The sequence below is a fragment of the Corvus hawaiiensis genome, chromosome 24 (genome assembly GCF_020740725.1).
Source record: "Corvus hawaiiensis isolate bCorHaw1 chromosome 24, bCorHaw1.pri.cur, whole genome shotgun sequence".
In the NCBI taxonomy this organism is placed as follows: domain Eukaryota; kingdom Metazoa; phylum Chordata; class Aves; order Passeriformes; family Corvidae; genus Corvus; species Corvus hawaiiensis.
Genome location: NC_063236.1, coordinates 7598859 through 7842440, shown reverse-complemented (window position 1 = coordinate 7842440; position 243582 = coordinate 7598859). Strand labels below are relative to the sequence as shown.

At 54.8% G+C, this 243582-nt stretch overlaps 16 protein-coding genes and 3 long non-coding RNA genes across 52 annotated transcripts; 10 read left to right on the top strand and 9 right to left on the bottom strand.

Moving 5' to 3' along the window:
• Positions 1–3534: 3534 nt before the first annotated feature.
• Positions 3535–12499, top strand: LOC125338080. The gene is made up of 3 exons (XR_007208172.1): positions 3535–4458; positions 4569–4652; positions 5666–12499. It is a non-coding gene; the product is annotated as an uncharacterized LOC125338080 (long non-coding RNA).
• Positions 12500–14305: 1806 nt separating this feature from the next.
• SCUBE3 (signal peptide, CUB domain and EGF like domain containing 3) lies at positions 14306–44883 on the top strand. 2 transcript variants are annotated; one of them, XM_048328380.1, is made up of 23 exons: positions 14306–14821; positions 23198–23320; positions 24267–24392; positions 27212–27346; positions 28298–28423; positions 29388–29504; positions 32618–32665; positions 35558–35674; positions 37196–37318; positions 38486–38602; positions 39680–39802; positions 39995–40129; positions 40406–40498; positions 40583–40699; positions 40778–40939; positions 41183–41386; positions 41467–41628; positions 41907–42074; positions 42163–42324; positions 42623–42820; positions 43257–43409; positions 43594–43673; positions 43819–44883. In XM_048328380.1, the coding sequence occupies exons 1-23, from the start codon at positions 14737–14739 to the stop codon at positions 43966–43968; spliced, it is 3024 nt and encodes a 1007-aa protein (XP_048184337.1). In that variant the 5' UTR covers positions 14306–14736; the 3' UTR covers positions 43969–44883. The 2 variants fall into 2 exon arrangements, with proteins under 2 accessions (XP_048184337.1, XP_048184338.1); XM_048328381.1 differs by lacking the exon at positions 32618–32665.
• Positions 44884–47816: 2933 nt separating this feature from the next.
• On the bottom strand, positions 47817–51003 carry RPL10A (ribosomal protein L10a). Of its 2 annotated transcripts, XM_048328418.1 has the most exons (6): positions 50966–51003; positions 50698–50772; positions 50522–50602; positions 50059–50207; positions 49036–49208; positions 47817–48017 (listed from the first exon to the last, which is right to left on the bottom strand). In XM_048328418.1, exons 1-6 carry the CDS (start codon positions 50968–50970, stop codon positions 47847–47849), a joined length of 654 nt encoding a protein of 217 aa, XP_048184375.1. In that variant the 5' UTR covers positions 50971–51003; the 3' UTR covers positions 47817–47846. The 2 variants fall into 2 exon arrangements, with proteins under 2 accessions (XP_048184375.1, XP_048184376.1); XM_048328419.1 differs by lacking the exons at positions 50522–50602; positions 50698–50772; positions 50966–51003 and adding an exon at positions 50289–50490.
• Positions 51004–51517: 514 nt separating this feature from the next.
• ZNF76 (zinc finger protein 76) lies at positions 51518–61186 on the top strand. 6 transcript variants are annotated; one of them, XM_048328392.1, is made up of 15 exons: positions 51518–51572; positions 52513–52681; positions 53908–53988; positions 55458–55535; positions 55698–55900; positions 56476–56553; positions 56909–57025; positions 57266–57341; positions 57674–57799; positions 57914–58093; positions 58338–58571; positions 58918–59051; positions 59776–59928; positions 60018–60131; positions 60458–61186. In XM_048328392.1, exons 2-15 carry the CDS (start codon positions 52609–52611, stop codon positions 60560–60562), a joined length of 1752 nt encoding a protein of 583 aa, XP_048184349.1. In that variant the 5' UTR covers positions 51518–51572; positions 52513–52608; the 3' UTR covers positions 60563–61186. The 6 variants fall into 6 exon arrangements, with proteins under 6 accessions (XP_048184349.1, XP_048184352.1, XP_048184350.1 ...); XM_048328395.1 differs by lacking the exon at positions 51518–51572 and adding an exon at positions 51618–51635; XM_048328393.1 differs by lacking the exon at positions 51518–51572 and adding an exon at positions 51672–51811.
• Positions 61187–61971: 785 nt separating this feature from the next.
• DEF6 (DEF6 guanine nucleotide exchange factor) lies at positions 61972–72762 on the top strand. Its single transcript, XM_048328389.1, has 11 exons — positions 61972–62158; positions 65973–66113; positions 67565–67750; positions 69174–69401; positions 69482–69628; positions 69805–69913; positions 69994–70292; positions 70717–70883; positions 71087–71285; positions 71671–71761; positions 72000–72762. The coding sequence occupies exons 1-11, from the start codon at positions 62063–62065 to the stop codon at positions 72209–72211; spliced, it is 1875 nt and encodes a 624-aa protein (XP_048184346.1). The 5' UTR covers positions 61972–62062; the 3' UTR covers positions 72212–72762.
• A 1133-nt stretch (positions 72763–73895) lies between these two features.
• Positions 73896–92502, top strand: PPARD (peroxisome proliferator activated receptor delta). Of its 5 annotated transcripts, XM_048328501.1 has the most exons (9): positions 74242–74460; positions 76597–76685; positions 80508–82545; positions 86474–86702; positions 87387–87538; positions 88237–88375; positions 88959–89161; positions 89489–89942; positions 90343–92502. In XM_048328501.1, exons 4-9 carry the CDS (start codon positions 86573–86575, stop codon positions 90588–90590), a joined length of 1326 nt encoding a protein of 441 aa, XP_048184458.1. In that variant the 5' UTR covers positions 74242–74460; positions 76597–76685; positions 80508–82545; positions 86474–86572; the 3' UTR covers positions 90591–92502. The 5 variants fall into 5 exon arrangements, with proteins under 5 accessions (XP_048184457.1, XP_048184460.1, XP_048184458.1 ...); XM_048328500.1 differs by lacking the exons at positions 74242–74460; positions 80508–82545 and adding an exon at positions 73896–73943; XM_048328503.1 differs by lacking the exon at positions 80508–82545 and having other exon boundaries at positions 74241–74460; positions 86588–86702.
• Positions 92503–93261: 759 nt separating this feature from the next.
• On the top strand, positions 93262–96087 carry LOC125338132 (putative E3 ubiquitin-protein ligase makorin-4). Of its 2 annotated transcripts, XM_048328505.1 has the most exons (8): positions 93263–93517; positions 94026–94145; positions 94257–94552; positions 94786–94877; positions 94965–95173; positions 95414–95524; positions 95615–95738; positions 95814–96087. In XM_048328505.1, the coding sequence occupies exons 1-8, from the start codon at positions 93447–93449 to the stop codon at positions 95967–95969; spliced, it is 1179 nt and encodes a 392-aa protein (XP_048184462.1). In that variant the 5' UTR covers positions 93263–93446; the 3' UTR covers positions 95970–96087. The 2 variants fall into 2 exon arrangements, with proteins under 2 accessions (XP_048184463.1, XP_048184462.1); XM_048328506.1 differs by lacking the exon at positions 94026–94145 and having other exon boundaries at positions 93262–93517.
• Positions 96088–96497: 410 nt separating this feature from the next.
• Positions 96498–101071, top strand: FANCE (FA complementation group E). Of its 4 annotated transcripts, none has more exons than XM_048328490.1 (12): positions 96498–96549; positions 97065–97314; positions 97604–98225; positions 98308–98352; positions 98647–98706; positions 98788–98931; positions 99012–99135; positions 99710–99785; positions 99916–99982; positions 100078–100203; positions 100344–100438; positions 100625–101071. In XM_048328490.1, the coding sequence occupies exons 2-12, from the start codon at positions 97091–97093 to the stop codon at positions 100626–100628; spliced, it is 1587 nt and encodes a 528-aa protein (XP_048184447.1). In that variant the 5' UTR covers positions 96498–96549; positions 97065–97090; the 3' UTR covers positions 100629–101071. The 4 variants fall into 4 exon arrangements, with proteins under 4 accessions (XP_048184447.1, XP_048184450.1, XP_048184449.1 ...); XM_048328491.1 differs by lacking the exon at positions 96498–96549 and adding an exon at positions 96650–96996; XM_048328493.1 differs by lacking the exon at positions 96498–96549 and having other exon boundaries at positions 96649–97314; positions 98815–98931.
• Positions 101072–102018: 947 nt separating this feature from the next.
• On the top strand, positions 102019–111994 carry LOC125338129 (inositol 1,4,5-triphosphate receptor associated 1-like). 5 transcript variants are annotated; one of them, XM_048328496.1, is made up of 16 exons: positions 103556–103613; positions 106020–106060; positions 106139–106293; positions 107099–107145; positions 107533–107609; positions 107762–107825; positions 108118–108193; positions 108433–108460; positions 109075–109215; positions 109327–109458; positions 109744–109891; positions 110387–110439; positions 111009–111059; positions 111160–111242; positions 111330–111443; positions 111741–111994. In XM_048328496.1, the coding sequence occupies exons 3-16, from the start codon at positions 106172–106174 to the stop codon at positions 111898–111900; spliced, it is 1296 nt and encodes a 431-aa protein (XP_048184453.1). In that variant the 5' UTR covers positions 103556–103613; positions 106020–106060; positions 106139–106171; the 3' UTR covers positions 111901–111994. The 5 variants fall into 5 exon arrangements, 4 of the variants coding, with proteins under 4 accessions (XP_048184451.1, XP_048184453.1, XP_048184452.1 ...); XM_048328495.1 differs by lacking the exon at positions 103556–103613 and adding an exon at positions 104337–104942; XR_007208200.1 differs by lacking the exon at positions 106020–106060 and having other exon boundaries at positions 102019–103613; positions 111164–111242; positions 111741–111854.
• Positions 111995–112686: 692 nt separating this feature from the next.
• MICAL1 (microtubule associated monooxygenase, calponin and LIM domain containing 1) lies at positions 112687–125984 on the top strand. Of its 6 annotated transcripts, none has more exons than XM_048328484.1 (27): positions 112687–112898; positions 116081–116160; positions 116811–117021; positions 117099–117377; positions 118079–118286; positions 118380–118487; positions 118668–118766; positions 118844–118999; positions 119198–119298; positions 119568–119825; positions 120226–120341; positions 120424–120550; positions 120825–120897; positions 121310–121460; positions 121535–121722; positions 121827–121933; positions 122017–122067; positions 122165–122242; positions 122577–122751; positions 122841–122923; positions 123032–123485; positions 123602–123711; positions 123863–123961; positions 124085–124178; positions 124256–124355; positions 124453–124526; positions 124631–125984. In XM_048328484.1, the coding sequence occupies exons 4-27, from the start codon at positions 117117–117119 to the stop codon at positions 124759–124761; spliced, it is 3402 nt and encodes a 1133-aa protein (XP_048184441.1). In that variant the 5' UTR covers positions 112687–112898; positions 116081–116160; positions 116811–117021; positions 117099–117116; the 3' UTR covers positions 124762–125984. The 6 variants fall into 6 exon arrangements, with proteins under 6 accessions (XP_048184441.1, XP_048184443.1, XP_048184444.1 ...); XM_048328487.1 differs by lacking the exon at positions 112687–112898 and adding an exon at positions 113377–113514 and having other exon boundaries at positions 121313–121460; XM_048328483.1 differs by lacking the exon at positions 112687–112898 and adding an exon at positions 113377–113514.
• On the bottom strand, positions 121132–124738 carry LOC125338133. Its single transcript, XR_007208201.1, has 2 exons — positions 124646–124738; positions 121132–124302 (listed from the first exon to the last, which is right to left on the bottom strand). It is a non-coding gene; the product is annotated as an uncharacterized LOC125338133 (long non-coding RNA).
• On the bottom strand, positions 125796–130328 carry SMPD2 (sphingomyelin phosphodiesterase 2). Its single transcript, XM_048328504.1, has 11 exons — positions 130269–130328; positions 129164–129267; positions 128606–128702; positions 128443–128519; positions 128083–128176; positions 127905–127994; positions 127471–127553; positions 127145–127277; positions 126969–127073; positions 126736–126892; positions 125796–126526 (listed from the first exon to the last, which is right to left on the bottom strand). The coding sequence occupies exons 2-11, from the start codon at positions 129211–129213 to the stop codon at positions 126183–126185; spliced, it is 1230 nt and encodes a 409-aa protein (XP_048184461.1). The 5' UTR covers positions 129214–129267; positions 130269–130328; the 3' UTR covers positions 125796–126182.
• Positions 130329–130877: 549 nt separating this feature from the next.
• Positions 130878–155716, bottom strand: TEAD3 (TEA domain transcription factor 3). 6 transcript variants are annotated; one of them, XM_048328204.1, is made up of 14 exons: positions 155663–155716; positions 144034–144287; positions 141133–141197; positions 139261–139323; positions 139067–139129; positions 136519–136530; positions 136042–136179; positions 135783–135826; positions 135617–135678; positions 135151–135284; positions 134856–135029; positions 134538–134678; positions 134175–134327; positions 130878–133589 (listed from the first exon to the last, which is right to left on the bottom strand). In XM_048328204.1, the coding sequence occupies exons 2-14, from the start codon at positions 144167–144169 to the stop codon at positions 133476–133478; spliced, it is 1299 nt and encodes a 432-aa protein (XP_048184161.1). In that variant the 5' UTR covers positions 144170–144287; positions 155663–155716; the 3' UTR covers positions 130878–133475. The 6 variants fall into 6 exon arrangements, with proteins under 6 accessions (XP_048184161.1, XP_048184158.1, XP_048184163.1 ...); XM_048328201.1 differs by having other exon boundaries at positions 144034–144290; positions 155663–155713; XM_048328206.1 differs by lacking the exon at positions 139067–139129.
• A 5100-nt stretch (positions 155717–160816) lies between these two features.
• On the bottom strand, positions 160817–168528 carry TULP1 (TUB like protein 1). Of its 3 annotated transcripts, none has more exons than XM_048328256.1 (14): positions 168249–168528; positions 167758–167803; positions 166201–166318; positions 165936–166085; positions 165249–165380; positions 164879–164983; positions 164636–164770; positions 164368–164459; positions 163967–164143; positions 163473–163585; positions 162876–162984; positions 162583–162681; positions 162129–162300; positions 160817–161319 (listed from the first exon to the last, which is right to left on the bottom strand). In XM_048328256.1, exons 1-14 carry the CDS (start codon positions 168293–168295, stop codon positions 161186–161188), a joined length of 1629 nt encoding a protein of 542 aa, XP_048184213.1. In that variant the 5' UTR covers positions 168296–168528; the 3' UTR covers positions 160817–161185. The 3 variants fall into 3 exon arrangements, with proteins under 3 accessions (XP_048184213.1, XP_048184214.1, XP_048184215.1); XM_048328257.1 differs by having other exon boundaries at positions 163967–164140; positions 168249–168527; XM_048328258.1 differs by lacking the exons at positions 167758–167803; positions 168249–168528 and adding an exon at positions 166762–167743.
• Positions 168529–170951: 2423 nt separating this feature from the next.
• FKBP5 (FKBP prolyl isomerase 5) lies at positions 170952–190950 on the bottom strand. 2 transcript variants are annotated; one of them, XM_048328130.1, is made up of 13 exons: positions 190875–190950; positions 184376–184452; positions 182087–182623; positions 181789–181906; positions 180770–180914; positions 180398–180540; positions 179404–179518; positions 176096–176252; positions 175544–175634; positions 174701–174784; positions 174071–174256; positions 172953–173192; positions 170952–171813 (listed from the first exon to the last, which is right to left on the bottom strand). In XM_048328130.1, exons 4-13 carry the CDS (start codon positions 181891–181893, stop codon positions 171706–171708), a joined length of 1374 nt encoding a protein of 457 aa, XP_048184087.1. In that variant the 5' UTR covers positions 181894–181906; positions 182087–182623; positions 184376–184452; positions 190875–190950; the 3' UTR covers positions 170952–171705. The 2 variants fall into 2 exon arrangements, with proteins under 2 accessions (XP_048184087.1, XP_048184085.1); XM_048328128.1 differs by lacking the exon at positions 182087–182623 and having other exon boundaries at positions 190875–190944.
• Positions 190951–199890: 8940 nt separating this feature from the next.
• CLPS (colipase) lies at positions 199891–202573 on the bottom strand. Its single transcript, XM_048328507.1, is given in 4 exon segments — positions 199891–200146; positions 200227–200295; positions 200297–200350; positions 200844–202573. Coding segments are annotated over 4 exon segments (357 nt in total). The 5' UTR covers positions 200940–202573; the 3' UTR covers positions 199891–200008.
• A 186-nt stretch (positions 202574–202759) lies between these two features.
• LHFPL5 (LHFPL tetraspan subfamily member 5) lies at positions 202760–211350 on the top strand. Of its 2 annotated transcripts, XM_048327621.1 has the most exons (5): positions 202760–203053; positions 203135–203242; positions 206471–206707; positions 207015–207047; positions 207300–211350. In XM_048327621.1, the coding sequence occupies exons 1-4, from the start codon at positions 202831–202833 to the stop codon at positions 207029–207031; spliced, it is 585 nt and encodes a 194-aa protein (XP_048183578.1). In that variant the 5' UTR covers positions 202760–202830; the 3' UTR covers positions 207032–207047; positions 207300–211350. The 2 variants fall into 2 exon arrangements, with proteins under 2 accessions (XP_048183578.1, XP_048183577.1); XM_048327620.1 differs by having other exon boundaries at positions 202761–203242.
• On the bottom strand, positions 202913–206422 carry LOC125337677. Its single transcript, XR_007208113.1, has 2 exons — positions 203457–206422; positions 202913–203322 (listed from the first exon to the last, which is right to left on the bottom strand). It is a non-coding gene; the product is annotated as an uncharacterized LOC125337677 (long non-coding RNA).
• SRPK1 (SRSF protein kinase 1) lies at positions 208477–226974 on the bottom strand. The gene is made up of 15 exons (XM_048327618.1): positions 226243–226974; positions 222797–222915; positions 221804–221912; positions 221308–221395; positions 221076–221163; positions 219569–219675; positions 218742–218907; positions 217708–217733; positions 217003–217216; positions 216312–216737; positions 214746–214846; positions 213725–213832; positions 212378–212447; positions 211826–211918; positions 208477–210931 (listed from the first exon to the last, which is right to left on the bottom strand). The coding sequence occupies exons 1-15, from the start codon at positions 226311–226313 to the stop codon at positions 210747–210749; spliced, it is 1971 nt and encodes a 656-aa protein (XP_048183575.1). The 5' UTR covers positions 226314–226974; the 3' UTR covers positions 208477–210746.
• Between the last annotated feature and the right edge of the window lie 16608 nt (positions 226975–243582).

Here is a 243582-nt window from a genome sequence, read left to right as displayed (position 1 = left end):
ATTTTTACCCCCCCTGCTGTACATCTGCAAGGGTTGTGTCCCTGGGGGCTGTCTTGTACTGGGGATAACCACTGAAATCCCTTTTTGCAGCACGGCAGTGAGTGGTTCTTGTGACACCAGTACCCATTTGGGCAGCCACTGCTTAGAACATTTACCCAGCAAAGACCCGGGGCTTGCCAGGAACTAGGACATTTCAGTATGTAAAATTAGAGCAAGAAATCCAGACATTTAAATAACAGGTTAAAGTTCAGATTTTCGTGTCAAGTAAAATCTGACTGATGTGAAATGCTAAATACACCACGGATTGCTAAATTTATACCGTATGTTCCATTTCTAATAACAAGGCAAGTCGGGTTTTCGGGCTGACATGAAATACACTGAGCTGGTTTCATGGTTTGAAACACCATGAGGTTTTATCCCTCACAGCCACAGCCCTGGCTGGGACTGACACCTCAGCAGAGGTTACAGGCCCCGGGTAGAATGAACACCTTGAGTTAAAAAGGCCTGATCTGCTCTGCAGTTCAATGAGCTCCACAGCCCCTTGCCTTCCCCACCGAACAGTGACAGCTTTTTGAGGAAAAAAGGCTGCTGCTTTTTCTAGTTGAGAGGTTTATTCAGATCCTGTTGTGCCAAGGGTCACCTTCTGCTGGCCTCGGTGGAGTTGTCAGATGGATTTTTACAAGCTGAGGCAGGATCTGAGAAACGGGAGGAGAATGAATTCCACCCCTGCCTGGTTACATGGAGAATGTGATCAGAAATAATCCAACTTGCATCTGGGAGAGGTACCTTCCTGAGAATTCCCAAATTCTTGCCCGTTGTAAATCGTGCTTCCAAACCCGCACCCAACTTCCAGCAGCTCTTCCTGAATGCAACCAAGGCCCTTTGGGAAATCTTTTTGAGCATGTTGTCCATCGAGAAAAATTAAAAGGCTGAGGAGGGAATGAATCCACTGCCCTGTAGGGATGAAAAGTATGAAAACAAAAAATAATTGGTCAATCAACAGAAATCTTCTGTGAGATTCCTCAGGCAGCCAGGAGCAGACTGGGGACAGCCCTGTTACAGGAGGATGCTGTAGGAACCAGGAACGCTCTGGATGGATGCAGATAAACCAGCATCCAGCACAGGAACCCAGGTGACACTGTGTGGCACCTGAGAGCACTCCAGTATCAGGTGTAGTCACCTTGCTTTCCCTTTGTCAAACATCCAATTTCTTTCACGTAGGAGAAAGCCACATCAGTGACCTGTGGTGTGGACGGGACAGAGTCAGGCCAGATCCTTCTACAGAAGGTGCAGAGCCAGCTGTTTGTTTGGGTGTCTTTATGAAAAAGCTGTGAAGGTATTCGAGCCCTTCTCACACCTCAGGGAATTCCCTTTGCCCAGGCTCCCAGCAAAGCAGATCCGTGGGTCCTTGGTTAACAGGAGGTGAGTCCTGGCTCTGCTGTGCTGCTCTGACTGCAGGGTGGGGGCTGCTGCCAAGGGGCTGCTGCTGCTCCTGCTCAGCCTCTCTGGGCTGATCCAAGCTCCCTGCAGTGGGGTCACACACAAGATGTTTGCAGGACCAGCCTGGTCATGCTCAGCCTGCAAGAAGCAGGTTTGGGGCACTGCAGCCTGAGGGGATGTGTGTGGGAGGAACAGCATGGTGCTGTTGCCTGGGACAGCAGGGAACGGCGGAGAACTGCTTACACTGACACAGCCCTCGTGTCCCAGCACAGGGTTAGACTCCAGGGACTGGTATCCACAGAATGTTATACTGGATAGAGGATTTCAGCCTCCAAGAAGTACCTTTAATGGAGTCTGAGGAAGGAGACAGGCAGCTGTAGAGAAATCTCTACAGGCTAGGAAAAAAGATGTCTACATCAAATGCAGCTTTTCCTTTTTAAATAGGCCTCCTAACTGCATTCCCTCATTCCTCGCAGGATCTCAGAATTCTTCTAACTTGTGAGAACTCCCAGTTCCTCCTGGGAAGGCTCTCAGCTCTGTTTTCTGCATCCAGGAGCTCAGGCTCACTGTGTGAGGAGTGCCAGTGACAGGCCTTGAGGGAGGGATCCATGAGGCCTCTGGCTCTTAGAGGCATTTCTCTCATCTGTTACTGAACAGGTGATGAAAGCATCAGTTTTGGAATACCCAGGGTGCATTTAGTGCTTCAGTAGCTCCTGTAGAAGTAGCAGTTCTCTCCCTTTCTCCCTGATTTTGCTAGGCAGCTTATCCAAGAGCTCCTGGAATTTCTTCCATTTGTACTGGACCCTCAGATCTTGAAGTGAGTGCAGAGGCTCTGGATGGTGACATTCAGCAAGTCCAAAATCCCGAAAATCTCCTTGGGATGAGACAGTGAATTGAAAGTTCTACACAGCAATAAATGCTGTAAAGTGGGGCCATTTTGGAACGCTGAGAAAGTTCATCAAATACAGAACTTACCCTGTCAGGTGAGGGGTAAAAAGAGCACAGCACTTTTCAGAGAAATCCTCCACACCCTCATGAAGAGCAACAGAATGTTTTTCTAGCTAGTGCTTGTTTCTGCAGTGAGTGTCAGTCACTTAAACAGCTCTTCAGCTGAGATGCCAACACCTCAGAGGAGAGCTCCTCTGCAGTCTGCTTTGTTCGTGTCACAATCACAGCTTACACAGCTGGAGCCTCTAAATCTTTCCATATTAGTGACTCATACCTGACACTCATCAGATTTAAGAACATCTTAATAAATCATGGAGCAATGAATAAATAAAACTCCAACTTTTTTTTGCTTATTCCAGGAGCTATCTTATTTTCTTGTTACTTCTACAGTCAGACCCAAGCCACCTCCACCCCCATTCTCACACATTTTTTGCTACAGGACAGAGAAAAGCCAAGCCTGAATAAATAAATTATACTTATATTTATATGCACGCAGACCTGTTGGGAGAAGCCGACCCCTGGCAGTCCGAAGTCGCTCTGAGGACAATTTCATGCACAATGGCCAGTGTGGTAATGTCACCAGTGGCCACCCATAGCTGGTTCCAGGAGAGAACTGGTGCAGAAAAGCAGGATAAAAGTAAAGGAAGGAACACGAACCACAGCCTCGAGAGAAAAACGGGGTTAAAAAAGCATGTACTGAGCAGCTTTTGAGTGAAAACGCCAGGTTTGTGTACAGACAAATCACCTCGCCGGCCGCGGGTGTGAGGGGACCCGCCTCCCTCTCGTCCCCGCGATCCCCGGCGCGGGGCTGACCCCTAGTGCCGGCCGGGAGGGGCGGCCCCGCCGCCTCATTGAATTAGCACCGGGCCCGGAGCGAATTAACAGCGGACACTGCCCCCGGACACTGCCCTCGGACACTGCCCCCGGACGCTGCCCCCGCCCCGGGGGTCCCGCGCCCACCCCCAAAGCCGCCTTCGGGCCCGGCGGGCCGGGACTCCCTGAAACCGCGGGGCCCCCCTGCCCCGCGAATGGGCCGCGCCAGGCGCCGTGCCGAGGCGGCGCGGCGGGGCGCTCCCATTACAGGCGGAGGGGGAGAGGGAGGGGGGAGACGGCCCCGGTATGAGGCGGGTCCCGGGGCCGCGCTGAGGGACGGGGCGGCCGCGGCGCCGAGACCCGGGGGCAGTCCGGGGGCAGTCCGGGGGCAGTCCGGGGGCAGTCCGGGGGCAGTGCGGGGGCAGTGCGGGGTCTGCCACCGCATGCTGGCCCTGCCATCGCATCCCGACCATCCCGGCCCTGCCATCGCATCCCGGCCCTGCCATCCCGGAAAGCTGCCGTGGGGCCCGGCTGCGGGGAGCGGCGTCCCGGAGCTGTCGGGGAGCTGCAGGGAGCGCTGCTGGCCGTGCAGCCGCCGCAGCATCCTTCCTTCTCCCTCATTCCTCTGGGTTTGTCCATTTTCCTTTCCGGCGGGCCCAGAAGGAAGGGCCTGACTCCGGTCACCTGCTGGAACCTCCCCTGCGCTTCACTGGGATTGAGGTTAAACCTTCCGAGGGGCAAACCCACGAAATCCGGGATGAGGCTCCTTGTGTGCCAATAAACAATTTGCCTTTTTTCTCCCTCCCAGCATTTTTTCCCCTTCTTACTTTATTTCCTCAGCATCCATGACAACTGCCGGCCGGCACGGCGGCACTGAGGGATTATGGAGCCCCCAGGGCCACAGGGCAGGGGCAGGGGATGGGGCGGCTGCTCAGAGCCACGGGAACGGTTTGTGAGTGGGAAAGCAACCGGTCATGAGAAGCAAAACCAGTCAAGCTCATCATGAGACCCATCTGGCCCAAATCCTGCCCGGGAATTTCCCTCAGTGCTCCTTGCGCAGCTTTGTGCAGTGCCAGACCCAGCTCCTGCCCTTTTCTGATCCTTAGCTTCGTGTGAGGAAGATGAAGATGGGGAAATAGCGTTTATAGAGAATAGAACAGCACAGCTCCTGAGGGGACTGCAGTTTGCTCTTGTCTCTGTTTCAGAGCAGGGCCCATCGCTTCCAGCCTATAAATCCTGATCCCAGAGGAGGCAATTGTAAGTATTTAAATATATATGCATTTGCCCTGCATTAATTTCCTTTCCCTAGTGACTGGTGACATGAAGAATTGTAATAGCAGAATGTATTTTTAATGCATTTCCTGCAGATTTCTGCAAGGCAATCTAATTCCTGAGTGGGTTTAACTTGCCACAAAGGCAGAAGACCTCAGGAGCACTGGTAATAGGGCAGAGTGGGTTCTTTTAATCTACTGTTTTAATGACCTCCATCCATCTCTCTGATTAGATTAATCTCATTTATTTTAGCCAAGCCATCTAGCTGAAATCCCAACAGAGGAAATTGGGATTTTGAGTCTTTCGGGGTGAGCGCTTGGAGTGTCAGGCAGCAAACTCCATAGGGAGATTTCCAGTTTGCCCTTTTATCACCTCAGAAATTTGTAACCCTGGTGATCACATTGGAAAAGGACCATTTGGGCTGCAAATCTGCCTCATCGATGAGGGGCTGTGGAGAGCCCATGCAGGTCTCCTCTGCCCTGCTTAAAGCAAGTTCCCTAAGAAATTAAACCCAGCCTGGTGTGGAGGGCTCAGCTTTCCAAGAAGGCTCCCATTTTCCTGGCAGGGGCAGAGAGAGCTCCATAGCTGGACCTTCCTCACCTGCAGAATGGCCACGCTTTTGCAGCCCCACTGTCATGACCGTGCTGGGCACAGCGAGGGGGAGAGCCTGCCAGTGCAAACAAAAATACCTTCCCCATGGAAGGGGAAATGGATTTTTTGTTTAAAAGTTGGCAATGTTTTTCCAAGCCTGATGAATATGAAAGTCCCCATTTAAAAGAGTCGAACCAGCAGAGAAACTGGTCACTGTTTGCACACCCACGCGCCGACAGAGGAGGCGAAAGCAAACTTCCTGGTGTATCCCGATCCAACTCACCTGGGAGTGAGGCACAGTGCCCCGAGCTGGGAGCTGCCATGCTGAACAGCCGCAGAAAGCTCTCTGTGAAAAAGCAAACCCCGTCCCAACAGGAGAAGCAGAACCGTGGTGGTGCCACAGCCCTCACTTCCAAAACAGGAGGGAATTTGGAGCGTAGCAGCTACATCTGTGGCTGTTGGAAGTTGGCCTTAGAGGAGGAAGGCAATGGGGGTGGAGGGCAGAAAGTGTTAGCAGGTGTTTTGGGAGGGTGTGGAGGGGAGAGCAGGGGAAGACTGGAGTTTTCCTCTGCCCAATCCGCCAGGAAAGCTATTTTTGCAGGAGCTCCTGGGCGCTAGACAAGCTTTGGATTGTTCCTGTGCTGGATGCTGGTGCAAATACGTGGGCAGAGACAGCTGGATCCTGAGGAGCTCCCAGCGTCCCAGCAGGCATGTGAATGGGTGTTTTCCACCTTGTCCAGGTGAGAGGATGTCTTGGCATCGGGTTTGCCGTAGCCCCTGATTTTGGCTGGGAGTCCTCTGGAGAAGCGAGTGCCTGCTGCAGTGCTAGCTCTGGCATGGGCATGCAAGGTGTGTATGTACCCATAACACAGCACATGCTTCACCAGCAACTATGGCATCTGTCAATCCCCTCCTCCTCAGGTGGTACATGACCTTTCCCGTGAGACATCCCCTGTGCATGAGCTGGCTGTTGCCACCTTAGTCACAGTGGACGTGTCCGAGCTGCAGGGAGCAGCCACTTGGAGCAAACCACCCCCTGTCCTGTCCAGCCTCCTGTGGGCAGCACCTGGTCTCAGGATGTTCCAGACCAATCCGTCATCTGTGTGTTTAGGGGATGGGTTGGTGCTGGGTAAACTGAGGTTTGGAGGGGTTTGGTTCATGGTCACATGGGCAGCCTGGCCACAGCCCAGGCATTGTGACTGGGAGTTGTGCATGGAGCTGGGGAGATGCTTCTTGTGCCATCTCACCCCACTGGACTCCTCCACACCCAAAATTGGTTTTGGGGTCCCTGTGCAAAGCACTGGGTTGCTGCTGGTGCCGCTGGCTCTGGGTAATCTTTGTATTTGCTGACTTGACTTAATTGTGGCTTGGTGGAGAGCTCGGCTCTGGGGAAGCTGAAGGTACAGGGAGGCCCAAACCACACACAGCGCTCGGGGAGGGATTGTGATCCAAAAAAAAAAAGAAAGTTCAAAGGTGTTTTTGGCTTAATGCGGTTTATCTAGATTGCTTTATGTTCGTTAATCTGGATTAACACAAATTCTCTTGGAATGGCTGGCTGGAGAAGGGTTTGCTCAGCTATTCTGACAAGGACAGGCTTTTCCAAAAGTGAAAAGTCTGAGTTGGGAAAAAAAAAAGCACCAGGTCCTGTCTGGCATGAGTACATGGAAGCCCTGTGAGCAGAACAAAGCTGTTTCATCCCTGCTGCCCACATCCAAGGGTCCCTGGCACCCGCAGACACTAATGACTGATCAACTTCCCCCACTACCATAGAGGATTAATCCCCCCTGTACTTCCTGGGGCGATGTGAACCCCTTTTCCAGCTGGCATGCCAGAATGGATGGCACAATTAGTGAACTGCAAGGTAAATTGGAGGTCAAGCCCAGATTTGAAGGTGGTGGTGAGTGTGAGCATGACCCAGGGAGCCATGTGATGTGGGCGACATCCTGGAGAGGCAGGTGATCTCCCTGTCCTCTCCTTTCCCCAGGGCTGGGATTAAGAGAGATTTTACAGCTGAGTGACCAGCCTCATGGTGAGGTTTGGTTCACAATGGCTCAGCCCCCAGCCCCTTATCAAGGAAACTTCTGGGTCTTTTATGGCTAAGCTGTGCATCAGCAGGACAGTTTGTGCCTCCAGGGGACCTGTCCCTGGGAGGCACCACCCCTTTGCATCCATAGGGACTTCCCACATTGAGAACAGGCAGAGAAGCACGCAGTGTGAAACGTGGGACTCGTGGAGATGGATGGCAAAGCCCAGTGCTTTGGAGAAGGTTATCTTGTGCTTGAACATTCACCTGCAGTCTGGGTGCACTTTCTTGCTCTTCAGAAGTCTTCTCTTGCAGCATTGGGCAGGTCTTTGCATGACATGCCATCCCTTTCTACCAGCTGCCCGTGATCAGGATTGCTTGGGTGTTACAGGGCTGGAGACCTCTCAGGGACCAATGGATCAGCTCCGTGAAGGGCCCAGCTCCAGCTCTCAGCAGCCAGGAGCAGCAGCAGGCAAGCAAAGCATTCCTGCAGAGCTGGGATGGGAGCTGTAAGCAGGACCTGGGCCCTGCCCCAAACCCAGGGGACTCCCTCCTCCCCCTGCCCGTGCAAACACCAGATTAACAATTTATTTGACGTGTTGCGGCTGGTTAGTTCTTCGCCCGCTGCCCTGATCAGAGGGAATAAGTGTTGCAGTGTGCAATAATGTTCATTTCAGGTGAGGGTAAATATAGAAAGGAAAACCTGCTGAGAGCAAGCCATTTATTCCTGCGTTTGGAAGCCTCTGCTCATAAACAGTCAGTCATGCCCATTTGGAAAATCCCAGTGTGGTTTTCTTGGCCATCCTAGAAGAACATTTACTTTCCTGTAGGTTAAGAAGTCCGTTTTAAATAAAAAAAATAATGTCATCTCACTTCCAGCTGCCCTCGGGCGTTTAGGGCTTGTTGACACACTAAGGCTGCTCTGTTCTCATGCAAAAGTGGTCTGATGCTGGATTAGGAAGGAGATCCTGCAGGGCTTCCCCAGCTGGTTGGGCTGTCAGACCCTTGTTCTTTGGGTTCTCCTTGTTCTCCTTGGGATTTTATCAGATGTTTTAGCTACATGTAGTGTTAAAAGCCCCCAGCTTCTAGGGGTGTGGGTGGGGTGTGGATTCAGGAAAGTGCTGGGGGTGCCCTGAGAGCCCCATGGCTCAAGAGCCGTGTGCGGGGAGGCTGGGGCAGAGGGATGAGCTCATGCTGGACCAGAAAACCTCTGAGGGTTTTTGGGAGAGCATGCCAAAGGCAACAAGACATGTGGGCTGAGGAGCATCCCTCAAACAAGCCAGCAGCCGTGGTCAGCCCATGGTGACCTGCTGCAGCACAGGAAAGACACCCCAAAGCAGTGTTGTAGCAGGAGGCTGAGGAGGGTGGGGAGCCCCTGGCACAGCCAAGCTCTGCCTCTCTCCTCTATCCCAAAAGTGGCACCGAGGAGCCGTGTGGGAGAGCAAAGCGGCCGGTTTGAGTTGGATGGCTGCCCCTGTCGGCTCCGTGGCTGGCACCAGCCAGCTCCCTCCTCTGGAGCGTTCTGCAGTCAATGAGGGTCTCTCCGTGTTTTCTGACAGGCTTTGGATTTGGCTCAGGTTTTGCCTTGGTTTCTGAAGGCAAGAGGCAGTTAAGTCTTAAGAAGAATGAATTAATTAGCAAATGCCTTTGGTCAGGTCAGTGCCCTGAGCACTGTGCCCATACCTCTGTGCCAGGTACACGCTCGGAGAGGCTTCTTTTACCCTCCCATATTTCCAGAGCTGTACATGCATCATCCAAGAAAAAAGAAAGGGGAAAAAGCCTCCCTCGGAACACAGTATTGACTCTAATGATGGCATTTGTGTAAGCAACAAAATATTGACGCAGTTGGCTGGGGTCTGGCCGGGGCTTCTGGAAATAAACTGCTGCCTTGTTAAACTGTAGATGGAAATGCAAGTGGGAAAATGACTGACATCTTACACTAGGCGGGCAAATAAAACCGCTGCTTTACTACAGCGTGAAAAAACTCAGGAATTAATAGGTCTCCTTCTGCTCCAGGGTGTTGGATTTATCCCCGAGTAAGATCCATAAACTATTTTAAGGAGAGAAGTGCTACTTTTAAACATGTGTGTCTGGGTCCTGGAGTTCCTGTGGTGTCACAGTTAACCCCTGCCTTGTCGCGGCTGTGGGCAGCAGAGCAGCCCCTCACAGCCCCCCACAGCCCCGTTCCTGGTAGGCGCCATTCTTGCCAACACACAAACACATCAACACCTGATAAATGATGAGGTTACTTTCAAAGGGTGTTTTCCTATGATGTGTTCCCACAGCTTTTGTCAGAAATGTGTTTCAGGCCTCGACCTGGACTCAGAGCTTGATTTTACCAGTGTGGGACATAAAATGTATTTTAAAAAACCCACCTGCTCCAAAGCTGTGTCTGACTCAAAGCAGATGCACAGTGTTGCTGAGTCCATCTGGAGTGTGACCCAGCACACCCCAAAAGACTCCTTTTTACTTCAGCAGCTGAAGACCTTTTACCATCTTCTATGGGAAATGTGATTAACAGAGCTGTAGAGAGTGATACATCACTTTCCTTTCTACCCAAAGCCCCTTCCTTCTCCACCCACATCCTGACGATCTCCCAGCTGACGTACATGTGCTCGTGGAAAAGTAGGATGAGATAAAAGCTGTCTCCCAGTGGCACAGGGTCCGACTCACCAGCAGCAGCGACACCAGTGTAATTATACACGCTCCAGTCCGATCTCCCAGTAATTATTCTGGAATAAAAGCCTGCCTATTTCTGTAAGACCTTATGTCACTTGGAAAGCTGTTATAAATTCAGCTGGAAAAAGGGACCCTTATTCTGGGATAAGTGTGGTTAGTGGTTAACTGGGAATGGGGCTATTCCTGGCGTTGCCATCGACCTTCCTGGTGACGCTGGGGTAAGTCACTACACCTCAGCGTGTGTCACCTTCTCCTGCTGCAAACTGGGAATTACAAACAAGGGCTTTCGCAGGCAGCATTTTGGGAAGCTCCATGACACTGGAAAAAAGGTGTCACAGGGTGCCAGGCAGTCATTTAGTGGGACCTGGTGCTTTTTTACCCACCTTGGAGGCATCTGGATCAAACTGTAGGCTGGGGAAATGAGGGACGAGTGCTGGGGACCGGCTGAGCTGCGTGAGCCTGGACTGTTGGCGTGTTACTGGGAATACTGTGTTTTCCTCTCGGTTTTTAAAAATAGTCTATTCTGTTCCAAGTTGTAGACCACAGCCCTCGCTGGGGCATTGAAATGTCTGGGCTGCTGTTTTCTTGAGCCAGCACCTTCCAGTGTTCAGGGTCTGGATGCAGCACCAGCATCCATCCCCCAGCTGCTGGGTCCAGCAAAGATGGGGGGTCCTGCTCTGGACTGGCAGCATTTACCCTCTTGTTCTCGTGGACTGGAGGGAAAGGGAAATCTCCTGGTTCACTCTTCTGCCTGCAGTATCCCCGCCTGATTCAATAACTGCTTCTGCAAGCCCTAAGGGCCTCGGGGACTTCTGCTTCTCGGCAGCTTCTTGTGCAGCCTCAGAAACAGCTTTTGGCTCAGCATCATGCAAGCACACACAGCCGAAGCAGCTCCTTCCTAGCACATGGCATTAAATCCCTGCTAGAGATGGGGAGAATCATCTCGGAGGGTTTTATCGTTTGCACAGACAGTGCAGCCTGGCTCACGGCCAGAATCCATCTGTTTGCCAAAGCGGGTGCTGCCCACGGAGCAGCAGGACCAAGGTGCTGATGCCAAGAGGTGAAGGCAGAGCCTGCCCTGGCGCGTTCCCACGGCCTCCGTCCCTGCGCAAGCACCGGAGTGGGGCTCACTGCCGCTCGGAATTGGGCTGGAGCCAAGGAGGCAGAGGGGAAAAAGCCTTTTACAGCCCATTAGTGCTCCCCAGAGCCGTTCAGCCCCTCTCGTCGTAAAAGTGGTGGAAGCCACAGAAACATTACGGCTGGTCTGCTGAAGATGCTGGTCTGCAGAAGATGCCAGCCCACCTCCCGGCTCCATGTCCCTTCCCAGGGGCTTTGCCAAAGCCGCTGGCCCTCACGGCAGCTCCGGCTGCTGGAATTCCCTCTGGGAACAAGCTGGCAAGGGTTGGTTCCCAGTCCATCGAGAGCACCCCCCAGGCAAAATGTACATGGGAGGGTTCCAAGTGCAAATGTGTGTGTGCTAATGGGAACTGAATTGCCTCTTGCCCCGAAGCCTTGCAGCTTGAGGAAAACAAGGCAGGGGCTAGGAATGACCTCATATCGCCTCCCAGGGAATGTTTTGCCAGATGAAGGGGGGAGAGGCAGCATCAAGACAGCACAATGTATGTATCTCTCTCCCTGTGTAAACATCTCTGTAGCTGCAGAAACCTCTTAAAACCCCGAATGAGAGGAGAACAGCTGCTTTGATCTGTGGATGTGGTTGTTGTTTTCTGAGTGCGGATCCGTTCTTTTTTTAATTTTGCTTCAAATTAAAAAAATGCCTGTTGTGATCTTTTGCTTTTATTTCTTGGCGAGGGACCGGAGCATGGTGCAGTAAATTTTCATGACTCCCCATGTAACCGTTTCAGCATGGCTGACAATTCCTCGCCGGCTCTTCAGCGCCACAGCACAATGGGCCGAATCTTCTGGCCCTACATGAAGCCAAAGCAAATGGATTTTGCCCAGAAGTGCACAACGGGGAGTGGAGGCGGCAGGGAGGAGAATCCTGCCACCTCCTTCCCTGCCACACACACACACACACACAAGGCTCGGGCTGGCAGGGTTGTCCCAATGCCTGTGAAGAGTTTTGGAGACAGCTCCCGGGTGCGGATCCATGCCAGCCCTACGCGGCAGCAACAGGAGCTGGTGAGGAACCACTGGGCCAAAGCTCGGGCTGCCCTGCAGGTGATTTCAGTGTGACTCATGGCACTCCCTCCAGACTCCCTGTGTGATGTTGGGAATCCCCATCTGCCCGACTTTCCCCTTGGGAGACAGCCCTGTGCTTGGAGGGGCACCATGGCATGCACAGCCCTGGCACCTCCACTGCCCCTTCGACCGCCCGACCAGGCAGCACCCTTTGGGAAGAAAACAAGATTATATCGCTTTTTTGGGAATTCCTGGACATCAGCAGTTCACTGCAACCCCACTGCTTTGCTGTGGTACTTTGCAACCCCGTTGGAGGGCTGAGACATGGGGGTCAGCCCCTTGGCTCCTGCGGTGTGAGCGGTGCCTTCAAAGGCAAGACCCAGCCCCAGCGGTGCAAGGCGCTGGTTTAACTGGGAGCACTTGGCCAGAGACCTGTCCCTGCTGAGGCGGTCTGGGCACGAGTGAGGAGTTTGTTCATTCCCCCGTGCTGTCACGTGGCTGCTCGGTGTTTTGGCGTTTTAATTACACACGGTCCTGTGTATTTAAGGCTGGTTTATGGGTGTTTATACTAATGCGTAAACCTGCAATTTAGAAGCTCAGTTATAAATCAACATTGCTGAAGGTCTTGTCCCTCGTGCCGTGAGATCGGTCTCCAGATTTAGAAGATAGGTTAGAGGGAGGAAAAAAGGAGGATTGTTTAGTTTTCCTCTGGTTATGATGATAAAGGATCACAGGATGGGGTGCGAGGTGCAGCAGCTGGGCACAGAGATCCGCCAACGTCATCCAGAGCAGAGTTTCCATTTTGACTCTGCTCTTATGCGTCTCTGCCATAAGTGACTTGTGTTTCTGCAGCAAATCCCAGCCCAGGAAGAAAAGCAGTGCCACAGCTGCTGATCTGATACTCACAGGAGGGTGGTGGCACCCCACTGGTGATGTCTTCAGATCAGGATGTGGGCTGCAATGACCAGAGCCCCGTCCTGCTTGACACCTCAGGAAAGGAGCTTTTGTACCCAGGAGCTGCTGGCACAGACTGGAGCCGGCTTCTTCCAGCGGCAGTGAGCAGTGGGATAGCACATTCCCACTGGTGGGTCCTCTCCCAGCACATCCTAAGGACAGCACCTCCACATTCCTATTTTTATGTACAACATTTTTTTACAGCTTTAAGAATCATCTCGCACCTTTGCCCCTTACCAGCTGCCGTGGAGCCTGGCTGTGCCAGGGATGGGTTTGAGTTACTGGTGTGCTCCTGCAAACCCCCTCCCAAAGGGAAGGTCCCTGTCCCATGAGGGCAGCCCAGGGAGGGGGTGTTTTTGTAGGGAAAGACCCAGGGACTCCTCAGCGTCCTCCTGTCCAGCTGTGGTCCCTCCTCTCCACCGTGGGTGCCTTGGCTTAGCTGGACATTTCCCACTGCCTCCAGCCCCCTTTGTCGTATCTTTAGGGGTTATTAGGACTAAAGGGGGTTTGGGAGGGTGTAGGGGCAGCACAGTGGCCTGGGAGGGAGCCCATGGGCAGGATGACCCTGTGGGCAGGATGACCACTGGGGCTGTCGGACCCCGTGTCCCTGGACAGGTGAATCACTGCACACCTTCTTCCCGATCCCGCTCCTGGATCCCAGCCTTACCTCCTGCTGCAGTTTCCTGGCTGGTGATGCCTCTCCTGGCTCAGGGAGCGGGAACACCCCGGAAGAGAGATGGTGCCAGCAGCTCCCAGCACAAGGACAGTCACGGGGTAGGGCAGGGGTCCCCCTGCCTCCCTGGGGTGCCCCCAGCTGCAGGGGGCTGGGCTGTGAGAAGGTCCTGCAAGCAAACAAAAAACCCCAGTATATTTCAGAAAGGGCTTTTTCTTTCCCCCCCACCCTTATTTCCAGTCCTCCCACCTCTCAGAGCAGCCAGCAGAGCTGCTCTCTGGCCCTGTTTCCCCCTGCCCAGCACCCCGAGATGCTCCTACAGCCACCAAGCCCAGCCAGGTCGTGCCATCTGCAAACTCTCGGGTTTTTTAATGATATATATATATTTTTTCCTTCTCCTTTTCTTTCCCACCCCTTGCCTTTTCCCATGCCATACGCCTCCCCCTGGCCCCCCTCCCCTTGCCACCACCCCAAGCCCTCAGCTGGCCGAGGGGCTGCGAGGTGCGGGGTGGGTCTGGGGGTTGCGGGGGGCTTTGCATTGATGCATTGATCGCCCATGGTCTCCGCCTGACCTCCCTGCTCCCAGGGAAGCAGTCTCCATGGCTACTGGCCCTTCTCCTTCAGCGCAGACTGTAAATTCCTGCAGGCAAAGCCCAGCCTTGGGGGTGCGAGGGGGGGAGCCGTGAAGGAGTAACCAAAGCCAAATAGAAAGAAAGAAAGAAAGGCTGGGAGAGAGAAAAAGGGCGTTGCTTGGATGGGGCTCTCCTTTCCACTCCCCTTTCCCAGGTCCCCAGCACCAGGGCAAGGCGCCTGCTTCCCCCCTCCAGCACTGCTGCTCCTGCTCCTGCTGCTGCTGCTCTTGCAAAACTGGAATTGGCTGGGATTATTTAAGGGAAAAAAAAAGGAGGAGAAGGGATCAGAGCAGCCGCCAGAGAGAGGGCGATAGAGTCCACTTTCCTCCAACTGCCCTGGGTCTCCCTCCCTCGCTCTCTCCTCTTCAGCAGCACCAAGAGCCCCAAACTGAACCCAGAGCAGCTTTTTCCATCAGTTCAGTTCCCTTCCCTCCCTCTGTCTCACACACGGCAAGGAGAGAGCCCCTTCCTCCCCTTGATTTTCCTTCGCATGCTCAGCCCCTTGTTTCCTTTAAAGCACTAGAAATCCCCCTTCTTGCCCCCGCTCCTCCCTGCAGACTGGGATTGCAATGGGAGCTTTGCAGATTGCTGGATTTTCCACCCTTTTCTTTCTCCTCCACTCTGGAAACACGCTGGCAAATAAAGCCAGTCAAGGTAAGAGAAAATCTTCCCTGCTCGAAGGTTTGCTGTTTGATGTGTGGATTGGGCAGCCGGATCTCCTCGTTAGAGCTGGGGTTTAAGTGCAGGCTGGAGAAGGCAGCAGCAGTAACAACAAACAGTGGAGGGGATTTTAAATGTCGCTTGCAGATATTCTCGCCTACTGCCTTGGACTGGGGTTGGGTTTGTAAACTCTTTAATGAGTTGCGTTTCTTAGACTTCAGTTTTTTTGGTTTTGAATCTTTATCTCAAGGCAGGGGGTTCAGGGGCAGAAAATTAGGGTGGGCAAACAAGTCTGCATCCATCACAGGCAAAATGTGGCTGTTTGGAGGGGCTTGGAGGGCTCTGCTGGTTTTGTGTCTGTGAGATGGGGCTACCACGGCAGCAGTGTGGGCGAGGAGGCTGCTCCGGGCTGGGTTGGAGGGCAGGGATGGCGGAGCGGGCGTTGATAACGCCGGGAGGCTGCATCTGTGCTCGGGGACTTCACATCGGCACGGGGGAATCTCAGATGTTGGCTGCAGGGGTGTGGGCAGCAGAAAACTTCGGGTAGCTGAGCACAGCTAAGCCTGAAAATTAAGGGAGCCCTTTCCCAATCTCTTGGAAAGAGAGGTATGTCCCATCCTTATCAACTTCGGGCTTTTCTGTTCCATAACTCCCGTGTTGAGCCAGAGCCTCCCCTTCCCAGACGTACACACGGAGCTTTATGTATGGTCTATCTATACCTTCGCTTTTCTATAGCACCTCTATATTTAGCTCAGATTTTTTCTATCCACGCGCGCGGGAGTGCGCGCGCCCACACGAGCACACACAGCCCTATACATGATCCCCTTGGCTGTCTCAAAGGGGGTTTTCTCCTTAATTCACCACTATCTGGACAATCTGTCGGGTTTTCTCTTTTTCTTTCCATAGCATGTAAGGTTTCCCCAGCCCGGCTCTGGCTGGGCTGTTGTGGCAGCTGCGTGTTTGTGCGTACGGTGAGATTAAATAGCGTGTGAATGAAATCTCGGAGCGCAGGATATAATGAAAGATCTCTTGTAGGCGGATTCCAGCCACGCGCATGGTCGCCCGAGCCCTGTCACCGACAAAGTTAGAAGGAATTTCAAGGCTATTGTCTTATCTGGCTCAAAGTGTTTCTAAAACAATAGGCGACTTCTCCGGAGGGCAGCCTGGGCAAGCAGGAGAGATTTTCCAGGGCAAAGGTTTGGTGAGAAGGCGTCCAGCTTCACGTAAAGCTTTATGATTTAGGCACAGAAAGGAATGCTTAGGTTTTTATCCCCCCTCAAATTATCTTGAGTGTATGCATTGCTTTCATTTCTTATCATAATATTTATTTATTAAGGCTTTTTGGTTTCCAGTTCCATTTAAGCCTGAGCCAGAATCGCATTAAAATAGCAAAGTGAAATTCCATCGTGCAGAGACTTGACAGATCCCTTCAGGGAAGAAGAGGGGTGGAGTGGGGGTGGAGAGAGGTGAGCTCAATCCTGCGCCGGGGTTCATAGCCCGCCGTGCGCCTGGGACAGCGCTGGCTCCTTCCGGCTGTCCGGCTGCTCGCCAGCCAGGGGGGCTGCGCTGGAGAATTGATCCCTGAGGCTGCAGTCGAGGGGTTCTGTGGGCTGGGGAGGGGCAAAGGTTGGTGCCTATGGGGCTGCAAGGACTCTGGGCAGGGGTGGGCCCGGTGCTGGTCCTTTTTGGATGAGGCCGAACTCACAGGCATCATTTGGGCATCACTGATGGCAGGTACAACGTGTGCCTTTCCTCAGAACCCGCTGTCTCCTGGTTTTCTGACTGTCACCGAGCTCCTTGAACCTTCTCTGTGTGTCTGGGACGTGTTAGAAGGATATTTCTCGAAAGTATCAGGTGTGTGTGCCGGGTGACACCCCAAGGATGTGGCACACATCAGCCTGAAACCTTTGCCCTTTTGAGGGACAGCCACCCTTGCCAGGTGACTGTCACGGGCTGGGAAAGGCTCCTCTCCCATCGGATGGTCTTGTCTTGCTGGGATAATGTCGTGTTGTGGGTCGGGCTTGCTGGCTCATTTCTTGCACTGAATTACCCCAAAAAGTTTAGTCTGTGGGGAAGGAAGGATTTAGAGAGCCGGCTGCTGGGCCTGGAGGGTGTCTGCCAGTGGACCTGGCTGCCTGTGGAGTCAGCTTAGGGCTAGGCAAGCTTTCAAGAGGAGAACTGACAATATAAATCTAAATAACCATAGGGAGGCTCCTGACACGCATCCACAGCTGGGATGGACTCTCTCCCTGCGGTCCCCAGGCCAAGCTGCCCAAACACTGCTGTGCCCACCACTCCTCTGGGTTTTGGATAGATAATGTCACCCCAGTCCCAGCTTCTTGTCCATCGGTCCATCTCACAGTCTTCCAGGCAGAAGAGTTTGTCCTGAGCTCCTTCTCTCAGTGGAGCAGTGCCCTTACCTGCTGTCTGCCAGCATCAGTCCCTCTCTGTATGTTGGGAGGACAGAGCCCAGGGACTGGCAGCTCTGCACCATCCTCGGGCAGTGCCAGCCCCTCTGGAAGCACCCTCATCACTGGGAACACATCCCAGGATTTGCCACTTTTCCTTGCAACTAATTGCACATCCCCTCAGATGATGCCGTGGAATGGGTCTGGGAGGGAGATGCAGCATCTCCCTGGGAGACCCCAGCACTCCAGTTTGCAGCCCTTGGCATTCCCACAGCCCCCATTCAGGGTCCTGGGTGGGATCAGAGCCCCAGCCCAGCCCACTGGGCACTCGATGGTCATCCATGGTTGGCACCAGCCCTTGTGGCTGGTGCTGTGTGGCTGCCCGGGGCCAGAGCCACTGTCCCACGTGAGGGGCTGGTGCGGTGGGATGCACCTGCAGAGCCTATGCTGCCTGGGATTACTTTTCTGTATTTTTTTAAGGAGTCTAAAATTTTCCAATTGCAGCGTGGAGATGCTGTTTGATTCCCCTCCCATTGCCGCCAAACCTCCTCCCCCTTGGCCTCTGCCTTCCTACCTCTCCGGCATTCACAGTGTGCGACTGTTGTGCCTGTCCCCTCCACCCCGCTGAAATATGAAATGTAAAACTGTAAACATTTCACATACACAGTTCAAAGGAGATCTTTGACTGAGGGCGTCTAACGTGCCTGTACCGAGATTAAAAAAGGGGAGGGGGTGGGTAGGAAGGAGGGAAGAAGAGTTTTTTTGTAACTGCCAACTGGAGTATAAATATTCAGACACCTTGAGTCTTCCAGTGCTGATGTGTTGCTCTCTCCAAACTGCTCAGGAATTGGGGGTTCTTTTCTTTTATTTTTACATAGATTTTTTTCCTTTGCAGACAGCCACACCAGAGCAATCCATTTAGAAAAAAAGTATGCGTGATTGACCTTAACCTTCACTTTCAAAATTCTAAGTCCCCTGAGAGGCTTTAGGAGAAGTCTGGGATGGCAAATTAAGTTTGCTCTGTCTGGCAGCCCTGGAGGATGCCTGGCTGTGTTTTGGAGAGGCTGTGTCCCCGCTGGAGATCTTGAGATTGTTGCTCCCGGAGCAAAAAACAAACAAACACATTTTTTAAGGCAAGGCTGGGTCAGTCCGATAAGCCAAAGGAACAACAACAGCAACGACAATTCCCTGGGGAGATGAACACGCTGCTGGCGTGGAGCATCAAACCCTCTGTGGGGAAGTGGTGATGGAATTGGGTTGAAGTGACCAGGGTTGGCACAAGGAGGTGGGATGGAAGTGGAGGGACCATTTCCTACCCAGGGAATGGTGGTGGAACTGGGATCCATCAGGATGACCTGGACTGCAGAGGATGGACAGCTCAACCTGGCTCTGCCCTCATGGGAGTGGGAAGCATCAGCGAAGGGGATAAAAAAGCCCTTTTCTGGGTCTTTGACAGCTTTGGGGAAGCCAAACCCATGGTGAAGGGTATAAAGCAGGGTCTGGGCACTGGACAGTAGAGTCACCAGGCTGGGAATGGCCCCAGTTCCTCGCTGTGACTTGTGGTTCCTCGTCCTTCCGTGCTCCATCATTCCACAGGGCCAAGCGCTGGGGCTGCATCTCCTGCGTCCCACCTGCTTTTGGGAAAGCTGGGTGGCTGTGTGGGCACTGGGCTGGTTCAGGGGTCTCCATTGCGTGGGGAGATGCAGACATCCCCTCTGAGCCATCCTGAGCACAGGTCCCTGCCCAGGGACCCCTGGCACCCCCATCCTGGCAGCAAGACATCACCCAGCACCTGAGTCGGGATCTCCGAGTTCAGATGACACTTCTTTAGCCAATTTACAGAAGGCTGCCCTGCAGAGCATACTCCTCCCCTCTCCTGGCCCATATCCCCTCCCAGGGGGCTGCCACTGCCTGTGGCCATGCCCTGAGCCCATCCTGCTGTGGCACAGCACGAGTCACCCTTGTGAGCTCCCTGGATGAACAAATGATTAATAAACTGCACCACAGTGTCTGAGGTGGTTATTAATACCCTGGTAAAAGGAGCTACTGAAGTTATAAAGCTTTAATTTGGCATTAAGGCCGAGTGGAAACTCCTCATGTCTGCCAACAGCTACACACACATCCCCATACAGACAGGCTGTTAATATATATGCCTATATAAAAACAAAGAATAAAATTAATTTGTAGAAAAAGCTGAAGCGCTTGCAGGAGAGGGGAAAAAGGATGGTGGGTTTGTTTGTTTAGGGTTTTTTCAGGCCAGTTTTTGCTGCCCTGTCTCACCCCCCTCCTCAGATTTATTGGGACTTTCGGCCTATGGATAAAACCATCTTTTATTATTTTTTTTAAACAAAATAAGGAAGTGAGGAAAGAGCCTCAATCCAGCCTCTAAAAATATACGAGCTGTTGCTTTATCCCCCTACTCGCTGTCGGGTGTGACGCCGCAGGGCACAGAGGTGGGACCCGGGTGTCCGTGGGCTCTGCCACCGCCTCCCCCGCTGGCCCTCGGTCAAAGCCCTTCGGCTCCCGGGGGGTGCGCGCCGGTCCCGGGGAGGTGGCGGTCCCCCCGCTTTTGGCACGCTCGAAATGGCAGTGGCGTTGAAACCGTCTGCCTCCGCTGCCTTTGAAATGGAGAATAAAGCTGCAGCTGGAGCGGAACGGGGCCCAACAGCCAGCGCTGGAAAATCCCACCCACAACGGAGTGAAAAACATGGCCCGAGGCGCGGGGCGAGCGCCGCAACCTCCTGCCCTTCGCCGCAGCCCGCGGCGATGGCCGTGCCAGGGATGCTCCTGCCCTCTGAGGAGCCCTGCTCAGCCCCAGCGCAGTGGGACAGGGGCATGGGGCTGGGCAGGGAGCGGGGCCACCGTGGGCGAAACCTGCGGTCCCCAGCGAGACTCAACATCTTCATCAAAACCAAATTCCCCACTGGGGTGCAGAATTCCCCAGTGCCAGGGATTTGAGGCATGATGTGGCCATCTGTGCTGCCCGGTTTGGGCTCATTTCAGGCAGCTGTGGGTGAAAAACAGCGCTTTTTGGTTATTTGTGGAAGGAAGAGATGGAGGGGCTGTAGGGGTACGGGTCTGCAGGGGGACTGGCAAACCTTCCAGAAAGCCCACCTGGATTTGGGACCTTGTCTGGAGCAGGTCCCCTGGAGCAGGGGGACAAGAAGGGCACACCCCAGTGAGGAACTTCTGAGAGCAAATAGGGACAGGAACCTCAATAACGATTTTTTATTTAAAAAAAATATCTTCACTTGTCTCGAAGATGACCCCTCTCACATGGTGGCAGCAACTCAAAGCACCTGCAGTAAGGCCACAGGCAGCTTTTTGGATGGAGAAAATTCTCCTGCAGGAAAAACCAGCTGCCCTGAGAGAAAACCTTCCCTTTCATGGGAAAATGTTGCTTGCGTTGACAAAAATGCTAAAAATTGAGTTTTTCAGAGGGTTTTACTCTAATTCACTACATCATTTCTGAAGGAGCCAAAATTTCAGCATTCTAAAATTGGGATCTTTGCCAATCCCAGGACAGCTCCTGGGGTGCCAAGGAGGGTATTTACTCATTCTTCCCACAAACACACTTTTTTTTCATTTTCTTTTTATTTTTTTCATAATCCTGTAACCTTTCGGAATGACTCCAGCTTTGGAAAAATTACAGAGTGGAAAACTGATAATGTTTTCTTTTGTACTTTTGCTGCTGTGTAATCTTTCCAAAGTTAGAGAACTTTTGAAGTTACAGAATGGGAAAAAAGAAAAAAGATGGAAAAAAAAGATGCTATACATGTGTGAGTGGGAAGGGGCCAGAGGTGCCTTCAGTGCCTCATGCATGTTGTTCGTGGTCTTGAGTTTGAGAGTGCAGAAGGAAAAAGAAATAGGAAATAAAACTCCCCCAAAAGTGAGATTCCTGGCAAAAGGCTGGGAAAGTTTCAATGATGTGATTGATGCCTGGTGGATGCTTCTTGTTTTGAGTGTTTTTAGGGGAAGGAGATGGGGTTTGATGGATGGTCTGTACAGTTTGGGTGCTGGTTCCCACCTGTGTGCCAGGGTGGGTGCCCAGGGTGCCAGACCTGACAACTGTCACCTTGGCACCATGACTCAAAGCATCACGTGATTTATGACTTTGGGGGAACATCTGAAGGGGGGTTCCCAACCATGCAGGGCCAGGACCAGGATCTGCAGATTCAGTAGATCTTTGGGTCAGCATCAGCTTTGCTGCTGCTGAGTTCCCACGCACATTGTGGCCAGCACGTGGCATCCCCCCACATCTCCCTGCTCCAGTGCCACGACCTCCCACCGCCCCTCTGGGAGCCCAGTGAGGGATGCAGGAGCCTGAGGCGAAGTCACTGGGATGCTGAACAGCCACACTCAGCTCCCCGAAGGGACAAGAGCCCCATGGGACCCCTGGCACAGGCAGGTGATGACGCTGGCTGCTGGGGTGGCCGCAGCACCGTGGCACCGTGACCAGTGCCATGGCTGCTGTAGGTGCCAGCCAGGAGCAGGGCCCTGCTCCCCGTGCAATCCCTCCATCGTCCCCACCGTGGTGGGTCAGCCTCCAGCCGGTGATTAATGGCCCAAGGGAGGCCGTGGTGGCCGCGGGCCATGGCTAATGTCAAATAACAAATATGAATGCGGGCTGTAAATATTTATACAATGCGCAGGCACGTGCCGCCTCCCTGGTGCAGAGACAAAGCTCTCCTCCTCCCGGCCGGGTGACTCACATCTCCCGGCAAAAAGAGCCGCCGGGGTGGCCGGGACAGGGCTCGGGCTGGCGTTCGCGCGGCCGTGGCCCCTGTCCCGCGGAGCTGCAGGGCTGCCTGCCCGCCCACCGCTTGCAGGGATGTTTTGGGTCTCTGGAGACCTCCTGGAGCACTTCTGTTCTTGGGGCTGCTGAAAAGCAGTTTTTTAAAGGCAGCTGAAAGCTTTGAAGCCTCACATGCCTCCTGAGGGGATACAGGAAAGCTGGAGGGACTCTCAGGTCCCCTTTCCCCAGTGACAAGCTTCCTATCCCTGTGAGAGGAGGTGGAAGCAAATCCCTGCAGGAGCAGCGCTGGTGCTCCCCACGTGCCGGTGGAGCTGGAGCCTGGGCTGCTCTGGGAGCCCTGCCCATACCTGAGGGGCTGCGGGTGATGCTTAGCCCCCGACTGATCTCCAGGCACTGGCAGCCAGGGAGGGGATGTGCCCGCTTCAGGGCACCACATCTCCCTGACTGCCAGAGCAGGGAAGGAAGGCAGTGAGAGCCAGCTGAACAGCCTTTTGCTCACAAACCTCCACTCCATGTGCTCGAGGCTTCTCCATTTCCCAAATACCGTTAAAACCTCCACTCCACGACCTCCTGTCACAGCAAGCCCTTGGGCATTGCTGCTTGAGGCCATTGCCAGCACGTGGAGCTCTGGATGTGATATCCTGAGTACCACGGCACTGCATCCCAGAGAAGGGGGTTGAGGGGCAACAGGGGATGGGGATGATGCAAATTTTGTCCATGCCCCCAAGGAAGCCTTGATGTTTTTCCCCTGTTCTCTCTCCTGCTTCTCACTCCTGGCTCCCAGGTTTATTTAGTGTGGTCCCTGCTAAATTGTGCACATTCCTTGGTGCCTAAGAATAGAAAGCGATGATGATTATTTGGGTGCCTGGTTGGCTCAGGAAACAGCTAATTGGAGACAGAGACTTTCACCTCTGCCTGGGCTGGCTCCAGCCTGGACTAGGAGCGCTGGAGCAGCATTTCCTATCATCAGACACATGAAAGGGCCAGGGAGTCTCAGGGTGATGTGTCCAAGAGGGGACACAGGTTGTGCTGTTTGGGAGTGGACCCAGCGATTCACCATGTCCAGAGCCCATCATCCACTGCATCAGGGCTGGTTGAGGAGCTGGAGGCTGCTGGGATCCATCACCTTGGGCGGTGGCTCCCATGGGGACAGGGGGTAGAGGTCCCAGGCTCTCCCCATTGCTCCCCTGACCTGTCCTCTTGCAGATGTTGATGAGTGCGTGGAGGGCACCGACAACTGCCACATCGACGCCATCTGCCAGAACACCCCCAAGTCCTACAAGTGCATCTGCAAGTCCGGCTACACCGGGGATGGGAAGCACTGCAAAGGTAGGGACACGCCGCTGTCAGAGCCGGAGCCTTGCTGGCGAGTGACAGCCTGGCTGGTCAGAGGCCAGCGGTGGCTCATCAGCGTTGGCCCATGCAAAAAGACCACTTGTTTGCCCCAGCCCATTGTAAACCTTTTATTCCCCTTTTCTGCCCCAAACTCCTGGCCTGTTGACAGTGCATGGGGACAGAGAGTCTTGCCGGTGCCATTGTCCTGGCATGGTTGGGGCTGCCCATGAAGGGTCACTTGGGTCTTGTTTTAAACAAAGCTGGGCTTATTTTCCTGCAGGATTTCTGACCCCAAGGCTGCAGAACTGCATTAGCAGCTAAAACATAAGAAACTGAAAAATAAGATATAGAAACAGAGATATAGATGGTGTAGATACCAATATAGATGTAGATATAGGTGTAAATGGAGATATTGACATAGGTATAGGCATATATCTATATATAGATACAACTGAGTGGGGAATGGAAAGAAAATGGGTTCCTTGGGGCAGCAGCAGCAGGAAAGCGGGACTGGGGCAGGGGAAAAATTCCCAGCTCTGCTTGGAGCAGGTTCAGGGTCAGGATGGGCTGAGTACAAACAGCAGAGGGATTAAAGCGCTCCAGGCACTGCCGGGCTTTGCCATGGAGATGGGCTGCTCTGCCAGCACCCCGGCAAATCCCAAGAGGTTCCCAGCACTCTGCACCAAGCTAAGGCTGTAAGACCCTGGGTTGGCTGGGGGTCCAGCATCTAGACTGGGAAGAATGGGGATGTTTTTGTAGGGTCTGGAGGGGTGCTGCAGGTGATAATGGAGCTGAGGACCTGCTGGAATATGCAGAGAGAGCAGAAGACCCCAGGGCACGTTACCAGCTGGGTGGCAAAGATGTTGGATGCAGGGAGCAGCACCCATGGGGGGCAGCAGTGGGGGCAGCCCTGCAGCTCTCCTGCCCTTCTTCTTCCCAGACGTTGACGAGTGCGAGCGGGAAGACAACGCGGGCTGCGTGCACGAGTGCGTGAACATCCCCGGCAACTACCGCTGCACCTGCTACGACGGCTTCCGCCTGGCGCACGATGGCCACAACTGCTTAGGTGAGGGATGTCGGTGCATTGCAGTTCCTCAGTTGCTCCAGCACCTTGGGACCAACCTGCTGGCTTTCTTTGCTGGGCACTTCCCAAGACCTGCTGCAGAGCCACAGAACCGTGGTGGCACTCCCAGGGCATTAAGCTGGCTGCAGGCATGTCCTGTGCTTCAATGGCTCTCCGGGGACAGGATTGCTCCCCATTACACGGGGGTGATGCCAAGGAAGGATGCTCCATGCTGGGAGAAAAACTCGCTCTGTGGGTTTATCCATAGACTGGGAGGGTTGGGGTAAGGCAGAACTGGGAGAGTTGGGTTTGGGCTTGCTGGGGGTGAGGCACAGGCTCCCCCCAGCCGCATCCTGCTGCGACAAGCAGCCGGGCCGGCAGCACTGCGTGGCTGCCCAGGGCAGGACCAGCTCACCCGGGCCCTGCCACTCTCTCCGCTCGTGCCTTAGGTCAGCCCTGCACCTGCCAAAATAGATGAGTTAATAGCAAATATGGTGGGGATGGGAACCAGCGAAGGGACTGGATAAATAATCCCCGGGCCAAGAAAAACCCGGCATCTGCCTACGGAGCGGCCGTGCATCCTCCCTGCCACTTCCCACCGCCCCAAACTCCATCCGGCCGCGGCGGAGCCAAAGCTCCCGTCAGAGCCCCGGGGCCCATCGAGCTGCCCGCGCCCGTCACCCGCTTCCTCCCGCGGCATCTGCGGTGGGAGCTCCGGGGCACGGAGCCGCCCGCCTCCCCTCCGCCTGGAGCTCATGCTATTTTCTAATTAGTGTCTGCAGAGGGGTCATTAATGAGCTCATCACTGGGAGGAGGAGGAGGGGGAAGGGATTATGGACACATACGCTTTGCATTAACCACCATCACCGGGATCTTTGCAGTCTCCTCGGGGAGGGGGGAGATTTACACAGCTGGGAGGAGGTGCGGGCGGGCGGCTCTGCCTTCCTCTCCCGGGGGAGGATGAGCCCGAGGAGAAGAAAGGAAAGCTGGACGTCATGTGTTTACAGAGTTGGGTGGGAGGGGATGGAGATGGCTGGGGAGCAGCCGGGCAAGCAGGGATGTGGGGGGAGCATGCTGGCTCCCACCTTGAGCCCTTCCTTAGCTCATCCCAGCACCTCATCCCTGATCCTGACGCGCTTGGCCCAACCTGCCTGCGTTCCCTTTTAGTCAAAAGAAAGAGAAGTAGAGCAAAGCAGCGTGTTGTGCCCAGGCTCTGCCAGTGCCATGGGCAGGAGCTGTGCTGGAGGGGGATCAGGGTACGTGCCCACCAGAGTCCACAGGCCCCTCCACTGCCCACCCTGGGCGACCTTTTGAACCAGGACAGGAATTCAAGCCCCCGTCCTGACACAGGCTCTGCTGGTTTCTGCCCATCTCTGTTGTGTTTAATAAAACAGGTATTAGAGCGGCGGAGTCTCGTTTCAGCCATCGGGTTTGAATGGCTGCCTCCTCATTTTTGAGCAGAGCTGGAAGGAGAAGTTGCAAGACATTAAGCCCTTGTTCTAAGCGGGAGGATTTGAGGAGAGTTATTGGCATCTGCAGGACATAGCTTGGCTGTGATGAGCATTGGAGGAAGCCATAAGCTTCCCGCCATCACAGAGGACGTCCCTTTGTGCCTGGCTGCAGCCCAGGTATCAGCCCTCACTGCCCTGTGGGTGAGAGGGTGTTTTCAATACCTCCTTTCCAAGATAACAAGTTTGTGGGGTGCTCCTTGGCTCCGATGCCTGGCCATTTCCAGCTGGAGCTGCAGCCCTGCTTTGATATTTCTGAGCGTCCCCTCAGGGCTTGCCAGGGGCTGGAGCACAGTGCAAGGCACCCACACTGCTCGGGCATCCATCTGTCCATCCATTTTGTCCAAAAACAAGGCGTTTTGGTGCGTGTTGCGCTGTTTGGGGAGGGGGCCGGTGCTGGGGGGCCTGGGAGCCCCTGGCGCGTGCCATCGCCGAGCCGCTATTCCGGCGTTTCCGGTGGGCAATGCTGGCGGGGCTCAGTTTTCCCCTCAGCCGCGGCTCTGCAACGCTCGAGTTCACAGGACGTTTTCTTTGGCATGGGGCCTCTCGCTTCCCGGCCCGACACCATCACCCGGCACCACGGGCAGAGGGGGCAAGGGGCGGCCACGGCACAGATTTGTCTCTGCCCAAGCCCGGCGTCCTGGTTGCTCTGGCACCTCAGGGTGCTGGTGAGTTCAGCTCGGACCACTGTCCCCAAAAAGCCTCTAGAGAGAGCAATGGGCAGTTACTCTTCATTAAATGCAGGATTTGCAGGGCTGGAGCAGGAGCAGCCTGGGGCGAGGGCATTGCTGCTGCCACGGGGCCACAGCTCAGCCCCTTCCAGCCTTGGCTTGTTAAACCAAAACAGGTGTGAGGGCAGCCGAGCGGCAGGGCAGGGGATGCGAGTCTCCTTACAAGTAATTATCCCTGCTCTGGGTTAAGGTTTCCCAGCTCCTCCTAATGAAGTGCAGGCATCCCCAGCTGGCAACAAGCTCCGAGGGGCTGGGAGCAGGGGCCGGCTGCAGCCAGCATCCTGGATGAGCATCCTGGGTGCTTTGGGGTTTCTGAGACAAGGAAAGCCCCTTTCTCTGTGGTCTGGTGTTCCCTTCTGTAAAATGAGGCCATGAGTCAGGGAAGCTGTATGATCCCTGCACCCACTCCTGCTGTGCTTTGCCTTCATCCCCTGCACTATCAAGCATTCCCCTTTCCTCCAGCTGCGGGATCACAGATGTAAGGCAGCAGTAGGTTGCTACCCAGCAGATCTGTCCCACCCGGTCCCCATGGCCTTGGTGTGCCAAGCAGCTGTGCTCACCCCCTGCCACCTTCCCTCTGCAGACCTGGACGAGTGCTCGGAGGGCAACGGTGGGTGCCAGCAGACCTGTGTCAACATGATGGGCAGCTACGAGTGCTTCTGCCGGGAGGGCTTCTTCCTCAGTGACAACCAGCACACCTGCATCCAGCGCCCTGAAGGTTAGTGCTCAGCAGTTCCACACCCCGGGGCACCCTTCATCCTTGCATTTATCAGGCAGGTCTGTCCTCTGTCACCTCTGGCCACTCCTGCCCGTGTTTAGGTGCTGCTGCTGGGTTTGTGGTGTGGCAGGTTTGAATCTATGACAAACATGTTGGGAGAGGTGATAATGTCCTGCAGCAAAATCCTTGCAGGTCCCTGCACAGCAATACTGAACAAGGGATATTAATCCTATGCCCAGAGCAACTTATTGATAAATGGAAGGACCTGGAGTTCCTCACACCACCTTAAGAGACACATCTTCCCCTGCCAGGTCTTGCACAGCACCGAGCCCTTCGTCTCCGTATCAGCTCTAAATTGTTGCCGTCTGGAGCAAGCTCTTAGCCAAAATAGGAGGAAATGAGAGATTTTTGCGTCTCTGCTGATTTTTATCTCTGCTGCTTGGCAAAGCCAGCTGAGTGTTTTTGCTTTCCTCCTTCTCCTTCCCAGCTGTGTTGGTCACTCCAGCTCCCCAGGAATCTTGCCCTGCCCAGGATGGCTGAGCAGCTGCAGCGGCATCTCCTGTGTCCCCATCCTTGCATGTCCAAGAGGGATGAGCTGGCTGCTCCTTCCTCCCGGTGCCACAGTGGGCGGTCCCTGCTGGGAACAGGGATGCAGGTGCTGGGTGTTGAGCTCAATGGGGTTTAAAGCCACCTCGAGATATGGGAGCAGGGTCTCACCCAAGATGGGAGGGATCAAAGGCTGAAGGCTCACAGGTGGTTTTGTCCACCTTTCCAAGCATCTCTGTGCCAGGAGCTGGCCAGGGTTATCCTGTCCCCACAAGGTCTTCACTGACAAGGTTTCCCCTCCTTGCCATCATTTCCCCATCTCATCCCACCTCAGACGTCCTTCTGCCACTGCTGACTAGTGCCAGCAGCTTTTGGAGCATTTCTTTGCTTCCTTTTCTCATTTAGAAGGCATGAACTGCATGAACAAGAACCACGGCTGTGCCCACATCTGCCGGGAGACTCCCAAAGGGGGCATCGCCTGCGAGTGCCGTCCCGGCTTCGAGCTCACCAAGAACCAGCGTGACTGCAAACGTAAGGAGCACTCCAGGGCTGGGGATACGGCCCCCCAGGGACCCCCTAACCCTGTCCCCATGGCACAGACACCTCCTGCCCCTGCAGCAAAGCCGTGACCCCGTGATAGCAGTTAGTTCGTTGAGCCTGAAGCTCAGCATGCTCAGCTCTGCCTCTGTTGCCTTTACAGGCAATGCTTCTGGCAGCCCCCTTTGCCATGAGATGTGGTGTCCTTATATGACCAGGCTGAAATGGCAGTTCAAGGGGGTCCCAGAGGCTCAGCATCCCCTGTTCTTGTCCCAGTGTTTCACTTTCCAAAGGGGAGGCGAACAGGGAGAGTGCAATCGGCATGTGAGGAGCGCAGGAATCCTCTCCCTGGGGGTTGTGGTGCTCTCAGCCTGTCTGATCTCCTGCCAGCATCCCACTGGCAGTGCCAGGGTTATTAAATAGATATGTGTGTGTTTATGCAATTATTTTTATTTTGTTTCTCATTTGCTGTGTGCAGCAAACATGTAAAATCGCTGATGAAATGGAGGTTTAATCCTATGAGCCTACTTTCCCTCTAAGCTAAATGAAGAGCACACCTTGCCCCCCGGGGAGGGCTGGCAAGGATTCCCAAAAGCTCCTGTGTCATTCCAGAGCTCAGGAAAGTTTCACCCTTTCCCTATAGCACTGGATTAAGGGTCAGGGTCAACCATCCCCTTTCCTCGGACTCCACTGGTGGCATTTAGCAGACATGCAGAGGGAAGACATGAGAAACCACATGGCAGTTTGCATCTGCCAAGATCCCACAGGGAAAGTGAAGGGCTTTAGGAATTATCTGTGAGGGAAGGAGGGAGGGAGGGAGGAGGAAGGAAGGAAGGGAAGGAGGGAGGGAAGTCTGCAGGTACAGACGAGGTGTTTCCAAGCCAGCTTTATGTACTGCATGTGGATGCCAGGCAGGAGGAGCTGGGGCCATGGTGACACCGGTGCTTTGCTCCCACAGTGACCTGCAACTACGGGAACGGGGGCTGCCAGCACACCTGCGATGACACCGACCAGGGGCCCAAGTGCGGCTGCCACGTCAAATTCCTGCTGCACTCAGACGGGGTGACGTGCATAGGTAGGTCAGGCCATCACCTGCACGTGGGTTGGGGTGTGGGATGGCTCGTCTTCCTCCCTGGGTGATTTGTCCTTGGCCTGTGAAGGGTTTTTCCCAAGCCTTGGGGATGCGGCGATTTCCTTTTGCTGAGAGCGGGAAGCTCAGCGTGTGTGTGAGGGATGCTGCGGTACCTGCAGGGTGCAGGGATGTGTCTCTGCTCAGCCACAGGGAGCAGAAGTGGTCTTGGTGGTGCTTGAGGGGATACCTGGGGACAGGTTGCTGTGCTGGGGTGCAGGCAGGGATCCCTGCCTGCCTCTGTGCTGCTGAAGAGAGAGTGGTGAGGATGTCCCCACCCTAGGAATTGTTACTGTCGCTGTCAGTGGCAGCTTTTGAGGAGGGACATGGAGGGGGCAGGTTTGCCCACAGCAATCTGTTCCGACTTGGTATTGTGGGGCCTTGGCTCAGGAACAATTGTCTTGCAAAAAAAAAGAACAAAACCAAAACCCCAGCAACCTGACAACTCAACCACCCCCAGAATTGTCCTTTTCCTGTGTGTGTTTTCAAATTGTAAAACATCAAGCAGAGATAGAAGTTTTACTGGTTTCATATGCTTGTGCTGTTTAACAGCTGCTTTGATTTAAAAAATGTTATATTTGGGGAGTGATTAAGTCCACAATTGCTTGAGACATTTGAGTTCTTATTGCAAAATGAAAAAGAAAAAGGAACTGAAAGCAAGGGAGGTTTTGGCTCCCCATGTCCCTGCTGTGCCTGAACAGAAAACCCTCCGTGCTTTCCACAGACGGCTCCGTCCTCAGGGCAGAGGATCCCCTCTGAGCCCCTGGCTGCTCCCTGCCAGCTTGAGGGATGTTTCGGGCTGAGCCCCCAGCAAAGCCCTCCTGCCTGTCAGCTCACTGCTGCCTTAATGTCACCACTGTCCCCCAGCCCGCTCCCAGGATGGATCCCAATCCCTCCTGGCTGCTGGCAGGCGCTCACAGCCCCTGGTCCCCGCCGTCCTCGTGTTTGCTCCCACAGCCATTGCGTCATGTCCCACCTCTGAGGACCCTCCCAGGGGGTTGTTGCTGTGCCTGGGTGGGGAGACCTCCTCCAACGGGGACCTCAGGACCCCGGGTGTGTCAGCTGGCAGGTTCCTCCTGGATGAAGGGCCCTGCATGTGGCATCTGACTTGGGCAGCTTTGGGACCAAGGATGCTCCTGATCTGTTGGGTGTTGGGGGTGAGAGCAGCTCTCCAAAGCATCTCATGACTTGGGGGATGCTTCAGAGCATCAGTTTGCTGGGGGTGGGGGTGTCTCTGCACTCAGACCTTGGGTACCACAGGTGTGAGGGTGGGATTTGGGGGTTTCCGAAATCACTCATCCTTTTGTCCTTGGCCAAAGTTTCCCTCTTTGTCTCCAAGCCCTCCATTGTACTGCTGGGAAGGCATCTCCCACCAGAGCCAGCACATCCCTTTGAGCTCTCCCCTTGTCCACCTTTCCAGGGGAAATCAAACACTGCACTAGAGGATTTTAGGAGCAGCACCAGCCCAAAGCCCACCACCACGCCTGTCTCATCCCTTTGGGCTCTGCAATCCCTTCTCACAGGAAGGGGCCTGCCCAGCTCCTGCATTCCCTGGGGGATTCCCGATCCCCAGCCCCACCGTGGGAACACCACGGGATTGTGCTCCAGCCGCTGGGAGCCAGCAGCCGCCCCGCAGGGATGCCCGGCCGGCAGATTTACAGCCGAGGTACCTGCTCGGATATTTATAACCACCCTTTCTTGTTTTATGGCTCGGGCACAGCAAACAGCCCTCCCCCATCCACACTGCCCCCTTCACCGCCCCTTCCCCATTTCCTCCAAAATATTTCATCATTTCAAGGGGAATAAAGTTTCCAGTGAGGGGAAACGCAAAGTCGTTCCCCGGGCCATGGGCTTTGAAATTGTACGCGGTGTGTTTGATGGGCTGCCGGGACAGGCCCCTGGTCCAGGTTCCCTTCAGATCACACCACGCGGCAGGAAGCACGATCAGCCCCTCTGAGTGACAGTTTCATTAGGCCACGGCCGGTGTTTTTCATTTTTCCGCTTTTTATTGCTGCTTTTAAAAATGCAGATAATGAGGAACATGCCTCTGAGCACAGGGGCCATCGCTAATGGCTCCCAACATGTCTGCAGGCGCGAGGGGGAGGGGGAGCCAGGAGGGGAGGCCGATGACCTTATATATTTATATTTATGCTCCAAAAGCAGCCTTTAAAAAAAAAAAAAAAAGAATTAAAAAAAGCACATAAAACAGCCCTCCAGCAGCCAAGGGTGCAGTGCCCGTGGGGAGATGCAAAAACGGCTGTCACAGTTGATGCAGATTTTGGCTTTCCAGGAATATTTACCCTCCAGGGCATCATTGCAGTTCCCTCCCACCTATATTTCGGGTGCAGCAGGGCTGTTGCCGGCCCCCCCACTTGTGGCAAGCACTGGTGGAGTGGGAGGGGGTGGACGGGGAAGAAATATGATTAGATGGAGAAGGAAACTAAACCCAGCTCAAATTTTATGGCTGATTTCCTGACCCACGCCCAGGCGGTTGGCGGCGGCACCACTGATGCTCCCCAGCTTTGTGGAGCTGGCGGTGCTGGGAGCGGTGCCAGGAGCTCTGGACCCACAGCCAGGGTGCACTGACCCACGGGTGAGGCTGAGCAGCCCAAGCACACCCAGGGTTTGGGCTCACTGCTGGCTTGGCTGCTAAATCCGAGGGGTGCAAGTGCCACAGGCGGGATGTGGTTGCCTTCCCAAAGCCCATGGCTGCACAGTGTCCACATGGCTCCGTTCAGCGATCACCCCCTGCTCTGGCACGTGCTGGTTTAGTTCCCAACGAGGGCGAGGACCTGGTTCCCCAGACTAACAGGCTGCACTAACGCTCCTCATAACGCGCTTCTCCCGCTCGCATGGGGCTCCAACCAGCCCAGCACAGCTGGAGGGGGTTTGGAGAGGCTGAGGGACATGGAATGCTTGGGAGGTGGGAGAGAAAAAGCCCAAAGGGACAGTTTCCACCAGGCTGGAAAGGCAGCAGAGTTGAAGCCATTGATGTGTGACACCAACCAAGTTCCCTGCTGGACACTGTTTCTAAATCACTTTTTTATAATGTTAAACAGGGGAGAGACACTTCCAGCAACACGTTATCCTTGAGACGTTTTCTAATGGTAAATATTTTTGTTCTCTCTATCTCTACGAAGGGGTCTAACGTAGATGGTCTCTCCTCTCGAGATCATAACGGGGCTCGGGGGCTGAGCTGCTGCGCTAACCGCATGTCTCACTAACCCTGCCCCGCTGCTGCTTCCAAACCCCACCAGGCCAGCCTGGGGCTGGGCTGGGGGACAGAGCAGGGAACCCTCCCCCCGCTGTGCTTGCATGGGACGGGGCTCTCACGCTGCTTTGGTGGATCCAGCCCGGCGCCGGGGGTGACAATCTGCTTTCCAGTGGCTGTGGCAGTGGTTTCCCCCCACATCCAGGAGGAGCTCACAGTGGGCTGCCAGCGGCTGTGTGGTGGGGAGGGGGATGCTTGTGCCCATCTCTGCGCTGTGCACTCCCATTTACCCCTTCCTAGAGCCCACCCGCTCGAGGATGGTCCCTTCTGGGACCTTCAGGGTGTCCCAGGGTTTGGCCTCGCCATGCACAGTGGCTCTCAGCCCAGAGCTGCAGCAATGGCAGGGCTGCAACAGCCCTTTACAGGGCTGGGAACCTCCCCAGGGATTTCTTTGCATCCCCATGGGGTTTCCAAGCCCTTCACAAAGGTAAGGTGATGCCTCTGCTCTGCAAGGAAATCAAGGCAGAAGGTGCAGCAACTTGTTAGGCGTGGGGAATCTTGTTTCTGGATGTGCTGGGTGCAGGCAAACTCCTGCCACGTCCAGAAGCTCTGGGAGTGCAGCTCACTAGCACAGGGACCGCCGACTGCAGCTTTTGGGGAGCTCTTGCAGAGCCTTGCACACAGGGGTGGGAGAAGGGAGGGACCCCAGATCTGCGCCATCACCACGCACCAGCCAGCCCAGCTGTCATTCCTCCGATTACCGCGGAATTATCCCCTCTGGCTCGTGGGATCACATCCTGCTGAGATTGTCACTTCTGAGAAGGTGGAGGTGAGGCCACAGTGTCTGCAGTGAGGGTGCTGAGTAGGGCGAGGAGTGCCATGGCACAGCAGTCAGGCAGTGAGACCAGAGCTGGGATGGAGGAGGGTGGAAAAGAGTCTGAGAGTGTGTGTGTGTGTGTGTGTGTGTGAAGCTTTGTCCTCTCCCTGCCCGAGCGATGGAGGCCTCACCACAGCCCTGTGTGGCTGGTGAGTCACGCCAGGCTGGGAGCAGCCCTGGGCTGCCAGCTCCGCCGAACAATTGCTGCTCCCCGGGGCCATTCCGGAGCCCGGCCGCACCACCAACATCCACGGCCTCACAGGTACCCCAGCAGCCCTCTCCAAGTTTTCTGCAAGCCCAGGACAGGGTCCCCCCCCCTTCGCAGAGGGGTTTGCAGTGGTGCTCTGGCTGTGCTAGCTGAGCTCATACCCAGTGGCCACCCTGGGCAGCTGCCCTGGGATGGTGGGTGGGACTGGCTTTAATGTCAGCTGAAATTCCCAAAGGTGTAAAGGGGCCAGGAGGGGTACCGCGCTGCTGGAGGAGGCTGTGAGCATGGTGACAATATGCCCAGGGCACCACATTCTCTGGAGAGCCCCGTCCTCCCTGCTGCAGCTGCTTCTCCAGCCTGATCCCGCTGGCAGCACCTGAACCAAGCCAATCGTCTCATCTCAGCGGTGACCCTGTGGTCCCCAGGCTGCTTCTGCATCAGCTGCTGGAACAAAGGCTGGCATTAAACAAATGATTCACTGGGCTTTCAGAAAGTTTCCCTTCCCTTGGGCGCGGTGTCACCCGCCCCGCGCTGCAGGGAGGGGATGGCCCTGGCACGGCTGGGCCGCGTGAAGCACAAGGACCTGGCTGGAGGAATAATATCTGCAGAAATCCTTCCCCTGCCATTAGGTTTTGTAATTGTGCTGGCGATTAATTTCATAAAATGGTCCCTTTTGTTCTCTTATTATGGGACATCATAAAAATAGCAGTGGCAAGACGAGCACAGAGCGATCCCAGCTCCCGAGCCCTGCAGCAAATGGTTGGATGGTTCAGTCATTCCTACCCCATGTGGTGCTTGCAAAGAGCAGGAGAACCTGGGATTTGCTCTTTCCAAGGAATCTCTTCCAGGCATTTTCATCTTGGGTTCCTTGAAGCCCAAATGCCTCATTTATCCGAGCAACCAGCCTTCTGAAAGGAATATTTTATTATCCTTTGTGAACAACTTAATGCACTTCAAACCATTGTTCTGGTGGTTAGGGTTGAAATTGAGGATTGATCTCACAGGGAAGCTGTCAAGCTGAAAATGCTTCATTTAAATTAGTGTCCCTTCTAGTCCTACCAGCAACAGCTGACTTTGATAATACTGAAATAATTAGCTTTTTTTTTTCAATTGGATTTTTTTTTCCACTGATGCTGCTTGCCTCTGAGTGTGTGTTTTAATTACATGATGTGTCTCCCAAATTAGTCTGAGATGCTGGACCAGCCACTGTGCCTGAGCAGTGGGTGACGGTCAGGGACTGACGGCACAGGGTCACCCATGGCTTTGTGGCTTGGGAGCTTGGTGGCAGTGAAGGGGACAGAACCCCCCTGCCACCTCACCGGGGGACTGGAGCTGTGCACCCACACCCCTGGGAGCTGCAGCCTGGGCACTCCTGGTGGGACCTGTCTCTGGCTGCCTTTGCACAAGTGCTACGACTTTGTCCCTGCGAAATTTAATTCCTCCTCTTTGGAGCTGCCAAAGGTGGCCTCCATGAGGCCCTGTTTGTGGGGGACACCAGCCCCCATGTGTTCATTATTTCACGGCTCTGTGGCCTCGTTGCTGTTGTGTGAGAAGCCAAGGGCGGTTTCCATGGGCTCTGCAGGGAGGTTTGTACCCGCTGCCACTCCCAGGCTGTGGCAGGGAGGACGTCTGGGTGGCGCGACTCCCCCAGCCTTTTGAACACCGGTCCCTCACCCCAGCCTTTCTCTCCCCTTCCCATGCAGAGACGTGTGCTGTGAACAACGGGGGCTGTGACAGCAAGTGCCACGATGCAGCCACCGGCGTCCACTGCAGCTGCCCCATGGGCTTCATGCTCCAGCCCGACAGGAAGACGTGCAAAGGTAGGTGGGTGTGAGTGGGGCTGGGGTGCTCACTGCTCGCTCCTGGGTGCCTCAGACCCCCGTTGTGTCCTCAGTGCCTGTAGGAAAGGGTCAGATTTAGCTGAGCTCGCCATTGCCCACAGTGCTCGCTGACTTGGTGTTTGCATCCATGGGGTGGGGACAGGAAGCACGGGGACTGGGATGCCTTGCTGCAGGCACCACGCTTGGCTCCACTCCCCTGGGAAGCCTGTGCGGAGGAGGAAAAGGGGGTCAGATCAATCTGGAGGCAATGGCATGGCCCTTGTGGGGCTAGAGGGTCCTGTCCCATCTCACTGCATCCCACTGCCTCAGCTGGAAGGGCTGGATGTGCAGGGAATCCACACCTGCTCTGGGATTGTGAGATGCACGAGTCCCTTGGGGGACACTGCCCAGCCATGTCCCACATGGGGGAGAACACCCCGAGATGCTGCACATCCCAGCAACGTCCCCAACCACCTGCCCCTGCCAGGCAGGGCAGTCCAGGCTGCTTTCCCTGCACCCCAAACTTGCCCCTCTCAGGGCTGGCCGGTGCCTGCATTGTGTCTTTTGGCAGCTCTCAGAACTTGACCCCAGCCGAGAGGAAAGCCTGTCCCGCTGCTGGCTGCCTGTCTACCTGTTGACTGCTTCCAGAACCCCCTGCCCCTGCTATTTTATCAGAGCATTCACCCCTCTCCAACTCTGCAGTTTCCAGCGACGTGCAATAACCCGGAGCCACGTCCCCGGTGTCTGGGGCTTTATTATGGCTGCAGGCGGGTTTACAGCTCGCTCCCTCGCAGTCATAAAAAGAAAGAAAGCCTCAGCCCCAGCAAGGCACTGGGGGATGGAGGGACAGGGCAGGCCGCTGCCTCCTCCTGGTCTCCTTCCATTTCACAGGTTGTTTTCGAGCAGTAAATTTTGTGATTAGTGGAAAAACAAGAAAGACAACCAAAAACCCCACATCCCAGCCTCTTTCCAGGTTGTTGGGGCTCTTTGCAGTTACTGTGCATCATCCTTTTTAGCTTTGTTAGTGGCAGGAAGGAGATGGCAAGCAGAGAGGCAAGGGCTGAAAAGCAGTTATTTTGTTGAGTGGCTGTTTTTGAAGGAGGGGGTTCTCCCTTCCTGGTTTTCTCTCTCTTCCTGCTACTCCTTGGCCCCCCAAAGCAGTCCCCAGCCCAAACCTGTGGCTCTCCAAACTCTGGTCTGGTGGTCTCACTCAGCTGTGAGGCTTTTTTGGGGCTCCTGGCTCTACTCTGGGGGATGCTGAGACCTGCAGAATTTAATCATTTTGCACCACTTCCAAGGAGACCTGAACCCCAGAGCCCTGGCCTGGCCCAGTGTCACACATTTGCTCCTCAGAAGCACATAGAGAAAAGCAGCAGCCACGTTCCCCTGGTGACCATCAGAGCCCAAAGGGTTTCCTCCATTTGCCAGCTCATGGTGGGGACAGCATCCAGAGGAGAGCACTGGGCTCTCCTGGCCGAGCATCCCAGCCAGAGCGTGACGGGTGTCCCTTGTCCCCACCAGACATTGACGAGTGCCGGCTCAACAACGGTGGCTGTGACCACATCTGCAGGAACACGGTGGGCAGCTTCGAGTGCAGCTGCAAGAAGGGCTACAAGCTGCTCATAAACGAGAGGAACTGCCAAGGTAAGGGGCAGTGAGTGCCCAGGCCCCCTGCCCTGCCTCTCCCTGCGCTCCCGTGTCTCTCACCCTCCTGTGGCTGCTGCTGCTGCAGAAGTGCTGCCCCAGTTGCTCATTCCTCTGGCTTTCCTGTGGACTGCATAAATCCTTCGCGGGATTAGTGTTGGATTTAGGTTCTGGTCTGGGGCTTAGCCTTTCAGTCTCAGAGCTGGGGGCTTGTGGGCTCTTGCAGAGTTAAAGCCAGCAATTAGGCAGATGCCAGGGTTCCCACTTCTTGGAGGGCAGGAGTGGGGAGAAGATGCTTCCTGCTCACTCCAGAGGGAGCTGGCTGCTCCATGCTGCTTCTTCCACCTTCTTGTTCCTGTCCCAACATCCCACATAAACCCAGCAGGTCACTGGGCTGCCCCCGCAGCGCATGGCCAAGGTCAGCACGGCAGGTGTGCATGAGCCTGAGTATTGCCTCCTGAAAACACACGGCCGGGAAAGGAGGGCGCTGGCAGGCTCCGGGGCTGCCACTGCTTTCATCTCCGTCCAGGTTCTGTGCTCTGGGAGTTTGACGTGAGCGCAGCAATTAACTTAATGAAGCCAATGAAATGATGCTCCAGCCCACCATGTTGGGCTCACCTCCCACCCGGGGCCTCCCTGCCCCAGCGAGGTGCCCGCGGGGCCGAGCAGACATTGCTGGCACCGTCCCCGAGGCAGGACCTGCCTGCGCAGCATTCCTGATCCCTCCCTGGCATCCTCCTGATCATGGCATCCTCCGGCTCCCTCCCTGCCCTGGACGGGCAGCAGCCGGGGGCTCTTGCAGCCCTCCCATGCCAGGGACAGGGTGCTGGCCCTGCTTGGTCCATTTGAGGTGCAGAAGGGCTGTAGGAGCTTGTGGGAGGGGGATGCTGGTGCAGTGGGTGAGGAGGAGCTTGGAGGGAGGGAAGGAGGGAAGGGAGCACAGGGTTCTGGAGCATACTGGTGTTGGATCCCCGGAGCATCCTGGTATTGAGTACCCCGAGCAGTCTGGTTCTGGACCCTTGGAGGATACCAGTGCAGGGTCCCACAGCATCCCAGTGTAGCCCTCAGCTCGCTGGAGCAACTGGAGCAGGAAGGGGACAGTCCCCGTGCCCGGGACGGCCCCTCTGCCGTGCCAGCTCTCACCTCCTCCCCTCGCCTTTCCTCCAGACATCGATGAGTGCTCCTTTGACCGGACCTGCGACCACCTCTGCATCAACACCCCCGGCAGCTTCCAGTGCCTCTGCCACAAGGGCTACACGCTCTACGGGCTCACCCACTGCGGAGGTAGGGCCAGCTGGGTGCTGGCAGCCTGTCACCCCGCCGGGGGTCGGGTCCCAAAGAGGGGCAGGGGGTGGGGCAGCAGCGATGCGGGGAGCCCTGGGGACACTGCCCACCCCAAGGGCCCGCGGTGAAGGTCGGTTCCCCGCTTACCCCGGGCTGAGGCCAGGCAGGGAGAGGGCTCACAGCCAGACTCGCTGGTGTCTGCAACTTCAAACGGAGCGACAGGAACAATTTGCGACTTGTCTGCAGCGGGAGAGAGGGAGAAATCCCCGGCGTTTTTGGCAGGGAGCTGTGACGGGGTGGGAAGGGGAACATCAAAAGGGTTTGATTTAAATTTCACAAGGCAGATAGCTCCCAAGGGCGGGGGCGTGCTTCGCCCGGGAAGCGGGCAGGCAGATGAAACATGCTTTGCAGGGGCTGCCGAAGCGTGTCGTGGCAGCGGTGCCGGCGGCCCGGGATGACGAGCCCGGGTGCTCCAGTGCTGCCCGGCTGGCGAGGGTCAGAGACCCTCCTCATATTTCTGAACTACTCAGCGTGAGCCAGCGCAGCCCCCAGGACTCTCTCGGGGTGGCCCTGCAGCAAAGGGGTCGATGGCTCCCACCGATGCCCCCAGTGAGGGGGAGCTGGGCAGGGAGGGCTGTGGCAGGGGCAGCTCCATCCCTGACCTGAAGGGATCATTTCAGGCCGGGGCAGAGGGTCCCTGCTGAGGAGAGGGACCAGGGCTGCTGAGCAGCTGCCTTTTGAGTTCAGTTCCTAAGTGTTTCCATGTCGGCTCCGTCTGCTGCCCCCCCGCAGCCCCCAAGGGGCCGGGGCGGGGCTCAGCCTGGATGGGCTGCACCTATCTCTGCCTAGCCCCTGGGGACACCGGGAGTCGGGGCGTCCCTCATCCCCAGGGAGCTGGCACAGCTGCCGGGAGGCGGCACTGCTGGAAATGCCCTCTGGTGCAGATCCCCTCTCCCGGCTGGGCGTGGATTTATCCGTCCAGAATCCCAGCCCTGAGACAACGCAGTGATTCAGTGTCAGAGCCGGGGAGTCCCGCTGCCCCCCCCCCGCCACGGCCTCTTTCCTTTCCCCCCGCAGACATCGATGAGTGCAGCATCAACCGGGGTGGCTGCAAATTCGGCTGCATCAACACCCCCGGCAGCTACCAGTGTACCTGTCCTGCCGGCTGCAAGCTGCACTGGAACAAGAAGGACTGTGTGGGTACGTCAGGCCAGGAGCCACCACGGCTGCTGGGGAAGCTGGGGAGTTTGGGATGCCAGGCTGGGGTCTCTATGCTACGCTCTGGCACCCTCTCCTCCCCGGTGAATCCCCCCCATGAGCTGCAGGGCGCAGGGATCCCTCATGGGTCTCTGGCCTGTGCCAGTCATGGGCATCCCTGATTGTCATCACCAGCTGGTGCGTGTCCCTTGGAGCTGGTGAAGTGCCTGCCAGGTTCGGTGCCACCACGGGCCACCCTCACCTGCAACAAGATGGGCAAGAAGGACAGCTGTGCCCTTTCCTGCACCTCTAAGGCCCGATTTCTGCCAGGTACTGGTGCCAGTACCACCACCAGCATGGGCAGGGGGGTCCCCATTTCCCTGCATGGCCCAAACTGGGGAGAGAGGAGTGGCTACACAGCCAGAGTGCAGTGGCTGAGCGAGGGAGGGAGGTTGTTGCTCAGGGGGGCTCGCTGCTGGGTGTGGATCCACAGGACAGGTCCCTGCCAGGATCTCTATGGCAGGGTGCTGGGCATCATCCCCCCACGGCACAGCCGTGTCTCCCTGCATCACCCTGGCAGAGCCAACGCCCCTTTCTCCCTCACAGAGTCCGACAGCAGCTACACGGTGAGCTGTGGGACCCCTGTCCTGCGGCAGGGCAGCCAGCAGAGAGCCACCAACAGCAGCCAGCAGTGCCTCGGTAAGGGGGCTCCCGGGGTGCCCATGGCTGCCACCAGCGTGGCTGGGCCGTACCAGGTTGCTGAGCACCTGCTTTTTCTTTCAGAGACTGTGGCTGCACCGGTCAAGCAAAAGGCTTCCTTCAAGATTAAGGATGCCAAGTGCCACCTGCACCCGCGGACCAAGGGCAAGCAGGAGGAGGCCGGGAAGGCCGGGGCGCAAGGTGAGGTGTGACGGTGGTGGGCAGTGGGGGTGTCTGTCCCCAGCAGGGATGGGGTGCTGACCTGTCCCCTGCACGCAGGTGGCTCGGCACCGTGCTCTGACTGCCAGGTCACCTTTGTCAACCTCAAGTGCGACTCGTCCAAGAAGGGGAAGGGGCGCCGGGCTCGCAACTCCCCCAACAAAGAGGTGACGCGCATCACGCTGGAGTTCGAGGCAGAGATCAAGCCGGAGGAGATCACAGGTGGGCACAGCACTGGCCTGGGTGCAGGCACGGGTGGTGGGACCAGGGACATGATGCCATCCCTGTGCAGCAAGGAGAGACAAACCAGACCTCATCTTGCACCGGGTTGGGATGTGCTGGGTGGCACTTGCAACTGAGAGTTTGGGGGATGGCTTTAATCCTTCTGGGCTTCCCTACCCATCCCTCCCTTCTTACCGCATCCCTGTTTCCCCCTGTATCCCCATTCCCCTCTGCATCGCCCAGCCAGCTGCAACCTGCACTGCCTGCGACAGAGAGTGGAGAAAAAGCTGAAGTCAGCCATCAAAGCCCTGAAGAAATCCATCAACCAGGAGCGGTTCCTGCTGCGCTTCGCAGGGATGGAGTACGAGGTGGCCCGGAAGCTGAGCGTGGCCCCGGAGCGGCAGGAGAGCTGCGGGCCGGGCCAGCAGCGCCTGGCCAGCAAGTGTGGTAAGGAGCGTGGTGGGGTGACGAGGGGACCCGGCGGTGACAGCTCCCACAGCATCACCGACGTCCCCCCCGGCTCTCAGTCAGCTGCTCGCAGGGAACCTATTACCACGGGCAGACGGAGCAGTGCGTGCCCTGCCCCCCTGGCACCTACCAGGAGAAAGAGGGGCAGCTCTCCTGTGACCTGTGCCCCCGTGGCGACACCTTCGGACCCGTAGGAGCCACCAACATCACCGGCTGCACAGGTAAGGAGGGCATGGGGTGGGGCTTGAGGCACTCCTGGGGGATGTCCAGGGCTGCAACCTCAACCCTTAGCCAGAAGACAGGAAAGCCTTGAGCATCCCCAGGGCCCACAGAAGTTGCTGGTTTGGGTGTTTATCATTTAGAGGGGACCCCGGGAAGGGCAGCACTTGCTCTGGATATACTGGTGCTGTCAAGGTTGAGGGGGAAGAGGATCTGAGTGTGGGGCAGGAGAGCCCTGGGCGTGTGGGGTGCTAGGATTGAACAATGCCTGTGCCTGCAGGTCAGTGTCCCCCTGGCCAGCACTCTGCTGATGGCTTCAAGCCCTGCCAGCCGTGTCCCCGTGGCTCCTACCAGCCCGAGGTGGGACGGGCGCTCTGCTTCCCCTGTGGCGGGGGGCTGACCACCCGCCACGAGGGAGCCCTCTCCTTCCAGGACTGCGACACCAAAGGTAGGTCAGAGCTGGTCCCCAGGAAGGGGCCACCCAGCAGGGCTGTGCCAGCAGCTGACACAGCCCCCTGTGCTCCCTGACCCCCCAGTGCAGTGCTCCCCTGGGCACTACTACAACACGAGCGTCCATCGCTGCATCCGCTGCGCCGTGGGCACCTACCAGCCCGATTTCCGGCAGAATTACTGCATCTCCTGCCCTGGCAACACCACCACCGACTTCGACGGCTCCACCTCTGTGTCCCAGTGCAAAAGTAGGCGAGCTGGGGGGTGACCGAGGCGGGGACAGGCTTTGGGTGCTTCCTCAAAAGTATTTAAAAATGCTGTAAAGTAGAGTCTGGGTGTCTTGCTGGATCTCAGGGGGATGTGCATGGGCTGAACTGCACACCTGGGCCTCAGCATTATTTTGGGGATAAAAATTTCAGTGCTTTGTGCATGTAGGCAGGCATGGGGGGGGTTGCCTAATGGGACACTGCCCCTCTTGCCCAGTAAACCACCCCCAGTGCCCCCAGGCCGCTGGTTCCCAGTTGAACCGGTCTCCCTGCCTTGCAGACCGGCAGTGTGGAGGGGAGCTGGGTGAGTACACGGGCTACATTGAGTCCCCCAACTACCCGGGGAATTACCCCGCCAACATCGAGTGCACCTGGAACATCAACCCCCCGCCCAAGCGCAAGATCCTCATCGTGGTGCCGGAGATCTTCCTCCCCTCTGAGGACGAGTGCGGCGACGTCTTGGTCATGCGGAAAAACTGTAGGTAACCGAGCGGGCGCGGTGCTCAGGGGAGGAGCTGGGGAGGAAAAGGTTGGGGTTTGGCAGAGCTGCCTGGTGCAAAGGGAGAAAGCCACATCCCTGGGTAGCAGGAGGGGAATTTTGGGAATAGGGGGAGCGGGGAGATGAGCATCACCCTGCCGTCTGGGTGTCTTGCTGGATCTCAGGGGGATGTGCGTGGGCTGAGCTGCACACCTGGGCCTCAGCATTCATTTTGGGGATAAAAAGCCCCATTTGGTGCTTTCCAGAGCAAGGAAGGAACAACAACATCCCTGGTATGTAACATGAGGGTTAGGGGGGGGGCTCAGCCTTGCCCAGCACGGACAATTCCCATCCGTGGTGCCACCCTTAACCCAGGCTGGGGGTAGCTCTGCTGATGAGCAACCAGCATCCTGTGTCCCCTTGCTGTTCTCTGCAGCCTCCCCATCCTCCATCACCACCTACGAGACCTGCCAGACCTATGAGAGGCCCATCGCCTTCACCGCCCGCTCCCGCAAGCTCTGGATCAACTTTAAAACCAGTGAAGCCAACAGCGCCCGGGGCTTCCAGATCCCCTATGTCACCTACGACGGTGAGCACGGTGCACGGGGAGATGCCATCCCAGCATGCTGATCCTTCTCCCCACCACAGTTTGGGACCCAGATCCCCCCCCCCAGTTCCCACCTCCTGTGTGTTTGGGGGGAGTGGACTGAAGGATGGGGACCAGAGGTTTGGGGAAAAGTGGCAGCTCATGCCCTAGCTGTGTTTTCTGGCAGAGGACTATGAGCAGCTGGTGGAGGACATCGTGCGGGATGGAAGGCTCTACGCCTCCGAGAACCACCAGGAGATCCTCAAGGTGAGTGTGTGCCCCCAGGGCTGTGGGAGATGCAGGAGCATCCTTCCCTTTGGGGAATGCCTCCTGCTCTCCTTGCACTTCGGGCTTCAGTTCAGGGGAGCACGGGGGGGATGCTGAACCTCCCTCTGGCTCGGCTTCCCTGCAGGACAAGAAGCTCATCAAAGCTTTCTTCGATGTGCTGGCACACCCCCAGAACTACTTCAAGTACACGGAGAAGCACAAGGAGATGCTGCCCCGCTCCTTCATCAAACTCCTGCGCTCCAAAGTCTCCAGCTTCCTCCGGCCTTACAAATAGCCCCCTGCGCCCCCGCCGCCCCGGGCCCCCCCGCAGCCAAGGAAACCCTCTTCTCCTTTCCTCCTCCTTTCTGATTTTTCCTTCCTCCGCCTGGCTCCGGCAGGATCGCCACTGCCCGCCCCGCAGACGTCCCCTCACGATTTCCCTGCTGCTCCCTGCAGAGCGGTGCTCCCAGCCGGGGGCACGCTCCGGTCTCGTCCAGCGGCGGTGAAGCCGCTCCCCTCTTCCGAAGCAGCTTCTTCGAAGGTTTTAGGAAACTGAAGTACTGGTCCTATCGCTGTCCTGTGTCCTCCCTTTGGTTTCCTTTATGCCAGGTCTGTCCCCGTTCCCTGGTGCCACCAGCAGCCCAGGACAGAGTGGGGGGTCCCTGTCTTTGCAGCCCCCGGGGCTGGCGCCGGCTGCGGCCCCGCGGAGCCCTCGCAGAGGAGAGCAGGAGGTGACGCCGTGTCCACCGCAGCGCCGGGCCCCGGCTACCGGCGCCTCTTTGCAGAGGTCGGGGGCAAGAGAACTGACAAAGCCGACTTGATTAAAAAGGAAATGCAAAGGAGAGATGGCACAGCCCACCAGCGCGGCACCGTGGTGGCTCTGTCCCGCTGGAGAGCCGCGCTGGTGCTGGGAGGGAAGCGCAGCCAAGCCACGTTCCCGGAGAACAATGTCTGGCTGCACGGGAGAAAACAGGGAGCAAAGGAGAAGGACTTTCAGCCGGGTTCGATTTTTTTTTTTTCTTCCCCCCCCCCGCCCACCACCCCAGACACTTGTGCCAAGAAACCAGACTTTGTTACAAGCTCTGCCAAAGAGTAACTCGGAAAAGCAAGCTTTGAGAAGAGCAGGAGTTAATGTTTGTGCACTAGGATATCCTCCTTTCTACCTTCTTCATATGTATTAAGTGCAATCATTTGAGTCTTCCTTATATTATTTAGAGGGAAGTTGTTTTTTTTTCTACTAGAAACGACAATATTTATAACTGCCTGAGAAATGAGAATGTGTGTTTGCAAGAAAACAAAAAAAAAACCACCCACCCAGAGCAAGCCGGGCCCTGGGCTGCGCTGACCAGCGCGATGGCGTCTTCAGGCCTTTTCTGCCACGTTTGTCCCCGATAAAAGCCCCTGTCTGGGGGGAGACGGTGCCTCTCCTGCTCGGCGCAATGGGGTGAGTTTGTGCAGGGAGTTGGAGGCTTCTCAGTCCGTCCAGGGGGGATGGAGTGGGTCCTTTCAGACTGATCTGCCGCAGTTTGGGCGTTGTTCAAGCCCCGTTGCGAGGGGGAGCAAAACTCGGCCCTGTCACCTGCTTGTTGAAAACTGATTTGCTTCCCTGCAGGGGCTCAGGGATGAGCCAACAGCTGCTGAGGCCAGGTCTGGGGGGCACGCTGGGAGGAGAGGGGAGCTAATCCTGCACTCAGCCCCGAAATCTCTCCCCCAGGTACAGCGATCCCCCCGGGCAGAGCCATCCTCACGGACCTGGGGAAGTTTTGTGCTTCTGAGTCCCACCAGGCATTTTTGGCCCTATCCCTCTGCATGTTCTCACGCTGCAGGGATGCTGTGGGAGCCCCTCCCCAGGGGAGCAGATCCTGGGGAAGACCCATCATGCCACCTCCTGTTTCACTGCCGTCTGCCTCCCCCCAGCTTTGCAGACAGGCTTAGCTGGGGACGATGGCCCGGTGGATACCACTGGTGGGTTTGTGCCCCCAGCATCTTCATGTGGACAGACAGGACTCCCAGGGACAGGCAACTGCTGCCACCATCCCTCCTCCCCAAGCCTCCTTACTTTTCCAGCCCTGCCACCAGTTCTCAGCTGTCATCCTCCCCACACCTTCATTCCCATCTTCATCCTCTCAAAGACTTGGACCTGCCAGGACTAAACACGATTGACTTGCCTATAGCTCTGCCACTGGCAGGTCTCTTCTCATCACTGTCCCCACTTGTCCCTCACTGTCCCTTTGCCCACACCTGAGCCCAGCCCTGCTTTTAACAAACCAATTATTTATTACTCTGCATGTCCCACTGGGTCCATCTTTCCTGGGGGAAGCAGCTGCTCGCCCCTGTTTTCCCTCCTCGATCCACACTGCTCCAGCATCCCAAGAGCCTCTCCCAAGCTCTGTGAGGGGCTTCAGGCAGGCTGAGCACTGGCACAGGGGCTGAGGTTTATCCCCAAGAAGCATCAGTTGGAAAAGTCTGTCCTGATTCATCCCAGCTGTGGATTTTCCCCTCCCGCCAACGGCTCCCAGCCTGTTTGGAAGCTCCACAGCTGTGGGCTGAGCTGTTTGTCACTTGGTCGCTGTCTGAAAGCAGCTGCTTTAATGCACAAAAGCTGCTGTAGGGATCTGGAGGGGTTTTGTGGCTCTGGGACAGGGGCGCGGGCCAGTGACCTTTGAAAGGGTCCTTCATATTTAGAAGAAAAAAAAAGCCAACAGCAAAAATAAAATCAGCCCAGGAATGATCAATCCTGCTGTGGTGCCCTGGAGTGCCACAGCTCCTCGTGTCCACCGGAGAGTTCATTAACTTTGATTAACTCTGGCTGATCTCATGTCAGGCCACTGTCCAGCTGCCCTTCTGGGGCATCAGGGCGTGGGGGTGTCCTGGTTGTCATCCTTGCCACCACACCAGCCACCTCTGCTTCCCTAAAGCAGTTGTGGAAGGATGAGGTGGGCAGCACGTCCTCCTGGAGCGGCCAAAGGCACCTGGTAATGGTGCTTCCTCGTTCTGCTTTCACCAAATAGCTCAAAAAAGCCTCAGAAATTCACGGGGCCCCTGGAGACACCCACCCCACAGCGGCCCAACCCCACTCCTCACCCACCCCCACCTCAGAATGGGTTTGAAAGGCTGAAATCCACATCAGCCAGCTCGGGGATCAAGGTTTTGAAGCTGTCAAGAGAAATGAGGGTTGTTGGGGTTTGGGGGTTTTTTTTTCATGTTGGAGTATTTATATCTGCCTTCTGCAGCGGGCCAGGACTTGCCAACTCCAGCAGAAACTATTAAAGTGATGAGCAAGATGTAGTTCATGAAGTTATTTGCACTTGATTAAAAGAAAAAAATTGTTATTTGAACTTTGTAAAAAGAAATGTTTGCATTTTGTATTGTCTTTTTTTAATTATTAAATGGAATTTCTTGGTGTTGTGTTGATCTTTCAAAAATTGGCTCCGATGCTTATTTTAAAGGTTTTTAACAGCAGGATACAGAGTTATTTTCATTGTTTTGTTTCTCTCAGATGCTGACCAGCTTTTCCAGGGCCCAAAGTATTTCCCCCCCACTGCAGAAGCTCAAACCCTGCACTTCCCTAAACTCTCCAGTCCCTGCACAATGTATTTATTTACATACATTAATTAGATGCAACAAATTTCATTTTTAGCCTAGAACATGCAGTTAGAACTGGCTCAGAGGAAAGAGGGGATGGAAAAGACCCTGTACCTTGGCCACAACCCTCTTGCTGGGCTGCAGCTCCATCCTTCAGCACCCCTGGACATATGGACAATGCTCAAGTCCTCAGGAGCTGCACCTGGGGAGATGTGGGCTGGTGAAGGGGGCACTTCATCAACCCTCCCAGAGCAGGGCTGGGCTCTGCAGCAGGACTTGGGCAAGTGCTGCACCAGGTAAGGGCCCTCTCTGTGGGCACAGCCCAACTGCTGAACCTGCACCTGCTGGACACCTCTGCTCTGGGGGAAAAGTGGACTCCTTCCCCCTCCCTCTCTGAGTAGGGGAGCATGAGGCCCCTTCCCTCAAAAGCTCGAGTATTCCACAAGGAATTCAGATCTCTCTTAACACAACATCTGAGGCCTTCCTCACTAGGAGAAGTGAGCAGTTCTCTGGCAAACCCTCCCCAGGGAGCTCTGGAGGAAAAGAAGCACACACAGCTTGGGTGTCTGCAGAGTTTATTGCTGCCCCTTAGTAGAGGCGCTGGGGTTTCCCCATGGTGCTCTTGATGTACAGAGCTCGCACGTTCTGCCAGTTCTTCTTCAGCAGGGACACCAGGAAGTTGATGGCCAGGTGGATGTTGTAGACGAGCTCATCCTCTGTCATCTTCACGTGACCGACAGCCACAGCCAGACAGAGCACCTGGGGACAGACACAGGTACAGCTTCCACAGGCAAAGCAAAAGTGACTCAAGCACCACTCATCAGTGTGGTGGGCTGTGCCATGGTCTGGACACAGCTTCCCCAGCCCACCCACAGGCTTTTCCACCTGCCTGCAGCACCTGGATGCCACCTCTAACACATGCAGAGGTGACTGGGTGAGGTGTGAGATGGGACACCAGGAAGGAGCCGTGGCACACTGCAGAACTGGCACTGGAGCAACCCTTGGGGTTACCCCTGCTCCCACACCCTGCTCTGCCAAGCCCACACCAGCTTCACTTTCTGCCTCTGGCCCCCAGCCCTCTCTCTCTGCACTGTGACAAAGGCCAAGCCTCCTCCTGGCCTGGCCTCCCTGAGCAGCCTGGAAGTCAGCGCTCCCCACAGGCTGGAGGTAGAAGGATTTACACAAGCGAGCCAACAGGCCGAGTGTCAGGACATCATTAGCTCAGCTATTTTAAATGCTCAGGCATTTGCAAACCCTCACATCTGCTGTGTCCTCCCAGCTGTGCCCCCAGGAGTCACACTTGGCCCACTGACACGGGATTAGGATGCCCAAACAGGGTTATTTTGGTTTGAGGGAGTCAGCTTGCTTTAACAGCGAGAGCAGATCCCCACAGAGCTGCTCCCAAGTTCACTGGGACAGAGTCAAGTCCCAGACTCGCCCCCGGCAAAGCCCCACTCATGCTCAGCCCCCCAGGGACATGCTTGGCCACATCCCACCCCACGAGCATCACCCACATGCTGGGAGAAGCATTAATTACACTGGACTGTGCTCAGCACTGAAATATCCAGTCATCTCCTCATCATTTGCTCCAAGATCTGTCAACCACAGTTAAATTATTCCTCCTTTCTGGCTGGCCACTAACATTACATTACCATCTCTCCTTGCCAGAGGAAACAAGCTACAGCTTCGGGAACACTCGAGGGACACCTACAGCCCAACCCAGAGATGGCAGAGACATGGAACAACCCTCAGGTACACAACTAAAGCCGTGCTTTACCTTCTTCATCTGAAACTTGATGGTCGATTTGACCTCATCCACCTTGGCCACCAGGTTCTCGTTGTGGGTGAGCAGAGAAGGGAATTTCCCGGCTTTGTTCAGGCCCGGGCCCAGGATTCGAGGAATTTGTTTGATCAAGGACTCGGAAGCCAGGAAGGCATCATACTTCTTAGCTGCAGGGAGAGCACCAGGGAGGTAAGCAGGGACTCTGCTCCCACACCGAGCTCCCAGCGAAGGACTGGGCTGAGAACACGCGACTCCACTGCCACCCACAGACAATTCCAACATTCCCTGGGTCCCACCTGAACTGGGAACTGGTTTTGCCAACAATCTTTGAGGAATGATTGTCACAGCAGCCAGGCCCCAGCCCCACTCAACACAGTGACTGCAAATGACAGCTTGTTCCCTGAAGGAACTGTCCTTTGCCGAGGTGACACTGAACTCCAAGCTCTGCCGCAACCTGTGCACACCAGGGTGAATGGGATAGAGGGATGGATGATCCACCTAGGAGAGGCTTAGCCAACAATCATGGTCATTTCCTAACTGCATACAGTTCCATAGCTGATTATGGATTGAGGGGCAAGTTCCTGTCTGCCTGAGGAACGTCCCAAAGGGACTCCGGAGTTCTCAGGGAGGGAAGGATTTTCTCTCTGACCCAAGAGAAAATGAACGAATTTCATTTCACTGTGTTCACATATGAATGACAGGGCTGAAGTGCACACTTGCTTCCAGCGTTTCTGGGCTTTTGCTGCCCTCCAGCTCCCTGACCAGGAAATTGAGGCACACAGCAAAGCGTGAAACTGCAGACAGGGACATTTTCCTGTGTCTCTCCCTTCCTTGGACAGCCAGACCCATTCCTGCAGTACTGACCTGTCAGACCTGCACTGGAAACAGCCTGGTGGCTTTTCTGAGTAGTTTCTGGGCAGTTTTTGGTACTGGGGCTGACTCTGCTCAGCTTTCTATCTCTGCAACTAACCACGACACAGAAATCTGAACACTGGGAAAAGCCTTACTAACACTCACCCAGCTTCTTCACCAGCTTCTTGTTTTTGTTGAGTTTCTTCAGAGCTTCTATATCCATGTGAGGGATGTCAACTGCTTTGGCCTCATCGCAGTGCTGCTGGTCCCCCAGCAGACAGACCGAGAATTTGGGCCGTGGCGTCGACTTCAGCCTGGGGAAGGAAGGAAGGTGCGAGTCAGTGACCGGGCAGCACCACCCGCGTGTCCATGGAGCCAGCACGGAGACACCTTACCACAGCACGGGGCATCCTGCACAGCCGCTCACCTGCCGTCCCCAGCAGGCCGGTGGGGACAGCCCAGGGGCTGCCGCACCTCCCCTCATGTTTTAAGACCCAGGGTGAGGGTCCGTCCAGCCGCTCCCACTGGGCCGGGGCGCGCTGGACTCCCCAAGCGGTTCGGCGCCGCGGCGGCCCCGAGCAGGGCCGGGCAGGGCCGAAGGCTGGGTAGGAGCGAGAGGATGGCGAACCTGACGGTACCGGAGAACCGCTTGTCCTTCTGCGGGTCATAGTTCTTGAGGCTGATCTGCAGCTCCACCGTCTCCACGAACCTGCAGGAGGCAGCGAGTGAGGCCCGGCCGGCGCCAAAGGGGCAAAGCCGAGGCCGGGGTGACACGCCCTGTCCCGCCGTGTCTGCGGCTCTTACTTGCGCTTCTTGGCACGGCTGCCATGCAGCACCTCCTTCACCGCCTCGTACAGGGTGTCCCGGGACACTTTGCTGCTGCGGGAGGAAACGGCAGCACGGGCTCAGGGCCGGCCCCGCCCGGGACGCGGCCCCGAGCCCACCGCGGTCCCCGCGCGTTCCCCCGGCGATCGACCCCGCTGGCCGCCCGGAGGGCCCCGCGGTTCCCTCCGGGCGCGGATGGGGGCGGATGGGGGCGGATGGCGCGGAGCGGACGCCGGGCCTGACCCACCTCATGGCTGCGGCTCCCCGGACCGAAAGGGCGGAAATGCCTCCGGCGCTCTATAAATAGGAGCAACATCTCGCGAGACTTGAGCGCGCGGCGCCATATTGGGAGCGGCGGCGAGCGGCACCACGGGGCCGCCATGTTGGGCGCGGCGGGGGCCAGCCCGCCCGCATCTGCTTCTCTGTTAAACAAACAACCGGGATCTCTTTGCCCCCTGTCTCGGACCACCAGGACAGGAGCTCCTGCATTGCTTCACAGCACATCCCAGGAGCCCCGGGCTTGCCTCAGCAGCCGCCGGGAAGGAGAGGGGATGCGTGAGGAGCTGCCGGGAAGGCGGGGCGCGGGCGGCGGCGCTGTCCGTCAGTGGCACCGGGCAGGGCCAGGGGAGCGGTGCCTTGTGGCTTCGGTGTTGGCACTGCGCATGCGCCGCCCGCTGCGCTCCCCGCGCATTGGCCGCCCGGCGGCGCGCGCTCCCGCCCCGGAACCTGTATGGGGGGCCGGGGCGGCTGCGCGCGGGTGGGAGCGCCGCCGCCATGCGGGTTGCGGGGCGGGGCCGGGCCGGGCGCGGTGCACGTCGGGCCGGCGGCGGACCCGGGCCCGGCGGGTAGCTCAGGTCGGTGTGGGGGATGGAGGGCGGCGATGGCGGCCGGGCCCGAGGAGCCGCCTCAGCCTCCGGGTACCGCGCGGGGGGAGCCCCCCGTGTCCCCCGCCACCCCCGGGCCCTGCCCTCCCCTCCCCTCCCCTCCCCGGTGCCCTCGCAACCCGCACTAGGGTTTCCCCGGTCCCTTTGGGGGACAGCGGTGCGAGGGCCGCCGCAGCAGCGCCGGGGGAACGCACAGGAGCCTCAGCCGGGTGCGGGGAGCGCGGGGCGAGGCGGCACCGAGCGGGCACCGAGGCGGGCTGCGCCCCGAGTGGCGGCGGGGACGGACGGGGCGGTTTGCCTCGTTCCTGGAAATCAGACGATAAAATATTTGGCTATCTCAGAGGTCGCTCATGAATAACGCACTGTAGCTCCTTTGAATGGTAACCTATTAGCAGTGAGTCTCTTAGCAAAACGTTCTTGTGGGGGTGTGGAAGCTTTAGCATCATTTGCTTAGAACCTGAAATTCTCTTCCCTGAGAAGGCTGGAAATTAGTCAGGAAAGGGAGGAGAGAAAGAGACTGCTTCCAGGGCTAAAGCTCATCACCCTACCCCTGTCTCCTGCAGCACAGGACGTGCTCAGCCTGTAGGTTCAGGATTTAAAGTACTTGGAAACCCCACAGATCATTTGGAGGATGGGAAGGGCTTGAATGTGACATTTGTACTGTCTTTAAGAAGCATCTGTCAGTTCACTGGCGTGATAAGCTTTATTTCATATCTGGCTGTGGAATAGATTGTTATCCCTTCCTGCTTTTAGTGTGGGAGGGATGCAGCGTTGTCCGTCTTAATCCTTTATAACCTCAAAAGTCGGTTGCGGCCATTCAAGCCTTTCCTAGTGTGCAAAAGTGGAGGAACTAAGGGAGAAGGAGAAGCTAAGGGGAGAAACTTAAATGGAATTGTTCTTTTTACTTAAGGCTCACAGGAAATACGACGACCCCGTGTCCCACGGGCCACTGGCTCTGGGCCCCTGTGCTCCCAGGCAGGATCCATGTGTGAGGAGTCGGGGCAGGATGGAGAGCCTGGGGCTGCCAGCAGTGACCCTTGGGGACGGGACCACAGCCTACCTGCAGCAAGCTGGCAGAGGTAACAGAGCCTCGGGCTGCCAGGGCTGAGAGTCTCTTTCTGGCTCTGAAATGAAAGTCAGACTCGCCAAAAGTGCCCCTCACGGCGTGGGAGCTGCCACACGTGCATGGCCACTTCGCACGGGCAGCTGGCGACTGTTGGATTTGCACTGAAGTCTGATTTAAAATAAAATACAAATCAAACATGTCTCTAGTTTGGAAATGAAGCTGTGGAGATGGGAGAGCTATTGCCATAGAAAAGAAAGGTTCTGTTCAGACCAGAAGAGCCCTGTTCTCTCTAGGGTTGCTGTGGACAGGGAGCCGATGCTGCGGCTTGCAGGGCTCTGTTCCACCAAAACTTCCCCTGGGCTGAGCAGGTGGTTTTGCATCACTGGTGTGCGCAGGGTTTGGTTCACAGCAGTGCTTTTCTCACTCAAAGAGGTGCCAAATTCAACACCTGCCCTGACTCTGGTGTTTGTGAGGTGCCCCTTTCTCTACCACCCCCTGCTCCCAGGAACAGGAGCACGCTGTTTCCCAGCCTGCAGAACAGGATGGAGGAGTTGTGCAGCTCCATGTCCTGGGAGCTGCTCTCCTGCTTTATTTTCTGTGCAAACTCACTACAAGTTTATTACACGTGTAGAGCTGGACTGTCTTGGAACCACCAGGTTGTGTGACCCGCCTCAAACCATATGGTCCAGGTGAAACCAACCTGGATTCTCCATGTTTGGTGGGATGGAGCAATGTCCTCTCTGCATCAAATAATTGGGTAACTCAGTCTTTATTACGGGTTTGTGCAGAGTCAGGCTTTGGAAGAGTTCAGTCTCTACCGCCCAACACTGGCAGCACTTTAGGCCCCTTTAGGTGCTGTAATTGTTTCCTAAGAGTTGATCCTCTGCCAAAGTAGAAGATAAATCTCCAGGCACTTGCTGATGCTACTCAGCACACCCAGTTGATTTTTTCTTCCAACACAAGTCTAATTGCTTTCTCTGTGTGCTCTGCCTTTCTGCTCCTTGGCACGAGGAGCTGTGAGGGACAGCTCCTCAACGTGTGATGCCTGAGGGTCTTTGTCATGTGTCCTGTCTAGAAAAGGGCAATGCCAATATTTTTGGGAAGTGAAGTGCCTCTGGGGGGGAAAGATGATCCATAACAGCCTAGAAGTGACAATTCCTCCCTTTTGTGGGACTGTGGGAAGCACGTGGGACAGAGGGACTTGGCTCAGCAGCTGATGGCGTGTTTTAACTGTTCCAGGTGAAAAGCTGATTGAAGGGCAAGTCATTGAACTTGAAGATGGGACCACAGCTTTTATCCATCAGGTGACAGTTCAGAAAGGTGAGGAACACACATTCCCCTCTTTCTGTTTGGAAGGACGCTGTAGATGTGGCTGCAGCTCTCAGTGCCCCAGCACCTGGGCTCCTCTGCCAGTTCAGCTCTCAAAAGTCCATGTGAGTGTAGGGTTTCTGTTGGGCTTTTCTTTCTTGTGGTTTTGAGGCTGAGTAAACAAGGACATTGCCTGCAAAGTCTTTAGCAATCTGATGAGAAGGTGAATTTGGTGGAGGTGGAGACAAATGTTTAAGTGCCATTTCACCTGTAGGCTCTCCCTGTTGTCATACCACAAGTCCAGTGAGCTGTGTGCTATGTTGGTGCCAAGCCACAAAGCGCACACAGAGTTTGTTTCATGTGGGAGCAGTTGGGCAGGAATTTCCTCTGAGCTGTGAGATAATATATTACTTCTGGAATAGGTGTTGGTGAGGGGGTCATGTGGGGATTGTTGGGAACAATGCCACCTTGGTCATTGACCCATCAGCCAATGTCATCTCTGAAATTAGGTGACATTAGTCTAAGAGGTGTTGGGAATTCAGTTTATGTGGCAGGCACCAGAGTGGCATGGATGAATCATCCTTGGCCATGCTGAGATGCAAAAAGGCAGGTAGAAAGAGCTCTGTTACTTTGGGCAGTCCTTCCTTGATGCTCCCAAGCTCCTTGTATGCCACTTCCCTCTTCTATACTCCAAAGACTGCTTGAAACCAATTTTTTATAGCTTTCCCCTCTTCATCCTCTTCCCTGCATTCACGTGCACAGTGAGAGGGGTTTTCCTTCTCACCCCTGCTTCCCCTGCCATGGGATGTTTGTGTTCTCCTTCACACACCCCTGTGCCAGAGCCATCCTTCTTGTCTAGGATATAATCTGGCATTTGGAAATACCAGAAATACATTTGAATACATTTGGAAATGTATTCACCCTCCTCAGGAAATACGTTTTTATAATTTAATGCAACTTTTGCCCTCTCCATTACACAGTTTAAGTGAAATGGAAAAGAGCAGTGTCATTGGAATGGATGATTGCAGAGGTTCCTCCCTCAACAATTCTGTGATTCTATAAATGTTAAATATTTCACAATTCAGCACTAGTCATGAACAAACAAACAAAACCCCCCACTACTAACACATAGTACAGAGGGAATGGACTTAAATTGCTTTGACATTCTTTGACATAGTGAGAAATATATGAAATATTTCTGCTGAGAATTGATAGGATACAATCTGGCATTTGGAAATTGGTGAGGCACTTCGTTACTCCTTTGAGCAAAGGAGGTGGCAAATCTGTGCATAAAGCCTTGAAAACCTCATCATTCACATCAGAAGGACTCAAATGGTGTCTTAAAACCTACAGCTGTGGTTGCCTTTCAGGGCAAGCAGGCAGCCCTGTGTCCTCTCCTGCCTGGCAGCCTGAACTACCACAGTATTCCCCCCATCCTGAGTCCTCCAGGAAAGTGTGTGGATGTATTTCTTTTCTTTTAGAGTCTGTGGCTTTTGAAGATGGGCAGCCAGTGGTGCTGGAGGATGGCAGCATGGCCTTCATACACAGCACAGCTAAAGGTAAAGCACTCCCTGCTCTTTCCCTGGCAGCTGGAGAGAAGCTGCTGAAGTCTCTCAGATTTCCAAGGCTAGGGAGTTGAAGCACTTTTTTTCTGCCTCACACTGAGCTTTTTTTCAGCTGAATTTTTTTCAGCTCCTTACCTGTGATGTTTCCTCTTGCAGACAGTTACGAGCCCGGCACATTCCAGGCCGTCCAGCTGGAGGATGGCTCCACTGCCTACATCCACCGTCCTGTCATCGTGGCACCTGGCAGCACCATCCTGGAAGTGCAGACAGAAAGTGGGCTCGAGGAGTTGGCTGGGGAGGAGGAGGATGATGGCTTTGATGTGGACACCATTAATGCATTACAGCAGTATGGCAGGAAGGTGAGGGCACAGCATCTCTTGGCCTGAGTTTGTGTCGTACCTTCAGCAGTTCTTGTGTGCTTCTGTCTGTCAGCAGCACCAGCTTTGAGAGAAGCAGCTGAACAGGGCTCCAGTGTGAGTGCCACTGGGTGAGGGGTGCCTGGCAGTTGGGGACCTAGAATGGGGCTGTTTGGTCCCATGGAGTGCTGGGCCTGTCACCCTTAACCTGCTGCAGGCTCAGGTTTGGGAAGGGAGGAGAGCTGCTGTGATACAGCCTTTGGTGTGTCAGCAGTGGCTAAGCCATGGCCACTGTCCCCATGGTGACAAAGGCCTGAAAAACCAAAACAGCTTCAGATCCTGATGTGCTGTCACTGCAGTGTCTCACCTCAATTCCAGGTGCTGCCTTCTCCTCCCATCTCCATAGTGCTGTGGAGAAGGGGCAGCCAGGAGTGTGCTGGCAGTGCTGAGCTGCCAGGCACAGACCTTCCTGCTGTGGCTCTTTGGGGAAGGGTGGGGTGGCACTGTGGCTGTCCCTGCCTTCCTGTTCCACGCTGGACTGGGAGGCACAGATAGTACCCATGCTTTTTCACTCACAGGGGTCTGACGAGGAAGAGGAGGGAGTGACAGACACCTGCCATATGAAGAGTAAGGACTCCAGCAACGTCCCTTCCCAGGTCTGAATTTTTTGGTGACTGGAACTAGGCTGAACTCTTGTTTCCCAGTAATTAAAAAAGCATTGTGGCTTCTCTGCTGAGTTAGCAAATACTAACTGCACGTATTTCAAATGAGCTGAGAAAGGGAGTTTCATGTCTGAGAACCCCCAGGAAGCTGGGAGGTGGGAGGGGGAAATGCAGGTTCCTAGAGTCCTGTCACCTGGGCTTCACCATGCAGGTATGAGCTGGTTTGTAGGAACATGTTTTTGGAGGATAACTGCAGGAGTGCATATGTATGGCGAGGAGGAAAATATTTGTGTGGGCTTGGTGAAGCTGTGGTGGCTTGCTGGATTGATTCCCGTGCTTGTCTCAGCAGGATTTGCAGGAGGAGGAGGTGCAAAACCATCGGAAGGGGCAGCAGGTCGGCAGCAGAGCTTTCCGCTGTGGGTACAAAGGCTGTGGCCGCCTCTACACCACTGCCCACCACCTCAAGGTAAAGCAGGTGACATGGCAGTGTGCAGGCCAGAGCTGTCCCAGGTTACACTGCCAGAGCAGAATGCTCCATTGTGTGCAGCTGAGTTATGTGCTGAGCTCCCCAAGAGGCCCAGATGCGTCAATTGGCCAAGGTGAAATCCAACAGGGAACTTCAAATTCTCTCCACCAGCATTTTTCCACAGTTTTCCTTCTTCCTTGCCTTGGACCTCATTTTAGGGACCTGTTCTTTCTGTTCCAGGTACATGAACGTGCTCACACAGGTGACCGGCCATACACATGTGACTTCCCAAGCTGTGGGAAAGCATTTGCTACAGGTAACAATTTCTCTTTTGAGCAGATTTTGTTTTCTGTCCAACCCAACCCCTGCTGAGCTTCAGTCCTTACTCTGGTGCAGTAGAGCACAACGTCCAGAGCATCTAAAGCAAGGGAATCACAGCACAGGAGCCTGCTGGGACTTCATTGATTGTGGGCAGATAGTGGTGGAAGCAAGGTTGGAAGTGGTGTTTGGGCTCTTTGGTTATTTCTTCCCCTTCAGCTTTGCAGACACAACACAGACACTCAAGTGGACTGAGGGGTGGTACCCAGCTAGATTGTCATGGTGTTTCCTTCTCATTACAAAATTAATTGTGGTCCCTGTCCTGGACAGGGTACGGGCTGAAGAGCCACGTGAGAACACACACAGGTGAGAAACCCTACAAGTGTCCAGAAGACATGTGTAGCAAAGCCTTCAAAACCTCCGGGGACCTGCAGAAACACATCCGCACACACACAGGTGAGCAGCACGGGGGAAGAGCTGCACAGGAGGACAACCCAGTGAAAGCGTCTCCAGGGCACTCCAGGTGGCTGTGTGGTGGCAGGTGTCACCCACATCGCTCTGTCCATGCAGGCGAGCGTCCCTTCAAGTGTCCCTTCGTAGGCTGTGGCCGCTCCTTTACCACGTCCAACATCCGCAAGGTTCACATCCGGACACACACGGGCGAGCGGCCCTACATGTGTCCGGAGCCTGGCTGCGGCAGGGGCTTCACCAGCGCCACCAACTACAAGAACCACATGAGAATCCACACAGGTAGGAGGGGGCCAGCTCCCCCCAGCCAGCAGCAGGGAGATTGGTGGGGCTGGAATGGGCATTTCCAGGCTGCACGTCACAGGGGTGGATCGGGGGGTGGCCGGGGAGTTGGAGGAAATACTGGGAATTGCTTTATTGGATTGATTGTTGTTCCAGCAGTCTGTCTCCAGCTATTTGCTCTGGTGGGGAATCCCTCCCCAGAGCATGAAGAGGGTGAAGCTCAGCTCTGTGGCCTCTGCCCTAGGAGAGAAGCCGTACCTGTGCACCGTGCCAGGCTGTGGGAAACGCTTCACGGAGTACTCCAGCCTATACAAGCACCACGTGGTGCACACACACTGCAAGCCCTACACGTGCAGCAGCTGTGGCAAGACCTACCGCCAGACCTCCACACTGGCAATGCACAAGCGCAGCAGCCACGGCGAGCTGGAGGCCACCGAGGAGAGCGAGCAGGCCCTCTACGAGCAGCAGCAGCTGGAGGGTGAGCAGCCACTCACTCCCCCATCAAGGTGTGCCAAAGGGGAGGGAGGTGACAGCAAGAGCAGCCACACCCCTCTCAGACCCAAGCGTGTGCCGTGGCCTCCTGCCTCCCCATCAAATCCAGATCTATTGGAAGGTCCTTGCTGTAAGTCGCAGGTTGGGAACAGGCTCCTGCCCATTCTGTAGTACAGGGAGAGGTAAAGGCCCTTCCTCCTAGTCCTCACTGGGCTGGTGTCATCATGATCTTGTGCTTTTTTGTGCTGACCCTTGAGGCCACAGGCACATCCAGAGGCAGGGCATGTGCTTTCACACTCTGATAATGCTGCTCTTCCCCTTCTCTGATCCAGCTGCTGCAGCTGCTGACAGAGGCTCTCCACTGGAGAGTCAGCATATTGCTTTCCTGTCAGAGATGGAGGAAGACGAAGAGGAAGATGCTGTGCCTACACAGGTCTCACTTATCTCTCAGGATGGGACAGAGCAGGTATGGACACAGACAGCCTCCAGCATGTCAGGGGCAGCCGTTATTATCTGAAGTGAGATTCTGTCTCTACTCAGCTGTTCTTTGCAGGGCCTTTTTCCAGCATTTTTTCAGACCTTGGGGCTTCCTGGGCTCTTCTGCCCTGAAGGCTCCCTCCTACAGCCTCACCCACTGCTGCAGTGCTGGTTTGGGGGGTCTCTGGTCCCAGCGGCCCCCCTTGCTTATGGGGTCTCAGGGTTTTTGTGTGGTGACTGGCAGCCCTTGGCTCCCTGCAGCTCCCAAGCTCTGCTGACCCAGGCTGGATTTGGAGATGTTTTGTCATCACTTGTATACAACAGTGCTTTTCTTGTACTTCCCTCCACCAGCTGCCCCTGTGCTGACTAGAAAAAACTTCCTTCTGTGGCACGGGGCAAAGGAAACAGCTGCCACAAGTGACCTGTTTCCTCTTAGCCTGAGATGCTCCTGCTGCTGCAATGCACAAGCTGTCCCCATCCAGTCTGGAGACAAGAGGCTGGAAGGGGAAGGGAGATGTGGTAGAAGGGGGAGGGCTGAAGACCCAAAGCTCTGAGTTCTCTATCATCAGTTTTATCCATGGCCCTGGGCAAAGTCCTTGGAGTTCTCTGTGCCTTGAGTCTTGCAGAGACACTGTTTCCTCCTCGCCCAGACCGATGCCTTGCTAAACTCAGGAGTTGCCTAAGACTCCCTGAGCATCTGCTGTCATCCCCAGGTCAGTCTGTCTCAGGAAGAGCTGCAGGCCCTGGGCAGTGCCATCAGCGTGGTGACACAGAGCGGGGCCCTCACCGTGCCCGAGGGAGAGCTGGTGGGTGGTGACACTGAGACCATGACTGTGGCCAACACCGATGGCACTGAGGCGCAGGAGGTACAGACAAAGCTGGGACCGTCCCTTCTTCCTCTGCCAGAAAAGAACTGCATTGTCTTTTAAAACATGATTATCTGAACTTTTCCCAGGTGACCATAGTCTCTTCTGGGGCAGTCGTGTCAGAGGAATCGGACATTGCCCCGCTCTGCCATCAGCAGGTGGCATTGCTGGCCACCTCCCACGGCACCCACATCACTGTGCAGGTACCACATGGATCTTGCCACCATCCCCTTCACTCTCTGGCCACCCGCTGCCTGCAGCACTTGCCCTCTGGCCCTGCTGCATCACTGCTTGCCCAGGGGGCTTGCTCCTTAATTCCCAGATGCTTTGTATGCAGAGGACAGCAGGGACATCCTCCTGGGATTGCAGAATGCTCCTTTATAAACAGCCTTTCTGCATCACGGCTCTGTCTGCCCTTCTGCTTCACACTGCGTCACCCACCCCCTCATCCCTCTGTCCTGCTGGGAGCCACCCTGAGCTGCCTTTTGGGGGTTCAGCACTCATTCTCTCTCTCCCTTCCCTCCTCCAGCTGGAAGAGCAGCAGAGCCTGGAGGAAGCCCTCAGCATGGCCACAGCAGTCATCCAGTACGAGCCAGTGCCACCTGACACAGCCCTGCCTGAGAAGAGGAGCTGAGGCCTGCGGAGCCACCAGGGCAGGGGGAGTGGCAGCCCCAGCCTGCTGTGTACAGGGGTGGTGGGTGCTGCAGGCGGGACACGGGGCAGGGACGGTGTCTGAGTCAGTGCCAGTGCGTGCCCTGCGCCGGCCGGGACACTGACGGGGCAGCGTGGGGCCTGCTGGGGTGACCCTGTCTTGAAGGGCTTTTCCCTCCAGGGAGGGAGGGCAAATACACTGGACTGCTGCCTTCTCCTGGGCTCTGAGCAGCAGCCCTGTTTTCAGAGGGGCACTTCCTGCCCTCTCCCTCTAGGAATGGTGCAACAGCTCCCCTTTCTTGCCCACCCCTCCAGCTCAGGGGCAAGTGGGCAGCACACGCACAGAAGCAATAAAGGCCCATCAGAGCAAGCCCAGGCTGTCCCGAGCTCAGTATGGAGGGTGACCAGTTCCTGCCATTGGAGCCAGCACTGGGATGGCTCCAACAGCAGTTCTCCCATCTCTTTGTCGTGCTCTGTTCTCAAGCAAAGCTTCCGTGGCAGACTCCTTGGCTGTGGAGCAAAGCAGCCAGCACTTGCCAGGAGCCGAGCTAGACCTGGATGTAAATGCTGAGTTGAAATAAAAACATGTAAAATTTTGCTTTTAAAAGGACCCCCCCTTCTTTTTGGGGGAGGCTGGAAGGGGGGGATCGATGTTGGCGTTCAGCAGCTGTAGGAATTAAGGACATTGAGGAGATTGGAATTGATCAAACGTGTCCTGCCAAAGCAGCAACCGTCCCAGAGGAGCGCTGGGAGCAGGGTGAGCTGTACCCTCTGAGGCCTCAGCGTGTGGCTTGGAGAGGCTAAGACATGTCCCTGAAATCTCACATCATGCCTTGGCTCTTCCAAGGACCCCTGCAAGCCTAGATTTAGGGAATTGTGTCTGTGAACACATCCAACATCCTTCCCTGACCTGGGGAGAGAGACCTGGGCTGGTGTCCTGCCCCACAGGTGCCTTCAGCCCTTCCACTGCCCCGAGTGCTGGGTGGACGGAGCTGGAAAAGACCTTCGAGATCCTCGAGTCCGACTGTAAACCTGAGCCTGGTGCAGGCTGCCGGCAGTCACGTGGGTCGTTTTTGGACATCCCAGAGGACGTTTGCAGAAGAAAAGGTTTCGGCGGGCACGGAACGGACACAACCCGAGAGGGTGCCACAGGCTGAGTCTCCGCTCGCCTGGTGCGACCGATCCCTTCCAAAGGCAGCGCTCCTGCTGCGAGGGGAAGCTGCTGCTGCTTGAGCCAGGGCGGGGATTCCTCTCCCCAAAACGCAAATTATGACGGAGCTTTTGATCTCTGCGCCGAGCTCAGCAGAGAGTCGAGGCTAGCCGCGGCCGTGCCGCCCCGGCCGTGCGGGGAGCGGCGATGGGGCCCGGGGGGTTCCCGGGGCGCCCCGAGCAGGCGGCGCTCCCGCCCCGCGTCCCGCCCGCCCGGGCGGCTCCAGGAACCGGATCCGCGGGCTCGGCAGAGCCGCCGCCGCCGCCGCCAGCCATGGACCTGCGAGCGGAGCTGCTCAAGTCCATCTGGTACGCCTTCACCGCCCTGGACGTGGAGAAGAGCGGCAAGGTCTCCAAATCCCAGCTCAAAGTGAGTCCCCGGGGAGCTCGGGCGGCTCCGGAGCACGGACGGAGGGTGGGCAGCGAGGGGCAGAGCAAGTCCGGGGCTGCTTTGCATCCCCTCGGGTTTCCACGGAGAAATTGTTAAATTTTAAGATCAATAAGACCTTGTTGTTGCCTCCACGATAGTTCTGGTGAAGTTCTCAGGCTCTGTGGCATCTCCCTTTAAAAAAAAGACGGGGGCGGAGGGGGGGGGGGAATTAATGCTCAAATGTGTTTTCTAGGTGAAAATGATAAGAAATCTAATTTTTAGTTGTTATCAATTTCTTATGCTTTTTATGGCGAACTAAGAGCCCAAACTGTTTACATTTTCTTGCTTGCCGGAGCACCTGTGTTTCTCCTTCTTGCTCAGCCAGTGGGTTGGGAGGTAGGGGCAGGTTGTTTTTAAACAAAAAGTCCTCAGTGATGTGACCAGAAATAACACAGTATTTTATAAACTCTCAGCTTTCCCCTCTTCCCACTCTTAACAGCTTTCAGAGGGCTCATGCTCTCAGCCCTTCATCAATAGCTTTAAAAGCCTTTTTGTCTGCTCCTAGGCCAGGGTTGCTGGAACCCACCAGGGAGCCCCTTGGCACTGAGAATAATGGATTTTTTAACCTTTGCACACGGTGGGAATCTTTCTTTTTCATCCGTTTTGGTTCTTAGGCTGGCACTGCGGCTGGAAATGTTGGTTGGTACCAGGGTCTGAGATGAGAGAAGAGACCTGAGCAGGAACATGCTGAGCATGGGGAGGTGTTGCGTCAGGACTTGGCAGCTGCTGCCAGTCTGCGAGACCAGTTTTGAGCCATTGCAAAAAGACCCACTTTTCTTCTACTACCTCTGTTTTATAGGGCTTCCCCAGGACAGACTGCAGGGAAGGTGCTGGGCTTTGGGTGGGGGGGGGATGTGTTTTGCCCCAAAGAGAAGAGTTTTGTTTTCAGGGATCTGGAGGAGAAGCAGCAGGGAGGCAGATTCTTCCTGCTCAGCCTTTGCGGCTGAGAGCCTTCGGCTGCCCCCCAGAACGCATGGCATGTGCCCTGTGAGCCACGCTCACCCACTAAAGCTGTAGAAATAGCTGAAGGAATTAAGGAAAATCCTAAAGTAGGCCAGAGATTAATTTGGTTTGCTAATCCCTGAGAGGGGCTGCTGTGCCCCCATCACAGCATCCCCTGCACCCATGCTCAGGATCCAGAGCCTGGCCCAGGCATGTGATGGACCCAAAAGCACCAGCCTGAACACGTGCAGTGCTTGTCTTGAGAGATCTTTGTCACCAGTGACAATGCTGAGGCCACAGAGAATCTGATTTTAATGGCAGTTTCAGGGAGAGTTCATGCAGGGTCTGCAAACCATGGTGTAGGGGCTGTGGTGATGCTGGGGATGGCACCTCCACAGCGGCTTTATCCAGGGGGACATTCCAGAGGGGAAGGGATGTTCTCCCACGCACCTTCAGTGATGGGGTGGGCTGGTGGCAGGTCATTGAACAGCAAAGCTCAGCTCTGGATGACCTTCCACCTACCTCCAGGCCAGGGAGAGCTTGTTTGCCCCAGCCTACACAGGCCAGCCACGGTTCAGTGCGGAAGGAATCCAGGGTCTCGCAGCTCTGAGCAATAAAGTGTTAAAGCGGCCGAACCCACTCCAAACTCCTCCAGGGCTGCTGAGCCCTGAGCCGGGCTGTGCTCTGCTCCCTCACCCGGGCGTGTTGCTACACGAAGGGTCTTGAACAGGGGTGGGAGAGACACCGGGTTTGCACCTACAGGACGGAACCAGCCCCAGAGCTGGGTGGGAGCGTCCTGGCAGAGTGGGAGCTGGGGCTGAGCTCCGGCCGCGCTCCAGGCGGTCGCTGTGAACGTGTCGGGGTTTCCAGCGTGGAGGCCCAGCTGTGGGAAGCCGTTGGGCTCCTTGCAGGGGCACTTGTGCGCAGGCAGGCGCGTGCAGATGCCGCTGTGAGTGTAGGTGTGTGTGTGCACAGGAAGGAAGGACAGTTTGCGGTCGGGTGCTGCGCACCCAGCGATGTTGGGTAGTTTTGTTCCCAGCCAGCCGTGCTCTTGGAGGAGTGTTTGTCCTCTCAGTGCCATTGCATCCCCCTTCCCAGCGGATGGGGGGGATGCAAGGAGGATGCATGGAGGAGCTGTGGATGTGGGATGGGATATGGGGTGTAGTCCTTCAGTGTGGCCGTGCGTGGCTGGGGCAGGAGGCAGGAAATACCGAGCACTGCCCTGGCGCTTTTGGGTGCCTCTTCTCACGGGTGATGGGTGTGACAGCGGTGGGAGAGGGTGGAGAATAGAAACAAGGTTGGTGCTCAGAGGAATCCAGGGCACGAGGAGGAGTCAGGCAGACTCCTGCCCCCCCGGCCATCCCTGGCATGCCACAAGGGAAAGGTTGTACCAGCAAACTGCTTTCGTAGCAGTTTTACTCTTATTCTCCTCCTCCCGTCACTGTTTCAGAGGCTGCAAGGGTTTCCCACCCCTCCTGTCTCCAGTCACCCCACCATCGACCAGGCCAGGGCTTTCCTCCCCATTTGTCAGTGACAGCCCTGTGAGAGGAGGGGCTGCAGGTCACGGGGTGCTGGGATGGATGGAAGGGCTCAGGGTGTCCCTCACAGCTGGGGTCACAAGTGAGACCTCACAGAGCTTTTTAGGGGTGCTCTGGGAGGAGGGGTGAAGAATGGAGATGAGGGCCCATGCTGGAAACACGGAATGGGATACGATTCCCAGACTTTGAATTCATCCTGATGGATTTGTTACCATCCTGGAGGATGTCCATGATGTTCCCAGGCCTTTCCACCCTTGCGTGGACCCTGGGGCTGCACCGAGCCCCAAAAGGCACAGCCAAAGCAACAGTGCTTGGGGCTACAGCCCTGTTGTGTGAGCACAGGGTGGAGTCCTGCTGATCCCATTGGTCCAGAGGGTGGAAAAGAGAAAGAAAATCTGGTCAAGCAAGAACTGTCTCCAGCTGCAGCAGCCATCATGGCCTCCGGCGGCTCCTCTCCGGCTGGGAGGAAATTTCCAGCCCTGCACAGAGGAGCAGGGATGCTGTTCCATCTCCTCCATCCCCTCTCTTGAACCCTTGGCAAGCTGCATTGGCAGATCCTGGTGCAGTGGGGAGGTGTCAGTCTGGGACACTTGTTTAACCATCTCCTGCTTCTGGGATGTAAAGGCAAGGAGAGCACCACCTGCTAGAGATGCTGGTGGTGCTCATGGGCAGCCTTGTTCCAGGCTTTCCAGCACGTGGGAAATCCATGAGCTTCTAAATGTTTTATTTGGGGGGGATTTGAACAAAACAGGCTGTTGGCAAGTCTTGCTGAATATTTCTGGGGATGGTGTGTCTCTACATCTCTATTGTCTGCTTCCATTCCAGACAAAGCCTTTGCTTAGTTTCTCACCAGTCTTTCCTAATTTCATGTTTCCATCTTTCTGTGCCCCAAGCAGACAGTGGCTGCTGCCAGGCTGGGCCATGCTTGTGCCAAATGCACAGCTTGAGGTGGCTTATCAGCTTTTCTAGATCAGAATCCTGTTTGGTCTGAGAGGTTTGAAACAGCCCTTTAAAGAAAGAAGTTCCTCGTGTGCCAAGAAAAGAAACTAATGTGGAAAAATCCTCGAATTTTGCCTGTTTCTAAACGATTCTCTAAGGTTTGCATTTGGAAATTATGCCAAACCCAAACCTTGACTCGATGCTGTGGCTGCCAGGAGGTGATGCCATGCAGGGCACAGTCCCCAGGCGGTTGAGTGAGGGGGTGGCACCTTGGGGATGTGCTGGGGCAGGGCTGGAGGTTGTTCACCTTCTCACCACCCCTTGTGCCTGGCCAGGTGCTGTCTCACAACCTGTACACGGTGCTGTGCATCCCCCACGACCCCGTGGCACTGGAAGAGCATTTCCGTGATGACGATGACGGGCCAGTGTCCAGCCAGGGCTACATGCCCTACCTCAACAAGTACATCCTGGACAAGGTGAGTTCCTTGGTCATCCCCCAGACCTGCTAGTCCTCAAGTGAGGACATTGAGGGGAGCTCCCCTTAGCTCTTGGAGATCACATGCCTTGGTGGGTGGAAAGAGGGTGCACAGAGATGGGGACTGCTCAGGTGAATGACAAAATGGGTGAGAAATGTTTAATACTCAGCATCTCCCTGGCAAGGATGACGTCATCCCTTTACATCACGGCTCTGGATGGAGCAGCATCTCTGCCCACGTTTCCTGAAGGGCTCTGAGAGAAAAATCAGCCTCTTTTTTCCTCTCCAGCCATGATCAGATTTGAGGTGTGACCTCATTTGGCAAACAGGAGAGGGAGGAGGATGAGGTGCCAGGGCAGGAGCAGGAGTTGGGCAGGGGCTTTCTCCCTTTTTTCCACGGTTCAAAGACACCTTTGTCTGGCACAGCCAGAGGTTGCTCTGTGGGTGCTGTTTCCTCCAAGCATGTGAGGAGAGGAAGAATGACTGACATCTTTCTTCCACTGTGTGCTCACAGAGAGGGGCCAGAGCTGGGTGCAGTAACCCTTTGCTCCCCTGGCTCTCCCGGTGTTCTTATCCCTGTGCCAGTCCCCGTGCCAGTCCCCGTGCCAGTCCCTATCCCTGTGCCCATCTTTGCCTTGCCCAGAGCTGGTCAGCAGCTGCCCAGCCTGGTCCAGCAATGCTAATCTTGGCTGCAGAGATCTGGTCTGCAGCAAGCAAGGACAAAGCTTTCCCCAGCTCCCTCGGCTCAGAGCAGGAGCTGCCCAAGGTCAGCCCAGCCCAATCTCCCCATCACAGAGTGGCCAAAATCCTTCCAGTTGCCCACATGGTTCTTTGGGAGGTGATCTTTAAACACACCTCTTCTGGTTTCACTATGGTTAGTAGAATCCCAGAGGCAGCCTGAAAAGGGAGAAGTGGGTTTTCCTAGTAAGAGAAGCTTTTGGATTTTACCATCCAGTTTTAAAACTGCTACAGGCCGCAGTTTGCTCCTGTGCTGGTGGTGCGTGGCTCACACAGCTGGGATGGAGCACTCAGGGACAGCCAGAGCTCTTCTGATCCCCATCACAGGTCACCCTTCTGCAGCAAACTTGCTGCCTGGGGCAGCTCACGGTGCCAGGACATGATCACAGAACCGTGACAGCAGAAGGGACGAGGCTGGTGGAGGCACCATTCCTGCTGGCTGCCCTCGGGCCAGTACTTCCCTTCGCTCCCCAGTTCCTCATTGTGATTGAATGGGATAACAAGAAACCCAAAACCATGGAGGGACTGGGGATGTGGGCTTGGAAAGCTCCACACCGTCCTGCATGTGCTGCACCCCAGGGTTCCTGCTGGTGCTGCCAACCACCCCATGCTTCTCACTGGACAGATTTTAGGAGTGAAGGTTTCTTCTCTACAGCACTTCCTCCCCCAGAACTCTTTTCTGTAGCTCTTCAGCTCCCCACTCACTGCCTGCAGGTGGAGGAAGGTGCTTTTGTCAAAGAAAACTTTGATGAGCTTTGCTGGACCCTGACGGCAAAGAAGAACTACAAACCCGACCGGAATGGGAATAGCGTTGTGTCCCACCAGGACGCTTTCAAGCTTTGGTGTCTCTTCAACTTTCTGTCTGAAGACAAATACCCTCTCGTCATGGTGCCAGATGAGGTAGGACCTGCCTCTCCCCCCATCCCTGTCCTCCCAGGACTCCATGTGCTGGCAGAGCCCCATTTGTGGGTGACATATCCCACTATTGCTTCCTGGCATGTCCCACTGCATCCTGCAAGTTGTGGTGCTCCAGGGGACAAGAGAAGGGAGGCTGGGGGTGGGACAAGGGGGCTCTCTGCCCTGGGCACCCCCGCTGTGCCCACAGCCACCCCCACTGCCCAGGGAGAAGAGGGGGACTTTAGAGGGGAGACCCCTTCAAAATGCTGCAGCCTCTCCTGCCTAGAGGGCAGTGGCAGAGCAGACCTGGCTGTCCGTCTCTGTGGCCACTGCCACCGGGTGCTCAGCCCCTGCCCAGCATGCAGAGTGTTAAGGGTAAGGTGCCAGCCAAAGAAAAGCCTCTGGCAGTAATCGCCAAATCTCCAAATTGCACAGCATTTAGAGGGGAAGGTTCTCCCTTTCTCTGGGGTCAGATTAAACCCCCATGAGAAGGGGGGCAGATCTGGGGAGAGCGCACAAGTGCAGAAGCCAGGAGTGGCCTCAGCAGAAGGAACTTGGCTGGGCAAATGGCTGCTGTTGCCTTCTACCCCTTCAATCTCCTGAGATCAGCAGAAAAGCTAAAATTAAAAAAAAAAAAAGGGGGGGGGAGAGAAAAAAGACAAGAAGCACCGTGCTGCGCAGACGTAGGAGGGTGACCGCACTTCCTGTGCCCTGGGAGAGGTGTTTCCTGTTCCCCAGACCATGAAAAACTGAATCATCCTGAGCAACTGCATTCAATTCTTGCCCTTCTCACAATTAAATGACATAAAAAACCCACCTGGGTGTGGGGACCCTGCTGTGTGTCACCTTCCTGCGTGGCTCCCTGCAGTCACCCACCAGTCTCAGTCCCCAGATCGTGGGCAGAGAGAGCTGGCAGCAAAACTTGAGCTGTAATAAGTCTTCCCCACATCATGTCAACCACCTTGACTCTTTTAAAAGCACTTCATTTGCAGTTTTAAAACGATGCTCGTCTCCATAAGGACCTGTCCCCCTGCTCCTCCCCAGTGATTTTTGGAAAGCAGAGTGGTGCTGAGCTCACCGTGGCTCTGAGACAACAGTCCTGAATGGGGTTTAACAGTGCTGGCCTGTACTCCCTCAGGCTCTTGTCTGCTACAGAGTTTTCTTACTCTGCAGACAAACCAGCCAAAGCATCCCATCCTTGGGGTTAAAAGGAAAAACCTCCCAGTAGTGGTCAAACTCTAACCCAGTTCCAGCTTCCTGAGCCAGCCCACTGCCTGGAATGCCTCAACCATCACAAGGGGTGATCCCTCTGGGATCAGGGTCCTGCATCTCCAAGCTGGAGAGAGATGTGGCCTTGAGCTCTCCAAAATGGGTTGGTGGGGTGGGGACAGCTTCTTCCTGTCACTGAGTGTCCCCATCTCCACAGGTGGAGTACCTGCTGAAGAAGATCTGCACAGCCATGAACGTGGAGCTGAACTCCTGTGAGCTGGATGATTACCTGTCCCAGGAGCCGCAGGGGCAGGGCGGGCTCACAGTCTGGCAGTTCCTGGACATGGTGAACTCGGGGCGGTTCCTGAGAGGCATCGAGCAGGAGGCCATCAGCATGGCCGTGGAGGAGGTGTACCAGGAGGTCATTGAGGATGTGCTCAAACAGGCAAGGAACCCACATATCCCAGTGCACAAGCTCCGTCCTGCCCCCAGCACGGTTTTGATCTCTGTGTCTCTCGGGCACAGGGCTACCTCTGGAAGAGGGGCCAGCTGAGGAGGAACTGGTCGGAGCGGTGGTTCATGCTGAAGCCCAGTGTCCTGTCCTACTACATGAGCGAGGAACGGAAGGAGAAGAAGGGGAGCATCGCATTGGACAAGCACTGCTGCGTGGAGGTACAGCCCGGGCCATGCTCAGCTTGGGGAGAGCAGACCCTTCAGACTCCAGGAAGGGACACCCAAGAACACACAATTTCACATCCATGAGCATGGGACAGCCAGCCCTGTGGCTGAAGATGGGGGGATAAGGTGAGGTACAGGGGGTAATGCTGTGCTGTGTCCTCTCCCTGCAGGTGTTGCCAGACAGGGATGGGAAGAGGTGCATGTTCTGTGTGAAGACTTTGTCCCGCACCTACGAGATGAGCGCCTCTGACACCCGGCAGCGCCAGGAGTGGACGCTTGGTCCGTGCCCACCCCACACCCCTTCCCCAGCTTCCCCATGCCCCCTGCACGTCCCCACTGACCGTGCCCTCCCTCTCCAGCCATCCAGATGGCCATCCGGCTGCAGGCTGAGGGAAAGAAGTCCCTGCACAAGGACCTGAAGCAGAAGCGACGGGAGCAGCGGGAGCAGCGGGAGCAGCGCAAGGCGGCCAAGGAGGAGGAGACACAGCGGCTCAAGCAGCTGCAGGAGGAGAAGGAGAGGAAGCTGCAGGAGCTGGAGCTGCTCAAGGAGGCCCAGAGGCAGGCAGAGATCCTGCTACAGGAGGAGGAGCAGCGGCGGAGGCAGCAGCACGAGGAGATGCAGAGGACCCTGGAGATCCAGCTGCGGGAGGCTGAGCAGGTGGGTGCATCCCATGGTGTGTCTGCCATGGGCTGTGGTGCTCGCGGGGTGGTTGCTTCCTTCTCCTTCCCTTGCCCGGGGCAGCCCAGGGGTTTGGATGTGCAGTGCTGCTGCCACGCATCACCTCTGGGCTCTGTTGTGCCTGAGATCCCTTTGAGCAGGACATGAGGACAATCTGCCTCGAGGGTCTTTAGCTGGGGGTCAGTGAGAGACAACTGCTGGTGCCAGGCTGGACAGAGAGCCCATTTCTGACCTCACAGCCAGCACTGGCTCTGAATGACACAGCCTGGCTCCTGAGCAGGGAAACTGCTTTGGACCTGTCACTATGGGCTGTCCCTGCTCTGGCCCGCTCCGCTCGGTGGGCCTGGGTTCTGGGGACGCTGGTGGTGGCCCGGCCAGCTGATGGCTCCTGTCCCCGCCGCAGGCTCGTGCCTCCATGCAGGCTGAGATGGTCCTGAAGGAGGCAGAGGCAGAGCGGCAGCGCAAGCGCATCCTGGAGCTGGAGGACATGCAGGAGAGGCTCCAGGAGGCCCTGCAGCAGGAAGTGAAAGCGCGGCAGGACGAGGAGGCTGTGAGATATGCACAGGCCAGGTAGGACCAGGGCATCCCTCCCCCTGCTTGAGCAGCCCCGCTCCCAGGGCAGCAGCTGCGCATGGGGATGTGCTCCCCAGGGCAGCTCAGTGCTCCCAGGTACTGGGGTGTGCTGGTGACTTCCCAGTATGCAGGCTGGGACAGAGAGAGCTGGTGGAAGAAGTGGCAGAGGGACATCCTCACCTCTTGCTCTTCATTGTCAGGCTACTGGCTGAGGAAGAGGAGAAACTGAAACAGCTGATGAAGCTGAAGGAGGAGCAAGAAGAATATATCATCAAAACTCAGAGGGAGAAGCAAGTCCTCAAGCAGGAGATGGAGAACAAGAACAAGTGCCTGGAAGAGGCACAGAAGCAGCTGGAAGAAGTGAGAGTGAACAGGCAGCGGGTGGACCAAGATGTCATGGTGAGCATCACGTCAGTGCCACATCTCTTCACACGGCGAACACAGGGGACTTCCCAGCCCTCCCAGGGTCACCTCCATACTGGGGAGGACCAAGCTGGAATTGCCTTGGGGGTTTCTGAGCTGTGCCGTGTGTAGGCAGGGGATGATGCAGTGGCTGAGACAGGACAAGCGTGTCCTGCCCTGGGGACAAAGTGCTGTTGTCCAAAGCGATGTTGACAGTGAGAGCGTGTGAAGGGGGGAGGTTTGGAGAGGGAGCAGAAGGTCTAGAGGAGGGTGAACTGGGTCTCCATCCCAGAGGGAACCTCCAATCCAGGCTTACTCATGGAAGGGAACAGAACAGGGGCAGTGGGGCACCAGCTCACGCCTTTCCTCCGTCCCCTGCCAGGCGGCCCAGCGGAAGCTGCGACAGGCCAGCACCAACGTCAAGCACTGGAACGTCCAGATGAACCGACTGATGCACCCCATCGGGCCAGGAGGTAGGAGACCAGCTGACCCAGCTGACCACCCTTCCCTGGACCTCCTGACCACAGCCATGCTGGGGCAGAGCCCACACCCCCACCCATCTTCCCCTTGGGGGGCATCTGGTGGCTGGAAGGACTCCCAGAGAAGATACCCCAATGCCTCTTGCAAGGAGGGACTCTACAAACCTTTTTCTCATCTGAACAGTCAGTTTGGGCCCCAGGTAAACAACTCTCTTTTTCTGTCCACCCCCAGACAAGCGAACAAACGTGAGTGGAGGAGTCTTTGCTGGCTACCAGCCCCTTCTGTCCCGGAGAGATTCTTCCCTCAAGCTCAAGCAGAGGGTGGAGGATAAAGACAGTGACCCCACGAGAGAAAACAGCAAGGAAAACGTGAGCAACGGTGGGAACAGCAGCGTGCTGCCATCTCCTGATGTGGACACCATGGCCACAGAGCCCACCAATTAGCCCACCAGGATGGCAGAGTCCAGCTGGGAATGGCAGGGCTCAGCTTGTCCCTCTGGGTGGATAGTCAGTGTGGCCACCTCTGGATGGACCAGCACAGAGCCTACAGGGGACTGCATAAGGCAGAGGTGCTCCCATTTCCATCAGTAAAGGAGGCTCAGGCAGCCCAGTGCTGGGGAGGGGGCAGTGGGACCTTCTCTGGACTGCTGGACTCAACTCCTTGCGCTCTGTTTTACACCCTGTATTAAAAAAGAGCTGCTGGTGGGTCGGGACCCTGTGGCCTAGGGCTGCAGTTCCCCCTTGGTTTCTTCAATAACCTTTCTGCATCATCCACTGTGCTCCAAGGTGTGGGGCCTTGCAATCATCCAAGGACGCCTGGACTGACCAAGTGGCGCCTTCTTGTCACCCTCACACCATGCCAGGGTGTCCCTAACTACAGCTACCCCCGGTGGTTGTCAGTACTGGATTCACTTAACAGAAACTAACGAGCAATAAAGCTTTTGGAGCCACTGGCCACAGACCTCCTGCCCCACACACCAGTGGCCCTGCAGGCACCAGCCCTCTTTCCTTGGCAGTGCAGGGTTTGGATTCCCCCTGTGTGAAAGAGCCCTTTGAAAGGAAATCAGCCACAAGCTGTGGGAAGTGGCTCCACCAGCGGATTTTGGGTTGATGTGTGGAGGGCCAAGAGGGACACAGAACTAAACAAAAAAGCCCCAATAGCACACCATCATTTGGGTTAGTTTTTCAAGCACCTCTGTATAAATACAGTCCCAGCCACCTGTTCCTTTGGGGTTTTTATTGTCTGGGACATAGAGCCAGGGTCGCCTCTGGCACAGGCCCCGGGAGCAACCTCTGCATCAACTCCACCTCTGCGCACTCGCTCGGAGATGAGCCGAGTTCCGTTAGGGAGATTATGATCTGTTTCCTCCCGGGCCTCGCACGGCGCTGCCCCCGGTCTCAGAGTGTTTCTCTCCCACAGCTTTTTTCCATCGTGGCCGAAGGCTCCGTGGGCCCCGGGACAAAGCGCTCAGTGTGCCCGGGGTGCGGGGCGGCCCCGGCCCAGGCCCGCGCTGACCCACAGCGGGGGCACGGCCAGGGCAGGAGCTGCAGGTCAAACGCGTCAGCTCTCCCCGCTGGGACGCAGCGGGGCGGCCCTGAGCCCTGGGCCGTCCCCTTGTGGGGATCCCTGCCTGCTGCGCACCATCCTGGCCGCACCACTTGGACACGGGACCCCGCCATTCTGCACGGGCTTTCTGAGCACACTGAGCCCTTCCCAGCTCTGCCCCGAGGCTGGGCTATTGTCTTCTATCGAGGCGCGAGGGGGGCCGCGGTGCGAATTGCTGGGGCCGATGGGTCACCGGCGCTGCTCGGGCTCCTCGGGCGCTGAGCCGCCCGCACGGAACCGCTGCCGCTGCTACCGCCGCCGCCGCCATATTGGGCCGCCCTCAGACCGCTCCGCCCGCCCTGCCCCGCCCCTAGAGCCCACCACGGCCAGCGCCTACACTTCCCATGAGGCCTCTCTCCCGCCGCGGGGTGCAGTGCGGGCGGCTCCCGGCAGGGGGCGATGCGGCGCGCGGGGCGGGGCCGTTGCCGTGGTGACGCGGCCGCGAGGCCCCGGCGGCGGCGGCGATTGGCCGCGCGCGCGCGCGGGGTGCGGTGGCGTCAGGGCGTGCGCGGTGACGCGCGGGGCCGGGGGTGACGGGGGGGCGACGACGCGAGCGGGGCCGCGCGTGAGGTGAGCGGGGCCGGGGGGAGGACGAGGGACGGGGGCTGTGAGGGAGCGGGGTCGTGAGGGGCCGGGGCTGTGAGGGACGGGGGCTGTGAGGGAGCGGGGTCGTGAGGGACGGGGGCTGTGAGGGGCAGGGCGTGTGCGGGACGGAATGTGTGAGGGACGGGGAGTGCGAGGGAGAGGGGCTGTGAGGGGCGGGGGGTGTGAGAGGCTGTGGGTGTGACAGGGTTTGGGGCAGGGGTTGGTGCAGAGGGGATATGGGTGCGAGGAGCTGGGGCGTGAGCGGCATCGGTGGCTTTAGGGTTCAGGCTGTAGTTCTTCTTGGGAAATCAGGGGAGACTGAGGACGGGACATGGCCCGCACGGGAGGAAGCTTAGGGGGACAGTGTGCCTGTCATCTTTGCCAGGGTGGCGTGGTGGAGGGGGAATTCGCCAGGGGATTGAGGGTACCAGGCACTGCAGAGCTCTGGGGCTGGAAGGAGGAGAAGCAGGAGGATCAGGATGGACCTTTAGCAGAGCATCCGGTGAGGGGCTGCTGCAGGAGGAAGGATCTGAGAGTCCTTTCTCATCCCTCATATCTCCACGTTCTTCTCCCTCTTTCCCTGAGATCCCAGATGAAGGAGATGCATGTGGGAAGGAATCGGATGTGCCATAGGGTCCGGACAGTGCCCATCATGGTGATGCAGAGGGGTCTGAGCGGTGGCTGCCCCACAAATCAGAGTCCCAGGGCTGGTTGCAGTGTTGGTCTCTAAACCAGTGACCTGTGGGTTGAGACAGCCCATGTCCTGTTTCTTGTTTCTGCCCCACTCTCCTCTCCTCCTGCCCTGTCCGTGCAAATCCCTTGTTGCCTTCAGCAGAGTATCCTTTTCTGTACAAACCTGCTCCAGGCTGAGGTGGGAGTTTTCCTGATGACTTGCCATGTGTCAGCCAGGGACAGCAGAGGAAGCATCCAGGTGGGATGTGCTGGCAGGTTCCCTCCATGCCCTGCCAAGCTGGTGCAAGTGTTGCCTTGTGTGTGGTGTGATGGGCATGTCCTGGCATTTAGCTGTGAGTGGGACAACGTGAGCCAATCATTTAGTTTTAATTCTCAGATCTCTGGCAGCAGCTGAGCACTCTGGTCTGCAATGGGAGAGAGCTCAGGGTGTGATTTGTGCACTCCCTGCATGTGATTCAGCCCTTGTTGACAGTGTCAAGGCTAATGCTGTGTTACCGAATCAGGATGAGCTTTATTGCTGGTGGACGTGAAGAAAGCCAACTCCTGATGTGCCAGTGGGGTTGGAATGACTTTAGTATTGTTCTTTGTCAGAGAGATTAAAGAGAAACTTTGTCAGGATTGTTTAGAAAAACTGTCTTCCATGTTGGGAGAGAAGGGATGAGGAACCTGCTCTGCTGTGAAAGTGAAGCTCCCGAGGGCGCTTTTGTGGCCCCACTGAGGCAGAGGCTGGTGCTGGATCCACACTTGGCAGAGCTCTAGGCTGTCTTCAGCTCCCACCTCTAAACAAGGGCAATCACTGCCTTCAGGACGATGTGACTTTGACATCACTGACCAGGCGATCCTGATGTGATTGATGCTCCAGTGCGAGGGACTTGGGTCGTATTTTTGGATCTCACACTTGTGCCCTCCTCTGGATGTGCCTTGATCCTGTAGGGAACACCCTCCACACTCAGGCCACTGGGATCCTCAGCTTTTGAGGCAGGGGATTCATGTTCTTTTTTCATCCTCTCCTGGGCAGCTGCAGCTGCCGCTGCCATGTCAGACCTGGAAGGATGTGCAGCACTCGGGGTTCACTCTCAGCGCAGCACTCGCAGGTTGCTGCCGAGCTGCCCGTCCTGCTGGGGGCTGGCGATGCTGGTTTCTTGCTGGTTTCTTGCTGGTTCTCAGCTGCCTCACAAGTTGTCCCATGTCAAGGGCAGCAATACAAGATGGGGCTTTTCCATCGGAGTGGGAGGAGCAGCTAAGCCTGGGTAATGTCAAGGAGGGTATGTGGGTGCAAACAGCATCATGTTCACAACATCTTTGTTTAATGTTTTAGTCCAGTTAGTCTGCATAACTGTCTAAAAATAGAACATGTTTTCTCTAAGTCCTCTAGTTCAAAGCCTCATAAGCCATTTTTTTTCTGGCATTAGTCTCTTCCTTCTCTTTTGAGCCTGAAATTCATACAAGGCAAAGTTCTCAGGAAAACCAAGAAGAGTGAATGAACTCTGTTGAATCCTTAAGTTTCAGCCACCCAAGAGGAAGTTCATTAAAGTTGCAGGAACTTTCTGGCAGCCTCTTGAAGGTGGATTAAGCAAGCTGAGTAAACAAGCAGCCTTGTGGCCACCATAGACCTTTTTCTAGCATCAACTGTGCATTGTCATAAGAGCTCAGGGTCATCAGCCTCTGGCTGCAGGTGACTTAAGGCAAAGGTGACATCCCTGGTGAGGGGATGGGGCTGTCTCTGCTGGACACCCCAGGGTTTGCTCTACCTCCTGGTCCTGGGACAGATGCTGCCTGTGGCAGCGGCCCCCTGGAGTCACCTTGGCCCAGGGCTTCAGCGTACGAAAGAGGGAGTGTGTGTTTAAATTTCAGAGCTGCTGCTGGACCCAGCCCAGTGCTCCCAGCGGCATAAATATCTGGCCTTCAGCACAGCCGTGGAAACTTGCTCTCTGTCCTTCTGCAGATTGCTCCAGGTTTCGGCTGTCCATGCTGACATGGTGACCGAGCGGTGGCTTTCGGTGACGGGCAGACGGGGACAGCTGCTCCGCAGAGGTAACCCTTCCCCTTTGCATGTGGGCCACCAACCAAGGCACTTACCAGTGTTTCTAGAAACTTGGGGTAGGGAAGAGCCTGGGAAGAGCGGTTTGCTTCCAGCAAGTTTCACTTTGTCCATGAGCTTAAACTTTCTTAAATTTCATTTTAAATTTAAACTCTGTACCTTATTTTTGTTCGGTTTCTGAATATGATCTTATGGATTACTTCAGGGATACACTGTGAGGACCATGGTCTAATCCTGTTCTCCTCAGCTGGCTCTTGCTTTAGAAAGCACAGTGACATAACATTTCATTATTTTGCTGGTGTTTATGACTGAAATTGGCTCTCGTAGATGGGGGAGGGCATATGAGATCCAGGGCTGCACGTGGGTAACTGATCACCCAACAGTCCCACACACGACCCAGCAGTGGGGCCGATGCTGTCTGTCGGTGTCAGACAAAGCCGAGCAGATCGTGGCAGAGGCAGGACAGGGGTTTGGAGGAGGTGGTCAGCAGGGACATGGGCGGGCACCGTCCTGCCTGCAGACCCTTGAAGTGATTCCTGGAATCAGCGGTGCTGAGGCTGTCTGCATGTGGCTGTGGGTGTGTGTTTGCCACAACACAGGTCTGAGGCGTTGAGCTGTTGTGGGTTTCTGTGTCACGTTGGTGCAACTGTTACGCTGTCTCTGTTCTGGTATTCAAGACACAGACTTCCAAGGATCTTCACAGCATGTGGAGAGGATTTTATAATGAGCCCCATGAGGCTTTGCTGATCAGAAGAGCATTGTTGTACAGAATTGCTTTCTGGTGTTTATGGGCTCTGTCTTTCTTGCATGATGCCTTTTGACAAATATGTATTTTTGTACAGTACATCTTGTTGCCCTTTGGGGAATATTTCATCTGTGGCTATTGAATTATGGACTGGAAATCTGCAAATGATCTTGGAGACTGAGGGATTGGCACAACAAGAGACTCTTGGGCTCCTCTGAACAACAGAACCTGACATACAAATGATGTTTTAATTGGGTGAGATGATGTTACAGTGCTTATGTCTGAAAGGTTATTTGCTGTCAGATCCCAGCCTGGCTTGCCCTGGCTATGACATTTTAGATGTCAGGGGTTTTGTGGCTTGTACTGACTCTTTTGCTTAGAGCAGGAACAAACTGATAACCGCAGATTTGTTGGGCTCTGTTGCTGCTTCTCATCAGGTGCTGCAGAGCAATCTCTGCTTTTTCTAGAGGTGCACTGCTGCAGTAATTTTGGAGAGTCTGGGAAAGTCTGGACAAACAGAAGTGAATTCCATAGTGAGGACAAGTAAGATTTTTCTGTAGAGCTAGTTTTATTTTTTTTTTAATACTCTGAAATGTGCTTGCCTCGGCAGAATGCCTGGGAAATTACTTTCCCAAAGCGAGGTTTAGAGTGGAATGATTGATGCCAGTATGAATCCTTTTGGTCAAGGAGGTTGTGAAATGCATTCTCCCCAAAATATATGTTTTGGGATGACATTCACTGGAGCCCTGCTTGATTGCAGGAAGGGTTCAGAGCAGAACTGACTCGAGATATATCTTAGTTTCATTATGACTTCTTGAAATGCTTTAATATTCACTGTTTCAGTCATAATGTCTGGAAAATGTCTGTGTTTTCCAAGGCTTAGCCAAGAGCTTGCGAACATCTGGGATCGTTTTGGTCAGGTCTTTCTATTTGGCTTTGCAAAGGGCTCTGAAATGTGTGTGTGGATGTTGGGGGGCTTTCCTGGGAACCTCATGGACAGGCTCTGCTCGAAGTTTTGAGTTTTGGGGAGTCTGTGGTTTGCAGGGGAATCCTGACCATGGAGGAGGAAGTGGCAGGATGAAAGCACAAGCCAGAAACACAAGTGTTCGTTATGGTGCTGGATCAAGCCAGAACCCATCTCAGGGGCTGGGGTATGGCCACAGCCTGGTAATCTCCATGTTACCAGAAGTTGTTGCCATCATGCTGCATTTCCTGATTTGCCCTAGTCTGGGAACTGGAGCTTGAAATAGCAAAAACCAGAACATGCATGTTCAACCCTTAACAGAGATGTGGGATCTAGACAGGGAATGGTTCTGGTGATTTGAAAGGGCCGATGAGCTGATAGGGAAGCATTTCTTTGATGGGCTGTTAAGACAGACTTTACTGCGGAAACACATGCCTATCTCATTAGGACAGGCTTTGTCAGGCCTTTCCTGGCAGAGGTTGTGTGAGATGGCTTCAAAATAGGCAATGCTTTGTGCAGTCATCTTGTTGATGGGAACCTAAGCTCAAATTCTTATCCTTCCTGACTTGTTACAAACATTTTTCAATGGAACTCTTAATTTCATCATAATGCAATCTAGGATATTTCTGAAAATGCCCAAATCAGCTTTTCACCTTTAAGTTGTTTATATGGATTCTACTAGAGATGTTGGCCCTTGAAAGCTGTTAACTCCACAAGGGCTGATGGTCAGAGAACCACATCTCTGAAAATATCCGTGGGTTCTCATGTCTCTGGGGTAGGCCTTATGTTGTGGAACTTAGGGACATGGGGATCTCTGGAAAAGGGTTGTTGGTGAGCATGAACTTGAGGAGCCTGCTGAGCTGCCAGCAGCTGGCTGTGTCAGGAAATAGTAGCTGTTGGCTCACCGTGAGCTCTGTGGCTCACCCTGTACCCCCAAGACAGTGCCAAAGGCATGAGGATGTTACAAAAAGTGTGAATGCTTTGCTCAAGGGTTTTGTTTTCTGGGAGCTGAGGCAGAAATCCAAATAGTCAGAGCACACTGTGAGTCTTGGCAGGATCACACTGACATGGTCGCTGCTCCTTTCCCTGCTGAAAAGGCAGGGAAATCTCTGTTCTCCAGGCAGCTATTGCTGTGTGAATGTGGCCAAAAATAGTAAGGAAACAGCATTCCCATCTAGTTCTCTGAGAGGGTGTTGTACTAGTTTGTGTGGAAAAGTGATTCTGGTGTTCTCTGGAGGTTTTCCTACGGAGATGTGTGCAGTCAGACTGGGACCCCTCTGTTTTCCTGGCTGAAGGGGAGCTGCAGCAGACACAGCAATCTGCTCGATCCATCTCGCTGCGCATGTTCCTGGCCCTGCTGAATCATCGGAACTTGTGCCTGGGCACAGTTGCTCTCTGTCAGCTGCATCCTGGGATCAGAGCAGCGTGGCTGATGCCCAGGATATTTTGCTAAAGTCTACAAAACCAAGTAGCACTTCTCTGGGAGTCCAAGTGTAAACATAACAAAACTTACAGGCTGATGGATTTATTTTTTTTTTTTCCTGATGAGTTCAACAGATCTAAACAGATCCAACAGATCTAAAATCTGTTGCTGCAAAGAGGAGGAGGCTTGCTACAGGTTTTGTGGGCATTTTCCTGGATCTGGGAGCACTGGCAACATAGCAATAAAACCTAGGGGCCTGCTGGATGTTTGGCTCCAGACAGAAGGCTGCATGCATGTGTGTGATCCTAAGTGACTCATCGGCCCACTGCTGCTTTTCTGCCCCCATTGCTTTTCTGGGGAGCTGATTGCCCCTTCCAGAGCAGGGGTGGCACTTGTTGGTGTCCCAGTGACCCTGAAACTTTGGGGAAATCTAACCTGGGTCCTGGTGTGTGCAGCACTGCCAAACTTGGCCTCCCTGACCGCCAGCGGTGCTGAGCCACAGCTTGTCCCACTCACCACTTTCCTGGAGTTCCATTTCGGTGCTGCTCTGGGTCTGTAACACCCTGTGCCCACTGTTTGCCTTGGGAAGTGGTGTTGCTGTTTCTGTGAGCTCCTCCCTCACCAGCCCTGTTCTATAATTACTGATGTTCCTGAAACCCGATCCTTCCATGTGTCCTGCTCAGGTTCGGGAGGACAAGGGGTCCCTAAGCAAACCGACTGCCCTGGAGTACAGCCAAGAGGACTTCAGCAGTTTGGGAAAGCATCATCTTACAGTGGTTCAGTGAGTTCTGAGCTTCCAACCTCCTCACCTTTGGGATGGTAAAGGAAGGGGGAATACATCCCAGACAGCTTCTCTGGCGTGAGTGCCAGGTTTGCAGCGTGATCCCAAAGCATTGCCACAGTTTCACAGCCACCTCTGCTGTGCACTGGGCTGTGGGGGGATGATCCTCTCTCCTTGCCAGACGTAACGATCTTCTCAAATAGCAGCACTTCTGTGCCATTTCCAGCACTGAGAAGGCCCAGTGGTGTCACCTTTCCAATACCTGCTTGTTTCCTGGCTGCTGTCCTTGTTCCAGTGGGTGAGACCCACGTGCCCCTCCTGGCCATAGGTACTTCGGGCTGTCCTGAGTTGACCGCAAAACACAAATACCAGTCAGCAGTTGGCAGAATGAGATGTGCCAGTTTATTTCCTGCAAGTCATCCTGGAAATGCCTTGTACAGGAATGTACGACAGGAGAAGATGGTCACAAGCAGTGCAGGGAGCTGACCAGGGGCCGGGCAGGCCAGACCTGCAAGTGTGACTGCGAACAGGTGTCAAAATCTGCAATACAGGAATAAACAATGACACTTAGCACTGATCTATTGCTCTGCACTTCCAAAACATACCGTCTCCATGAGCTAACGCAGCCAGGGAAGGATCAGGAAGGAAGCACTGTAAAAATCCTGGGTTTGTTTCTTTGTGGTGGATTTTGGTTTTGATTGAGGTTTCTTTGATGATAAAGGAAATGGAGGTATGGGACTTGACCAGATTTGCTGAAGGTCATGGAGCAGCACTACAAGTAAGAGCTAACAACTGCACAGCTCTTCACAGCCTGCCCTGCTGCTGCCCTTCCGCCAGCATCAGCCCCGGAGCCTCACAAGGGCAGGGAGTCCCTCTGCTGGGAAGCTGTGGAGGGATGACTCCTCTGTCTTCCAGTATCTCAAGATTTTGAAGCACATCTCATGCATGCTTGGAGCTGCTGGAGCCAGGGAGGGCTGCAACTCTTGGAGAACGAGCAGCCCGGCAGACCCTGCTTTGCGCATGGCTGAGAGTTCAGTGCCCAAAGTCTGCTTTTTTTCTGTGTCTGCAATACCTCTTGCACTCTGAACAAAGCCAGCAGCGAGTTCCTTTTGGAGGAAAATGTCATGACCTGGTTTTGGGTACAGCATCAATCATGGTACAAAAAGAGAAGAATCCAGCAAGTTTTGTAACCTTTTTTAATGAGCTGGGGGTTTTTTTTCCCCCCTCAGTGCCCAGGAAGTGGGTGAGTTAAAACATGCAGTAGAGGTGTGATTCATTTTGGCAAGCCTGGCTGCGCAAGGCAGCTGAGGGAAATCTCCTGCACCCTGTGTCACATGTCCCTGAGTAATTAGCAGCAGCTATGGTAATGGCAGCTCTGGCAGCACCCCACTGCTTAGTGAGCCCAGCTCACTCTTGGGGAAGCACAGGTGGTCCACACCGAGCAGCCTTGGAGAGAGAATCACAGGACTGGACTCTGGGGCATGGAACAACATCTACGCAGATGCTTCAAGGGGAAGAATCTGGCCCACAATGTCCGTCCTGGTCAGTGCTGTGTGGGAGGGCTCTTCCTTGCTAGCTCTAGTAGTTTATTTTTGTGTGTAGCCTGCCTTGCGGCCAAGACTTTGAGTAAGGGAGGAAACACTCGGCTACTAAGTACTGCTGAGATCTCATTGGCTAATACGGGGGTATGCTGATCTTCCAGGAGCAAACACAAACATGTTTTCAGTGTTCGTCTCTCCTGTTTTGTACTCTTAGTTACCTTTCCTGTATTGCAGCATCTGCTTAGCTCTTACTTGGCTTTTATTAGTAGTAGCTGACGTATAGGAGGAGGAACAGAAACTGGTACTTGGTCAGCAGATCTTGGAAGCAGTGACACAACCCGAGGGAAGTCTGCAAAAGGTGGTCAACCAGCAGCAATCACATCTCCTTGATGGATTCAGGTCAGTTTTCGATTGTGGATTTCAAAATGTGCTGCGCATCACAATGCTGCCCTACGGAGGGCTGAGTTCTCATCTCACCCCTCCTGTTTCTTTTGGCTGTGAATTTGGCGAACATTCTTATCCAGAGGAATAAAAACACAAGCCAGGAGTGCTCCCATGGTATATTGGTTCCCTTTTGCCATTCCTGATGACCTCTTTTACAGTAACTTGAACAGCTACTTTGAGCGGATCAGCTCTGTGACTTGACTCTTGGGAGGTTTGAACCTTTCTTTGGTGCTTTGCTTTGCCTGGAAACTCTGAGCTTGGCTCCAGGGTCTACGTGCTAATCAGCAGTATTAGCTGCCAGGGGAACTGCCAGGCCACAGGGGCACAGGCTGTTGGTTGATGAACTGGAGGCTCTTGGTCAGTTGTACTGCCTTCTTGCAGGGAATCCACACTGAAGGTTTATCTCCTTTTAACTTCTATTCCTGTTTTTTTCCTCTTCTGGTTTTGCCACGTCTCTCTCCCTGTTCCCACTGATGGTTTAGCTTGGCGTAGATGCCAGCTTCTAGGAAAGACAAACCTGTTGCCCAAGCTGTTTGCAGCCAGCAGGCATCAGCCCAAGCCCAGAGCCAGCAAACAAACCCTCCCTGCCCTGGCTGCAGAGGAAGCTGCTGGCTCAGCCAGGGTTACCAAAGCTCCTTGAAACAGGGATTGAGGCAAGGGCAGAGCAAGTCATGAGATGCTTGCCCTCTTGCTCATTCCCATCCTGTGGGAAGAGGAAAGGAAACATCTTTGCTAGATTCTCTGGATATGCTTAGGAAGAAATTCACAATCTCCATCCTTGTTTCCATCAGCGTCCTGTGACAGTTGCCAAACGGAAGAAAAGGGGTGGGTGTCTACGGCAGGCAGAAATCTCTGCAAGTCTTCCTGCAGCTCGAAGTTTGTGTGCTGCGCTCTGGCACAGGACTCAGCCAAGAGGAGCAGACCACGTTATCCCTGCTCCGGCAACTTGGCCACTGGATGTGGCGGCACCAAATGGCTTGAGAGGTCCTGGGGTGGAGATGGGCCCTTTGGCTGTCCTTTGTCACCCACAGTGCTGTCCCACAAAGATTCTGGGCTGCGGTGCTGGCTGGGCAGGTCCCTCCTTGCACTCAGATGGAGAGACTTTGGACAAACCTCTGGAGAGCGCCAGCTTCCCAGGACCCCCATTCCCACTGAAGGGCTTGCAGGGGAGCAGAGGGAAGCATGTGAATCCTTGGTGAATCTCCACAGTCTCTGCCTGCTGCCTCCCTGCTATACCTGGCACGGGGGTGAGGGCTGAGGTCCCTCTCCTGCTGGGGGCTCTGCCCAGCTGGCTGGCTCCTCCAAGGGGTGCACAGGCACGGCCCACGCCTGGCCCTTTACCCAGGCAGCGGCTGCCTTGGCCCTTCATCTGCCAAAGGCTGGGGCTGCAGCCTCCCATGTGAGATCAATCCTCTTTTCCAGTCCTCTCCCTCTATCCCAGTTGTTTAGAAAACAGGAAGGGCTAAGGGAGAGGCAGGTGTGCAAAGAGCTCCTGCAGCTCCCCTCTGCCCAGGCCTCTGAACTCTTGGCCTGCAAGGAGATATTCAAGCAACACATTTGGAGCCTTCTGGTAAAAGCTTTTCTCTCTCTGGCTCTCCAGCCACTCTCAAAGGGCGGGATTCACATCCATATCCTTTCTGTAATGCCTGTGTGCACGAGCAGCCTTAGCTGGGGCCCTCTGGACCTGTCTGTCCGTGTCTCGTCCTCTGTTTTCTCCCTCCTCACACCCATCCAAGCCCGACTCCAAGCACAGTTTTGGAGTTGCTTTTTTGGGTTTTGGGGAGAAAACTGCATGCCAAAAACTTGCTGCTGCCCTGGGTGCACATGGCCCTGAGTAGACCCAGCAGATGCAGGACAGCATGTCAGGGACGTGCCCAAATTATTCCAACATGTCCCATGAGACATCTGGGGCAAAGCAGAGAGCTCTGTCTGCAGTGGGTTTAAAGCAAGGGGCTTGTGCTGGATGCCAGGGACAAAGGGAATCTAATGAGCTGCTCATTAAGCTCCTGCAGGATCGATTTTCCACTGTAGATGAGCTGCTCCTGCCACAAGCTTCCCCTGCTAACTGCTCTTCCAGGCAAAAGTGTTTCCCTGATGTTTGTGTGATCATTTATATATAACCCTGAAAAGGATGAAGTTCATTACCCTCCATCTCCAGTGAATAGGTTTTCCTGCCTGTCTGCCGTGTCCCACCACGTGGGATGTGTGAGCAGAGGCCAAGGATAACACAGCCCTTCAATGGTCTCTCAGTGCTCATGTGGAGGCACGGGAAGGGAGCACCCCCCTGCCTGCTCCTGCTGCCAAGGAGCACAGGCCACTGTGCTCGCTGTTGCCACTAATGTACCTCTTCTGGAAACAAAGCCACCTGTCCTGCAGTCTGAATTCCCAGTGTGGAGGGAAAAAACAAAGCCCCCTCAACCACAGGAGACCCAGGCTCTGGTGCAGCACCAGCTCCAGGGGTGACTTGTGTCCTGGCTTTGTAACGTGTTTGTGTTCACCCTCCCACCTGCAGGTTTTGTTCTCTCCCTGAGCTGCTTCCTTGCTCTTTCAGGGAGCTCTGACCTTGATGGCTTTCCAGCAATCCAAGGAGCTGGCTGCAGCTCAAGTTCGAAGTGCCAGGTGTGAGGGTCTGCTGCAGGAGGGCAAACAAATCCAGGGAGTTCTGGGTCACTGCCCTCCCCCAGCAAGCCCTGAGCTGTGCTGTGGCCTTGGGCACAGGGCACAGACCATCCCAGAGCTTGGGGTTGCTCTTATACGAGGCCCCTGCAAGATCCTGCATTAGTTTAATTTGAGTCTGCAAATTGAAGCTTTCTTGGTTGAACCTGGATTTCAGTGGCTTTCCTGATGGGTATTTCTCCACTTAAAAATTGCTCTCTTAAGGAAGTGGATGGAACTTTACGTAAGCTGAGCTTGAGATATTAATTATTCAAGCAAGAGTCATTTTAGGAATCAAGATGTGGCATGGTTGGGAGGGAGGTGGGAATGGCTCTGCCATAGCCACGGTACCGGTGCTGCATCGTTTGGTCGGCTGGAGCTCTTTGTGGGCTCTTTGGGATGGAGTAAGGCAAACAAGGAGCGGAAGTGCGTGGGGGAGGATGGGGCCGTTCCTCCCACAGGAAACCCAGGATTAAGACACTGGTTGGATTGTGTGGCCGTTGGGATCGCACTGCTGGACCCCGTGGCTGAGCACGGCCCAGCAGCTGCGCAGAGCAACAGCAACACATTCAACCCTGCTCTTGGCAGAGGAGCCAAGTGAAAACAAACACAAAGGCTGTAACTGGCAGCACTCTGACGGGAAAGAGTGTGAGTGCAGGGCCGACAGGAAGCCATCAGTCTTGCAGATGGCTTGCACGGGCCAGGGACTTCTAGCCTCTGCCTGCTGCTGCACTGAGTCCTGCTCCCCCAGTATCTTCCACTTACGGTCAAGGCACGCCCTGATCAGCTCCTGCTCCCAACCCAAGCTCTGCCATGGCTGGGCAGGGACAGAGGGTGAAGCCAGCCCTGCTTTGATTCTTCTGGAGATGCTGGCTCTGTCAGACCCTGGCCCTGGCTCTCACCATCACATCCCAGGTCACCGGCGGCTCTGGGGGACATTGTCTGGAGCAGTGTTTCTGCTATGGCATTTGCAAGCTGGGTCCCTGGGTGGCATCTGAGCTGGTTTGTGATCTGCTGGGCTTTAAAAACAATTCTGTGAGCTTTTGCGTCCTTGAGTCCTACAGAATGTTTATTCCAGAGTGCAAAGGGATCTTTAAATGGCCCCGGCTCTGCATGTCTCACTGGCCAAGGAGCAAGCACAGAGCAGGACTGGTGTGGTTGGTGACACTGCCCTGCTGCTGAGCCGCTCCATGCAGGCACTCAGTGTCCTCTCTCCCATGTCCTGCAGGCTAGCAGGAACAGCCTGGTGGGGTCCATCTTGGATAGACACGGATGATGCCAGAGCTATGACAGGGATTGCAGTCTTGGCACTGAGGGGTGATCAATTATGGAACAACTACAGGAGGAAGTACCTGAGGTCAAGGAAGAGGAAGAGGAAGAGGCAGTGATGGTGGCAAGCGGAGCCTCAGACCCAACTGGAGGACCAGACAGCTCGCTGCCTTCAAGCAGCTACACAGGTGAGTGGAGGCCACAGGTGCTCATCCTGTGGAGCATCCAGGTACCCACAGCCCCCAGGCAGCATGCTCAGCTGCAAGGGCAGAGAATCTGTCCCTGAATGGAGTTCAGCTGGTTTTAATCTCTTCCCTTTGTGAAATAATGCTCCAAGTTATGGAGAGCTTATTTCTTCCTCTGAGATCACTGCACAGCCGTTGGCAATTGAAATTAAAAGGATAGGTAGGTAACATTGTGCTTGAGAGCAAGGGGCCTCCCAGGGTGCTTGGGAACGCTTCCTTGGACACTTCTTGAAGTCCTCAGTGCAAAGTGGTTGTAGGAGGTAGGAGAGAAGGTTTGTGGATGCAGAAGAGGCTCCTCCAGAGGCCTTGATGTTCCAGCTGGGATGTCCTGTGCCAGCAGCCAGCCAACCAGGGATTATAAAATCTGCTGGTTGGGGTTTCATTGCCACGACATGAATGCCAGAGGGAATAAAGAAGCATTGATGTGGAGTCTGAGCTGCTGGGGTAGTCTTGGCTCTGCGCACGGCATTTGCCTGCAGCCAGTGCCAGATTCCAGATGTGATACCAGGGACAGGCAGGACAGGGCTAGAAATCCCTCCTCAGCCCCATGGCTGGAGGAGCTGGCCACACCAGGAGCTGGGCCTGTGGCTGTGACATGGAAGGACGTGTCCCTGTGTGTGTTTGCAGACCTGTCACAGAGCTCCTCTCCCTCGCTGTCGGACCAGCTGCAGATGGGCTGCGAGGAGGCGGCGCTGGGAGCGCTGAACGTGGAGTGCAGGGTCTGCGGAGACAAAGCCTCGGGGTTCCACTACGGCGTGCACGCCTGCGAGGGCTGCAAGGTGAGAACCAGGGAGGGCTGGGTTCAGCAGCACCAAGCAGGGCTTAGACCCCAGGGACTGGGCTGCCTCCTCACACAAGCAGATTTGCAGCAAAACAGGGATTCGGGATTGATTGTAAAAAACTCAATTGAACCTGTCTACAATGTGGCAAGTACAGGCAGGCAGCAAATGCTGCCCTGGGAAGGTGGCTGAGACCTATATGGCCCAAACCTTGCCTTGTCATGCTTTGCTGTATAAGGCAAATCCATCTGTCCCCACAGGGACCCTGAGTTTGCTTTTAAAAATGGTTTCTATGCTGCAGATCAGCAGTGAGCTGTGTATTTATCCCCCTGGGATCATTGGCTGCAGCTTGGATGTTCCTGGAATTCTGGAATTCTTTCCCCTGCAGCAGATCCAGCAGGGTTGCATTAGCAGCCCAGGTCCTGCCAGACATTCCTGCAGGCTGGGGTTGGCCCATGGCTTGTTCCTCCATCCCTCCTTGTGGGCTGCTGGCAGTCACACAGCACCAGGCATGCAGTGCCCCCCACACTTCTTCCTCTGCAGCCCCTTTCTCCATAGAGACTCTGCTTGCATCAGAGAGACCAGGGCTCCCCTTCCTCACCCCCCTGAACCTCCCTGAAGCTCCTGGGGATAACAAATCAGCCTGGTCCCAAACCACAGGCACTGCTGCTCCATGTCCCCTTGCTCCCTGCCTGCAGGGTTTCTTCCGCCGGACGATCCGCATGAAGCTGGAGTACGAGAAGTGTGAGAGGAGCTGCAAGATTCAGAAGAAGAACCGAAACAAGTGCCAGTACTGCCGCTTCCAGAAATGCCTCTCGCTGGGCATGTCACACAATGGTGAGTGTCACTGCTGCCCACAGGCCTGGCCAGCTGGGTGACACAGGGCCAGCTGCCCTCCTGTGAAGGGAGGCCTCCCATGGCCTGCTGTGCTGTAGCCTATGGCTCTTCTTGCTAGGGGATCATTCAAACCCAATGCTTCAAGTATTTGACTCTTCGTCCCCTTTTTCTGTATGAGAAGGGGCTGTTTATTCCCACCGTGCGGTACAGCTGCTGGCATGTGACTGTCCCTTACGGACTGGCCCAGAGGGAACTGGCATGCAGATTGTTCTTCTGTGCTGGCATTTTCAGACTTCAGGTGTAAGAATCTTGGATCCAGACAAGCAAAGGTGTTTTATGTGGGAATCGGGGTTTGTGCAAGAGCCCAGAGGAGTGGGATGGGAGTCTGGTGTGAGGAAGCAGCAGTGGCTGGTTCATGGTGTTGATGCTGGAGGAGCTGCAGCCTGGAGAAGCATTGTGTTGTGTAGCTGCAGGTGTTCTCCAGCAGACCTGTCTGTCTGCAGCAGCAGAACAAACTCCTGCCTCTCTGGATGCATCTTCTGGGGTCCCCCCGCTGTCCTGACCCCCAGTTTTGCCCCCCCAGCAATCCGCTTTGGGCGCATGCCAGAGGCAGAGAAGAGGAAGTTGGTGGCAGGGCTGACAGCGAGCGAGATCGGCTGCCAGAACCCGCAGGTGGCTGACCTGAAGGCTTTCTCCAAGCACATCTACAACGCCTACCTGAAGAATTTCAACATGACCAAAAAGAAGGCAAGAGGTATCCTGACCGGGAAGGCCAGCAGCACCCCAGTAAGTTCCCTCCCAGGGCAGGTGGGGCTGGCCATGGCCAGCACAGGGGACTGTTCTCTGGGAGATGCTGCACATCTCCCTGCTGCCGTAGCTGTTCCATATGCACCATTCCCACCTGTGGCCAGGTGGGTTCTGCATGTCCTGCCCTTTGCTGGGAAAAATCCCATTGCTCTGCAGACTTGTGCTGTGGTGGGTGGGTGCAGACTGCCTGGGCACTGTCAGCCCCAGAGGCAGGGCACAGCACAGGGACAGGCAGACAGGACTGTCCTGGGCAGAGCTGGCACCTCGAGTCCCTGCAGCAGACTCCTAACTTGCTTCTTGTTCAAGCAGCCTTTTGTGATCCATGACATGGACACCTTGTGGCAGGCAGAGAAGGGGCTGGTGTGGAAGCAGCTGGTGAACGGTATCCCCCCCTACAAGGAGATCGGGGTGCACGTCTTCTACCGCTGCCAGTGCACCACGGTGGAGACCGTGCGGGAGCTCACCGAGTTCGCCAAGAGCATCCCCAGCTTCATAGGCCTCTACTTGAACGACCAAGTGACTCTGCTCAAGTACGGGGTGCACGAGGCCATCTTCGCCATGCTGGCCTCCATCATGAACAAGGATGGGCTGCTGGTGGCCAACGGGAACGGCTTCGTGACCCGCGAGTTCCTGCGCAGCCTGCGCAAGCCCTTCAATGAGATCATGGAGCCCAAATTTGAGTTTGCTGTGAAGTTCAACGCGCTGGAGCTGGATGACAGTGACCTGTCCCTGTTTGTGGCTGCCATCATCCTGTGTGGAGGTGAGCGGGTGCCCTCGGCCGTGCCAGGGTCAGGAAGAGTCCTGCCTCCTTAGAGGTGGTTCAGAGGGGGCTAGGGGAGCTGAGCTGCAGCTGGCCCTGAGGTCAGCCAGGGATGTCTCAGGGGCGTGAGAGAAGAACTGAACACTTCCAAAACCAAAGTTTCTCTGTGGCGGTGATGCCTGGCAAGCTTGGACCAACAGCAAGGAATGTAGAAGTGGCATCTCCTCCTCATGCGCTGCTGTGGGATACGTTGCCCAAGGGCACGCTTCTCCCCTTTCTAGCTGATGAGGTTGAAGTCCCGGTGGGTGGGTTACAGTCCCCAGCTCCCTTTCCCCAGGAGGAGCGTGTACTTTGGAAGGCTGCACCATGACCCTGCAGCTACCATGCTTCCTCTCCACAGACCGCCCTGGCCTGATGAACGTGAAGCAGGTGGAGGAGATCCAGGACAACATCCTGCGAGCACTGGAGTTCCACCTGCAGTCCAACCACCCAGATGCCCAGTACCTCTTCCCCAAGCTGCTGCAGAAGATGGCTGACCTGCGGCAGCTGGTGACAGAGCACGCCCAGCTGGTGCAGAAGATCAAGAAGACAGAGACAGAGACATCTCTGCACCCGCTTCTGCAGGAGATCTACAAGGACATGTACTAAGGACCTGTTATTTATGAGAATGAAGCCATGGATTCCCATCACGACTCTGTACAGAAACAAAGAAAACCCTTCCCAGTGTCTTCCATTTCTCCTACTGGAAACTCTTTTCTACGTGACCCTGACATACGGTACATAGGGTGAGATGCCGTCAGGATTTGCAGCTGCCTCCTGCTCGGCCAGGGCTTCCGTTAACACACACTAACAAATCTGCAAAGCTGCTGTTCCCGTTCCTACGGCCCAGCTCTGGCTGCTCCCAGAGCAGAGCGGCCGCCCAGTTTACATGGCTCAGGCAGCGAGGTTCCTGTGGCGCCCCGGGTCCCCAGGGTGGGGAGCTCTGGTCCTTGGGAGGGCCAAGGGGGTGCAGGGGCCAGCGGGGCCGACAGCAGCACTCACAGTGTGTCTGTATTCTCTTGTTCCTTTGCACTCCGAAGACGTGAGCCGTGAAGTCTGGGACAGTGTGATGAAAGGATGTTTCTCTCTTACCCAAAGAACAGCCCCAGAGTCTTTGAACACGGGTAGGGGCTGTCCCAGCAGAGACCCTCAGCTGCAGCCCCGCTGTGCTCTGCAGTGCGTTCCTGTCTCCCAGCGGGACTGTGTGAGCTCTGCCTTCCTGGGTGCTGTGTGCGAGCCTTTGCTCCTGATGCCCTCGTTCCATAGGGAATGTGTCCCTTGGCACCTCAGTATGAGAGAGGGTGGGATGGGGAAGTGGGAGGGAAAGGATTTGACTCCTTAAAGTTCCACCTTCAGAGCAGAGGCACAGAATCCATGGCTTCCACAGGCTGTTCTGCACAGATGTGAGTTACAAAAAAGGCGCACAGAGGGTCAGGGGCCTTGAGCTCCTCGGGGTTTGGTGTCCTGCCTCAGTTTCCCCTCTGTGAAAGGGACCTGGATTGTCACCTGCTCTCTGCTCAGAGCAGGAGCATGAGGATCTGTTAGTGCATTGGCTGCAGAGAGCTTTGCAGCTGCTTTATAAACAGGGAGGGGGTGGTTGGGATGCTCACGATGGGCAGCAGCTTCCCAGCGAGCGTGGCTGTGTCAGGGAAGCTGCCAGTCCTCCTCTGCCACTGCTCCCAAGAGTGGGAACAGGTCCAGGTTTTGGGGTCTGCCTGAACCCAGCACCATTCTGGGACTTTACCTCACAACTTCTCACAGCTGTAGTGAAACACCACGGTGCCACCTGGGCCAGGCCAGGCCCTTGGTGTGGGGGGCTGTGTCACTTGGGCTCAGGGTGGGGGGGAGGATGGACCTGGGAAGGGCTCAGTTTCCCTTTCAGGATAATGGTGTCTGACCTAAGAAGCAACACTTCCCTGTCTGCAGCTCGTAGTCCCGTGTGTCCTGAGCAGCCTTATTAAAATACTGGTATTCCCAAGGAGGGGTTGTGGGAGCAAATTATTCAGTTTTATTTTACTTTCCTCCTCTTCAGGATAGCAGATTTCCCTGGTGCAATAATTCCTTTAAAACCCAAAGGGGAAGAGCACTGGGCTTTCCCTCCCCGTCACAGGGCTGGCCGGTCCCAAACCTCCCCCTGCTGCCACACTCCGCTCCTTTTGCCGTGCCTCAGTTTCCCCGCCCACCCCCTCCCCTCCCTACCTCGCAGGGGTGTTGGGAATTACCGTTTCTGAAGCACTTTGAAGCCCTCTGGGGGAAGGCACTGGAGACGTGTGTGTGCTGGTCGGAGCCTGGGGGATTTGCCCTTCCCAAAGCCCCGGTGGTGTCCCCACCGGGGCCACAATGCAGGACTCGTGCCATCACCTGGGAAACTTTTTGCTCTTCCTTCCTCGACAGCATAACAACCCTCAAACTGAAATGTATATTTTTGCTAGAAGTACAAACCTCCAAGTGTTTTTAATAATATAAATAGTGTCCACAAACTGACTTGACTTTAAATAAATCTGAACTAAATATTTAAGAACCTTTTAGCGTCCAGCCTGTATTTGTGGGATTTCTCTCAGCACCTGGGGGCTGTCCGTGGGAGGATTTCCAGCAGAGGCTATGGCATTTGCTGTGATTTCCAGGGATTTGCCATGATTCCTGGGGCTCTGTAATTCCCAGATCTCATACCTGCTGTGGTTTTCCTGCTTGCAAACCTAAAGCAGTAGAAAGAGCCAGTCCTGAGCAGGAGCCCAGCCTCAGAGCTGGGTGTGTCCTGCCCCAAATGCTGCGGGCGGAGCTGGAAATGAGGTGAAAACAGCCCGAAACGGGGAAGAATGAGCTCCAGGGCAGTCACGTACTAGCACCTGGTGCTGCCCTTGGCTGTGGCGTAGCACCTGAGAATTTGCAGGGAGCAGCTGCAGATCCCCGGGCTCCCCTCTGCCCGGCTTGAGTGCCCTGGGGGAAGCTGTTCCAGTGCTCCCTGCCTCTCCCGTGCAGCTGGAGGCACACGGAGCCGTGGTGCTGCTGGGCAGGGGGCCCAGGGTACCTGGCTGGGGACCCTGTGTGGTTTACCCCAGCAGGCAACGAAACATCACCCACCCGTTCACTCCCTCCCTTCCCAGTGGGATGGGGGAGAGAACTGAGAAAGAAGTGAGATTCACAGGCTGAGTTAAAGGCAGTTTAATAAAACTGGAAAGGAAGGGGAAATAATAATGATAAAAGAATTATAATTTAGTGATGCACACTGGAGCGGTGCCCCCGTCCAGGCTCCTCACTGCGGGAGCAGCAGGAGCTGCAAAGTCCTTGACTCAGTGTAAACAGTGCTCACGCACCCGGCTGCTATCAGCCAGCCCGGGCTTGTCCTCCGCCCAAAATACGTGTCCCCGACTACTAGGAGAGAATTATCCCAGCCGGACCCGGGACTCACCGAGGCCATAAATAGCCCTGGGAAGTGGCCCAGCCCTCTTCACTGCTGGGGAAGAGATGGAGTCAGGCTCGCTGATGGCATCTGGGCCGTTCGGGGCCGGGGGAAGCTGCCTGAGACCCCTGTGCAGGTAAAGGCCTGGGGATGGGGCGGCTGGGAGCAGATTTGGGGGAAGATAGACTGGAGATGGGGCCTCGCGCTGTGGGGGTAGAGAGTGGATTGAGATGGCCTTGATCCACCCTCCCACCCATTTCCCCATCCCCCCCTCCGGAGCTGGGATCGGCGGCAGGACTCCGGCCAGGCCCCCTCTTCCTGCCAGCCCCAAACCAAGGGCTCCTGCCCTTCTCCGTGCCCCTGCCCTCGGTCCCCCTGCTCCCGCAGTCCCGAGGAGAGCCCCCAGACAGTCCCTGTCCTGGGCTTCCTTTGCTTTGCAATTAACCAGGAAATTCGGCAGGATGGGGCTGGGAGAGCCCTGGCTCCCCCGGGCTCTGCCCTTAGCAAGGGCTCCTGAACCCAGACACCAGCCAGAGGGGCTTCCAAAATATATCCCCACCCAGACAAAGCTGGTGCTGGGGGGTACGTTAGGGCAAGGCTGGAGCAGGGCCTGACCCCAGCCATACGGCTCCTCTGGCTAACAGGAATTTTGCCCGTGGGTCCTGTCGGTGGGGCCAGAGCTGCCGCTTCTCACATGACAGAAAATCAGCCCAGGTGTGCAGGTACTTCCAGCGTGGGTTTTGCCGTTATGGAGAGCAGTGCAGGTAAGGAAGGGGCTGTGAGGAGGGGCCCGATGCCATGAGGATGGGCCGGGAGCCTAGAGGAGTCATGCTGGACTGATGGGATGCTCTGTCTCTGTCCCTGGGCTCCTCCAGCTACCAGCATGTCCAGGAGGAGCCAGCACCAGTAGGGACACAGTATGGTCTGGTGCCCCACCACCACTGGAGCCTGGAGCCTGACACTGAGCCCACAGCCATGGACCGGGACCAGGGAGGAGCCCAGTGCACCTCGGTCCACCCTGCCCACAGCGTGACACGTGTGGCCTTCAAATTCCCGAAAGTGGAGGTTGAAGTGGAAGAGAAAGGCAAGAAGAACATCCCAGCACTTGGTAACGTTCCCCTTGGGGCCATCGGTGGAGAATTTGTCCCTGTAAAAGCTCGGGGTGCCTCAGGTAGGTGTTAGGCTGCCCAGGGGACCGGTGGGGTGAAGATACTGGGGTGGTTCTGGTGAAGCAGCCTGTGCATGTTTCTGCCTGTGACCCAAGCCCGGGCCAAGCTGGGGCTGTGGAGAGCTCTCCAGTGTGGGGACTGTCACTGCTGAAGCTGCACGCTCCCAGCAGCCCGCCCAGCTCTCTGATGATGGGCCAGGATGTGCTTTTCCCCTCTAAAAACTCTCCTCCTGCAGGCTTCCAACCACAAGGGCCAGCACTGGATCCAGACTCCTCTGACCCCAGAGGGGCAGTTGTGGAGATGGCAACATGGACTGACCCTGCAAAGGTGGGTTTGGGGTCTCCCTGTGGTGCTCCCCAAGGCCAGGGCAGTGACAGAGCCAGGGGTTGCCACACTGTGCTGCTCTGCTTGCAGGTCCCTGCAGAGCCAGCCCTGGTCAGCACCGCAGCACTGAGAGCCCAGAGCGAGGCCGTGGTGTGTGGCATCTGTATGGACAGGGTGTACGAGAAGCCGCTGCCAGAGGAGCGGCTCTTCGGGATCCTGCCGAACTGCAGCCACGCGTACTGCGTGGGGTGCATCCGCAAGTGGCGGCGCAGCCGCGACTTCCAAAGCACGGTCATAAAGTGAGTGGGGATGGGGGACATGGGAGGGTCATCACCGTTCCCCCTTCTGTGCCCTGAAATTCTTCCCTGGGTCTGGTGATGTGGCTTTGGATTGGTGTGACTTTCCTTTGGGAACAGGCACTTGGGAGTGGTGATGGGTATGGGGGTGCTGGATGAGGCAGGAGGACCACCCAGTGTGGGTGCTGAGCTCATGCTCCCTGCGTCCTTTTTGGTACACCCATCTGCATCTGTGACCCTCAGAGCCTGCCCAGAGTGCCGGATCACCTCCAGTTACTACATCCCCCACAAATACTGGATCTCAGACGTGGGTGAGAAGGAGAAGCTCATCAGAACCTTCAAGGCACGGACAGGGTGAGTGCGTGGCGCTGCTGCGGGTGGCAGGGCTGTGGGCTCTGTGCTGCTCTGGGAGCTACACTCACAACTGTGGTTGGAATCCCGCAGGAAAATCAGGTGCAAATTCTTCATCCGTGGCCACTGCCCTTTCAGATCAGAGTGCATCTACCTGCACGAGCTGCCTGCCCGCCGGCTGCTGCGGCACAGGCGGCAGCGGCCGAGGATGCCCGCTGTAAGTGGGGTGGCACGTCCTGGGACTGGGCTGGGCACCAAGAGGCCGTGGCTTATCCTCTCTCCTCTGCTGCAGGTGTTCATCCCTTCTTCCTCGGAGAGCTCTGATGAGGAGGATGAGGAGTTCTGCACACTCGAGTGGGCCCTTACCCTGGCCATGCTGGAGACAGAATTTCACTACTCCAGTTCTGGCCACGAGATGCTTCTCATTGACTTCAGCGATTCCGACTGAGCCTTGGAGGCCACGCTGGGTCTGGGTGCTGCTGGTGGCCAGACACATCTCCGGGAGGCGGAAGCATCTGCTTTTGACTCCTGCCATTGTTCTGGGGTGGCTCCAGCCGTGGGGGTGTTGCAGGGATGGGGTGGGATGGGGAAGCAGTCTGGCTGGCATTTATGGGTGCAGTGGGGGTGGCTCAGGGCACAGCCCCCCTGCTCTTGCCCGAGACCCACGGGTGGAGCTGGGCTGGGTGCTGGGGGGCAGCGGGGGGCTCTGACATCCACCGGGGGGCCCGGGCAGCGTGGGGGGAGGGGGGGGGAGCACTGTTTTAAACTGTTTTTAGCCAAATCCGGGAATAACGAAATAAAACCGGTTGTGTAACGTCACGCTTCCGGGGGCCTCTATCTGTGGGCTGGGGGAGCCACGCCGGGGGTGGGGGGGGCGCGAAGGCGGTGTTTGGGATGGAATTTAAGGGTATTTGCATAAAGAGCTCGTTTGCGCGCGGTCGATTCGCGTTTCCCGGAGGCGGGGCCGGAAGCGGCGCCTTGGGGCCCGGGGGTAGCGGGCGGAGCCCGGCGGGGACGCGGCGACATCCGTGAGTGTTCCCGGGACTGCCCCGGGGGCGGGCGGCGGTGCCTGGGGCGCGGCAGTGACTGGGGCAGGGCTTGGGGCCGGGGGCCGCAGCGGGGCGGAGAGAGCCCCGCCAGCAGCGACCCCCGGGAGGGCAGCGGGGCTCGAGCTGGGGATGCGGGCGCTGCCAGCCCCCGGGTTCTGGAGGGCACGGAGGGACTGGCGGTGCTCCCGCCCGGCTGCGACCTCAGGGACGCTCCCGCACCCTCGGGTGGGGAGGGCGGGTAAAGGCCGCCCCTAAAGCTGGTGCCGGGGTCGGCGCGGAGCACGGGCAAGGCAGGTTGTGATCGTCCCGGGCCTCCCCGGTGTTACCCTTGCCCGATTCTCCCCGGTGTGACTGCGTTCGGCTGTCCCGGGTGTGACCCGTGTGCGGCTCTCTCCCTTGTGTGTCACCCGTGTCCGGTTCTCCTCGGTATGCGTGCCCCTTGTCCAGCTCTCCCCCGTGTGTGTGACCGTGTCCGGTCTCTCCGTGTCTCGCAGGCAGCTGTGCAGCCCCCGCCGCAGCGATGGAGCCGCGGTGCCCGCCCTGGCTGCAGAGCTGCCCCCGGCCGTGCCGCCTCCTGCTGCACGCTCTGTCCTCGGGCCCCGCCGGGGCGATGGCCGCGCTGCGGGTGCTGCAGCGGGGCCAGCCCCGCGAGGGACCGGGGCAGGCGTTCCCCTGGCAGGCTCTCACCGCGGCCGTGTGCGCCGAGGAGCCCGCGCTGGAGGGGCCGCAGGACACCCTGGCTGTGTGAGTCGGACGCGCTTCTAAAGCTCGGTGTTTTGCGGGAGTTGTGGGTGTCAGGTGCACAGTTTGGGAGAGCGCATCTGCTTCCCCCGGTGGAGCGGTTCGTACATGAAGTTGGGATCATAGCAGCGACCCACCGGTGTCCCAGCTTGTGTCTGCAAAAGCTGGTGAAGGCATTAGGTGCCTCCTCTTGCTCCCTGCTAGTGCTGTGAGATTCTGCTCCATGGGGCGGGTTGGAGTCAGGACATGGGGATTTGCTCTAAGTCACCTCTCCTTTTCTCCCCTTACCCAGCAAGCCACGGCTGCTGCTGCTGCCCGTTTTGTGCCAGAGAAACCTCCTCTCCCTGCTCCTCGTGGTGCGGGATGCGGTGCCGGGGGACTGCCTGGACCGGCTGCTCCAGGCCTTGGAGCAAGATTCCCACGTGGATCCCTGGGTGCAGACACTGGGGGATCTGCTCCGGCAGGGACCAAGGGTAGAGGAGGGCTTCCCATCTCCCACTTCCCTGTCTTCTGCGTGTCAGCAGCAGCTTAGGGACCTGTGCCAGAAAATTGGCCAGAAGAAACCAGAGGGGCAAAGAAAACTGAACTGGTGCTTCAGCAAGCAGCCTGATGCCCCTGATTCTGTGCCTCAAGGTGAGAAGCGCAAGAAAGTGTTGGAGGAGAGCCTGGAGTTGGACAGTGAGAGAGAGGGGAAGAGGGTGTTGCTGGAGGAGGTGGCATTTGAGCCCCTGGGGCCCCAGGAATGCGGGGATGTGGCAGGGGTAGAAGAGGAGGTGCCCCAGGAGCCTTCAGGGGGCACATCTGCTCAGAGCACAGATCAGGCTGCTCCGGACAGCTCCCAGCAGGATGCAGTTGGGGAGCTCAGGAAGATTTCCCAGACGGAGCTGGCAGCGGAGGTCCAGTCCTTTGTCCAGGTACTGGGTAGGGTTTGCTGTCCCCTTCCAGCCAGTGAGCTTTTACAGCCTGATGCCCATTCCTTCATCTCATTTCTCTCAGATGCATGGACAGAGGCTGAAAATGCTGCTGCTGCAGGAGTCCAGTGTAAGTGGTTGCTTCTGTCTCTCTCCTGGAGCTGATGCTCTAAACAGGCTCATGCCAGGGCCTCGGAAGGGGTGGAAAAGGAGGTGGATTTCACAGGGCCAGCTGGACAGGGATAAAAAACCCTGTTGTCACTTCCTCTGGGCTGGGATACAGACACCTGCCTGCACCTTGCAGGTGTGAGGGGCCGCCCATGGGCTCAATGCTGACAGACATGGAGGGAAGGCAAAAGCCCTGAACCCATATTTTGTGGGTTGGTTGATTTGGTGCATTACTCAGGACTCTGTTTCCCTCCAGCACTCCGAGCTGCGCACCCCACCCGAGCTGAGCATCCTGAACAACTCCTCCCCCAGCCAGGTGAGCCCCAGCATCCCTGCTGCAGCCACTGCGGGGGGCCTGCTGCTGTCCCTAATGTCCCTTCCCCTCTGCCATCCCCAGCTCCAGGGGCTGTGCTCCTTCCTCCAGCTCTCCACGTGCCCCGAGCCATTCCTGGTGTGTTTCTGTAGCTGGCTGTTGGCTCTGACCCCTGACCTCAGCTACACCAGCGCAGCCATCCTGGCAGAGCAGCTCTTCCTCAGGCGAGTACGTGCCAGGGCAGCAGAGGTTTCCTGCTCCCCGTTTCCCTCTCCACTGTCCCCACCTCCTGCCTTTTCCGTCCCTAGGTCCTGTCCCTCACCCAGCCGCCTTCCCGACACCTCATGGCTGCCCTCGCTTCGTTTTGCTCCAAGTATTCCCATCCCTTCTGCCGTGTGCTGGTGGCTGCGGTGCTGCAGGAGCCAGGGGAAGGTGTGGTGGGTTCGTGGGAGGCGTGGCTGCCTCTGGGAGCTGGAGAGGGGCCCAGCTGCAGGGTGCTGTCTCCTGGGAGGCATTTGTCATGTGGAACGTGTGTTAGGAACCACGGAGGCATGGGGCTGTTTTTTTCTGGGCGGGTGAACACTTGGGGGTTGGGATGGGAGATGGGTTTACAGATGCCTGAGATGGAGTGGGAGGGCTGGCTAGGCTGGCTTGGGGCTTAATTTTTCCCAAAGGACAGCTGCCATACCTCCATGATTGGAGGGCTCCTGACAGCTTCTAATGCTCGGGCCAGAACTGCCCCAGGGTGGCTATGCTGGCATGAGGAGGGGGTGAACCCCTGCCACAGTAGCGTCCCCTTTTCCCAGAGACTGGTGCTGTTTAAACCCTTGCTGCAGCCGGGCAAATGAAGCAGGATTATCCTGGGCAGCAGAAGGAGGCACTGCATGGTTTCTGCCTGTCCTGACTGGGTCATACACCTGGGTGAAGGGGTGCCAGGAAGGGCCGGGCACATCCCCATGGATTTGGCAGCCTCTGGAGGCTCTTCCCTGCTGCTTTGCCCTTGCAGGTGCTGAGCAGACCAAGCTGATGTGTGAGCTGGTGGAGGAGTGCCTGGAGCCACACTCTGTGCAGCTGGTGCTAAGGTGAGGGGTTACAGGGTTGACAGCTCTGCTTTGGCCTCACACCCACCTGGATGGGTCCAGCTGGCTCCAGCCATTTGGGAGCACCAGCAAGGCCGTGGGGCAGCACCTTTCTTCTTCACTGTCCTTCCAGCCAAGTCTTGGAGGTGCCTTTGTCAGAGAAACTCCTGCCAGTACTGCAGGCTGTGCTGGGGCGGCAGGTGAGGGGCCCACCTTGTCCCACGGGTTTCCTTGACGACTCCAGCAGTGCTGGAGAAAGGACCCACTCTCCTACCTGCTCCTGGGTCTTTTCCAGGAGGTGCTGCCCCCTGAGCTCTTGGATCTCCTGGTCCTGACTCTGTGCCAGCAGGCCCCAGCCTTCGCCACGTCGCTCAACTACGCCAAGCTGGTGACGGCCGTGCTCACGGCATATCAGAGCCAGGTGAGCGAGGCCAGGCTCAGGTCCTGCAGCTCCTGGTGAGCCACCAGCCAGGGCTGCAGCTGGCCTGGGAACCAGGCCCAGAGGTCTCAGGTGGGCTCCTGGCAGGGCAGCACCCTGAGCTCGTGCTGCCTCCATCCCAGGTCACCCCAGCTCACCGGAGCAGTCTGGCTGCAGTCCTGGATCGGAGCAACGCGGCGCTGAAGAAATCGCTGCAGGCTGTGCTGGAAGGGGCCAGGTGAGGTGGGGACAGGGGTCCTTGTCGTGGGGGATGGCAGGCTCTGCACCCTAGGCTGCCCCAGGGGTGGGGAACCAGAAGGTGCCACGGCTGCTGTGCCAGAGCTGTGCCAGAGCCATGATGGAGCTGTGCCGTGGTGTGCAAGGCAGTGGCTTTCCTCTTCTTGATTTCTTTTTCTTTTCTCAGGTGAGCACCAAAAGGAATCAGAAGGCAACAGCTTCCTTGCAAGGAGGACGCTTATTGCACAGCAGCAACCACAGCCCACCCCTCACTGGGTTTCCCCTGGTGAGGTGGGACCCTGCGAGCAGCATCTGTTCCCCACAGAGCACCTGGGGCCTCCTGGCAGCACCTGGTGTGAGGGGGCTCTTGCTGGGCAGTGCCATCCCAGCCCCCCACACTCCCTGGGGCTCAGAGGTGTCTTGGTTGAACAATTAATGTGTTTCCAGGTGTTTCTGTATCTCCCTCAGGCCTGCCACGCTCAGCCTGGCCCTCCTGTGATGGGGGCAGGGCTGTGGGGGCCAGGCAGGACACAACCCGTGGGGGAGTTCCTGAGTTCTTACTGCCCAAAACACGTCACTGAACCAGGACAGACATTGATTTGAGGCTGCACGAAGTTGATAATTCTGGACTTAATTCGCTATCTTGATTTTACCGCAGATCATTCCAAGCTCTGTGCACGTCCACATTCCTCCCCAGCAGCCAAGCCATTTTTTGGAGTGGTGCAGGCGGGGCTGCTGTTTTGTGTATCTGATCTGCTGGGATTTACAGATCTCTGGGTGCAGGAGAGTGGGATTTAGCTGAATTCCAGCTGAACTTAGCTGGAAAATTTGGATGTTCTGCTTTATATCCACCTTTCTTCCCCATTTGCCAGGTCTGCTAGGGGCCCTGCTGTGTGTGACACATTTCTGGTGATGATGACACTTCTCATTGCCCTAATGGAAAGTGCTTGTATGGCATGACTGTGCTCAAAGTTCTATCATGTATTCTTGAAAGTACCCACTGGAAACCTCATCTAGGCACCTCCTGGTTTGAGAACTGGGAAGAAAAGGATGGGAGAGAGTGGATACTCAAGAGGCAGAGCTAGGGTTTCAATGGAGGTTTTGAAGCATTGCATACTTCAGGAGCTATTTAAAAATCCATAAACATCTACAAAGGGAGAAGGAGAATCATAACTTGCAGGTGTGACATGTGACTGCTTCAGGTTTGCTCGTTAATATTTAGAGCCCAGCCAGAGGAGGGGAACTCTGAAGCATTAGGTGACACTCTTAGGGCTGAGAGTACAGATTTCTTTATATAAAGAATCTCTTAAGCTATTTTAGGTGACAGTGGACTGATGAGGCTTCAAAGGCCACATTAGCTGGAGGACAGAAACCTCCAGGGAGCCAGATTGTTGATGTGTTTGCATTCCAGTGAGTTAATGGCTGAGTAGAGTGAAGCTATTGTAGGGCTGCCCAAAACACGACATAAATAGAAATTGTGCCATGATCACCAAGGTCTAAGCCTGCTCTTGTGGCTTTATTAGGTAGCAGGCTCTGATCTTTGCAGTTTCCCTGCAGAGCTTCTACCGAGTGACCTCGGTGTTACACATGGAGATGGCCGCCGGCTTGTGGAAAGAGCCTTCTTAGCCCTGGTTTTGCTCCTGGCTGCATCTTATCAGCTGTGGGTTCCTTTGAGGTGTGCATGCAGATAACAATCACGTAAGGAGAATTGGGAGCAAACCCTGGGAACACTGCACATGCTGGTGGAAGACTGCTTGTTTATATGGAGGTTGGCAGCAGCTGCACAGAAAACTCTGCTTTTGACTCTCTTGACCCTTTCAAGAACTTTAAAATCCATCCTGAACAGTGCAGAGAGGTGGATGCAGCATAAAACATCAGTCAGATTTTGTAGTTCAGCAGAACCTTGGCCAAGGGTGGTGGGAGTGCCAGGACTGGCTCTGTCCTTGTCCTGATTTAATAGCGGTGTGTGTGAAGGGAATGGTCTGGAGCTTTGTCCAAGACCTTTCCTAGGCTGGAGGTAGAAGGCAGTGTGGGATTTCAGCCAGTTTATTTGTGATACTTGGCAGTGGTTCCTTACCTGCTTCCTCTTCTGCTTGTGGAGTTTTACTTCATGGTACAGAGGGGAATTCCCTTTTTGGCCTAGTAGTTCTCGGGTTTTTTTGAAGGAAATTCATCACATACAATTGCATGGGTTGCTTGTCCACTCTGCTGCCTCCACACCCTCCCACAGGGATTTTTGAACCAGTTTCATGACAAGATGATTCCTCCACTCCCCAAGTGCCTTCGTGGGGCTGTTATCAGACAGCAAAGAACCTCTTTGGGGTGAGCAGAGGTGTGGGGTAGGTGGATGTTAAACACCAGACATCAGAGCCGTGTAGGAGCCTTGGGCCGTGCAGCACCTTGTTGGAAGGGGCTGAAACTGCCCCTCTGGTGCCCCTCTCCAAGCAGGAGCTCCAGGTTGTTGCTGTGTCCCCTCTTGCAGCAGTGCTGGGGGTCACCCCACTTCTCCCCGGAGGTAGCTGCATGTCCAGTGACAGCCTGTTAATCTCATGTGTGTAATCCCCAACATGCTGATGCAGTTCTCCCTGGAAACCTGGGGGCTGTGACACCCAAATGTGAGGCTGAACTGCTTGGGGGATGCTCAGCAATATTTATTTTTTTCACTTGGGATTTAAAACTGAATAAAAAGAAAGAGGGATTTTCCTTCTCATCTGTTTGGGTTGTTTGGGGTTTTTTTGCCAACAACCTTTTAATCCTAAAACAAATCAGGTTCTTTCTTGGGTAGCCTGGTGGCTGCCAGGTCCCTGTCAGCTGGGGGAGCCAGGGCCACCGAAAGGTGAATTTGCAGGAGGGCTGGGGTGCTGCTTTGTGGTTGGGCCCCTGCACAGACCTGTAAGTCGTGCTTGCCACATCAGTGGCACCAGTCAGTGTCAGCCTGAGCAGCTTTCTTCCAAGAAGTGGATAATCCAGATGACCAGATGACCACACTCTGTTATCTGAGCTGCAAGTTCAGCTCAACTGCAGGCGCCCTGGAAGGTGCTGTCGCTGTAGCTGCTGTGAGGGACCTCGCTGGAAGGAGGACAGGGGACAAAGCCAGAGCCCGCAGCAACGTCCTGCCACTCGCCCCTCTGGGCTGGAGATCTCCCAGCAGGGTCTTGTTCATCCCTGCTGAACAGGTCTGTGTGAGGGGAACTGGGCTGCTTTTCCGTGTTTGAGGCTCTGTGATACCTAGATTGCAGTCACGATTTAGCTGCTCCCAGGTTAAAAATAAGAATGCCTAAAAATCCCTGCATGCTTTTAGTAAATGCTTGTGGAGGCTTTTGAACGGGATGGTTTGTGAACAGGGGCATTGCCTCTTGTTAACCCTCGCCTGGGTGTGGGAGGGAATAGAGGCACCTGTGTAATGGTGTCCTTAGGTCTGTGTCCTCCAGGGGCAGCCCTGGGCCTGCCAGGACACCGGAACAGAGGCCATGGAGCCTCAGCTGCTGCTCCTGGGGAAGAAGCTGGAGCTCTGCAAGGGTGTCCATCCTCCACTCCCCTTGTTTGGGAACCCCTGGGGCTGCGTTCTGGGCTCTCACTCTGGCAGGGGGGTCAGAGCCTGGGCCAATCGTGCCCCAGCACTGGGAGATGCTGTCTGCCCTCTCAGGGCTTACAAGGTCTGCAGACCCCAAGGGGTCCACTGGGGTCCCTGGGCAAAGGGGGAGCAACAGCAGCTGCCTCCTGGTAGTGCTGGACATCGAGCCCGACTCCCTGTAAGCTCCTTAGGGGAAGAAAGCGGCTTTAGAGGATGTGATGGATTTCAGCAAAGGGATTGGGGCCGGGGCTGAGGCAGTGGGGTGGTGGCTGGGGGGAAAGTGAGGCTGCTGAGAGGGGCAGGAGGGATGGGGGTCCTGGGCAGAGTGGCTTCCCTGCATCACCAAACAAGATGCTACTGGAGCTCCTCATCAGCCATCCTGGTTTAGCCTGGTGCTGTGCCCCCCACGAAAGCACGGAGGGCTTCCCCCATCTCTCCTGAGCGCCACCACCCTGCCCTGAGCCTCCTGCCAGGGAGACGCTGAGGCTCTGCTCCGCTCCGCAGACGCCGGGCACGGAGGGAGCAGTCCTGGTCTGTTCAGCTCTGTCACCTCCTCAGCCTGCGGGTGCAAGCTCTGGCCCCGCACCAAAAGCAGAGGTTTCCTGGCCACCTGCAGACCACTCTGCCCGCCCTGGCCCGCGCGGGGAGCTCCCAGCCGCCCTCATGCATCTCCTTTAAAGGCCTTCTCTCATCGGGCTCGTCCCCGGCAGCTCCGTCTGCCGCAGATGCGGTTGCTCTGCCCCTCGGGGAGGCTCCGCCGCCGGCAGCGAGCGCCGTGCGGGGCCCCAGCACCGCGGCCCCACCGACTGCCGGCCACGCCGCGCCCCTGACCCCCTCCCGGGGCTGATGGGGGCCCAGCAGAGCTGAGCGCCGGCTCCGGGCTGGGTGGCCCCAGCATCTGCCTTCGGCTGCTTGAGAGGAGTTCAGGCAGGTAATGATGACCCGGGGAGCGTTTGTTCGTCGCCGAGTTGAGGGAAAGCGCCCGGTCTGGCATCCCAGGGGGTTCCTTATGCTAAACCAGCTGCGTGCGTCGTATCTTTTCCATCTGTAACACAAAGATAAGGAGCGAGTGTCTGTGAGGCTGTCAGAGCTGTGGGAAGGCAGCAGCCTGCAGGGTCTGCCGTGGCTGTGATGGATTGAGCACTTTGCAGCAGGGACCAGCCCTCCAGAGGACTCTGATGGTGTGATGAGTTTGGCTGATCCCTGCTGGCTGGGGGCGCCTGAGCCCCTGGGTGGAGGTGTCAGCGACAATTCCCACTGTATAGGCGTGAAATGGGCTGGCTTTGACAGGTGCCAAGTGCTGCTTTTTACACCTTCATCAGCGCTGAACAGGCTCTGCGAGCTGGGTGATGGCCCTGCTTGGTTCTGGGGTGACCTAGACTGAGCTTGGCCAAGGCTTTGCACACGCACGTGGGGCTTCAAGCAGTCCCTGCTCTCTGTCCCCCTAGATCTCTCCTGAATTTCCTGTCCTGGACAAAAAATTCTCCTTCTGTCCCATATGTGCATGTCCATGGGCACAGCCTGCAAGGAGTCACTGCAGGACAGTCCCTTGTGCACAGCGACTTTACCCTGGGCTGGGAGAGGCTCTGTGGACTTTGTGCATCTGTGATTCTTTCAACATTGTAAAACAGCTTCAACGGGTTGTCCAAGTTCCTTTAGATTTGAAAATCTTTTACATTTGTGTCTCTGGGAGCTCAGGGTTCCTCAGGTCAGGAGCTCAGGTCTCTGTCTGCAAGAACAGGGGGTTGCTCCCACTCTGCACTGGGTGCTCACAGTGTGGGGTGGGTGCAAATCTACCTCCCCCCATGAAGTTGACCCACATCACAAGCCCAGAACGAGCATTGCCCTGGGGGAAGGAAATGGGGATGGCAAGCAGGAAAACCCACCCTCAGCACTGCCCAGAAATGAGGCTTCCATTGAATTTCTCATTTGCCTTGCTCTGTGCCCATCCGAATCTCACCAGCCTCCTCCTGAATCACAGCGGGCCTCCCCACCTCTTTTCCCACAGATGCCTCCACGCTAAGCAGAGGAGCTCGAAGCTCCTGCTGGGTGAGAAAACGCTTTAAAAATACAACATTTAGAGGCGTTCTCCATCTGCGCGCAGCTAATGTGGGTCTCTCGTGATAGGTGTGCTGGTCCTGGAGCCTCTGCACTTCACAAATGAAGCCACTCGAAGGTACCTCGCTGGGACAGGGCAAGGAGGAGGCGCAGGGACCGGCCCAGGGACGCCGGCGGCGGCAGCGGCAGAGGACAAGCTGCCCACCCAGCCCCTCACCTCAGAGGTATGTGCACAAAAAGCTCACCCAGCGGCTCTCGGGGTGCTAGCAAGGATGGGACAGTGATGGCAGTGCCAGGCAAGGGACACTGAGCATCGTTTCGGCATGGTGGCCCCTTCTCCTGCAGCCTCTGCGCTCAGCCTTGCCAGGAGGTGAGGGAAGAGCCCTTTCCAGAGCCAGGGGTAAAAGTTTGGGGGTTCAAACCCTCTCCCGGTTGGGTGCTGGGCTCCAGCGTGGGCTGCAGAGGGCTCTTTGCACAGCAGCCCGTGTCTCCACACGCTGGTGACCTGCCACCCCTGGTGGCCTCCAACATCATCGAGCAGGGATGCTACAGAGCTGCCAGACTTTCTGGCACCCGGGACAAGGTTTTGGGGTGATGAACCCGTCCCCGTGCACTTTTAGGGGGGCCTGCCATCCCCATGGGGGTGCTGTGAGATGGTGCCTGGGCTCTGTCGGCGGCCGCATTTGTTGTGGTGCTGGAAGAGGGCGGCTCGCAGCGAGGTCCGCTTGGCAGCCAGAGGGGAAAAAAAAAAAAAAAAAAGACAGTGCTGAAGCAAAGCTGGTGACTCACTGCTGGCTGGGAACGGCCTCGGCGGGTCCTCTGTGGGGCTCTGCGGCAGCGGCAGGAGCGGAGGGGGCGGCTCGCCCGGGGCAGGCAGAGCGGGACAGGGACGGAGCAGGCTGTGGAGGATGCTCGGGAGGGACCCAGGTCCTGAGCAGCCCCATCGAGGGAGCTGGGGGAGCGTGGGGGGTGGGATGCTGCCGATGCTTCCTGAGTTTCTTTAGGGATTACCCGGGATTCCCTCCACAGGGAGCAGCAGGCAGAGCTGTGCGGGCTCCTCACATCTCCGGATGAAGGTAAGGGCAGCCCAGGGGGTGGTGGGGTCAAAAGGGTGGGTTTTCCACCCTCCCTCCCTGAGCAGCAGGAGGGTGTCCCCTGGTCTGGCAGCACCTGCCTGCAACCCCTTCCAACCCTGGGACCCCAACCCCATCCCCCGGATTTGCCTCACCAGCTGTAACCCACGCTCTGCACTGGATCCCTTGCCCTCCTCCCCCTGCCCTGCCCTGCCCAGCTGAGCTCCAGCTCCCTCAAACCCACGGGGATATTTTGGGAAGTACCTGGCAGCTCATGTCCCTGGCAGCCCGCAGGCTGCAGAAGTGCCAGTGGCAGTTTTGGGGGTGTCTCCTGAAGTGGTGTCAGGCTGGGGAGGGGACCCTGCTGCCCACCACTCTCTCTGTCCCCAGGCAGGATGAGCAGTCCCCAGGGACACCCAGGCCGGGTTTTGGCTGGGAGCAAGCAGATCGTGGAGCAAGTCAGCCAGGTGAGAGGGAGGGGAGGCCAACAGGTGGGGGGGCCTTCCCTGCCTGGTTCCTTGGGCTCAGCCAGGCCCCCAGCCCCTCTGTGCTGGTCTACTCGGGGTGCTGTGCAGCACCAGGGAGAGGTCTGCTCCAACAGCACTCTTGTGCCTCTCAGGAGCCAGGCAGGGCCGTGCAGGAGCAGGCTGTGCACCCTGGGGTCAGTGACAGGACTGAAGAAGGTGAGTGAGTCCCCATCCCACATCCCAGCTGGGTCCCCTTAGGGGAAGGCTTGAAGCAGTTGGGGATGAGCATGGGAACACATTCTGATGGGGGTCATCTCCCTTGGTGGGGACACGGGGAAGGGGAGACTTGGCCTGGGGGGACCTAAAGCCCCCTGATGCTGGGGGAAGGATTGGGATGGTTCCACAACATGGGGACCTACCCCTGCTAAGACAGGAGGGCAGAGGGAGGAGGGAAGGCCAAGCAGAAGCCCTCATGTGTGGTCTCTGTGGCCCCACTGCCTTCCTGCAGGTGCAGAAACACTGCAGGAGCCGCTGCTGAGTCTCCCCAGTGAGCTCTCAGTGCTGGACAGACTTGGCTTGCACAGGTAAGACCAGTGAGCACCTGCATCCCTCTGGGGGCTCCAGGACAGGGGGGTCCCAGGGCACAGCACAGTTCAGATTGGACTTTGCTCCTTTTCCACTGCACAAGAGCTGCTGTCCACACAGTGGGCACTTGGCTTCTCACTTCTCGTGGTGGCTGGCACCCCTGGGAGCAGAACAAGGGCATTTTCATCATGCAGCCCCCATGATGCCTCCATCCCTGACAGCACTTCTCTTTCTGCAGGGTGGCTTTGACAGAGCAGGATCTGGAGGTGAGGGCTCCGGGTGGGCTGGGGAAGGGGGACAGAAGGACAGACACCTTGCTGGCTCACAGTGCCAGGGCTGTGCCCTGCTCCTGCAGGCACCGCAGTCCCCTGGCAGCCACCTTATAAACCCTTTCCCAGAGATGCTTTTGGCATTTGGAGGCAGCTGCATTTCCATGAGTCGGTCCTCTGAGCGCCCGGCAATCCCACAAAGTGCTCTGCAGCTGTTGAAGAGCGCCCTTAGCCGGGGAGGCAGCAGGAGCCACGCTAATAAAAATAATTTCCCTGCGAGTGCCAGGGCTGAGTCAGGCTCAGCCGTCAGCCGGGACCCGCAGCGAGGGCTGGCGTCTGCCCGGCGCGTGCTCTTGCCAGGAGGGCTCAAGATTTCCATGTGTTATCGGCTGCCTGGGGGACGTGTCTCCTCGGGCTGGCATCTCAAGGGACTGTCCCCAGCATGCAGCAGCCTAACGGGTGCTGGGGCCAAACAAATGCTGATTAACTTTAGCACTGCCCTGTTTGGTGGCACGCTGGGAGGTCTGTCTGTGCCTTGGGGACAGCAGCACGCGGCCCCGGTGGCTTCCCTTCTGCCCCCATGTCCCACCTCTCGCCTTTCCACCCCACAGGCAGCCTTTGCCCACCTTGCCCTGGCTTTTCGCTGCGATATGTTCACCCTGCAGCAACGGGTGGAGGTGGAGAAACGGGCAAGGGATGCAGCAGAGGAAAACATCCAGGAGGAGCTGGGGCAGTGCCAAGCTGCCTTGGAGGTAGGTGGGCACCAGGGCAGGGGGCGGGCACGTGCTGGGAACACCCAGCCCCAGAGGGATTTGGACGACTCAAAGTGCCAGCTCCAGCAGTTCCATCCTATCCCCCCACAGAGGCTGGGTCGATCCTCTGCCAATGCAGGCTGCAAGGAGGTGCTGGAGCAGCTGCAGCACAACCTGGCCGTGCTGTCAGCAGCTGTTGAGCGGGCAACCAGTGCCGCGGAGAAGCTGGGGGCTGTACACCAGGTATGTCCACAGCCCAGGGCTGGGAGTGATGGAGGGTGCTACACACAGGCCTGGGGACTCATCCCTGGGCTTGCTGGGGCCTGTCCCTCCTCTCGTGGCGCTGGCCTTGACCTCATGTTTGCGCTTAGGAGAGTGCAAGGGATCCATGCGCCTGCCCTGGGGAGCAGGAAGGGGATGCAGCTGCACTCCCTGGGTGGAGGCACCATGGGATGCTCAGGGAGGGACTGGCAGAGACCTGGCTCCTTAGGAGATGGGGGCCCTGACCCCCATCCTGCCTGGCTGCAGGAGGCCCGGATGAGCCGAGCAGCAGAGGTGATGGTGCAGCACGTGGAGAACCTGAAGCGGCACCACATGCGGGAGCACGCGGAGCTGGAGGAGATGAAGCGCCTGATCCAGCAAAACTCCCGCAACCGGCAGCTGGCGGAGATCCAGGGTGAGGTGGGCTCTGCCGCCGGGGCCTCTGCGGGGTTTGCACGGAGCAACCCTGCAGGATTTGGTCCCAAGCCCCTCTGGAGGGTCAGTGTGACCCTGCACCACAGAGCCAGTGGGTGGTGTGAGTTGAGGACCAGGGGTGGGGAACAGCTGATGGATGGGGTGGTGAAGGGAACAGCTGATGACAGTTGTGAGGGGACAGTGGAACAGCAGATCGGCGTGGGAGCAGGTGCTGGTGGCCGGAGAGCCGTAACCCAGCTGGGAATGCGGGGCAGTGGGGCCCCATGCACAAAAAGGACTCTGTTCCTGAACACCAAGGCCCACACGTGCCATTGCTGTGCATGTGACAGGTCCCCCTGCCTGGGGCACCACCTGTGCCACACACAGAGCACATGGCCAGGACAGCTTTCAGTGGCAGGGAGGTTTGTGACTGTCTGTGCATCAGCCCCATCTTAGTGTTGGGGGACGATGTAAGGTGGCTTCTCTTTGCTCCCAGATGATGTGGAGCCACGGCTGAGACCTCACCCCCTGAAGAGAACTTTCCAGCAGGTAACTGGTCCCGGTTCAAGAGCCTCGGAGTCAGTGCCTCCCCATGCCCTGCTGCCCTCGCTCAGCTGGCTGCCTCCACACATCCACTAGGCCCCAAGCAATGTTACTCCAGCCAGCTGCTTGCTGCAGGGAAGATCTGCTGGAAGTGCCAGGGATGAGGCAAAATGTAGGGGCAGCCTTGGAGGACTGCTGATAGACAGCAAGCTGGGGGCTGCCTGTCCAAGAGATCTCAGGCAGATCCTTCTTCCATTGCAGGGTCACAGTGCAAGAGCCACAGGCTTGGCTGTTCTCTAGCACCAGCTTGAATGCGACACTGATTCCCCTATAGCTCCAGAGGTAGGGGAGGGGGTTAGGCAGCCCCACCAGAACAGCTTGCAGCAGTAATGACAGGCATAAACCTCTTGGCTTTGACCTTCCCTGGCTCTCCAGCTTCCCCTCTTAGCTCCAGGGCCAGTGGGAGTTGGCAATGCCCCTTCTCCTTGAAGTCCCTTGCCTGTGCTGGGGAGGTGATGGGAAGGAGGAGGTGAGAAGCAGCCGCACAGTGCTCACCCCCAGCCCCTCTGTTGCAGGGGTCTGCCCGCCGCAGAGTCAGCATCGCCGTCATCCCCAAGCAGCTCTTGGTAAGGACGTGTTCGGTGGGGACAGTCAGGAGCTGTGTCCCCAGGCTCGGTGCTGCTGGGGCTCTGGGTCCCCACTGATGCTCCCACCTTCGGTGCCCAGCCAGGTGCCAGCCCCGACAGCCGAGCAGCCCCAGCAGGTGACTCGGAGCCAGAGGGGGCCCAGCGCTGGCCCAGCATCCAGAGGTAACTGCACTGGGTGGCCGGGCAGCCATGGCACCGGCTCCACTAGCCCACGTGGGACAGCGCCAACCCTGTCCTCACCCTTCCCAGGAGTGAACTGGAGCCACGGGGCCAGGACAGCGCCGTGACCGGGAAGCTGGTGGCTGAGGCAGATGGCAGAGGCTCAAGTGCAGGGGACGAGGAGCCGGAGCAGCTTGGGCTGACGTGAGCAGCACCCTGCATGTGCCCAGCATCCCCCTCATGGCTGCTGGCCTCTCTCCGGTCCCCAGGTGGCCAGCACTTGGGCAGGGGCTGGGGGATTTAGTGGTGGAAGGCCGGGATTTTGCTGTGCCTCAGTTTTGCGGGTTGCCCACGCTCTCCCAGGCTTGTTGCATTTGTGTTTGGAAAAGGGCCAGTGAGGTTCGGGGCTAAGTTAAACATCCTCCTTGTCCCCCACTGGGGTGGAGGTGGGATGTGCTCTCTCCCACGGATGACAAGTGTCCCTGGTCACTTTCTCCCCAGGTCCAAAGGGTCTGCAGCAGAGCTGTGGCGTCCGTGGCTCTTCTTCCCGCAGCACTACTGGGTTATCTTCTGGCTGCTTCTCCTGAGCATCGCCTTCCTCCTCCTCATCCGTGTCCTCGAGTTGCAGCGGCTGCAGTCTGCAGCATCATTCAAGGCCTAGCTGGACCGGGGAGGGGGAGCTGAGAGGCATCTCTGCTCCTTCCCCACGTCCTAAAACACCAAAACCCTAGAATAATAAAACGGGAGGAAAAGTGGGGGAATTGTAATGACGGAGCAGGGGGAACATCCTGTGGCGGGATCTAAGGTATGGCTGGCACATCCATATAATCATGAAGGGTTCAGGGAGCTGCAGAAGCTCTCACTGATGCTCTGAGTTGCCTGTTCTCAGCACATCAAGGGGTGCAGGTGTGCTCCCACATGTCGCCTGTGCTGGGGACAGCCCGGGCTGCCCACAGCGGTGGGTTTGCAGTAGAGCCGCGTCCCTCAGTGCCACCACGTGCCCTCAGTCCCTGCTGTAATTCACATCTAATGCTCCTTTGCTGCTGCCCGGGGGACAAGGCTGGGGCTGGAAGGCGCAGGTCCGTGCTCAGCCTTTCCCACGGCACCACAAAGTGCTCACAAACAGAGGGAGCTCTTTCCGACCGCTGGGGAAAAGCGCCTGGTTTGACACAGACACCCCGTTTCCGTGTCCGCCCCAGCCTCTCGCGGCCCCGGAACACGGGTGGGCTTCACTGCACCCGCACTCAGCAGCTTTGCAGGGGCCAGAACAGCCCGCCCGAGCTGCCACGGTGGGGGTTTCTGCACCAGGGTCCCCAGGAAGGGGCCGGAGGGGGCTGCAGAAGGGGAGGGATGGAGGTGCTGGGCTGGTCACCCCGCTTGCCATAGCCGCCGGCAGTGCCACGGGTGACTCAGGGTGGCCGACGTAACCAACGCCCGTTTGCCAGCTCGCCCCGTGTCCCTGAGTCACCGTCCCCAGTCTCGTGGCAAGTTGTCACCGCGCGTCACAGCACGCGAGCCCCTTTGCCGTGACGCCCGTCCCAGCACAGGGCGAATGTCCAGCAGCACCCCGAGGTCATCGCCACCAGAAACCCCCAAAAGCACCCGGCCAGCAGAGATCTTCGGTGACCCCGGGGGCTCCCCCCCCCCCCCCTCCCCCAGGTACCTTCGCCCCACTGGGACCATTCCCACCCGTGGGACCCAGGTGGAAACGTAATCCCAGAAGTTCCCACGCGAGCTGTGGCGGGAGGGGTCCGGAGCTGGCACTGGGTGGGTCCCCCCGCCCTGGACCCTGCGGTGCCCCCAGCTCCCTCCTGGCCGGGTTCTGGCTGCGGGGGGAGCAGCACAGGGGCGGGGGCGGAGTGTGAAGCGGTTTGGCTTCATCGCCGGAGTCTTTTTGTTTGCTTAGCGAAAAGTCCGGTTTCTCATCCTAAAATACAAAAATCCCAGCTGGGGTTGCGCTGTGCCGCTCGTCCCGCTCTCCAAACCCCCCGGCGCAGTATCTGCAGCAGCACAGAGCGGGGGTGGCCCGGGGGCCGCCCCTCTCCCGGCACCGCCCGGCCTGGGTCGCCCCGGTCGCGGGGGAGGGTCGGGCAGGCGAGGGGAGGGGAAGGCCGAGGAGGGGAGGGCAAACAAGAGGAGGGCCGGGCCGGCCGGCAGCTGCTGCTTGCGGAGCCGGAGGTCGTTTCCTGCTCGCTGTCGCCCGGCTGCGCCCAGCGCCGGTCCCTCCCCACGCCCCGGTCCGTGCCTCAGTTTCCCCCGCCGAGGGGCTGTGGAGGTGAGTGAGGGGTGAAGATGGGCAGAGCATCCCTGGGCGGGGGGGGCCGGGCTCTGCTGCCCCCCCAGCCCCGTGTCCTCCAGCATCCCGACCGCCGGTGCCCTCCGCCCGCCCCGCTGAGAGCATCGCTGCGCAGGGCGGGGACGGGGGGTGACAAAACCGAGGGGTGGTTCTGCGGGGCTGGGGGGGGCTCAGCCCCCCGAACCCCTGTCCTGCGTGTCCCTGGGACGCTCCGTGGCAGGGTAGCGCTTTTTCTCCGGCAGACCCCTCCGCACAGCCTCTCCCGGGGGCAGCGGGGTCCTCCCCGCTCCATCCTCGCTGCTTTTGCCCTCCAGCCTCTGACCTCTGCTGCCGCCGGGACAAAGGGAAAAGAGAGGGGTCCCTGCTCCTCCTCCGCCATTCCCAGAGCTACCAGTGCTCCAGGGATGAGTAGGATGGGGTGGGAAGAGCTTTGCTAAGATCCATGAGGGATGCTCTGTGGCATCATCGCAGAGATGTCTTTGTCATGGATGTGGTTTGGAGTAAAGGAGAAGCAGGAAGAGGAAAATGATGTGGGGTGTGAAGCCTGGCTGTGACCTGACTTCCTCTTTTTACCAAAATTCAGCTGCAAGCGGCAGGTCCCTCCATGGGCTGGTGCTGGCCGGGGGGGCAGGCTGAGCAGCAAAAATAGGGGGGCACGTTTACTCCTCCCTAAGTGTTGTCTGTGCCCAGGGCTCCCTGGGACATGGCCAGGCTGTGGCTTGTGGATCCCCGGCAAAGGGCAACTCAGGTTTGTCCCCTCTCCTCAGCCCATCTCCCCATAGCTCCATGCTGGGGCCTTGCAAAGCTGGGCTGTGCTCATGCACCCACATCCCTGCCTCAAACCAGAGCAACTGACAGGGATTTTTCCCTCCCTCCAAGGATTAAAACCCACCCAAATCAAGGCAAGTTTCCGTGGCAGTGGCCAGGGTGGTCTCCCTGCCCAGTGCCATACCTGGGATGTTTCTCCTGAGCACAATAATGCTTGTAAGAGCTTCCAGTGCCTTCACCCCTTCCTGATACCCTCTCAGATCAGCTGGTGGTTGAAAGCAAGGCCAAGCTGTTGGGTGGTCACAAGAAACCCTCCATCCTGCCCACTGGCCTTTTGCTGGAAGGGCTTTCATGGGGTCCATCCCAGCTCAGCAGCCTGGCCTGCAGTCTCCAGGCTGGATCCCAGACCCAGAACAGCCTGTCCACGCTGGGAGCCAGCGCAGCAGCGGCGAGGCGATCTGCTGAAATTCTTCCCAGCTTTCATTAGCTCTGGAGCCATGTCCTTTCCCACCCTATTTCCATGTGCCTGCAAGACACGTGAGCTCCCAAGCAGCTTCCCCCACCTTCTCCCAAGAGGCTGCTTCTCTGCATGCAAGGGCAAGAGGGACACCCTGACCTGCAAAGCGGGATGTGGTGTCCCTGCTCCCGGGGTGCTCCCCATGTGTGGGGCCCGGGTGATGTTCCCACAGGCAGGTCTGCAGCCAACCAAAGCCGACATGAGATGAGTCAGGGCTGGCCGCAACCGCCCCCTCCTCCCTCCTGCTTGCAGGAACAGTGTAAAGGGAAGAAAAGGCTTTGATGGGGAGAGCAGAGCCTGGCTCAGACTGCGCCCTCCTCCACTGCCACTGGCACTTGTGGGCTGAAAGCTGGGGTTTTGTATCAACCCTGCAGGAACTGAGTTTTCCTAGGAGTTTCTGACCTTGCTTGCAGTTGAGTGTGCCAGAGTGCTGGCAGGATAATCCTTTCTGTAGGAAGCTGTGTAACACAAGGCTTGTTGTTCTGCCTCCTCTGAGCCTCCCTGCCAAAGCGTAGGGGCTGGAAAGCTTTCCCGGGCAGCACGCTTGTCCTGGCATCATGTCCAGTGGGAATCAAGGCTGAGAGAGGGCTTTTTTCAGAGCCGGGGCTGCTGAGGCTGGAGTAGATGCTCCCAGCCTGAGCAGCTGCCTTTGCCCCGTCTCCCTGGGGCTGCTGTGTGGTGACCTTGGCAGGTGCCAGCGCAGTGACATGAGCTCCTGGGGGGCAACCCAGGATGGGGCACTGGCCAGCCAGTGCTGCCTGGGCAGCCTCTGTGGTAGGAGGACGGGGGGAGCACTGCAAATTCTCCAGGGAGGTTCGCAGCGCTGCCTCAGTTTCCCCAGGCTCATCCTGTCCCGCTCGCAGCGCTCAGGGGAAGAGCAGAAATCTGTCCCCAGGTCTCACAGCCCTGTCAGGAAGGCATAGGCCATGTCCTCTGTCCCCACGCTGCCACTCAGGTGGGTGCCAGTCCCTGCTCTGCCCCGCTGGGTGCTTTATCCTCTGCCCAGGAAGGAAGTGGTTAAAATGCCCGGATTTCCTGACTGTGGTGATGGAAGGGAAGGTGACCCGCAGAACTGCTTCGCAAGGCACGTTCTGGTGTCGGGAAAGTCCTGAGTGAGACTGAACTTGAAATCCAGCTAGAATTCGGTTTTCCCAGTCGAAATTTAAGCGCACGCTTAAATAACTCCTTTATCCGCCCACCCCCAGCCCCCTCCTCCTGAGGGCAGCTTAATTTATTCACGGCATGCTTGTCCCACTGCAGGGGTGGCCGCCACTTTCCGGGTGCTGCCACGTGCCCGCGATAACACTCGGGGCGAGAGGGCAAAGAGCGGTGGTTCAAAGGTAGGAGCTCTCCGTCTTCCCGAGCCTTTCCACCGGATCCTCCTTGGCAGCACCGTGTCTCCGCCAGCTGCTTTGCCGGGCTGGGGGAGCCTTTCACAGCCCCGGGGCTTGGCGACAGTGGCCGGAAAAGGCAAAACTTTGTTCTTCGTGCTCGGGCTGGCAAGACAGAGGATGGCCCAGGCGGGTGCTCGGGGCAGTGCTGGGAGTGGGAGACAGATGCAAGGAGAGCTGGTCCCCCGGGAGATGCCAGGGGCAGGGGGTTTTGGGATGCCCAGGGGGAATGTGCTGCACCCCTCCTGCCATGGCTTCTGTGGCATGATGGGGCTATTTGCAGGGTGATTTGACTTTTATTTGATTTCCTCACCGCTGCTTCCTCTGTGCTAATCTGCTTCCACCCGCTCCAGGAGTGGTAGAAGGGGAGGTGGGGGAAAAGTTCACCCCACTCCGGCTGCAGAAGCCAGGCTGGTGGGATGGATCCAGTCCTCCTCCCTACAGCCCTAGGGCCGGTCTTGCTGGTTTTTGCAGCAGCTGTGGCTGATTCCTAAAGCCAGGCGCTCCCTCCCATCCCCCCTGTAGTGAGGCCAGGGCTGCAGAGGAAGGAAGCGATGTCTTTGCTCCAAAACAACTCGCTCTGCTCTTGGCTGTTGCAGGTACCTTCTGTATGGAGGAAGCCACTTGCTGCTGCCACAGCCCTCCCCATCCCCTCCCCTGACGCCACCGTGGCAGGGTGACACCGTGGCTCTCTGGGTGCAGCATCTGGGGACGGCTCCACCAGCTGCTGCCACAAAGTGTGCCAGTTTGGACAGTGCCATCACCACCCAACAGCACCTGCAGCTGCGAAAGCTGGCACTGAGACACCAGGTCTGGTACCGGATGTGTTTGGGGGTGGGGATCCAGGAGGGTCCCCTCCCTGCTGACCTCTGCTGTTCCTCTGCCAGGCTTCTGGGTGACACGGGATGAGTGTGCCGGCCGACGAGCCGGGCAACCCGGCCCATGCCATCTTTGAGAGGTTCCTGCGTGCTGGGGAGTGCCGGGAGGTGCTGGGCTGCTTTGTGGAGCTGTGCCAGCAGCTGGGGCTGCAGGGCAGTGGGCTGCAGCTCTACCACGGCCTCAAGGCTGCCCTCAACTATTGGAATGCCAAGGCCCTGTGGAGCAAGCTGGATAAGAAAGCCGGGCACAAGGACTACGACCAGGGCACAGCCTGTGCTGGCACCAAGGTACCCGGGATGTGGGGTGAGGGGTTTGGGTCCCTCCCTGCCCTGTGTCCTTGTCTCCAGGGTGAGAACATCCCTTGGGACACTCTGGCTCTCATCCCAGGAGGATGCAGGATGTGCCAAGCGGGAGGTTGATGGAGTTTAATGGGACAGGATGTTAATTAGCACTGCTCAGCTCCCCATGGCATGATGCCGCCTCAGTGCCATGCAGCCAGCAGCGTCCTTCCTCCTCCCAGCTGCTTCTCGCTGGGGACATCTCATGGCGGGGCTGAGGGACCTGTCAAGTCCTTTCTGGGAGACAGGAGCATCCCAAGTAGGATTTCCCCTTGGGGACATCTGTTCCCTGTCCCACAGATGATGGCTTTTGTCCTGACTGCTGTGCCCTGTTGTCCCAGCCCCGTGCAGAAGCCGTCAGGAGACAAAACCCGTGTCAGGCCTGCAGCAGACCTGCACCTTATCTCATCCAGTGCTTTAATTGCTGCCATTCCCCTGACTGCCATTGCCCTGGGTGAAGGCAAGGTTCAGGGGGTGGGGGGCACCCCGATTTGCAGGGAGAATCAGTGAGAAAAAGGCAATAGCGGGGAGGGCCAGATCCTGACCCAGCGAGCGGGGAGGTGCTGCCTTTGGGAGCGCTGGGGGGTTCACCCAAACCCCGCTCTGGGGCTGCCCACCCCCTTGACCCTGCCCGTCCTGTGCCATGGCAGTGCCTGGTGGTGGGCGCCGGGCCCTGCGGGCTGCGGGCGGCCATCGAGCTGGCGCTGCTGGGTGCCCGCGTGGTGCTGCTGGAGAAGCGCGACTCCTTCTCCCGCAACAACGTCCTGCACCTCTGGCCCTTCACCATCCACGACCTGCGGGCGCTGGGCGCCAAGAAGTTCTATGGGCGCTTCTGCACTGGCACGCTGGACCACATCAGTGAGTTTTAGGAGACCCAGGCTCTGGGGTCCCTGACTGTGGGGAGTCCAGGGACCCAGGGGTGCAGCCCTGAGTACCTCTCTGCCCTCCCAGGTATTCGGCAGCTCCAGCTGATCCTGCTGAAGGTGGCTTTGCTCCTGGGGGTTGAGGTGCACATCAATGTGCGGTTTGAGGGCCTTGTTCCCCCCACGGGCAAGGCAGGTACGGTATCTGTGCAGGGCGGGTGGCATTCCTGGGGGCAAGGACAGGGCTGCGCGTGGCCACTCTGAGCTCCCCAATCCTTCTGCTAGCCCAAGGCATGCCTTTTTGGGGGGAATGAGATGCAACCCTTTCCCTGCTCCCTGGGAACCAGCACATTCATGACCCCCCTTCTCCCTGCAGGTGGCTGGCAGGCTGTGCTGCAGCCCAGCTCCTCTCCCCTCACCCACTACGAGTTTGACGTCCTCATCTCAGCTGGCGGTGGCAAATTTGTCCCTGAAGGTGACATCAGGTGTCCCTGCAGCCCCAGGACCAATGTGGGGGGCTGGGTGGGGGCTCACGCCTCTCCCCTCCTGCAGGGTTCAAGCGGAAGGAGACGCGTGGGAAGTTGGCCATTGGCATCACCACCAACTTCATCAACCGCCACAGCCGGGCCGAGGTGGAGGTGGCTGAGATCAGCGGCGTGGCCCGAATCTACAACCAGAAGTTCTTCCAGAACCTCTACAACAAAACAGGTCAGTGGTCCCAGCCCCCACATGGAGGGCGCTGGGGGCTCCTGTCCCCTCCTGAGGGAGCTGGAGGCTCAGCCCCAGGATGTCCCCGGTGATGGGCTGCATTTCCCTACATGGTACCCCACTGCAGGGGACATTTGGTGTCTGAGCCCAGTGCTGGGGCACCCTGTGGCCCTGGCTCAGCCCCTTCCCCATCACCAGGCATCGACCTGGAAAACATCGTGTACTACAAGGATGACACTCACTATTTCGTCATGACGGCCAAGAAGCAGAGCCTGCTCAAGAAGGGGGTCATCCTCCAGGTGAGAAGGGCAGGATCTGGCCCTGGGATCCCACAATGGGCAATGGGCAGCTGAAAGCCTTGAAAGCAGGATGCAAATCGTGGGTGCTGGTTTGACTGCACACCCCTGGGGTGGTGGAGGCTGCAGCAGCTGTTGCCTGTGCCGCAGGAAAAATCCTTCCAGGGTTCTCAGAGTGCAGTGGCACAGCTGCACCCCAGAGCTGCGTGCTCCTGGGCTGAGGGACAAACAGCACCTCCCACACCCCAGCCAGCTTCACCCCATCTCCGCAGGACAAAGCGGACATCGAGAGCCTCCTGTCCCCAGACAATGTGAACTGGGACGCCCTCCTTAGCTACGCCAAAGAAGCTGCCAACTTCTCCACCAACTACTGCCTGCCCGAACTGGAGTTTGCCCTCAACCACCGGGACCTGCCGGATGTCGACATGTTCGACTTCACCTGCATGACGCGCTCGGAGAACGCGGCGCTGGTGCGGGAGCACAACGGGAGCCGGCTGCTCCTGGGGCTGGTGGGCGACTGCTTGGTGGAGGTGAGAGATTCCCCTGCAGCACCACCTCATACCTCCACTTCCCTCTGCCTGTAAGATGCATTGGTTGCAATATATTTCCCCTCCCTAAGTGCTTCTCATCCCAGTTGCCCAGTGCACCCCATCCTTGGGCAGGCTCCCAGTAGTGGCATGCTTTGGGGAGGTTATCCCCCTTCTCCAGCCCCACCAGAGATTTGGGGTTGGTTCAGGATGGAGGAGCAGCCCAGCCCCCCCCAGAAGCAGCTCTGCTGGCTGGGGAGGAGACGGCCACCCATCCTCTCCGTGCGCGTCCTGCCGCCACTCCCTCTTTCATCCCTGGCCAAGCCTGGCAGCTCTCAGCCTCCTCCCAGCTGCCCTGACCAGCCATGCAACTCCAATTCCAGCTCTGCCTTTCCCTTTGCAGCCCTTCTGGCCACTGGGCACCGGGGTGGCCAGGGGCTTCCTCGCCGCCTTCGACGCAGCGTGGATGGTGCGGCGATGGGCAGCCGGGACACCCCCACTGGAGGTGCTGGCCGAGAGGTGAGTGTCCCCATCCCACTGGGCTGGGTCTGGAGCACGTGAGGATGGTGGCAGCGATGCCAGCCCTGTCCCTTGCACCCAGGGAGAGCATCTACCAGCGCCTCTCGCAGACGTCCCCAGACAACACCAACAAGAACATCAGTCAGTACAGCATCGACCCGGCCACGCGCTACCCCAACATCAACCTGCAGGCCATCAAAGCCAGCCAGGTACCTGGCCAGGTCCTGCCATGGGACAGCCAGCCAGCCCAGCCTCCCTGGCTGTCAGGTGACACTAATTTGCCCGGTCCCCTGTCCCCAAAGGGTGTGAGACTGAAGCTATTAGTCCCCAGGACATTGAGTACATCGCCCGTTGTGGATGGCAGAGGGTTCTGGAGAGTTGTGTGGGGGCGTCCCGGTGTCCCCCTTGCTGGGGCCAGCTCCCTGCGCAGTGCCATTGGCTCTGTACAGGTGGTGACCACCACTGGCATGTCCCCATTGGCAGGTCAAGGACCTCTACCTCGTGGGCACGGTGGAGGTGGACCACAAGAGGAAGAGCGACAACCGGCTCAGCACCGGTAGGAGCAACCAGTCCTGCCCAGCAGCCCATGCCCAAGTGACTCCTGCCTTGATTTTCCTCCCCCTCGTTTCTTGCGCCCTGGCCTGTGTCCAGCAGGCTGTCCTGGTGACACCACTGGTTTCTATGCCCTCTGCTTGTGGCCCACGTCGGGCCACGTCCCTCTGCTGCCTTCTGGGGAGGAGACTGTGCCTCTCCAGCCTTCACTGATGCTGAGCCATGAAATATTGACAGATGCTTTATCAACCCATTTATTGAGACTTGCGGGGATGGTTGCAGGGGGGAGAGGAGGTGTCTCAGGTCATTCCCATGGGATCCCTTTCCTGTTAAAGCACTGATGCTGAGGCAGGAGGTGGGCTGGGGGGGTTGTCCCCTGTCTCTGTGGAATGGGGACACACAGGCTGCCTCCCCAGCAGCCCCTGGAGACGTCTACGAAGAGCTGCTGAGCTGGTGCCAGGCCAGCACGGCTGGATACCCTGGCGTGGCCGTGAGCAACTTCACCACCTCCTGGACCAGTGGCTTGGCCCTCTGCGCCCTCATCCACCACTTCCGCCCGGACCTGGTGTGAGTGCCTGGGACCCCCCCGGAACCCTCCACTCTGCAGAGCCCACCCTGATGGCAGCTGTGTCTCCCCTCAGGGACTTGGACTCAGTGGACCCGCAGGATGCCATTCAGACCCACCAGATGATGCTGGACATAGCAGAGCAGGAGCTGGGCATCCAGCCTGTGCTCTCCAGTGCTGAGATGGCCACCATGGCAGAGCCTGACCGCCTGGGCCTCATCACCTACCTCAGCCAGTTCTATGAAGTTTTCAGGACCTCTTCAGGTGTGAGATTTTGGGGGGATTTGTCCCGTCCTGAGGCCCACTGGGGCTGGCTGGGTGCTCTCTTTGTTGGGTGGGTCCCACCAAAATGGCCATGTCCTGTGCAGAGGTGGAGGTCAGCAAGAAGCCACTGTCTCCCTGTGGCACGCGAGGGGCCATCCTCTTCCTCAGCAAGCTGCAGAAGAGCCGGAACCTGACACACAAACGTGCCCAGGTGAGGGACCCCCACCCAGACCCTCGTGACACATCAAAGCCCTGTCCCCTTCCCCACCCAAACCACCCCATTTGCATTTGCAGGACAGTGCCCAGAAGGACACTGAGGCCAAGAGGAGCCGCAGGGACACCGAGGTGGGTCTGCCCCAGGCACCCCAAGGGGTGTTCTGCTGGGGTGCAGCAGTCCTGGGGGGAGAGTGGGGGGCTGACCCTCCCCTTGGGTCACTTGTAGCTGGACACGGGGCTGGATGGAGACACTCCGGACAGTGCCCATGAGCTGCCGCAAACCACTGTGATGGACCCAGGGCAGGTTGGTCCTTGTGTCACCTTGGGATGGAGGGTCCTGCTCAGGGCTGGTGGGCACTGGAGGGGCACCAGTGGCTGGCAGGGCCAAGCCAAGGGCTGGGACCAGGGCAGCGCAAGCAGACGCCTACAGGCTCTCAGCTCCTCCCTGCCTGTTTCCTGACCCAACTGGTTTTCCGGAGCCAAGTCTTGCCACTCCCTCACCCATCCCGAGCACCCAGACCTGGCGCTGCAAGAGGAGCAGAGCCCTGCCCCGTGCCCCCATGGCTGCCTGCACAGCCACGGGGCAGGGTGGGTGCCAGGCCCCCGGTGCCACCCCAGCCTGTCCTCTCTCCCTGCAGCCGGTGAGGGAGAGGACAGGGGAGAACAGTGACGCCTGCTACTTCTGTGGCTGCCGTGTCTACATCCTGGAGCGAGCCAGCGCCGAGGGACGCTTCTTCCACCGCGGCTGCTTCCAGTGCCGGCGCTGCGGGGCCACCCTGCGCCTGGGCGACTACGCCTTCGACGAGGAGGAAGGTGAGGTGGCTTTTGGGGAGCGGGAATGCTCGGGGCATGACTTCTCCACCTTGCAGGTTGTCGCATGAGTTCGCCCCCCCTCCCCCCAGGTCATTTTTACTGCTCGCTGCACTACCCCAATCCACCCAGCGTGGACCTGCCCCAGGATGAGGCTTCAGCACTGCCTGATGGGGTAAATCATCCTAAGTCCCTGTAGGTGATGGTGGAAAGGCAAAGTGTGGAGGGGGTGCTTGGGCGTGGCCCTGTGGTGCATCACTCCTCTGCTGTGGCTCTGCTGTAGGATGCTGATGCTGCTGCCCACCCACCCTCAGAAGCTGGAAGCCCACGTGTGTCTCCCATGGAGCGGGCACCCAGTCCACCTCAGCCCACTCCAGCAGCCCCACAGCCAGGGGAAGAGCCTGGGGAAGTTGAGGACACTGCAGATGCTGGTGACATGGAGGAGCAGGAGCTGCTGGCACAGCCTGGGAGGGATGTGAGGGAAGAGGAGGTTCCCAGAGCAGAGCCCCAAGGGACAGCAGAGGAGGGCGAGGAGAGTGGGGGCAGGAGGAAGATCATCCTTACACCACTGGAGAAGCTCAGTCTGTCCACGCTGAACCTCACCAGTGAAGCAGAGCCTGAGCCTCCACTGAAGCCAGCTCGTCTGCGGCCCCAGGCAGCACCTGAGGCCCTCCCTGCCCTGGGGCAGGGACAAGGCGCCTGGAAGCAGAAGGAGGGGAAAATTGACATGGAGAAAGGTAGGTGGTACAAACTGGAGTGTCCAGACAAGCAGAGCTCTCAGTCCTTCCAGGACGTGCTGTACCCACATCTTGCTCATGAGGAATCAGCCTGAAATGGCTCTTTCCTTGGGCAGATTTGGAGGAGAGTGACAGCGAGGAGGATGAGGAGGAGGAGGATGAGGAGGAGGAGGAGGAGAAAGAGGAGGAGGAGGAAGGCAGAGGCCTTGGCATCATGAAAGAGTTGGTGAGGATTTTCCCCAAGTGCTGGTGGCCCCACCAGCACACGTGGTAGCTGGGGCTCTTGCTCCTTTCACAGAGGCACCGGGTCTGGCTCAGCTGTGGCTGCCAAGGCAGGAGGTGCCTGGTGCAGGGCCTGTGCCTCCGTCCTTTCACAGTACCCAGACCCGAGAGAAGAGGAGAAATATCCCACCTGGAAGCGCACATTGGCTCGCCGGGCCAGGGAGTCCCAGGTGAAGCGGTTCTGCAGAGCCCAGGTAACCCACAGGGGAGACCCAGGTCCCCAGCGTGGCACTGTCCCCTCCATCTGTCCCCCTGCTGCTGGTGGCCACATGTTGGCAGGTGCTGGCCTGCAGGTGAGTGCTGCCTTTCTCTTCCAGGCCATCCAGAGACGGCTGGAGGAGATCGAGGTGACATTCCGGGAACTGGAGCAGCAGGGCATCAAGCTGGAGAAGCTACTCCGGGATGAGAATGGTAAGGCCAGGGTGGGTGGAGCACTGTGACCCTGTGATAGGGGTCTGCACCCCACTCACCATTCCCCTGTCCTGCAGAGAGCCTGGCTGACCAGCAGACACGGTGGACAAACCAGCTGCTGTACCTGGTCCAGAAGAAGAACAATCTGATGAGCGAGGAGTCGGACCTCATGATCGCGTAAGGCTTGGGGGATGCTCCCTGGTTGGTGTAGGGGCTCAGCTCAGCCCAGTCCCCTGCGAACCCTGTACCCAGCACACCCTTTTCCTCCCCACAGGGTGCAGGAACTGAAGCTGGAGGAGCAGCAGTGTCAGCTTGACCAGAAGCTCCGGAGTTACATGAACAAGCAGGGTGAGTGCCAGCACGTGCCAGGGCGAGGATGCCTTTGCATGGTGTGGGGAGCAGCTCAGGGTTTGTGGCCTTCCCAGCCCTACTCTGGCCCCCTGCACCCACAGAAACCCTGAAGACACCTGAGGATGAGAAGGCTGAGCAGGAGATCCTGAAGCAGCTGCTGGATGTGGTGAATAAGCGCAACGTCCTCATCCAAATGCAGGAGGAGAAGCGACTCAGTGAGCTGCGGCCTTGATCCTCATAGCCCCCGGAGCCACGGGATCCTCCCTGGGGGACAAGCAGAGAGTGTGTGTGTGTGTGTGTGTGTGTGTGTGAGAGTCCCTCTGAGCATCCCTCTGAGCATCACTCTGAGCTACCTCTGGAGGTGGTGATGCCCCAGCTGCCCGCAGGTGCCGGCAGCCAATCCAGCTCCCTGCTTGCCAAAGTCTGTCACCGAGGGGCCAGACCTGCTGGGAGATGCTCACGTGAGGAGACACTGAGAAGCACTCAGCTTTGGGGTGCTGAGAGGACATTCCTGTGCGTGGCTGGATGGCCTTTGCCTTGTGCTTGTTGGAAAACGAGACTTGCAGGGGGCTGCAAAAGGGGACTGTGGTGGCTCCCAGCAGCAAGGAAGTGACTGTGGCCACCAGAGGCAGCCCACAGGGCAGATGCCGTATGTGCAGGGGCACCATCAGGAGTGGTCTCTGGAAGCCACCCTGGGACATCCTGAGGTCTGAGGGCATCCATCCCAGCCTCACCCTCCATCTCAAGGGACATCTGGCTGTACAAGTGGGGGCCAGTGACAGACAGATTGGGCTGATCAGCCACTCTGCACCACTGCTTTTGGATGCCACATCCATGCTGTCCCCAGCTGCTGCAGGAAACCAGGGTCAGAACCCTGCCATGAGCCCCTTGGGCAAGGGAATGGCTTTTTGTCCAGTAGCTCCTAAGGGAATTCTGCTCAGGGCCAGTACTCTAACACCGAGGACAAGGGACACCAGCGGCTGTCCCTCCTTGCCCCTTTGGGATTTCTTCTGCTTGGCAATGCCATAGTGGTCTTTGCACAGACCTCAGATGCCCTTGGAGTCCCTTGCTGTTGCAGGGTGGCTTCTGTGGCCAAATGGCAGCCCCAGATGTGTTGGGATGGGGGTCCCAGGCATAGGTTCCTCTCTTAGCACCACCACCCTGTGTTCAGCCCTCATCCTGCCATTCCCCTCAGCACCTCCTCCAGCCCTCCCAATCCTGCTGCAAACCCACTCCCTTCAAATAAAGCCCCCCTGACCCGGCGCCAAAGGTTAAAATACGGCCTTTATTTTCCATCTGAGTCAAAACTGGTTGCCAGAACAGCAACCAGCAGAAACTTTGAGGCCACCCCAGGCAAGGGGAGCCTCAGCCTCTCAAGTCTTCCAGCCAGGCCAGTGGGTCCCTCCATGTACAAAAGGGTGCGTTTAAAAAGACAGCAATAAAAATCTGCCTCCATCGTGGTTCTCACAGGGGTCAATGCAATAAATCTACTCCAAAAATCTTAGTTTTCACCTGGAGGCAGCTGTCAAACCTGCATGACTGCACTGGCTGCAGTGCTGCTCTCCTAAAATCTGAAGTCAGCTAAAAACAAGGATCAAAAAGGGGGACACGGTGGAGCCAAGGGGACAATTGTGGAACACCCACAGCCTCAGCTCAGCCTTCGCTGGGACGCTCCTGCAGTGCCCGCAGTGCCATCCCCATCTGGTCCTTGGTGCCGTGCAGCATCTTCACCTCCATGGTGTGAAACAGATGGAGACCGGTGGCGAGGACAAGGACGCCGAGGGCGAGGAAGGCCAGCAGGCAGAAGGAGAGCTTGGGGAAGGGCTGCTCTGTGCCCAGTCCGGCCAGTATGCCCAGTGCAGCCGCAGCCTGGAGCAGCAGCAGCAGCAAGGCCAGCACAGCCATCCTGCCCGAGGAGTAGCGCTGCCGCTGCGCCGCCTGCAGCCCCACACCCACCTCTGTCCGTGCCTCTGTCACCACGTCCGCCAGCGCCAGGTCTGCGGGGACAGGGGCCCTCAGCGGGGTGGGACCTCCATATCCCATTCCTATGCCCCCCCATACCACCCCAATACCCTTCTCCCGGTCTCCGCCTCTCTGCAGCCCTCCACAAGCAGCACCGCAGGGGGAAACATCCCCAACAAGCTCCATCCAACTCCACCAGTCCCCCCAGCACATGGTGGATGCTGGCAGCAGCCCCCAGACTTACCAGCTGCGCCAAGGGCGGCACCCACAGGCTGTCCCCGCCTCTGGATGTGCAGTGTTGCCATCACGGCTTCATGATCTGAGAAGGGGATGTCTGTGCCCAGGGCTGGCCCTGTGGTGGTCTTCAGCTCTTCACACTTCACTGTGAAGCTGGAGATGGCCTGGGTGAGGGGACAAGGGGGTCACACCAGTGCCTCACCCCCGCCCCTCACAGCTGGTGGCCAACGCTCCCCGTACCTTGTAGAGGATGTAGTCAATGCGGATGCCCAGCGGGAAGGGCAGCAGCTCCGACTTGTCAATGAAGCAGTTGTCAGGGACAAGGGTGCAGCCGTTCTTACAGCCCTGAGACAAGAGCCTGGGTGAGTGGGGGGCTCTTGGAGTGCCCTGGGACCCTGCTCAGCCCCCCAGCTCACCTCAAAGCGCATGGCCTCAGCAAAGGCGTCCCGCAGCCCCGTCCAGCCACGCAGCAGCCGGATGCCCACATCTTCAGGGTGCATGTTCAGGTCCCCTCCCAGCAGCACCACGTCTGCTGCCTTTGAGGTGTGTCTGTGGGGACAGGGATGGCTGTCCTGCCCTGCCCTGCACCAGACTGGAGTGACTGGGACCTGCCCAGTGCTCCTCAGCCTTATTTCTGACTGGGATTGGTGCAAGTGGGAGCTCTCTGCAGTGCAAGCCCCGGGGGCAGGGGTGACCACACACGTCCTGGGGACCCACAGGGGGACACCGTGCAGCTGCTCACCGGATGAACTGTGCCAGCTCCCAGGCCTGCACCAGGCGGTGGGGCAGGTAGGCGTCCTTCTCCCGGCAGTACTCGGCATGCAGCTGGAGAGAGAGGGAAAGGAAGCACAGGGGCTGTGACTCCCATGCTAACACCTGCCCTGCCCCCAGGCTCCCTGCAAACCCACCCAACCCCTCTGAACAGTCCCTGCCAACACCTCTGTCTTTATGTCACCGCCACTGAGGAGAGCCTGGGATGCTCACCCCACTGCACAACCAGGTTGTGAGTCCCTGCCCCCTCCCCACCCCGAGCAATATTTTATTAAATCAGTGCATAGTCCAGGGCAGAGTGGAGAGCAGTGCTTAAGCAAGGGGACAGTAAAAGAGGGGTACAGCCACTCATTCCCCTCCTCCCCATTGTCCCCCCCATGCTGGGTTCTTCCCTGGGGTGCTCACGTGGGTGACGTAGACATTGAAGATGATCCCTGAGATCTTAATAATGACGAGACCGACGGATTTGCCGCAGAACCAGTCCCCATGCTGGAGCTGCCAGAGGGGAAGGAGAGCAGGTCAGGGCTACTGAGGCTCTGTGGGGATGGACACCATGGTGCCATGTGCCCCCCACCCTGCTTACCATGTAGGGGTACCCGTTCAGTGAGTACTGGTAGAGTAGGGTGTCCAGGATGGGGAACCTGGAGAAGACGCAGAGGCCACTGCCGATCACCCCGCTGTGGGAGGGAAATGGCACAGTGAGGAAACGTGGTTCCCAAAACCTCTGCCTCCCCCTAGCCCTGAGCCAGGAGGATTCCCTGGATGCCTGGATCGTAGTGTGCTCCTGTGAGCATCCCACTACCCAGGCATGGGGTCTCTCACAGTGACAGAGGTGGCCTAAAGCACCTGCACCGGTCTCTGCAAGTGCTAAACCCCGAGGACACGGCACAGCCCTGGCACTGCCCCACAGACAGCCCCAGGGGGGTGACCTTGCCCTTCTCACCTGCGGAAGTAATGGGAGAAGGGGTAGCAGCCTGCTAGTTTCACCCTCAGGTCACTGTAGTCCTGCTCGCTCCACACCTGGAGAACAGTGGGATAGGCTGAGAACAGTCACGCTCATCTCCCAGGCTGGGAATGGCTGCACTTGGCTCACAAACTGCCCTCACCTCCTGGAGCAGCACCAGGTCAAAGCCCTCCCGGCGCAGCGTGTCCCCGATGAGCCGGACGCGCTCCTGCCGCCGCTTGCTCAGGTAGCGGATGGCCCTGCCAGAGAGGGGTGACAGTCACAGCCTGGTGGGGACAGGTGATGGGGGCTGTCAGGGCCCACTGTGACCCAAAGCGAGGGAGAGAAAGAGGGCTCCAGTACCCGTAGAAGCAGGATGCAGATGGGAAAGGTGGGCGGGGGAAAGGGCCATGTGAGGACATGGGGACAAGAGGGATATGCAAGGAGGCTGTCTGGGGACAGCTTCTCCTGCCTGCAGAATTGAGGCAGCTCATCCTTGCTTGAGGTGCAAATGAGGGGTATTTCTGGGGCTAACAAGCACAGAGGGGACAGGAGGCACTACCCAGCCAAGCACCTCATGACCCTCTGGGGCTGGGAGAGTGGTGTGAGCCCAAAATGAAGGGGACATGAAGGTAACCCCAAGGTGGGACCCCTCTCCCAGTGCAGTGTCCCCATCTCCACCCACACAGCCTGGTGCAGACCCAGCAAACTCTGGACTCACCAGCAGTTGAGGTCAAAGATACGGAGGCGCAGGGTGGGCTCTCCCTCCATCGCTTGTAGGGGCTTTGCAGGGGCCAGAGGGCAACACCGAGCAGAGGGGAGGACCTGCAGGGAATGGGTTGGAGTGACAGCCCCGGGAAGCCGGTGCAGGGTGCAGGACAGAGCCAAGGAGCCAGGCTGGGAAGGCGGAAGGGCTGAGCTGGAGCAAAGGCCAGGAAGGAAGGAAGAGCGCTCAGAGTGCTCCAGGACTTTTCCCTCCCCCCCTGCGGGCAAGGCCCACCCCGAACCCCAAACTGCCCCCATACAGCGATCCATATACCCAAACATGGATCCATACGACTCTTCATCCAGTGGCTGGGGACACCGGTGGGCCAGGGGTGGGGTACAGGGCTCAACCCCTCTGCCTGTCAGTGAGTTGCGTTCCAGGATGGACTTTCACCCTGGTTTCAGAGTGAATCCACGAGCATGGGACACGATCACACACCTCCCCACTCGGGAAGCCCATGGATCCTCTTTGAGACCCCAAACCCCGGTGGAGCCAGCAGCTCCGGAGCAGCCCCAGCGCTCCGCCAGCCCCACTTCTCCCATGCCTGACCCCGTGAGATCGTCCAGTTTCCGGTTTAGAAGCGAAAAAGAGCAACCCCGGAGCTCCAGGATGCCGGTGCGGGCAGCCGGGCTCTGCCTGCCCCGGCGAGATTACCGAGCGCCTCATCCCGTTCCTGAGCCGCGCTAATTAATGCCGGCGGCTTCTACCAAGCCTAAACCCCGAGGGACGCTCCCCGCTGCCGGAGGGATGGGGCGGGCGGCGGGGACAGCAGCGGGACAAGGAGCGGGACAGCGGCAACAGGTGGAGCGGGGACAGCAGCGGGGCAAGCTGGGGAGCGGGGAAACAGGAGCGGGTGGACAGGAGCGGGGCAAGCGGAGGAGCGGGGGGACAGGAGCATCGGAGCGACAGGAGGAGCGGGGACGGCAGCGGGACAGCCGGGGGAGCGGAGCAATAGAGGAGCGGAGCTACAGGAGCAGGGGAGCTACAGGAGCAGCGGGGCCGGGAGCAGCGGGGCCGGGAGGAGCGGGGCGCGGAGCGATCGGCGGAGCCGAGAGCGGACCTGCAGCGGGCCGGGAGCGGCGCGGGGCCGCGGGACTACGCGTCCCGGCAGGCAGCGGAGCGGGGCGGAAGGGGCAGGACCGGCGCCGGGGCAGGGGCGGTGAATGGGGCCGGGAACGGGGCCGGGAACGGGGCCGGGTGTGGTGGGTGTAACGGGGCGCGCCGGGGGTGCGGGTGGGATAGTGGGGTAGGGGCGGCTCGCAGGACGGGGGAAAGCGGCCGGTGGTGAAACACGTCGCCTGTGTCCCCTGCGTGTAGGACGGGGTGTGTGTAGCGAACAGCGAGCAGGGCTTGGAGGGGTGGTGGTGACTGGTGGGACAGACCGGCGCTCTGCCACCTGCTGCTGTGGGCCCCGCGTGTTCCTGAGCCCAGCGATGCTGCGGGGAAGCACAGCGGGAGCGTCTGCCATGGCCAGCCCGACCTTTCCCCACCAAACCCTGCAGTACTGATGCAAACTAGAGCAAAACACAGCTGGATGTGGCATCCTGCTACCCAGAACTGGGGTCCCAGGAGAAGCGTCACCCAGCCAAGGGGTTACATGGGACATAGCAGCTCTCACAGTCCTGGCTGCTGAAGAAAATCCCAAGAAATAAAATAGGAACTTCAGAACTGCTTGAGCCAACCCATGAACAAATAATTTTAATGGTTTTTTTTCAGCAGACCGTAGTTTTTTCGGAGCTCCACAGTCTCCTCTCTTTGAAGTTGGACAGATACAGTAAACACAACAAATATATGATACAACCCATCACAGCTGGATTAAAAAAAATACACAAAAAATATCATACATAAAAAAATGGATTTTTAACATTGTGGACTGACGCAGCTCTAAAAATGGTGATTGTAACCCTGGTAAGCTTTACAAAGTCTTTAAAAAAATAAAACAGTACTTCATGTGAAATTCATAAATACACTGGAGGAGAACGGAGGGGCTGGGGAGCAGGGGAGTTGAGAAAGTGTCTCGGATCATGACTAAACCCCGGCCAGGGCTGCTGGGGGCACCAGTCTGTGTGCGTGGGGTGCAGTGTGAGCCCTGGGCTTGGTGCAGGCAGGAGGGAGGGGGGGATGGAGGGATGGAGGCACAAACCGGTCCAGTTAACGAAGAGCTTCGTCCCCCATCAGGGCTGAGAGCGGGGCACGCCTGTGTTTTATGTGGGGGAGTTTTGAGTTTTCATTCCCAGAGTTTTTAGATCAGTGAGTGAAACAGAAGAAGAAAAAAAAAAAAAAACCCAAAACCTACGAAACAACAAACAAACATGCTACATATGAGAACTTGGCCAGAGAGCCCCAGCACAGCCCTGGGATGGTATGCCAGTGCCTGGCCTTGGATTTTTCCCTCTCTCTTTCCCCCCTGCTCCATCTGCCCTGCTCACAGCAGCCGCCTCAGTCCAGTCCCACCATTGAGCCCTTGGCCTGGCACAGGGCCAGGGTGGCTCTGCCCTGTCCCACAGGGATGGGTGGCTTTTCCCAGCAGCAAGAGGTCAAAGTCCCCATGCCTCACAGGACACGTGGCATCAAGGTGGCAGCCAAGGCACTCTCCTGAGCTCTGGGGCTGTTCCTGCTCCTTGCACTGGCAACACTGAGCCTAAACCTGCCCTGTCCCCCTCCCTAAGGGGCTGCAGTGCCCCTCAAAAACACTCCTACCCTCCTTCCCCCTGCCTTCACTCCCCTGACAACATGAGAAACCCATTCAGACCTGGCCACCTCGGGCTCCCTGTCCCTCTGCCAGCCTCCTGCCACCCTGCTCCCTGCCACCTCTGTCCCTCTGTGACCCTCCTGCACTCTGGGGATGCTTTCCCCAGACTCTGCCCTTGCAGCCTCAGGACTGGGCACGCTGCCTTTGCTTACTTTGGGCTGCAGCCACAAAAATACCTCCAAGCTGGCCCAGTCTCTTATCCTGGCATCCCTCCTGTTCCCTGTCCCCTGTCTGTCTCTGTCCTCTCTGTCCCGAACTCTGCCCACTGACAGCTTGGCCCTGCATTGCTCAATATGTTTTTCCCTGCACAAGTCACCTCCCTGGCCACCTCCCACAGGATGCAGGCAAGCGGACGGAGCAGTCTGGAACAGTCATCGCAGAAAAAAGGCAAAAAAAAGGTGAAGGAACAACAAAAAAACAAAGAAACAAGGAAAATGTACATATGCAAAGTAAATCAGGCAAATCTGCCCTCACTGCTCTCTACTCCTGACTCCTCAGCAAGCAACCACAGTGGGGACACTGAGCCTGGGCCACCCCTAAGTGCAATTCCTGAAAGCGCACGCAGAGCTCAGGGGATCCCACACAAAACCCAGCCAGAGATGGAGACATCCCAAACCTTTCCCTAAACAAGACACTTCCCGTGCAGGGTGGGAGGGGAGCACCTGGGCACTGCAGAGGGTCATCAGCCTGATTACAAGCATGGTGTCTTTTTAAAAAGCACTTTAATTAAAAAAAAAAGGGGGAAAAAAGGAGCCATAAAACGCCATGGTTTGCATTGTCGATGCCCTCATGCCTTCACTGCCACTGGGCATAGAGAAGGAGCATCCCTAGGGAGGTGGCAGTGTCCCCTCCTCCATTCTGCCCTGCCCTGCTCCTGCCCTGCACATCTGTCCCCACAGCCCCCTGGGCTGTGCCACGCGCTGCCAACGCCGCTGTCGCTGCCATGCCCATCGGTGTCGGACCAGACCTGGCACGGTGCTACATCCTCCTGACCATCAGTGCTCGCTCCTCTCCACTCAGGACCGGGGCCACTTCTGAGCGAGGGCGGGGGTGAAAGGAGGGAGGAGTCATTCTCTGCTCCGACGTCCCGCTGCCGCTGCTGCTGCTGCGGCTGCTGCCGCTGCTGCTGCTGCCGCTGCTGCTGCTGCCGCTGCTGGTGGCACGGTGGGGTCCTGGCCTTCATCAGCAACACCGAGGGCTGGTCTCTCCCTCTCCAGCGCCGGATGTGGGTTTCCTTTCTCCCTACGCTTCCTTTCCCATTCTTCTTCTTCCTTTTTTTTTTTTTTTTTTTGGTAATTTTAGTTATTTATTTAAAAAAAAAAAAAAGAAACTGTTCCTAAGTAGAAAACATCTGCGATCACAAGTCAGTCTTTTTTGGCTATTGTTTTTCTTCCTCCTCCTTCTCCTTCTGTCTTCAAATGGTTTCTCGCAAGGCAACAGGCACGAGTGGCTTTTCTGCACGGCCTTCTCCCTCCCCTGCACGCCCCTCGTGCCCCTGCCTGTCCCCAAGGGCCCCTAGTCCTTGACCAACTTGTACACGTGGTGCTGGGCGCCGTGCTCGCTGGTGGAGACCTCGAAAACGAAGGCAATGCAGAGCAAGGTTTCCTGGGTATCCCTGTTCGTAACAACCTGCAGCAGGAGCAGAATGTGTCAGGGGAGTGCTGTGCCCATGGACAGATGCTGTTATCTGGGGGAGGTTGCATGGGCTCAGGCAAAGCCACTTTGCACCATGAGAAAATCTGCTACCCATTATTTGTAGGGTCACACAGGCAGTAGCACAGCCAATTTAATGGCATTAATTGCCAGTTTAATTGCAATTTAACTACCCAGTTTTGGGGAAGTTGCACAGGCTCAGGAACAGCCTGAACTGCACCACCAAAAATTTGTTTGGGGGAGGCTGCATTGGCTCAGGCACAGCTACTGCATTTGCACCACCAAAAACTGCTACCCATTATTTGGGTAATTTTGGTGAAGCCAAACAGTCAGGCACAGCCAATTTAATTGCACCATGAAAATTTTGCTCCCCGTTATCCAGTAGATTTGTCCAGGCTTGGGCACAGCCCCTTTGTTTGCACCACCAAGATCTGCTCCCTGGAATTCAGGGGCTGTGTGGGCTCAGGCACAGCCAGGTGTGTGTGGGGCCAGCAGGGTTGATGCAAGTGCGGGCTCCACGCTCCTGGTGGGACACACCCCCTAGAAAAAGAGGGGAGGTACCTGCAGGATGGTGAAATTCTCCAGGACACTGTTCATCATGTACTTCTCCGGGAGGTGCTTGAGTTTGTGGATGAAGTTGATCATGTACTCGCACATGGGAGACCGGTGGATGCGGTAGACGAAGCGGCCGTTCTCCAGCCGTGCATACTCCGTCTGCAGGGGACAGCCAGGGTGAGTAGGGTGAGCAGCTGTCCCATGGGTGGTGGTGGCCAACTGGGACAGGGCTGTGTCCTCTCCACTCCACCCATAAACATGCTACAGGCACCCATGTATCCTACACCCAGCTCCGGGACTTTCTCCATCCCAGGACCTGCCATGGACCAACTCCCACCCCTGCCTGATGCAGTGGGGCATGGAACTCACCTCCACCTTCTCCACGACCTGCTTCCCAAAGGAGCACACCTTGGTGGAGACTGTGATGGTCATGTTCTCTGCACTGCTGTACTGGCTGCTGACACCATAGAAGGTCCCTGGCCCGTCCTGGATTGTGCTGTTCAGATCCGCCTGGAGAGAGGAGAGGGTCCCATGAGGCCCCACCGCACCCAGCCCTCCATGGGGATGAGGGACACCAGCTTTCAGAGCTGCCCAGGACGCTCCCACTCTGCCAGCGGAGTGCCCGAACCACAATGAGCCTGCAGCTCGAGGAAGACCCTCCTCACCCTAACCCTCCCGGCAGCATACCCAAAATTTGACGAGGAAGAAGGAGTTCTGGGGCCCACGCTCATAGAGCTCCTTGAGGCCGCCTTTCTTCTCAGGAAACTTGTCGTAGATCTGGCGGATGTCCACAGCCTCCAGCAGCGGGTCGCTGTACGAGGGGTTCGTCTGGCCGATGTGCACGAAGAGGTGTTTGCTGTACTGTAGGGAGCGGGGTGGGGACAGCAGCAGGAGAGGTCAGGCAAGAGCAAGATGCCACCAGGCACGGGGATGGACGGGCACCATCCCACGCGGGTGGTGGGCATGCGGAGGGGACCGTTACCGTTTCGGCATCCCGGGGCACCTCCATGAAGGCGGAGTACTCGAGGAGCCGGAGCTTGGCGGAGGCGATGGTGCGGTCCTGCCAGACCGGCACGGCCGAGGCAGCTGGCGGGAGCGGAGCCAGGGGCTCGTAACCTGGGGCAGGGGGAGTGACATGGGGGTGGAGGGGCAGCCAGGAAATGGGGTGAGCCCCCCCTGCAATGCTGCTGTCCCCACTGCATCCCCCACCCTCCTGTATCGCTCTGTATCGGCTAAAACATGGGATGTACTGAGTGGAAAGGGACTGGAGGGGACCCAGCTGGGAGCAGCACAGTCCTGCTCACTGTGGAGCTTTTTGCTGGATTTAAATTCAGGCTTTTCCCCCAGTAGGGCTGGGGAGGAGACACAGTGGGTGGGAGGGGACAGAGGACAAATATGACCTGGCAGGGGCACGGGGTCCCCTCCAAGGGGGTAAGGACATGACTTACTGGCTAGTGATGGAGGCATGGGTGGCTGGATGGGGTAAGCTGGTTGTGCAAACGGTTTAATGCTGGAAAGGAAAAAGCATCATCAGGTTACCAAGCCCGGGACGCTCCAGCCCCTTGCCAAGGTGGGGTCTTGCCTGGTGCCAGGTGTGGAGGGGTCTGTACTTACTCCTGAGAGGGTCCAGGCTGTCCTGGGATAGGCCCACTCCAAAACTGGGGAAACAGCACAGGGAAGAGTCAGTGGCTTCTGACTCTTCCCCACTCCCAAAATTTCCCTCCTCACCTGCTGCAAACAGCAGGGAGCCCCTGCATTGCCACCACGGCTGAGAACGGCTGTTGATCATCTCCCCCTGCCCCCTGTGTGGCTCATGGTGTCCCCACCACCCTGGGGTGTCCCTGTGGGGGGGGGGGTGTGGGACTGTCCTCACCCTGGGGGCAGCAGAGAAGACGGCCTGAGGAAGAGGAGGGGGGGGGCTGAGCTTGTTCTGCAGGACGCTGGCCGACACAATCTGCGCCGAGGACATGGAAGCCATGCTCTGCAGAGCCTTATCCTTCGAGACCTGGTCCTGAGGGGAAAAGGGGGGACAGGAGGGAAGCGGGGTTACACGGGCACACTGAGTTCCCTCAATCCGAGCGTGCCTGACAGGTTTTCCAAAGCCAGCAGCCAATCCCACAGCCCAGCCGAGGGACCGGTGCAGAGTGATCCCCCCACCCCCTCTCAAATGTTAATTAACATTTGAAGCTTGCCAATATCCTCTGGGCAAAAGGTGATGGGTCTGGGAAATGTCCCGCTGCTGGTGGCCCTCCCCGCCTTGGCGATGATTCGAAGGGTTTTTAGCCTCTCTACTGGAGAGGGCAAAATGCAATGGGGAACAAAAGGAATTTCAGATTCAAGCTCAACTTACCAAGTTCATGGCCTGTCCGCAAAAGAAAGGGAAAAAAAATGGTTAGAGTGTCATGGGAGCCTTTGGGTGCTCTGTACATCCCCCCGTAGTCGGTGTCAGCTGGGGCAGAGTTCATTTTCTCCACAGCACAGCCACGGGGTGGCTGTGAAGTGCTGTGACGAGAATTAACTCTACCCCAGCTGAAACCAGCACAGCTGGGTACCCCCCACCCTGGCTCACCACCACAGCCCGACATGGGCAGTGAACCCCTTGACCTGGCTGGTCACCGGGGGATGCACATGGTGGCCACTGATGCCCAGGCTTAATCCCACCAGGAATGGGATGCCAAAGCCCCCCCATCCACTCTTTTAAGGGGCCACTGTGGTGAGCCAGGCCTGTGCCTTTCTTGGCTTTTTAATATCCTCTACATGGCTCTCTAGTGCTTGCAGCCAGGGCATGCAGAGGAAGAGCTGCTGGGATGCCCTGGGACATGGGCACCAACTGCCCCACAGGCACTGCAAGAAAAACCCCGAGCACAACCCTCCCGTGATATAGGAGACCAATTGTTTTTCCTTTCCCCTTTTGCTCCACAGCACTGCTGGGCAGGAGCTCCAGGGCTCCCAGGTTTTGCCCGGAGCAGGGCTGCTCCTCCACTCGCACTGCTAGGACACGTTCATGCTGGTCCCAGTGCACGCCCTCTGCTTTCCCTCTGAACCTTCCCCAGGGATCAATGCTTCATTTATTTTCACCTGGGGCAGGGCAGGAGGGCGGGCGTGCAGCCACACGCCGGGAGCACGAACACGCACACGACTGCAGCTCAAAAACACAGATACTGCTCACAGAGTGAGTTTTCATCCCACAGGACAGTGCTGGGTGAGGGCAGGGGGCTGCCTGCACTGATCTCCAGAAGGGATGTTCTCTGTCCCCGGAGTATTGCTCAGGGGGATCTCTGCCCTGGCTGCTCCCTGACAGAATCCTGCAGGCAGCATGGCTGGGGATGGAGAGCACAGCCATGGACCCCTGCCTCCAACTCCCCCTTGCTCTGCACTGTGCCACGTGGCAAGGAAAGATTTTATTTTATTTTATTTTATTTTATTTTATTTTATTTTATTTTATTTTTATTCTATTTTGTAAAGGCTTCTGCTGTTGTTGAACCTGTTGCCCCCCTCACTTCCCTGACTGCCCCTCTTGGGCTGGAGATTGGGTTTAAGACATACAAGCCCAAAGGAGCATCCCAAAATAGTTTTGGGTGCTCTCTCCTGGCTTCTCCTAGCAGACCAAACCCGTCTGGCTGCGGGAGCCCTTCTGGCATCCTGCTCATGGGGCACTGGGGTCCCTGCTGAAAGGCTTTGGGGGGCACATCTCGGTGGGCTCCCAGGCAGCATGAGCTGGAGTTTGTTAAAGCTTTGAGGATGAAAACACTCCAGCTCTGACAGTGCCCCTTGCTGCCAACTCTGCCAGCCTCAGTGATGGAGATGGACACAGCACCCAGGACAGGGGGAGCTGGTGATGCTTTTGGGACCTCAAGGTCAGCAGGCTGAAAGATTTTCTGGGCTCCCACTCACACAGCAAGGCAGAAAATCAGCCCTGGAGCTACCCAAGGAGATGTTCCCTGGTGTGATGGTGCAGAGATGAACTCAGGCACCTTGCAGGAGCTGGCTGTCCCCAGTGGGTGGCTGTGCAGTGGGGACTTCTCTGTCCCCCAGCTTGCACCATGTGGGTCCAACCCAAGCAGGGCTTGGTCCTTTGGTGATGCCCCCAGCCCTGCCCATGCCTTCCCATCATCACCCTCCCCACTGCCACCACAAAGCTTGGTGGGAACAGTTATGGAAAGGTTAGTCGGGCTCCAGTTAGGAGAAAGGAAGGAAGGACGGAAAGAAAAGAAAAGCCAACCAGAAAAGAGAGAGAGAATGATCCATTTTTTTTCTCACTTGGCTCCCTTGGCTCCTGGCAATGCTGTGCCCCCGTCCCCAGCAGCATGGCCCCACCTGGACCTGCTGCCACTCACACCCCTGGGGTGCCCCTGGGCTGTACTCACACCCTGGTGCATCACAAGCCACCGGGCTGGCAGCCTGCAGGGACCCCTGGGGCCCCCCTGCTTCTGTCCACATCCCACTGGCACCTGTTCTGAGCTGGGTCAGGTCTCAGTTGTGGAGGGCTTTGCACACCTTGAACCTCACTTTGCCTCACTGGCTACCCTGGGGAGGCCCTTCTCCTCGTGGGAGAGCCCCTGATGGCCCAAAAGAGGGGGCAGCCCTCATGCATCACCATAGGAGGGTTTAAACCCACATCTCCCCATGGCAGAGTCCTTGCCTGGATGCAAAGAGGGGATTTGGCACCCACATTCACCCTCCTGGAAGAAAGAGAAGGGCTCTGCTGTCCCTCCTTGCACTTCTCTCTGGGCATCCCACGATGATGCCTGTAAAAACCATCTGATCCAAGGAGCCAAGTGAGGGGGAAGAAAAAAAAACACCAAAAAAAGAGAGGTAAAACAGGAAAGCAAGCAGCACACCACAGAGCCCAGTGCGTTAGTCGTCAGCAGGCGGGGGCCAGGCGAGGCAGGGCGTACCTTCAGCTTGGACTGAATCTCACGAGATTTCCGTCGGGCAAGAACCTGCAAGTGGCTAGAGACCTGCAGAGAGAGAGCAGAAGGAGAGAGGGAACAGCAGAGCCGTCAACCAGAGGAAAGGAGGAGGAAGGAGAGGGGCTGCCCATGCTCACAGAGACACCGCCGCGGACACCTGGGCAAGGGCGTCAACGTACCTTGATGCCAACCTGGTACTCCCGCACCTTCTTCCGAGCTAGAACCTGTATGTGGCTGGACACCTAGCGCCCGCCACGCCGTTCGGAAAGGAAAACACAGAGAGCGTGAAGATACGTTCCCCCCGCAGGGCGGGATGCTGTCCCCGGGGGAGGGAGTGTGGAGAAACGCGGGAGCATTTTGGCTGCTCCTGGAGATGCTGAGGGTCCTGCACCTGCCAAGAGCTGGAGGAAGGAAAATTGCAGGGGGGGCCCCGGTGCTGGTTGATGCTGGTTTGTGCCCTCCCCAGCTGGGGTGAAGCTCCTTGGTGTAAAGCTGCTGTAGTTGAGGGGGTCCTCACTGACCATCTCTTGGGGACAGACGGACAGGCCCTGCCAGCCCCTGTGAGCACCACAAGCTGAAAATACAGCCTGGCAGGTGTGAGGTGCCCCGGGTTGCTCGGTGGGGCCTGAGGGTCCAGGAGGGACTGGCACATTGCCCCAGGGCTCCTGCTGATTGTGCATGTAGGAAAGGTGAGAAAGGTTGGGGGTTTGTGTCCAAGCCCCTATAAGAGCAAGATCTAAAGAAGATCTGATGGGGGTTAAAGGGGCTGATGTCCAGGCAGGAAAGGCACAACATGGCTGCAGGGCTACCCACAGGAAGGGTGGGCATCCATGCACCCACAGGGCTTCAGAGCCGACTTTGGCAAGAACTTTCTCCCACCAGTGCCAGGCTGTCCATGAGGAGACACCAGGCTGTCCAGGAGATGACTGCACAGAGGGATCAGTGCCATGTGTGCTCTCTCCCATGCCTTTCCCAAGTCCCCCAGAGCATTGCATCCTTCCCCCATGAAGGGGGGGCCAGCTAAGTCTTTAAACCAGAAATGAAGTGCTGCTTGGCACTGGTCTGAACACAAAACCGGTGTCCAGATCCCGGCCCCTCTCCTTCCAGCATAAGTCCTGGAGGAGTGACCCCTTCAGTGTCTGGGGACCAGCATCCCTCTCTTGTGAGGACTCGTGGCATGGGACGGTCCCAGAATCAGTGTCCCAAACCCAACCATCTCCCTGAGGTGGGAGATGCTCCCAAGCATCCAAAGCCACCGGCTCTGCCGGGACAGGTGGCCTGGCTCCCGGCTGGGGGCCACCACGAGCGGAGGGAAGAGCCACTGGCCACATGACAAAGGGACGTGTCCCATCGAGGGCTGCAGCAGCCCACTCCTGAGACAGGTTTGGTGCAGCAAGGGCTTGCAGGGAGCTCTGTGTGCTCCCGCCCTGTCAGCATCGCTGCCTGTGCTCTGCCTGCATCCCTGCCTGCCCCAGCATCCAACTGGGCTGGGCAGTGAGAGCAGGGTAAGGGCTCTGTGGTATCTCCAGCCCCACCAGGACCAGCACCACAGCTCCACACCGCCGGTCCCTGGATCCCTGGCTGGGATGGGGATGCCTTGCTCTCAGCCCACGGGGTTTGGAGTGCCTTTGCTGTGGCACCTGGCACAAGTGGCATAAAGCCTGGCAAGGGGCAGAGATAGGAACAGTCCCCAGATCCAGGAGGCGCAACAGAGAGACCCACGCAGACACAGACACACTGCCCAGACAGTTTGAGGGCTCCTGTCACCCGCAGGGTGACCCCAACCAGGTGGGGGGGGCTTGGTGCTGTCTACCCCCCACACTCCCAGTTTCCAGGCATCCTGGGAGAGAGGAAACCCCAGGGGTTTTGTGCTCACAGGCGAAGCTCCTCGCAGAGGATGGGGGAACCTGCTGGCAGCAGCAGGGGCTTGAGGAAGGGACACAGAGGACGAGCGATGCAGCCGGACATCCGCTTCCCCTCGGGCTTACCTGGCACCGCCTCCCACCCCGCCCCGAGCCCACCCCAGGAGAAAAAGCAGAGCAACGCCTCACCTGCTTCCTCGTCCGTGTCTTCCCCGTTCGCAGCTTGATGTAGCGGGCGATCAGCTCGTTACGACCTGCGGGCAGAGCCTGGGGTCAGCCTCGGCACACGAGGGGCATCGGCCCCGAAACCCCCGCCGCCCCCCGGCCTGGCGAGGGAGGCGCTGCCAGGAGGTGGCGCTGACGCGACAGTGCCGGGGCGACCTCGGCGACACGGGGGTGGCCAGGGCAGGGCGCCCACCCCGCGCCCCCCACCCCGCTGCGTTACCAGCCCCGGGGCTCACACGGAGGTGACAGTCACCGGGGACCCCCACCACAGCGGTGCCTCAAACCACTGACCCCCTCAAAACCTATCCCAGCCGGAGCCCCCCACCAGAGCCAACGAAGCCGCTCCGGGCAGCCGTGCCCGCGGGGGTCCCGGGCTGCCCCCCCCGGCACCCCGCTTCCCGTTCACAAGCTGTGCTGGCCTCTCCACCAGTATTTCCTAACGTCCTGGTCTAATTCGAAGCAGAAGTTGCTTTTGCGCCACATTTCAGGGGCCAGCTGTGGCCAATCTACGTTCGAACGTCAGAGCAGCTGGGAGCTTTCTTCTCCCGGCCCCGGCCCCCCCGGCCCCCGCCGCCGCCCCCCCGCGCACGGGGGCAGCCAGGCACGCCAGATTTATTTTAATGGACCAGATGGTCGCGGTTGGAACTTGTCGAAATGCCCTTGGAGCGGGTTTCGGCTTTAAAAGAATAAAAAAAAAAAAAATCCCTTAAAAAAAAAAAATACGCTCCCCCCCCTCTCCTCTTCCACCCCGCTTGGCCCCCTCCCAGCCCCACAGCAACTGGGCCCTCCTGGGGGGACACACACATGGGGACAGACAGGGCCAGGTGCCACGCAGAGACAGCTGCCCCTTGGGGGTGCCCGCGCCAGGCAGGAGCTGGTGGGTGGGTGACAGTGGGGGTACCCCTTGCACAGCCAGCATGGCACCCTGGTGGCACCCTGAAGCGCTGAGCACAGCTCCCACCCCTCCTGGCTCCCACCCCGGGCTGGCTCCCTCATTAGCACCTAGCAGGGGCCAGGTCTTAAAGGGTGTCCTTTAAGCCCAGGTGAGATGACACCAGCAGCAGGGTGCTGGCAGGAGGGACCCTGCTGCTGAGCCCCACTTTGGGGGTACACCTTCGCCATCCCCCTTCGCATGCCCTGCTCTTCAGTCCCATCCTCTCTTCCCTGTACCCTGCCCGTGGGGAAGAAATATGGGGAAAAAAATACAGGAAAGAAATGTGGGTGCTTTCCTGGACTCGGCCCTAATGCCCAGCACCCAGAGGCAGCATCGCCTGCACCCATCCTGCCTCACCATGTCCAAAGCTGCACCCTCACAGCCATCCCTGTGCCCACGTGCCCTGCCCCTTGTCCCTTTCCCTGTGATTCATCTGGACCGTGCCATTCCCTCTGAGAGGGCATGTCCTCCTCCAAATTACCACATTCCCCAAATTCCTCTCCCCTGACACCACCACGTGAACCAGTTGGACAGGCTGGGTTAAAAATAACCCGTCCAGCAGCCGAGTGTAGCAAGGCCCAGTGTGCCCGTGCTGGGTCCTGCCTCCCCAGCTCCCACCTGCTTTGCCACCCCCGCAGTGCTGGCACCAGTGTGACATGGGCTGCCACGGCCACGGGCACCCGTGGAACCCCCAAAAAGAGGGGTGGTGAGGGAGAGCAGAGGCACTGGCACACCATTGTGCTGCATGCTGGCATTGCCTGTGCTGCCAATGCCCCTGGTACGCTCGGTAATGCCAGCCAGGGGTCCTGGGGGTCCCAGTGGGGAGGTGCTGGGGAAGGTGGGGGGAGATGAAAGGCGGCCGGCAGGGGCTGCTGCCTCTTTAAGCAGCTGCCAGATGTCTCTGAAAGGCTGGAAAAACCGGTTGGGGCGTGCTTCGAAGGGCCAGGCTCCCGGCGGCACTTCAGCTATTCCCGAAGAAATCCAAAAAATGCACACGCTTGGGAAGCCCTGTGCTCCCCCGCCTCCCCCTCACCCCGCTCCTCCACCAGCCCCGATGCCGTGGGTTGGGGGCCCTGGCAAATGAGGTGGCACAGGTAGCTGGCATGGGTGTAGGGACAGTGGCATGGTGCTGTCCAGAAAATCTTGTCCCTGTTGTCCCTCTCTGCTGGCACTGGGTGAGCCATTGCTGTGACAGCAGCATCCTGGGCAGGTGTATTTTAGAGGCTGGGGATAGAGATGCCAGCCCTGGTCCTGTCATCACCATGGGGTGATGGTAATATGGCAGCCTGCTCCTGACTTTGAAGTCACTCGCCCTTGGGGGTGACATCATGGGATGTGGAGGGGACGAGGAACCAGTCCCTACCCAGGCAGGGATAGGGAGTTTTCAGAGACACCAAAACTGAGGCTGACACCTCCAAAATCATCACCCCAGCGGGGCTGACCAGCCCTGCTGCCACCAATGAAGTCACCAAAAACTGAGCTGGGCACAGGTGGCTCAGGGTGGGTGGGTGGCTCTTGCCACAGGGTGCTCTGGCCACCAGGTCCGGTTGGGGAAGGTTTGGGGAGGGATGCAGAGGCACAGGGGAGTAGGAGGGCTGGGGCTGCCCCGGCCCCGCAGTCCCGCGCCCGCTCCCTGCCCGCGCCCGCTCCCTGCCCGACGGCTTCACCAAACCAGTCGGTCCGGCAGGGCCGAGAGAGGGAGGGAGCGGGAGGGAGAGCCAGAGCAGAGGGAGGGGACGCAGGTCACTGCCACCTCCCCACTCCAGCTCTGGGATGAACCCGGGCCAGCTGCTTTCGGGGTTGGGGGATGCTCGAGGGCGATGCCCCAGCGTGGGTTTGGGGCAGGAGGTTTCACTTCAGCCCTCGCTCCCCGTCCTGGCCGGCGGCGCGGTGCCTGTGCCCGGTGCCTCCATCCCGGCCCCGTCACTCACCGTACATCTTGCCCTCATCTGAGAGGATGATTTTCCGCCGGCCGCAGGGTGGGTAGATCGCCAGCGCCTCCTGGAAGCTCTGCTCGATGTCTGGACTCCACACACCCTCGGCATCATTGTCCAGACTCTTGTCCATGCCGTCCTGGCCATCTTCCCGCCCCTCCCCGGGGCTGCCGCTGGCGTTCCAGCTGTTGGACGCTATGGTGCTGGCTGCTCTGGGCTCCGACCCCGAGCCCCCACGGACACGCGACAACCTGCTGGGACACAGGGGACACCTGTCAGACCCAGAAACCCTTGCTGGGGGCATGGGGTGCAGTGGCAGCACGGGGCCAGGTCTATTCCTGGCCCTGTTCCCACTTGCACCCAGAGCAGCATCTCATTGTAGGGCATCAGACACACAAACAGGCTTTCCTTGGGGGCAGAGCATGATTTCTACGAGTACCCCCAAATCCAAGTCACAAGTGACCACCCAAGGTCCACCCAAATAAAGCTTGGGAAGGAAACTGCCCCAGCTACTGTATTATCCATACAAGGAACTTGAGCACATGGTGTTTATGGCTGACACCTCGGGACAGGATGGCAGCAGCCCCACAGCCCGTGAACCCTGACCCTGCACCAGTACCCACTGCCAAACAGCAGTCTCTTTGGGCAAGCTGGCCCAAAAAACACCCCTAGGCCCCAAAATCCCGGCTCCACCATGCCTGGCAAACTCAGAGCTGGGATTTGAAGGGAGATGCTGAGCGGCTCCAAGCCAGACCCCACTAATGGGAACCAGGTGGCCAGAGCCATCCAGCAGCCCTTCCCCTGGTACCAGGAGAGGCCCCCCACCCTGAGGATGCTCAGCTGGGGCCCCGGACCCTCCCCAGCTGGTGGATGATGCTGGGGAGCCTTCAATCCTCCTCCTCTTCCTCCTGCTCTCGCCCAGCTCCCAGCGCAGCGTTTCAGTGTTTTGCAATAACATGTTTGGCGGCAGCTGCCGGCGGTGGGAGCGGAGAGGTGTCTCCTGCGCCGCCGCGCTTCCCGGACGGGCTGGGAGTGTACAAAGGTCTCCGGCACAGACATCTCCTTTTAAAGGAACTGCTGAGCCCGCTGGCTCAAGTGCGCTGCGAGGCCTTGCTGCCTTTTTTTTTTTTTTTTTTCCTTTTATAAAAAAAGAAACTTTGCCCCCCCATCCCTCTCTCTCCCTCGTCGCGATGTGATGTCAGCCCCTCCGGTCCCGCCGCCCGTCCCTGCCCGCGTCCCCCCCGCCGCCGCTCCCCCTCTTGCTGAGCACTGTGGCCAAATAAGGAGAACTGGATTGTAGGATCGAGCCAGCCGGCCAAGGGAGGGATGGCGGCAGCGGTGCCGGACGGGCCAGCGGCACCCCGGCTGTGCCTGCTGCTGGGGGCTCCCTGGGGCAGCCCCTGGCACGGATGCAGGGTCCAAACCCAGCAGGGTATTGGGGATGGCAGGGCAGAGGAACACCGGGACCAGGCACTGCACAGGGACGGCGAGGGTGGCATATGGGGACAGGCCCAGGGGGACCCTCACTCCCCCCTGCAGCCCAGCAAGCGCATCAGGGCTCTGTCCCAGTGGGGCAGCTACACTGGGGGTGCAACTGCCTTGGTACTGAACCCTGGCTACTTCACAGCAGCCCAAGACCCCCTGGCAGACCAGGACCCCCAGACATGGGGGAACTTGAGACTCCTCAGCTTCTGCAGCAGCCCAAGACCCAGCAGCACTCAAAAACTTCAATGGTTTCAGACCCCACAGCAGCCCCGTGGCAGCCCCAGGCCCCTCAGCACTGTGGCACTCAGGAGCCCCCAGTCTCGAAATACCTCAGTGGTCAGCGACCCTGCAGCCTGTGCCAGCCCAGGACCCAGCAGCATCCCGGGGCCCCACAGCACCACAGGGCTGTCATCAGCTCACCCTAGCAGGGGAAAGCCCCAAGAGCTGGTGCCGGAGGATGACTTTACAGGGACTCACCAGACCCCCTGCCCTCCCCAGCTGATGTTTTGGGGGCCAAGGGGAAAGCTATAGGGCTGAGAGCAAAACCACGGGGCTGGCTGCACCACTGCAGGCAGCGTGCCCGGTGCCCTGGGTCCCTGTGCCAGGCACTGCCTGCACAGGCAGAATGACGGCTGACCCCACACCGTGCCTGCAGCACATGTATCCCCCTCCCTTGGAAGTCCCCAGCCCCCTCCCACCCCACTCCCCCTCCAGCAGGGAAATCCCAGCCCAGCCTTTTCAGGGAAGCTGGGAGAGGAGGGAGGGTGATGCTGGGGCCCCGGCCAAGGTGCGAGGAAGCAGCTCCTCCTTCTTCTCCTCCTCCTCCTGCTCCACCGAACCTGCTTTTGGCCAGGCGAAGACATTGGATTTCCTGGAGGGAGGGTGCAAGCACCGCGCTGACGCAAGGCACGGCCGAGTGCCGCTCCACCCTGCCCTTACAAAACACCAACAAGAGCAGCAATTAGGGAACCGGCACGGCTGGACGGCCTGCGGAGACCGTGGCCAGACCTGCTCAGGGCAGGGAAGGGGACCGGACCTGCCAGAAAACGTCACTGGCTCCTGCCTCCCAGCTGCTCCCCAGGGACCAGGGCAGGAAGACCACCCCTCCCACAGTACATCTCTGCAGGGTTTGGGGATCCCAGGACCACTGACCCACATCCCCAGGGGATGCTTGCCCACTGTGATGATGCTCACCACCCATGAGCAGGGATGATCACTGACACCCACGCCACGTCCCCACATCCAGCTCACTCGCCCCTTGAATTTGTGGCGGGGACGCACTCCAGCCCACAGCTTTATAGGGTAATGGAGGGGGCTGCACACTTGTGAGGTCCCCCAGTGGACACGGTGCCCACAGCAGGCAGGGGAGGATGCCTCCAGGGCAGCCCTTCTTATCTCCCTGCGAGGTCAAGGCTGCCCAGGAGACCGGGACGGTGTTCCCACGGCTCCCAGAGCTCGGCCCCAGCACCACGTGCGGGGGACGTGAGGGAAACCTGGGGCTTGAGCAGGCAGCAGGGGAGAGCTGCTGGGAGAGCTGCCTGGGGCTGGGGACCCTGCTAGAGCAATGAGAAACCTCTTTAAACCCTGCAAAAGCAAAGGGGGCTGCAAAGAAGAAAGGATGCCTGAGAGATGGGTGTTTTGTGGCAGGTGAGGGAAGGAAATACTTTGGAGGCAGCATCTGCAGTCAGAGAAGCACCGTGGGCATCCTGCGAGTGTCAAAAGCCAGGAGCAAGGTGCTGCTGGATCCAGCACAACCAGCTGTGATAGGGATCGGGTCAGGGACGTGCAGGGTGGCACAGGGGAGAGCACTTGGGGCTGGGAGTACAGGGACACCACGACATGGGCAGAGGTGCCTGTCACCCCCACAATGCCCATGCGCACCCAGTCCTCATCCTTGTCCCATGCTGCTGAGCTGGGAGACAGCATATTCCTCCTTCCCAGCATGGTCAGCCCCAAAAGCATCATCCCGTCTGGTGTTCCATGAGGCGCAGCCCCAGCAGCCCTTGCACTGCCCCTTGTGTCTCACCCAAACTGGGACGGGGGTGGTGGCTGTTGTCACAGCATCTCCTCAAACCACCTGGACTGGAGGGCATGGTCACCAGCACTCGCTTCACAAGGGGGATGGCAGCACAGCATGTCCCCAGCTGGCACTGCCCAGAGGGACAAGGTGTGGGGCAGAGCAGCCCCAAGGACCCCTTCTTACCTGGGGCAGAGCAGCCCATGGAGTGGGACAGTGGGACAAAAAGACTCTGCAAAGGTGCTGGGGACACTGCGGAGGCAAAGAACCCTGCAAAGACAGGGAGAGGGGTCCAGCTGCATCCTGGCTCCATCCTGCCTCTCCATGCAGAGGGCCCAGGGCAATCCAGCCCTTCTCCCTCCCCCCTGCACGCAGACCCCACAGAAAAAGGATAAAAGTTCATGACAAGCCTGGGCAGGATCAGCACAGAGCAGCTCAGCCTCGCACCGGCTCAGTGCCGCCCGCGCCAGCCCTGTGGGGGAACATGAGGCTGCTATCACCCCCTCCCCATCACCAGACTGATGGCACCCATGCTCCGGAGGCGAGGGGAACACGAGTCCCCATCCTCCCTAGCACTGAGCATGCAGCCCCTGCCAGGGACTGCTCTCTGAGACCCCAAAGCCAAGGCTCTAGGGCACCCCAGCTCCTGCGTGTCCTGGCACATTGGGGCTCAGGGGGAGCCAATAAATCTGTATCAGCTGGGGCCCTGATGCAGGCAGTGATATGCAGGCAGGCAGAGGCTTTCGTTAATGCGCCCCTTGTTTCAGGCAGGGGAGTGCTGGCTGGGGGCTGTGTTGCTGCTCCTGCCTCTCCCCACCTGGTGACATGGCTGGGAGGAATGCTGCCCACACGGTCACACAGCCACCAGCTCTGCAGAGCCCCTCGAAGGAAACCCAAAAGCTGTGGAGCTCCTGGGGGACACCAGCAAGACCACAACACACCGGAGAAGATGTTGCCCTGTCTGTCCGCTGCAGTGCACAGAGCGGGATGCTCTTGGCTCTGCCAAGGATGACCCTGCAGCTCTTCACAGGAGCCCCACATCCCTGGCATCTTGCCCAGGGACCCTTTAGGAACACCGTGCCTCATTCCCGCAGGGAAACACCATCCTGTTTGGCACATGGCTGTCCCAGGGACAACCAGAGCTCACCGAGGCGGGTGGCAGGGCCGAGCAGGACGCGGCGCGGCAGGAGGGCGGTGAAAGGAGGTTTGTTTACATTGCGCTCCTCTTCCAAACAGCTCTCAGGCTGCGGTGAGGGATTCCCTGGCTCGTGGAGGGAAGGGTGGCCATCCTGCTCTCTCCCACCCAGGTTTGCACCTCCTGACTGGCCACATCTTCTCCAAAGGGTCCCCTGGCACAATCTGGGGACCCAGGTGGTGGCAGAGCCCCCAGTGCACCAGGCCAGCTCCCCGTGAGACAGCCCAACTAATTTCCTCCCCTCTATCACTTCCTGTCCCTTCCGGCTTGGCGGGCAGCTCAGGAAGCAATCGGAGCGAGGAAACCGCAGGAAGCCACGTGGCAGCATCCCACCAGGGGCTGAAGAACTGCCAGGGCTGCCCCAGGCTCTCCATGACCCCCCAGCTCCAGCTGGACCCCCACAGCCAAAGGATCCCCTAGCTCCCAGCAAAGCCCTGAGCCTCCACCTGGCAGAGATGTGGCTGGTCCTCGCCCAGCGGTGCGAGGCTGAGGGATGCTCAGACCCCTCATCCCAGAGGGCTGTGGATGAACAAAGAGAAAATGTGAGCGATTTGCTCCCAAAATATTTGGGCAGAGAGGAGGAAGAGGATGAGGCAAACCCAGGGCACAGCTCCCTCCTAACGGCAGAATCACGGGCATCCAAACCAACCCCTCCATCCTCTCCTCTCCCCCCAGTCCTGGCAGGATGGCAGAGCTGGGTTTCGGCTTCTGGAGGACCTGAGCCGGTTTTGCTCGAGTCTTCAGGCTCAGGACCCGAGGGCAGAGGACAGACGGACACTGTAACCCAGCGTGCCTCCCTGGCCCAATTACGCTGCCCTGCCCAGCCAGGACGGGGCGTTTCACCCAGCAGCGCATAAATAGAAAGCTTTTAGAGCATTAATTGCTCTCTGTGTTATGAAACGAGCTGGATGGAAACAACAGGGTTGGAGTTGCCTGCTGGGGATGGGCCACCCCCATGCCGTCCCGTGACACCCCCAGTACTGGTGGCCCATGGCACAGCCAGTGCTGGGCACAGCACCCACTGGGGACCGCTGAATTCGCCAAAATACATCCATCCCAGGATGTCTCCCCCTGAACATCCCCTGTAGATGAGCTTGGAGTGGCCAACGAGTCTTGAGTCCTCAGGGACTCCCAGCTTGTCCTAAGGGGAAGCCAAGGGTCCCTGGTGTTAGGGGAACACTGGGAAGCCTGGGCCAGGCAGTTGTGTGCCTGCAGTGGGACAGTGTCCTACCACTGGGGCCAGCCAGGCATCCCAGGGACCCCACCAGCCCTCTGTCCTGCTCCTGGGAGGAGAAATACCTCTGCAGAAGAGCTCCAGGTGCTGCTGACCCCATTTTGTGCCATTGCAGCAGGGCCAGGGAAAACATCTGCCAGGGGACTCTACCAGGCAAGGAGGAGGAGGAGAAGAAGGAGGAAGGCTGCAATGAATTTCACACCTGCCCCCAGCTGCCTCCGCCCCTGTGAAACCCAAGCCTGGCCAGGCAGCAGCTGTACCCACTGCCTGCGCTGTGGCACCCGCTGGAGCCGAGGGTTAGCACTGACTGCCACATTCACAGCTCCCAACCCGAGAAACCCCATGGGATGAGGTGTGTGAGAACTGACTGGGGGGGATCGGCTCCTGAGACACCGGGCAGGGCGGCTGTCAGGCATTACCACCCCAGCCAAGACACAGAGATGTCCCTGGCTGCCAGGGTCTGGCACAGAATGTGACACAGCACTGTCACCTGGCCACTGTCACCCCTGTGAGGGGACACGCTTCCCTGCCCTCCTGCAAGGAGCTCAGAAGCTCGAAGCAGTGCCCAGCTGAGGTCCTGCAGGAGCTGCGAGAGCAGATACAGGCTGCCCTGCACAAACCCCATCAGTGACTTATTCCCAGAAAGGGATATTTTGATTTTACTGCCACCACCCCAGACAGTCCCAGCGAGCAAATCCTTGTGCATGCCAGGAGCGTGCTGGGAGTCCACGGCAGCTCAGCGCCTTCTCCCAGCATCTCTCACCACTGCCCAAGCCGAGAGCTGGAGACGGGCACAGCGACTCCAGCTCCTGCAGATTGAAAAATTGCTCTGGAATCCTTGGGGAGGAAAACTGCTAAAAATACATGAAGGCAGTATTCTTGGTAAAAGAAGGAGCTCCAGCAAGGAGCATGGCCCAAGAGCGCCAGAGAGCCCAGCACAGTGTGTTAGACCCCTGCCCAGCACACTGATGTCCAAACACCACAGCTGGACCCTGACAACTCTGCAGTGCCACCCAGGCAAGGCTGCGAGGGGACACAGCAGCCACCCCATGCAAGAACTGGAGCCCGAACTTATGCCACAGTTGGGCACAGGTGCTGGCAAGCACGAAAGCAGAACCCTGCCCAACTCATCTGCCAAGCGCGCGGGCACAAAGCCGGGCAGGGAAAACCAGGGTCTTAGACCAGACCTTCTCTCCCGGACTGTGAAGCGCCCAGATCTTCCTGCTAATAAAAACCCGACGCTCGGTTGGGTCGGGAGCTCGCATGCCTGCGTGCGGGTGTGCTTCTTCCTAAACCCGAATTGCCTAAGCCGGCGGGGGGGAGGCAGGAGCTGGCTGCCTCTGGGGGAAGGGCGGGCGGCGAGGAGCTGGCATGGGAACGGCAGCCCATCCTCCACGCACCCGCGCCGCTCCGCGTCTGTAAACTTTGAACATCTTCCGGAGAGAAGTTAGTGGCTATTGTGAACAGCTGGATCTAATTTTACGAGGAGCGAGGAGGAGACAGTTGTGGGGAAATAATAAGGCTTGGCGCTCCCAGGCGAGGATCCCCGAGCCCGGCCAGCCTTCCTGCCTCCACCGCACTCCGCCGGGGGAGCGCTGGCGAGACGGTCACGAAGAAACTGAGGCACGGAGCAGCGCGGGGCTCACCCGCCTCCTGGAAATGCACACCGGGAATCCGAGGCTTTGCCCCTGTGTGTTTCCCCGGACCCACCGCCCCTCCAGCAGCCAGGGCATCGCCGGGCGCATGGCTCTTCCTCAGAGCAGAAAACTGGGCTGCCAGCGCAAGGCCTCCTTGCCAGCCCACGGCAGCATCTCCACAGCCAGGGTCACCCAGTGCTCACTCTCGGTGCTCGTGGGCACCGCGGTGCGAGTGCGACACCTCCCTCCAGCCGGCTGCTTCCCATGAGGCTCTGCCCACCTCCTAAAATTAGCTGCAGCCCTGCTGTCCCCTCCCCGGCCACCCCCCGCAGCCCGCGGAGCTCTGCCAGCACACGCTCCGGGTCCGTCCCGATCCCCCGGCAGCAAAGGGGGAAGGGGATCAAGCAGCCTCCTCCATCACTCACACCTCGCCTGCCACCCGCCAGCCAGCTCTGCCCGGGAGCAGCGCAGCCCCGCAGTCACCTCTGTGCCTCTGGCTCGCAGGAGAGTGCCCGAGGGCGAGCTCTGGGTCGCCTCTATAGAGCAGAGACCCAGCACAGCTTGTGACACACCCAGTGCCCCGCTGGGAGGTGGCAGCGGTGGGCACGCTGGGTTTCGGTGCTGCTGTTGTCTCATGGCAGCATAATGGGGGACGCTGCGGGCATTGGAGCATCACATCTGCTTGGGACCGGATGGGGGGACGTGCTCCATCGGGATTTGCGCTGCCAGGATGGGATGCGCCTCCTTCGATCAGTATTTCCCCGAATCCTTTGCCCACAGGATCAGCTGTGCCAGTGTAGAGCCCTGCGTGAACACTGTCACCACAAGGCCACCGTCTGCCAGCCCCAAGAGTGAGACCATGGGGTTCACGGCCTGTCACCTCCAAAGGGCCCAGCCACATGTGCTCATCAGAAAACGCTGCCACAAACTGCACGGGGGAGCCTGAAATGGCACCAGCACCGCATGACCCCCTGCTCCCACCGCCACGGCCAGCGAGTGGCTGACCCGGCACCACGAGGAGGTTTTCCCGGGGCCCCTCGCTCCCATTTCGCAGGCGGGGAAAACTGAAGCAGCGGGAGCTGCAGCAGCAAGTCCAGACCCGCAGCAGGATCCGGACGTGCGTTATCGCGGGGGGGCCGCTCCTGCCGCGTGCCCGCTGCAGGCTGGTGCGGGGCATGGCCCCGCTGGCTCACCCCATCATTACCTTCTCTCCCTCCCTCCCTCCAAAAAAACATTTCATAAGTCGCCACGTGACAGTGGCAATAGCGAACGCCCATGCGCTTCAGGTGTCTGCCCCAACCACAACACGCAGGTGCCTGGGCTCGGCCGCCGCGGCTCCCAGCCTGGCCCCGACCCCAAATAACACCTTGGACAAACAGCTGAGAAGGTCAGGGCATGGCCCGGCCACTTGGCAAATCCCCCGTGGATGGAAGCTCCCAAAATCAGGGGTAGTTGGTTGTACCACATCCACCAACGGCGCTCAAGGGGATGTAAACACTGCGGCTGTCCCAGCAGCCCCTTGCCATAACCATCAAGGATTTAATGAGACAGGGAAGCTCCTAGAGATGGGACAATTTTTGGAAAGCATCCGTCCAGTTCAGTGATGGATGGAGAGATTCCAACCTCACAAAGAGCCTCAGGATAGCTCTTGTCACACAAATCCCAGCAGCACCCTTGGTTAGGGCTTTGCAGCCCCTTCTCCCCTCTTTCCCTCCATTTTCCACTCCCACAGACAGAAGTAGAGGTACTAACGCAGGAAAACACATTTCTCCCCCCACAAACAGCCCAGAATTGCCCATTTATGCCCTTTCTGGCTGCTGCATGCCTGCACCCAGTCTCACCACCGAGCTCACCTGCCACCAGCCTCGTGCTCTCTGTGTGTTTGATGGGAGCTGCGCGGTTACTTGCTTTTTAATACATTAATTACAGCTGATTACCGCTGCCACCCCCACCTCCTCAGTGCCACGACCTGCTCACACACCGCCGGGAAAAGGCTCCTTCCTTCGGCACAGTGCCAGGGCCACCGGGACTCGCCTCCCAACCCACTTGGTGGTGGCAAGATGGGGATTAAATGGCGATTAAAAGGAGATGCTGTTTCTGATATCATGATAAACAGCCACCGCATGTCATGGCAAATGACATGGATTGCAAGTCCCTTTATTGATGGAGCTGGAGGATTCTGCTTTGCAGGGAAGGGATGTTAGATGTGGGACAACTGCTGGAGGGTTAGGCTGTCCAAAATGCCCCAGTTGAAACATCTCCCTACTTTGAGCTGCACCCCAATGTTGCAGTCATCTCAGGCAGGATGGGACTCCTTGAGATACCTGGGTGCCGTTCATAGAAGGCAGCTGGACCCGCTGCTTTCAAAGGGTTATTCCTGCCAGAAAAGCCATTGTGGTGCCAGCCACATGCCCGCTGTGGGGAGGCAGCTGGGTGCTCGAGGTCCCTGGGGATGGAAATGTCCCCCTGTGCCACCCAGCTGTGAGGAGCTGCTCACCCCACAGCCATCTGCAGCCTCTTCCCATGGGAATGCTGACCCTGTAACACCCTAAGAGGGCCAAATCCAGTGCCTTCTCCCCACGGGACAGTCATGCTCGTCCTCTCTGGTGGGGAAGTGCTGGGGCACTGCCACAGTGACCATCATCTGCCCTGTCACCAGGGTCCCAGCCCCGCTACCTGCTTCTCTCCCAGCTTCACCACTGAGTGACTTTGGTGAGCCCTCACCCCTCGCCCGCTTTGGGGACCCTCTTCCTCCCATTCTTGGGAGAAATGACCCCCAAGGGGTGTGGGCTGTGGGGCCACCAAGGTGCCAGGGCCAGTGGGTGCATGGGGAGCTCATCAGCCTGGCAAACCCCAATTCTCCACTCAGCATCACGAGCGCTACAATATCGGGGGGAGGTTCGCAGCCTGGCTGGCAGGGCCCCCCAGGGTGGCCGGGCACTGCCAATGCCCTGACTCACGACACGCACGTACCCGCGCGGGGTAAAGCGATAGGAGGGGAGAGAGGATGCCGGAGCCCAAAATACCCTGGCGTGCCTGACACAGGAGATTATCGCTTCGCTGATGGGATGATCGCCCAGCCCAGCTTGTCCCGGCTCCCTGCAAAGCACCAAAACCCCCCAAAACCTCTGTCCTCACCTTTCCCCCTGCCACCCCATGCCAACCACACAACAGTAGTGAGTGGCTGCAGGGTGCCCGCCACTCTAGCAGGGCCACTGGTACCATTTCCAGCTGGTTTCTCCCCAAACTTGGTTTTTTCCCAGTCAATAGAAGTCGAACGCATTGTATAGGGCCTGAGCGGTTTCAGGGGGTTGGAGGTGGGTGGCTCTGCGAGGGCTTGGCCGTATTTTCCTTCCAAGGGGGTTAAGGGGAAAGAAAACAACACCAAACCCAAGGAGGGTGTAAAAATAAAATAATAATAATAATAATAAAGATGACACACTGCTGAAAATTATACATCTAATTGCCGCCTTGTTAGCAATGCACCCCTATGACGAGGCACAAAGTGTTTAGCATACAGTCAGTGTATGCTCATCCCCTACATGCGTGTGACACACATGTAGCGTGACACGCGGGTGACCCCGCACCTCACCCGGGACCCTCCCGCGCCGCTTCCCCGGGGGGCTTCGGCCGGGGCGGGCTATCCCCGCCCGTAACGTCCGGCGCCCGCCCCGAACGCTCCCGACGTGCGGGCACAAGGCCCCTTTGTCACCCCGGGGATGCGCCGCGGGGAGACTCGGCGGGGACCGGTGCGGGGGCAGCGCAGCCCGTACGGGGCGGGAGCCCGGGGACCCGACGGGGGGGGAGTGAAAACAGCCCGACTGTGCCCTCCCCCCACGCACACACCCCATCGGGGGGCGTCGGGGGGAGCCCCGGGGGGAGGCACCGAGCTGCCGGCCGGGGGGGGACGAGGGCTGGTGCGACCCCGCCGCCCCCCGCCATCCGCCGGGGCTCGGTGCAGGCGGAGGGCTGCGGGCCGGGAGGAAGGAGGGGCTGGAGGAGGAGGAGGAGGAGGCGGAGGAAGGGGGGTTGGGAGTCTCTTCCCGGCGAGCGCTTACCTGCTCCGTGCTCCGGAGGGGCTGGGCCGGCCGCGGGTGCCGGGAGCGGGGCCGGGGCCGGGGCCGGAGCGGGGCCGGGGCCGGGCCGGGCCGGGGCGGGCGGCAGGAATGCGGGGAGCGCGGCGGGCTCCCGGGTCCGCGCACGGAGCCAGGCGCAGGGACGGGAAAGTTTATGCGAGGGAGGAGCGGAAAGTTGGGAGTCAATCAGGAGGCGGCGGGGCCGGGCCGGGCCTCCTCCTCCTCCTCCCCTAACCTCCTTCTCCACCTCCTCCTCCTCCTCCTCTTCCCGGCCCTTCCTCCCGCCCGACCCTCCCGACCTCCCCGTCGGGGCAGCAGGCAGCAGGCAGCGAGGACACGGGACTTCCCTTCCACAGGGAAGGTTTATTTTTTTGGGAAAGGGCAGCCCTGGAATTCGGCTCGGCTCGGCCCGGGCTATGGGAGCGCCCTCTATGAGCCTTCCTCACCTTCCTCCTCTTCCTCCTTCTCCGTCCCGCATTCCCGGGATGAGGCCCTGGGATGCGGCCTTGGGCCAGGGCATGAAGGTGCTGCTGTCCCGTCTCGTCCTGTCCCGTCCCCAACCAGCCAGGGTCGCCTGTGCACACCTTCATCCCCTCCTGCACATCTTCATCGCCCTCTGTGCTCACCTTCATCCCACTCTTCATTCTCGCCCCCCTTCACTCACCTTCATCCCTGTGCTCACCTCCATCCCTTTCCGCACCTCTTCATTGTCCTCTGCACGCTATAATGCCTTCCCTCACATCTTCATCCTCCTCCTCCTTCCCATCCTCACATCTTCATCCCGCTCCAAACACCTTCGTCCCTCTCCTCATCCTCACACACATGCACATTCAGTCCCCTGCATCCCACCAATCTGCAGATTCCCTGTTTCTCCCAGACACCCACTCCATGGTGCCCAGGATGGGGTTTTCAGCCCACACTGTTGGGATTTCCCAAGGGAATGCAGCCAGGATCCAGGCCATGGTCACTTCCTCTGAGTGAGCTGATGGGTGGTAACGTGCTAAGCCACAGCAGACTGATCACATACAAGTCCCTGGCCACAACCCAGCCTGACTGTCAGGAGCTGCAGCCCCAAAAGGGGCAAAACGCTGAGTCCCCCTGGCCATTGGGCCAGCACACACCGCAGGCCTGTGCCACAGTACCCCAAACCCCCAGAGATAAATCCAGATGAGGAATCCTCCCGGCACCCTGCTTGGAGAAGGGATGTTCTTTGCATCCCATTCCTTCTAGAAACATATTTTTCTAATTTTCATCATGAGCTTGGTTGTATTCAAGCGTTTTGGGACAAGACAGCCAATGCTTCAGCCCGTGAAGTGACGGGCTCTGAAGCATCCAGCGCATTCAGCAATTGTGTGTGATTCATAAAGCCATATCGCATTCTTCCACCCTTGGCCTGGTGCTAACTTGTAAGAAATCTGGACCAAAAACTGCAACAAAATGGCTGCTATTCTCCAAGGGCTGTTCAGAGCCTCGTTACTCATCCCTTACTTGGGCAAAAATGACATTGAGAGCTCCTGGAGATGACAGCCTTAATTGAGTTCAATAGGAGTTTAGGCTGAGTAAGGCATGAGCAAACAAGTGTGCATTAGCCCATGAATAAAAAGGCTGATCCACAAATGTTTAGGAACACATGTAACGCTGAGCATGGGAGTGCTGAGGGGGTCACTGCTGCTCTGGCCTTGCCTTTTAGGCAGGGGTCTGGCTTCAGCATCCAGCACAACTGATAGCGATGCTGGGATGAGCTTGTTCAGGAGTGCAAAGATTCAAGGCTGGCTCAGTGGTTTGTTTCCGTTCTGCCTCTTAATTTTTATTTCTTTTTTTCCTCCTTCAGAAGTCCATAATCCTTGTTTCTGCTATGTTTTTTTTTTTGTCCACTGGTGGGAACAGCAACTTCCTTTCTCAAATTATAATAGAAAAGAGCTGCAAGCTGCAACGCCATAAATAATATTTTCTTATGGCCAGAACATCCAAGTCTAGGCAAGACACCAAGAACAGCTACAACATTGTAAAACTCCAACACTTCTCTAGAATGGATTCACTAATTAAAAAATGACTCTTTTTAAAAAGCAGTTGAAAAATATTGGCTTTCCCATTGCCGCCTGTTGCTTGCTGCACCGAGAAGGAGCCCATCCTGCAAAGCCACAGCTGAGCTAACCAGCAATGGGTCTGCCTTTCTCTCTAAAAAATGTTACCCAAATAAATACAAGGGGAGGGGGAGGGAAGAGAAGAACACCTCCTCACAATCACTTCTTTAATTAATTAAATTATCGCCACTTCAAAGCTGGAGGGCGATCCCCCAGGGCTGGGGCCATGGCAGCTTGCTGGGACCCAAACAGCTCCAGCCTTTCCATTGCTGGACAAGGAGTTTCCCAGCTCTGGTCTCCCCTTCCACACCCCCCAGGATGTACCAGCCCTTCCCTGCTCAGGCTGCCCGCCCAATGGGGCATTTGCCTCCTGGAACCCATGGAAATATCTGTCAGCCCCCCTAGGAGAGCAGGGGCCGAGCCTGGGCTCAGGACTGGGTGTATGGAGCCCCCCCAAGCCCCAGGGGTCTGGGGAAGAGGGACGAGCAAGCAGTTGGAGAAGAGCCCCCATGTCCATCTTCCTGCTCAGCTCTGGACCAGCATCTTTCCACTCATCAGCGTGGGATGGCGATGAACCACTGACAGAGCCGCCAGCACTGCAGTGACACTGGTCCTGGCTGGGATGTGCTACTCAGCAGTGAGGTGGGGCCTTGTTTTTTTCCTCCCCTTTGCCTTATAAGCATCTCTGCAAAAATAAAATGCATTTCCCAGGAGGTTCCCTCGAGGAGCTGACGACAGTCATCTCTGGCCGCTGGCCACGCTTCTGCCCCTGCAGGAGCACTTTGTGGGGTTAAATCCATGCCTGCAGCACCAGCCCAATGCCAGCCCCCCTAAAACGAACCTTCAGAAACCTCAAAGTCTCACACTGCAGGGAAAACATCACCCCTGGGGACCGAGGAAGCCCTTTCTCCAAGGAATACACACACTTTGGACTCAAACACCATTGATAAGGCTCTTTCTTCTTTTTTTTTTATCTTTTCTTGCAGCGAGCATTCCTTTCACACCCACGCACACCCCAGCATCCTCAGCCATTGGTCTGCCGGCGCATCCGTCACACTTTCCGCCGGCCAAAGTAGATACACATTTCAACTGCTTCCATCCCTCATCTCCTCTGGTGTTAACAGCCAGCGCAAACAAAGGGCCCGAATATCCATCGCCCCATTAAATTGTTTTCATTCGTTTCTTCTGCCACAGTTGGTTTGCGTTAGAGGGTTTGTGTAAGTGATTTCGGGTGGGCGGCTGATGCAGTGGCTGCTCTGAGAGTGGGTGACATTGCACAGGAGGGACACCCATGGCAGGGATTTTGCTCTGCCATGGGCAGCAGGCCAGGAAACCTGAGGGGTTTGCAAGCAACAATGGGCAAATAGAAAATGGAAATGTTTTGGGTGAGGGGAGGGAGAATCAACCTGGGGAGCAGCTGGGATAACAGCAGACAGAACCTGGGGAGCCCAAACCTCTCTCTCTCACCCTGCTGCTTCTTTTCTCCTTGCACAGGAGGAAATGGGGACAAGTATTAGCTCAACTGTTAGCTGAGCTCGTCCCGATTTCAAACAGATGTTGGGTTTGTGGCTGGATTTGGGCAGAAAGCTCTTGCTTTCCCCACATTTGCTGGCCATACCTCGCCAGGGACGCTGGCCCTGAACTGCTGTGGCTGGTTCTCCCTTCAGCTCACAAGATGTTCTCTGAGCTTGCTGCATGGGTAGTGGATGATGTCCCATGCTGGCTGGCTTGTCCCCAAAGCTGTCCACCTCTGCCTACCCCGCCACGAGCATCTGCCCATGAATCATGAAGCCCAGAATCATACAGCTGGGGAAAATCTCCACTCCCATCTGCAAAGCCACTGGGGCAGAAGTTCACCAGTGGTCCAGCAGCAGCTCACGGTTCCCCTGTCACTGTCCTCTGTCCTTGGCTCCAGGCAGACAGGCTCGGGCCATGATGTTGCGACACTGCCCAGAGAGGATGAGCATCCCTCTTGCACCATCACATCCATCTCATCCATCCACTCCTCAGCCTTTCCACTGCAGCTGCCTCTCAGCTGCAGTAACCTGGGGGACTCAGATCACCCCCAGAATGGGGGAACAACCCGTATGTGTCCTGGGAAGGGAATCCCAAATTGTCCTGGAGTCAGTGGGTGAGCTGAGCAGGTGAGAGAAACAGCATCAGAGAGCTGAGGATGGTGTTTCAGGGCTCCTTGGCATCTCCTCGTTTTTCTCACCACTGAATTAATCAGATTTGGGACTGTCTGTGCAGCCAGATCCTCACCCCATAAATGGTGGAACTGGGGGCATGAGCTGTCCTGCTCCCACCGAGCTGCCTCTCTTCAGCCTCTCCCCTTCCCAGTGACTCCCTGCAGCTCCCCACCAGTCTGAGACAGGGGACGGCACCTTGTGTCCACCACCTCTCATGAACAGAGAGCACCAGTGAGGCAGCTGTGGGGACACCTGGGACACGTGAGGTCTGGAGGGACATCACAGAGTGAAGGGGCAACGAGTGTTGCGGGCACAGGGAGCTCGGCGGGCCCTGCCTGGGTGCTGAACGTGACTCAGCACCGCACCACACCTCATGAGTCACTCCACTGCTTCCTGGTGCACCCTGAGTTTTCTCTTCCAGGTCCCTCCTGGCAGCACTGACCCAGCTGGGCCACCTGCCAGCAATGCCAGCTCTGCCTCACGTGCCTGCCAGCCCTCCTCTGCTGGCACTGTCACCCCTCAGCACGTGCCTGTGTGCTGCCGGTGCCAGGCTGCTTCTCAGGGACCCAAATCCCCAGCATTTTCTGGGCAGTGGGGTGAGACCCAGTGGGTGCAAACACAACCATGGGCGCTGGCCATCTGTTCACATGAGGGCAAAAAGGGGCAAAAGAGGGGCTTTGTGCCCAGCGGGCAACAAGCCAGGATGGGGGTCTTGAGCCAGGAGCTTAGGCAGAGCCCACCTGCATGTGGGCAGGGATGAGGAAACACAAAGTGAGGAGACCACCTATCCCCTTCTCACTGGGAGACTGAGCATAAAAATTCAAACCATAATTAAAAAAAAAAAAAAAAAAAAAAAAAAAAAAAAAAAAAAGGAGAAAAAAAGGGGGGGATGAGTTTCCAGGATCTGAGTCCAAGAAACATCTCAAAGGGATGAGACAGGAATTGCAGTCAGCCTCATCTGCTGAATATACCCTCAGCCTGGCTCTACCATCACCCCAGCCCAGCAATTTGCCCCAAATTTGCCTGGAGAGGGTGGCAGCAGCTGGGTGAGCATCCCACAGCCCTCAGCGGGCACCAAGTGCCTTGAACCACCCCAGAACAACTGTGACCGCAAGAAGGTGGAAACACAGGGAGCGGAACAGGACAGGGATGCAGGAGCATCCTATGGGCACTGGCAGGCAGCCCCCATGGTCCTGGCAGCCCCGGTGGCCCCGGCAGCCCCGGTGCAGGTGCTACTCGCAGGCCAGCTTCCCATCGAAGCTGGAGAGGGCGATGGCGAAGGCCTGCACGGCGCACAGCGGGTAGTTATAGTCCATGGTGAAGGCGTCATCCGCCACACGCCCAAACTGCATCACGATGTAGTCGGCTGCGGGAGAGAGGGCGAGCAACTGGGATGTCACCTGTGCACCCAGCCTGCCTTTCCCCAGTGAGCCCACGCAGCAGCATCCCAAAGAAGCTGCCCACGCGCCCTCACCCAAACTCTGCCTGTGGCTCCTGTGCTGGCTGCGCTGGTACTGCAGCACAGATCACCAAAAAGCATCATTTTCCCATTGCACAGACCTCTGGCACCTCCAGCACCCCACAGCCCCCCAAGGGACAGGGACCCCACTCACCCCACCCCCCCTAGACCGTGGGATCGCTGCTACTGGAGGGCGGGTGACAGGAAATCTGTAAAAATAACCAGGGGCCCTCAAGAGGCTTTTTCTGTCCTGTAACCCAACACCCCGGAGGCCAAGGGCTTCTGACTGCGCCGGACAGGTGACGAGTGGCCGCATCCAGACAGAGCTGCTGCCACCCCTGAGGGACTGTCCCCGAGGCACAGTGAGCCCGCCAGTGCCAGCAGTGTGGGGAGGGTGCTGGGGACAGTGCTCTGGGGTGGCCTGGGCTGAGTGGGTGGCTGCAGTGTGACAGAGGGCTCAGCACCCCACAGGATCTCTCCTTGTCCTAAATCTGCCTGGCAACAGGAGCCCCACACGCTGCCCCTACCAGCGCCAGTGCCCACGGGCAGCTCCTGTGGGGTGCCTGTCCAGCTTCATCCCAGCTCCAGCAAAGGCAGGCAGGACCCCAGAGCATGAGAAAACTAAACCTCAGCCTAAACACGGGTGTTGGGGCCAGCTCATGAGCAGCGCTCCCCCATCCTATCCCCTGTCCCATCCCACCCCCATCCCAGCTTACGGTCACTGCTGTGCACGATCTGGAAATTTTTGACGGAGGCATGGGTGACCCGGCCGTGGAAATTGAGGACGTAGGATTGGGTCTCGTCGTTCCACACTGGTGCCTTGTTGTGCAGCTCGATCACATTGTCCATGTTCCTGTTCTGCCATCGCATCAGGAGGCCGTCGTTATCCTGGGGAGGGGCAAGAGGGAGCAGAGCAGAGTTGGGGTGACCCCTCCAGAGTCCTGCCACCTCCTGTGGCTTTGCCTGGGGGATGCTCTGTAGCAGTACCCAGCTGGAAATGGGATCTATCATGGAGAAAAAACCAGACACCATGTCTCCCACGTCCCATGGACGCCTTGAATTCCAGGGACACCTGAAAGCCTCTCCATGCCCCAAGATGGGTAAAATCCAAGGCGGTCCCTTGCAAACCCAGCTCCCAAGGAGTTTCTCCCAGTCTGGGCCCTGACTCACGTTCCGGGGCCGGATGGGCACCCTCTCACAGTCAGCATTCATCCCAGGGATGATGACAGTCATCTTCCGGGGGCCTTTGAACCCTAAAACGTTGGTCTCCTGCAAGAGAAACCCCATCTCTAAAACCAGCAACCACCGCAGGCTGCAGCCTCTCACCGGGGCTGAACAAGGGCTCAAGGGTGTCTCCAGCCCATCCCACACCTCTGCAAGTCCCAGTGAAGGGGTGCAGGGTGGGAGCCCCTCTCTGCCTGCCCAGGAGGGCCGGGGAGGGAGCCCAGCGTGGCTGCTCTTACGTAGACCACAGCCGAGAGCTCCTGGCGCACGTTGGACCAGTCAGCGTTGGCCCTGTCGGGGTTCGCGCCGTTGTCAAACACGGTGAATCTCGTACCCATCAGGTTGGATCTGCACCCAAGGGTGGGAGATGGCTGTGGCTGATGCCATTGAGCCCGCTCCACCCCCTCCATGACCCCTCTCCAGGCACAGCCTTGGCTTTGGTCTGGCTGCAAACCCCTGGTGCAGCGCCACAACAATGCAGTCTTTCCCACTCTTGAGTCATTTTCTTGGGTTCAAGGCAGCCCTAAATCAGGGTGTTATAGGGTGCTGCAACCACGGGGACCCCCAGCATTGCTGTGTGGCTGCTGGCAGTGCAGGCTGGGACTTGCCAGGCGCCTTTTCTAGCCATGACCTGTCTGCTGGGAGGAACCGGCCAAGCTTGTTTTCCCCTTTCAGCCCCCCACCACTCCTCAGGTCAGGCACAGCAGTGGGAAATGCTGAATTTAGCCTCCTGTCTGCCCCAGCCATGGCTTGGGAGAGCCTGTAAGCCATGGAGTGGGAAGAGGGTGCTGCAGAAATGGGGTGCCACCAAAATGGGGTGCCACATCTGCTCCTACCTCAGTTTCCCGATGAAGTTCTCTCCACCCCGTGACAGGTCAGTGGGGTCGATGGAGATGAGGTAGTTGGAGGTTTTGCTCTTCTTACGCTTCCTCCCAGCAAGGAGGAACACCTGGTAGAGCAGTGAGACCATGTGGGAATGGGACATTGTCACTGCCATTGCCACTGCTGTCCCCAGCTCACCCCCCAACAAGTCACTGCCATGACCTTGAGCAAGTCATGACGATGATCCCCAAAATACTGGCTGCATTATGGGGCAGGAGGAGCTGAGACCAGCCCAGCTTTAGCACGGCTCTCTAGCCAATGTTAGCTCATCATCCCAGGTACCATCCACAGGGGCCTTTCCCTGGAGGAATTGCAGGAGAGGGGAGCAGCCTCATTCAGAACACACCAGCACAGGGGGATGCAGGCGAGCATCCCCCCCAAACCCTGAGGGTGCTCCCTGGGATGGATGCAGAGCCCCAGGGATCCCCACACCCCCATCCCAAATCACCTTCTTGTCATTGTCCAAGTGAAGGTAATAGGTGGGGTACAGCCCCCGGTCCATGCCCCTCTTGTCCCGTGTCACCCGGCATTTGATGGTCACCCCCTGCGGCGCCGGCTGCAGCACAAACTCCTCCAGGTTGTCCACCTCGATGACAGGGGACGGGGGCCTCTCCTCCTTCTGCTGCTGCGTGAGAGGGGATGGTGACCCCAAAGCCGCCCTCCCTTCCCAGGTAATTGCTCCTTGCTATCCATGCCCCCGGGCTGTGGCCCTGCAGCCAGTGGCTCTGGGGACAGTCCCGTGGCGGGTCTCACTGGGAGTGCTGCAAACCTCCTGACCTGCCCTGGAGGGAAGAGCTGCTCTTCCCCTGCCCCGAGGGGATCCCCATGGCTCTGAGGGGTCTTCTGTACCTTCTTTGATTTCTTTGCTTTGCCCTTCTTGTTGGAGTTTTTCTGCAGGGTCTCTGGAGTCTCCTCCTCACTCTCAGCCTGTTTGGGAGGAACTGCGGGCAGGAACAGGCAGGGGCATAGAAGGGAGAAAATCCTGACTCCACTGAGCCCCAAAATCAAGCTCAGCACAGACCCGTGCCAACATCAGTGATTGTAACCCCCCTCTTCATGGCCAAGCTCACTGCATCCCCAGAAGCCCCACCAGAACCCAGCAGTGCCGGATTCTCACCTTTCTTTTTGGATTTTTTCTCCTTTGGGGGGTCCCCACCAGTCTGGAAGAGGGATGCTGGGTTTTTCTTCTTCTCTGACCTGATGGGTTTGGTGCTGGAGTCAGAATCGTCCTCCTCATCACTGCTCGTGGCAGCTGTGAGGGACATGAGGGACATGGTCACACAACAGTGAGTGCTGTTGGCTCAGGGTGATGCCATCAGGCAGCAGGACTGGCTGCCACCCCCTCCCGCTCATCCCATACCTTTCTTCTTGTTTTTCTTCTCCTTCTTCACCTGGAACACAGACATTGGCTCCTTCTTGGTGCTTTTGGCAGATTTGGTTTTGCTGTCAGGGTCACTCTTGTCTTCTGCTGGGACAGAGGAGCTGATGACCAGCCAGACAGGGGGATGGGAACGGGCAGTGATGGGGACAAGGAGGTGGCAGGGTCGGAGCAGCAGGAAGGGCTGAGCAGGGGGGATATTGCATGGGTAGGAGACGATGGCTCTGCAGCCCCCTGAGCCTCCCGGGACAGCGACGGGGACGGGGTGCAGGCCCTTCCCTCCTCCCGGCAAGGACAGATGCAAGCGGCAACAGAGCTGGGCTTAAGCCATCCCTGTCCCCTGGGCACTCACCCTTCGGCTTCAGCTTCTTCTCCCCCCCGCCTGAGAGGGGCTCTTTGGGAAGCTTCTTCTTGAGCTTTTTTGGCGGGTTTTTATTCTCCACCTCTTCTTCCTCTTCCTCATCTTCCTCATCCTCAGCCGGCTCTGCCGAGAGGTGACCACGGCATCAGCCAACACAAGGTCCTTCGGCAGCGGGGGACCCCAGCCTCGTGGCGTGCGAGGAGGGACCCTCCCTGGGCAGCAGCGGCCGGAGTGGGCGCTCATCCCGTCACCCCGGGCTGGTGGCCGAGGGGCCCGGCCGGCCCGGCCGCGCTGTCCGGCGGGCGTGGGACGTGTCCAGCGCCGGGCACTGCGGGCGCAGCCACAGCGCTCTCTCGCGGCCGAGCCACTTCTCGCTCCGGGAAGTGTCCGGGGACCAAACTGCCCCTTTCCCAGGGAGCGTGCCACCCCCTCTTCCCCTCCCCACCTCGATGCCGACTCCCCAGCCAAGGCAGTGAGCCCAGGTCCCCTGCCACATCCCCTTTTCTCCCAGGTCCGTAGCTGGGTTTTAGCCAAAAAAAGCTGTGCCGGGGATGTGCAGAGGCGCAGCGGAGCCGCAGCGGACACTGGGAGCACGGACGGCGCTATGGGGACACGGTGCAAGGGGACGCGAGGTGCCACGAGCCAGTGCCTGCAGAGGGGTGGGTGTTGCCCCCGCACCTTGTGGCTTCTTGGGGCCCTTGGCCACGTGGGAGCGGGGAGCTGGGCTTTCCTTCTTCTTCCGAGGCTCCTTGGTGAGTTTGGAGGAGGGGTCCTTGTCGCTCTCCTCCTCCCCCTTCTCCTCCTTCTTCTTCCTCACCTTCTTCACCCCTGTGCATTTCAAGAGATGCCCACGATGGAGAGCGCCTCAGGTGCAGGATGGGGCCACGGGGGGGCCCGGTACTTCCCTCCATTTCCATGGGGGCTGTGGGGGATCTGTGCTCACCCTGTGCTGGGGCAGGGGGCTCCTCTGCAGCCCCCGCCTCGCTCGGCTTCTTCACCCGTGGCCGCCGTGGTTTGGCCTCGGGCTCCAGCCCAGGCTCCTGCCTCTTCTTCTTCAGCTTCTGCCCTCATGGATGGTGCTGCAGAGGTGATGCCAGCCTTAAACACCTTTACCAGGCAACCCCTGCTCAGACAGCACTGGGTCCCTTTCAGAAATATAGCCGGGCTTTTCCCTGGCCCAACACGGGAACAAGGGACACGCTCCGGAACAGGGACACACTCACACCTTCCAACAAGTGACTTACCATGGGCAGCCCCCCGAGGAAGGCAGAGGGAGGAAAACAGAAACGACTGTTAGCAGACAGACAGAACATCTGCCCTGGGACAGCTCTAGAGATGAGGGATGTGACAATGGTGCTGCTGTGACACCGTGCCAGCATGGAGGAACAAATCCCACTGTGGCCATAGGGACCCTGGCTGGGAGCCACTCTGGGCACTGCTGGGCACCCTGGGTACCTGAACTGGACAAGGGACATAGGGACGGGCAGACAGCCTGGCCGCTCACCTCCATCTCCTCTCACGCTCACAAGAGGCTCCTGTCAATGGCAAGGAGGTCAGCAGGAGCAGGGAAACAGGAGGATTAGGCACAGCACACCTAATCCCGGTTAGCTGGGGCTATAAATAACCCCGATTTACCAAATATGGAGCATGTGGGTCAGCACTTGGCTCTGGACAGGAGGTATTTGGGGAGTGGGTGTCAGCTCAGGCTGTCAGAAAGTGATCTCAGCAAATCCAGGTGCGCCAGGGCTGCTTCCACTGCCCAACAGAGCATCTTCCCCCTCGCAGGGGTTTCGCTTCTCCTGCGTGCTCCAGGGTGGTGTGTGAAGGTGCTTTGCAAAAGGTGGGATCCTGATGGATCCCAGGACTGTGAATTTGGGGAGGGGGAGGTGGGGGCTCCATGGTGAAGCTGTGAACTGGCTGCTTTCTTCTGTGTCATGAGCTCACACGGAAAAGCTCTTTTGCAGCCCCTAATCCCTTAAGCAGCTGCGGGGTGGACAACCACTCCCTTACTTAACAAAGCCCTTCAAGGAGGAGCTGCTGATTAAAAATTAAATTGGGTGGTGGATGAAATTGCTGCTGAAACCCTTCCAAGGCCAGGGGGGCACCTGGGGGCTGTTCAGAAATACAGGGGTGGGGGGGGTCTGGCTTTCAGGGTCATGGCCTGGGGAAAGTGAGTCACAGTTTACAGCTTAACTGAGGGGCTTAATTAAAGTGTTATTTAAGAACTAGGAACCCTCCTCATGGGCTGCTTCAAAGTAATGGAGGGGGGGATTCAGAAGGATGCACAAAGAAGGGAGGGCTGTGGAATTTTCTCTACTCACTTGCTCTGGAGGGGATTCCTAAAAATCTCATGCCCTCACAGGCTGCAGTATCCCAATGGAGCAGCCCAACCAGCCCCAAATCGGCCTCGGTGTGGACTCCGGGGTTTGAGGGTCTCTGATGTCCCCAGCCCTCGGGGACAGACCACAGCAGGGGATGGAGGGGAAGGATTTTTTCTCACCTGTTTGGGCTTGTGCTGCTGGGGGCTCCCCGGCTCCTCACTGGGGCTGTGGGGCACAGAAAGCAAAAGGGTGAGGGCTTTTAGCCCTCCACAGACCCTGGGGGCATGAGATTGCCCCGATTTTTGGTACAGGGGGAAAGGTCAGTCTTCCATTTGGCTCCAGAAACATTTCCCCCATCTTGACCGGGTCGAGCTTGTCCAACATCATCCTTCCTAACAGGGAGCACAGGAGAGGCTCTGCCTTGGCCGAGGGGGACAGCAAGAAGCTTAATTTGAGGATCCCCCTCTAACAAACACTTTTCCTCTCTGTAACTCGATGAGCATCATCCCACCAACCCCCAAAGCAAAACCACTATGATAAAACTGCTCACTAAATTGCATTTAAATTGAAAACAGGAGAGAAAAAAAAGTGCTGGAGGAGAGGGGAGTCCGCTGGGGGTATCCAGCACATCACGCATCCCTCAGACCCCACCCTGCCCGCCGGCACTCACCTGTCGGCAGCCCAGACCTCGCGCAGGATCTCCGTCTGCAGCGGCATCGCTCCCGGCACTGCCTCGGCCGGGCCGGCTCCGTCCGTCCTGCCCTGCCCTGTCCTGTCCTGCCTCCCTGCCCTGCTCCCCGGCACCGGCCCTGCAGCCCCTACCAGCCCAGGGCCAGGGCCATGGGGTCAGTCTCAGCCACAAGAGCCAGAGTGGCCTCACAGCACCGGCTCGGCCGCCTCCGCGAGTCTCTGTGGTGGGAGGAGGAGAAGGGAAAGGAGGAAGAGCAGGTGGAGGAGATGATTAACTTTATTTCTCCTGAAACTCGGTTAATAGGATTTCAGGGGCTGTCAGCCAGGCTCGCTGGGAGAGCAGCTGGCAGGGCAGTAATCGCAGGAAAAGGGGGCTCTGCAGGAATGCAGGGGGTCAGTCAGACCTCGGTGCCTTTTTGGGGTGCACAGGTTCCCCCAGGCTGGGTGGGGTCCCTGGCACAGCACAGCCTCTCACTCCAGTGGGCAGAGGAGCGGCTCTCTGACCGTGTTTAGGGTTATCCTCCCTGGGTATCTTTGTTTTTCACCCAGAACTGTCTTCTGGGTGAGTGAGGAGCAGGATTTGGGCTGTTCCATGTGAGTTGAGCATGGAAAGCCCATGCAGGGAAAGCAGCACCCTTGGCTCTGGGCGGTGCTAAGGGTTTCTGAACTGACCTCTGCTCTGCTCTGACCCCCTGTCCCGAGGTCTCTTTGCATGATGGGTTTCATAACCTCCTGCTCGTGCCTCACTCGTTATTACACCACTTAACATTTAACTCTTAATATTCCTCCTCAGATGCCCCCGTGGATGCTGTTGGGCTGCAAAGCCAGACAAACCAAGTGTCCCCAGTGTCGCCACTGGACCCTTGGCCTTGCCCAGCCCACCACTGTCCCCCCAAAACCCCCAGCCCGTGCTTGGTGCCACTAGGTGGCATTTGAGCACTGCACACAGACCCACCAGCACCGGGAATTTCTGATGCCTCGCTGCAAAACCCTCCTGGTTTCCCTTTCATCTCTAAACCTCATCTCATCACCCGCACACGTCCAATTTCTCTTCCAAGGCACAGAAAAGCACCAAGCCAAAATAAACCAAAAACCTGCTTAAAAACGGGGAGCCAGCCCAGAAACTGCAAAGCAAGTTTTTGGTTTTTTGGGTTTTTTTGTTTGTTGGTTTGGATTTTTTTTTCCTGTGGAGATTGTTTCCTATAGAAAATGTGGCTTGGGCTGCCCCCAAAGGGCTTCTTTTGCCCTGCTGCAAGAAAAAATAAAAACCCATGTTTCACAGAGACCGTGGGTCTCGCAGCAGCCTCCAGGGAGGTGCATCCCATGGTGGTAGAAAATCCAAGACCTGGATGAGCAGCTGGAGCAGCCACATGGATGCTGTGCCACTACTGCAGGTGGGAGAACAGATGGGCTTGAGAAGTGATGCTTCAGGTACCACCTGATGGGACTAGAGAAGAGGAGTTTTAACCAAATCTGGCTTAGTCTCCCGAGATTGTGGAGGCAAGGGATAAAAGAGGGATGGGCAGTCCTAACGTCCCCACTGGCTCAACTTTCTGCTTCCTCTGCACCCTCAGTCAAGGGGCACGAATGACTCCTCCACCCACCCAGCTGACCCTCAGGAAGTCCCCTCCCAAAAGAATACCCTGGGGGGGAGGAAAAAAAGCATAAGGATCAATCTCCCAGGCTGGAAAAATAGCAGAGACCCCCAAAGACACCCCCAGCTGAGACCCCCAGCCAGGCATTTCCAAAGCACGGACTGCTGGCCCTTCACTGGCTCTCCAGAGAACAATGGCACTGATAAAAAGGGGCAGCATCAGTCTTTGGAGACACCAATAATTCCTCAACTGCTGGGGCATCTCCCCCAAGGAGTACACACCCATCCTGAGGCCATGGAGATTTTTTGCCTTTTCTTTTATACCCCTGTTATACCTTTTTACACCTCCTGTATTCTTAGTGCTTTTTCCTTACATTCTTGGACTTGTTTGTTCAGCTGGGAGACGAAACATTTTAGAAGCTTCGTAGGCAGGGATCAGTGTGCCCCAGACCCCAAGGTCCTCTCCAGAACACATTCTGTAAAGATAGAACCATCCAGGGGAAGGCTCCTTGGGGAGGGGGGCTCACTCGAGCCTCTCACTGGGGAATGTTTGATAGATCTGCTAATTAGTAACACCTATAATGTGATACCAGATCTTTTGGGGTGGGTATCGCAGTGTGCATTTTGGTGCATTCGACCTGGACGTGTGCACCTAAGGATCCTTAAAATAAATACTGAGGTAAAATCCCTTTTCCCCTTCTAACCGTGTTTGACTCTTGATTTTAAGACCAGGAAAAGGCATCAATCCTCCCCACAGCCACCCCATTTGCTGAGCAGGATCCAGAGAAAGAGTACTTTTTTTTCCCTTTTTCTTTCAGTTGTTTATTTTCAAGCTCCAAAAAGGGTATTATTATAGAGACAGGAAAAACAACAACTGGAAAGCTGTTCTCATGGGGGAGTGACAGTGTCGCTTTAGGATGGAGAGGGCTGATGGCTGAGGAGGCAGCAGCAGCAGCTCCGGTGCAGGGACACGATGCACCCGGGACCCCCTCACCGTGGGAGAGCTGCTCAGTGACAAACCCATGGCACCAGCTCAGACCCAGCCACTGGCTTTCTGAACCACATGTCAATCTGCTCTTTTATTTTCCCCACATACAGATCCCAAGTAAGCAATAAAACTCCCACTTAAGGCCAGGAGCCAAGGGATGGTGTGCAGGCTGTGGGTTGAGCGCCTGTGAAGCTGGACAGGCTTTTTCTCTCTAAAGAAAGAGGAACCAGCTCCTTCAGAAGGTAAAATCTGTGTGTGCCCCCTCCCCAAACAGTGCTTTAAAGACTGATGATGTCCCTGCACCCAGGGGCTGCAGCAGAGGCCATGTGGGTCCTCACCCTGAGCCTGGCTCTGCACTGCAACCCCCTTGGCCACAGACAAGGAGTCAGCAGGACACAAAGCCAATCCCTGACCCCCGGGGCTGTGCTGGAGACAACCAGAGGCAGCACTGCAGTGTACAGGGAGCATGTTCCACATCCCAGCTCCTCTCAGAGGACCCAGGATGCTGTGCTGAGAGTGGACACAAAGCCGAGGGAGCTGGAACAAGCTGTCTACGGAAACCTCCCGAGAGCCAAGAGTTTTAATTTATTGTTATTTTTTTTTCTTTTTCTTGCTGTTTAAATGCTATTTGTTCCACGTGCGGTGGTCCCGTGGTGTCCTGCCGCTCCTGCTCTGCCCCCAGTGCACCCAGGGCGGTGGGACGGGGGTCGCTGTTCTTCGCGAGGTGTTTTTTGCTTCCACGATCACACGAACTGTAACAAGCTTTACAAGAAAACACTGGCAAGTCCCAAGGTTTGGCAGCAACCTTTTTCTGTGTGGGCCAAGGGCACGAGGCTATCCCATCCTCCTCCTCTATCATACGTGTCCTTCAGCCTCTTCACCTTCAGCACCAGGAGTTTTTGGTTGTTTTTCACAAGCCGCCTTCTCCGCTGTTTTTTCCGCCCTGGTTTTGCTGGCTGCCTCCTGCCAAACAGCAAATAAAACACACTGAGTTGGAAACAGGAGAGGGAAGGGGCAGGCAAGTGACAGAGATGCTGGGAATAGACACAGGCAGTTGAGCCTGGAAGGGGAGGCAAAATTGCCCCAACTGCCCCATGCCCATCGAACAGTGCAGCTCACACAGGAGGGTTCTGTTTTCTGGGAGAGGTTAAAGCTCATCAGCTCAGCCAACTTTTGGGGAAGGGATGGGACCCCTGGGAATGATGTGACCCACCTCAACAGAAGCAGGGCACTGACAGAGTGAGCCTGGATGGATGGATGGATGGATAAGGAAGAGAGGGATGAGGACGCAAGGCAGCAGTGTCAGAGTGGAGACACAGGACTGAGCCATGGGTGCAGCCCATCCAGAGGGTGCAGGAGAGGAGCACTCGGGCACAGGGAAGCCTTATGGCTGCTCCAGCAGTGACTGTCCCTGTCACAGCTGGCCACACAAGCCAACCACAGTGCCAGCGGCTGGCTGGCTCAGCCCCGCTCCCTGCCCAAGCGAGGTGCCCCAGCACGTTGCTCCCCAGGGGCTGCACCAGTCACTTAATCCACAGCCTCAACCTCCAGACACCGGTTCAGAAGAGATTATACTAAAAATGACCCATGCAGATGGCTTGCAAAGCTGTGTCCTCTCTCATTACAGTACACCGGGTTTTGTTCAGTGGAATTTTGGATGAGAGCCTGTTCTGAAACAGCGATCTCTCTGCCCGAGCAGAGGAGCAGGTATTGCCTTACCAGCTTCAGGAAATCCATCCTATCATGTCTCAAAATACCCCTGCCAGAGATGGAATGATACTTCATTTTACTGGTGACCAGCAGTTCATCAACAGTCACCAGCTGGGAGCAGCAAAATTAAACACCAATGCCAGCCCTGTTATCAGCCCCTGTGAGCTCACACTGCAAATGCTTTTATTGATGATTGAGCACCTGGTGGCAGCCTCTGCATAAGAGAGACCAAGAAGTAAAACACTTCTTCTCACTGCAGGAGGCTCTATCCTTCCATCCTCAACCTGATCTATAATTTAATTTGGTTTAACCCATCTCATCACAAACCTGTCGAGCATCCCTCAGCACAACCCTAAAGCGACCCTAGATGGCCAAAAAGGAGCAGCACTCACCTTTGCATCCCTCTCTGCAAACTTTGTGAACATGTTGGCGTAGATCCTCCGGTCCCGCTCGTTGTGTTCCTTTGTTTTCTTCTGGCACACTGAGATCTGGGATTTCGCAGCTTTGTTCTGTGGATTCACTTCCAGCACTTTTTGAAAGTCACATTTTGCCAGCTCAAACTCGTTCATCAATAACCTGGCTTCACCCCTCCTGTACAAGCCTTTCTCATTGTCCTGGTCCAACCCCAGAGCCTGGAAACACACACAGGTCCCTGTTAACATCTCAGAGCCCTCCCAAGAGATGCCCTACAGCTGAAGCCTCAATAAATCTGTCAAAATTAGGACAAGGTGGCTTCAAATCTCCAGAGAACTTGCACCTTGCTCAACAAAAATTGCCCCATCTCCATCAGCAGTTGGCAGATCATTAATATAGTTTTATTACCTCTCCTTGCTTAAAATACCTCTGAGTGTGGCAGTCAGTGGGAGACATACCCACAGGCAAGATCAGGTAAATGCTAAACCCAAGCCCTTTTGTCTCCCTGTTTTAGCAATGACATTATTTTCCTTTAGTAAAAGCCTCAGGCATGATTTACCTTTTAGATTAACACAAATATCCCACATATTTCCCATATACAAGATGCTTAAATCTAAGCCTTTTATAAAAGATTTCAGAGTTTCCTGACAAAGACAAGGTCAAAGATCTTTTAGGGACTGGCAAAGCCCCATCCCACCCCTTGGTGGACTTGGAGATCTGCTGCAGCTCCACAGAGCTTGCCTGTCTCACACCCAGAGCAGAACCCAGTGCCCAGCCCCAGCCTGGGCAGACCCAAACAGCATCCCAGGGTCGTCAGTCTACACAGATCCATTCACATGGATCTGGCTTTGGAAGAAAAGCTGCTGTAAATGCACGCCCAGGTGGATTTTGAACCCCAAAAGGCCCTTGTGGTCCTGCAGTCTCCGAGCACACAGCAGCCACAGGGACCTCCAGGTGCAGAAGGGATGCCACCATCCCACTGCTGTTTGGAAATTCCTTTTTATATGACAAGAAACTTAAAAAAACCCCGCCAAACTCCCAATGAAAACTTGCAGGAGAAGAGGAGGCTCCATCCCCCAGGCTCGTGCAGCTCTACCTTGTCACAGCACTCGACAGCCTTGGCGTACTCTCGCAGCTTCAGGTAGCACATGGCCAGGTTGAGGAAGGCAGCCAGGAGGAAGGAGTCAGAGGCTTTGGACTCCTTTTCAGACAAGCCATACTCCATTTCCAGCCAGGACACAATCTTCCCATACTGAATCACTGCCTGCAGGTACTTCCCTTCCTGAAAGCAGCAAAGAAAAGGCTCAGTCTGCCCCTGGAATATCCTGTGAACAGGTGACAAGTGTAATTGAGGTGTTCAATAAATAAAGGAAAGGAGGCTCCCAACTCCTACGGAACCAGCAGGCTTGGGAAAAGCTGAGTCAGAACAGTGAGGAGCTGAGATGCCCCAGCTGGGAAGGGGAATGCAAAGCCCCTCAGAATTAGCCCTGGCCTGGCAAGGGTTGGATGTGCTGTCCTGCTCTGCAGGGAGCACACAGAGCCAAGACAATGCTGGGAAAGGAGGAGACATCTCAGAGAGCATCAAGGAGTGAGAGAAAGGCAGAGGGAGGGCAGGACTCGCCTTCCCCAGCACTATCTGGGGGCACACGGCTTCTCTGACTTTGATGGCTGCCAAATTCAGTCCCAGCTCCCCTCCTCTGCCTCTGCCAGCCCCAAGATCACAAACCTTGAAGTACATCGTGCCTTTCTCCTTGACCACGGCTGCCTGCTCCAGCTTCTCCTTGGTGTCCATCTCCCACGACTCCTTGGCCTGTAAAGGAACACTTGGAGCACTCCCAGCACAGCAGAGCAGCCTCCCCTGCCCCAGCAGGACCACGCCACTCTCTGGGACAGTGTGGTCACACTCAGGGCTCATCAGGGCTGTACCACAGAGTGTGGAGCCAGGTCCTGCCCCTGCTTTGGCCAGGGTGATGGGACGGGCAGGGGATCCATCCAGTGCAAATCCCATGGACTTCTCCTGCATCCCATCCCCAGCATTCTCATGGGCACAGCCAAGCTCTGCAGGGCTAGCTGGACACACCAGCTTTTATCTTTGCAGCCCAGGGGAAAAAAAAAAAAGGAGGAAAAAATTACAAAAAAGGGGAAGAAAATAAAAGGAAAAGGGAAAAAAAGGAGAAAAAAAGGAGAGAAAAGGAGAGGAAAAAAAAGAGGAAAAGGAGAAAAAAGTAAAAACGAGGAGAAAATAAGAGAAAAAGGGAGAAAAAATGAGGAAAAATGAGGGGGAAAAGAGAAAAAGAAGAGAAAAAAAAAGGAAAAAGAAAAAAATTAAAATAAGAAGAAAGTACAAAAGGACAAGGTTAGGAACAAATAAGAGACCCAGCCTTGGACCTCAGCCACAAGAATAAAACAAACCAACAGAGAAGAACAAATTAAGAACACGAAGCTCCTTGGTGACGTGTCCACTTCAGCAGGGGTTGGGCTGCAGACACGCCAGGGACAAAGGCTGGAGGCTACCCAGGCCCTGACATTCCTGTAAGCCAGGGAGGGACTGGAGCACCTCTGCCCTCACCTTCTCAAAGCTCTTCAGGGTCACCTCGTACACCAGCTCCGCGTTCCCCTGGATGCCGTATTTCGGCTTCCCAGCCTCGCCAAAGCCGTACCTGCAGGGCAGGAGGAGGCACTCAGAGGAGGGAAAACCTTCCTTTTGGCAGTGCTTGGCCATAAATGCTGACCCAGCTTGCCACCCAAGGTCCATGCCCACAGCTTTCTAACATTTTGGGGCCAGGGTGATGTTATTCTCCATGAGCAAAGGTCCCTGTGGGTGTACAGTGCATTATTATTGGGAATTATCCCTTCTGGCTGTATCAAAACCATCTTTTTACATAGGTTTCTCTCCAGCCCTGGTGATTTCCAGGGAGACATTTTCATCTCAGACACCGGACTTGGATAAAGCCCTTTCACCTGATTTTTTCAAAGCACCTCAATATTCCTGTTTACACTCCTGCTGTTCCTGCTGCTGTTCTCTGAGGCTCTCCTGGAGAGTCCTATTTTCAGGATCACCATCTTCCACAAGTGCTGGAGGCTGAGACCCACCCAGCATCCCTGTGGAGATGCTCCTTACCGTGGGCTGAGGTAGAGGATGCAGTGCTCTCCCCTCTGCATCTTCTCCAGGGCCTTGTCAATGCCGATGGGGATGTCGTGGTCCTCCCCTTCGCCCACGACGAATTTCACATCCTTGCAGTCGAACCTGCGGCCGCCACAGAATCCCTCCAGGTGAACTGCAGAGGGGCAAGAGGGGCAGGATGGCACCCAGAACCACCCAAACCTCGGAGAAAGGTGGGCTCCAAAGTGTCTTAGAAAGCATTTTATAAAGCATCTCTCCCAAAACTCAGCAGAGCCTGGAAGGGGGAAGACACAGGGCTGGGGGCAGCCTGGAGAAGAGGGATGGGGAGGGCTTGGGAACGCTGCTGAAAAGCAAGGCAGGCATATCTCGTCTAACCAGGACCAAACAACAGATAAACATCGTGACTAATATGTTCCCCTTGTACTCAAGTGCACGAGTCAAGTCTTACTGGAACTGGATATTGCTCCTGGCACGGCGCCATGCAGAGTTTATCACGGTAACTACAAATCTTCTATACTGTGCTATACTGCCTTGACTCTTGCCTCGAAAACAAGGCCATGTTCTCCCAACTCTGAGAACTCAAAGTACAAGATAAACTTTTTTATTTTTAATCTTCAACCAGGAGCTGTGCTGGTCTAGCCCCAGACGCTGGCAGAAGCGCAGCCAGAGCGGACACTGGGTACCTGGCACATTCACCACCTGGCATTCCTGGCTGGCTTTCCACAGCAAGATTATTCTTTATTTATTCAAACCTGAAGATGTTCCAGGCTTTGGGGATGCTTTTACAGCCCTTGCATTCTACTTGGAGGGTAAAAGGCATACACACATGCAGGCAGGCATCAAGTAAAAGCAATTTCACAAGGAACTCCTACATACTGTTAAAAAAAAATAAAAGCCAAAACAAACAAACAACAAAAAAGCTTTTAAATAGAAAAAATTCACAACTGTGCTTAAAGGTTTTGCAGCCTGCAAAGACATGAGCTTTATCTTTGCTTGTGGGGAGCAGAATGCAACCTGAGCTGCTGCAGGGCACTGAGCATCCTGCTGTGCTGGCAGGTGAGGGGCAGGACAAGCTGGGCACCAGAAACAGCCATGAGGGTCTGGGCTCTGCACGGGAGAGCTGCAGCCTGGGCTGAAGGAAATCTGTGTCCATCCCCTGCTCTGGGAGCTACAGAAGTCCTTAGGATGAGAGGCATGGACCAAGCCAGACCTGGCAGTCCCCAGTTCCAAGGGCAGGTCCAGCCCTTGGGCATTACATGCTGCTATAAGAGAACCCACAGATGGGTTCCTCACTGCGGGGACAGGACACCAGGCTCTGCCTTGTCACCCCACTCTGGCCACCAAAGCCACGCTGGGACTCAAGCAGAGGATGCTCAGGTTCTTGCCAGCTTCCTGGGATACATCCTGCATCCATCACTGATGACCACAGGGCTCAGGCTGCTGTGAGCTCACCCAGCTTGGAATGAGGACAAAAAGCAAATCCAGCACCTCTGGGGACGACCTCTGGTTTCGCACTACCCAAAACCAAGCTGGCTGGTTTTTTAGGCACAGTAAATGTGGAAAATTCTGCCTAAAATACAGGTAGCCCGGCCACCCCACAGCACTGTGCCATCTCCCTGCACGTTCCTAGCGAGCACAGATCCATAATCCCTGACCCCAAAAGCAGCACTACAGCTCCCCCAGGTCCTGTGGTGGGAAGATCCCACTTTAAAACAGGATGCACAAGAGGATGTTGTGATCCTTCCTTCCAAGGATAGCTCCGCTCTGTTTTAATAGCGCAGAAAATACACGGAGCAAAAGGGGGAAAATATCCGCTCGGGTTTCCAGGAGTGGGTCAGCTGGTTCAGCCGCTCTTGGATTACAGAGAAAAAAAAGTCACTGAAGGAACATCACTCCGGTTGCAGCTCTGACTTATTGTTCTCTCAGTGCCTGCAGCGATTTTGTTTTTGAAGAGCTGAGAACAGAGTGTACTGAGTGCGGCTGGCACACGAACTTGATGTGCTGACAGCAATTTGTACTCAGATTAAAAACGGAGAAGGAGGAGGGGTGGGGGGGGAAAGGATGTAACAAAAGCTGGAATGCCAGATTTCAACTGCAGCACAGGTTTTAGGGACCAGAAGTGGGATTTAGGGTCTGTAAAACTTAAAGCCTATAAAGGAGGTACTTGCTCCTGGAAGCGTGGTTTCTTCCAGCCTAATTCCAGCACCTCCCAAAATACACAGCTGAGGTAAACCACCACAGCCTTGCCCCAGGGTGGACTGCTGTGTCCCCACAGCTGCTGTGCCACCCCCAGCACAGTGACCACCACTCAGACAGTAGAATGTGAGTCAAAAATCTCATTTTTCTTTAAAAGAGAGCCTCGTTAGAAGAACCAGCCACTTAAAGCTGTGAGCTTTATAAGCTCTCACAGCTCAGATTCAATTTCTGTCACTAAAGGGACTTAAGGATCTATGTGTACAGGAGTTCTGGAATTAAGAAAAGGAAGTAAATGCCTCCCATTTGGAGCGAGCTCTGGGTGTGTCTGAGTGGTTCCTGGGAAGGAAAAAACCCAAAACCTCAGTCTGCCTTCCCCTGTCCAGCCCCATGAAATGTGTGCTCCAAAAATGGGACCAGAAGAGGGAGATCCCAATGGGACATGAGCTCCTCCATGCTCCCATGCCAGCTGAGACCACCCCAGCCACAGCAAACCCCTTGTAATAATTTCCTTCCCCCACCATCAGCAGCCCTCTGGCCATAAGGGAAGGAAAAAGCCCCGTTCTGCAAGAGGTGTGGTGAGACCCCCCCAAAATGCCATCAGCATTGGAACAAGGAGGCCAAAGAAAATGCTGAGTGCCTGAAATACTTAGCAAGTGCTGAGGGAAGAAGGCCTGGCAACTGATGCTTTGGAGGCAAGGCAGAGCCAGGGGTTTTGGCAACTGGCACATCCCAGAGCACCCTGGACACTGCACTGGGATGCAGAAGGGTCAGGGGAGACGGCAGAGCCCTGAAACCCCACGGGGATTTGCTTCTTCCGTCTTCCCCCCAGCTGCTGCCTGAGCAGCTCCAAGGCTTTCCTGGGCTGCTGCTTTTCCTCCCGGCCCTGCAGGGCAGCAGCTCTGGCAGAGCCACCACAGGGGCTGGCCAAGGAGAGCTCAGAGGACCATCCCCAGCTGCTCTCCATCCCATCTGGCCTCCGGATGGATGTAACTGCATCCCACCAGGATGCACGGCCACCTACAACCTCTGCAGGGCCAGCAGCTCCTTGCCAGGGATCAGCTCAGGACAGGCTGATCCCTCCAGCTGTCCCACAAGGGACCAGCACTCACTCTCCACGGTAGCACCTTCATTAGGGTTGGAGTAACCTTCTCCCTTCCTCTTGATCCTCCGGATTATTCCTCCATCCTCAAACAAGTCCTCGCCTTTGAAGTCAAGCAGCTCGACCTAAAAAATAATAAAGAAAAAGTGGGCAGAGTGTAGGGAGGGGGAAAGGAGAAGAGAAAAACAACAGAAGAGCCACAAAGCAGCAGTTCATCCCCTGGCTGGAGAACCAAGCCAGCTAATTCTCTGTTCAGCTGACGAGCAGAAGTTGCCCATAAAACCCAGATCCAAACCACAGCATAAAACACGCAATTTATTAGAAACTGGGACACATCCAGTACCTGAAGCATAACACAAAGTAACAGCAAAAATAAGTTTATTGAACCTGTGAGGGTACAACACAGCTGCTGCTGGAAGATGCTGTGAAAGTCACCCAGCGTGGGCAGGAGCTTCCCCTTCATCCCCTGATGGGACCAGCTCTGACCCTCAGCTTAGTCCGCACTCGACTTGGAAGGACTGAGCCTTAATTTAGGACAGACTCCCTCCTCCTGCCGTGTCCCAACGAGCCCTGCCCAGGGAGCACTCTGTGCCAAAAACTTAACTTTCCTACCACCCCTCAGCACTAATGGTTTTTTAGCACCTGGAGGCATTTCCCAGCTGTTTTCTCCTTCCCATGTGCATGTTGAAAGCAGGAATCTGCCCACTCCCCGCCCCAGCACCAGGACTCTCCTCAGCCGGAATTTCAGTCCCAGCCCTCCAGCTCAGACACACATTTCTGAGAAAGCCCTGGCAGCGGTTCCTGGAGCAGAGGGACACGTTTCAGGAATCCAAGCTGGGGTTTTTTTGTTGTGGTTTTTTTTTGTTGTTGTTTGAGCTTAGCTTTATTATTATTATTATTATTATTATTATTATTATTTATTAATTTTTATTTCTGAGCTGGCTGGCAAGGCAGAAAGGGAGCGAGCTTGCTCATCCACACACCAGCTCACCAGCATTACTTGCCTCAAAAAAGAGGGTGGCATTGGAGGGGATTTTGGGGGCACTGCCAGCAGAGCCGTAGGCGTACTCGGGTTTGCAAAGCAAGTAGCAGATCTCTCCCTTCTTCATGGTGGCCACCCCAATGTCCCATGCCTTGATTACCTGACCTAAGAGAAAGGAAGATGTCAGGCAGGAGGGAGCAACCTCCAGCAGCCCAGGAGAAAAACCAGCCTGGGTGCGGTAAGGATGGCACCCAAAAAAACCCCACATTCACAAGTCACTTAAAGCAGGGCTGACACTGTCCAGCTGTCCTGAAAAAGGGTCAGTTGATCCCCCCTCTCCAGGACGATCCCACCCTCCACCATGCCGTAGATGGACCCCCCTGGACCAGCTCACCCTTGCCCAGGCTGAAGATGAAGGGCTCGTTCCGATCGCGGCTGGAGTCAAATTTTTTCCCGTTGGCCAGTTTCCCTTTGTAGTGCACATAAACCTTGTCTCCGATCATGGGAGACTCATCTTCACTCCCAGGTCGCTTAATGATCTGAGAGAGAGAAACCACCCATGAGCTGGGGCCATGGGGTAGCAAAGGATGCATGTGGAGAGGGAGAGAGACACACACACATGCATTTACATAAAAAGATATTTATACATGTGCATGCACACCCCAGTGCTGCCCTAACCAGCAGGAAGGCTCAGGGGAGAGCTGTTCAATTTGCCCCTTAATTTGCCCTTCATCAGCCCCTAAAAATAAATCTCAAACTGGAGCCACAGCAGCAGAGCCGGACAGGGCTGGGAGCAGAGACCAGGCCATACTTGGTGGATAAAGGCCATGGTTCCAAACCTGCAGTGAATGCAGCTCCACTCGCTCTCTGTCCGTGCGCATTTTACTCACAGGGGTGTGTCAGCTCACTACTCGCTTCTTGTCAACACTTTTTTCTGAACGCTGCAGCCGGGAACAAGCAGTTCTTGAGCTGAGGATGGAGCAGGGGAGGATGCTATTCTTGGAGGAAAGGTCCTATTCAAGTGGAGAAGTGCAAGTGCTGGGGAGCAGAACTATCCAGAAACGGCCCTGAATATGAAAAAGGGGCTGTGGAGCAGACTGGATGACCTCAGTAATGTGCTCTTTCTAATGTTGGTGAGTCACACACAGAAATGCTTTGTGGATTTGCAGCTAATAATCTGATTAGGAACACAATAGCAGTGAAATTCACGGAGCAGCCTGGGCCCACCAGCCTCAACCACTGCTCCATCCTCCTTCACTCCAAGCGATGCTCATCCCCTTTGCCTTTGAAATGAAAGAACTCAATCCTACAGCCCTGGAACTGTGACCCCGAGGGCTGGGGATGCAGCCCAGCGAGGTGACCACGCACCCCAAAGCGCAGGAAGGCACGGCACTGTTGGCAGATCCCCCTTACCTTCAGAACCCCTCGGTCTTTGGATGGTGTGATGTCCTCCCCACGCTCGGCCAGAGCCGCTGCCTGCACCTCCCCTTCGCTCTTGGTGGCCTCATCAGTGGTCATGGTCTCCTTGGACCTGAGGGGACCAAGCACACACCCCATCAGCCTGGCAGGACCACGGGAGGTGGTGGAAGAGGAAAGGGTTTGTCACCCTGTGTGGAAAGACAATGCACAAGCAAGCATTTCCCCCCAAAATTAAAGCAAACCCAACACCAAAAGAATCCCAGCTATTTGGGTGGATAAAGAGAAAACTCACAGCAAGAATCTAAGGAACTGGGGGTTTTTTGGGCAAACGGCTGGAGCACTGAGCTCCCAAATGTCACCACATGAGCAGCCAAGGTGCCAGAAAAGCCATGTTTTCCATTGAACACAGACTTTTTCCAATGGTTCCTGGTGAAAAAAAGAATTGCCTACGGTTTCAAAAACATATTTCCTGATGATTTCCTTCAGACCATGGGGCTATTTTGGTAGCTGCACTGCTGGGCGACACATCATCAAGGAAACATGTGACGGAGAATTAGAAAGCGATGGGTTTTTTAAGACATAAACCAGATCTATTAAAGCCACTCTAATTGCGAAACTTTCCCACAGTCTTCAGCGTGGAAGCTGATGTTAACCAGCAGGAGAAATCATTCATTTGGGGGATTCAAAAAGAGCAAAGAAAGGATGTTTTCAGCTCCAAGCACAGATAAGTCGCCCTGCGAGAAGAATTGCGTTCCTCGCACCCGGGTGGAAAGGGAAGGACTGGAGCCTGGCCCCCCCAGCACAGGAAGCCACCGAGACACAAAGAGCCCTGAAATGGAAGAAGCAAAGAGAAAAATAAGGGAACTACTTGTTGCAAGGCTCAATTATCACAGTCTTCGGGGTGATATTTAATGGGATTCTGCGTCTGCTCCCTTTCCTCTGTGCTGCTGAGGTTTCAGATGGGAACATCTTTAAAAAAAGCATTTAAAAAGCAAAGCAACATGTGGTGAGACCCATTATCTCACAGGTAGTTATTGGAAAACGTGCCTGGGTTACTTTGGAAGAAATGTTTGATAATATGGGTAGTGAAGCACTGGTTATCCAAAAAGGTGATGGATGCCCCATCCCTGGATGAGTTTGGACAGAGCCCTGAGCAACCTGGTCTGGTGGAAGTTGTCCCTGCTCGTGGCGGGGGAGGCTGGACTAGATGGCCTTTAAAGGTTCATTCCAATGCAAACCATTCCATGATTCAATGATTTGGGTGCTGGGATGGTCTCCAAGCCACCACAGTCCACACTGCCCTGCCACCACCATGGCCTTCCTCTCGGAGAGGAGTGAGGAGGTGGTGGTGCCCATCCTGGCATGGGCATGGCATCGTCACCGGGGCTTCCCAGCACAGATCCTGTGCAGCACCAGAGACACAGCATCCACATCCCCCTTATAAGGACCAAGAGAAGCCCAAAAATCAGGGAAGCTTGCCCAAGAATTGCCACCTCCCGGGACAGAACCTCCCCAGGTCCTCCAAGCAGCCACGGCTGGGATGCAGGAGACGGACAGGGAGGTGCTGGCTCCGGCTTGCCGGTTGCTAAATCCCACCAAGAGACATCTAAAAATACACCCTACGCATCCTTCTCATTATTTTTCTACGTAAGCAATTAGAGGAGTCATCCAGGGAAGCTGGCCAAGGCGGGCGGGAGGGGAGACGTTCTGCGTCAGCAGCAGTGGGAGGGATGGAGCCCACAAGACCCAGCTATTGAGATGTGGTCCACGTTATGAAAGAGCTCACGACTTCTCCGTCCAGCAAAAACGGCTCCAACTAGGTTAGAGAAAAGAGTGCACTGCTCCCACTTATCTCCCATTTGGAGCGACAGGAGGAGGCTGGCCGGAGGCCAAAATCCCAATTAATTTGAATCAAGCAGTTGTAGGGAAAAAAAAAATATCTGCTGCTCCCTGAGGTTTAAATAGCGAGCAGGCAGGGATGACACTGAGAGCACAGCAAGCGTGCTGCTGGTGTCAGAGCCTGAATCTTCTTGTTTGCATACTCTGGATACAGGGAGGGCATTAATTCATTACCCTGTGCAAAAGCCCCTGGGTGTTTCTGATACCCCAAGCAGATCCTGCTTTCCCATTGCTGCTACTGCCCAAAGATTGATGTTGTAAGTCTGCAAATGAAGCCAGGATAAGCCATCCTCTCTCCCCTGAACATCCACACTGTTCCATTTCCCTGGGATATAAACACGGATGGGTCAGAGAAGCACAGAAATAAATAAAAACAAGCCTTTTAATTTTACAATTCCCTCTCCACACAGGTGTTGCTGTCTCCCAACACAGAGAAATAGGTGAAAATTCAGAGGGGAGAAGGGGATGCAGATGTCTGACCCTGGGCTGAGGACAGACAGGTATCACACATGCTAGGGTTTCACCAACCACACGATCCCCAGCCACGTTTCCTAGAAATCGGCATACCGGGAATTTGCCGGCTCCAAATGGAAACTTCATGTTGCAGATCCCTCCCAGAGGCTCGCAGGAGGGGAAAGGGACGGGGAAGAGCAAGGCTGGGCAGGGTTTTGAGGGGTCTCACCTTGCCACCACGCAATGGTTGGAGAAGGTTCGAAGGTCCGGGGGGAGTCCAGGCCCAGAGACACAGCGGGGAAATACCTGGTAAGAAGAGGAGGGGACAAAAAAAATAAAAATATTAAAAAACCATATGTGCTTTATTCTAAAACAGGATTTCAGGATTGAAGAAGGGAGACCAGAGCAGTTTGGAGCCACAGATCATGCTCCACCATGGTCAGAGAGAGGTGATGAAGATTGTGGCCAAAACCTGTTTTGACTCGCTGTTTCCACAAAAAGCATCTTACCATCAGCTGTAAAAAAAAAACAGATTAAGGCTACATCCTGTCCAGTTGTTTCACTGGGATGAAAATTAATGGGGTGAAAAAATAAGAGTCGGCTGCTCTGGGGTTTGTTTTTTAAGACCCACTTAGCACAAAGCACTTTCACTTCCACGGCACCACAACAGCCCTAAAAGATCGGATTGCAACACAGGAGGGAGTTTCTTGAAAACGCAAAGGTCAGGCTTAAAAACAACAAATCTGAAAGCACAGCAGGGGGATGTGGGGCCCTGGATCCTGGTGATCATTGCCCCAAATCCCAGCCCCTCGAGCTGGGCAGCAGCGCAGGGCTGCACATGCATCCTCCAGCCCCAGCACAGACTGGTAACGAAGAATAACCCAATTAGTGCAGCAGCTGACTCTCTCCACTGTCCCCCTTCCATCGCAAGAACTCCTTTTTTCTAATAAAATCCCTTCCTGCTGACCAAGCTGTGCCTGTGCAGCAGGAGAGGGAAGACCAGAACAGTGATTTTTCCTTGATGAGGGGGTTTTAAGACACCTCAGCTCCAGCCTGCTGAGCAGAGACCCAGGAAGATGATGGTAATGAGTTAAAATTGGGATTTCTAACAAAATATGACCTTCTTAAGACGGACAAGCAGCTCCATATAATCCTCAGCTGCATCCCAACACATCAGGATATACCCAGACATCGAGTGCCATTTCTCACACTCATACATCAGAGTTAATTAATTTTTTTTTTTTTCTTTTTTTTAACCTTGGCCACTTGACTTTCTCCCCCTCCTTCAAAACAAACAGGGAAGCCATAAAATTGAAACTGTTGTTCACCAACTAAGAACTGCCATGGATCAATTTACTTCCTAGCGTGCACATTGTGCAAGCGGTCAATACCCTGGCGGGCCAGGCATGGCAACTTCTATTCAAACAAAAAACCAAAATGCAAACAGAGCTGCTTTAATTGCCCAGCACCCTGACAAGCCCCCGTGGCACCCAGGGTGAGCCCTGATTCACCAGGGACCGAAGCACAATCCCTGGGCTCCGTTATCCATGGCCAGTCCCCGCTGCAGGGTGAACACCAGGGAGACCCTGGTGCTAAAACAGTGCCACCCCACCCCATGGAGGTGCCACCCCACCTCAGGGAGGGATGCAGTCCCTGATCATCTCCCAAAAACCAGGAGGTTTCTGCCTATTACCAGAAAAGCAGCAACAAGGGAAGATTTAAAAACAATTAAGAGAATAACAAAGTGAGAAAAGAAAACGACTGCGTGCAGCCAACTTAAACACAGTGGTGGATGTTCCCATCACACTTGCTTAATCATTCTGCCTAAATAATATTTTTAAGCTTCTGAAATGGTTTTATTTAAGATTCAAGTCATAACTAATTTTTTTTTTTTTTCAAATATGTGGAATAAGAGGCTGCTCCTCAGCTGCAGCGAGAGGAACAAGTGAGCAGGATGGGTCACTAACCCCTGCCAGAATAAATATCTCAGGCCAAAGCAAGATGGGTTCAGTCTCTCTGCATCCCCTGGAGTGAGGTGAACACACCCGTGCCAGCAACACACAAAAGACTTTCAGAGAGGAGTGGTTTTATCCCCCCAGTTTACAATATAAACCCATTAAAAATAATCTGCCTCTTTTGCTGGTTTTCTAGCGAGGAAATGCTCGCTTGGTGGTTTTCCCAGGCTGCTTCAAAATAAAAAAAAATATCAGAGGGATAAAGCTCCTCTGAACTCTCTCGTGAGCAGCCTGTGGTCCATCCTCTCCAGAATGGGTACCCAGAGACACAACACCCTCCACTTTCATGTAAAAGGGAATAGAAAACCAAAAAGCAGCGTTTTCTTTTCTCTCTCCCTTATTTTGAAGGACAAACTTATACTGGGGAAAGCAAAATCCACAGACTTTTATGGGTAGCTGCTGTCCCCAGGGGAGAAGGTGCCAGGGGCAGGATGAGGTTGAGGATTTTACACTTGGATGCTCAGCAGCTCCTTTCCCACCTGCCCCCAAAGCCACCCCTGGGCCCCAGCAGGGATTTCAGCTGCTTCCACCACAAAAATCACAAGAAGCCTCTGCCACAAGAAGAGATCCTCAAAACACTGGAAAAACCAGGAATGCCCAAAGCCTTTGCTCTGCATCAGCAGGGAGAGGCACCAGCCTGCACCCATCCTGCTCCTGGGAGGCTGACACAGCTTTTGATGATGGCTAAAACAAAATAAATAAAGAAATATAGTAATATTAAGTGTATAAACAGCTGTTTCACACCAGCCTGAGCTTCCTGGGAGGTGCCTGGCAGGGGGGCCAAGCATCCTACCAAGCTCAGAGGCCGTTACATAGAGACACGTAACAGTGGGGAATGCAATGTCCTAAAGCTTTCATAAATTGGGATTATGTAACTGGACAGGAGAAAAATACAATGATATAGCCAAGCAGGTTATATAAACCATCTGTAAAATGTGAGAAAGTACTTGACATCCCACTACCCACTCCTTGGCACCCTCTCACTGGGTTTTCTGCCACCAAAAATGAGCGGGCTCCTTTCAGTTGTGTCTTCTCCCCTGGTCAAAACAACCAAGGAGAACAGAGCAGCCGGGCTTTCTGGAATTAAATATTCCACCTCTGGCTGTTAAATGTGAAGTTTCCCTCCCCATACAGCACCAAGTGAAGTCCAAGCCCTCCACAGGCGACTCGGAGCAGCCTCCTGGCAGCAGCTACACCAATGCTGAGCAAATTGAACTTCAACTGACAGCTTGGGGGGGACTAAAATAAACACAAAATGGGAATAAACAAGAAACTCCTTGTTTGCCAATTCTGTTTTAATTTAGCATTTCTCCGGAATAAATGCCGCAATTAAACTTGGATTTATTTAATTTTTTTTTTTTTTCCTTCCTTAAAGGATTTTTTTTTTTCCTTCCATCTCATTGCTCAAAACAGATTTGGGGTTTTCTCCAAGCAGCTTGCAGCCAGGTGACCCCTGGCAGTGGGAATGCTGTGTTTAATGATTTATCCCCACACAAGAGGGCTCAGCAGCACCTCGAGCATCCCAGAGCCAAATCCCAAGGGGGGGATCCCTGGCTCAGCATCCAGCACTGCCACCAGCAGCTCTGGCACCCAGAAATAACTCAGCACCCAAGACCATCTGCACCAGGGGTCTATAAACGCCGAATTATTTTGGGCAAACAGCAATTCCCGGCACATTGTGAAACACTAGGCTGCTCCGGTGCCAAATGAGGATTTCTTGGAGAGGGAGAGGAAGCGTCACAAGAGGACAAACTGCAGGAGGGGACCGGGGTGGCCGCTGCCATCGCTGGGGATGCTGTGAGGGGGCAGGAGGAGCAGAGGACACTGCGGCTTTGGGGACAATGCTGCACCAGCAGCAGGTCACCCCTGCCAGCCACAGGGGTGAGAACAGGCACTGACACACACGTGTGCACAGGCACACACTGGTGAGCATCACCTGAGGGTGGGGAGGGAGGCTGCATCCCACCGGGGCTCCCTGCTGGGATGGTGTCACATCCCAGGAATGATGCTCTTTGCCAGGCAGTGCCTCGCAGAGCTCGTTTCATTAAGTGGTTAAATTTAATGTAAATCAAAAAGTACTTGAAATGAGAATATTTTTCAATGGAAAAGCAACGCTGCTGTTTACAAAATGGGACGCTGCAAGTAGAAGATGATTTAACTGCAGTCCCTCACCATCCCAACTCTTCACTTCTGACAGTTTCTTTACTATTATTTTCCTAATTTTCCAATGCACTCGCTTGCAAAATCAGAAATCCTTACTAATCACAGTTACTAGTTATGGAAAAAGCCTGTCAGCTCCATGACAAACAAGTTATATGAACAACTGGTACGTTAGAGCACTCGTGGCCACTTCTTTACACCCACAAGCACAGAGCATTAAAATAAAAAAAGAACCCTTGCTAGGTAGTTTCCATTTCCCTGTGATGTGCACAAGATCAGTAGGAGCTTCACAGCTCCCTCAAGGGGCTGCAAAAACTTTATATAAATTCATGTAACTAAGAGTGACTATAAAATAAAATTGATATAAAATAGTATAAAAGCAGAAATAACTGAGGACAAACTATTCTACAAACAGTTTACAAAATATTTTTCCCTTGAGCCAGTCCGGGAGCTGCAGCCAGACCGAGGAGGTCTCGGTGCTGAGCATCTCAAACCTTCCAGCAAACTTTCTCCTTCTGGAAGCAGGTAATTAATTAAAACACACATAACTACACAGCAGTGATGTTCCTGAGGGATGCAGTTTCCTTTTTACTCAGGAATTATCCTTATTTTTTGGCTCATCCCAGCAGGAAGCTTATCTAACAGTGCTGGGAGAGGACCTCAACGTGACAGAAGAGTGTGCTGGGCGAACACAAATGAGGTTATTTGCATTTATTTTTTGAAAAAAGAACAAGAAAAAATAATTGCACGAGCAATTATCCTTGCAGACATCTCTGTTCTGAGCAGGATGGGCACCACGAGCAGCCTGTACCATGCCAACCTTCCCCACTGGACCCCCTGCATCCTCCAGGCCCAGAGCCACCAGCGAGGCCACGTGCTGTCACCCCACTCTGTGCATTTCAGCAGAAGAGAAAACCTCTTCACTGACTCCCCAGAAATCTGCTGGGGACTTTTTTCCATGCCACCACATATTTTCCACAGCACAAACCCCACCTGCTCCATCACCCAAGCTCTCAGAAAAGTCCTCAGCCACCCCTTCCTCCACCAGCACCCCTGGTGGGGTACCCAGCTCCATCACACCCTTTCCTCGTCCTCCTGCACCCCACAGGGTGCTGCAATCACCCACCAAGCTGGGGATGATGACCAGCACCCCTTCAAGGACCAGCAACCCACCCAGGACCCCACCATCCCACCCCTGTGCTGCGAAACTCCCAGCACCATCTGGATTCCTGCTTAGCCCCACACTCCTGGTTAACCCCCTGTGGACATTGTTCCCTCTCTGTCAGGGATGTTTCTGTCCCCTCCCCAGCAATTTTGTCCCATTTCCAGAGTACCAGGCTGGAAATACAACCCAAGTGTCTTTGAGTTGCAGCACTGCCACCCAAATCAAAGCCACAGCACCCTTGGGAAAGGCAGCCCGTAAAAGCCAGAGACAGGCTCTGCCAGACATATTTAATGATTTTCTTCTCCCTAGACCTTCAACAGGACGGGCAAGGAGGCAGGAGGGAGGCAGCTTTCTCATGTTTTAAAGGAAGAAGCAATTTGTGCTTTCAACTTTTTAAACTTTTAATGCCAGTTCCCAGGTTGGCTTTGATACCCCAGAGATGTCCTCAAACCCACTTCAAGTTAATAGCTCATTAGGGTGAGACACTATTTAAACTCTATTTTTAAAAACATAAAGTATCAGATCCTGGCTTGCTGCTTCTTCTTTTTTTTTTTTTTTCTTTCTTCTCTTTTTCTTTTTTTTTTTTAAATTTCATTTTTAAGGGTATTTTTATTTTTCGCACCGGCACAGTGAGGACAGAAGAGCGGTGTAGCATTGGAGCCTCAGCTGGAAGCTGCAGCATGGGGACACACTGATGACAGACGTGTCTCCCATGAGTTCCTACAGCCCATTGTGTAAAATACAGTTTCCTGAGAACAGCAAGCTCACTCGAACGTGCATTTTAAAAACAGAAGCCCTGAAAGAGTTTTTATGCCCGGAGAGGAGGGAAAAATCGCAGACGCTTAAAAAAAAAAAAAATCACATTTACCTTGTGCAACCACTTCTACCTGCTGCCAAAGGCTCTGTACAGTGATGCACACACCCTGCGGGGTCTCTCTGGTAGGTGGTGTCAAAAGAAACGCTTCGGCTGCTCCCGGGAGCCTCGGATGGGGAGGTGAAGTGGGGAAAAGAAAAATCCCCTCCGGCGAGCAGCATCCCGGGATGTCCGGGAGCATCCCAGTGCCCCCAGCACCGCCCGGGCACCGCCGCGTGAGCTCCTCCCGGGGGGATCCATGGGGCAGGAACCCCGCTCCTATCCTCACCCCACAGCATCCGCGGAGGGCACCATCTCCTTCCGAACGCCCCAGCCCCACGCGGGACCCCGATGACCGCAACAGATCCCCCGGCGCCGTCCATCAGCCCCGCGCGCGCCCGTCCCCAGCCCCACGCTGCCCCACGCTCACGCACCCCCCTGACCCACGGCACTTCGCCAGCCCCACACAGGGTGCCACAGCACCCCACAGCACCCCACAGCCCCGCGCAGGGCACCCCGAGCCCGCGGGACCCACCTGTCGCTGTGGCTGTCGCCGCTGTCGCCGCCGCCGCCCGGCTCCGAGTGCTCCGCGCTCCCGCCCGGCCGGGCCGCCCCGCCCGCTGCCCCGGTCCCGCCCCTCCCGTGTCTCATTGGCTGTGCCGCCTGCCCGTCTCGGGTTTCGTATTTCTATTGGCTGAGGTGGCGGAGATATGCAAATCAAGCGCTGTGCCCGCCTCCGGCCGCGCGGTCCCCGCGCACTCGGCGGGGTGGGACCGGCGGGGGACAGCGGACAGGGGACAGGGGACAGCGGACAGGGGACAGGGGACAGGGGACAGCGGACAGGGGACAGGGGACTGCGGACAGGGGACAGGGGACAGCGGACAGGGGACAGCGGGCAGGGGACAGCGGACAGCGGACAGGGGACTGCGGACAGGGGACAGCGGACAGGGGACAGCGGACAGCGGACAGGGGACTGCGGACAGGGGACAGCGGACAGGGGACTGCGGACAGGGGACAGGGGACTGCGGACAGGGGACAGCGGACAGGGGACAGCGGACAGCGGACAGGGGACTGCGGACAGGGGACAGCGGACAGGGGACTGCGGACAGGGGACAGCGGACAGCGGACAGGGGACTGCGGACAGGGGACAGCGGACAGGGGACTGCGGACAGGGGACTGCCCGGCCCTGGGAGGTGCCCCGCGGTGTTTGGGCCCCGGGCAATGCCCCGGGGAGTCAGCTCCACGCCGTGCTGCGAGAACAGCCCGGCCACGCGCTGTGCTCCTCAGCCCCCGGGCTGCCCCCCACCCCTTCATGCGACCCCCGCAGGGACACCCCAGCCCCAGAGGTGTCCTGGCTGCCCCCCTGCAAAGCCCCAAGGGTACCCCAACCCCTGCCGGCTCCTCCGGGTGTGTTACAGGAAACACCGCGCTGAAGAGTGAAAAATTGCCTCATGGTTGGGGACAGAGAGATGTGGGTTTGGAGGACACAGCCACTGCTGGAACACGCAGAAATGTTCCAGCTCGGAATGAAGGAAATAAGATTTTCTGTCAAGAGCTGCCCCAAAATACCCCCCGAGATAAGAAATCAGTACTTTTGCGATTAAGCACCTCATCGCTGCTCATACACGTTCAGCTCGCTGTGGCTCCTGAGCCAAGAGGGGCAAAAAAAAGTTTGGGGCAGATTTAAATCGGGACATCTCCGAGTGCTTTTATAAAGTGGTCCTTTTTTACCAGGTCTGTGTTGTAATGAGTGCCTGCAGCTCCCAACCTGCGCGCTGATTCCCACCTGTTGATCCGATAAAACCCTCAGGGCAAAGCTGAAGGCAGCACTGCGTTGGTGGGTGCTTTCTCACAGGTCTGCTTATTGTGCTGAGTTCGATTTCCCCAGCTGTAATTTAGACACTGATGTCACTCATCAGAAATACAGAGTGAAATTAAAGCCTACTTTAGAAAAGAAAAAAAAATTGTTTTCATGGCATTTAGTTTTTCCCTCTCTAAAATAACCCAGATGAATCTTACATTTTTTGGTTTTAAACATTTCCCTTTCGGCTTTAAATTTCCAAGAGCTTTAAACATTCATTTACAAAAAAAAAAAATTAATATTGTGGATTTGCAATATCAGGAAACCCCACAGCTTAATTCCACCAGGCCTCTGCGATAACACCAAAGCCCTGAAAAAACCCCATGGAACCAATGGCAGCAATGAGGAGGGTTCAGCCTGGTTTATCCTTGCACTACAAAAATGGTAAATTTGTTTGTTTGTATAGAAAAAAACAACCAAAAAATACATGGGAAGAAAGCATCAGAGTTGCTTTTTTAAAGGATAAAAGACATCTTCCAAATCACTGCTATACCAGTGCCAGACCCCTCAGCTCGCTCTGCTTTCTTGGGTGGGGAGATGTCCTAAACCTTCCACTTGCCCGGTGCTGGGGTCTGCCCCGTTCACCCCCATCCCTGTAACACAACCTGGAGGAAATCTGTTCCAGAAATAATCCTGTTCGGCTTTGTGACGCCTGCTGGGGGTACTGCTTGTTCCCCCTCGCCCTCCAGCTGGCCACACATGTCCTGCCCCAGCCCTGAGCCCAGCCCCGAAAGGACAGCGAGCCTTGAGGAAAGTCTGGAAGCAGGGAGCAAAGCCAAGGAACCTGCCCTGCCTCGTGCTGGCTTCCAAGCACCTTGTGTGAGGTGAGAGCAACTTTCCTGAAAGAGAGAGAAAAAAAAAAATTAAAATAAAGCAGGGGATATTTTTATTCATCCTTGTCTTCTTCTAAAAATAACCAGCGTTAATCTGCCTCGAGAGCACGGGGAGGAGAGGAGTCCCTCCACCTTGGCTGCACGGTGAAGAGCCACATCAGTGAACCTCCTGAGAGTGGAGGAAATGGGTTTTCTCTCGGTTCCCTTTTGTGTGTGGCAGCACAAATCGATGGTCCCGGGGCCAGGGATGCTCCCCTTCCCGGAGGGATCAAACCCATCCTTCCCCCCAGCACCCAGCTACCCATTGCCCATTTTGGGGATCAAAGCAGCTTTTTTTGCAGCCTGACAATGCCGTGGCTTCACCCACCCTCGCCCCGCGGCGTGTGCACCACTCCGAGGGCCCCGTTTGTCGCTGGCACCGGGGGTTCAGCGTGGCAGGAGCCTGGTGCCGTGGTCGTGGGAAGTTGTGTGTTTACGGGAGGTGCAGCCTGTGGTTGCACAACAGGCGGCAGAGGACAGGAGAACACCGTGTCCTTGCCACTGGCTGTAGGTGCAGCTGCACTGCCGCCAGGAATGGACGGACTGTGGGGACATGCGGACATGGGGAGATGGGGCAGTAGGGCAAGACCACTTGCTTGGCATGAGGACACTTGACCCCGGGGGATGCAGAGCAGCTGGAAAGCCGCTTTCTGTATGAAACTCCCCCCTGAAATCTTCCTGGCGGAAAGGCTGGGGGAGGGATTCTGGGTGTAGTCGTGGAATGACCGCCCAGACCCAGCCTGGGGCAATCCCTCCGGTCCCTCCCGAGGCAGCCGAAGCCTCCCCCTCTCTGCCTGGACTCACGGCTCCCACCACGACTTTTTAACAGCAGAGGGGCCAACGCATCCCCCGCACATGTGGGGACCCCCAGAGCAGTCCCTGCTCCATCACAGGCCTGATCCTGCCCTGTCCTGCAGTGTGGCCAGGGCTGTCTCTTTCCCAGTGCATTTCCAGTCCATAAATGACCAGATTGTGACCCAAACCCCTGTCCCGGTTGCTAAAAACCCCTCAAGCCAGCAGGCAGGGGCACCTCCCTCCAGAGGCTTTACTGATCCATCCCTGCGTCCCCATCTTCCTCATGCCGCTTCCTTCCAGACGCCGGGGACAGCTTTTACCGGCTGGAAGGACACAAATATTTTCCCAGATTTTTTCCCCCCGGAGGAAATGGGGGAAATCGCTGCCTTCCCCGGGTGGCAATGCGCAGCAGAGAGGTGGACAGAGCCCAGGGCTCCCCCAGCCCTGCCGGAGATCCAGCCCCACACGAGTAAGGGCAGGATGCAGCAGCGGGGCCGGAGCAGGGAGGATAAATAAAGTCCGGCTTTGCCGTCCTGGCTTGTGGCCACTTCTAACACAAAGTACATTCCGGTCTGGACGTAACGAACTGTACCAGCCTCCGCCGGGGAGGGCGGATGGCTGGGGGTGGCTGGGGCTCCCCGCCCGCCCCGCTCCAGCGGGAGTGTCAGGGTGGGGGTGCGAGCTGGCACCTCTGCCCCGGGCTGGGCGCAGGGGCGACGGGGGGGCTCAATCCCGCCGAGGGCGCTCAGCAGCGAGGCTGTGCCCTGCCGTGGAGATGCTCCTGCCAGAGGGATCGGAAGCCCAAAAACTCCTGGAGATCCCCACCGGGTCCCCCAACACTTGCGGGGCGCCCAGGGAGCCGCGGGTTGGGGGCACGCCCGGCAGGGACGTGCCCAGAGCGTGACTCAGGCCAGCGCTACGGCTGCGCCCCCCGAAGCCCCGCCGGCAGCTCCCGGGGCTTCGTCCCCCGTCGCAGCTTCTCCAGCCCGGGAGCCGCAGCCCGGGAGCCCGGAGGAGCCGCCGGGGCCGGACCGGGCCGTGCCCCTGCCGGGAGCTGCACCGGGCGGGCGCGGTGCCAGGCGCTCGGCGTGGGGACGCGATGTACCGGCCGCGGGAGCGCCGGGAACAACCTGACTCAGCGCCGGGCCGGCGGGGGGGCACCCGGCCAGGGCCACCCGGGGCCCGGCGAGCAGCTGGGCCCGCTCGGGGCCCCCAGCACCACCTTCCGGCAATCCCTCCGGCACCCCCCAGGATCCCCCCCCCCCCCCCCCCCCCCCCATCATTCCTCCCGATATCGCCGCCAGCATCCCCCCCCAACATCCCCCCCACTTCCTTCCGGACATCCTCCCCAATATCCCCCCAGCATCCCCCCTGGCATTCCGCCAGTATCCCCCCAGCATCGCCCCTGCTCCCCCCAGCACCCCTCCCAATATCCCCCCCTGGTCCCCCTGGCCTCAACCCCTGCATCCCCCCAGCATCACCCCCAACACCCTTTCAGCATTCCCCAGAGTGAATCCCCATCAATGTCATGGAGGTATCCCCCAGAATCCTCCCCCTCCCACCCTCAGTCGTCAGCATTTCAGGGAATTTAATGCTAAAAATATCCACTGAGGGGGAACCCAGCTGCAGCGAGCACTTCCCCCCAGACTGGCTGTTGCAAAGCACCCAGCCTGGAGCTCTCCCCGGACTGATGCAGCCCAACATCCCTCCTTGTCCTCCCTGTATTGCACTAATTAATTCCTTCAGCAGCGCAAATTATTCAGGATGAGAATTTTTTCCAGTTGTGCCCTGGTGGACAACATCGGGGGGGAGGGGCTTGTGGAGGTGTGTGGGGTGCCTGGATGTCTCCCAGGGCCACTTCTGCATCCCCATGTCCCATTTGCAACCTCCACTACTGCCCCGAGCTGGGCAGTCCTCAGCCCTCGGCTGCTCGGGGGGGCCATCTTCAAGAGAACCCACTTCCAGCCCCAAAACCAACCCTGAGGATGGAGGAAAGACTGAGATCCTCATGCCAGATTTGGGAGCCCCTGGGGCTGTTATTTGCCTAGGATAGGTCCCTGTCCTTCAGTTGGATCCTTCTCCTCTTCCAGCTACAGGGAAAAAAATCAGGGTGGGAAAACAGGAGTGTGTCTGACATTGTTCCCTCTGTCACAGGCAAAGGCAAAGCCAAAGCAGCCGTGAAAAATCATCAGCAATTGGTTTTGGCAAGAAGAGGCAAACCAGAGCTTTCCATGAATTTATTTTTTTTTTCTTTTTGCTAGAAAGGTTGCTTTTCTTCCAGAGAGAGCTTGAAGGATGGCTTCTCGCCAGCTCCATCCCAAAGGCATCTCCCTGGGACAGTGAAAACCTGGCCCAGATTTAGGAAAACCCTAAGTCACAGGATCAGGTCCCCACATCCCTGCACCCCATTGTGCCCCATGACTTGGAGCTGCCATGCGGTTTTTGCTGCTGCAGGCACAGCTTGAGGTGTCCCAGGTCAGCAGAGGGTGGTGGGGGCAGGCTGGAGCATCTGCCTGATGATTTGGGATTCCCCAAGTCCCTGATGCTGGCTGGGATGCCCCACACCCTGCAAGGATGTGCTTCATCCCTCTGGATCCTGCCTTGGCCAAGGGACACCCTGAGAGGGGCTACTGCCCTCCTGGCTGTCCTTGCCGTGTTCTGACCACCACTGCGGGGTAAAGGCTTGTGAGGGGGAACAAATCCCAGAGCCAAGAGCAGGCAGGGAGCCCCAGGGGCCCCTGTGCACCCCCAAACACCTCTGTGCACTCCCGGATGCCTCTGGGCAACCCCTCAGGCACAAGCAGCCCAAGCCTGCCCCAAAGCATCCCCTGTGCCTCCCAGCCCAACTCTCAGGAGCCCCTCTGACCCTGCTGCAGGATCAGGCCCATCATCACCCCAGTCTGCAGCAAGCTGCATGTGCTGTGTGTGGGGACATGGAATTAGATTGTGCCTGGGGTCTTCCCCCGCTGAAATCGCTGCCCTAAGCTGGAGCTGCGGGGCTGCTGCCTGTCCTTTTCACCCTGGGGGAGAGGGGCAGCTCAGCAACCCCCCCCCCCGAAAAAAATATTCTCCTCTCCTGGAGCTGGCAGCCTCTCTGCCCACAGGGTGAAGGCTGCAGGAGCAAACACCCAACACGCTGCCCTAGACACACACAAACACTTCTGCCTTGGAGTGTTTTGCAAGGCTGGGAGTGGGGTGACTTTGCTGGGGTTGCCTGCAAAGTTGGGCGTTGAGTGGGCACCCCAGTGGAGCTGCAGCGAGCTGGGGGTGCAGGGACACCCTGGAACGGGCAGAGAGGGAGTTCCAGTGCATCTGAGCAGAAATTAAAAAGAAATGAAGAAGGAGAAAAAGAAGAAGAGGAAACGGCGGTGTTTGGGGGCAAAAAAAAAGGGTTAAAGCAGCGCAGAGGAGGAGAGGTGAAGGCCGAGGGCTGGCGGAAAGGGGGGAGAGCCGGGGAGAGGTTGGGGAGCGAGAGCTCGGCTGAGTGAGAACATCCTGTACCCTCGGGTGACAACGGCCAGGGCGGGCGGGGGGGTGAGGGGGGCACTCGGGTGGGGGAGATGTTTCACACCCCCCCCGGTAAGCGGGGCACCCCTTGGGTGACCAGGAGGGGATGGGCTGGGACAGTGGGGGGCACTCCTGGTGACGGGGTGAGGCTGGGGAGGGTCTTGGGCTGCCCTCCGCCCCAACGTCCCTCCCATCTCCTCTTCCTCGCTGCTTTTTAACCAAGCAGGGAGACCCCCCTGCAGAGCAGGGGAGGAGGAAGGGGCACCCCAGTGCTTGTACCCCTCCTTCCCCCACGTCTCCCCACGGGGAGCCTCGCTGCAGCAGAGCCTGCCTGCGCAAGGATGCGCTGCTCGCACCGCGCTTTGCAGCTGAGGCTGCCCCCGCCCTGCTGGAGGGTCCCCCTGTCCCCAGGGCTGGCAGCACCCCACACGCGCCAGGGGCCCCTTCCTGTGTTTGTTAAGACGTCGTGAATCAGGCGTCTGGTTTTCGGTTTAAGCCAATATTTACCAGCCGAGAGCTGCCAAAATAAAGCCGCGGCTTCACCAGTAAATATAGGGCTGAGATGGGGCGGGGGGGTTATGCATCCCCTTCCTCAGCACAGCCACCCCCTTCCCACCTCTCTGGTGCCTCCATCCTCCTTCTGCCAGAGTAGGGACACCACAAAAATGGGGGCACCACAAAATCCCCCCATCAAACACACCAGAGATTAGCCCAGCCTGCCCCCCACGCCAATATCACTCCCCCTCCTTCCAGAGGGACTCCCACTGCAGAGTGTCAGGGTCGGGGGCATTTCAGGGACCCCCAAGGCTGCGCTGCCCCTGGGTAGGGGGATCGCCGCTGTGCTGCGGTCCCCGCGCTGTGGGCACGGTGCCGCTGCCCTCTGCCGGTCCCGGCACGGCCGGGGCTGGGCGTTGCTCACATCCTGCCCCTGCCGAGAACACAAAGCCCCGGACGAGGCCGGCCCTGGGCAGGCAGGGCTCTCAGGATCCCCGGTGTGTGTCCCAGCCTCTCCGGGGTGCTTCCCACTGGTGTGGAACAGCGTGTGGGGATGAGGACCCCACACAGACGGGGAGCCCAGGGACAGACCCTGTGTCCCGTGTCCCCCTCCCCTCGCTCTGCCTGGGGCCGGCTGTCTGCTGCAGGAGAGGGGCTGCTGTCCCTGCCCCCATCCCCATCTACCCCTTACCCCACACCTCATCCTGCACCAGTGAGGACATTGATCTGGTAGCCTCTTGCCAGGACCACCACGACAATGAGAACAAGACCCTCCAGACTTTCACTGCCCACCACAAGCTCAAAACTAAAATCCAGGTCAGAATTTTCTCCTCTTGCAGCTCCTCTGAGCCAGACTTGCAGGGGCCAGCAGGTCCCCGCATTGCTCCCCATGTTCCCTTCAGCAATGGGGACTCCCCGAAGCTGTGCCACCCTCCCAGATGTGTCCCTGGTGTTTGTGAAGGTGCAGATGCTCAAGCTGCCAGTCACCCTTGTCCTGAAAAGAAAGTTCCCTGCAGCACCTTCTCAGCTGCCAGGGATGGCTCCCAGCCTTTGTGGCCTCCCCATCTGGTGCAGAGCCCTCGGGGCAGTGGGGAGTGGCACTGTGGGTGCCTGGTTCTTGCTCTGCCCCAGGGATAGAAAACCATGGGGTGAAGTCTGCACTGGAGAAGCCAAGAACCTCTCCGAGGATCCCTTCATCTCCTGCTGCTTCCACTGCTCTGCCAGACAGGTACTTCCTGTTCCTCACCGTGCTGTGGTACATCTGTGCTCCCTCTCCATGCCCAAAACGCTGACCCTGAGCTGGGCATCACACCCTGCAGCCCACCCTGCCCAGGGCACAGCTCTGCTGAGGGCAGGGCTGAGGGGATTGGGACCTTGCTGCCAGCCAGGGCTGCTTCCAGCACCATCACTCTCCAGGTCCATCCCGAATTCCCAAAGCTCCTGCACATCTTGCAGCCTGAGGAGGTGCTCTACAAGATGCTGGTGGAGGTGTTGCACAAGGAGGTCCCATGACACACACAGCTGCTGCCTGCACAGGGTCCTTTGCAGGGGGGGCTCCCACTTGGCTGAGCCACATCTGCCCACCCTGAGGAGGAGGTCCAGCTCCCAGCTCGATGGTCATCCAGAGCCTGCAGTGTGGCAATACAGAGGTGGACACAACCACCAAGCACCCTGAGCACCCACAGCTTCAACACCACCTCCAAGTCCCTCTTTCCTGGCAAGAAACCCTTTCTATGGAATGTTTCCAACCAAAGCAGCCACAGCAGGAAATAAACCAAGTCAAGCACAACCCAGGCAGCTCCCTCAGATCCTGGGGCTGCTGCATCTTCCTCTCCCCAGCATCCCCTTTTTAAAACTCCCCTTGAGTAGAGCTCAGCCCATGGCTTGCTACTGGCCTAGCCCAGATTATTGTAGGATTGCACACACATATAGGTAAAGCCATCATGCCCATGTGGCTTTTTCCGGGACCTTCTGGCTCTGCCGTCCCCGTCCTGGGTCGAGTGAAAAAGCCACCTTGCAGCTTGGCAGAAGCTGCTCTTTACTCAAATTCTCCCACAGCCAGATCCAGGAATCCCTGGAGAGGGGGAGAGACACGGTGGCAGAGGCAGCACAGAGGGGAACGAGGGGGGGGGTCTCTCTTCACCGCCGCCTGTAGGAGTCCTGGGGGTCCCTGCAGACACCGAAGTCGCTGTTGGTGATGGAGCCCACGATGGTTTTATCGGCGTCACAGGTCAAGCCTCTCTCACACGGACACTTGTAGTAGACCCCATAGATGCTCTGCAGGGAACAAGGGCACAGTGCAGTGTGGGGGACATGCCCCCATCCCCGCCCAGCCCTGGGAGCAGGGAAGCACCTACCTTTGGGGAGCACGCCTGGAACTCAGCTGCCTGCGGAGCACATCGGGCCAGGCTGAGGCCGTTGACGCGGGTGGCAGCAGCCGCTCTTGCACTGGGCACTCTGCAGGCACAGCTCCCCGATCTCCTGCAGCACAAGGCAGGGCCTGAGCACCAGGTCCCTCTCTGTTCCCCTTCGATCTCCCCCTAGCTGTGAGCCCAAGGGGTTTGGGTGGGTGTTGAACACGAGCTCTGCCTTTCAGCTGAGGCTCAGCACCACTGCCCACATGCCCCAGCCTCCCTCTCTGCAGTGTTTCCTCAGTCTGGCCCAAAATACCGCCCACCAAAGCGGTGTTTTTTGCTGGACTCATGGGAGTAGGGCTGAGACACCACAGGGAAGACATCTCCCTTCCCCAGTCCCTGTGAGCCACCCAGGGTGGGGGTGCTGGCTGGCTCAGGCAGCTGAGAGCTTCAGTCTGATCCCCTTTCTGTCTTTCCTGTCCCTTTATAGAGCTGATTTCCCAGGCTCCAAATTCCCTCACAACACCAGAAAACCCAGCAGACCCCTCCAACCCTCCACACACTGCGTGTCCCTTGCAGCAGCTGGAGGGTCCTGTGCCAAGGACAGGGTCTCCTCTTACCAAGTTGAAGATGAGCCCTCGCTCGTGCTGTGCCGACAGGGCTGGGGCCAGGAGCAGCAGGGCCAGGAGCAGGCAGGCAGGCAGCACGTTGGCCATGGTGGGCTCGTTTGTGGCTCTGCCACGGGGCCAGCAGGTGTTTTATAGCCGCGGTCTCCATCAGCTGACCTGGCTGCTCCTATCACACCTCAACTCGTGGCATTGGGGCACTGCTGCACTGCCCAGGGCAAGGAAACAGCGATGCCTGGGCAGCCAGTGCTTCCAGGTCCTGCTCCCAGGTGACTGTCCCCCACTGGTGATGTCAACTTGCCCTTTGGCAGCTCATTTGGCCAAAGGGAACACAAAATAATGGCACTGCTGTGCTTCTCGTCCTTCCTCCTCTACTTCCCCCTGGCAGCAGAGGGTTGTGGAGCTGGAGTTCTCTGGAACGCCCTCCTTGCTGGGTGCTGCTGATGGGTTCATGGGCAAAGTGAGGGCTGGTTGCCACGGCAGGAGCTCTGCTCCTTGGGAAAGCCACCAGATCCTCCATCACTCAAACGGTGGGATCATGGACACCAAGAACCCCGCTGGAGAAAGCTCATATTGTGCAGGATAGCACAGCCCCCTGTGAGGATCCAGAGCCCACCAGGCTCCCCAGCCCAAGGGCCAGCACTTCAGCCTGCCCTGACAAATATTTGCTCTGTGTTTCAGTGCTTGGGGGGTGTGGCTGATGAAAGGAAAGCAGCCTCGGGAACGGCACAGCTTTTCATGCCCACAGTGTCTTGGACATGATTAATGACCATGCAGCCCTGGCCTTTGACAGCCACAGGAGCGATGCTGAGGCTGACACTGGCTGCGGGGTGACTGTCACACACAGTCCCCACAACAGGAGCTGAACCTGTGTGGTCACTTAGGATGCAGGGCAGATGTGGCTCCTGGAGAGAGGTCCCAAGGTGGACACAAGTGTCTGCAGCCCTCTGGGGTTGCCCATGCTCCTCTGGCAGCAGGACATGGGGTCATGGGGCTTGGGCAGAGACCTGGCCCTGCCCAGGTGCTGGCTGACAACCCGGTGTGTCATGCTGGCAGGATGAGCCATTTCCCTTTCTGAAGTGGAGCCTCCCAGCCTGCAGCCCACCACCCCAATGAGGCAGCACCCTTCATACTCCCCACCAGTGTGGGAAGACCCTGGTGACACTGGCTGGGAGGGCAGAGGGGAGCAGCCGAGGGAACACAGAATTTGGGACACATCTCAGGGCACACAGCAGAGCCTGGTGGGTTCCTGGGGGTCACGGCACAGCCCCTGGCACATTCTGGGGCACACGCTGGGGGTCAAGACACCTCCTGGGTCTCATCCAAACACGCATCCTGGGGGATGCGGCACATCCTGGGACACACCCAGGGGTGCACGGTGCAGCCCAGGCACATCCTGACACACATCCCGGGTGTGCGTGGCACATCCCGGGGCACACAGCACGTTACTGGGGGCACGGCAGGGGACAGAGCGCACTCCTGAGGGCATTGCAGGGCACAGGGGCACTCTGGGGTACAGCCCACGAGCACAGGGTGCCTCCCAGGGCACACCATGGGGTGCACATTGGGGGTATTTGGGTTATCCCAAGGTGCGTGAAGGCTAAGGGTGCATCCCGTGAGAGCATCCCAGGGACAGAGGGGCACATCCTCGGGGCTCGTTCAGGGAGCATCCAGGGAGCACATCCCGAAAGGCACCGCCCGCCTCCTCCCGCGCCCGCCCCTGCTCTTCCCGAGTCCCCCCCGGCTCGGCGAGGGTGGGAGGAGGTCTCGCCACCGCCCCCTGGGGCGGTCCCGGTGCCGGAGCCGGTGCCGGAGCCTCCCGCCGCCCCCGCGGCCGCCGGGCGGGGCCGGAGCGGGGCCGGGGCCGGAGCGGGGCCGGAGCGGGCACCCCGGGAGCGGGGCCGGGGCCGGAGCGGGGCCGGAGCGGGCACCCCGGGAGCGGGGCCGGGGCCGGAGCGGGGCCGGGGCCGCTGCCCCCGCCATGTCCAAGCTGCTGCCGGCGCAGGAGGCGGCCCGGATCTACCACACCAACTACGTGCGGAATGCGCGGGCCATGGGGGTGCTCTGGGCCCTCTTCACGCTCTGCTTCTCCATCCTGATGGTGGTGACCTTCATCCAGCCCTACTGGATCGGCGACAGCATCGACACGCCGCAGGCCGGCTACTTCGGCCTCTTCTCCTACTGCATCGGCAACGCGCTCACCGGTGAGCTCATCTGCAAGGGCAGCCCCCTGGACTTCGGCACCATCCCCTCCAGTGCCTTCAAAACTGCCATGTTCTTCGTAGGCATCTCAACCTTCCTCATCATCGGCACCATCCTCTGCTTCAGCCTCTTCTTCTTCTGCAACGCAGCCACCGTCTACAAAGTCTGTGCCTGGATGCAGCTGGCAGCGGGTGAGCAGCGCTGGGGAGATGCACGGGGCGCGGGGGGGGGCTGCCCGTGAGCCGATCCTTTTCCCTTTCTGCCCTCGACTCTGCTGGGGGGGTGGGGTGGCCAGTTAAGAGACACCAGTGTCACCTCCATGCCCTTTGCTCCCCCTTACTGGTTACCAGTGGGGAGTTTTTAGTAAAAGACTCCTTCAGAGCAGCTGAGACGCAGCAAACTCACCGCATGTCGGGTGATGCTTCCCCGGGTGCTGCTGCTGCCGCCAAACCTCGTGGCCCCACTTACCCCACTTCTCCCAGTGCCACTGCTCCTGCTCAGCCGCAGGGAGGCTTCAGAGGATCAGTTCGAGAACACCAAAAAAAAAAAAACAAAAAAAACCCCAGGACACAGAGCGCTCTGCTGTGTCTGGAATCCTGCAGGAATTAAGCAGGGAGACGGTGATGACGTTTGCTGGGCCAGTGTAGTAACTCCCTGAGCTCAGGGAGTTATAGACGAGGAAGATGAAACACGAGGAGGGGACTGACTGACTGATTTGGTACCACCACTCTCATTTTATTACTTTTCTGCTCATCCCGGTGGATCTCCAGCTTTCCCCCTCTCTCCCCCAAGGCACTTGAGACACCTGGTAACCCAACTCCCGTGTTTGATCAGAGCCTCAGCTGAAAGGCAACCCAGCGCTTTGCTGCTCCTGAATCATTCATGCGAGCCCTGGCCACAGCCCCCATTGACACCCCGTGGGAGGTGGCATCGGGGTTTCTTCAGTTCCCAGCTAAAGAATCGAGCTCAAGCAAAGATTTAGATAAGAAGCTTGGGGCAGCTCAGCCTCCTGGGGAGCTGGAGCAGGGAAAGGCTTTGCTGTGGTAGTTGGGGTTTTTACTTTTTTTGTTGTTGTTGTTCCGAATGGGGGAAGAGGAAATGGTCACAGGCAGTTCTGGCCAGATGGACAGGTACTGCTGCATTTTAGGAATTATTTTAAAAAGCGGGCAGGCTAAGAGAGGATCAATTTCCTGGCCTTTGCTCTGCACCAGGTGCATTTTCACAGAAATTATTTCTTTCCCGCTTCCCCATTTCTCTGTGTAACTCCTCTTGGTTAGTTACAGGGAAGATTAATTAAATACAGAATAAACCAACTGCGTTTCCATTAAGAGGAATCCTCTCTGCAGACCAAGGACGCTGCCTGTGCGCCTTGCTGCTCACTTGTCCCCAAGCCAAGGAAAAAGAGAACATTGGCAAAGGACAAGACAGCTGCCCCGAAAGGGGTTTCTGGTTTACTGAGCACCCTGTGGCAGAGAAGAGGCAGTGGTGTGAGGCAGGGTGCATTTCAGGAAGCTGCAGATGTCCACGAGGGGAGGGACAAACATCTGCTTGTCCAGAGCTCCCACCATGGGGTTATTTCTTGTGTGAGAGGAGTCAGGGACTGCCTCACATCTGCACCAGTTACTTCCATGCTCTGCAGCAATGTAAGAATGGAGGATGCATAGAGTTTTTCTTAATCACGTCCCAGAACCTTGCAGATGAACTCATCCCAAGCCTGGTCATTGTTCTTGTCCAGTAAATACAATTTCTTTGAGGGGGGCAAAAAGGCACTTCAGAGATTTTGGGTCATGAGCCACCCTTCAGCAACCTGCTGGCACCGAGGTTGTTGCAGGTGCCATGGCAAAGCTGCAAAGGTGAGGTGCTGGGGACCCCGTGGCCAGGCTGGAGCAGCTCTCAAGGTTGTGTGTGAGCTCTGAGAGTAGTCACAGGAGGAGCTGGTGCTGGAACCACCACAGCTGAACAAGCAGAATTAATCTGCCTGCAAAGCTGATGTTGATGGCAGCTCTACCTTAGCAAACCCTAAGCTGGAATCGGCTGCAAGGCTCTAGCCAGGTTCTCCATCTTGCACAGACTAAACCCACTGCAGTTTTGTTTGGAGAAAGTATTTCCTTGGAGTGACACAGCCAGAGCTCCGTGCAGAGGCAGGAGAGATGTTGCCCAGGCAACGCTGTGATGAGGGATGCTGGTACAGCACGTCCTTGACTGTGGGGAGGCAGCACAGCCTGGATCCTGCTCCTCCCTGCCTGTGGAGCAGAGCCCACGGGAATGAGCAACCACAGGGCCTTTCAAGGGACGAGTCTGTGGTACCTGGTGTGTTTGTAGCATGATGTTTGCTCCTCCAGCTGCTCTCTCCTCTTCAGTATTGATGCCTGGAAAACAGCATAGATCTTTCCAACTGGAGTGAATATAAAAGCAAGCCTTTAGTTGAAAGCCTTCAGGTACACAACAAAAATCACACATGGTACAGTAATTGTAATTTTTTTAAGGTTAATCAGTTAGTATACTTATCATATACTGTCCAATTAAAAGGTTAGTTGGTTAGGTAATAATTCCTGGGGTCCTGAGCTGTGGGGTATGCCCAGCCCCTGCCCTGGAGGGAGGCCTGCTGATAAAGAGATTGTACAACCTCCCAGCAGAATCCCCTTGGAAAAGGCAGCACTTTCGGTTATGGCGAGAGACGACACAGAACCACGATCCTCTGGGAGACCCTATGTAGATCCTTTGTAACCCATTGGCTTTTACCCTCTCACACCCACCTCTGTATCCCCATAAAAGAAGCCTGGCTAGCTCAGTCGGGAGAGCGAGCCTCTCACTGGTCACCCTTCGCGGGTGCAGGACAATAAAGCCACCTATGCAGGAATGCCACACGGGCCTCTCGTCTCTCTTTCCTGGTCTGGCCTGGAGATTGCCTCACAGAGCAAGAGCTGAAATCACTAGCTGAAAATCACTCAAAAGCTGTTAGCTTGCTGAAACAGGCACCTCTCTGCAAAGGCACTCCAGTGGCCGAGGGAAAGCTGCACGGGCCCTGGGAGACGGTTCCTTACAGGACCATCTCTCCGGACCGGTCAGGGCTTCCTGGGTCTGAGCTACAGACCCCACACTGACCCACTGGAAGCAGTCTAGAGGTTTCTTTTGCCCCACTTCTGTTATGTCTGCTCCAGGTTCTGGTTGGAAAACAGAATGTCATTGTAGCTGGTTCTCTTCTTGGAATAAGACTAAACCATTTTTAGGAATGTGTTTATAAGGTTAGCTTATTATTCCTAAATGTAGTAAAGAAAGGAGAACTAGTAGAAGCTACAGCCATGCTTAGTAATCTACAAAGCTACAAATATGTAAAAAACATAAAAAGCTAAAAATCTTAGGCATCAGTATCAGCTCAGCAGCAGCTGGTGGGCACTAATGTCCCCCTCTCCCTGCAGCTACCGGGCTGATGATCGGCTGCCTGATCTACCCCGACGGCTGGGACTCGAGCGAGGTGAGGCGAATGTGTGGGGACAAAACAGACAAATACACGCTGGGCGCCTGCACCGTGCGCTGGGCCTACATCCTGTGCATCATCGGCATCCTCGACGCCCTCATCCTCTCCTTCCTGGCCTTTGTGCTGGGCAACCGGCAGGACAACCTCCTCCCCTCGGATTTCAAGGTGGAGGAGAAAGGTGAGTGCAGAGAGAACACTCCGACTGCAGCGTTTCAGCCCCACAGGTCACTGCTGTTGTTTGGGTGGATGGTGGGTGGCTTCCTCCCTGCCACAGTCACACACTGCTATGTAGGGATGGAGCAGGCAGAAAATTGATGGAGAACAAGGCAGGAGCCCAAATTCACCCAGATTACCTTTCCCAAGCCTCTGGGGCTTTCTCCTCATCCTGTTTTAAACATATTCCTTTTTGAAAACAAACCTGCAAAACACACCCAATGCTTTCTGGTTTACGTATTAACTCTGCAATTCTCTTTCTGTTTTTACAGAAGAGGGAAACGACTGACAGAGCTGATCACCACGTAAGTGATAACCCACACAGATTTTTCATATTCCCAGCATCCACGATGTCACTGTTGTATTCTGATTACCAAGGGACTGACAGCTGATTTTGGTGCTGGAGTCACATTGTTTTTATTTGTGGTTAGAGGAAATAGTCTTTGCTTTGCCTCCCAAAACTGGGAAAGCACAAAGCCTTGTGTAAAACAAAACAAGCATAAAATTTGAAGCCATACTCCATCTCCCAACAGCTGACTTACTCTTTCTGTTCCCAGGGACATCCAGAGCTCTTCTTCCATCAGCCCTTTTCTTTGAAGTGACTCTTCTAGGAAGCCTAAACTTACCAAATTCTGTGGATTTTCTGCAGCTGTTTTCCTCACCCATGGGGCTGCTCTTGGCTCACAGCTCTTGTGGAGCTTATTTGGTTGGAAGAGCCCAAAATGGACATAAGAGTTTTTCTGAGTCCATCCGCAAGAGGGACAAGAGGGGAAGGATGGCAATTTTCTGCTTTTGGAGGGTTTGTACACCTTCTTTCGAGGAAATTACTTATGAATTAAAAAAACCACCACCAAAACATCAGTGTTTTGGATTTTGTACTCGTCTCCTGAGGGCAGAGGAAAACATCTGCCATGTCCCAGGCTGCCCTTTTACTGGAAAAATACCATGACAGGCCAATTCCCAGCTCAGCCATGAATCACTTTCCTGCTCTGGGCAACAATAACCAAACACAACCTCTGGAAAAGGGCACTTTTCTGGGAAAAAAAGAAAACCAAACAACAAAACCAGAAACCAGCATGCTGGGCTGCAGCAGGCCTGGAACAGCACCCGCAAAGCACAGCAGCAGGTTCCAGTCAGCATCAACTCCCTGCATCACCCAGTTCATCTGATTTACCCATCATCTCTCCCATCCAACACCCATCCATGGCAGCCCTTGGCACAGCCCATTTCTGCAGAGGACAAAGCAGCTCTTACCTGGTCAGGACCCAAAATCAGCCTCCATTATAATTTTCATTTTTACTTGCTGTAAATTACTGGTTCCTGCAGCAGTCAATTCAGTTCAGTTCTAACAAATACCTTCCAGTTTTAGGCTTTCCTCTAAAAAAAGTGTTTGGGAAGGTTTTATTGAGACTTTTGGCTAGATAAGGCAGCAGAGGTATGACAGATTTGAAGAAAAACATATTTTAGAATGGAAAAATTCCAGCAGAGTTGTCCTATTTTTTGCTCTTCTCCCCTTTTTAAAATGGATCACAATACCAGCAACAAAATCTTTACCTACCTCATTCTGGAAACGAAAACTGTGTGCTCACTAGTGGAACAAATTCCATCCCTGAGCCCCTGACTCAGAATTATAAGGGGAACGTATGAAGACTAGGGCTCAGTTATTAAATAATCTGTTTATTGTAGGGCTTTCACAGAGGGAAAAAAAAAAAAAAAAAAGACAAAGCACCCAAGTAGAAAGAATAAAAATGTATTTTCCTTCAGGTTTTAGACTGACACAGCAAGTACAAATCCTTTAGTGTGAGCACTTCGTGGCAATTTGGAAATGGAACAAAGCCCTAGTGAACGAGCGGACGGTACAAGACTGAATCATGACAGCTGCTTCTGCAGGTCTTCAACTCACAAGCTGGCTCTAGCCTTGGCTATCATGGTAAAAAAACCCCTCCTCCAGTCAGGGCTAGCAGAGGGAAGGGAAGGAAGGATGGGCAGGAGCTCTCAAGAGTCAAAGAGTGCAGGCCCCTTCTGGGAAATGTTCCTTCATCAGCCAGTCTCAAGTAGGCAGGACCGGGTGAGCTTTCAAGACTGCAGGAATTGTTTGCCCTGCCAATGTATCTTCACAGAAAGTTGGAACCCAGTACTGTCTGCAGTCCTCCTGTAACAGATACAGAAGTGACCCACAACTGGAAAATGCCGGATGAAAGGAAAAAACCAAAAGAAAAGGTCAATTCAGCAGTTAAAAACATTTTTTGGTATGGTACCTGCCTTTCTTTTTTTTATGATATGCATAGAGAACCTGATCTACCACTAAAGGAACATGCAGCATGATTTGCATAAATAAGCCAAATTGGGCTCTGAAGTGGAGAAACTCTGTTCAAGTGGATTAAATGGCCCCGTTTGTGAGTGAATGATCCTTACAAACCACAGTTCCCAAACACAGACACAGAAGGGACACATAACAGTGGTCTTGGCAGCTTTGGCAATGGAAATTGTCTTGGATAGCATCTGCACGGTCTCCAGCAACTTCTATCCTCTGCAAACCACCACAAATCCAAAGGCCTGTTTGGTCCAGAGTAAGGAAGTGTCTCTGAAGTCTCAACGTTGCCAAATCTTGCTTAGAGAAGAGTGGGATGCACTGAATCTGTAACAGGATGGGTAAGTCTAGAAGAAGCCATCATAGAACTATCAAATGCCACAGTGATTTAACTTTTAATTAAAATTAACCCATTATGTCCAAACCCCCTCTGAGAAGCTTACATAGAAATCCCATAGAACATTTTTTTATTTGGGGTAACTCTAGAAACAGCTTCTAATCCAGTATCTACGTGGAAAAGTCAGTTCTCTTCCACTTCTGCTAGCTCTCTTCTTGTGCTAATGGCCCAGAAAATAAAAGGCAGTCCCATCCTGGGAAGTTATTTCTGAAGGCCTGCACCTGAAGCAAATTAAAAGAAATCTTTACACTGGAACTTCAAGTGTTGATTTTCAAAGTCCACAGCTGCAGCTTGGCTGTGATACAGGCGCTGCAACCCTTTCCTTGGAAAAAAAGTGAATGGTCAAAAAATGAAAAGTCGCAGCAGACTGCATCAGTGAAAGCCAATCTCTCATGAATACCACCTCAAGCAAGGCAAAAAAGTGCCAGTAAGGGATAAAAAACCCCAAAAACTTATGGCTCGCTATCATGTTAAGAGTTGCCTGCAACAAGGCTCTCTCTGCAGGCTGAGGGTGCACCCATCTGTTGGCTGAGGGTTGTGCGTTTAGTCAGTTCTAGCTTTTGCTTATTTTGCTTGTCACCTTTAAGTCACAGGCATTGAAGTAGAAAACATCACCAAGTCCAGAAACTATTCTGACTATCAAGGGCACAGGGAAGGAGAAAAAGTAAATGGACAGGGCACTTTGGAGGAAGAAATAAAGGATACTAAAACCTAGGTTTAAAAAGCTCTTTCAAAAGCAGTACTAAATAAAAGCTGTGACTGGAAAGCAAAGAAAACAGTAGACACTTAGAGAGTGATGGCAGATTTCAAGGTCTTTGCTCTAACAAGGATCTGGCACCACCTTGATGCCAACTGTTACATCTCACCCCATCAGTAGCTACTGGATCAACAGTGGGAAAATTGACTCCTGAGTCAGTGAGATCTTCACAGGAAGACAGGAGGGTTGGAATTTAGCTAAGGGAGATATCTGAGCACGGGTGAGCTCACATCTGTCACACACAGTGCCTAACAGTGAGGAGACTGAGGAAAAATCTCTGATTCTAGTTAATTAGTCTTTGGTGAAGCCCAATCAAGGCAAAAACATGGATGATGCCCACTGGCTGAGGAGAGTCCCCATTAAGTCACACAAACAAATTCAGCAGAACGGGTTAGATTTATCTAAAATCTTGGAAGCCTTGAAGGAAGAACTCCACACTGAAACTGAACAAGGAGAAATATGGGTCTGGGAAAGGGCAGCTGGGTGTGTAGGCTATGCTGTAAACCAGAGTATAACGTTGTGGCATTGCTTGGAAGCTTCTAGGAGTTAAGCCAGGGGTGCCTGAGACACTCTGCTGCTGTAGCTCGTTTCTCTGGGATCAGCTCCAGCATAGGGAGTAAGAAGTCTGTGAATGCAGCTGCCTCATCTTGGGACCACTCGTATTTTTCCACCAACACTTCAAAAAGGCCCCAGGGCTTCAGTTTGGTGATGTGCTTCAGATCACCTGAAACCCCAAGACAAACGGGTTAAGTGCAAGACAGGGGAACAGAGCAGCTCAATAAAATTGGCTGAACATGACCGAGTGAGCTCAAGAGACTGTTCAAAGGAAATAAAAGGTGCTAGGGCACACTGAAGGGACAAGTCAATTATATTAAACCCCCTTTTCTATCTGCTTCAGAAGCCTGTTACAGAAATGTACTTCCTCAAAGGGTTCTTTTTTCACCCCCTGCTATTTCAGCTCTCCTATCAGCAAATATTAACTTCATTAAATTACCAATTATGCTGCTTGACATGACAGATAAACTGTGCCACTGAGTCTGGAATACATGCAATGCATGGAGCACTGTTTGAGAAATCAATAAACTACTAATAAAGAAGGGGTTGTTTTTATAAAAAGAATTAATAAACTAGATCAAAACCTAATTTTTTGACTCAATACATTTCTGGGGTACTCAGGACTTTTATGATAATGTTCTGTGTTCTGAGCAACATGGCTCATGATGCCAGGCACTATTTAAGGTGCCTGGCATGCCAGAAATGGAGTCAGGCTGTCTAGAAAAGCCTTCAAAAGTGAGTCCTCACCTCTAGCTGACAGAGATCAGCTAAATAAAACCACATCAAGTTTGACAAAACATCTACTGTGCTGTTTTTCTACCTGCTGCATTTGACCTACACCAAGATGCTGAGCACTGGGGTGTAGGATACTTTTAGGAGTAAGACAAGAACACCTTACATTTAGCTGCAGTTTTACTGATAAAGCATTTCATAAAACAAAGGAAAGACTTAAAGATACATCTTTGCTGGCATCTATTTCTAACTGGCATTTCCAGCAAGATACTCCTGTGTATTTGGGGCAAGGGATGAGGAGATAAGTGATATTTGCTTTGTTTCCTTTTACCTTTTTTGGTGAAAAACTCCTTGGAATACTTTCCTGCCAAAATGAGCTTGCGAGGTATTTTCCCCAGAAGTTCTATGATCAATGCAATATGATCTGCATGTGAAAAATAAAAAAAAAACAAACACAAAAAGACAATGAGATTCATCCACACAAAACATCTCTATGCTATTTTCATGCTCTGGGATATAAGGATAAAGACATTATCCCTTAAAAATTACTTTGGAGATGCACCTGAAACCAGATTACACTAAGCAGCAACAAAGACAAGAGGAAAGAGGAAAACAGATATGGGCAATTTGAGGCACAATCGGTTTGAGACACAAGGTAGAGAATCCAGCAGCAAGAGGAATGCAGAACACCAGAACAAGAACATGGACTTCGTTGCACAGTGTTTTACTGCAGAGGCTTGAGCACGGTTGCTGCTGATTTGGGTAAATTATCTTTTTGCAAGGAGCTTTTGCATTGTAAATTTGTAAGAGAAGGCTCATTTTGAAGAGGCAACCGTTGGATTTCAAGTCCCATTTTAAAAAGGAAAAGCGGAGACAAACAGACCTTCATCTCGTGAGTAATCTTCCCCAGAGTGAGGCTCGAACAGATAGTCCCCTGTTGCCAACTCAAAGGCCTAAACAAACAGAAATGAGCACATTAAATCACTTCAAAACACTCTTAAGATGTACTGCAGGTTGACTCTGCAAATCTCTGTGGGCCAGAAGCAAAGCAGTGGGAAAGAATAACCTGCAAAACTCTGTCAACAGCTATAATCTTAAATACTCCATTACAGCCTAAAATGTGCAGTGACTTTGCAACACTTCAAAAACTGCATTAAAAACGTCATAGGATGAATTTTGGGTGCAGGATCACCAGCTAACCACAAAGTTAAGGTATTTCACATGCTTAGCCTTTGCTCTTCCTCGTCAGAGTTTTGCAAAAATAACACCATGTCCAAGCTATAGTTTCTAGGGTTGGATATTTTTAGTTTGTTTTGTTTGCTTGGAGTTTTTTGGGATTCTTCCCTCTCCCCAGTTTTCATTTGTTTTTCAAACAGTTAATCTCTGAACATCTGTCTGTAGAGACGAAAACACATTTTAAATGAGAAAAACATCTGCACTCATTTCAACTCACCACTTCTAAATTCTGTAATACATTCACCCTTTATATATTTCACTTGTACTCTGACCTTCTGTATTCTCAGTTTTCTTTATGACCTGCTGGTGCCAAACAGTTGAGTCAGGCACACTGTGTAATTCTGGCCACATGCTCTGCAGAGAAAACATGACCCTACTGCATTTTCTTTTACCACATTCATCAAAATCCCAACTTATTTTCCAAGACAGCAAAAATGTATATTTTCCAAACTTAAATTATAAAAACCAAGCTTTGGTTTGTAGAAAACACAGAATGGAGACAATGAAGGGGCACACGCAGTAACTGGCTTGACTGATTTCTTTTCATCGCCACATTCTACATTTGCCAGCTGTTACAGGAACAGCTTCAGCCTCATCTCAGCATTACTCAGCTTAAACATTGATTCCAAACCTGCAGAGGATGATTAAAATTAAAAATTATACTGAAGGCACTTGTGAAACAATGCTAGATGCAACAGAAAGGCTTCTTTTTTAATATAAAAAGATATTGCATCCAGAATTGCCTGGTTGTCTTGTTTTTCCAAAGAGCAAGATGGCAAAGTGCAATCATACTTGAAATCTGCTGATGCTGGACAATGAAACTTTCAAAAGGAAAGCCACATGTGGAAAAAAAGGATAAATAAAAAAACAACTCTGGTGTGGAAACATATTATTCAGCAAGTCTGGGAGTTGACTGAACACTTGTAAGGGTTTCTTGCCAGCAGCTCAGAGGGCAGAGCACAGAGGAGCAACATCCCCAGCTGGCAGAACTCACCATGCAGGCTGTGCTCCAGATGTCAGCAGGGGTGTTGTACCCCGACCCTATCAACACCTCCAGGGACCGGTACTGTCTTGTCTGGATGTCTTCAGTGAAATGCTTGTGCTAAAGAGAAGAAATGTTTTACTAAACAGCTAAAGACTGCTTAGAAGAGGAGAATCAACAACCTGGAAGGCCAGAGTAGATCAAAGCTCATTGCTGTTACATTTCAGCTGCATTTTACATCCTTGTTAACTATTTCCTTATATTCCTGCAAGTGCTGTTTAAATGCTCTACATGAGATACTCCTCCTCAAGTGAAGCAGTCCGGCAATTTAGAGGAAAGCAAGCCACAAAAATCGAATAAAGACTCTGCAGCATCTCCTACCCAGTCCTGGCAGACAGGCCATGGTCCAGCTACCTTAAAGCAGATAAGCAACAGCAATGTGAGAAATCACCTTGCCAGGCACTGCAAGCCTGACTGCAATTCTGAATTGAGACTCATCCCTCCCAACAGATCTGAAGTAATTTGCCATTTTAGAAGCCAAGTAAAAAGAGACAGTTCTTCTATTTGAAATGTCAAACATTTGAAAGCGGCACAGCACAACCATCAAAGAATAAATCTTGGGAGCTTTATTGTGTGAGTCTCTTTCATGTGCTCGTGAATGCACTGAAATGGTCTGACAAGCTACAAAACCAGCACATCAGAGCAATTGTTTGCAACTTTCTCAGTCTCCAGGAGAGCTACAAACTCCTTCAGCAGTTTCACATGAGCAGATTTCTACACACTGTAATGTGACATGGGTCACAGCCCTATTAAAAGGAATCAATACCCGTGAGGCACCCAAAGCATGGACTGAAATTTCGTGTTTAGAGGACCATTTCTTCCTTTGTGTCCTTGCTTCCCCCTCTTTTTTCCCTGTCGTAGTTTCAAACTTTCACAGCCAGGTCTAAGGATCTGCTTTACAGATTATTTTCCATCTTGGCAAACTGACTGAATCTGCAGGTTTAAACAGTCAATGTGAAAAGACTAAACTTACCACCCAGCAGGCGTTTCCTAGGTCAGCTATCTTCACTTTGAGCTTATCTGCATTCTTGGGCTCAAGAGGATTAAGAAGGAAATTCCCAGCAGCTGATTTTCCTAGAGGCAATGTGTACAACAGCTGATTAAAGCTACATAAGCAGTGTCACCATCTGTCACCCAAATCCTATCAATCTCTCCCCAGCCAGGAAGTTTTTCTTATGGATCAGAACTGCTCCCTCCCTGATGCTTGGGTATAAAAATGAGCATCACTCTGCACTATCAACAACATCATTAAGACCCAACTGGTGTCATTAAGCAAAAGGATAAATGAGCATATGCAAGAGTGACTATTTCCCAGCATTTTTTGCAGAGCCTGTGTGTATTTTAAAAAAACCCTGTTGAAATAAGGGCATTGCCAGAAACAAAACAAGCCTCACAACCCCCCTTAAGCCTTCCTAAATCTTTGAAGGAAGAGTCCCCATGTTACAGCATCTTTCTGACATACCCATCACTCACTATTGTAACAATCATTGTAAATTGTAAATTGTCACTATTGTAACAATTACAAGAGTTAAAGGATATATTGGGAAAATTGAATCACACGATGGAGAGTAAAAGTATTAAGTCACTAAATGACATCCAGCTGTACCTTTAAAGCTAAAATTTGGGAGAGTTCAAAGCTGGAAATTTGGAAGAGGGCTATGAGAAGCAAAAGATGTCAGTAACCTAGCAAAGGCATCCAGCAAAGTGCAGTTCAAGTTTCAAAATCTAAATTTCTCTTGTTACTGTTCATCCATGTAACTCCCCTAGTGGTACTCTGGCAAGAAAATGCTGGAATACTTTTTAAAATAAGTACAAATGGCAGCTTTACCCTCCTTCTCCAAGCATGTATCACCTGGCATGGACACAAAGAGGCAAAAATGGACAATTTTACCAATTCACATTTTTAACATACACACACCTGGAATGTGTTTAAATTGCTGTATACTACGTCATGTCTTATTTTCTCCTAAGCCTACAAGACACATTTTTTCCACTCTGCAGAAAATCATATTCAAATAAAAGGATTAAAGAAGTTGGGGGTTTTTTTCCTTACACTGTATAAGCTTTGTTTCAGGCTGCATTTTCAGCTCTGGGAAAACATTTACCCATCTTGAGTAACTGAGAGAAGTTATCTTTGCTCCATATTAAGAACCAAACTGTCAGAACACACTGAACAGTACCAATCCCTTAATTTAACAGCAAGTGACAATCTGTAGACTTAATGAATATCACATAAGCAACACCTGATTCAACAGAGGAAATGTTCCTCCACTGAAAACCAAATGTACAGGTGTTTTTAAAAAGTAGGAATACTTATGGATTCAAAAGTCAAAACTGAAGCACAACTACAACTAGCAGCTACAAACAGCAAATGTCTTGGAGTGTGATTGTCAGGTTAATTACTCCTGGCAGGAAAAGTCTCAAACAGGTGGTTCTGATTACTTCAGCCTAAAAAATGCACATTTCTATTAATATGATGAAGTGTTGGAAAGGAATCTCCCACATCGAGGAGCCCTTTCTTACAAGGTTCTTCTTATACCTTTGTTGTCTGTTGGGCTGTTATTCTCATTCTCATCCTCTGAAGGGATCTCTGTCCTGATACTTTCCTGAAAATTGTTCATCTGCTCACTGAATGCCTGCTGTTCGTTGGACGTGGGCTGACACACCATGGAATCCTCTGGGGCCAAGGGCACAAACGAGTCCGACATTGCTTCTTGAGGCCTGTTCTCTGAGTCACTGTTGTGCTGAGTGTAATTACAGCTATGGAAGTTCTCAGCCTTCTGTGTGTGAGGGTGATTGCCACAGTCATTGGCATTGTGAAGGTCGTCCTCAAGTCGCACAGACCCTTCATTCCCAGAGTTTGTGAAGTCCGTCACTGGGATCACTCCGTTGCAGTTGATTTCTCTTGCACGTTTTTCCACGCTGCTTTCCATGAGATTAGATTGCTCCTGTCCAAGGGCTTGTGCTGGAAGAGGGGGAAAATGAGAATGTAGCAGAATATGTCTTAATAAATAGCTGGAAGCTGTTCAAGGGGGCAGTCTAAATGTAACTGAACACAGTAATTCATTAATTTTGTAACAGGAGATTTCCCAGTCTCATTAGAAGGACAGAACCCAATGCAAACAGGTGAAATGACAACAGCCACCTCTGCTAAAGGTACTCCCTCCTCATACCTACAAGTAAATGGATAACACTGTCCATTCCATGTTGGCAATGCTTTAGGCCCATACCTGGCTTTTTGCTGACATTTTCCTCTGGCGGACTGACTTTTATGAGCATTTCCAGAGGAGTCTGAGCTTCTTCCTCCTCTTCAGGTTGTGTCTGCCCAGGGTTTGCCTCCTTCTCCATTTCCTCTATCTCTTGCATTCGCTTCTCCAACAACTCAGCCTGTCGTTTCTGCTTCTTTTTCAACTTCTTTTTCTTATTCTTTGACATTTTGTCAGCCTACACAGAAGCAAGCAGAGAAATTGGACTTAACATTTTATACTTCAATAAATTTAAAATGCACCAAGGTTGAATTTATCTTAGAGCTGAGGAAGCAGTCTGTGATGAAAATGCTGGAGACAGCTCCTCTCCCAGATAAAAAGCAGCTATTCTGGGTTTTGAACCACTTGTCTAAGGCTTTTATCAGTGCATTTTTGCCCTGACCTGAAAAACCTACATTATTCTCCAAGTGAGGGATCTCAGACTCCATAAAATAGTCACTTTCAGAACAGACCTTGAGATCACCACAAGGACTCCTTGTTCTGGTGATAAATGAGCCAATACTATTCACAAGTCCAAGACAGCGTTGAACCTGATGCCTATGCCAAACACAAATCACATTTTTTCTTCTGATATGAGATTGCTTTCTCTTAATGCTGACTGGATTATGAAACAATGCAGGAGATACTATCAGTAGATGCATACTTACAGATGAAAGCTATTACACTTACTGGTTTTGGCTGTGGTGCAGTGCTCACTGAAAGGGAAAGGAAGATCAGTAAATCAGTATGGCTATATTCAAAAGCTGCAACTGCATTCTGATGTTAAGGTACATTTCTCCTACGTGGTTTGTTAACAACATTTTAATGATATCAGCAAATGTGATTTTGAAGGCTCATTTCTCTACAAAAACACAGCAATTAAAAAAAAAGATAGAAACATTAAATGAGCAAATGTATTATTCAATTTTCAGACAGGAGACTTGCTTGACTGATATCAAAGACTTAAACTTCCTGTCACGTAGCTTCATTTACTGCATGTATTATGCATCCTACCCAAATGAAAATGCAAATCAGAGCATTAAAATACCAAACTTCAGAGAGCTTCCTTAAGCTAAGATATGCCATGATCAGTTCAGCTCAATGTTGGTGTTGTAAAATTATGACTGACAGAGCCTTCCAATACATACTACAGTGGCTTTTGAAAAGTACACATTGCTACAGATGGATATTCTGAGGAGGAACACAAGGAATAAAAGGAAATTTGCCCTCAGATCTTTAGGAGTGTTTGCATGCCAAGGAAGCTGTTTCTGTTGCAGTTTTTCAGACTTCTGCAAATGGACAACAGGTAAATCATCTTGTTGAAACTCTCGTCAAATGCATTTCCAGCACCATGCAATGAAAGGCAATAAACTTTAGAAGGAAATGTGAGAAGTATTTTGCCACATTTTCACTCCAGTTCTATACTGAGTGCATCAACGTTGTGCTACATAAGACCGACTTCACCAGTGCCAGATCAGCTGTTGTTAAAAGCAGGTGCCAGTGTGCATTTATCCTCCCTCTTGTTTTCTTCCACAAAATGCCTTCCCAGTCATCCCTGAGTTACAATTCATGACTAATTTCACAATTTACACTCAGCTTTTCAAAGGTTACTTGCATTATTGTTCCACTGTACTCAGGAAGTTTTTCTTAGTGATGATACAGGAGTATGTGGGGGAAATAGCATCAGTTTTCAGAGGAAAAAACAAAGAAAAAAGGCAAATCACCTGCAGAGCCAGATGGTGGGGGAGCCCCAGATCTCTGCCACTCTGTTGCCTCTGCAGCCAGCCTGCGAATGTACTGGTCATTCACACACAGCAGGATGTTCTCAGGTTTTATATCTGTGTGAATGATTCGACATTTTGTATGCAAGTAATCCAGACCCTGAAGAACCTGCAGGCAAGTGAGAAGGAAGTCAACCATGAGACAATCTAATTGAGAGCAAAGTGAAAATGCATAAGTGCCTAGGGTGGCCAGTGAACCTGAAAGGGTTTGTGTGTTTGAGAATACTCCAGGTTAGAGCTGATGTGACCAGTGGTTACTACCGAGTTCCACAAAAAAAAAGAGATTTGCATACAGATTGTAGCTACCATTTGAAAATACTCTATTTACCCTCATAACTTAACTTGCCACAGGTGAAAATCTAATTTTAATACTCTACAATAAAATTACACTTTCCTCCTTCCCCTGCACCTCCCACGTAGAAAGGTGTTTCTTCTTAGGCAACCACCCAGTAGGGAGAACCAGTTTCTCTTGCTCTTCCCATCATTAAGCACTTTGCTTACTGTGACAGCTTTAAAAAAATACTTCACTTATGAGAAATGACTGAGGTAAGAAGAGGTTAAAAGCAAAAACCATCATGATTTAAGTGTCAGAAAACCACGATCTGCAGCAGAAGGGGCTTGCAGTAGAGAAAGGAAGTATTAACCCAAGAATATTTTGCTGCATGAGTGGACCAGGGATTTTTAACTTTTGTTTCCTTGGATCTGAGAAAGATTAGTGAAAGAGTTTTAATTGGGTCAAGGGGAGGAGTGCAGTCAGAACTGGAACTTACCTGTTTGATGATTTTTTTGACACAAGGGAGCGGAAGACCCTGGTAATTTGACTTGATGATCCACTTCAGGAGATGATGCCCTAGAACTTCAAACACCATACAGATATCTGGAACTGAATCAAGGAAAAACCCAGACATCCAGACCCAAGGAGCCCTGAATTCCCAGGACTGAGGATCGAAAGAAACCCATACCACTTGGGCACTTTACGTTAAAGAACCCTAATCCTGTTCTGACACAGCTTGGAAAAGCTGCCTTCCTCAACAGCATCATCCTACACAACAGTGCCATTATCTAAAATAGAATAAAAAAAAAAATACAGAGGGATGGAGCTGCACAATGGTCCTACTGCAGCAGCAGCAATCTCCTGCCTTGAGTGGAAGCCAGTTGCACAAATGGACATTAGTATTTCTGTATGTTTTGGAACAGCCTACGCTTTTGCCCCAGGCAAAACTCGATGCCTGATCTTTTTGTACCAGCATTACCTGAAAAGATAATAAAATTTCCATTTCGTAAGTAATCTTCAGAACAATTAAGTAACTTTCTTTGCCCTCCTTTGCCTCTTTACCAGCAAAACAAACTTTTGACAAGCCTGGATTTCAACTTTACTTGTATGATCTGCTTTTTAGCTCTAAGATCTCAACAGCTACAGTCACTCCAGTGACATATTCAGTACAATGCCCTTGTTTTAGAAGCCAAATGTCTATGAGTTTATTAGGCTGCTTTTCATCTACACTGGCAGAAAGCATACATTTCACAAGAATGGAAGAATACAAGCTCAAATCAACATTTATTCAGAAAAAAAGTTATGCATTAGAAAATGCATTATGGGTCTACTGCTTATCATCTACAGCTCAATTCTCTCAAGCAGCCCAGCAATTCTCACTGAAATAAAATTTAAGCTATCTCAAAGCGAAAACAATGCACAAAAATCCAACTTTCAAATTTTAAGGATCCATTATTAGGACTTGCTACAAATCACTGCCTATGAGAAGGCTGTTCCCAGAACTACAGGCCACTGTCAAAGCAATACACTTCAAACATCCTAACAATGTTGATAAATTACAAAGTAAGGTGTTTCCATAACTAGATACCAAGCTTATTTTCAAGTTATAGATGGCTCATTCGCTATTCTCAGCTACTGATTTTAACATGCTATTCTGCTTTACTGAAATAACAGGTTATTAGCAGGCTGCTTGCAAAATTGAGGGGTTGAGATAGATGGGCTCTTCTACCTCGAAGGTACCTCTGACACAGCCACTCAGTCCTGATTCACAAATTGGTGGCAGAACATTAAAAGCACAACCAAGCTGTGCTGACACAAATTACGCCAGACTGAATCATCGCTCTGGATCTGAGCTCAGCAGGCACTTTTGAGGCAGATCCTTCTACAGCAGCTTTCCTTGGGCAGGGAAAGGGATGCCTGGGCATTGCTTGCCAAAACAGGACAGCTGCCCAAGCAACTCCCATCTTTCTGCAATTCTTGGCTTTTATTCCACAAAAGGATACGGGAACCATTCACTCCTGAAATCTTGAAGTCATCTAATAACTGAACGACTCTCTCTTTGCTTGGATCATTTGGATCACTGTTGCGGACCTGCAGAGAAAGAGGTTATTCTGAAGTCAGATCCACTGCACACAAATTCTTGATGATCTGGAAATATCAAGCACGTGACAAATGTAAACTCCCCAAAATGGAAAAAAAGAGTAAAATAAAATTGAGCCCAACTCAAGCACTCACCGATTTCAGCAACTTGATTTCATCCAGTGCTGTTTCTGTGTAGTGCTCCGCACTCTTCACCACCTTCATTGCCACAAATCTCCTCCCTCTGTGCACACATGGCAAGTAAATTGGGAACTGTTAATGCTCATAAAAAGAACTTATTCTCCAGGATTATCCCAGTTCTTTTGCATGCAACAGAGTTTATTTAATGCATCATGCTAAAATAAGGTTTAAACACTCAAAGACTGCCTTTGAGTCTTTTTTAAAAAAAAGATGCATGTTAGTCATTTCTCAAAATATGGAATAATAGGTCAGAGGCTGCTGAACACAACTCTTCCCACAGATATGGTTTGTCCTGTTAATTCCCTCCCATGCACTTGCATGAACAATATCAGGAGAAATTTCTGTGCTAGGATGTGGACAGCTAATGCTTTGTGCGTTTATCTAAAAGGATGTTTTCTGCTCAGGTTTGTGTATTCCTGCCTGGAACACCAGCTGGAGCAGGAACACTTACTGGATGTCCCAAGCCAGCCACACGGTGGAGAAGTGGCCCCATCCAAGCTTCCGAATCACATGGTAGCGTCCATTGAAGAGATCTCCTATTTTCACAAGGTGGTAACCCCCTGGAAGAACACAAGAAGCAGAGAACAGGTGTGTGGAACAAGCATGACAATCACTGCAGCATCACAAAATATTTCCTCAGTGAAAACACCTGAAGTCTGCTAGGCTGACCACCTTTGGAAAACACAGGTTGTGATGGTAACAGAATCCTGCAGCTAAATATCAGCATTGCTTTTGCATGCTCTGACCCTGTAACATGAAAGAGGTACTGCAGCCAAGGTCCCAAAAGCTTTCCTTGCAATTTTCCTGACCGAAAGGCTCTCTGCCACTGAAAACAGGAAAGTCTCCTCTGCACCCTTCATATCTCTCAAGCTGCTGACTATACAAGGTGATTCCATCACAGAAGCAAAAACATGAAAAGCCAAAGATGGAACTGGCAGAAAACAGAACAAAGAGAAGGAATTGTGATTTGGTGTTTTCATTTGCCCTATATTTAGTTTCTACTCAGAGAAACAGAGGAAGGCTATTTGCAGAAACAAATTTTTCTGAAGAATAGATATCAAGATAATGATCTGATCTTCAAAAGAAACCCAAAGAATATGAAAAGGATTTGAAAGTGTCCTTTTTACAATGAAAATACAAAAAGAATTAAATGCCTACTTTCTTTATCAATATTGAAAGCCCACTGGTACAGAGAAAAAGTTAACAGCTTTCAATTTATGCATTAAAAACAGCTCTGCAACTTAAATCTTGACTGATAACAGAGGCAAACTTGGAGACCACTTTCTCCATTTCATGTTGGCTTGAAAAATGTTATTATCGTCATGCAGTTTCAAAACACCCAATGTAAGAGGGAGCCTATTTTCATTCTCTACAGCAAATGGAAAATGGAGGGAATTCCTTGATTGCATTGAAAATCCTGCATCTTAAACAGACAACTGCTCACCTTTACAGTAATCATTTGGATCCTCTTGCTCATCATCATCTGATCCCAGGATTTCCTCCTCTTGCTCTGGAAGATCATTCTCGGAATGGGCAGCAGGGCCCCGGTGCTGGGTGTCGGGTCTGAAAGAGAACACACTGCATGTCTCACACACATTACTCCTCAAGTCTGCAGCTTCCACAGCATACGAAGGACTGCTGAGGATGGAGGAGATGCAATATTCAGCCTTCAGAAAAGCTATTCACATTTCAGTGCTTTTATTTCTAAGCTAAGATCAAAGTGGACAGAACTAATTTTTTTGTATACTAGTGAGAAATGCACCTTAATGCCCTAGACCCACTTTTTTAGTGGAACCAAGAAAAGTCCAGACAAGACAGAGAGTTAAAAGTTTGGTGATCTCACCAAAATATTAGTCTCTGAACCTCTTCTCTGCTTTTCATTCAGTGAGAACTCTTCTAAAGCAGGTTTATATTTTATTTGTTATCCTAGGTAAAACTTGAAAATTTAAATGTTGATGAATTTTATTTTAAAGACTAACATCAATTAGTTTTTACTCTTTTGGAAAAAAAGTTAACCACTGCTTTAGAACTTGTGGCCCTTTGTTCCTTTCACATTCAAGGTCAAATGAATATTTAACAGTCCTTCTGCTTCTATCACTTTAGAACACTAGAGCCCCTAATCTTGGCATTTATTTCTCCTGTTCTCAAGGGGCAGGCTGCATTTTTAGTTCATCTCTTTACTCAAGATCCAAAGTTTATTACAGTTGTCTGAACTACGGAGAGTGAGAGGACGCAGAGCAGATGTTCAGTAAACCTTCCTGAGAGCTTGTGATTGCAGAGGGATTGGAATCAGGCACTAAGGTGGTGGAGGTTTTTCACTCCCACATTCATAAATAAAAGCATTCATTTTAGGTGTTTAACTTTTCACCAAATATGCTACTCTTGAGTTCTTGCTTGTGAAGGCCGTGTCAGCAAAGGCCACCTCCATGCTCTCGCACACTCAGGCTGTGCCCCCCAAATAAAACATCTTCCATGTCTCAGCTCCTTCATGGCATCACACTGATCACAGCCAATCAGCTCATGAAAGGGTAACACCAAAATCAGGTAATTTATTTACTTTACAAAGCATTACAGGGAATGATTACATGCCTACAAAGATTCAAGATCCTTCTGTACAGAGCAAACACTTATAATGAAAACAATGCCTATGAGACCATTTGCTTTGGCAGGATTTAAGGGCAAAGCACTGCAAGATAGCAACATTAAGTTTTCTTTCTTTAGAAGCATGAGATATTAAAAAAAGCTGGAATTGTCCAAAGCAGTGGGAAGCGAACTTCATTGCAGCAGTGACACAGAAGCACAAGATAACATTCTTTACAGCGAGTTCCCCGGCAGTGAATGAGCGGAAGTTTCTTGTATTGAAACTATTGTTGCAGGGAAGTAGCAGATAACACCGGTGCCTTCCAGCACCCTCTTTCAAATTCAGCTCATTTTGCTCCAAGAAAGAGGAACTGCCCACCCAGTGGAAATGCCAGCAGCATATGCAGGCCCTCAGATGCAGTTTTCACAACTTAGACCTTGAGCTGGAGTCCTGCACATCGTATCAGGGCTGTACCAACTCATCTTAATCCATGGAGGAAATGTAGGATTTCCATTTGGAATAGTCATACAGTAGAATGAATGTTCAGCACTGACCTACTACACATGCACTCTGCTGAGACTTCACACATTAAATACACTGCTAACACATTCAAACTACAGCCATCTTAAACATCATAAAAAGGGAGAAATCTTGCGTTCCAATCTGATGATGACTAAATTTGTAGCTACTTAAAATCCACAACTGAAGTTCATTTAAGCAAGGAAGATCCACAAAGGTCATTCCAGGCACAACCCACCACCAGACACTTACTTTCAGTCTGTTGTCAGTAAGTCCTCCTGACTTTTTAAATTCAAGAACAGCTTAGTGGTCTCAAACCATAAACCAAAGACTGCCAAGCTAATGAGACTTTTATTAACAACCCTGCAGCTTGATCCAGCCCTGAGATATTTAGCATTTAGACTTTTTTGTGACTGAATTATAGGTCGGGTGTAGGAAGAAGCAAACCTACATTAGGGGACGCAGAAAGTCTTAAACTTTAAAATTGCTGCATTCCTTTGGGGACAACTGAGATACAAATAAAGTCATGCATTATCCCCAAATTAAGAGCAGGCATCAAAGGCAAGAAATAGCCATGGACAGAATGGTTGAAGGGGAGATTAGATGCTCACAGACTACAAATCCTATAGACAGGGTAAAGAGAACAGGAACTGGACAGAAAGATTTTAAGACAGAAACCTCACACATAGCGTGAGTAGTAAAGAGTAATTCTCCCCAGTGCTGCTTCAGGATTGTCACTTTTTTAACTGCACAGGATGTAGGGGATTAAAAAGGACTCAAAAGAAAATTCCCCTTAAGTGGCAGTGATGCAGACAGACACATCACGCCACTCTGCAGTCCCAGTGCTTCTCAATAATAGCAATTTCATGCATCGAGGAAGAAGTTACTGGAAGCACTAAAGCCCATTCTCCTGGAAGCTTTCTGTGCCCCTCCTAAGGGGCTGACAAATCCTGCTGCTGGCAGTCTCACACACGACACACCCTGGAGTCTGCAGCTGAGTCTTTCATGGGGATCCAAAAGCGTTTCACTTCTACATTAGAATCTATGATACCAAGTAATGTAAGAAAGCCGTATTCAGGTCACACACATCTCTACAGTGCTATTTCCTTCATGAAATCACCTCCAAAATATATCCCTTTCCTTTGCCTCCCTGTGAAAATTTGTTTGATGTTATTACACACCACCCTGTTCTTCCCCTGAAATGACCATGTCAGCCAAAGATACAGATTAAGACAGAATTAATCAGTGCAGAATATGTGTTAATACCTAATGATATACAAAATGATATACAAAAGCACAAACCTCATCTGCTTTGCTCACAAAGACAGTACTCTAAAAGGCACAAAAGGCTGATAAAGAGAGCCGAAAAATCCTTACCCAGTATTTAAAGATGACAGCTCAAACAGCTGTTGTCAAAATTGCAAAATGCAGATAAAGTACATAAAAATCCTATACTAAATGATTGTTTACACATTAAAAAACAAGTGTTCTAGGGTACTTTTTTTTTTAACAGCCACCTCTGATCTACAGAAGAACACCATGATCACCTTTTCCTTTTGCTCTCTCATTGTGCTAATTAATCATCAGAATGAACTGGATCTGCAGGGTCTCTCTACAACTATATAGCAATATTTTACTTAAGAAAAACAATGTGGAACAGCAAAGCTAAGGCAAAATGCTAGGTCTTCTATGGAATTCATGTGAATCCACATCTAGAGAGACCCTCCCAAAAGTCCTTATTCCCTGAAGAACTGCAAATTCACAAGACAAAATTAGAGAGGGGCACCTACCTGCAAGAAGCACGGCCTCCCATGGATAAAAATATTCCCGAAGACAGCCCAATAGTTTTTGAAAAAGCCATCAAAAATCAGACACCACAGTGTTGGGGAAGGAGGGGGACATCAGCAGCAGGCAGAGGGGCTGGTTCTCCTCAAATGCAGCAAAGCTTTGTGCAAGAGTGAAGGAGAAGAGGGATTTGCCTCCAGCACCCAGCTGCAGCTGCCCAGCACTGCATTGCAGGTGAAGGGCCGTGCAGCAAGGCTGGGGCTTGCTCTCAGCTGATCTTCCTGCAAATTCAGTCGTGTCAGGGGGGTGAGCATAAAGACTCATCCCCTCCTCTTGATGTCTGCATGTCTCTTCTTCCCTCTAATGAAATTAGAAATTCAGGCAGATACTTTGTTTCATCTTCCTGAACTAGCCGGTTTTATTTGCCTATTCAATAGCCCAGTGGATTCAAAGCTGGGATGAAGACAAGGATCATGGTAATTGTTGACAGAGAAACCCTTTTGATAGAGGAATTCCAGCACAATCACGCAGCAGGGAACGGGCGTTCAAAGGCAAAATGAATTTTCTGAAGTGATTCCACACCTCCCCTTCCAAAGTTACAAGAAAAACTTATCCTTTATGCTTAAAACAACAAAACAAGCAGAAGGAGTCAAATCTTCTTTAAAAAGTTGAACTGAGTATTTTTCACAGCAGCGGGCACTTAACATCATCCTCCAACAACGTACAATTCCCAGTCATTTCCGGTGCCTGTTTATCCTGCTGGTTTATGTAAGTGATAGGGGAAACAAGTCAGCAACAACATGACATAGCAAGTAACAATGTAGAAATTTCTCTCCTAGGGAAGACTGTTAGTGAAAGACACACTGAAGCTGCCCCTGCACTTTCAAAGCAAGAGGTTTAAAGAACTCTCTTCATCTGGTTCTGTGTCTATAATATTTTCACCTTAAAAGTTCTCAGAAGTCTGAATATGCTTTTAATAGTTTAGCATTGCCAAACCTCTTCATATTAAAAAGGTGCTAAAAATATTCAAAATTTTCCACTGTAGACAAGATTTTGCTCCATGTTCACTGAAGATATCTCCCAACCCCTGCAATGCACAGCAGGGATGGTAAAGAGTTATTTGCAGGAGCTAAGATTTGAGTCACTCACTTGTTCCTTACAGAAGGTGTTAAAGCAATTTGGAAAAACACTGTGGAATTCTCCTGCCAGTTCTCAATGATATCACTTATCTGGTCCACACACTAAAAGTAAGGTAAAAAATGATTAAGAAATCTCAGTCACACAATGTGGGTTCTTATGGATTTGCAGTGAAGAAAGGGTGCCCTCTAGAAATTACCTGACACACAGCCAAGTCCCCACCCTCAACCTCACCATCAAACTCTGAGCGTGTTTTCTCTGCTCCAATAACTTACATAAAAAAAAAAAAACCAACCACTTGAAAGGAGGTGTTTGGTTCTCTTATTCAAGAGTATTAAGAGTGACTTCAAAACTCTATTTTGGACAGAAAAGATGTACTCTTCCTTGTCCCTAAAACAGCAGGAATACTGTCCATGCTACCTAACGACTTGCCTTAAATAAATACAAAAGCAGACTCCTTCCATCCTCAAGCAAGGAAGGCAACATACTTTTAGGCCAAATCATTTCTGTCACACCCATCATCCTTAAATACATACTAACAAAAAAAGATATTCTCCTTACTCCTCTCTCTCTCCGTTTGCCTCTCCCTTGATATTTGCAAAGATGACGCCCATCTGCAGGAAACTGAAGGGAAATGCTTTCCTAATTTTAAGTCGCCTGCAACACAGTCTTTATAAACAGTGTCATCCCTTATTGGTGAGCTCAAATTACACACATGAAACGCCCCCAAGCAGAACTCAATTCAGTGAATGCAGGACAAATGACAAATCCAGCTCCCACTGTAGGCACCACAGATAAAGGTACTGCAAACACACCCCACGACTCTTCTTTCCACCTTAACCACCCGATCAATGACTTCCTGGGCTCTGCACCCACTACAGCAAGATCTCACTTAAGGATTCTGTGTCTTCATTCGAGAAAAAGCTCCATATGGCATGGTGAAAAGCCAGGATTTAAAATCCCTCTCCCATTTCCACATCTGTGCAATGGAGACAATGTCTCTTTAAGGAAGAATGCTTGCAGGCTGCATCTCATTACTATTTCTTAGTGTGTCTGTAATTTCCAGATCATGTTAAGACACATCTAGTGAGAATGAGTGCTGCTGGTGCCAGCCTCCAGTGTGCTCACACACAGATCTGCTGGCAAACCTCATGCTCAATGAATATGGTAACTGATTACACACAACTTTCAGGATGAATCCATGTCTGAAATGATGAAAGTGTTTCCCTGCTTGTATGCAGCTGACCTTTCTGCTCAAATTCCACCTGTTTTGGGGGAATTATAAATCACAGATGGTGGGGGACTTAGGAGTGTACAATCCACGTTATTTTCTGATTATTGCAACTTATTCACTGTTGCATCCCTATTTTTCTGAGTAAATAACTGGTGTTTTCTGCCAATAGGGCAGATCCACAATACTTGCTGCTATAGAGCACTAATCCCAGAGCTACAAGAATACCCCTGTCAAGAACTTAAAACAAGACTGGAGATGGTCAAGCATTTAGTTTTTCAATAACAGCACTCAGAGGCACCAAGACATACTTTTGATTAGCAGATCTGTGGGAGCTCAGTTTGAAGACAAGTACTGGCTTTCACATGAGAACAGTATTAAAACACAAATAACAGGCAATCAGGTTTCTTGCTTCCCATCCCCACTCCCCCACACAAGCACTTAACAAGCTGTTTGTAGAACTGTCTGCTATTCCAGCTATCACAAACCAAGGAACTTCCATGGAAACCAGCAGATTTCAGTTGTGTCCTGTCATGGTCTGATAATCACTTCTGTATTTGAATGAAAAAATTACGAGGGCAATGCATTCTGACTCTACCTTAAACTTTATATTCAAAATACTTAAGGAAGACAAGTGAGGAAAACATAATCCAGGATCCTGATCCCAGGCAAAGCTTTGAATATTGAAGGAGAAATTGAGGGAGAACCTGAGAGAGCTGTCAGAACTCTGGGGCTCCTCAAAGACCGAAGTGATACAATACAAAAACAAACTGGAAACTATCAGATCCTATTAAGAATTTTCTGCTCCCCAGACTGCACAGATGGAAAAACCACCAACTGTGTCTCTCTTCAGAGCAATTTTAGAGAGGAGGAAGAAGTGAGGCTTCACTGCATGGCAAGAGTCTTGCCAGAGATTTTCAGGTAACAATAATCTCGTAAACCCAGCTGATGATCTCCTGTTAGCCTGCTCTGCTTCCTAAACAGACACCTAAACCTTCTGCACCAAGGCATTACAACGTTCCCAGCACACCTGTGCAGGGACACCTGCAGAGCACAAAGCAGGGGTGAAAGGCTGAACTGTTGGCACACCCATCACACCTTCCTCCTGGCACATCCCCATCCTGGACAGCTCGTGAAACATCAGAACACAGAGAATTATCTTTGCAATTCCACAGAATACAAGGAAAACTAGTAAAAGAAGTGTTCCCAGGAAAGCACTGAAAATAATGAATATTGCAGGCATTTGGGAAGAAGTGGGGAGAAAGCAAGACTACTAACTTAGCTCTGCCACTGCTTCCCTGCAGGAGTAGAGGGAGACAGAGGATCTATTCAAAGTCCTGTGAAAAAATACCTCCCACTCAGTAAAGCCTGTAAGAAATGATTAAATTCACCAGTGCAGGCAGAATTAGCAGGAAGAAATTCAGATCATGCACATTTTCCAGAACAAGCCACATACCTTATGGCTGCCACTACTTTTGGAGATATTCATGCTTACAGTAATAAAATGCTCTGCTTTGAAGCACAATTGGTTCAACATCCCTTACATAGAACTAGTGGTTTTATAAATGAATAGGCCAACTTTTCCTGAAATGAACACTGAATTGATGAAACGGTATTCTCATTTGGGTCTGCTACTGAAACAGCCACCACCTACATATTATACAGACCTGTAGCCTAGTTCTATGTAGTACAGTTATTTTCTTCATTACAGAGAAATGAGCTGTAATATACAAATTTTTCTTCAGTCTCTTTCCTGTTTCTTTAACTGCTTTGAATCTGGATGGGTGTTTCAGACTAGTTTTTAAATTCTGGCTCTTAATCTCAGTAGTAACTAAAGGAGTAATTTTCTCCTAGGACAAAGAAAACAGTTTGCACTTCTAAGGCCTTGCAACACAAAACATAGACAGAAAAAACCCGCAATATTTTACTAGCAGTTATGATCTAACAGTCACAAGTGCCCAATTGCATTACATATTGCCAGAGACATCCGTAAAGTACAACTGTATTTGTATTTTAGTTCAAACAGAAGCTTGTATTTTCAAACAGGAGCACAGTTCTGAAGTAAACACCAGATTTGCCTTGTGTATTAGGCTTTTGTTCACACAATGCACTTTTACAGAGTATGGTAATGAAGAAGGAATTCTCAGGAGGAATTTCTCCATGGAAAGGGTTGTTAAACATTGGAAAGGGCTGCCCTGGGAGGTGGTGGAGTCACCATCCCAGGAGATATTCAAGAAACACCTGGAAGTGGCACTCAGTGCCCCAGTCTGGTTGACAAGGTGGGGAGTAGTCACAGGTTGGACTCAATGATCTTGGAGGGCTTTTACAACCTTAATCATTCTATGAACATGAATCTCTTCCAAATGCAAGCAGACAGAAGCTGTACTTCAGCATCACTTTTGAACAAGAGTTAACTCGGAGCAACCTTCCCATCCAAACAGCACTCGGGGTCTTCAAAAAAACCCAGCTGATGATCTCCTGTTAGCCTGCTCTGCTTCCTAAACAGACACCTAAACCTTCTGCACCAAGGCATTACAACGTTCCCAGCACACCTGTGCAGGGACACCTGCAGAGCACAAAGCAGGGGTGAAAGGCTGAACTGTTGGCACACCCATCACACCTTCCTCCTGGCACATCCCCATCCTGGACAGCTCGTGAAACATCGGAACACAGAGAATACAAAGAAAACTAGTAAAAGAAGTGTTCCCAGGAAAGCACTGCACATTTCCCTCCTCAGGGCAAGTATTACATCCAACACATCTGTCCACTATGATGAACCCCAAAGACACAGTAACTGCTCCAAAGAACTGCAAAAGCCTTGTCAAAAATGCAGAATTGGGCAAAACCAACTACCTGAATGCACCTCATCAGATACTGCTGTCTGGAGAGTTTACAGTTGAAGTTACTAAAGCTCTGGTATGAAAAAATACTTGCAAGCCTACAGGCTCCTTTTTTAAAGACAGGTTTTTTTGAGTGCCTTTGGGAATCAACTGACTGTGAGCACCCAGGATGTTCACACCTCAAAAAATGATAAATTAATACATCGCATTCTTCCGCAGATAACTTTTGGAAAAGCTACCTTTGGGCAGCAACACAATCTGCAGGAACCTACCTACAAAACTTTTGTTAATAACTACTTCTGGCATGCAGATCTCCTGACATTCTTAACACTAAGGAAAAGGCCTGCCATTTACCAAAAATAGATTAAAGCAATTTTAATTCTAATTCCTTGCCTTTTCGGATGGAAAATAAGTGAAATTAAGAAACTGAAAATAGTGCTTCACTCAAGGCCACAAAGCAATCAGTGACAGTTAATATGAGAACTCAGGATGTCCCTGTATCTCAGCTTGTCTTTTGTCCCTCCAGGGCATTCACCTGTCACTGTCCCTGCCCTGCTCCTCAGTTCTCACAGAAATGGGACCTGAACAAAGGTACACAGCCAGGACATCCTCCCAGCTTGACAGTGGCAGAAATGGAACCACCAAGCAGGCAAGGCAAGTAGAAGCTTCCTGAGCAAACATTTGAGACAGCTGGCTTAATGAATCTTCCAGGTTACCAAAAGATTTGGGGTAGTTTTATTGGATTGGGAAAATACAGTTAACTCACCTTCAGAACTCCAAGAAACTCTGCCTGCTCTCTTTCTACAGAAGAGAGTCAGGATAAATGCATTCTCTACTTCACTGATGTAAAATTAAACTTTTAAGACAGGAAGGAATGAAAGAAATAGGATCATCTTGAATTTGCAGAAAATTAAGGAAGTGGCTGACGTTCCTATAGGAATATATATTAATTTCAAAAACATATATTAATTTCCTATAAAAAAGCTTACACACAGAACCATAATTAATATTTCCAAGGTGTTTCTGTAAATCGTCAGTTTAGACTGGTCTTGTCTGAACCAAAAATGTAGCAATGTTAACTACTGGATGATGAAAAAAAATAAGTAACTTTCCAGTTTCTTTTAACCTTTCCAAGTGGTTTCTTTTGTTCTGTTTCGAGTGATATTGGGTTTATAGGTAAACTTAAAGCAGGCGTAGCTCATTTCTAAAATGAAAGATATTTTCAATTGTTTTAAATCCCTTCAGAACATTCTCTGCATTTTTATACTTACTCGTAATAATTCATAATGCTGAATTCAACCTTTTAAAATCATTGTTTCATGCTTTTTACTGCAAATGTATAGAAAAAATATATTACAGGAAAAAATTTCATGTGTGACCTAAACTATCATGGAACATCAGATATTAAAAGCACATTCCATGTGGTTTCAAGTATAGATTTTACGAAACAACCCAGTTAAGCCTATTTTAGAAGATTTAACTAGAGCAGCTTTGTATTTAAATAGAATAAATGTTGTGGAACTGTACCTAAAGTTAGAGGCTGACACTGAGTTCTTTTAGTTGCACAGCATAAAGCATGTGAAAGTTTTTTTAATTTCTGAGGTACAATCCAATAAACTTATGGTACCAGAGAACAGAGCTGAAGCATGCAGTGTAAGAATATAAACACAGCATTTGACAAACAGCATGGCTCTGCACTCCAATCAAGGTTAGTGGCAAAATCAAGAGCTAACCAGCAGTGCATTTAACCTGTCCTGAATATGTGGTTAAAAAAAGATTTATAAAAAGCCCCTAACATGCCAGCTCTGAAGTTATCACTCAGCAACCTCAAAATCTACACAGAAATCAGTTTTCCCAGCTACACTGTGGACTTTATTGGCAGAGTCAGTATTGGTGGTCTGCAGCTAGCGATGGAAAAAAAACCCCATAGCACATACAGGATTAAACAATGGATTATTCATACAGAAATTAGAGAAGGAGGAAAGCATTTCAAAAACTGTCCTAATGCTACCTTCAAGAAATACCAGGAGCATGTACAGAATAGCATGGAACCATAACACACATCTCCCAAATACTTTGGTTAAGGCTCCTCACTCTTCAAAAGCCCCATCTCCAAACCACTGACTCTTGGCTGGAGGCAACAAGAAAAAAATATTTTAAATCCCTGTGATGTGTCTGAGGAAGTGACTGAGAAAGCATTACTCTAGGCCTAAAGAAAAAACCCTCTGACTCCCACCTCCAGTGCCTTAGCCTTACTTACTACCTTTGGTTCCTGGACACCTTCGAGTAAAAAACATCCTGAGGTACCAGAGATTTTATAGAAATAAGCTGCATTTTAAGGAGCCCACAGAACCAGCTCCAAGACTTACATCACCTTTTTCTACAAAGGAATCCACGAGCAGCACTGAACACAGCACTTAGTGCAGCCTGCTGAAAGCCATTGTTTAGTATTTACTTGAATTCTTTTAATTTTTACATCTGCCTCCAAAAGTTCCCCACACATAAAGACTCGTGACATTCCTGCGGGAGGAGAGAAGCCACACGAGAGCATCAAAGCTAAAGAACGAAGTAAACAACACACCACGGCATTCTTTCGGCAGGATTTAAGGGGGGGAAAAAAAAAAAAAAAAAAAAAATCTTAGGGGGAAAGAGAGTCAAGAGGGGGAAGAGTCAAGAGAAGCTGGCTACTGAAGTGCCCCGGGGGCGGCAGAGAGAGGACGCTGACAACTCCCGCCGGGGTACAACCCACGGCCAAGGGGAGATTGCAAGGGCAGACCACCACCCGGAGCCCAATCCCTAAGCACTACCGCAACTCCATGGTCGGGCTTTGGGGACAAGCAGGGAAGGCAGAGGCTCCCGTTCCCCGTGCAGCCCAAGAAGCCATGACCGGACCCGGAGAGGGGCCGGCGGCCAGAGCTGGGCGGCAAAACGGCCGCCGCCGGCCACGCGCTGCGCCGGCTCCGCTGCTGCCTGCGCCCGAAACGTGCGCTCGGTTAACTCTCGTTAAAAACCCGCCCAGCCCCGGGGGCTCGCACGTTCCCCCGGCGCCGAGCGCCCTCCGGGCCGCCGGGCTCGGCAGCCCCTTCTCCGCGGGGAGGGCCGGGGGGAACAAAGAGGCGGCGGTGCCGGCGGGAGATGCCGCCTGAAGGGAGCCGCGGCCGCACTTACTTCCTCTGGGCCTTGTCCTTCTTGGCTTTGGTCCGCTTCTTCCGGGCCTGCAGCGCCAGCACTGAGGGAGAGAAGGAGAGAAAGGCGTGAAGGGCGGCGAGCCCTGCGGGGGCCCCGCGGGGCGATGGAGGCCGCGCCGCGCTCACCTTTCCGCTCCATGGCCGCCACCGCCGGCGGCCCCGGGCGCCTGCGCTGCGCCCGCCGGGCTGGGCACGCGCGGCTCGGCCGCCTCAGCCGCGCGGAGCCACCGCCTCCCGGCCCGGACCCACCCCTGCCCCCGCCCGCCCCGCGCGGCTCCGGCTCCGGCAGCGGCTCCGGCAGCGGCGCGGGCGGGGCGCAGGCGCGGGGCCGTGCGGGAGCCGCCCCGAGCCGAACGGCGGCGGGTGGCGCCGGTAGTGCCGCCGGGCACGGTGCGGGCTCCGTTTGTCGCCCGCCGCCGGGGCCTGCTCGGGGCGTCCGCCGACCTTCCGCAGCCGCCGGCCTCCCGCAGCCGCCTCTCAGCGCGCAAAGCCTTTCACTGCACCCATGTGTAAACTCGTGTGCCCCGAGCAGAGTGCAACGCCCAGTAGACTCAGAGATTATTAATATTAAATCATTTCTTTAATAATGACCACGGAAAAAAACCTTTGCAGTTACTGGGCCGTTCAGGCATTTTGCTGCACGCGTTGAACAAATACCTGTGTTTAAGGTGGTTATATATTCACCTAGGAACTTCTGTAGGTTCTACTGTCTGTAGTTTTGCTCAACACTATTTAACTTGAAAAAGATGAATGTTCACAAACATATTGTGTGAATCTGCTTGTGGGTGAGGCCAGAGACTTGTAGATAAGGAAGAAATGGGAAAAACCGTCAATTTCAGAACATGTTACTAATTGACATAGACTGCTGCTCAGCCAAAGTCATGCTAAACTTCTGAACTTTGGGAAGAATAACAAAGACTTATTAGGGTTATGAATATTACCTTCTCTGCCCAGGGTGGACTTGAAGCTAATTCTAATGATCACGGATCGTATGTTATACAAAAGGAGGGGTGCATATTAAGGGGGACATAAAGTAGGCTGATCAGGAAGTACCTTCCAAGTCCTCAGCCAGTGGGGAAAGGGAGAGGCTGATGAGGCTGGGAAAATTAAGATAAAAAGGAGGCTGTGTCCTCCAACAATCTGAGAGACTCCATGGAGAAACGCCCCATGGCCTCTCCCTTTGTTCATGAATAAAGCTACAGGATTCCTCTGTCTTCTTTCTTGGACATAAACCTCTGGCAACACGAATTTTTCTGCACAAACTGCTCCAAACTACTTGCAAATCTGCCACAAACACATTACATATTCTATCAGGTGTCTATCTGGGATTCTGATCCCCTACTGCTGTCAGGGAGCCACAGAGGGAGTCACGGCAATCAGCTGGGACCAGAGCTTGAGCCATGTCTAGTGTGGTTTTAATTTCTAGGACATTTTAAAGCATTCCCAAGAGCCGGGCCCTTCGGCATAGGATTATGGATATTTTTCATGGAAAGGCAGGTATGTGTGTGCAACTTTGGAAGACAGAAAAATCCTTTTCATATTTGTAATTGTTGCTGTATTCTACAAGCAGCAGATGTTTAGGACATCTGTTCTGCAAAGAGTTCTGTGTGAGAAACTAACACAAGATTTTGTGATAACACAACAGAGGGGCAAATTTCAGCCTTTGCTGAAAAAGTAATCAAGGTAAGGTTGAGCTGAAAAGACCTCAAATGCGGTAGAGTCCCTCCCCTGCAAGCATTGCACAGCAATGTCCTACCTCAAAGAAGACACAACATTACAGACCAGAGAAGATTATAATCTCTGGAGCCTATCTGTCATCATATATCTGTACAGAGTGACTCGTGCTGTTGGCTCTGGAAAGGTGTGTGCTCACACTGGCAGGCTGTTCTGTTCCCTACAGGTTTCTTCATGTGGGGGTGACAAAAACATGGCTGGATTTGGAAAGCCACAGTGAAGCACATGTGCAGGCTGGCATTGCATTCCCTTGAGCAGTAGCTGCCACCAGTCTGAATGAGGAACCCCCCCCCTGCCCCCCCAGAGTTCTGCTACAAAAACAAGAGACTACTGAGCATCTTCCTCCTTGCCATGTTTCTTCCACACTTTCCTAATTTGAGGTAGAAAACACAATGAGAGTAGCACCATCAAGGGGTTGTTGAGCCAGGCCTAAGCCAAGATAGAGTCATCTTTCCACAACCAGCCTGGCACTGTTTTTTAGAGCAGAATAAATGTCCCCAGACTATGCCCTTACCTAAGTGGTTTATCTGGTCCTTCCTCCAAGCTTCCCAGTGCAGAGGGACACACTGCCATGCATGGCCCCAAGAACTGCTCCTGCCATGCTCTACATGACACTGAGATTCCTCAGTTGCTTTATGTCTTCTGCAGCTACTTCTGCACAAGGGTAGCATGTGAATAAAAGCACAACAGAGCAGGGAATATGGAATAAAATCACAACAATATGCACACTGCACCATCAGCAATGATAATGTGCATGTCTGGGGATCTGTATCCTCTAATTCAGTGCAGTGGGAGAGCAGCCTGGGTTTCTGCAGCAAGCCCTGCCAGGAAAACATTGTGGCATCCCGCTAGCTGGGAAGAACATTAGAATATTGCTGAGTGTAAAACAATTGTAGTTGTTGCAACTATGTCAGGTGAGAACGTCAGGCTGCCAACAAAAACTATAGACAGGCCTTCAAACTCTGACTTCTGTGGGGTTTTAGATATAGGTGGAATATATGGGGCGATAAAGCAGGTGCTTTGTCACTTCACAGCCCATGTCCAGGGAGTTGTGCTTGGCTGAACACAGAAGCCTTGTGTCTGTATGTGGGAACAATGTTATGGCACTGCACACCTGCAAGGGAAAAAGATCAGGATTGACTGGACTTTCTCTCAGCAGGATATTTGTTTTGCAACATGAATACCCGTAATTTGCATGCTGACATTCTGACGCCTGATTTGTCCCCTGGTGCTAAACTCTGCAGTCATTGTGGTAGGAAGGGAAGATTTGGAACTTTGCTGAATAAGACAAAAAAAAAAAAATCTCTTTAAGTTTTCAGTGGAGACCTTTCATGGTACCAATAGCTAGGAATCCATTTCATCTTAAATCAAGGCTGCCGTAGTAGAATAAATAGAATCTGGAAAGGAGGGCTAAGCTTTTCAGGGGTTTTACATTACTCGTTTTGAACAGAGCTGAGAGGAGCTTGGCATGAAGCCACTGTCCAGAACAATGTAGGGAAGCATATGTGGTTTGAGAATTACTCAATACCATTTGGGCCTTCAGTTTTTCCTGTCTTTCAGTCCAAAAAGTTCCAGGATTCAGTTTCCTCTGCAGTAAGAAATTCTACACAGTAATGTTCACTAAAACCCTTTACCATTACACTTTTTGCACTGCAGTACTGTGGCTTCCATCTAGAAACTGCTTGGAAGCAATCAAAATTTAAATGGCAAAAAATGAAAATAACATTAGAAGAACCCAGTGGAAAACACTACAGATAATTTAATACTAATATTAATGTTCAAATTAGCCATCACATCATTGCTATAATTTTACAGCTAGGAGGAACAGAATTCAGAGGAGCCACTTCGCTGTTACTGCACACCCAGAAACCACAAAATGCCCAGCAGCAAAATTTAGAGCTGCTCACATGTTAACAGATTTAGCCCAGGGCACATGATCAGTATACAAAGGATCCATCATTTGAATTCAAGCTTTGCCCTAAAATGGGGTCTGAATTGTATGTACTCACAGTGCTGGCCATCCATCAAAAATAATTCACCTGCAACTCTTCACACAAGGCAATTTGTGCCAGGAGAGAATTCTTCAGACAGGATATGGTGAAGCCTTGTGATGTGTATTGCTGGTGTAGTTAAATGCTTCTGCTTTCAGCAGAAACCTAGGTCACATTTTTATACTGATATTACTGCCTCAAACTCCATGGCTGATCTCCAGACAATATAACCAAGTTGATTTTTTTTTTTTTCTCAAGGGCTAAGTTTATTTATCTCAAGTGCTAAGTCTACAATTTTCCTGCCTCTTCAGAACAAAGGGAATGCATTCCTCCATTCTCCACTATTTCAGTACAGGACTAAAAAATACGAACAAAAATATTAGATTGCCTACTGGGGTTTAGTTCTGGTGGATTAGAAAGGGACTGAGGAAGAAATTATGGAGGGACACCCTGTTATGCTGGTGCAGTCAATATCAGCTTCAGCATAGTGATGAAGAGTAGTAATAAAATGTTTTCTTTGAAGCTTCACATCATTCTAAATACATCTGAAAATAATAAAACTGCCTGCATGTAATCTGTTGAATTACACTAGATTGATTTTACTTACTAGCAAGAAAGACATATTTAAGAAGTGCTGAGTTAGGACATTTAAACTTCTACAGAATTTTGAAAACCAAGTCCAAATAATTTTTTTAAAGTAGCTACAAAACTAGGAATTATACATTGAAATTTCTCTGCTTTTGGCATTGCTGTGTAGCATATCTATTTGAAAATACTTGAAATAAGTAAGTGTTGCTTTTTATGTAGAAAATATTTTATTTAGAATTTCTGGAGGCATTAGTTAGGCTATTTTAAGAACTCTGGAACAGAAAGAATGAAAAGAGGATCAACGGCTGATAAAGAATCACCAGAACTGTTGCTTAGCTGTACTTTTGTCTTCTCTACTGAAATCTGAATCCCCCAAAAGTTGTCCTTCAGAGATTGCTGATATACCTCCATCTCTTTCTCCAGCCTGGGTCCTGGAAATCCAATTGAATGGGTGGAGTATCATGCTGCTGGGAAGAGCTTGGCTCTGTTTTATTCTGGGCTGAGCATGAGACCTCTGACATTGTCCTTCATGCAGAACTTTGTTGTCACAGTTTTTTGCAGAGAAGAAGTATTTATTCTTCTTCAAAAGCCAAGTTCATATCTGGATATAACTCTGAGCCAAGGGTGGCCACACTGTCAAGGTGGTCAAGTGTAGTTCCCATAACAAGGCAACACTGTCTGAGCAGCGAGAGGGCCCTGCTGGCATGGGAGCAAAGGACAGTCCAAATCCCCACCTCTGGAGGAACTGAACTCACAGGGACTGCTGAAGGTGACATCCCCAAGCTGCTGTGGGTCCCTGCTGCATTGAGATGAGCCCAGCCTCATCTCAAAGGGGGCTCCTGGGGAAACAGTCACCTCCTGTCTGGGGGCTGCTCCCAACCCTCCCACCACCTGCATTAAAAGGAGTTTGGGCAATATTTACTGTCACCTTCATTCTTTGAAGTTTTTTCTATGGGGGAGAGAGTCCAAAAGGTCAATATCCTTACATTAGACTACTATGTACAATGTCAAGATAAGAGAGTTAAACAAGTTGTTTCAAGAGCAACAGAACTCATGAACTCTGCTTTCCTGCAGATTTGGAGAGGCTTTTCTCCTCCTTCTTGCCTCCTTCAGGCGTAGGACCCCAGCATAGGATGATTAGCCAAGGCTGGGTTCTTTCCCTAGGTGGAGCAACTATTGGAATATTTTACTCAGAACAATGGCTTTTCCTGGAACTTCCAGCCACCTGCCTATTCAAACTTGGCTGAGACAGCCACCAAGCTTAAAAATTATTGCACAATACTGACAGAAAAGGCATGTGCATAAACTCCAGTTCTTCAGGAAATCAAGCTATCTCTGTCCTTCACTTCCCCCATCAGCCCTAAGACAGCTGGTGCAGTAACCTCTGGAAAGAAAAAACTTGGAGCTTTTGCCCTATCCTGGCAGGGTCCTCACTCTGTCAGAGAAATGGAAACAATAACAAGGTCATTCTCTGCTGCAAAACTCAGCAGGATGCCTTTCCAGCTTGCACACAAAGATGTCTTTGCCCAAACAGGAACACAGGACTCAAAGCAACAAATTGGATTATCAATCCATTACAAAAAGACAAGTATTGGTGAAAAAAATGGAGCATTCAAAGGAGGATTTGCCCAGTCCCATTTCCTCAACTCCATGGCAACATTTAAGTTCCTAACAGGATAATTTAACATGAAGGCTTAAATGTCAAGCCAAATATTCTACCTTCTGCTGTTCTGCTAGACTTCAGCAAACTGTTTTGCAGTTGATTCTACCTCACCTAACTTTTTATGCTTGTCCAAAGCAGCCAGCACAGCATCATAAAGAGTCAGAAAGAACCTTTCTTTGATGACACAGCTGTCAAAAAAAAAAAAAATTCTTCCCAAAGTCTGCTATCTGCAGGGCTCCATCCTAGGTTAATTTCTCTTCAACATCTTCGTAAACCACTGGGACACAGGAGACTTGAAGGCATACTGAGTAAGTTTGCTGACAACACTAAACTGGGAGGAGCTGTCAAATCCCTTGAAGGCAGAGAGACTCTGCAGAGAGACCCTGACAAATTAGAGGGCTGGGCAATCACCAGCTGTATGAAGTTTAACAAAAGCAAGTACTGGGTTCTGCACCTGGGATGGGGCAACCCTGGACGTATGGACAGACTGGGGAGCAGTCTGTGGAAAGGGACCTGGGGGTCCCTAGTCATAGCAAGGTGAACATCGGTCAGCAGTGCCCTGGCAGCCAGGAGAGACATCCCTGTCCTGGGAGGTCAAAGATGGGGATTATCCTGCTCTGCTCTATGCTGGTGTGGCCTCACCTCAAGTGCTGGGGCACTTCTTGGTGCCACAATACAGGAAAGATTTAAAGCTGTTAGAAAGCATCCGAGGGACAAGAAGATGATGAGGGATCTAGAGGGGAAGCCATACAAGGAGCAGCTGAGGTCACTTGGCTTGTTCAGCTGGAGGAGACTGAGAGGAGACCCCAGAGGTCTGCAGCTTCCTCACGAGGGGTAGGCACCTGTCTCTGCTCTCTGTGAGCAGGGACAGGACCCAGGAAAGGGCTGGGGCTGTGCCAGGGCAGGGTCAGGCTGGAGAGCAGGGAAAGGTTCTTCCCCCAGAGGGTGCTGGGCACTGCCCAGGCTCCCCAGGGAATGGGCCCTGCCCCAGGGCTGCCAGAGCTCCAGGAGCGTTTGGACACAGCTCTCAGGGATGCACAGGGTGGGATTTTGGGGTGCCTGTGCAGGGCCAGGAGCTGGACTGGATGGTCCTTGTGGGGTCCCTTCTGACACAGGAGATTCTGTGATTCTACCACAGAGGCTATAAAACAGAGAGGAAAATAGATAAAGCAGCAAAACCACATCAAGAAGTACAGTTAAAACATTTCACTTAAGTTCCAAACTTATCCTTGGAGAAAAGTCAATACAAGTAAACAAATACTGCTCCCAGTGACAGACAGCTGTAAGGACTGTTACAAACCAAATAACCTTTAAATGAGATACAAAGAGAAAATGAGCAACAAGAAGTTGCAAAATGACCACCAACTCCACGCCAGCACTTGCAAAGTGCAGACAGTATTCTCCTCACGGTTGTATGAAGAACGTACATAGGGAAATGTCACTAAGGATATAAAACAGATTCATCTTCCACCTGAATGACACCAGTCAAAATGTTATTGATGCAGTAAGTGAAGGCTTCCATGTAATTTTTCATAATTCTAGGGTCTGAGAAGGTGTCCAGTGAACCATTAGGGGACAATGTTTAGTTGAAATTAGGATGCTGAATGAGCCTAGATCTGACAGAAGATGGAACTGCATGAGATGTTGCTACAAAGATTTGCCTTAAAACCACATATCCTTCTCTTCTCCTCAGCATCAGTCTGTGCAGTATGAAACAGTCTATTTTCATTCATGTATATAATTCACATATATCATTAACTTCTACTGTTTCTGAGTAAGTACCTAAAGTTTTCCAAATTCTGTCTAAAAATTTCAGAGTCCTACCATTTTATGACTAAAGACTTCAATTCATCAGATGCACAAGAAGATTTTAATGTAAAACACAAAACCATGACACATTATAATGAGCTGCCAGAAAGACTGAAAAGAAGACAGAGAAAAAATTGCTAAGTTACCTGACAGGCCAGAGCTCTACATATCCATTTATTATGATAATGTGAAGGGCCTTCTCCCATGTGAACAGCAATTTAATAAGTTAGCTTCTGAATAAACGACAGACATAAACCCATCAAACATTAAGTCATGGCAGGAAACTGCATGTAGAAGACCTTGGAGAAGACCAGGACCCAAATCATGATTCACAGTGACATCCTGGGGGTAAATGTGAAGCTGCCTACACTACTCTTTATGCAGGAGACGCCTCCATGAGCCTCCAGCCATCTCCTCTGCACAGGACTCCGTGCTATAGGAGCTGTGCCAGCTCCATCCTCAGGAAAACAAAGCAAACTTTACTGACATGGTGAAATTCTCACCACAGAGCAGCTGCAGGAGTGGAACAACAATAAACTGAGAATCTGGAGGTCTGGATTCTCACCTAAATAACATCTGCCCGTTAGATGAAAAAGACAGGACATCTTGCCAATACTTCGAAGCAGCAGTGAACAAAACCTCCAAGTCCTGTGGAAACATTTCATGGAACAAAATAAACCTCACCCAGATATTATGTGAAGCCTCAAATATAACATCTGTCATCAAGCAGCAGAAAGCAGAAAGGAGGTAATTTATATTTGGCAGAAGTAATCTGGTCAGCCAAACTCCTAAAAGCCCCAGAAAGTAAGAATCTGTTTCTAGAATAAAAAAAAATTTGGTATCCTTGGTTACTGTTTTTAAGTAAAACTTTGCTGCTGAAAACCTGACAACCTTTATGAAAATTCCAGTTCAGAACCTGATAAAACCAGGCCAGTTAGTGGCAAAAGCCAATGCTGTTTTACGTTATGGGCTCTTGCTAATTATAAATTAGCAAGATTAGACAAAGAACCAGAACAACTGTTCAGTTAGGCCTCCTATTAGTGGGATGGTTATGCCTGTGAATACCTACCAGACCTGATTTTGCAAGGTGGATTTTAAAGACCATGATACTTTGTTTATAGGAAAACGATGCTAGTACTTTATATTTTGAGTAGTGTCCTGTCT

Excerpts from the sequence above, each read along its gene's own strand:
- SCUBE3 (XM_048328380.1), top strand. The coding sequence starts at position 14,737 with ATGGGAGCTTTGCAGATTGCTGGATTTTCCACCCTTTTCTTTCTCCTC. Across the intron at positions 14,822-23,197 it reads GGCAAATAAAGCCAGTCAAG|ATGTTGATGAGTGCGTGGAG; the intron begins GTAAGAGAAAAT and ends GTCCTCTTGCAG. Across the intron at positions 43,410-43,593 it reads CCCCTATGTCACCTACGACG|AGGACTATGAGCAGCTGGTG; the intron begins GTGAGCACGGTG and ends GTTTTCTGGCAG.
- RPL10A (XM_048328418.1), bottom strand. Across the intron at positions 50,208-50,521 it reads CGGTTCTCCGGTACCGTCAG|GCTGAAGTCGACGCCACGGC; the intron begins GTTCGCCATCCT and ends TTCCTTCCCCAG. Across the intron at positions 49,209-50,058 it reads GAAGCTGGTGAAGAAGCTGG|CTAAGAAGTATGATGCCTTC; the intron begins GTGAGTGTTAGT and ends CTCTCCCTGCAG.
- ZNF76 (XM_048328390.1), top strand. The coding sequence starts at position 52,489 with ATGGAATTGTTCTTTTTACTTAAGGCTCACAGGAAATACGACGACCCC. Across the intron at positions 57,026-57,265 it reads CCACTGCCCACCACCTCAAG|GTACATGAACGTGCTCACAC; the intron begins GTAAAGCAGGTG and ends TTTCTGTTCCAG. Across the intron at positions 57,342-57,673 it reads TGGGAAAGCATTTGCTACAG|GGTACGGGCTGAAGAGCCAC; the intron begins GTAACAATTTCT and ends TGTCCTGGACAG.
- DEF6 (XM_048328389.1), top strand. The coding sequence starts at position 62,063 with ATGGACCTGCGAGCGGAGCTGCTCAAGTCCATCTGGTACGCCTTCACC. Across the intron at positions 70,293-70,716 it reads AGCTGCGGGAGGCTGAGCAG|GCTCGTGCCTCCATGCAGGC; the intron begins GTGGGTGCATCC and ends TCCCCGCCGCAG. Across the intron at positions 70,884-71,086 it reads GTGAGATATGCACAGGCCAG|GCTACTGGCTGAGGAAGAGG; the intron begins GTAGGACCAGGG and ends CTTCATTGTCAG.
- PPARD (XM_048328500.1), top strand. The coding sequence starts at position 86,573 with ATGGAACAACTACAGGAGGAAGTACCTGAGGTCAAGGAAGAGGAAGAG. Across the intron at positions 88,376-88,958 it reads GCTGGGCATGTCACACAATG|CAATCCGCTTTGGGCGCATG; the intron begins GTGAGTGTCACT and ends TTGCCCCCCCAG. Across the intron at positions 89,943-90,342 it reads TGCCATCATCCTGTGTGGAG|ACCGCCCTGGCCTGATGAAC; the intron begins GTGAGCGGGTGC and ends TCCTCTCCACAG.
- LOC125338132 (XM_048328505.1), top strand. The coding sequence starts at position 93,447 with ATGGAGTCAGGCTCGCTGATGGCATCTGGGCCGTTCGGGGCCGGGGGA. Across the intron at positions 94,146-94,256 it reads CGTTATGGAGAGCAGTGCAG|CTACCAGCATGTCCAGGAGG; the intron begins GTAAGGAAGGGG and ends GGGCTCCTCCAG. Across the intron at positions 94,553-94,785 it reads AAAAGCTCGGGGTGCCTCAG|GCTTCCAACCACAAGGGCCA; the intron begins GTAGGTGTTAGG and ends CTCCTCCTGCAG.
- FANCE (XM_048328490.1), top strand. The coding sequence starts at position 97,091 with ATGGAGCCGCGGTGCCCGCCCTGGCTGCAGAGCTGCCCCCGGCCGTGC. Across the intron at positions 98,707-98,787 it reads ACAACTCCTCCCCCAGCCAG|CTCCAGGGGCTGTGCTCCTT; the intron begins GTGAGCCCCAGC and ends TGCCATCCCCAG. Across the intron at positions 100,204-100,343 it reads TCACGGCATATCAGAGCCAG|GTCACCCCAGCTCACCGGAG; the intron begins GTGAGCGAGGCC and ends CCTCCATCCCAG.
- LOC125338129 (XM_048328494.1), top strand. The coding sequence starts at position 103,416 with ATGACCACACTCTGTTATCTGAGCTGCAAGTTCAGCTCAACTGCAGGC. Across the intron at positions 107,610-107,761 it reads TCGTGGAGCAAGTCAGCCAG|GAGCCAGGCAGGGCCGTGCA; the intron begins GTGAGAGGGAGG and ends TGTGCCTCTCAG. Across the intron at positions 111,060-111,159 it reads TCATCCCCAAGCAGCTCTTG|CCAGGTGCCAGCCCCGACAG; the intron begins GTAAGGACGTGT and ends TTCGGTGCCCAG.
- MICAL1 (XM_048328486.1), top strand. The coding sequence starts at position 117,117 with ATGAGTGTGCCGGCCGACGAGCCGGGCAACCCGGCCCATGCCATCTTT. Across the intron at positions 120,342-120,423 it reads CTGGAGGTGCTGGCCGAGAG|GGAGAGCATCTACCAGCGCC; the intron begins GTGAGTGTCCCC and ends CCTTGCACCCAG. Across the intron at positions 123,486-123,601 it reads GAAAATTGACATGGAGAAAG|ATTTGGAGGAGAGTGACAGC; the intron begins GTAGGTGGTACA and ends TTCCTTGGGCAG.
- SMPD2 (XM_048328504.1), bottom strand. The coding sequence starts at position 129,213 with ATGGAGGGAGAGCCCACCCTGCGCCTCCGTATCTTTGACCTCAACTGC. Across the intron at positions 128,177-128,442 it reads TTCTCCCATTACTTCCGCAG|CGGGGTGATCGGCAGTGGCC; the intron begins GTGAGAAGGGCA and ends TCCCTCCCACAG. Across the intron at positions 127,278-127,470 it reads GAGCTGGCACAGTTCATCCG|ACACACCTCAAAGGCAGCAG; the intron begins GTGAGCAGCTGC and ends CTGTCCCCACAG.
- TEAD3 (XM_048328204.1), bottom strand. The coding sequence starts at position 144,169 with ATGGACAAGAGTCTGGACAATGATGCCGAGGGTGTGTGGAGTCCAGAC. Across the intron at positions 139,324-141,132 it reads AGACACGGACGAGGAAGCAG|GTGTCCAGCCACATACAGGT; the intron begins GTGAGGCGTTGC and ends GGCGGGCGCTAG. Across the intron at positions 139,130-139,260 it reads AGTACCAGGTTGGCATCAAG|GTCTCTAGCCACTTGCAGGT; the intron begins GTACGTTGACGC and ends CTCTCTCTGCAG.
- TULP1 (XM_048328256.1), bottom strand. The coding sequence starts at position 168,295 with ATGCCGCTGCAGACGGAGATCCTGCGCGAGGTCTGGGCTGCCGACAG. Across the intron at positions 164,984-165,248 it reads GAAGAAGCTGAAGCCGAAGG|AAGACAAGAGTGACCCTGAC; the intron begins GTGAGTGCCCAG and ends CTGTCCCAGCAG. Across the intron at positions 164,771-164,878 it reads GAAGAAAAACAAGAAGAAAG|CTGCCACGAGCAGTGATGAG; the intron begins GTATGGGATGAG and ends TGTCCCTCACAG.
- FKBP5 (XM_048328130.1), bottom strand. The coding sequence starts at position 181,893 with ATGACCACTGATGAGGCCACCAAGAGCGAAGGGGAGGTGCAGGCAGCG. Across the intron at positions 180,541-180,769 it reads CATCTTCAGCCTGGGCAAGG|GTCAGGTAATCAAGGCATGG; the intron begins GTGAGCTGGTCC and ends CCTTTCTCTTAG. Across the intron at positions 174,785-175,543 it reads CCCTGAAGAGCTTTGAGAAG|GCCAAGGAGTCGTGGGAGAT; the intron begins GTGAGGGCAGAG and ends GTTCCTTTACAG.
- LHFPL5 (XM_048327620.1), top strand. The coding sequence starts at position 202,831 with ATGTCCAAGCTGCTGCCGGCGCAGGAGGCGGCCCGGATCTACCACACC. Across the intron at positions 203,243-206,470 it reads CTGGATGCAGCTGGCAGCGG|CTACCGGGCTGATGATCGGC; the intron begins GTGAGCAGCGCT and ends CTCTCCCTGCAG.
- SRPK1 (XM_048327618.1), bottom strand. The coding sequence starts at position 226,313 with ATGGCTTTTTCAAAAACTATTGGGCTGTCTTCGGGAATATTTTTATCC. Across the intron at positions 222,916-226,242 it reads GGAGGCCGTGCTTCTTGCAG|ACCCGACACCCAGCACCGGG; the intron begins GTAGGTGCCCCT and ends GTTCTCTTTCAG. Across the intron at positions 216,738-217,002 it reads AAATGTCAGCAAAAAGCCAG|CACAAGCCCTTGGACAGGAG; the intron begins GTATGGGCCTAA and ends CCCCTCTTCCAG.